The 288,358-nt window shown below is 38.8% G+C and overlaps 5 protein-coding genes across 11 annotated transcripts in view; 2 read left to right on the plus strand and 3 right to left on the minus strand.

Annotated features, from left to right (window-relative positions):
• Window positions 1–2,807: 2,807 nt before the first annotated feature.
• CACNA1D (calcium voltage-gated channel subunit alpha1 D) lies at window positions 2,808–171,997 on the plus strand. 6 transcript variants are annotated; one of them, XM_077184753.1, is made up of 49 exons: window positions 2,809–3,182; window positions 5,287–5,605; window positions 8,027–8,132; window positions 64,817–64,956; window positions 68,704–68,846; window positions 70,205–70,357; window positions 71,166–71,362; window positions 83,851–83,954; window positions 93,718–93,887; window positions 101,809–101,896; window positions 102,576–102,602; window positions 104,174–104,334; window positions 104,917–105,142; window positions 105,287–105,494; window positions 107,031–107,151; window positions 107,850–107,964; window positions 108,650–108,719; window positions 109,319–109,388; window positions 110,102–110,246; window positions 111,742–111,871; window positions 114,591–114,650; window positions 118,828–118,934; window positions 120,042–120,129; window positions 120,572–120,679; window positions 120,846–120,898; window positions 121,158–121,304; window positions 121,978–122,179; window positions 123,317–123,475; window positions 124,155–124,265; window positions 129,664–129,747; window positions 130,078–130,161; window positions 138,380–138,418; window positions 138,833–138,961; window positions 139,690–139,755; window positions 140,140–140,231; window positions 141,505–141,664; window positions 142,842–142,969; window positions 143,074–143,170; window positions 144,327–144,429; window positions 145,459–145,560; window positions 150,601–150,731; window positions 160,107–160,223; window positions 161,731–162,095; window positions 162,390–162,416; window positions 163,284–163,433; window positions 164,384–164,547; window positions 167,233–167,354; window positions 168,014–168,334; window positions 169,798–171,997. In XM_077184753.1, exons 1-49 carry the CDS (start codon window positions 3,146–3,148, stop codon window positions 170,089–170,091), a joined length of 6,540 nt encoding a protein of 2,179 aa, XP_077040868.1. In that variant the 5' UTR covers window positions 2,809–3,145; the 3' UTR covers window positions 170,092–171,997. The 6 variants fall into 6 exon arrangements, with proteins under 6 accessions (XP_077040871.1, XP_077040868.1, XP_077040869.1 ...); XM_077184754.1 differs by lacking the exon at window positions 114,591–114,650 and adding an exon at window positions 114,731–114,790; XM_077184755.1 differs by having other exon boundaries at window positions 110,105–110,246.
• Window positions 171,998–175,495: 3,498 nt separating this feature from the next.
• CHDH (choline dehydrogenase) lies at window positions 175,496–187,671 on the minus strand. The gene is made up of 8 exons (XM_054640295.2): window positions 187,414–187,671; window positions 184,047–184,844; window positions 183,492–183,643; window positions 180,584–180,713; window positions 179,705–179,839; window positions 178,412–178,554; window positions 177,505–177,607; window positions 175,496–176,922 (listed from the first exon to the last, which is right to left on the minus strand). The coding sequence occupies exons 2-8, from the start codon at window positions 184,789–184,791 to the stop codon at window positions 176,504–176,506; spliced, it is 1,827 nt and encodes a 608-aa protein (XP_054496270.1). The 5' UTR covers window positions 184,792–184,844; window positions 187,414–187,671; the 3' UTR covers window positions 175,496–176,503.
• A 3,238-nt stretch (window positions 187,672–190,909) lies between these two features.
• On the minus strand, window positions 190,910–199,463 carry ACTR8 (actin related protein 8). The gene is given in 13 exon segments (XM_054640170.2): window positions 190,910–191,605; window positions 192,266–192,429; window positions 192,726–192,990; window positions 193,414–193,554; window positions 194,113–194,208; window positions 194,735–194,888; window positions 195,220–195,352; window positions 196,140–196,233; window positions 196,761–196,934; window positions 197,581–197,685; window positions 197,955–198,065; window positions 198,892–199,226; window positions 199,229–199,463. Coding segments are annotated over 13 exon segments (2,046 nt in total). The 5' UTR covers window positions 199,359–199,463; the 3' UTR covers window positions 190,910–191,461.
• A 2,483-nt stretch (window positions 199,464–201,946) lies between these two features.
• SELENOK (selenoprotein K) lies at window positions 201,947–204,225 on the minus strand. Of its 2 annotated transcripts, none has more exons than XM_054639954.2 (4): window positions 204,117–204,225; window positions 203,489–203,579; window positions 202,636–202,716; window positions 201,947–202,043 (listed from the first exon to the last, which is right to left on the minus strand). In XM_054639954.2, exons 1-4 carry the CDS (start codon window positions 204,133–204,135, stop codon window positions 201,947–201,949), a joined length of 288 nt encoding a protein of 95 aa, XP_054495929.1. In that variant the 5' UTR covers window positions 204,136–204,225. The 2 variants fall into 2 exon arrangements, with proteins under 2 accessions (XP_054495929.1, XP_054495930.1); XM_054639955.2 differs by having other exon boundaries at window positions 201,956–202,043.
• Window positions 204,226–281,974: 77,749 nt separating this feature from the next.
• The window catches only part of CACNA2D3 (calcium voltage-gated channel auxiliary subunit alpha2delta 3), a 385,949-nt gene continuing 379,565 nt past the window's right edge, over window positions 281,975–288,358 (plus strand). Inside the window, exons 1-2 of the mRNA XM_054640357.2 lie at window positions 281,975–283,422; window positions 284,028–284,109. Coding sequence (XP_054496332.2) covers window positions 283,304–283,422; window positions 284,028–284,109 — 201 coding nt within the window. The 5' untranslated portion in view covers window positions 281,975–283,303. The remainder of the gene's footprint in view (window positions 283,423–284,027; window positions 284,110–288,358) is intronic.

The following is a 288,358-nucleotide window of genomic DNA, read 5'->3' on the forward strand; positions in this document are numbered from 1 at the left end:
TCAGCTGGACTATTAGAATTAATAATGGATTAACCTGCATGAGTGAGAATCCCTCCCTTGTAAAGGATGAGGCCACTTCTGCAGCTTCCCATTTTTTATAAAATTATGTATTTGTGACGTAAGTTCCTCCCACATGCATTGCAACTGGATTTGGGTTTGCTTCCTGCAATGATCTCCTTCACAGCATTGCTGTGCTCCACTCCACCAGTCCATAGTGGCTGAAGTTTTGGTTAAGCAGGTTTATCCTTCTGCACAGCACCCCAAAATTCTTAATGGACTCTCTGCAATATCCCTGAGTCAGTTTCTTCATCTGCCTCTTTCCCTTACACAGAATAAATCCCTGAGAAGCAGTAAATGTTATCAAGAGGGGAATGATGGATATTTAGTTGGAAATCTGCAATAAATGTATTATAATATTGAATGTATCTACTCCCTGCTCTACCAATCTATAACATATAAATGAAGTACACTGAGTATGGTGTGGCACAGAGGTATGACACATGGGAACATCCATATTTATTTCTTCTCTGGACAATGGTTATTTCTATTCAAAATGTCATCACTTGTTATAGTAGCTGGGACATATTCTAAAACATCCACAGAATGCTGGCCATTTCATTCAGGAGTGAGCAACCAATGTCAAAGTGACAGAAAAGTGAAGCAATCCTAGAGAAACAACTGGACACCAGTTTCTAGAAGAAGGGAAAACTGTTCAGAGAAGAATTGATGGCTTCAGTTATTAGCACTTTTGTAACTAAAGACTATCAGTGCTCCTGAATACTTCCACAAAAGTTTCTAAACAGACTTCCATTTTCTTCTTAGTTCTAATTTTGATTTGAAAATGTAGTAGGTAATTTGATTTAGCAATAAAGGGACAGTTAGCTTTTGAAATATGCACAACTGTGTGCTTACAAGTTTGGACCAACTGGGAAATTTTTTTCTCTGTTTAATGGTTTTATTGATTTTAAGGAGTATTTGGTAGCTTTCGGTTCATATTGCTGTGGTCATTATAAGGACTGGGGTTAGAAAATAGGCATTGGTGAGGCCAAAATCAGGACATTTATGAAAACATTTGCAAGGGGAGCGGTTTTTTGGGGGATGTTTTTGTTTGTGTTAGACCCAAACCTTAGCAGATGTGAATTTCTCAGTAGTGCCTCAGTGGTTAAATTAATGAGCCTAACTAAAAAAAAATATTTGGATGCTGGAGTCCAGCTTTGCCAAGATAGTTCTTAGGTACTTGGGTTAGGCACTGACTCCTGCTAAGCACATGAGGTGCCTTCTTCAGTGCCTGCAGTGGTTGTTAGGCAACTAATCTTGATTTAGATACTTTTGAAAAATCTACCAAGCATAAATATCTGGCTGTTGAGAAGTCCTAGTTAACTTCTGGACATGTAAGGCAAGTACCTAAGTACGTTAAGATTGTTTAAACTGGAAACACCTGCACTGTAATGACACCTGTGAGAGGGTGTGGTGGTTCCCAAATCAACCAAACCTCCCAACAGCTGAGCCAGTCAGGTCAGAAAATTGGAAAAGAGGAAGCATCTGTGGAAGGCTGCTCTCTAAATCAGCCTTGATGCTATTTAATTATTTTTTTAATTCTTCAATTAACAAAGGTAAAGCCAAAAAGGATAGGCTCTACCTAACGGAGGGCTTCTTATAAAGCTGCTGGCTGGGCATTCTTCACTGGATCCCTGGAGAATATCAGCAGTATTAAGGTTTTATTGCTCTTCTTCTAATTACTGTCTGTAGATGTTATTTATTATTAATTAGATGGAGATAGTTGTGGATGAAGAATGGATGAAAGAGTGGGTAGGCACAGGAATACAAAAGTGGCAGAGGAAAGGTGTAGTAGAGATAGTTTAATGGAAAAGTTTTCTTAATGCTTTTTGTCAAAGATAAGGGTTCACACCCACCGAGTTTGACTGTGGCTTGAAATACTCTTAAAAAATATGGGGAAATGTTCATTGCAGAGAAAACAAACTATAATTTTGAAGCATCAGTTTTTTTTCAAATTGGAATTTATGTCTGTAATTCTTACTGGACTTCATTAATCACTTTTTGTTGTGATTGAAACACTGCCTCGCTGTAAGGGAGGGTGGCTGTCCCGAGTTTGCTCCTTTGTAGTTAGCTCCTTTGTAGTTACGGTCCCTCCAGACACCCTTCTGGGGTAGCTTCACCACCAACGAGACAAAACCGAAATGAACGTTTGAGGTTTCTGCAGTGGAAGGTAACACCGAAATGATTTTTTTCCCGAGTCAATTTATTTATTTGGATAAACTTGGAAGATCCTATGTTAGCTTGAAGTCAGAATGACAGCATTTCAACAGGTCAGCGGAGAGCTCGGCGTTGGGATAACTCGGGACTTTTCCTGGAGGTGAGGGCAGAGGGTGCGGGCAGGGACGGAGCGGCCGAGGAGCTCTGAGCCGCCAGGAGCGGGGCGCGGTGCCCGGAGCGCGGGGACAGGGAGACGCTAAAGCCGCTGTCGCCGCGGTCGGTGCCCCGGGCGCTGTCGCTGTCCCTGCCCTGGGCACGGGGCTGGGGAAGGCCAGGGGCCCCGGGAGCAGGTGCGGCGGTGACGGGGCTCAGGTGGCGGCGGGCGCGGCTCTGTCGGCGGTGCCGGAGCTCCGGGCGGGCGGAGCGGCCCCGCGCCCCCGCCCGGCCGCAGCAGCAGGTGTCGGTGGCGGCGGTGGCAGCAGCGAGGGAGTTAAAGCCCGCGGCGGCGGGAGGAGGGGGGACTGCGAGCGAGCGGGCGGGCGGCGGCAGCGGCGGCGGGAGGAGGGGGCCGAGGCGGAGCAGGCGGCGGCGGGAGGAGGGGGACCGGGGAGCAGGCAGCAGCGGCAGGAGGGGACCGAGGAGCCGGCGGCGGCAGCAGCAGCCGGGTTGCTAGGGATGGAGAGATCCCGTGTCACCCGGATGTGAGTGTCATGTTGGCCCAAACTCGGAGGGATTTGGCAGCGGCGAAGCAGCAGCGGCAGGAGGAGGAGGAGCAGCAGCAGCCCCTCGCACGTCTCTAGTCACTACCATGGGGGTCGGGTAGCGGGTAGCGCAGGGGCAGCGCGCACCTGGCTCGGGGTGGGGTTGGGGGGCGTCTCTGCCCTTTTTTCTTTTTTCATTTTCCTCTCACACGCTGGAGAAAGTGAGAAAAATGCACCAGCAGCCGCAGCCCGAGCAGCACCCTGAAGGTAAGAGCCGGGGCGCCCACCAAGGGCAGCGGCGTGCTTGGGGCTGAGGGGAGGGTGGGGGCGGGGGAGGATTTATGAGGGATTTGGGAGTCGGGGATTGGGGGGATTAGGGAAGGGGTTGAGGATGGGGTCGGTTTGGGATGGGAAAGGAATGAGCGGCTGTGTTCGAGGAGGGACCGCGAAGGGCAGGGGCTGAGGCGAAGGCGGGACAAGGTGCTGCCCTCGGCGTGTGACCAGCGTGCGAGTGCATTTATGCGCGTCTGTCCCTTGTCCTGGGGCCATTAATATCAGCTGCCGGAGGACGCGGCTGGGGCTGCGTTTGCCTCATCCGTGTGTACCTGGGGCTGAACCTGGCCGGAGTCGCGGCTCCCGGAGGCTGCCCCGGGCCGGGCGGGAGGGCGGCGGGGCCGAGGGCAGGGCGGCGGGCGCGATGCGCTCGGCCCCTGCCCGGCGGGGCGCACGGGGGCGAGACGCGGGGCTCCGCGCCGCTAATCCGCTCCGCCGACGGGCTCCGGCGCTGCCACAGCCCCCGCTGTTGTTTATAAATGATTCCTCCCTCCTCAATCAGCAGCAAGTTTGTGTTGCCCCCGAGGAACGCAGTCACCCGGGCTTTGTTTCCCTTTCGAGCATCCATTTAAAAAGACGATGGCTATATAGATAGATGAGTAGGTGGGTGGTTTATTTGCGCCGAGCCACGTTTCATGGCATCCCGAAGGGCAGGCGGAAGGCGGGGGAGATGGCTGTGCCATTGCATTTATATCTGGGGGAGGGAAAAAAAAAAAAAAAAAAAAGAGGGGGCGGGAGGGGAAGCAGGGATGCTTTGGGAAAATGTTGGAGGTAGCTGTGCCACCTTTGCCCCCGCGGCGGCTCTGCCCCCCGTGTCACCCAGCTGTTGATGCGCCGCCGCTGGCCAGCGCTCGCCGCGCCGGTGCCGCTCCCCGCGGCAGCTCCGTGGGGGCCCCGCCGTGACCCCCCCACTCCCCGCCGCCATCCCGGGGAGCCATCTTAGGGCATTTGCATCTTAGGGCTCCCGCGCCCCCGGAGCGGGGGCCGGCGCCGGCCTCGGCCGCGTTCGCGGCGCTCCCGTGGTCTGTGCCCCCCGTCTGGAGCGGGAGGGCTGCGCTTTCCCTGTCTCTCCGCTGCTTGACGGGGAGAGATTTTTCCTCCCCTGCCTGGGTAGATCGGTTTCACAGTCATCCCTGTTGCCTGCCCGAATTCCCAGCACGTATATTGTGCCGTTCCTCCATTTTTTTCCCCACCCAGGCATCAAGTTTTGAATCGCGCTCAGGAGCCTCTCCTTCCTACAGGTGCATGTAGGAGTAGACTGTTGCGCTAGTCAAAGAGCTCGCGAGGAAGGATCCTTGCGAGGAGGTGGTGTTTTGCCTCTTTGCTGTCATCTGCATAAAGAGCACTCGTTTATTATTTGGAAGGTGCAGTTTGTTTTTTAAATTCTCATCAAGAAGCAAAACCCAACACCATCCTTTTACAGAACCAGAGCTTATCCTTTTACAATGGGTCCGTGGTTGTGATTCCTTGTGCACAAGACAGCAGAGCTTTGTGAACGTGTTTATCACAGACAGTATTGGATCTTCACTTGTGGGAGGCATCCACGCATTTTTCTTTGAGAATGCAAAGCAGGGCAAGATTTAACTTGCTTACAGAACTTCCCCCTCTACCTTGCTGCTTATTCTTAATTGAACAATGTGTAAGAATTTGGAACAACTATTCTTTTGACCAAAATAAATTGAGAGAGTAGTAAATGCAAAGGTGCTACAGCAAACTTGATCTTAAAGGGTGGGTATGGTTTACTGAATAAACACAACGACAGGAAGGCTTCTATCCAGTTAGACATTGTAAGTGGAAGAATCAAAATGAGAAGTGCTTGTGTGTCAATATTTAGATCAATCTTGAAGTTGTAAAACTGATTCCCAAGCATATTTTCTACTGTTCAATTGCACATACCACAGCACAAGTGTATGTATATGTATCTGTGTATGTAATGCAAACATCATGCTGCCAGGAGGTCTTAGAACAATCTTTTTGTATTGGAGCCATTTTAGTGTAAAGCAATTATAACCAGTACTTTTTTTCTTTTGTCCCACAGAGGTGAACTATGCAAGTAGCACCAGGATTCCTCTCCCTGGTGACGGACCAGCTATTCAGTCAAACAGTTCAGCACCATCCAAGCAAACTGTTCTATCTTGGCAAGCTGCAATCGATGCTGCTAGACAAGCAAAGGCTGCCCAAAACATGAGTACCACCACAGCCCAGCCTGTAGGATCTCTGTCCCAAAGAAAACGCCAGCAATATGCCAAGAGCAAAAAACAGGGTAATACGTCCAATAGTCGGCCACCCCGTGCCCTTTTCTGTTTATCCCTCAACAATCCAATACGAAGAGCCTGCATTAGTCTAGTAGAATGGAAGTATCCTTTCTTGCAGTTGGCTTTTTAAATGGCTTTCTTACATTTTCTGATCATATAAAGGGGATTGTTTTATAGGCTCTCTTGGAGCATCACAACTTACATGTTACATCACTTGCATGTGTGGGTAACTGTCATTAATGTCAATGGGAGTTAATTTGGCTTCAGTTGCTGTTAAAGATAGTCTCTTGTGTCATATTGACACAGAATATCATTTACTGAAGTAGGCAGCTCGGAGTCAGAGGAGAGCTCATAGCTGTTCTTTTTTTCTGGGAGAGGTTGAGGAACATTTTCAAGCTAACATCATATTCCAGCAAAATCTCTGCATTGCATTTTTGCCTTTCCAAATAAGGAAGAATGGATGGGAATGTATTTAGCCATCCAGTGTTAGGGAGATGGCCAAAGATGTCAAACCTATATCTTCCATATTGCAATTTGGGGTACTGCCATTAGGGCAAATGAGTCAGATGTAGAAATCTTTTTAAAAAGATTGTTTTCCCAATACTAGAAGAAGGGAATATTTTTACTTAAGCCAAGGGACTGTTCTAAGTACACACCAGTGTCTGAAATACAATAATCTTCTGAGCTTGTACAACTTATGTCTCCCACCAAACGTATTTGGAATCATGTTCATCTGGATGGGAGAGCAGAGATGCTGCCTTGTGTTCATGATGGCCTGTGTGATGGGAAATCCTTTAGTTCAGTGGTTATGATGTGGAAATATGTGCATTTCTCTGGCAGAATGGATAGTGTGTTGGTTTAGTGTATTATTTAATTACCAAGAAAAGCTTTGAAATAGAAAATAGTTTTGCTGGGGTACAAGGAGAAAAATGTTAGCATATTAGCCATGGCAACATCCCTGTAATGGGAAACAGCTGTTCAAGACAGTAGATTACTGAAGTAAAACTCAATTTGTTACTATAAACAGAACAGCCAACCTGGCAATAAGAGCTGTTACTCATTGGTGCTTCTCAGTTCTTTGTACAAAATTCAATTGCAAATTAAAGATAGTGAAATGGCTTCTTCTTTCATTTAAACTGGTAGAAGTCCAACTAATTTCAGTAAATTGGCCTCTCCTTGGCTAAGGTCAGGTAAATGAAATTACTATGGATCTGGAGTGGAATAACTCAGCGAGAATTTGTCCCAGCAGCACCACATCATAAAACAAGATTGTCAGTCTTGTGATGGTATCCAGGCTGGAAAATGCTGTTCTAACTTTATTTTGTACACAATGTAGCAGCTGTTCACGTTGATCTGCTTTGTAGACATAAAAGTGGCCCTCAAGATGACAAATTTTTAATAGGCCAGCAAACAAAATGTAACACACCTTTAGGACATATGGGCTTTGCAGGACTTTCTTTTTCCCCCTATTTTTTCCCAGGGAAATTTTTAAACTGACAAAAATATGCTTTTGAATATATTTAGTACTCTTACCCCCAGTCTTTTATTGGACTCTTATGGAAGCATATCCAGAAGTTGTGCATCAAAGGATGCCAAAAATTGTAGCTGAGGTCCAAGCAGTTATTTTCCAAGCTCCCACAGATGGGCTCATCTTGGTACCTCCGTGTTCCTGGTCATTGAGAACAGTAAAATATCTTGTGAGAAAGGAAAATCAATGATGAACTGAAGGATGAACTTCATATCATGAATTTTAAGAAAAGGAAGGCATTTTTTTTCTGGAAGACAGAAGGAATCTCCAGGTTCCCACTGCTGTTGCCCAGCCCTAGTATAGAAAGCAGAGCTGCAGTCCATGCTGTTGTCAGTGTGGAAGTCTGTAGCCTCTCTTTGTGTGGCTGCCAAGCCAGCCATATTCTATCTCTATTATATTCTATTTTCTACTCAACTCACCTAATCTTTCATCTGGCTTGGCCAAAGCCAGGGTTCAGGAATACAACTGTGAGAGACGTGGAGTGGCTCAGAAATTTCCTGTGTCAAGTGCACAGCTTTCTAGCTCTCCTGTAAGAGAACAGTTGTGGTTTTCTGGCAATCTTTCCCATATCCTGCTATGAACTCTATTTCCAATGGTTTTCCTCCTTTGGACAAATGTATATTTATGAAACCTTTATATAAGGATGGAAGAGCTCCATGAGTATTCCTTGCCCATTATGATGACCTGCATGTAGATTTAAGAGTGGATAATTATATTCATCTTTGGAATTTAATGTAAAGTGCTCTGTGACAGCATGAGTAATAGTTTTCACTCTTCTCAAAAGGAAGAGGACGTTGAAGGATCATTGTGATGGAAAATAATATGGTATATATAGTGCTATAACTAAAGGTGATGGAGTGTTTGTCAGAGTTATCAGTCAAAAGATTGCCTTAAAGCAAAGACTTGCTTTACCATTGTTGATGCTGGAATGGAGAACTAGACTTAAAAGTTTGCAGAAACTCCTAAGTCACGAGTTCCTTAACGAGATTTTCCAGACCATTTGACATATTTATACTACTGTCTATTTTTGCCAATTGTGTGGCCTTAGCTGTTTACATCCCATTCCCAGAAGATGATTCTAATTCAACTAATCATAATTTGGTAAGTAATCTTGATTTTTTTGTTTGCTGTGCTTTTAACGTGATTAACTGCTAGTATTTGAGATTTCAGCAAATATAGGTAATTTCAGCAAAAGAATTTGGTATATATGTATTATACAAAATGTATTTGGAATTGCTTTGTGTTCCACCCCCCCCTCCCCCAGTATTACATGTTACTTTGTCATATGTTCAAAATTAGGCTTTTTATCAGTAAAATTCTTTGGAAAGAAATGTGCATTAATATGCTGTGTATCTCCATATATTTGTGTGGCAAAAAAGTTTTAATTTGTTTCTTTGCTCATATTATTACATACATTTACTAGCTGTTACTGTTTCTGGCACTTGTTTCAGACTTGAAGGTTTACTGCCTTTCCTAGTGTACTTGTCTACTCTGTTTGCAGTTTTTAATGGTGTCATTTGGCTGTTTATTTTACTGGGTATTTTAATGTTTAATGAGAGGATGGTGGGAGATTTTGCATTAATACATTTTAAAGTGATAGGAACATCAATGTGAATTTTCAAAGCAGTCACTGCTGGTATAAATGATCTTTCAAAAAAAGGATGGTATTGCAGTAAGTGGTGTGTAGAGATGTATTTCTTTGGTTGAAAATAGTATACTAGGGTTGTACTTGAAAAGATAAAATGGAAACTAATTTTTTAAAATTCTCTAAAACTTATAAAGGCTGTCAAGGGTAATATTGAATTACATTGTAATGATTTTGTTGTTTATATGAAGTTCCATCTTGAAATAGTAGAGTGGTTTTGTGCTCTCATAATCTGCATGTGACTCTTTGGATGGGAAAGGAAATTCATGAAATAAAGAACTGGGTACCAAGAAGTAGATAATTTTGTATTCATTTACCTGGAAAATTAGGGTTGATATGAGCTCTTCTATTTTATGAACATATTTGGGTAATTTGTGGTGTGTATATGTTTATTTTTCTAGAAGTAATTACTTTGTGCAGATGACTTTTTAATTGCAATTAAGTAAATATGGACAATAAAAATTGCTGATGAAAGGCAGAATAATTCAGGTCAGTGTAAAGAAAGAGTTATGCAGCTGTGTATCCAGCCAACCAACAGATTTTCTTTCTTTTCCCCTGAGAAATTCAGGGCAAAAATCTCCATAGCTGTCAGTCCACCCCGAGATCTGCTAATAACCAATTTCAGAAAGCATTACATGAAAAGGGTAAAGTAGTTCTTGTGTCAGAGGCTAATCATTTTGAAAAATGTTTCTAGCATTAGTTTTGTTAGGTTACTGTCTGGTGTTTCTGAGCCAATTTCAATTCTACAATGTGCTAATGTTTAGAAGGACAATGGACATTTTCATCCCTGCTGACTTCCCTTTTTCTTATTTGATGTGGCCAGTCTAGTCTAAGGAATAATTGGTGTCTTTTTTTTTCTTGTAGTAAGAGATTCTTAAACTTTCTTGATTTCAAGTAGAAGGGCTCTTGAACCCCTCCAATTATCTGTATGTAAAGTTTAGTTGGCCATTAAGTGATCTCAAATTCTCATTTAAATTTGCATCCTGTTTATCCTGAACTTGGGTCTTTGCACTAAGTTTGCTCAAAGAGCAGCATTTATACTGGCCATGTACTTTGAGCTGCTGGGACAGATTTAAAGTCAATAAGGGAGCACACAGACAGATCCTGTGTGTTTAGTCTAATAAAATAAATAGTTCTGGAATGAGCAGCATTGGCTTTTTCTATGACTGGGGTTCTCTACCATGAAATATGTTACCCAGTGGTCTGGGTCCATGTCTCTCTTCTGGAATTTCACTGACAATTTTCCTTGATGGGTGTGGATTCCAGTGCACTGTGAGGGAATACAGGAGAAGAGCTGAGTGAGAAATCTTCAGGCTTGCTTGGGAGCCTGCTGGATCCTGTGTTTCCTGCTGCTTGAGGTGCTTGTGTCAATAAGTGCTGGAGAGAGGACAGTCTTACAATGGGAATAGGGATTATTCTGTTAATAATGTTCAGACCTTTCCTCTGGTTTGTGAACAGGCCAAATATTAATCATCATTGAACCTTTGACAGGATTTTGGCTCCCCTGGTCCTGCTAGGAGACCCCACTTTGGCTCTAATTCAAGTTCATAAATTTTAGTTTGCATATGGATATTATATCTGGCTTGGTTCTCTCAATGCTGCTACATTGAATTGAATAGATGAATTGCTTTCCATCAGCTAGCTGCACTGGCTCCATTTGTTTTTTTACATTTGTAAACAGAAAATGAAGTATTTATACATGTGGGGTTTTTCTATGAACATGAAATAGACATAATTTGTAATCAGCCTCAGGGAAAACCAGTGTTCCACTGGTAAATGGGAACTAGAAATGTAAACTTGTTCATTTCTGGTTGGGCTCAAGAGAAGGTAAATATGAGAATCTGAGCTGGCCAAGTGTTCATCCTTTATGACTTGGAAAGTTTGCAGTGGCAACCTCAGTGCGGGATGCATGTGCAGAGCAGGTGTTCCCTCCTCTCTGTGGTGGGAGGGAAAAGGCAGAGCCTGTTTGATGGAGTTTCCAAGAGTTGTAAAAGAAACCTGAGAGGGTTTCTGAGTCTGTCTTTGCCTGTGGCTGAGCCAGTGAAACACTGGCCCTGTATCAACCACCCAAACTCTGGTTGTGTGAGCCATGTTCTCCCTTTCTCATTAATGTCTCCAACACCAAGTCACTTAAATGTTGCAGCAGTAATGGCAAAATGAATTTTAGAACCAAATATATAACAAACATTGTAAGAAACATGTATATGTGTCTTAAGAGAAATAGTGAATCAAATGCATCTTTATGTATTTTTTAAAAATAGGCTGTATCTTAGGTATCATTTATTCTTGGAAATGAATCTATCTTTAATCCTAAATATCTTAAGATAAAGGTCTGTGAGAGGGTTCCAAACCCTTCCTTTTGGAACAGTAGACTATTTATAGAAAACTGGTGGTGCAAGGATGGTTCCACTGTGTGTTTCTGTGTTGGTCACTTGTCTTGGATTTGCAAGCTGTGATTACTGATGTTTTTGTGACAGAGCCAGCAGCATGCTATGAGATATTTATGATAATTTGGGGAAGCAACAGAAGGTTTTTTCAGTATATTGGTGACTGAGCTAAGCAGATGGTAATGGTAAGGAGTCCCTTTCATTATTAGTTTTTTTTTAATATGTTTGTGTTCTGAATGTACAAGTTCTGGTTTGTGTTTGGCCTTTTTGCCTGGGATCAAGGGTGCAGTACAGTTACCTCCTTCCTCAGGGGATTCATGGTCATACTCTGCCAGGCTAGAGGTGTGAGTAGTGGGTGATACAAGGCAATGCATTCAAACAAAGCAGAAGTGCAGAATCAAATTCAGACTGGGCTGTGCTTGACCACTTGCCAAGGGTTACAGTCCTGTGTTCTATGGGAAATTTTGTGTAATCCTTTGTCTAAAACACCTTGATGTGTGTTTGATGTGTGCCAGGAGAGGAAGGAGAAAGGGATCCTCTTTTTGGTGTTTTAGCTGGAGTAGTTCTCTCATGGCTGTGTGTATTGCATGGACTGCAGCACAGAGTGATGAACTTAAGCCTCAATTCTACTTCATCAATAATTAGTCTCTTATCACTGAGTGTACTGACAGAATTGGCCCTGTTCTTCTCCAAGTAGATGGCTGAAAGTATTATGGAACTGAGAAGTTTTCTGTTAGAGCAGGGGCAATGTACTTTGGGATGAAATCCTGCTTCATAATTTAAGGTAGTTTCTTTCATCTGCTTTCAGAAGTTTCAGGTGATCTGAACTTTCCATGCTTAATTGAGCTCTTCTTTTTGGAAGTGTTTCTTGTCTAAGCTTGATAAGAAACAGTTTCAAGCAGGAAGGGCTTCCTGTGTATATATTTTATTTCTGTTTCTGTCTTTTCCTTTATTCCTCATCTGTGCTATGTTATTTCCCTTCATGTCTCTTGTCTTTAACTTCCCACTCATTTCTTTCCTGTTATCTTTTTGCCTTTACCCCCTGGCTTCCCTCTGTGTTTTCTCTTCTGTTTGTCCTCTTGTGCAGCATGCTTTTCTCTATCTCCTTCTCCCACCTCAATTTGTCTTCCTGGTGTCATCCTGCTGTCCCATGTTCTGTTCTGTGCTTTGCCTCCTGCTGCCTTTCCTATTGCCCAACTTGCACTTCTTTCTTTATCATGTGCAGGCAGATCAGCACCCTACAATGGATTTTGGGCCTGGTCAAGACATTGTTGGTTATTCTTTTTCTTTCCTTTCTTTTAATAATATGAACAGTCAGAAGGCATCCATCCATCCAGAGTTGCTGGAAATGACACCCCTGAAGTCTGAGTTGAATTTTTGGTTGCACTGTGTCTCTTGTGTCTAAACCCCCAAGGTTTGTGTGGTGACAATCTGTTCTACTTGAGCAGAGATTGGCAGCAGAGTCAGGGGTGGGAGACCCAGCTGTGTACATGACAGCAAATTGCCAAAGTCCCATGAGGAAAGGACTTGCCTGTAGTGCACAAAGGGCCCCTAATGTTGATGACAGATCTCTGTACCCCTGATAAGAGGATTTTTCAGCCTGGTCTGAGTGCCACTGTCAGTGGGGAAGCCTCTGAGGGAGGCCATGTCTCTCTCAGCCTGTGCTGGCAGGGCAGTGCTGATGCTCCTGGATGCCTCTTCTTTATCCCGAGGCCTGGGAGAGCCTTGGTGGGGGACACTGCTGGAGAAAGGCAATGTTTGTGTCCTACTTTCAGGCCAAGATTTCCTCTGTAAGGAGCTTTATGGGGCTCTTTGAGTCCCTTCAGCAGGAGGAAAGCCAGTGTTGTGCCTTCAATGTAGGGCACAGCAGGAGAGTGCTCTGAGGAGAACCGGGTGAACTCTTGACTTAGAGGTGTCAAGCTTCCTGTCCTTATCTCATTAGCAACTCGATGACTCATTCAGTTCTGGGGCCACATGACTAATTAATCCATCCATTGAAAAGGTTGTTGGTTTTTACGTGGCACCCAGTTGTCCTTTATAAGGAGATTATCTGAAAATATTGTTGTAGAATTCTATAAATTTTAATCTCATTTAGTAAATAATTCTAAAAATTTTTTGTTTAATTGCTAAGTGCTCAATGTTGCATCTTAGAAGGATTTCTGTGTTTATCTACTGTCTTTGCCATGTTTACTTTTTCAGTTCAAGGGTCTTTAAGGCCTGGCTCTCTTTCCACTCACTTAGAGAAATCTTCCAATCTAAATAACTTTCTGATATTGTGTTTCTGATATTTTTCTATCTTTGGATTCTTAGCTAATGCACTCTCCTAATGTCCCTGTTAGCTGGCATCAAAGTCACCCAAGTAAACTTTTGAGGAAAGATGCAAGATAATTTGGACTCTACTGAAAATACTTCACTTTGGTTGGGAAAACATAGTGGAGACCTTAGAATGACTTATGTACACTTAGCCAAGCTACCCATACTAAAGATACCAGATTAATTTGTTGTAAGAGAAAATATCATTAAGTTTTATCTGAAAAAGATTAAAAAATGTGGGATCTAATTGTAACTGATACACCACAGGAATTTTATATTGTGCCTTGATTTGAGTCAATGAAATGTATTTATGTGTCTGTGTATGAATAGGAGGGGCCCATGAGAAAGTCATTGGCTCAATTTTGAAAAAAAAAAATCCCCACACATTTAATTAAAATAGGAGACTTGGGTAGTTTTTTTGTCTATATGCATATGCTCTGAGGGATAGTTCTGATAATGTTTTTTGCTATTTTTCATGTACATTGATACCCTGACATGTATTTTCTTGTTCAAAAACCCATTAAATAACTATTTAACTAGAAGAACAACATGCCTTATCTCTCTGAAAATGAATAATAAAATTATTTCATGGTTATTAGGTGAAAGAGAGTGCATCAGTAACCTTTGCACATTTGCAAGAATTTCTCAAGAGATGACATTTCTGCAAGGGGATTATAAAAAAATATTGTAATTTAGTACTCATCCCTATCTCCTATTTCAATTCTTTGTTTAATATTACTGTTAGCTCAAAACTTCAGTAACATGCATTAACTAATGATTATCGATTACTTTGATTTTTCAACGCGGATTTTGAATTTAGGAATTCTTTTTTCCTTTGTGTTGCAATGCACACCTCTGCAAAACAGATGAAAATTGTGAGTTAGAGTTTCAGTCCCACTTTATCCTGCAGTAAGTTCTGTGCACTGTCTGTGCTGCACTACCCCAGTAATGTGACATAGCTCTTGAGTTTTTCTGGTGAATGTAATTGCATGTGTCAAGTCCATCCCTTGCTGTGAATGAAACAGAAATTATATTTCACTCTGGTGTAGGAAGAGAGACATTCCCAAAGGAAAGCTGTGACCAGGATGACTGGCAATTTCCAAATGGCAGAAAGGGCATTTTTGTTTGTAGAGGTGTGGGAGTCACACAGTCAAGTCCTTGTTCCTGTTCAGTTTATTTTGTGTGTCCCAGTACAACTTCATCTGTGCTGAAGCAGCTGATCCTAAAATGTCTGTTTGGAGTATAAGGGTATGTGAAGATCTGCAGTTTGGTGTTATAGATTCCAGGTAATGACACTACAAATTTTTTTTTTTTTTTCGATATGCAAGGCAGAGCTTCTCTGTTGTCCAGACCAGAAGGTCTTACAAAAAGATGTACTTAATCATTCCCATTTGAAAGGAAATGTTTTTTCCATGTTCAAAGTGGCAAGCTTGTTCCTGTGGGGAATTCCTGCAAAGGGCTTGTCCCTCCTTCAAGAGGTTTGCTGGTAGTGCACTGCTGGCAAGCTGCCTGGGGAGAGAGCATGCACAGAAAGGGCTCTTCGGCTATTATAGCCTAAAGTCAGTCCCCAGACAGAATAGTGCTGCACTGGTAGAGAAAACTCTTTTTTGGGTTTCTCTATGTGGAGAGCAGTGTTTCCCCACTCGCTTTTTTCCCTTACTCCCTGCTTGATGAAGATATGTCTGTGAAATATTTAAGTATAGACTGATTGTAATAAAAGTAAACCTGTTAATTTAAAAATATAGAACAATCATATTAGTTACTGTATCATTTGAGTGGCCAGTGGGGAAAGTAGTTAGATTTGGTATTAAAATAGCTATAATTGAAATATAAATTAAGCATTTAAGATGAGTGGGGGAAGTCTGTACTTTATATGCAAACTGTTGAAGTAGAGTAAAAGTAGATTTTGAAATACTCTGAAAAAACCCATGAAAAATCCTGGTGATAAAACTATTTTCCTGACTTTTACGTAAAGCATGTGAATTTCTTGTTTACTCCAATATTGGGTATGTAAACCTAACAAAACACTAGTTATGGTTTTGTTCCTTGACAACAGCTGCTATGCTAAAGGAAACCCTGAAAGTTGTTTCTGGAAGTTTTACTCAAAACCAGAACACCATAAAACTGAGAAGCTTTCCATGTTGCCATGAATTAATGCCACACCAAATGCAGGTTGCCATAAATATTACTTGGATTTTTTCTATAAACCCTGTTTTAAAACTCTAGGTTGTGCAGAGTTTGGGTGTTTACTTTCTTTTAAAAAGATGTTCAGATCAGATGTATCTTAGGCTTTGAGAACTGTGCTTGTTTTTAGCATGGTTTGGGTGTGAGTGCTGTGTCTTGGAATACCAGAGTTGGAACCCATGGTTTTTCAAGGGCTGGTCAAGGATGGCTTGCTTAATTGGAGCAGAACTGGAATAATTGTGTGCTTTTAGAAAGCTGGTCCCTGAGTATTTCAAAAGATTCATGTAGCTGTTAAATCAACTGAAATGCAGTTTCTAATCTGGTGAGCTTTAATGACAAACTGTTTTTGGTCATGGTTAATTGAATGTGTGATTTGGTTTGCTATTCATTTTGCAAGAACTCAGATTTGTTTATCCTTCTGTCATGCACCAAAACCTTTCTTTTGCAGGGCCATCTGTAAGAATAGGGCCACAATGAAAGGTTAAATGAATATATAGTGATAATGGGAGAATATTAATTAGGATGGAAGTGATTTTTTTTTTTTTTGTTTTGGACATTGTGTAATCATTTGTGATAACATTTTCATTTAATGAATTGCAAATTGAATATCATTGTATTTCCTCCCCACTGCCTGCTTCAGAAGAGATTGAGACTTGAGTGTTGCTTCTGCTTCTATAAGATTTACTTGGTAAAGCCAATTAGCCACTTAGAATTGTTTGTGATCCTTTTCATGGTTATTTTTATGAAGAAAAGGGCTTTTAGAGCTCCTTTGGTTTTTTGAAGAATTCTTTGATGGCACAGTGTGGTATTTCTCAGAAATGCAGGTGCTTGGTTTCAGCATTTGAAGCAAACTTTAGATAAAGGTTTGAAATGTATGCTCAGAATTCTGTGATTTTTCAATAAGTCAGCATGGCTGACTATGATGCATAATTTGACTTTTCAGTATTTTTAGGGATTAATTAAACTTTGAAATGATAGGCAGATTGAGTTGCATGGGTTTGTTTAGTTCTGAATCAAGATTTTTTTTCCCCACCCTTCTTAAAAGTTATTGTGCCAGTATATTTTTTGTTTAGATGCATGGCTAGAAGTTTGGGCAGTGTCTAAGTCTGTTGCTGTTACAATTTCTTTCACCCTGATCATTATTCAAGGGGGTAGAGAGCTGTTACCAGTTTGCATTCTTGTAGAATTCTTCCTTTGGGTGATGCTCTTATTAAGGACCTGAACCTTGCTATTTGTTAGTGTGGTAAATCAGACAATACAAGCCATGGTCTGTGAGGGTTGGTAAAGGTGAAGGGACCACAGTTGACAAAGAACCTGCAGAAGCTCAGAATTTCGTCTTCAGATTTATTTTTGTTGCAAATTTTCCAGTAATTAAGATACATCAAATATTAGTTTGAGGGAAATAGTTCAGCCTGAAGATTAATTTGCCCAGTTGTTTTAGTTGTCCTTTTCTCTTGTGATACAAGCCAGGTGATATGTTGGGTTTAATCACACCTGACAGGTTTTGTATGTTGTGCTGAGCTACCAGGCAGCATTTCAGTAAAATCTTGTGGGAGATCCAGTGGCACAAAGGAGCCCACAGAGCTGCTTACATTTGTTCAGCATAAAGGAAATCTCTTACAGGGTAAGAATATGAGCATGAGAAGTGTTTGTTAATAAGGTTCAGTAGTTTAATTATTGTACTTTTCTGGGTTGCTGACGGTGGCTGCAGAGTGCAGCAGCCTCCAGCAAGACGGCATCTTCTGCAGCTCAGCTAATCAGACAAATGCAGTCCTTCCAAGGAGCTGAGTAGCAAATACCCCAAAGCTCTATTATGTTTATCAGACATTTTGTTAGTGCAGTTTCCACTCTGTTGGGTTTATTATGATGCCATTACTGGTTTTTTTTTCATGTATTTATCCAGAATCCTTTAAAACACATAGCAATGTTGTGTGGCATTAACGTTATTCATCATAAATGATATTTAAGTGATTATATGCTTATTTTCATCACAAGAATACTTAGTAGTTCTGAGTTCAAGTAACTTTATATCATATTGTATTTGCTATAGAAAAGGAAAAATCTGAAAGAAAGCAACCCACAAAATTACATACCTCTTGTATGTTTATTAAAATAAGGTCTCAAAATCTCATGATGTGACTAACTTCAGAAAAATGAAATGAAATATTCAGTGATAAAAAGGAACAAGGTTTAACTGAACTGTACCTATAAATCTCATGGTATTAAATGATGCTTCCATGTTTGAAAGTTAGAGATGAATAGTTCCAGGTACAAAGTCTGTGACTGGCTCTGTTGGTCCTGTTGAGGTGGTGGAGCTGCTCTCATTCTCAAGGCATAGTGTGGACCAGAAAGCTTCTCTCTGTTCTAGTACCAAGCTGAATGGTACTTAAAATGTTTTACATCTTTTCTTTAGTATAATTAAATCTCATTGAAGTGAGAGTCACTAAACCATGTTTTTGGCAAAGGCCATGTTGTTTTGCTGTGTGTCTGTTTGGTCACAGGGGTGTTGGTGCAAGCCCACCTTAAGCCAGGCACGTGTGCCTTCTGCATTCCTAATGCCATAAGAGGACCTTACCCTGAACTCAAACTTGCTGGAGGCTTTGCAGTCTTAACAACCCCAGTTAATGCAGATTGAGCCCAGACCTGGCCTGTCAGCACAGGTTAGACTTGTGACTTTTTTGTAAAGGACTTGGTCTCCTGTTGTGGGACTGCTTCCCACATCTCTGTTTTCCCTGAGCACTGCATGGCTCAGAGTGTATCAGTGTGGATGGAAAATGCATGGGCTGCTGATTTAGCCTCAGCTTCTGAGAGCATCTGATTTCTACCAAATAAAGCAGAAACAAACAATTCCAAGTTATTTTTATATGATATTTGAGAAAAGGGAGAGGAACTTTGTGTTTCCTCTTTCCCCCACATGCAGGCCACTTGTCATCCCAAAACTCAGTCAATGGCAGGCTGAAGGGATCAGGCTTTATTAATTTTCATGCTTACAGAACTGGTTGTTTTCTTTAAAAGGAGCACTGGACTATGTGGGCTAAGAAAGTCAACTGGCTTGGTGCTATAAGGGAAAAGGGTAAGAGAACATAGGTAAGACTTTAGCCAAGAACTTCAGGGATGAGCACTGAATGTTTTAGTTTGCCCTGAACTTCTTGGTATTCTTGGACAGGATATTTATCTTTTTAGAATTTTAGTTTCCTGCCTATAAAATAGCTTTCTGCTTTAAAAGGTTGTCGAAAGGAAAAGTAAATTTGAGGCTGTGAAAGATCCAGATATGGTAAATAGTGTTTGTATAGAGAGTGGAATGATATCTAGGGAATTCTCTTAAAGCAGTTCCTTTGTCTTTATCTGGAAATGGTTTGGCTGACGTTCTGGTGAGTGCTTCTGGAGAATTTTGTTGTTAGAATCTATATTTTAAATTTGAGTACGTAGAGTGTTTTGGCAGCAAATTTTGGCGAAGAAAAAGTGATTGGTAGTGGCAATATGGGAACAGAAGGAACAGCCACTGTTCCCATAGTGATACAGCAGAAGCAGTGACATTTAGGTAAACAGCAGTAGGACAGGAAATTTGGGGGAGTTAATGTTAGATGTCTCAGAAGATACAGTAAGCTTCCAGGCAGAGTCTCATGTGTATCTGGAAATGCTAATGTTAAGCCTCTATTTGCTATATTGGTGGCAAAAGCACCCCTCAGTATTTAATTGGGAAGTTCAGTGATTTCTTGAACAGGTGATCTGTCAATGAAGCCAAGGCAGGCTGCACCCCATTCAGCAGAAATTGCACATGACCAAAGAAAAGGTGATAATTTGAGTGTTAAAAAGGATGGGAGCTGTCCAGCTGGTGGGAATGGTACCACTGAAGGTGTTTTTAAATTGCAAGATTCTGTCTTCAGAAATGTTTGAATTCTGCATTTCATCACTTAGCAATAAAAAGATAGAATGACAACCTTGGCTTAGGTTGGAAGGGACCTTAAAGATGTCCCAATGTCCCTTGTGGTAGATCAGGTTGCTCAGAGCCCCATCCCACCTGTCCTTAAACACTTCCAGGGATGGGGAATAAACAGTAATGTTATACTATTTGAATATAACAGAATAAATAGTAATGTTATATTATTTGATATATTGCTTTGTGGAATACTACTAAAGCTGGGAAATACTTGACTGTTGTATTTCATAACTATGAAATAATGAAATGGCACTGAATTTGCCTTTACAGAAGTACAAAACTTCTAATATTCTTAGTAAAAAATTTCACTTCTAGTACAGAACAAAGTTTGCATGTAGGTAATTCAGTCTTTGGATTTGGGATCTTTGGAGTTCAGATTTTTTTATTTTTTTTGGGAGATAGATATTTGTCATGTGAAGAGGATTTATTCTTTAGAAGAGATTATGAAATTTTTCAACCAGCTGTGTAAACAACATTTTTTGCAGAATGGGGAAGAAAAAGTGTAAACCCACAGAAATCTTATTTAAATCTTCAGACTATTAAAATGCAAGTGAGCGTATTCATTTTATCCCACAAAACACAAAAGAATTTTGTATCAGACTCTTGTTTCCCATGTGAAATTTTGAAGAGTTTGTGTTTGGAATGTATAGCTATTATTAACCAGTAATCTCAGAGTAAGTCCCTGGCAAGTGTGAAGGACAAATTAAGGTGCCAGAGGTCCAGGTACTAAGGCTGTTTTCCACTGAGTTGTTTATTCATTTCCTTCTGCCCCTTGTTCTTATGTCACAGGAAGAAAGCTGGTAGTAGAGACCCTAAATTGTTTTCACATAATAATATACTTTTTAACCTTGATAAATAGTGGGAAGCTGTTCTTCTGAGAATTAGATCTTGAGTGATATGAACTGAAAGGTAACCTCATCAGCTATCAATGAACTTAAAGGATTTGGCTGTCTCTCCATAGTCATGGTGTGCACACTTACAGTCTCTGTAATTACAGAGTAGGGTGCTGATGCCTGCTCCTTGCTAACCTATTAGAGAGGTCACTCATAACAGAGATGCTTTGGTTTCTTGGGCAAGGGCAGATTGGTGGGCTCACATTTGTGTGCAGGAGGCATTTCCTCGGCTGACAGGCAGCATTCAGAGTGCAGACACTCCAGTGCAGGGTCAGTGCTGAGCAGGGGCACCCTGGAACATCAGCTGTTCCTGCACTGCACGACTTGGCACCCCTTGCAGTGCCTGAAGAGAGGGAAATCTTAAGAATATAACAGCACATCCTCTCCCTCTAAAACTTTGGAGAAATAACCATGAGAAATAAAGATTGGTGAGTTTCAAGTCCATGGTTTACTGTTCACAAAGACAGTTCAGGAATTTTCCTATCAAGCTCAGACTGTGTATTTTAGAAAAGAGTTACAAAACTCCAAATGCTGCCTTGTTTTTACTTGCTGTGACTTCAGTCATGCATAGTGCATATTAAAGCCCTGCTGGAATGAAAGAAAATCCTTCAAGTTGAATCCTTGGATTTGAATGTTACTCTACAAATTTAAGTTTGTGGTGGAATATTTATTTCTCTGAAAATTAAAAATGGGGAATTAGAAGCCTTTATCTTGACTTAGAGAGGGAAGCTAAAATGGCTTATCATTATCATTTTATCTAGAAGACCAAACTGATCTTTTTATCCTAAAATTGTGTGTCCTTACGCAAAGACCGATTTATATTTATTTCTCTTCGTGTATTGACTTGATTAGAAATGACTAGGTGGTGCTCTGAGACAACCCCAATTGCAGGGTGAATCATCTTAATGCCACTTTTCCATGGCTGCTCATATTTTAAGTGAATGCATTTTACTTGCAGATTAGAGGTGTTAACCATGAACACTAAAAATATAATGACTTAGCTAATGAGTGATAAACTGCTGTGGTCTTATGATCACATGAAAATACTTGACTCCCAGGGAGCAGAGAAGTTTTTAGCTTTCAGATTGTAATTAATTAAATGTTAGAATTGTTATAACTCTGAGTAGGATGTAGAGTCTCAAGGGATTGTAGATTTTTTTTTAACCCAAGCCTAGAGTGTAGATATCATACAGAGAACCTGCCTTTTCAAGTACCTGGCTTTGTAATTTAAATACTGTACCTGTTTTCAAATCAGAAGCAGCTTATCTAACTTGGTATGTTCCCACATGTAGTATTAACTTCATCATGGATCCATTTTCTTGCATGTAGTGAACTCTTTCCTAAGGCCAAAGGCTGGAGACAAAAGGCTGTGATCCCCAGAAATTTATTGAAGAATTCACTCATCTTTGGAAGCCTATAAATAAGTACATGTTGCAGCAAATTTGTACAAAAACCAGAGACAAAAATCAGAGTGGGTTAATTTTTATAAATGTCATGACTTCATAATGGAATTTACTCTGTCAGTAGCTGTTAGGTTGATAAACATTTATGAGAATTGATTCCCTCATTTGTAAGTTAGCCATGTGTTGCGTGTATCTTCACTCCACCAAAACAGTTGGATTCTGGCACATTTTATTCTAAAGCTTTTCCCAATACAGTTTTTCTTCCCATACTAAAAGATTTTTATAAGCAGTGATATTTTGATGATGAAAATAATAACAGTTAGAAAGATGTTAAAATTGGTGAATGATTTCCCACAACTTCAGAAATAGTTGGATGCTGCCACAGGCGATGATTACTTGATAATTTGCTGCTATATCTATGCAAGCATGCTCTGCATGAGTTAAGAAAAATAGCACATATTTTAGCTTGGTGTTGCTAGCTGTGGTTTTGTATAAGCTGTAACAAGCAGTAAAATGTGCACTCTGTGGTTTGCAGTGACCTTCGTTGTTGGATAAATCACAGGAAAAAAAGAAAAATCAAAGACATGCTTAGAAATTCTTTGTTTGGAGGGCTAAATCTGGCCTGTATTCTGCTGTCCTAATTGTGCACAGGGATTGGAGACCTTTTCAGCTTGGGCAGACACAGATCTTCCAAAGGGGACAAGCAAAGCACTCAGTTTTTTTTCTATTTTACAATACTCTGTGTGTGTATATTTGCCTAAAACAGAGCAATGTGTTTGTTCTGAGCTGTAGATTTCTAGTTGGCATATATGGGTTTTATGTAAATTTGAAAAGCTTTCACACCTCTGAAAAGAGATAGAAGGTTATTTTTATCAATAACTTAAGCACTGTAATTATTTGGAAGCTAAATGTCAAGAATTATCTGTGCCCCAAAATTAACTTGGGAATGCTAGAAGCAACTCTTTTTTATAAAGATGTTCCTTAGTGTAGGAACAGCAAATTATGGCAGCTGTACTGAACCTGTGGGATCAACCCCTTGATCCTGGCTCCAACACTGGCCAGTTGAGGAAGTCTAGGGAACAAAATAAATGCCCAGTACTGGATCCAGTAATCCTCAGCTCAGGAAGTTTGAGCTAGAGGTAGGGCCTTTGTGTTCAGTGGTTCTAGATCAGGCAGTTCACATCACACTTTATAATTCACACCATACTTTGTTTAAATGCTTTGAGAGAACATAATCTCATCATTGTGCTTAATTGTTATCATTTTGATTGTAGAGATGCTTCAGCAAAGACAAATATTCCAACATCTTGCCTATTAAAAAACCTTCTGCTGTGGAGCAGTCTCCAACTCACCTGTGATTTTTTTGTTTGTTACTCTTTCTATTTCTCTTTAACAAGCTATTGTTTCCTTTTATATCACTGTAGTAGATATTTTTCTTTTCTGTCAGGAAGTAAAACTTAAGAATGCAGTGATTGCTGTGAAGGTATTGTTCAGAAAAAATATTTTTAATCAGAAAACGTCAAGACACAATGATTTTTTGGTTCCTTGGAAAGATGATCTGAGGTGTTGTCATGTACACTGGAGTATTACATCAGATTGAGTCTGACCCAGTATTTACCAAGTAGTGATCTGGGTTACCAGAACGTTGTTGGGCTTTTTTCCTGCCTGTGAAGCATTTAGTGTTTCATTTAGTGTGTAGTGGATAAATACTATTTAATCAGGATCAGATACTGTTTTTGATGCAATGTTTTCTGTTAGCAGATGCCTTGTAAAAACTGTATTCAACAGTGTTTTCTCTCTTTATTGTAAAGCTTATTTTGGCAAATAAACTTTGAAGTTCAAAGTAGTCAAAGTTTTCTTTGTCAGGTGTTAAACAGAAGCCAACAACAAATTTGCTCCCTATACCAATCTCATTTTCCTCCCTCAGCTACACCTCCAATTTAAGGTACATTTTGGATACGGCAACTAGCCCCCAACATTTCATGTTCTGTGCTGCTGAGATTCTGAATTGTAGTGGTGTTTCTTGTATAATGGAAAGGTTGGTAAGAAAGGTGCATTTTGAAGAAGTGTAGCAGCTGTGATAATAATACATCTGCTTTTTTACCACAAGTAAACAGAATATGCATGTGGAACTTAAAACATCATTTAAGGCTGTGTCAGCTGTGCCTTTCAGATCTTACACTGCCACAAGTTTCTCATTTTGATTCAAATATTTCATTGTAGCACTTCTGAGTCATTTCTTTGGTAGAAGTTAAAGCCAGCAGACTCTAGTAATGACTTCAGGTAAATCAGCTTATCTGCAGATATTTAAACATAATTTCTGTACATTATTGGCAATAACACATTACATATTGCCTACACATAATGCTGGCTCAGAGCACTGTTGCTAAGTTTACTGTTGCATGCAGTATTTCTCATTAAAGTGTATCACAGTATTATAAATATCTTTCTAGTTTATATGTTAGTAAATAGAAACATATTCTGTATCATGCCACCATAAACTTATTCACATTCTCTGGAGTTTTCTGTAAAGAAGGCAGCCAGTAGTGATGAAGTAAACAATAGAATATCCAAACAATTTTCTCAAATCAAAATGTGTGGTGGACACAACTATCTCTTGCTTTATTCTCTTGTCCCAAGATTTCAGTCTAATTTTATATCATAATTGACTGATTTATAGTTTTCCTGAAAACAAATTTCTATTACCAGATTACTGAGCGAATGTATATATACAAAAAAATCAATAACCTTCTAAGTGTTGAAAGATGGTGAAAAAAGCTGCTGATTCTAAGTGAAGTAGGAGGAAAACAAGGTGGGAATGAAATTGCTGGTGCCTGCTGTTGACCAACATCATCAGCTGTTGTGTTGTCTTCATTACCTGATGAATGGTGAATTAGTCCATCAAGTCAGCATGGAAGTATCTAGGAGAAAATAAGACATTGTACTTAAACAGCAGAAAACCAGTTTAATGGGAATTACATAGTGTGAAAATGTGTTTGCTTGTTTTGTTTGGAAAGCTCTCCTTGCTCTTCATTTCCTAAAAATAAAAATCTTTGTCTTGAAGTCTTGAAGGCAGGAAAGGGACAATATTTCAACCCTGATTCATGAAACTCTTCTTTTCCCAGTCCTGTAGGAGATGATGATGACAGCAATAACATCACACTTCTGTTTTCCAGTGAGATTGACTAAAGTCTCTTTATGAGGTGTAAACTGATGGAATGCTTATAATTATTCATCAGAAGAGGTTTGGGGTCATGTTTAGGCATGTTTTTCATTATGATGATGCTACATTTTCTAGTAGGAGCAGTTCAGTAAGGAGGAATGGAAATTCTTCTGGGGGGCAGCCTTCATTATCAGGGCCTTTGGGCCAAATGTTGTCTGTCTGCAGTGTTGCATTGGTGTTAATAGATATCCAGCCAAGATATGAAAAGAGGCATTGTCCTCTTAGTGAATACAGATGATTCCACTCTAAATCTTCTCCTGGCTTGTCCAGCAGTTATGTTAGCCTTCAGGTCTCCTAGATGCTAAGAAGGGGTGGACTGCAAATTTATTTCTTCTGAAATTTCTCTGTTATGCAGAACCTTTCTCAATCTGATTGAGAACTTTATTCCCTTGCAATAAAGTAGAGAAGCTGATAAGAAGCAAAGAATAGAGTCTGAGAGCATGCCTTTGTAAAATTGTTAACTTCAAAATCTCCCAAACTCTAGGAGCTAAAACTGTGGGATTCTTTTTTTGGGACAGTTGGTGCATACCTCCATGCATTCTCTTCCTTGTCTTAATTGTTTAATGCAACTCAGATTTTAAGTGGGAGATTATTCTACTCTCTTGAAAAGAGCTCTCTTTAGCTGCTGCTGCTGAAGTATGTAGTAATCAGTACAGTAAAGATGAAACTATGTTACAGGAATTTCTTTTTCCATTAGATGCTTTTGGATCACTGATAAGAACTTCCATGAGTTCCCAAAGGAGAATTTGTCTCCAAGTGGTGCAGATTCCTAAGGAGCCATCTCATGAGCAGCTCCATTGCTTGTGTAAGGTCAGCAGGCTCAGTGAGGAGTATCTGTCAGAGATCCTCTCTGCTGAGCTTTGTGGCTTTTCCTGTAAATTTATTTGTTTCTAAATGCACATTTCTTAGGGAGCAGGACAGGGGTCAGGGAGCTCCCTGGCTCTGTTTGCTATGCCCACACTGTCAGGATGCAGGACTTTGGCAAAATAATATTGGCATGATGCAGTTTAAAAGGAAGTTTCTATGCAGGACAGGATGCTTACACATTTCAGTTGCTCTTTTGGGGGTCTCTGTGGGAAAGGCCCCAAAATGAGCTCCCCACAGGGCAGGTTGGGAGGAGCTGGTCGTGGTTTTCCTGTTCTACACAGGTCACACAGGCTTCTACCTGGAGATGGGTGAGCAAGCTGGAGCCTGATAGTGTGGTGTTGTCCTTCAGCACCATCTCCTGTCCTCCTGTGGTGGGATGAGGAGATGGGGCTCAGCTGTTAAATGGGGTCTAAGGGAGCCACAGATGCTTGCTGCATTTGTGCTGGCAGCCTGCAGTGATGGTGATGCTTGCTGAGGTGAACATTTTGCAAAACAGCCATCAATAACCTTTACAGCACAATGGACTGTTGATGCTGGGATCTCATTTTGACCAGAAACAGTGGTCAATGTGTGAAATGTCAGTGAAAATGTGGCAGGCTGGGTGGAACTAGATGGTCTTAAAGGCCCCTTCCAACCCAAACCATTCTTTGATTCTGTGGAGGGGCAGGAAAATGAGGAAATACATTCTGGAAGTCATACACTATTTTCAGTTGTATAAATTAGCGTGTTTGATAGCACATTCATATTTCTATTCTGTGTTTTTATGTTTTCTGTCAGCCTCCAAAATGCAGGTTAGTGCAACTTTTGAAGTTGATACTGTAATTTTTATATAGTACAACTCGTCCTCTTTTTTTTGAAGTAGAAAGTTATTCTGTGCTGAAGGCTGATGTCTGTAACAGTTTGTGTACTTGTGAGAAAAGCCTTTTCATTTAGCTCATCACTCAGCTGTACCTCTTTTTTTTATCTTCAGATGGAGACAACAGCTGGGAGAGGCACGCTCTGGGTTGCTTTCACTGCTGAAAGCTTTCATTGCTTTCATTGCTAAATACTTCAAAAATCATTAAAGAGAGGGCTCGTTCGTGCTGAGGAGAAGTCCTGCTTTGTTGCCTGTCTTCCATAAAAGTGTAGAAGGTTTAGTGTGTCACATTAGCATTAGTGTGCTGACTACCTCTGGAAGAATAAGGCAGCAGTTTTTAGTGTTATTCTCATCTACCATAATGTCACTTTGTCCCTTGTTTTGCACAGTGAGCTTGGACTCAAATTCTGTGCATGAATCCAGTTTTGTCTGGGGTGCAGAGGGGGAAGGAAATAGCTGAGTCCTTAGTGGATGCTTTGTGTGGAATTAGCATTAAAGTCATATGCACTAAACCCCCTGGTGAATATAGAATTCATTTATATGAAATTGTAGTCTCAAAGCTTTTTTCTTTGGACCAGAACACTTTCAAAATTTCAGTTTCGGTCAGAATTTTGGCCCATATGAAGATTTTCTGGATAGCTTGTAAAGAAATATCAGGTTTCTATAGCCAGGTGTCTGTTTTGTGGTGTCAAAATCTGTTAAAGTCTGGGTTATACAAAGTCAAGATGCTTATATGTGTTCTGTGATTCTTTCTTTGGGTCTTTTTTCTAAAGTTAGATTTTTAATGCCACCTTTAATCAACACTAGTGTCCCTGAGCTTGCTTGCTACTTCAGTTGCTTTATGGAACATTATTAGGCAAAAATGTGTTGTGATATAATAATTTATTTTCATAATTTTCATATTTTAGACAATGACTGCATACAGCAAACTAGGGCAATAATATGTTAAATTTAACATGAGGTTTAGTAATTTGCAAAAGGGAGCTCATGGCTGGAAGTTCACAGAGCAAGTGCTTTTATGTTGTAGTTCATTCTAAAATATATGATTGAGGATTTAAAAAGTCCCTAGTAAATGCATATTAATTTCTGTCTCAGTGGTATAGTCTTCAATTTGCAAGCTGATTGCAGCTACCCAGCTGTGATGAGGATGTGGTTCATCACCTTTCATGTTGAGGTGTCAATGACATGCAAGTTTTCAGTGGGTTTCAATACCTGAACTTGCTGTTAGGGGGAATAGAAAGATATTGAAATGTGGATACTTGATTGACAGTGGAGACAGTGCACAGGAATGGTCTTGTATCATGTAATCTGTCTTTTATTAGGAATGTTGCCAGACTCAAGGTGTAAATGCTTTCTGATTATAGTGTTGAATTTGCTTTTGGACTTTTAGGATTTCACGATCAGGTAATTGTAGATTTCAGGTGTTGAGCTGTGCCACATAAGCTGGATTTGTGTACATGTAATTTAGGGATCCCAGTTTTTGTTTTACTTACTGGCATTTCCTAACTATTGTTTGATATTTGATTTCTTTCTGATTAGTGATATTTATATAAATTATGGTACTCCTCTCCTCGAGTTTGAAACTAGTAATGGCTGTTTGGCTGAAAAAGCACTTCACTTGCTAATGCAACAAAGCTGTGAGAATGGGAGCCCTGTTGTGTCTTTGGAGAGTGACACTTCTGGCAAAGTGGAGGTTGGGACCAAGAAGGGCCAGCAGGAGAACTCTACTGCCTGTACAGCCAGGGAATCTCATGTCCAGAGCCTCAGGGACATTAAAAATGATTAAAAATGATCCACATTAGATTTCCTTGCTGAGCAGAGGACAGAGCCTATAAATGGGTGATAAGGAATTAGGGGTGATAGAGGTGAGACTGACACAGTTATTTGTGAATGAATTCAGAGCAAGCTGAATGTGTTGCTTCCAACCTAACATTCTTACTAAATCTAAATTTGTGCCTGGATACTTGGTGAGAACTGTGTTTAATATTCTTGGGTATGAAAGTCAAGTCTTTAAAAAAACTTGGATATTTTGTTCAGTTCCTGGGCAATGTCCCAGTTCATGATGCTGTTGAAATGAAAATGTTTTTAATGAGTAGTGTTGAAAGGCACAGCAGAGATCTTAATATTGATAGTATTTAAGTATTAATCAGGAGCATTGCATGTAGTGGGAAGTAACTATGTTCTTATATAAACTTTGTTACTTTGATATGACAAGGGGTTGTTTCTTTTGAAGTTAAGACCTGGATTGATTCCATTTGTAGTCATATAAAATAGGAATTTATTCAGGAGATGTCTATATAAAAAAGTATTTTCTTCTTGTCTGAACTAAGTCTTTGTTGGTGTTGGCTTTATTAACCATTGTAATTCAATTTAGAAGGCCCAGATGTGCCTGCATAGATTTGGGTTACTTTGTATAAATATCACATTTGTGCTATAAAGCATGTATGGGGACAGTGAAGGGACTCTTCTGACTTCACTGGTTGATGTGAAGTTACTTGAACAGCAAGGAAGGGGGGGTACCCTTCAGGAGAGTAAATGAATATTATACCAGTAAAGTTTCCAGACATGGATGATCAGGAATGCAATCTGGAGTTTCATAGCTGAGAAACCAGAGATGTGGAAGGATTTTGATTAGCAGTGAGGAGGACTACTTATTAAATCCCTGGCTTCCTGTTTTGATTTTGGCAAACTAAATGACCATATATTGACTCAGTGTTCTTCTGGGGCTGAGGAGGAAAGCACAGAAAGAAAAAAACCCACTAAATTATAAAAACCCTAAACGTTTCCAAAACATTCAGAATTGTTGAAAAGGTTAGGACTTATTTGCATTATGAATATTATAAATACACGTGTTACATAAAGCTTTTATGATTGCATATTCAGAAGACCTGTCTTATGGAAGGCCTTACTTCTTTTTCTGACATCCAAATGCTTCTAAAATTTAACATGACCTTTAGCTAGAAAAGTAGAATAACATTGGCAAAGGTGGGATAAATGTCTTTTGTATAAACTCATGGAGACGCTTTAGAAACCTGTTAAGACTGATGTTCAGATTTGAAGTCAAGTTTAATTATACATATGAAATGTTAGAAGTAGTTTTAAAAATGTATTGAATTATATTAGAAACCAGATTAATCATTAGATCTTTTCTCCTCTTCCCTGCTAGAGGGAACTTGTTCTCCTGTCTCCCAGAGCTGTCACTGTGGTTCTTCCCTACCCTCATGTTTCAAAGTGACTTAATTGAAATAGTTCAATTATAAGCCTCACTTCTTTTTCTAAACTAAGCAGTGATGAAGAGCTGAGAATAGCCTGAATTGGGTTCTCCTTTCTGCTCTTCAGCTGGCTCCAGATGTTTGCCCACAGTTTCATTTCCAAGTTTGACACACAATATTGGCAGCTTTTCCCCTCTGTGAGGGGTTGTGCCACCAGAATCTCCCTCCTTTTGTTGGAAGCACAGGAGGGAAGTGGGGTTGAGAGCTTTGTTATCACCCAGCAGCAGGGACTGCACCAAAGCAGGCAGAAGTACTTGAGCAAGGGGCTTGCATGAAATTTCACATGATGGATTGCACTCTACAGTTTTCCAATACATTTACAATGGCATTTGAATGCTGGTCCTTCAGTTGTGGAGTGATGCAACTTCAGAATGAGTAAAGAAAAAGAACTGAAATTCTGGGAATGGAAACCTGGGTTTTCTTGTTTGTTTTTGTTTTGCCCTCTGTGGACTGTTTGTTTTGTGGATAAATGGTACTTAGATTAGCACATGGCCAAAATGTTAATTGTACTGGTTCAGGTAATTCAGAATTAATGTCTCTTTTTATGCTTCAATGCATTTTCAGAGTAGAAGCCTTAATACATACATGAGCATGCAGCATTTGGTAACAAGACATTATTATCAATTTGTTAAGCACACAGATGGTACCTTTAATGCCATACAAGGCATGAAGAGACATGTTGCCAAGTTCTTATTTTAGTTATACTGATTGTGACTATAATTCTGCCGTTCTAGAATTATATCTGAATTTAGTCCTGGCTTTGGGAGGAAAAAATAAACATAGCAGCTGAAAAGTAGTGTCTTTTCCCCCCTCACCCAAGACCCAATGCACACAGATGGTTTAATTACTGAATTTAATTTATCCTGTAGTGAAAAATACTTGAAGCATACATGCAATGAAGTGAGTTCAAGTCTCTTTTTTGGGGGCTTTATATTAATTTTATTTGATTTCTGCATTATTAAGCGTGTGAGGTTTTCAGTTAGGGGCAGCTTCTCTATTTTGGTATTTTTCAAGGTAAGCTGACAAATGCCTGTAACAGCCTGCATAGTTCCATGTGACAAGTGTGGATGTCATTTAAAGCATGTTGTGTCAAGCTGCTGTTACCTCAAAGAGCAGAGTGCTGTGCCAGTAACTGAGCATCTGCTCTCTGTTGACATTGTCAGAGGTTGAGGTCAGTAATGGCATTATGATCTCCTGTCTCCTTAGCAAAGAGCAGGGGAAAGCTTTTCTGTCTCTAACGTGGTTTGTGAGCTGTCTTTGCCATCACTGACGTGTCTGATTATAAAAAACTGTTTGTAGTTTCCTTAGGTGAATTTGCACATTGGTTTTACTACTCTCAGAGATCTGAGAGCTCCTAGTATTCCAGTCTGATCATAAAATATAAAAGGTGTTGTCAGACACACTTGTGGTGAGTTGGCTGTCTTTGATCATCAGGATAACTCTCTCATCTTTGTAGTGTGGGCCTTGGGAATAGAGATCTGTGCTCACCAAGATTCTATCACAGAGGTGACAGCGTTGGGTAACGCAGAGGAGCACTTGGGAGGGCTTAGATGGGAGCTGCTCAGGAAATACAGGTTTCAGAGGACCCAGGAGATCCTTGCACAGCTGATGGCTACCATGTGGTGCAGGTATCTGTCCTGACAGTTTTAAGGCAATAACCTTGATTTGCTTCAGAGAAATCCAGAGATGAGCAGAACAGCTGAGTCTTAGATACTCTCAGACTGTGTACTTGAGTATAGAGGTACAATGTGGGCAGTGTGAGTAGAGCCTCATGTGCAGCAAAAAGGGATGTGATCAACTGTTGCTGTTCTTGTCTTGTTTTAGTGACATTTTGCTGATGCAGCAGAGCTGTGGTCAAAGCCAATCACACACAAAAAATGTACTTTGCTGGTCTTGTTTTGCTGATGCTCCTAGAGGAAAGGAAACTAAAATATGTTTCTGTACCAGTGAAAGCATTGCTAGTAATACTGTACCAGAAATGAATGTGAATTTGTATCTTCTATGAAAAGCATGAGAAACTACATTTTCCTTCCTAATGAGAAATTGTCACCAGTCTCTGCTTTGGTCTAACAACATTCAAAGTGATTTAATAGTAAACCAGAAGAGCTTTTTCATTGTCACGGTGTATTTAATTAAACAGGTTTAGGAAAAATAGGACATGAGTTTTGTGCTTAATTAAAATGTTAATTTGTAATTACATGTGACCTTAAGTTATTGTGTAATAATCTGTCTCTTGTCAGATCTTGCATCTAAATGGTGTAGTAGCAGTAACATTTCTTGTTAGAGTGGTTTTGGTAATCAAAAGCAGCTCCAGTTTGCTTTTTTTGGTAATCAAAAGAGCTCTGGCAGTGTTCTTTATTAGGTAGCAAGGCACAGACTCTCTGAAACACTACCAAAATTTAATTTGTGGTCCTCCAAGCTGATCTGGCTACAGGAACCTCTTTCCCTTGCCCTGGAGAGCTGTAAGTTTTGCTGGTGTGCTGCAGCAGTGCCTGGAGAGTGGAGGTGTGTGCCCACATGACATGGGCTCACTCCTAGATGTGTAAGCAAAGTGTGCAGAGCTGGAAGGTGCCACCAGGGACCTTGTAAATACCATGTATAATTGGGTCTTATTGATTACTCTCCATGTCCCTCTGTGCTAGGTAAATATTTTATTACATTTGCAGTGTGGATTCTGAGGTACTGGGGATGTCAGGCTTTGGGCACTTTCTGTGTGTTTGTGCTGCTGAAACTTTTGCTGACTGGCAAGGCAGGGGCAGCTATCCCCTGGGACTGCAGAGCTCAGGCTTACTTGGTACTGCATGTGTAAGCCAGGGGCTGCTTGATGGCTTCTTTTCATTCTAGGATCTGCTTGGGGATAATTTTTACAAGTTTGCTTGTACTTTTAGATTGTGCTCTTCAGTGGTCTGCAAGCTGTGTAAAACACACCACACACACATTGTATTTTGACATAAGTTATATTCTTTGCTCTCCATTACCCTCAAATTGGTTTGTCCCACTCCAAACCAGGCATGGCTAGCTGCTGTTAGAAATGATTTTTAGAGCTCAACCAAGTGGAAGGAAGGCGTCAGGTGATAGAGACAAGTTTTGGTCCAGACCCAGCACGTTGGGTACAGAGCCTGTGCCCTGCCATTGCCAGTACTGTGGTTAAAGGGCTATAATTGCCTTTGTGGTGTGACAGAGAAGTCAAAGTAATCCTGAAATGTTGGTATATGAGAATGGATTGCAATCATAAGAGTAACTTGAAATTTTTTTGTGGTTGCAAACCTGTACAGCTTCCAGAATGTTCCTTCAAAGAGGTGGTTGTGAGGAACTGTGTGAGTTACTTTGGCAGTAAATGCTTTCCCAAAACTCTCATTTATCAGAAACTGCTTGGGACTAGTGAGGGCTGTGCACGCTCTGAGGAGCACATGCTTACAAGCACTTGCAGTTGTTACTGGGTTTACAAATGTACAAACTCCTACCATGTTACATAAATTCTTTTTCTACTAGGAGTTCTACACTGGAACTGCAGTGCCTGTGTGTGAACTGCAAAGAAAAGTTTAGAACCAATGCAGTGAGGTTGTGACTGCTGCTCCCAGATGTGCTGTGGCACTTGCAGGTGATAACACTGGACATGCTTTTGGGTCAGTGCCTTTGGGGACATTAAATACAGGGAGGAAAAAAGGACCAGTGCCTTGTACTGATACAGGGAGGAAAAAGGGACCAGTGCCTTGTACTGACACAGGGAGGAAAAAAGGACCAGTGCCTTGTACTGACACAGGGAGGAGAAAAGGACCAGTGCCTTGTACTGACACAGGGAGGAGAAAAGGACCAGTGCCTTGTACTGACACAGGGAGGAGAAAAGGACCAGTGCTTTGTACTGACACAGGGAGGAGAAAAGGACCAGTGCCTTGTACTGACACAGGGAGGAAAAAAGGACCAGTGCCTTGTACTGACAGAGGGAGGAAAAAGGGACCAGTGCTTGTACTGACACAGGGAGGAGAAAAGGACCAGTGCCTTGTACTGACACAGGGAAGAACAAGGGACCAGTGCCTTGTACTGACACACTGAGGCTGTGGTGATGCAGGAGTGGCTGCGTGGGGAGGCTGATTAGAGAATGACCCTCAGCAAGAATAGCTTGCAGCAGATAATCCTATTTCTTGCTCTTTATCTTTGTCCTGTTTCCTCAGCTTTGCAGGCATATCTTCATGGCCAAATGCATGCTGTTGGGGCTCTCTGAGGGAAGTATTTTCTACCACAGCAGTGCAAATGCAATGATTAAAACTTCCTAGTTAATTATTTAAATATTAACTGGGAGCCAACTGCTAATACAGTGAAATCTGACATGTTCAGCCTATCTGTTCTCACTTTCAATACAGGTTTCAGAGTGCCCAGGAGATCCTTGCACAGCTGATGGCTAACATGTGGTGCAGGTATCTGTCCTGACAGTTTTAAGGCAATAACTTTGATTTGCTTCAGAGAGATCCAGAGATGAATAGAACAGTTGAGTCCTAGGTACTCTCAGATTCTTTACTTGAATATAAAGTGAATTTCAAAGCAGCAATGTTATTCTTGAATAACTCTATATCTTCCTAGTGTTGCTGCAATAGTTTTCTAAATTAAAATTGTGAGTACTCATAGTTTTTCAGTGTGATAATCAGATTCTTCATCTTACAAAGAAACTAAAATGCACATAAAATGACAGAAAGCAGCAACTTTGGTGTTCGCTGCTCAAATGGGATGAATTTTCAGTTCTCTAACAAAAGTCAGAGTACAAGAAATTAAGATGAGAAACACAACAAGGTTCTTATGTGCAGTTGTTTCATTTGTCAGTTTCTGTTTACTTCTTTGTTCAATGTGCTCAGAGGCTTGGATGTACACATGGAGCAGAAGGACAACATGCAAGACAAAATAAATGCTGTCCTCTCATCTGTTTACTGCCCTCATGATTATTTGCAGGATCAAATACTGTGGTTTTGTCCTTATGAAATGTGTGGTACCTACACACTGTAAGGGCTGCACTGTGAAAATTCTCATAAATGAAATGAGGTTACAGGATTTCTTTCTTCAAGCAAGTAAATTATTTAGCCCTGTTCCTTATCCAGCTATTCCTTGGCTAGGAGTGGTTCTTGTCTGAGCTCAGTCTTGTTTCAGTGTCACAGAGAGAAATAGAAGAATATGAGCCTGGGAAGAGACTGCTTCCTAAGCCCATTCTCAAAAGTAGTGTCTTTTCTCTAGCAAGAATAATGGCAAAATTGATTACTAATAAAAGTCCATCTTATTGCGCCAGATGAATCAAGAGCAAAAAAATGTGGAAACTCTGAAACTTTGCAGGAAGAAAGAGGAAATCTTTGTGCATGCATGTGTGTGTGGTGTGCATGACTGCAGACTGAATGAGTACTGACAAAATTAAAACTTGAAAAACTTCACAGTTCAAATAAAAAAATAGTACCTAGTGTTTATAAACACAGCTCCCTAATTTGTCTTCTGTGACCTTACCAGGGCTGTAATTCCCCTCCACAGAAGATTTCCATGCTATTGTAGTAATAGGGGGTGAAAATACTGAAGTGTTTTAAGGCTGGTGGAAAGTTTGTCAGTACATTCATTGAACCTTCTTTATATTGCTGAAGTATTGTGAGATATCATTTTTTAGGTAGTATAACCAAATAGATTAATGTTTAATTTTTTCAAGGATGCCATTAATTAGCAGCATTATCCTTTAGGATTTTTAAAATGCCTGTTTACATTTTTAATGAAAAACAACCAAGTAATTGCTTTGTTCAGCTGGAATAGGTAGATCAATAAACAAGGGCTATAACTACTACTGTGGTTATTGCCAAATAAATAAGCTAGGCCTGTTTATGCCAGTAGCTTTAGTTCAGATTTAAGTGTATTCCAGAATGATTTGGAAACTACTGGGTACCTATATTTAGAAGTCTCTATTGGAATTTCTGCATCAGAAGAAGGAATGAATCATCTTGAATAACTTGTGTTCAAGTGATGTGATCCATACAATTTCTGCTGACTGTGGACCAAGATATTAATGTTGAAATAGTTTTGGTTTATGCATTCTCACATGCTGTATTTTCTCAGGAGCTGGGAAGTGGTGGCTTTGAGTTCTTGTTACAGACTCTGCCTATTAAGTTCTGTACAATTACAGAAATCACATTAAAGGTAAAGTTAATTAGAGTGGAAGGAGTGTCATAGCAGCCTGGCATGGTGATTCACTGGCAGAACACTTTTTTTCTGGAATTTTATTTCATTCTTCTTTAACCTTTTGGTCAGGCTATCTTTTTAAGGAAGTGAATTGCACCTCATGTAAGGGCACAAACCCCTGCAAAACTGGATTTCCCTTCTGTATCACATTAAACTTGTACATGAAAGTGTTACAACTTTATATTTTCCCAAATCTTCTGACATTATTTTCTTACATACAGCTATGAATTATGAAAACCCATATGACTCATCATTGTGACTTGAAAAGCAAGTGATCCCTTTCTGTTTTCTATTTTGGCCAGGTCTATCAGCTTAGTTAATTCTGTGTCTGATATAGAAGTCCAAAGAAGGAATTAGGAAGAACTTAAAAGAAAAAAGAAGCCTGTGATGGAAAAAAAAAATAGTAGGAAGGAAACTATTGCATTTCTACACAGCATATAGGCATTTCTTAGGGAAGTTTGAGCAGTTCAAAGACAGCTGCTGTTGCAGCAGTTGAAATTGCTCTCAGTGGAATGTACTCTTTTAACTGGGTTTTCTGTTTGTTGTGTTGCTGTTGTTGTTTGGGTTTTTGTTTGTTTATGGTTTTGCAAGCCAGTCACCAGGAATGCAATTATATAATCCTGGTTTAATCACAGACTAGTGTAAAATTGAAAGAATATTTTGCATGTGAATCCAAACTGATCTGGCTCATTGGCAAAGACATAATTTTCCAGGAAGACTTTCAGATTTTGGTCAATGGAAATACATAGTAGCACAGGTCACAAATGTGTATAAAACTGTCATTCCTTCTGCAATAACTTTGTATTATTCAATATTTTGGAATGGACTCTTTTAACACATACTGGGAGAATAAGAAGTGTGAATCTCTTGGTTTTGTTCATGCCTGAAAATAAGAATCTCTGAATTCTGGTCCCAACACGTCATTATGGGAAAAAAACACTTTTAAACAGAAGCAATAATTTCGTGTAGGACCTAATAGGCTTTAAGGCATTACTAAGCTTCTGATCAGAAAACTGAGATACAAGTGGCAACTATTAATAATAGTTAATGTAAGAGAAAGAGGATATGTTGCTGTCCTAGAAAAAAGATTATGCATGACATGTGCATGTTCCTTGTTGTGGGACAGAATCCTTTTCTGATTTCTAAATGCACTTGAAAAGCCACATTTTGGGATGCTTTGAGCTTTGTGTTTCTGTATATTTGAAAATGAATAGCTAAGAAGTTGCAGGGGCATCATCTAGATACTTTTTAAAGACTCTCAGGGATTTGTGATGAAAATTGCTTTATCTAGTGACATGGTAAATCAAAGATAGTTTAAATGTATTCTGGTCTGAATTTGCATTTCTCCTTCAGTACTTCTACTGTGTAGCAGTTTGCCTTGTGGAGGATTAGAAGACGAAGACAATGAATGCCAAAGTCACATGCCCTGGGAACTCGTTACCTTTCCTGCAATCTTGTAATCAGAGCTCCATATAAAGAAAACTTCCCTTGTGCATGTACTAATCTAGGAAGCAGGCCCATATTAATTATGTAAGGGAAGTTGCTTTAGATGCAGTTTTCAAATGTTACTTTGTTACAGATGACTCTTTGCTCTTGAAGTGTTATTACATTTACTAATTGCTTAAGACCTCTAAATTATTCTTATAAAAAATAGGTCACCTATTTTGTTTTCTAGCAGCAGTATTAGTTTTACATTTTGAAATCTCATTGTACGTTTTTGGTCTAGCCCAGATTAGGAGAAATCTTGGAATTGATCTGCTTACTATCCCTTAGATTTTCTAAGCTACTTTTGTGCTTCCAGTGTATAATATGTTTGGATTTTTGTCAAAGGAGTAGAATATATGGCCAAATCAGGAATTTGGTAGAAAAGGTACATTTATGTTGAATTGTGAGGTAGATGTGTATTTTGATAGATAAATTATTACTTTAGGAATAATATGTTCAGTATTCAATTGCAAGTTGATTTTTTATTCACTACTTACCGATTCAGAATATTTTGTTAGGTCATAGTTAAAGTTACCCGGTTTTATTTACTATACTGTATTAATTTGAATTTAGAGGAGAGGTGGTCAGAAAAAGGTGCCACCCATCCAAGAATTCTCTTCAGCATTGTGTTAACCAATTTTGCAAGCAAGCCCCCAGATTTGTAATGTTAGTGCTCAAGTATGCACACTTAACTTTGGCTACTGCTCTACACTTCATTTTGTAGGCAGCACGATGGGTATTGCAGCAAGAGTTGAACCAAGAAAATTCTGCACCTGGACTGGCCATTTTTAGTGCCTTTGGCTTTTCTCTGTGCGTGAAAACAGCTAAAGCAGGAGTATGGAGAAGGAGTTTAAATATTAACTCGTGTGTACAATATCTATCAAGTTGAGGTGGTAGAGGAACATTATCCTGGCTTTTATCATGATTTGTTTTATGACCCCTACTGTAAATTGCATCTCTGTAGAATAACAAATGCTCCTAATTAGAATTGCTAGAACTGCTTTTATATAATAAGACAGCTTCTATAGGACTTAGCTTAGTCATCAGGACAAGTACTCAAATGGATACAGAAGCACAGTCTATGAGCACACATTGGCATGAAAATGGATTTCAGCCAGTTTTATTCCAAATACTCAGTTATTGTGGTGTTCATTTAAATTGAGGTGTCTGAAAAGTTTTCTGGCATGAATAATGACAGAATATTGATCCAGAGAAACAGCAAGAACAGCTTGTCATACAGAGTTCACAACAGTGTAATTGGATCTTGACAGTTTTCTTTCTCATTGATGATTGAAAAAGTCTTTTATAGTAGGGATAGTATAGAGAAAAAGTTCTTAAACTTGTTTACAACTTCTTGAAACAAAAAGTGCAATACAGTCAAAAATCTTGGCTATTGTTTTTCAGTTGTTCCCCACATGGTTTTTTTGCCATGTTTTATTTGAAGTATTGTGAATATCAGAATATGTCAAATAAAACATTCATGTATCTGTTGAATCCCGTGTAAATATTCCATATCCCTTCCAAATAAGGACATGTTGATCAATTTAAAGAAACTAATGTTAAAAAAAGGATTTTATTACAAATATTGTGGAATGCTCTTGGCAATTTGGGGAAGACTTTAATAATGAATTATTTTTACTCATCTTGGCAGTTGTGATAGAGGAGCTCATTGAAAGCATGCTGACCTGTTGGACCCTCACTTGTGGCTAGGCTCATTAAGAGGTCTTAATGCAGAATTCCTAAATTAGATTTTTGTGTAGGAATGTACTGCTAAGGTATGTTCTTTAAATATTGTGAGCAGTGCTTCTGCAAAGAAGAACAAATTTTTTTAAAGGTGGTTGCTGATTTTAGGTATCTGAAATTGAGGGACTTCTGAAAATTGAGCTGGAAATCAAAATGTTACTCATTAAATATAATTTTTTTTTGCACTGAATTAATAAAAGAGAGAGAAAAGCATTTGCCTTCTGGGCTAGGGCAGAAGTAAAAGGCAGAGTGGCTGCCCAGCATCATTCTGTATCTGCCCTTGTGGTTCCCAGAAAATCCTGTTTGGTCCTACTCCAGTTAATCTGAGGGTTAAAGTTGTACCTGTAAGGGAAGTGTCCAGTTTCTGTCACTCTGCCTCCAATGGGCAGATTCTAACCAATCTTTGGGGCCATTTGGTATTAACTGGAGGGGTTTATGGTTTGGAATATTTCTGCTGGCATTTTTATTCACTAGCCTTACACATGAGATACCGGGCTCACGGTCCTATGGGCTTGTGTGAGCCAAGGTCAAAAAAGTTTCTCCCCAAGACTGGTCTTTGCTTGGTCTCCTTCCCAAAGGGAGCAGTACCTACTCCTGCCAATTTTTCTTATTCATGATATGCAGCAAATGAGTGGGGATAAGTGGGTTCTTTAGCAAAATTTAATTAAGTTCATGTCCCCCACACATTCTAACTTCCTTCTAAAAGTGAGAACCGGTATTTCAAGCCTTGTTGTGATGTGTAATCCATTGTAAGTAATGAAATTCTTTCTGCACACAATGCAACCTTTTGAAACTTATGGTATGATTCAGCTGTTCTTGCATTAAATAGTACTTACTCAAGGTGTAATTCTATTTGTTTTGATTATTAGATGGTTATTGTAACACTTGATCAGAATGACTCCACTTTTAATTGGTCTCCAAGGACATGATGATGTGACTCATCTTCATGCTGAGCTATTTTTAGTAAATATTTATATTCTTACATAGTACTGAAAGGAAATGGACCCCAGTATGTTGACAGAGGAAGGAGTCCTTACTCTGGAGGTATTCTAAAGTGTAGATTAAATAGCAGCATTTTCTTTTTTGTTTGATGTGACTATCAGGAGATGAGAATTTTCTAGACTGTATTATCATTAGATGTGACCAGGGATGTGAGAGTTGAACATAAATGTAATCAAAGAAATTTCAGATCCCTGTTTGGTTTCAGGTACACATTCTTTGTTTTTTTTCAGTTAATATGGCCACTGCCAATGTTCTTGAGCTTGTTGGTGATTTTCAGGGACATTTTTTACATATATATATATATATATATACATACACATCTATAGCTGTATATTTGCAGAAATATGAGAGGTGACTTGTTCAGCTTCTTAGAATCAAATTAGAGGATGAAAAATGTAACAGTGCTGAGATAGTTTGTTGAGCAGGCAGTTTTGGGGGTTTTGTCAGTGTTGATATCAACCTTGATATTGGCCTAACACAGGTGATGACGGGAGTGTATTTCTCTGCACTGCCATCATGCAGATAAAGCACAGGTTTTTGAGGGCTTTTTTCCCACTTTAGTGTTGCAGTAACTTGTACTCATGTTCTTCAGCCCATTGAAGTTTTCACTTCTGTCATCAGGCTGTAAATTAAAATTCATATTATAGGTAATGAAAGAATGTTCAGCATTTACCTACGTTGCTTTCTGTACGGTTTAGGAGCTTTTCTCCTATGTAAGATTTTGATCTCAGTATTCCCAAATAAGGTAGTAATATTTCAAAATTGGAAGGAAGTCATGCTGTAAAACATACTCACAGAAATAGTAAAGTTGTCAGCAGCAGCTTCTAAAATACATCCTTGTTAAATATTTTAGGATTCCATCGTGTTCTCGATCGTTTCCTTAGAAGGGACTGTGATCACAGTGGAGAATGTGTTACTTTTCTTTGAGCAACGTGTCTGTAGTCAACAAGAAATAGTTTGGGGCTCATGACCTTCTAAAGCCCTGCCAGAATTCTCGCTAGAAAGTTATTCCATGGCTGTAAGGAGGGAAATAAGAATCCTGCTGTATGAGAAGAGAAGGCTCTGGAAGCAGGTGATTTACATGTACCACGTTTTTCCTGACAGGGCTTTGTTAGCCTGCTGTATTTTAAGCAACAAGCTTTAAAAAATGTTACAAATAATTTCTGGGGACAGGTGATTTCCATATTTCTTGCAGAATTCACTGTTGGGCAGAGCCTCCAGAGAATTTGTTTTATATCCATTGCACCAAGCTCTCGGGAAGGTGTTTTGATCACATTTGTGAGCAAATCTTTCTGGTTATTTGTACTTGGATGTTCATTATAGGAAGAAGAAACAGTATTAGACACTTAGTATTTTAATGGTGCAGAGAGATGAGAGAAATTAATTCTGATCAATTCTGAATTTTATATTTGTGTTTTCAGGGCAGTTGCTTTACTGAAAATATCTGCATTAAAAGAATTAAAAAACCCCATATAGCTAGAAGAACTTAATTTAACTGGAGAACAAGATTAATAAAATTTCATCTAGTAAACAAAGCATCTCTATGTAAATAATATTGAACAAACAAAGCTATATTTTCTTAAGGCCATTTGACATAAATATTAATGTATTAGTATAAGCTGTTAAAATGAGTCTCCAGTCTCCTTAGCATGAATCTAGTGGATTTTCAACAGTTTTTGCTGGTTTCAAAAAGTAAGATCTGTACTGTGTAACCAAGCTGCAAGTGATTTCACAGTGTTTCAAAAACTGGTTATTTCATCATGCATTTGAAGAAACTTGTTACAGTAAAATACTCTAGTGCAAAATTTGTTTGTAAAGAGAACATGCAGCATATGTCACTGGTTGGCTTTTTTTGATGTTCTGTGGTGTGGTTTTGAGTAGACTGAGTATGAAACAAAGAACTGTATGCTTGAGTAAAGTGAACTTTTGCTGAGCTCTTCGTTGTGAGATTAGAAGCCTGGACAAGGTTACCCTGAGGGACACCTGTAGGAGCAAAGAGAACCTGAAGGACTTCTGGGAAACGAAAGAAAGACAATTCAAAGGAAAAATAATTTGGTCAAAGTCTTGTATTTTTTGACTTTTGCTTTCCAATGGAGCTGTAAAAATCTTTGTCATGTTTTCTTAAGCATTAAAAAAGCTGTTAAAAGTCTTCCTAAAAATGTTCACTTTCCCCTGTTAAAACCAGGTTCTTTTAAACAAGACTACCCCTGCATTTACTGAAACAAGCTGGGTTAATCTCTGCAGTCCCAAAGAAAATCATTGCTATGAAAGCAATTTGCATGTCTCTTTCCTCTTTGAGTACTCCTGCATTTAATTTCCTTGCAATTGGTGCTAATCCAATTTGTTCCCATTATACTTTAGATCTCGTGATGTTGTCTAGAGCAAATTACTGCCTGCAAAATTATGGTAGACTCACTCAGTTCTTCCAAACTTACTTCTGTGTAGGCTGACTTAGTTGTGACTACTGTTAACTGTGTTCATTCATTACATTTTGTTTTGCTAATCAGATTTTTTTTTTTCTTCCTAGTCTAGTTAGAGTTATATTTGTATCCTCTTTAATGTTAATTGCATTATCTCTCATTTTATCATGCAGCTCTTTGCTAATCTTGTAATTCTTTCCACTTTTGTTTTTAGGTAGGTTATTGTGTATTCTGTGTTAGAGTTCTGAAGGTCATTTTAGGATCTGTCAATGCATACATAGAATAGAACTGAGAGAGTCCTGGATAGGCCAGAAACACTTGGGTTGGATTATTACCTTGCTTTTGTCAAGTCCTAAACCTTTTGGATATAGAGAAACTTAATATCTTGATGCAGGATGGGGAAGCTGTACAAAGTTTGAGATGTGAGGTGAAATTTTTGAGCAGTAGCACCACAGCAGTGTGGGAGAGGTGACAGGAGATGCCCCATGTGCATCTGACCAGTCTGCAAGTCTGGGTGGGACGGTCTTTGCTGCTCAAAGAGGGCAGAAGAAATTCTACATTCTTGGAATTGAAGAAAATCTTTGTTTAGGGACCAGTCAGAGCTTTTGACCCAGCTCTTTAGTGAATGACATGAGCCTCTGGTATTCACTCCTAATACTTGAGCACAGTTTCATGTGTTGTGCTTTTCTTCTGACAAGTTTACATAGGATCTCAGCCAAGAAAGAGCAGATTTGGTCAGAGGTATGTTTGGAGGGCAAAATGGAGTTACTAAACTTATTAAGGGACACTTTATTCATAGATTAATTTCTTTCCTCTAGGTTGCTTGAAGGGCACTGCTTTTTGGCCTGAGAAAGGGAAAAGATTTTATTAATTGAGTTGAATTGTTCTTGTTTTTATAGCAATAAAGTTGTCTGATTATAAAGCATTTCCCTGGGTTGCTTTTGGCAGTCATTATTTCAGGCTGGAAAAAGCACTCTAGGCTTTTGTTGGGTGAGATCAGATAATGATGATTTCTGTTTGAGCTTTTAGCTGTGTTGATGTTGTTGGTAACTTCTATGGTCCCTTCTTCAAATTCCTGGAGGATGAAGTCTGGTATTGAGCTGAATTTGCTTTCTTCTTTTCTCCTTCTGCTGAAATTACTTAGAGGATCCAGCTCTTGGTACTTCTTTAGCAATTTCCCTGATAAAATGTTAAATATATCTTCTGTTTTACTTTCTTGTGTAATTTTTTATTTTGTATGGAGACTTACTCTTCTGAAACTCCTCCCTTATTTTTATTTTTTAAATTTTTCTTTTCAGTGACGCTTCAGCCATGGCAGGTATTGCCTCCTTGCCCTGTTAGGGATCTGACATCCTCTAGAAGTCCAACTTTCTATTGAGCTCCAAGTTGAATAATTGAAGATACTCATTATCATGTCCATGTTTGATGTGAATCGAGTTTTCACTGCTGTCTGAACTGGCATGGATATACTGTAAATGTACAGCCTCAGCCCCCAGATTTTCCCTGGGTTTGGATTCTCTGAGCAGAATTTGAAGAGAAAAACATGGGGCCTTGTGGGTTCAGATCTCCCAGCTGTGGATTTCTGGAGCTTGAATGAATGAATGTGAAAATGTTACAAAAATATTCCCCAAAGTGACAGTGAAAATAATGCTTTGGAGGCATAACATTTTAATCAATATTTTTGAATCCTTTTCCCCCCTCTCCTTCATCTTCAAGTTCTGTAGTCTAATGCTTTTAATTTGGAACTTATTTTTGGTGTTGGCACTTTGATTGCAAGTAGATTATCATGGTTTCTTCTGCCACTGGGAGTACAAATATTATGTGCAGTTGTCAAGTGACTCAAAGTATTGTAATGACTACACAAGTGCTGCAGAGCATTCAGTGTTTAGGCATGGTAATGCTTTCCTCTGGGGTACTTAGGGAAATATTGAGGGGAGAGCATCTCTGCTTAACACTCTGGGATTTTTTACAGTATGATTTTAGAATCGATGTAAGAACATTGATTCTACAAAAAGTTAAGGATGTAGTCTTAGTGTATGTAGTACTATTGAGGGATGGAAAGTCTTAAACTACATTTTTAAATGTTATAAGGGCTTTATGTGTTTTTTAAATGAACTTTTTGCTAAGTTGAGGTAATTGAGGTAAGGTAGAACACAAAAAAGCTGGCACAGTTTATGACACTGAAACAGTGAAATATATAGAATTTAGGTCTGATCCCATAACAATAAGTACTCTATTGCAAATTAATGCTAAAAACTTGAATTTCTTGCATAGCTGATGAATAGAGAAGCTGCTTGCTTAAATCTTTCATGTAAGGCCAGTACAGCATTCATCCTGCTGGTATCTAACCATCTGCATTCTTTATGGAAAGTGAATTTATTGCTTGAAGCAGGCTGAATTTCCTTATCTACAAAATGATACTATCCAGGCAGTCTTCATGGAAGCTGTCAGATGTTTCATTGTGAGCCTCAAGTGCTGTAGTTACTGTTATCTACTCAGAACTTGGTCTGCTTGGGCAAGTGATTGAGGACAGATATAAGGATGGATTCTGAAGAACTTGACCTAAACTTTATTAAATTGACATTTTCCAAGTAGACACAGTGTAAGGGTTACATGGCTCCTGCCATGTAATCCAGAATTTAGGGCAGATCTCACTCAGTATAGAAAAAGGATTCAACTCTTTCCTTGAATTCCGCAGTTATTGTGCTTCAGAGAAGAACAGAAAATAAACAGTTATGATTTACCAAGTTTTTCTTTTTGTAAATGTAGGTATGATCCTTTATTTCAACTTCAGTTCAAGTTCATTATTTAGTCCCTTACCTGCACTGAATCTGGATATTTGCACTGCTAAATGCAGTATCTAAACTTCAGTGTATGTTAATATTTTAATTTTAGTTAATGTTGGCTAAGTAGAAAATAACTTCACCTGCAGTTCAGTCAGTAAATTGAGGTTGGCTTTTCCACAGTTTCTGCCAAACAGATTGTCCAGCTGTTTGTTTAGCAGGCACTCATGGCAGGATTTGCTGTGAGTGTGGTGGTTGGTTATACTGGAGCTGCAGAAGAACATCCAAAGAATCCAGTTTCAACCCTTATGCACCCAAACAGAGTTTAAACAAATGATTGAAAGGTGGTAGGATCTATATCCTGTTTTAACCTTCTCTTCACCTATGTTTTAAAGTTTTAATCCTCTACTAATCTTTTCTTACATGAACTTTCTGTATTTGTGTTCATCCTAAACTGAGCACACACAGGATTTTCAGACTTTTTTTGCTAATTTTTGTGCTGAAAATCAGATTTCATGCAAATTTCGATGGATAGTGTTATTTTAATATTTACAGCACCTGGGGTGGGGAAGATTTATTTTTGCATTTTGTTTTTAAAGAGAAAAGATAATATAGTAGAAAGTAAAAATTAAGGAAACAATTTTTAAAAATAAATATTCATCAGCATTATATTGATCTGGCAAGGAGATATTCTCTAGATTAATATGAGGACACAGATAATTTATATCTAAAGAAAAATAGCTCTGTATCTTCAATTTCAGTTTCTCACCTCTACCTGTTTCCTCTGGCTCTTTGTGTGAGGGTATAGCAAACATATGGAAGAGTTTCTGATGGATGTGTATTTGAAAAGTCTTCCCTGCAATAGCTGGCCAGCATAAACATGTCAGGAAACACAGCCAGGTCATACTGACCTACTTTGTTTTGAAGGGCAGGAGAATGCTCTCCTATCTCTCCTATCCTTGTAGTGTGCTTTAGATGGATTTGGGAACAAGCCCAGCTGAGGGGCTTGGCTTGAAATGTCCCTTTCTCCCCAGTTTTCAGCAGGAGCTGCTGTGAGGAGTCACTGCTGCTCACACCAGCTGGGAAGGGTTGCAGTTTCTGTTCCCCACTGTGCCAGTGGTTTGTGCATTGCCTGTACAGACTGTGTGACATGGAAGCAGACTGCAGGCTGTGTGTACACATAATCCATAATATACAGGCTCTGTATTATGTATTTTTTCTAAGCTACCATTAAAATATGAAAGCAAACAAGATGCAGGTAGAATTGGCACGGAGCAGCCTTTCAGCTGGCCCAGCTGCAGAGTGGTGTTGGGCTGGGTTCCTCTCTCCTTTGCAGAGTCTGATTTCATCCCTGCCATGTGTGCAGTGCTGGAGTTTGTGTTTGTGCAAAGAATTCTTGGGTGCTGCAATAGAGGCCCTGGACAGCCAGAATGCTCTCATGGCTCAGACTGTTTGGTTTGCCAGCCAATACCAGGTTTAATGGTGCTGCCAAGCTGCTGGGTCCAGCTGGTGCTCACTGCAGCCAGAGGTTTAATTACAGAATAGGCAGAGTGGATGTAAAGCTCACTGGTTTGGGCAGGAAGATCAGTGCAGAGCCAGTGCCTTCCCTCTCAGGCTGCAGGTTAGCAGCTTCTACTGCCGTCTTGCTCCTACAGTTTTAAGGTTATTTCTCAGCTAGATCCATTTGATATTTATCTGCCTTTTCATCTTATGGTCACTTTGCTATTTATAAGATAAATACATCTGCATGCATCTTTCCCTGATGCATTTTATATTATACATGTGTATTAATTATTTTTTATTCCATTGACCAATTAAAAAATGTATTCAAAGCTTAGTGGGAGTTTAGAAATAAAATACCTGTGTCATAGACAGCCTAAAGCAATGTCACACCAAGTGAGCACAAAATATTATTCTCCAGCTTAGAACAAGCACTCTCAAGAATGTGTATAAGCAATTATGTGTATTTTTACTTTCTATTTTGTAAACATGCTTTGCACTGATGTTTTGTGGAGTTTGGTGAAACTTGGAGGTGAAGAAAAACCAGAGAGACAAAAGCTTAGTGTCAGTTTTCTGTCCTGAGCACGTCAAGTGAATTTCTTTGTGCCATTACTGTAGTAATGTTTTGCTGCCTGACTTCAGACTTGGCTTCTGGTGTCTCAGGTCTTCCAAGGAAGCAGAGCTCTGCTTGGCCAGGGGTGGGCCATTGGTCTGGAGAATACCTTGGATCACTCAGGAGATAAACTAACCTATCTTGGCCTTTTCTTGAGACTTTTTATGCTTTTCCAGAGTGGAAGAATAAATGGTGTCTGAACACGTAATTTTTCAGAATTAAAGTATATCCTGTAATTTAATTTTATTTGATAACATCTGTGCTGCCCTTTCTTATGTAATGAACCAAAATCTAATTGAGGCATAAAATGCGATTAATACTCCAGTATTCCTGTTTAGCAAATGGGATAACAGAGGTAATAACTGATGATCTAACTTTCAAAATATGTACTTTCACCTGGGTTAAGTATTATCAGAATGATTCTGTCTGAAGTATGTTTATTATTTTTGGGAAAGCAAGTTAAGGTGAAAAGGTGCACATTCAAGAGAGAGGCAAAGAACAAGTGACAACATTTCAAATGACCTGTGCCAGTACATGCAGTAAAAACCAGAAAAATAAACAGCCACAGAGCATAGCCCCTGATTAATCATACCTCTAGAAGACTGCAAGTAAAGGTTAAGAAAATGATTATTTCTTTCAGTGTGAAGTATTTTTTACAGAAATGTCAAGTGTTTAATAATCACAGGAGCTGACTGCCTGAGTTCTCTCTGCTCCTCTCATGGCTTGTTGCTGTCACAGAATTGAAATGACAAAGTGTGTAGCCCCAAGACCTAATCCAACCATATTTTGTAGCAGTAGTAAAAAGGCTTTACATTTGTTCAACATATTTCATCCAAAGAAAACATTACTACAGCTGGATGCTTTCCAGATTCTGGGTTCAGGCCTACTCCTTTTGACTTAAAAGACAATGCTGTTTAACTCTGGACATGAAAAACACTTGACAACACAGACATCAAGGCTTACGTAACAAGGGAAAAGATGGCTTTATGTGAACCTACCAGAATAATCCTTTTCTCCTCCAAGAAAAGTGATGTATTTTAAGCATTCCTATGGGAAGGGCTCCCCACATGTCAAATATTAAGAAGCTCAATGTGCTTATATAGAAATGATAAATGCTCAAGGTGCCCTACTGAAATGGAAGTCTGGGGAGCTTCAAAAACTAATGTGATGGATTTCAATCAGAAGTGATTGGAGAAACTAGTGCTGATTCTTTGGTGGAGTTCAATGGTGACAATTTTGAGCCCTAAAGTAAGGATTTGAAGGTATGGAGTTTAAAGAGATTCATAGAAACAGACCTATAAGAAATTCGTATTTTAAAGTTACGTAACAGATTTATGTGCATACTTCGTCACAATGTGGAAATTGCTTTCTGACAGAGGGTAAATTAATCATCCTCTTGTGGATCAATTGAAATAAATAGGTGCAGAGGAAGGATAATAGGATGACTGTGTAGAATAAACTTATTTCATAAGAGGCAACTAACAGCATGACATTTTTTAGCTTGGAAAATGGAAGAATGAGAGAGAATTTCAGTGGGGGAACATGAGGGGGAGAGGAAAGCTGCTCTAGCTAAAGGGTAGTGCTGGCACAAGAACAGCTGGGTATCAACTAGCTGTGGGTAAAGTTACATTAGTGATTAGAAGAGCTTTCTAAATGCCAGAGGGGTGAGATATGGGAACAGACTTCCAGTAGGAGTGAACAGGACATTCATTTTGGCAGGATTTGGCCTCACAACTCCACGTCTCAGGGCTGTCAAATCTGCTGGAAAAGAGTGCAGCAAATAATGATGAAGTAAAGTAGGAAAAGGGGGAAAATTTGAATTCCCTGTCATATTGCCTTGATTTATCCTCAATCCTAATAAAATATTAGACTGTATACTCCTTGTGAAGTTATTATACAAAAATGAGCTTTAGAATATCTGCAAAACCATGTTCAGAGTTTAGGCAGACTGGTTAATAATTAGTGCTGCTGCTTCTTTTCACCAAAAACATTGAAATTAGTGATTGATGATTTATTGAAGTACATAAAGAGTCCTAAGCAAATAATAGAACTGCTTTGAGCAGCTGTAGTTCATAAGACTCAATAGGAGTGCATGTTTTATTATCTAAATGTATTTTTACATTCTGCCTTATTCTTTATAGAACAGGAAAGAAAGTATTTCTAAGGGAAAATCACTTCCCTGGTTAGAAGAGCCCATGGTTATTTAATTACGTATACTTTTTGTGAGGCTGAGGTATTAAAGGCAATGGTGATTTATTGGAATATGGTTTCTCTATGACTTTTGAGCTATTTTCCTAAGTGATTCTATAATGGAAAAATATAGATTAATGATAACCTTGGAAATTAGGAATAAATGAGGTACTTTGGTAGAAGTGCTGAAATACCTTTCTACAGAGCAAGAAACTGATGCAATTGTAATGCAGTTAAGGCTGAGATGGGGAACTAGTTGAAATGTAAATCATGTTTTTATCCTTGTTGATGTGTTTGGTACAACAAGCACCATCAAGGCTATTGCAGATCTGGTGCAGGACAAATATGATGCAATAGTGTGGTAATTATGAAACATGAAGTGCTTGCCTGTTTGGAAGAGCAACCTAGAATTATTTCTGAGAAATGTTGAGTGATGTTGCTAAAAAGATAATAATTAATGTTACTTATAGGTAAGAAGAATAAGTATGATATGACTTTTTTATTGCAGTGAGGTCATGTGTTTGTTGTTTTGGTGTTTCAGGTCATTCAGCAAACTTTTACTGCAGGGCTCACAGCAATGGTTTGTGTATCTCTACACCAAATGCTACTGTGGGAAATTGCACAATTGCTGGATGTCTCACCAAAATTAAATGACATTGTCAGACAACAGAAAAATTAAGAAACAATTTTATTTATGCCTGTTGTGTTCTGTGATAGGTAGCGAGTCTGGAGTCTTTCAACATCGATTCTTCAAAAATTCATAAACTCATCTAATTTATTTGGTTTCAGTAGCATTATTACTGAGTTATACCAAAGGAAATCAAACAACTGATTTTCTTGAGGAGTGATGATCAATTTCAATTAATTTTAACTTTAAGTTGCCTTTCAAAAATAGTATTATTCCAAGCTATTATAGAAATGAATCTGTCCTCCTATTTTTATGTTCTTCACTTCTTTAATACATAATTCTGAGATTCATCAGTGAAACCTTTTTTCATTAATATTATCAGTTGTAGTTGTGAGTAAATGAAAATTTATATTTTGTGTTCCCATACGGATCTGTTAGAAAAAACCTAAACCCTAAGCTTTTAATTCTGAGTTAAGATACCACTGAATTTTTCAAGGAGAAAACCCAGGTTCTTGGTCAACCCAACCAAAACAATGAAACTTACATTATTGTTTGGCCAACAAGCACATTGTACTCTTGCCAGTGAGTTTTTACATTGCACTTCTGCTTCAGCATCTTTCATCTTTTAACCATAATTCAGGATAAACTAAGCATGCAGATGAAAAGCTTTCCACTTCCTGTACATTGTGTTAATTATGGAGTGCACATGCATTCAGTGCCTTGAAAGGCTTCTTCAGGTGTGTAGCTTTGTAATTAGGGATCAAAAGATTCAGACTTACATGCCCTAACCCCCCAAATAACTGGTTAATATTTTTAAAGGAAATGGTGTCCTAGTTGAATTATCAGGTTTGAAATATACAGTCATGATGAGAATGGAGGTCATTCCCTGGCATACCAGTATGGGATTTAACTGTTCCAAAATAAGAACATGGTTTACTGTGGGCTTTATGATTCCTAAATCATAAATATATGTATGTATTAGGAAGAAATTAATGCATTTAGTCCAGGGGGTCGTTATGGAGTGTGTTGTATTTTACTTACTCTTTTAGATTATGGTCTATATGTATTTATAATTTAAGAACTGGTTTTGTTTCCAAAATAGCCAGATTTCAGGTCATCATTTTTTTTTCAGGTCACATCTGTAGGATTTTTGGAGATTGGGGTAATTATAATTATTGTTACATACTTTTCTGTGAGATGACGTAATCTCCAGGCACTAGGCAGAATTTGTTGCTGGTGTTTTTGCCTGTTTTTAGCTTAAAAACCAATAAACACAAAACAAACCACAAAACCAGCCAAACATAAAAAAGTTCAGATACTTAAAAAGGATGTGAAGTAAGCCATGTAATATGGCTGAATTTCCCTGAAGGAGGAGGAAGGTGTCAGTTACGATTAATGTGAACAACATTTATGGCCCTGGAGATGTGACCTCTCGTTACAGTAAATGTGACAGCATGAATTACTTTCAATTACAGTGAACTACATTCAGCTGCATTAGTTCTGACACACCTCACTTGGAGAATGCTGCTGTGGTAGCTTTAACCAAAATGAAAAAAAGGCAAAACTTCTGAGTGCAAATGTGTGTGTCACTTGAGCAGAGCCATTGGGTTCTGACTGCGACGTATTCTTGCCTCAGGTTTTACACACTTCTATTACATCATTTGTTATTTCCACTGGCACTTTCAGGTTTATGCCCTGGGTGCTGCAGAATATGAAAACCACCTTTTAAATATGCCGTGTATAATAAATGTAAATGCAGAATTATTTTTTTAAACAAGATTAGGTGAATTATCCTTTTGATTTTCATCTGATAGTAACCTGCATGATTACTTGGAATGGTAAGTGGGCCCTATCTGTCAGCATGTCCAACATGTCCCATTTTGTATGGCATAACTACCTTTTAATCTTTATTGACACTATGAATTTATTAGTACAAATTAAATATATCATATCACAGGATATTTATCACTTGACAGAAGCAGTTCTTATAATGTCACTACTTTTTCCTTCAAGGTTCAATTATCATGCTTCAGTTTCTACCTCTAAGCTTTTACAAAAAATAAAAGATGCCCAGGGCAGAAGTCAACCTTTCACTTTTGCTACAGAGGAGATGCCATCTATTTCACGCTGTGCTAACTATTCCATCTTAACACGAGTAAAACAGTGCCTTTGGCAAATCATAAATTAGAAATAGCACTAAGCAAAGTAAATACTTAATTAAAGCATTTTGTTGCACTTTGAGGACTTTATTTGCAGAGTATTGGGCATTTTTTGTGCAGAGATGAAAACCCTCTTTCAAATTTGAGGTACTGATGTTGGAATCAGAATAGAAAACTTGTGACGTCAAATTGTCAGCTCACAGAAGGAAAAAAAATGGTGGTTGCTGACTCCAAAGTGATTCCAAATTAAGCCTGTGGAGTGTAAATTCCTGTTAGTCCTGCTCCCATGTTAAGGACTAATTTTCAGACCTTCATTTTTCCAATATTTTCACTGGCCATTCAATGTGTAGTAGTGGATTGTGAAAATATTTGTAGGTGTTTCAGTGGTCATTTTAAAAACCCATATGCAGTGTAAACTGGCTCCCATATCAGCTCCCAGGCCATTAAGGTACAAAGATTTGTATTTTAGTTACACTCACTGAAGTAGAATCAAATAATTTTTAGAGCTGTCTTCAAATCATTGAAACAGTGGGAGATTAATAGAATTTTCAGTTCAGCTCTTCTGGCTGTGAAATATCTTTACTTAGGCAATCAAATTACCTTGAAGCCTGTGTCCAGTTTTGGCCCCCTTATTTCAAAAGGAGATTGAGGCATTGGAGTGTGTCCAGAGAAGGGCAATGAAGCTGGGGAAGGGTCTAGAAAGTCCTACAAGGAGCAGCTGAGGTTGTTTAGTCTGGAGAAAAGGAGTCTTGGGGGTCCTCACCACTCTCTACAACTCCCTTAGAAGAGATTGTTGTTCTCTACCAAATCTCAACAGGAAGGCCAAGATGAAATGGCCATTTAATTGTGTGAGGAAAGGTTCACATGAAATATTAGGGGGAAAAAAAATCACTGAAAGAGTGGTCAGGCTTTGGAAGAAGCTACTCAGGGAGGTGGTGGAGTCATCACCTCTCGAGTGTTCAAGAGACATCTGGAAGGGGCACTTGGGGATATGGTCCAGGGGTGATTGTGGTGGTGGTGGGTTGATATTTGAACCAGATGATCTTAAAGGTCTCCTCCAACCTTGATGATTCCGTGACCTTCAGTAAATGCATGGTTTTTAAATTCTGTGCGTATAACTGAAAGAGAACAAAAAATTATTTTTGTTTTAGGCTCTTGGTCTCTGGCATTTTTATCTGATCAAAATAATGTATTTTATTTTTCTTGCCTATTTGAGGATAGTAGAGACTTTGGTTCTTTAGTAGAGAAAGCCTAATTTTTCCAAAAGGGAGGTAATGGCTCTCGTTTCATGTAATTACTTTGAAGAACAATGTTTGTACATGTGCTTTAGGGGCTATTCCACTGAATAGATGGGTGAAAAATCCCAGGGACTATGGCATTCTATGTCAGCTGGAAAGCAGTTTTATAGGTGGAAGAAAAGCAAGTGTTGGTGTACTCAAACTGTCTTATAGTCATAACAGAAGTGAACTTGAAGCAGTGACAGAGCACTTAGGAATATATTGCTGTGGACAGTGAGTTCTCTGGAAATCAAAACTGATATTCCAGATAGGGGAATAAATTAAAACAGGCTTAGATGCAGTTCAGATGGGAATAATAATAAAATAATCTTCTTGATCAAGTGCTCTGTGTGGAGAAGTGGAAAATGAAATAAGACATTCAGAACCTAAATACATCTCCTGGGATGCCAAATGGTATGGGAATGAAAGGAAGAAAATGATTTTGCATTGTAACTTAGAGATTACAAAGATGCACTTAGAAGCATTTGCAGAATCTGGAATTGTAATTGTAGCAGGCACTGGAGGGACCCTAAATTATGTTGGCTACATTCCACAAGATAGAGGTAAAACTGATTCATCCATAAAGAAACAAGAAATGTGGCTTTAGGGCAGGCAGACTCATATTTTACTTTCTATCAGGAGTTTAAGATTTTTATCACTAATGTTTGATCTGCAGATCAGAGGAAATGAACAAAAATGTTTTCAATTTTATTCAGGTATTTCAGTTGTTTCTACTGTGGCAAGTTTTCCTGATACCTTAGCAGTGGATGTCAGTAGTATTCCATGGTTTTCTTTATTTCAATATTGGTACATTTAGGGTTACTTTGAATGCTTTCCTACCATGGTTAGAATGAAGAAAACAGGAAAGCTTCATGGTGGTGCTATTAGCAGAGAAACCAGCTAAATTCTTGAATTTTTAATCAATTTTCATAAGAGTTGGATCAGTGTTGTACCTGAGCACTGCTGAAATTAAAGCTGGTATATCATGGGTCTTGTTTGTGGAGTGGATACAAAATTGTTGGTTTAGCTATGCTATTTTTGAATTTTTCTTGCAACTCCTCCATATGTATTGAGAGCCATTCCAGCTTTTAATATTTCTTGTCCAAGAGCTCTATGTTTGCAGTGGAGCAAAGGGCTTCCATTGAATAATGTCATGGCACATTTCCCTTGTATTTTCTCTACAGATCCTCATTTTCTTTGTTGATATGGAACAGCCAGAGCAATCTAACCCTCAGATGATGATGTTTCTGTGTTCACTTAGCCTTGTGTTCAAGATGGAAGAACTTAGAGGACTTTCCTTTCATAATTATCCAAATACTTAGTGGATACACAAAATGGGAATCTTCCTACATTTTATTGTTCCAGGGAAATACCAATTTCTACAGCCACATTACATTTCACATATCTGGAATTTACTATGAGATATTCTTTCAAAACAAAGTCTTTTATTAGTGTGTTATTTGATTTTTGACTTTGAAATGAAATTTTTATTAAAGAGATAGCTCAAGCATGTGGCTCAAAAGCTACCACAGGAGAAGAAAACTGCAAAGGACAACTTGTTCAGCAACTGAAACACTCAAGGATAAAGTTGTGTTTTAAGATTTTCATGGCTACTGCAGACCATTCTCCTGTCAGTTTGGATAAATGCATTTTTTTTGGTTCCCCACATTGTTGTTCTGGGCAGCATCTACCAGGAATATTCTATCCTGTCTTCTCTTTTAGTCGAAAATGTATTTCATCAGCAACATTGCTGTTGACATTTCTGTAGTTTATGGCTTCTAGTGCTCTGGCAGGTTGTGTGCTCATAAATAATGCAACTTTCTAGATTTGTTGGAGTGCTTTTTAGTGCAATACTTTGTTTTACCTGTTAACAAATATATAGAGTAAATCAAAGTCTATCTAAGGAATTAAGAAATTCTTTCTAAAAGAAAAGAATTTTGAAGGGGTAATAGAATGAGCAGCATGTGGCTCTCAGAAAGGCATTAGATATTTCACACTGGAACTTATTTAGCAATCATACCTTCCTCTCAGAATGGAATCATCATTTCCACGTTGTGTATTGCAGTCAGTGTCTTCTGTATGAAATTCTAGTGCTGAGCTGATGTTAGGATGTGTTAAGAAGAAAGTCAGAACAAAACATAGATTTCTCTGTAGAAATTTCTTAACACTGTTATACCAATATAAGGCATTCACATTCTCTAGTACTTTTTAAAGTCCTTGAAATTTTTAAAAATAATATTTTAATTCTGTAGCCTGTCCTGATACAGATACCCAATCCTGGTCATGGAAGTTGACCACCCTCCAAAAGCAGAGGTTTGAATAAAATATTCTTGATGCTGCTGGTTTGCAGGGGCAGTAGTAGACCACAAGTGTAGGTTGTAGCTCACAGATTGACCACTGGTCTGGGGCTCTTCTGTTTGAAACCTGAGAAGGATGATTAGAAAAATTCCAATGAAGTACCAGGCCTAACCATGTCCTCCCTTTGTATTCACCTCAAGGTCAGACCAGGACATGGGGCAGTATAGTGTGTTTGAATTTTTGAAAACCTTGTTGGTGGGTGTCAAACCATTTCCACTGTAATAAAAACCAACCAACAAAGAAACCCCACAAAACCAAACAAATGAAACAAACTCAAACCAAACCCCACCAAATGAAATTATTAAGCCTTACATAATGCAAGTTTCCACCCTACTAAAGGTGTTTAGGAAAACAAACTGTCTCATTGGGTATGTTCTTAACAAATCATTCTGTAGTTCTTAAACTGACAAAAGCAAAGAGCTGATGGAGTCATATATCTGGCAGATTAATGAGTAAAGCATTGTGATGAAATTATTCTATCAGTTCTGTCCAGTTCTTTTGTAATGAAAATGGAAATTAGATTTGCAGTCAGATGAATAAATCAAGGGAAAAAACACCTACTCAAGGAATGTTATTGTTCTGTTTCTTGGCTGACACTGCCAGTGCAGAACAGAACTACTGACCCAATCTGTTCTCCATATTGTTTTCATGTTTGATTTTTTTTTTTTTTTTTACAGAAAGTCCTTGACATTATTAAAACACAGCACTGGGTCATTATAGAGCTGTGAATGAATAAGTAACACACAAAAAACCCTGACCTTCTTGGTCTTTCCCTTTCTTTCCATTTGGGATGCCATATTCCTTCAGAGCTGCTTGGAATTGTCTGTTGGGACAGACTCTTGCTTTGGCAAGGTTGCCTACAAAAGCTGAGTGCAGAGTGCCCAGGACTGGTGTGAGAGCACTCCTGTGCATTTCAGGATTGTGTTGGTCAAAGAAGGAATTAGATGGGTTGGGAAAATGGACATTGTTTGTAGGTAGGTTTAAATTCAGGCTATTGCAGCATTGCCGGAGTAATTAAATTTTTGTGACAGCAAAAAGTTTTTATGGCAGCATTTTAAGAAACACATAAGTGGTATCAATATGTGCTTTTGAAGTATGGTTAGCAAAAACATACAGGAAGACTTCACACAGGAGTATTTTTAAAGCAGATTTTTTTTTCATCCGTTTCATAGTGAAATGCCAAAATAATTACAGTTTGATGGGATTGGTGAGATTTTGGTCTGTAGGTTTTCTCTTTTAATGAAAAATAATATTTTGTAGCTTTTGGAGTTGTTTTGTTTTTTTTTTAACCTACCTTGCACTAAATTCAATAGAGGATTTTATGCTGTCAGTGCTCCTGCCTGCTTTCTACTCATAGATTTCTGCATGGTCAGAATGAATTTATAAGGATTAAAAAATTCTCTTGATTTCTAAATGTTCAGAATTTTAATATGTTCACTAAGGTATCTGAGACCTGAGACTAATATTCTCATACCCTGGTTTCTGGCCAAAACCTGGTGTCTTATAAATAAATAAAATTGATAGTAGGTATCAATATATGTTTAACATTAGTGCTGTTTTATGACTAGATGTAGGTTTAATTCACCACTCGACACTGATTCTGTTCAACTATGTAAGGAAAATTATGAAACCATGTGCCAGTATACACAAATATTCTCTTCTACTAATTGTGCTGGCCTTGTTTTCCTGAATATCATCAGTTAGATGGGGGCAGAAAGGCACCCAAGTAAATTGAATTTTATTCCAGGTATATTCTTTGTTGCTTGGTTGGCCAGCTTTCATTTGTGCAATTCTTTGGAATACTGTGCTCAATCTTCAAGTGGTTTTAGGACTGAAGCTCACATGTTTCTGCCTGCTGGCATTTCTACAACCTGCCTTTCATACCTTGCAGGAATGCAGTCATTGCCAAGTGATTGGTATGTTTGTGGGCCTTTTCTTGATAATTTTTTAGTAGATGGTCAATTTGCAGGAGTTCTGTTTTGCTTTTGGTTATTTATGATCCAATTTTCAAAACCACACCATTTGTCTCATCTCTTCACAGCAATAGAAGCAGAAGGGTTGTCTGTGCTTCTGTGAGGGTGTGCAAGGCAGTGCCAATAGTGGATTTAATAATTATGTACACACAGAGTGGATGTCTGTTGTTTTCCCCAGCTGTTGCTCAGCAAAGCTCTGCATTACCTGTCCCAGAGCAGAGCTCTGCCTAAATATAAAGGAGGAAAACACAGACATAGAGGTTGGATTTTTTTCTATTTATGGACAGAAAATACTTAACATGTACTAAATTGAACTTTTATATGAATAAAACCAATGTGGCTCCATACAGAAGCCTGTAATCCATATGAAAAATTCTAATTTGGATGCAACATTTTTCTCTCCGTACAAATGGTTATTTACAGAACAGAGGTGTTTACATCTCCATTATTGTGTTACAACATAAAGTGCAAAATACATGTAAGAAGCAATTACACTCAAAGATCAAATGCAGGTCTACAGTGCATTTAGAGGAACTGATTGCAGGAAATAATGAAAAAAGTAATCACTGCTAAATATGCTCTGCTTATTCCTCTACCTCTGGCTGCCAGAACCTGTCAGATGAAAGTAAAACTAAAACTGTCTTTGAAGCTTGAGGTACTATTTCAGTGATCTAAGTTATTCAAATGCTCCTTCAGACTACCTGATAAGAAGGGACTTAAAGAAACTTAATTGCAGTTAATTTTAATTGCCCCTCAGTGTATAGCTTGCACATCCATTTTGTTCCTTTGCTGTGCTCAGTGTCTGAGATGTTCTTATTCTCTGTTCCTGCAAACACAAATGCCTGCTTGAGATCTGGAGGGTGCAACTGTTGTTAATTGTGACCAGACCATGGGATTGTGAATCCTCAGTTCAAAAAAGATGAAAGGATTCTGTGTTCTCTTTGAAAACAGTAAAAATGTTGAGTGAGATTTGTTGCTTGGCAGTGGTACTAGGAACGTGAAATCCTGTTCGTTTAATATTGAACTGGTGTAAGAATGTTCTTGCTGTGTAACACCTGCTTATTTCTACTCCTAAGTATGGAGTTTGTACTTGGTGTTGACTTTCAAGTGTCAGCCTTGCCATGAGATGCACCAGCCTGAAATGCCAGAGCATCTGGACCTGCAGTAATGTGATGGTGTCCTGTAAAGCCCCTCAAAGGGCTGGAGATGTTTCTGGGCCTGATGCCAAATTCCTGCCCAGTCTTGCCCTGGATTTTACATGTATTCAATGTATTCAAACATAAAACGCCTCATGTACATGAAATGTGCTCTTGAAGGATGGAAACAAGGTTTGTTGCCCAGGCCTATATTAAAGGAGTAATTTTGTGAACATAATGATATTTTCTAAAGTTGCTGCAGATCAAAGCTGCGCTTACAAGGACAGTAATGCAGCCATCTGACAAAGTAGAGAGCAGTGGCTGTATTCCCTCCAGTGGGTCAGGACTGATGAGGATGGTGAAACATGGTTTATTTGGATTGATCAGGACAAGAATCCTTAAAACATGTTTTTTAAACTCACCCTCCTTGTTTGTTGTTATGTATCTAAAGGCACAGTTAATCCAATAGTTATCTGAATTGTTGAGAGATAAATAATTCCCATTCTTCTAATGAATAGAGAGCAATTTCCATGTCTAATCTTGGTAGTACATTACTTTTAAAGTTGATGAAATAAAGGCAAGTATATAGATTTCTTTCTGCCTGGTGTATGGATTCCATTTGTGTTTCATTTTTTTGTATTGGGAAACTGCTATAACATTTTTTCACATGTGGGAATAAATAGGTTTACTTTCCCATTGTTGTTACTGTGCTGCACGTCAGAGAGGATTTTCAGAGGAATACAGCTATACCAAGTGAAAGATTAAATAATTATATTTTAAAATTCAAAACTCTATCTACAAGACAGAAAAGTAACTTGAGTGTTTTTCCAGTGCCAGAACTTGAAAAAATGGCTGATTGTCAAAAAGATAAATGGCTTTATTTGTGTTGTCCAAACATCAGCCACACAACTTATTAAACAGCATCTGATTTCTTTTTGTTGTTTTTGATCCCTAAATCAATAATGTCAAAGTATCTTGTGTTGTGTCTAAGCTTCAGAAAGTTGATCAGTCTGCTTAATTTGCTTAAATTGAGTCACTTTATCTGCTAAGCAGTTTTTACTCTGATGCATATTTGTTGGTCTGGATGCAAAAATGTATTTCTTCAGTTAAGAAATAATTCCCATCTCTGATGCTAAGGGAATAGAAATTTTAATATAGTAAGACTTAATTACCTAGCATAATAGATTAAGGTTTTGCAAATTAATGACTTCCTATTTTGGAGCAGTTATCTTGTGAAACATCTTAACGTAAATGCAGAATTTTGGTGTGTCACCTTCTGACATGTAACTTTGCATATTTCTTTCCGAGATTTTGAAAATATGAAGATAATAAATGGTGACTAATGTACACCATCTGGCTAGGGTGGGGGAAAAAAGATTTCCTGAGCAACAGGGTTTCTGCTAAGCTGATTTACTTAAAATAAGAAAGCAAATGCTTGCTTTTTTTTTCCTTTTTCTTTCTTTCTTTTTCTCTTTTTTTGGTGAAACGAGGATCTTATGATGGCACCTAAACTCATAGCGTAAGAGTGGCCTTTGTTTTGTGCTTCATGATCAATACCAAAGGCAAACTGCATGGATTCCATGAGAAAGGCAGTTTATCTTATCAGTCCTGTTGCATCATATATTCAGAAAAAGATTGCTGAGGCTTGAAGATTTTGAGCAGCATTAACCAAAGTGTCAGACAGCCTTGCTGGAATCAGCTGCCTGTGAGGAGAGATGACCTAGCTTTATCAAATCAGTGAGCAAACCACTATTAATCTATACAGCCTCAGGATTAGATCCTTCAGAACGTAGACATATTGTTGGGCTTCATATCTTCTTTAGCTTTACAGCTGTCACTTTTTTCTGCTAATTTTATGATGAAGTGTAGAACTAAATGCAATAATAGATATTAGAAATTGTGTGCAAATTCTGCAATAATCTCTGCAGTTTCTTAGAACCAAAACTGCCTTCCTGGTTTCTCTTAATAGATTTTCTTTTGCAAGCACTCAATACATACTCTTAGATATTTCCTTATTATTTTGTTTAGCTGTCTACTTTTTTAGTGTACCTACTGCCATTTTGAATGCAGTGTTCATTTCAAGATATCAACTAATTTGAACAAAATATGATTTCACCACTGGAGGAAAGAGACTAGATAAATGTGTGCATCATATCCTGTTAAAATTGCAGTCTTGAGTCTGTATTTTGAATTTATCTCTTACTTTTTCAGTTTTATTTTCCCAAACCAATCCTGCCTCTGCAACTCTTTCATGGATACTGAAAATTGAATGTTATTTATTCTTGAGTAGTGGTTGCTTAAGCTCTGGATGTACAAGGTGATGTGTGGTCTACAGATGTATCAGGGTTGCAGAGGCAAAAATTGATGTCCATAGGGACCAGCAGGAAATTATCCAAGTGTGAGAAGAGACCACCAGAACCTTCCTGAGGGTGAGCAGGTTGTCAGCTCTGCAGTTTGTGTGAGAACATCTGTTGGGTGCCTACTTATTCAAGAGCCAAACAGTCTGTGAAGGAAGCACAGCCTGTACTTTGTGTACTAACTATGGGGCCAAGTCATTCATCTGGCCTCAGTGGAAAACACAGGTTGTGCTTTAAAAAGAAATAAATAAATAGAGTGTGTGAGAGCATGGAAGGGAGGGAAAATAAAACAGTGAGTTATGGAATTTGTCTGATTTAAATGAGCACAAATTTAAATTGATGTGTGACTGCCAGGTCCTTTCTCAGCCCATATTGGTGTGGGATTATTTAAGCCAAGGTGCAGCACTTCCCATTTTTCCTTGCTGAGATTTCATGTGGCTTCTGTTGGTGCAGCTCTCAAGGTCTATCTGTGAAGTGACACACACTGACCTTGAGCCCATTGGTGGGTTTAAAAATGAGATTGTCCTACATTCCATATGGCTCTAATGGAATGTTTGCAATACTGTTTAGGAAATAATAAAAACTCCTGCTTCCATAAAAGAGATGAGATAAACAGGATGGAGACCAATACTATTTTTCAAGGATGGATGGGAAATGATAGGGCAGAGTTGTTCAGATTTGAACTGTCCCATTAAAATAGGCTGCAGGGCTGTGTGACTTTAACAAAGTTGTGTAACTTTAGCACTGGGGCTGGTGTTTAGCCCAGAGAGCAGAAGAGCATTGGAATATTTTTGAAGGGGAGCAGTAAAGAGCAAAGATGGTTTTTAGGATGGAACTGGTACTTTAATGGATGGAGTTAAATTACATGGTTGCCTATAAAACTCTGGACTGAGGGACCCATGAGGTTATTTTGGCTCAGAAGATCCCATCCAGTCCTAGATCCAGTGTTCCTTTTAAGAAAAGAAGCTATTGAAATTTGGCATATATGAAACATACATATTTTGTCTCACTTTTTCTTTTACTACTATGATTTTGATATATATTTTGCCCATGGCAAATGACAACTGTAATATTTTTGTCTTCCTTATGTTTTCCTTCATTATTTATCTTCCTATAACTATGCTGCAAATTTAGTTGCATGCAGGGAGACAGAAATAGCTGTTATTGTGGAATGTCTATGTGGTAGGATTTGTTGTATTTAAGCATGTCTGAGTGTGTTTCTCAGGAATGCTGATAATTCATATTATTGTAATCTCAGTGGTGCTCTCTAGCCAAAGGGATCTGATGGATTTTGGTGCACAAGACATTCACATTTCTTGTGTGAGTCCACTTCACTCTTGTTATCTGGCAACTGTCCTGGCTGATTGGTGATAAATTGATGGGTAAGTGGGAGGGACAATTTTGAAAGAAGTATTAGGAGGTTTGAGGAGAAGGTGGTTTCACTGGAAGTTCCATTGGTTTCACTGAGCTGGAAGATCTCACCCAAAATGGAAAGTAGCTGAGGAGCCTTGGATGAAGCTCCACAGTGTTCATGAAGTGTACTCAAAAGAGGGGGAAAAGGCAGGGGCGCAGGACTGAGCTGAGCAGAAGGTGAGATCCAGGAATCCTTGCTTTGCAATGAGGGTGCCTGACCTGCCCAGTGACCCCAGGGTGCTGCTTGCTACAGGTAAAGGCCTGGAGAGGAGTTTATTGACAAGCCCTTGCCTCCATTAAATCACCAGTGTCAGATTTATAAATGGAAATACCACATCCTATACATAACCATCCTAAATGGCCTCTTTGGCAGCAAAAGAAATCTAACTGCCCAAATTAAAGATTCGCACATAAGAATATCAAGGTCTTTATTTAAGTTGCAAATGATTAAGGTTTGGTTTTTCCTTTGGTTGTGTATGAGAGTGCCAACCTGTGTGACAAACAAGGAATGTGGGGGTTTTTTTTGTGTAACAAATAAGGATAATGTATTTTTGTGTGTAATGTTGGTGCTCTGTTTGAGTAATGATAGTAGAAGATGGTAATCCTGCCTGAGCAATTACAGTCATGTAATGAACCTTGTATGTGATAAATGAGCAACATCATGTGTTCCTGAACAAGTTTAAAAAATGAATCATACTCTTTGTGCATTTTATTCTTGGCTGTAATATTTGAGTAGCAACAGATAACGAAACAAATGTTATAGAAAATAATGAAATGATCATGTCTGAAGGTAAAAAGAACAGTTGTTAACTGCTCTGTTTTGATACTGGTGACTTCAATTTACCAAGTCAAACATGCTAATAATATTTTTGGGGGTTTCTTCTTTCTAGAGTATCTAGTTAGCTAAGAAAATATATTCAGTATATAGCTCTGAAATAAAAATTTTGGTAAAATGCAGAAACTAATAGCATTTAAAAAACCTATTAAATCTGACGTTGGAGCTTCAATGATACGGTGGTGGTACAGTACCTTAAAATTTCTTCAAACATCATAGGGTATTTTAAAGAAATTCTGGTAATGTGGAAGGGAGAAAAAGTGAATGCAAGCTTCCACATCAAGATGAAAAAGTTGCAAGACAGTGTAAAATTCAATATTAAACAATTAAAACTTTTATAATAGTGAAAGGAAGTATACCACTGCTTACCTTTCAAGGATATTTCTGGAGCTCTGTTCTACAGCATTTTCTGGTTATAATGAATGCAGAGAATCCTATTGACCTGGATGGGACTCTTTGCTTAAGCAAAGGTACTGTATGCTTAAATGTTTGCAGAAACAGTTTCTTTTCCTCTCACAGAATGTGAAAACAAGAAAACCTTGTGCAATTATATAATTATAACCTTGTCAGTATAGTTATAATTAAGTGTTATGCAATTAAAACCTGTGAAATAAACTGCCATTAAGGTATTTCCTTAGTCCTGATCAGTACCCACTTGTTGCAAATTGTCAATAGTAAAAAGAGCTGTTACATTCATTGTCTTTCATTGTACTTTCTTTTTGTCTTCCACAGGAAAAAGTAGAATATGCCTTCCTGATAATTTTTACAGTTGAAACATTTTTGAAGATTATAGCATATGGATTATTATTACACCCCAATGCATATGTTAGAAATGGATGGAATTTATTGGATTTTGTAATAGTAATAGTAGGGTAAGTAGCTTATCTTCCATTATAAAAATATTTAAACTTTTATTTACAGTGAGGTAAGTATAGGCCTGTTTGACTGTGAGTAGCAGCCTATGCTGGATTTTTTTCTTTGGAGTAAAAGAATGAACTGAGTGAAAAAATGTTAAAAAGTCCTAAAATTTTCAGTGCTATCCCTGGCTATAGACTGTAGTGCATTTATAAGTTCCCAGGGAATTCTGAATCCTGCTGGAGATTTCCAGAGTTGTTTTTCAGAAGCTTTTCCGTCGAATTTTCTCAAGGTAAACTCCTGGTTTCTTTCCATATGTTGATCTCTTAAGGGCTGCACGTTGTTATTTAATGCATTTGTTTAACCCTTCGCTGCAGTCATGTGGAGTTCATCTGTTTCACAAAGACCGCTGGGAGGACCCACATGGTTCAAAGTGGAGAAGAGTGGCTGGGGAGACAGAATTAACAGTGATTCCTTGATGTTCCCAAAATCTGAGTAAAATTGGGTGCTACATGTCAGCCCCAAGATAAAGATATGATTTTGATTTCCCTGGGGTTGAATGTATGTTAAAAATGCCTTTTTTTTTCTTTACCCTGTGCACTTTGCTGCACCAGGAAACCTTGGAGAGTTTGTTCTTTGGCCCAGAGAAGGGACTGCTGGGCCTTATGCAGGTTCAGAGGAGTGGAACTTACATTATGCACCTACTTATTGACAAATTATTTTTGTGTCAGCAAGTCAATGTCAGTGGCTGTGCTACTTCATTAGATCCTACCTTCAGTTATCTAGGGAATTAATCTTGGTGTATATTCACCAATTTCCTAAATGCTGTGAAGATTATGTTAAACAGCTGTTTAACCAGTACTGCAAATTTTGTTTGCTAAAAGTATACATTATCTAGAACATGGAGAACATTATCCATGTATAGCTTTGTGTGTTGTAGCAAACACGACCTTGGCTTGCAGTATGCACTTCTAATTTCATTTTAAAATTCAAACCATATCAAGGGTTGCCTGTATTTGAAAAATCTCAGAAATTAGAATGTGTGCTGCTTTTAAGTTGTCACTGCATTAAGGGAAAGAAAGAGTTGCTAACTAAAGGAATTTATGGTAAAGCATTGTTAAATTTGGGGAGGTAGTGTGAATATAAGAATGCCTGATCTGTAACTATTTGATTATGAGATACTGAATGTTACTGAGAAGGTTGTATTTGGGCCAGTCCTTTGGCATGCAGGCAGTTTTGGTCCAGGACTAAAATTTGTGTATAAATAGATTCTTCATCAGGTCAGGTCATTCTCAACAGATTGGTCCCTGTGCCTGAAGGGGAAGCTTGGTGGGCAGGTTGGAGATTGTCACACACAGCTCTGCTCCCTTGCCAAGCAGTCCCTTGAATAGACCTCTTCTCTTTTGTCAAGTGACCATGGAGTTACAGTAACCCTGGAGCAGTCTAATTAACATGACCTCTATCTTTGGCTGTGTCCTAAATACATGATAACTAAAAAATTTTCCACTAATTCCTAAAACACTCATTATTGGAGGCTAAATGGAGTTGGGTCAGATGCTCACACCGAATTTGTTAAAAATACGAATAAAAAAGGACTAAATCTTATCAAATGCCTAAAATATCACAGTAAGATTAAGTCCTAATTTAAATCCAGAAGTTTGGAATATAAACTCTTGTGCAGGTTGTCAGTAGCCTACCTGTAAGACAAGATGGACCTTTCCTAACATGTCACACGCTGACAGAATTGTGAGCAAGGTTTTTCTTTCAATAAGAACACAACCTGCATGATTAAGCGAGCATAAGTGCCATTTATTTAATTAGTACATAGTAGTAGAGTGAAAAATTGATTTTCATATATAACCCAAGGTGGATATGGAACCACTTCTGGACCTGATTCTATTTGACTAGCTTCAATGGGAAATTTCATTAGGTATTCTAAAAGCTTGAAAGAGCTGCCATCATGTCCTATATTGAATGTATTGAAATTTGCTTTCTCAGCAGAGACTGCAGTCAGTCCAATTCCATTAATCTTAATTATACCTAAAGAAATCTCTACAAGCAAAAGGGAAATATATACAGAGAATGTTTTTAAGATCAAATCTTAAACCTTTAAACTTTGATAAACTGTAGAGGAATATGAATGTAAATTTCAATAAAGCAGATGAATAGTTTTATACGTTAATAGCTTTTTCGGAATGACATATGTCCTGGTTTCAGCTGGACAACACAAAATGACAGAGCTGTAGACAGAGCTGTGAATGTGATGCTTTCTATTCTTTGTCACTTCTCCCTGTAACCCATCAGAGTATGAATGTACTCTGAGTAGTCTGCTCAGCTGCATGGTCTCTCATGTAATTTCCATTGATTCCTGTGGAAGAATAAGGTCCTGGTAGAGAAAGCTTTCATAGCACCTGCCCATGTCCTTTAATTTTCTGAATGTTGTATGACCTGACAGGCTGAAAGGTTCTCTGAATTCAGGACTTGACTCAGAAGCATCTTTAGTAATGTCTGTCTCTGAGCACAAATAGTCACTCTTGAAATCAGTGAGGTGTTAGTTTTCCTGCAATTATGCTTCCATTAAATTCTAGGGCTGAATCAGGACCTGGTGTTGGATATCTGGATTTGGTGGAACAGTGTGTGGGCTGCTGATGTTCCCTTTAACATCTGTAGAGCCTTTGGAGCTGAGTTTTTCTCTGGAGCAGAATGAAGCAGTGTAGGGATGGGTATGGACTGATGTGGGTCAGCTGCTTACTGGGGGAGGGTAAAGCCTTCAATAATCGAGTTTAGGCACCCTATTAAATAATATATGATTTCAGGCAACTATCCAGCGTGACAGAGTTCTTAACCAGAGTTGAGAAAACTTGTCATGACCAAACTAATGCCCTGCACATTTCAGGCATCGTTTACGAGTGTGAAACATTTCTCATGATTGCAAAACTCTTTTAAGTTGATAATCCTTTCAGGAGAAGTGCAGCTCTGCAACTATTGAAATACAGACTCTGTGCAAAGGATAACACAGTTTGTGTGGTCTAGTGGCAGTCTAGAAACCCATGCTTCTGAGATGGAGCTCCAAACTAAAATAAACCTAAGATTAATTTGGATTTCAAGAACATGCATCACTTTAAATTGCTGCTAAAAGTGGGAAAACAAAATAAAAGTCTTGTCTTGCAAACTGTTCTAATGAATGACTAATTCATTTCTGCGGGGAAAAATTACAATATAATAAATGAGCCATCTGGGAATATATTTTTCCTCAGAGGTATTATGTGTAAGAAACAAATCTTTTTGGTGTTATTAAATGGTGAACTCTAATTATTTTTAAAATATTCAGTTTCTGCTGAGTGTATATAGAATATTGTACTGCTGTGCCACTTAGAGTTCATATATTCCACCAAAATTAAACCAGATGGTTTTAGTTATTATCTATTTCTTCTTCTAAAGGGAAGATTAATTCTCCAAATGTTAAAGCTAAAATGTTTGAACAAAAGTGGCAAAGCAGCTTCATCTATTTAAAAATAGCAAACTGTATATATAAGCTGAATGCTAAATTATTGGAAACTGTGTGATCCTCATTCTCTAGAGGGATTATAAAGTCTTGCACTTCATAGCTCTGTCTGTCATGATTTAATGTGTAAATATACCTCTCAGTCTGACATCTGAACAGCTTTGCAGAATGATCTGCACTTCAACTAATTTCCAAAGTAATATCTTTGACTGTGTGGTAAATAGACAGTGATGACCTTACCTTTCATCTCATTTTCTAGATTATTTAGTGTAATATTGGAACAATTAACCAAAGAAACAGACGGTGGCAGCCACTCAGGTGGCAAACCTGGTGGCTTTGATGTCAAAGCCCTAAGAGCCTTTCGTGTACTGCGACCTCTCCGACTCGTATCAGGAGTGCCCAGTAAGCTCTGCTCTCTTTATTTCCTTTATTTCTCTTTATTGCAATAATCAGGAATGGGGCTGCTCTCATTGTTGAACTGTCTTCTTCCAGGCACTAGAGAAATGAGATGGGATAAAGCTGAGTTTTTGTTATCTGGCTATGTATATAAAGTGAATTTCAAGATGAGTGATACCCCATTTCAAGTTGAACAAGGCATTGTGAATTCAGTCAGTGTATGATCTCCTTACACAGTTCAATAAGCAGACAGGGGAGTACACTTCATTTTTAGAAGGTTTATATAAAAAGTAAATTACATGTTAAAATGCAAATACACCAGAAAATTAAATTTAGATTTTTTTTTTTAATTCTAAACCCCTGCATCTGAAAGTGTAGCTGGTCTTAAAATAGTTTATATGTTGGTGTGTGCCAGAGCACATTACACATTTTGTGTTTCTTGCCCCCTCCAATGCACATGAATGCCTTCTGTTTATCTCAACAGAGCTAACAGATAAATTAGAAAGCTTAAAAAGTAGAACAATATTGTTTAAGAAAGCAATTGAATTTTCTGATATTTCCTGTTTTCTTTGAATGCTTTATTAATTATTGAAATAATTTGGGCTATACAAGGTTCATGACTTCCAGTTCAGCTCTTTCCAAGGCATTCAAAGGAAGAAAGCTAATTTTGTGTTTAATATATTGTGGATTGTTACAGGGAAATGATTGATTTTTGGCAAAAGGGCTTCAGTGAGGACAGAAGCAGTCCTTAAAAAAAGAGGCATATTTTATTCTCATTGGTACTGTGGCAGCTCCATTAGTCTGGGATTAGATCATCTTGGTAAAGCCAAAAGTTGGATAAATATTTAATTGAAAAAAAAAAAGAGCAGTTTTGAAAGGGATAAATGATGAAAGAATAAGTTTGTACAGATTAAAAATATGTTTTCCCAGTTAACGATATTTTTCTCCCAGAATAAGAAGACAGTTCTACAATTGGCTGAGTGCACATTTTCTCAGAACTTGACACAAAGTCTTTGTTTTAGCACAGAACTTCAAGGTCATATAAGTGACTTACAGGCACACACTGACTAAGTGCCCTTTTTGATAAAAGCACCCACAGATTCTTGTGACACATTTCAAACACTGAGTTCTATGATATAAACTTTATTAACAGAGGAACTAATTAGACAGAAAGTTTTAGATTCTTATGAAGATTTTTATGTTAAAGGAATATTTCGTGGTTCTGGGTAATAGATGTTTCTAAAAAATCTGATTATCTCTGCATGTCTGTATCATTAAGTCCTAATAATGTGTAATTATATAAAATTTGACAGAGTAAGACATAGAAATATGGTTCATATCTTGTATAATTTTTTTTTTTTTAGGTTTACAAGTTGTCCTGAACTCCATTATAAAAGCCATGGTCCCCCTCCTCCATATTGCCCTTTTGGTATTGTTTGTAATCATAATCTATGCTATTATAGGATTGGAACTTTTTATTGGAAAAATGCACAAATCTTGTTTTCTTATTGATTCAGGTAAGTCATTAAACTGTTGCTTAAAATAAGGGTTTGATTATGTTTTCTTTTAAATCTGTGGGATTTCAGTTTGAAGTAGATCTAAGGGCCAAAGCACTTAAGCTGTTGTTACCCCAGTTTACAGTGGTTCACAATTTTAGGTACTGCGCACTAAATGAAAAAAAAAACCTCAGTACCAAAGTCACCAAAAAATCAAACTACTTAGAGACTAGACCATGCTCTGAATAGGTTTTCATTTCTCTGATGTGTAGCTTAAGTACCAGCAGTGAAGAAAATATGGGTGACTACTTATAAGGGACAAATCCAGATTGTGGCAATGTGAGGAGTGGAGAACAGTGTTCTTCCATCCAGGTGAAATAATGAAATGGAAGTGTGTGTTGTGGGAGAACTTTGAAGGTGTGAAACCATCTTATCTGCTGGCTAAAGGTGCTTTTCTTTCAGCTGAGGAATGAAGACAGCTCTGTATGGGAATTAAATCCATTTTTCCTTAGTAGTCCATGTGTTGGTGCAAAGTGCCTTGAAGTGAAGTAGCAGCAGTAAAGAGGAAAAAAAATCAGCATGAGGAGGTTTTAAGTGATGTATTATTACATTGTGCTTCTTTCCATTGCTTAATTATTTTTATTAGCCTCTTCTTGATGTTGTAAGGCCCAGATCTGAGTAAGACTAAAACCTCCAAAGCTCTGATGTGTGGCCTTTCTCAGCGTGAAATCTGGATTTATCTCACAATAGCGTTGCTATTTCCTCATGTGAAGGGTTAAATCATGAAATCCTGAGGTCTCAGAGCTGTGGCTTTTGGGTCCTTTTGCAGATATTCTAGTTGAAGATGATCCAGCACCTTGTGCATTCTCAGGGAACGGCCGTCAGTGCGTCATGAACGGCACCGAATGTAAGGGTGGATGGGTTGGACCCAACGGAGGCATCACCAACTTTGACAACTTTGCATTTGCAATGCTGACTGTGTTCCAGTGTATAACCATGGAGGGATGGACTGATGTGCTCTACTGGGTGAGTTCATAAATCACTGAGCTTTGTGTGCTTTTAAACAAGCTTCTCTGTTCTAGTGGGCATTGAGCTGTGTTTCACGGCACCATCAACAGGAAATCTTGGTGAGTTTTGCAGAGACAAACTCAGCTGCATACTTGTTTCACTCACAGCCTGTTACTGGATTCCTCAGGCGAAAAGGACATTTTAGAAATAAATTTATTCATTGCTTATTTGAGGGGTTTTTTGCCTATTCCATTTGGATAAATGTAAAAGTACATTTGTGTCCTTTGGACTAGCATTTTTTTTGTGTGAGCCTACAGATATTAAGTATGTCTTCACTGATTAGGCTTAAGAGCTCTCTTTATGCAGTATTTGTGCAGAATTTTTCACAATGTTAACATAAATTAGAACAAAGCAAGCTCTCAACTGACATTGCTTGCCATGGGGACCAAAATCATGTTAACCATTCAGAAACTACAGATTTATAGGAACTATGGCCCTGATATCATCTCCATGGAAGCAGCAAAAGGTATTAAAAAACCCAACTCCCTAAATCCTCACATTTAAATGCTCCTTTGGTTTAAGGTATGGTGCTTCCAGAGCCTTGCCACATCTGCAGTCAGCTGGACACAGACTGGGAAACTGAAGGATAGAGGAAAATGAACATACAGATTTTTAAAAGAGTAGAGTCACCTAAAATCAAAGATAGACCTTTCTCTGCTTAACCCCATTCCACTCTAAGTAACATGACATTGTTCTGTGACTCTTCTTGGAGTATCTCAATATCTGATGTGATTTGTCCAAGGGCGTTCAAGAAGTCTGTGACAGAACCTCCCACATTGCTGGACATCAGTGAGGATACTCTGTACTACCTGGTACTCAGCAGGGAGTCTTTGCAGCTATTAGGACCTTACTAAAAAACACAATTGAAACTGTTCAAATGTTAGAAAGTATGTATGGAAGAAGAGAAGGGATCACTGTTAGCAAGCTGTTAAAAGGGTCGAGTTACCTCAAGGAGTATCTGAGTGGAACTTTAGCTGTTGTTGCTGAGAGCAGCTCTCTTTGTGAATTTTTTGAATTTTGTCAGGCCAAGTGGGATTATTTACTAACAGTGCATTGGTTGTGGAGTACTGGATGCATTTAAGAATGTGATATTACTCAGTAAATGACCACATGATTTTATGAGAAATCAAGGTGAAATAAGCTGCTGCTAAAACATAAAGCACAGATTGTAATCTCAGATAAAATCTGTGATATTGAAGTATAGAATACAGACATGTTTTTAAGAGAATATCAATGTTAAAGATATTTAAGAAGGTAAAATGACATTCTTTTTGGGTTGAAAGAAAAAAAAGGGCAACTATGAATATCTTCCACTGTCTGCTATCAGTTAAAAATTGACTAGAAACACACAAACCTTCAACACTAATGAGCAACAGTCATGTATGGCTACATATAGGCTATTGCATGATTTCCCATTGTAAAGGTTTTTCAGTTCCTTAGTTTGCACTCCAGCTCTCCCTAATTTACTAGGACACTGTGAATGTAGAATTAGCAATGCTTTATGGTTTGTGTTCATGGTGATGGCAATTATTTTAATTCTCCCTGAAAAGGGGAGGTGTGCCATGGTTATCTAGAAAAAAATTACACCTTTAATATCTTTTGAGGCAAAAGTATACCCACATTTCAGGAGCTGATAATTCCTCCAACTTTTTTCAAAGAAAATGAATATAAAAGCTTTGGAGAGTTGCTGTATTTAGAATACAATTGTTACAAAACATATAGAAACCATTTAAGTTGAGTGTCTCAGAATTAAATATTTTTTCCCCTGGGATTTAATGCCCTAATTAATCTGCTGCCCTTTGCAGAGTCTCCAATGGCAGCAGAAAAAATAAAATCATTAAGGTAGGATGTTGAATATTTTCATGATCAGACAAAATGAAAATATAAGAAAATGCTAAATGATTGATAACTACATGAGTTGTTTTTGCTTCTTTCTCTATAAGGAGTTTCCAATGTAGAAAGTATTTACAGGTACAGCGGTGTCATTATTCATTTTATTACAAATGATACTGGGATTGTTAGACAGTGAAGCAAATATTTATTGACCTGGTGAAATAGAATCAGAATCAGGTACTCAGGTGGCTTTGGATTTATCTTAACTGATGCCTATATAGTTAAATTATAGATTCAGATCCTTTCTATCTTATTGACCAACAAATTGCCCATTCTCAAACTGAAATTACTTGCTGAGGACAAGAGGAATGACAGTTCATGTGTTTGAATTTTATCACTGGATCAAGCTGAAGTAGATTTAGCTAAAAATTGGAAAATATTTCATTTAATTTGAAAATTGTAAAAGCATTAGGGGGATACCAAATTGTAATAAAAGAATCTAAGGAAGCCATTTTAGCTCGATGTGCATGGGGTTTGTGGGTTGTTTTTTACTTAGAACTCTGTTATTAATACACAGACTGAATGAGTCCTATACAAAACAAATAAAACCAAACCCACAAATATTAGAAACGGCACAAAATTCTCATTTTTCATTCGGTCACTGGGGGAACAGTGATATAAACTTATGTATGCTTCTCTTGCTAGCAGGGGTAATGTGAGTGGGTGAAATCTGTGCAATATTTTGCATTGTGTTAAGTGGCATTCTGTCAGCAAGGATGACAGCTGAAAATGACAGCTTCCAACAGCCCTCACTGGCACAGCTTGTTATCACCTGGTTAATGACAGTAAACTGCTTTGAAGATTCTCCAAGCACCAATAATGATTTTTCTCTTGTGCATATCTATTGTGAGTCAAGGCTTCGATTCTGCTGCTGCTGGGCACCCTTCAGATCATGGTGACTCACGTGGGCATCCTGGTGTGCACCAGTTTGCATCCCATCCCACCCCATCCCACCCCATCCCATCCCATCCCATCCCATCCCATCCCATCCCAGTTTTAGTGTCTTCATCTGGCCTCTCCTCTCTAACTCACTTGTAACTCACTGCATAGCAGGCATTACATGGTTTATCCACAGAAATTGTGACTCCTTAGTGCCAAGGTTTGAATTGAGAGGTTAAGGGGTGTTGTCCTTGTTCTCAGCAGCCAGTGCATCACGTGTGCTCCCAAATCGTGTTTGTGGCTGCTCATCTGTGTGTGTTCTCCATTTCTATTGGGACCATGTTTATTCCCATTCATGTCCTTTCTGTTTGCTCTGGAGCCCTCACTGAAGGTTTATGCTTTTGGTTTTGGATCCTGGTGCAGTCCTTGTTATCAGCCAAGTGGCAGCCTCTGTGTGCCCAAGTTTTTAACACTCTGGCTCACATTCTAAAGCTGAGAGCATAGTACTCACTGCCTCATTTCCAATTTGTGCTAGCAAGCTCTCAGGAATTGCAGAACTTGAATCTGCATTTGCATATCTGGCTCCAGATTTTTCCCATGCCTTTGAAACATCTCGATGTATAATCTCCTAATGGCAAACATGTATTTTGTAAATTGCTTTTTATTTTTAGTTGCTTCACTTGATGCATGGGAACTCAGATAACAAGCAGTGATACTTGCCAGCAAAACCCCCAATTTTCCCATGAGCACCAAAATGATCACATTTAATTCTTCTTGTTTTCACCATAGTGAAGTTATCTTGACTTACTACACTTGCATAATCCAATTGTAGCTTGAATGAGAGATGGTCAGGGCCTCTGAGAAACAAAGGGGATGCTTCAAAGTTGCTTCAAAGATAGGACAAATGTATTAGTGGTTACTGAATTTTACTAGGTCAATTTTATGGTCAGATGGTGGATCACTAACCCCAGTTTTAAAGCTCCCCAGTTCTCTAATACCTGTCCAGAACTGTTCAGATTGATCCGAAGATTTCTGAGATTGAAGCACTCGAGCTAAAATTGCTGAATAATGGTACACTGATGTCTTACATGGCTTTTCCTATTAATACACCTACTGATATGTTAAAAAGATATTCTCTGAGGGATTCTTGTTTAAAATACTCAGATCATTACTTGAAATGTCTAGGCAATCTAAAATATACCTAAAACTCATATAAGGTTTAAGGAAAGAGATGGCAGGTTTTTTTCAATATACCTTTTACTGATATGTCAATGTTAAAAAACTGTAAGTACTTTTTGCTAACAACATATATTATCATCAAAGAAATTCTTCATTCATTGTTCCTATGCTTTTATAACAAAAAAGGGTGCAGTTAAGAACCTCTCTCCTGTTTAAGAAATTGAGCTTTAAATCCCCCAATATACTCCTTGAAACATCTTAGAACATCTGAAAAAAGTCCATTATTTCTGTAACACAGACTGTTCAGGCTGCACTGCACTCTTGTGTATGTCTACATGCACTTTTGCACAAGTGTCTGCACATCCAGTGTATTTATGTCAATCAGATCAGGTCAGGGCTCAAACTCTACTCCTGATGCCTTTTAGAATTCTTCTATTCAAGAATATTTAAGGGTGGAATCAGATATAGTGTACTTGAAATCAGCTGATGTGCAGCTAGAGATATTCCCTAAACACAAACAAATGTTTTACAAATACATATCACACAAGAAAACCCCTTGGCTCGTGCACAAAATGTATTAATAGGCTAGAAACAAAAAACTGCAAAATATGTTTCAAGTATTACCAAAACTGTCATCAGAGTGCTGACAAGGAGTCTCCTAAAAATATCTTTCCAAAAATATGACCAAGAGTCAAATAAGCAATAATAGTCTAGAACTTTGAATTGAATGATTTAATAAGTGGGAATCAACTACTTGGGGTGATTTAAGCCATGTTAGTCCCATTCCACCTGCAGAAAGGGAAGGCATGTTCCTGCATCCAAGCAATTTTTGTCAGCAATGAATTTCAGCTTATTGTCTGAGAGAAGTCAAAGAATGCTTCACAGCTTTTTTCCATTTGTAAATCAGTTGCAGATATTTAGCAATGTAAAAACTGTGAGGAATTGTGCCTGAAAAATCTTAGATAATACTCCTGCCTTTTCCTCTTATGTACTTAGGGGAAGCTTAGTGCTGTTGTGCTGGCATTGCTCAGCAGCACTCACAGGTCATCTGAGGGAGGCTCTGGAGTGAAACAAGTCAGCTCATCCCCAAAGGCATCCATGTGCTGCTTGCACAGAGCTCCCAGCCCTCCATGACTGCATAGCAGAAAGTTAACACATGATGTGCAGCTGGAGACACAGTGATAGAAATTTTGGCTGACAGCATTAATATACTGCATAAATCTCCCTAAAGAGTCAGGGATTGCAGGCAGAATTTTTTCTGTTTGAGTGTTAACTACTTGAATCTGGTTTCACGTTAAAATCAAGATTAAGCCCCCTCCCTGCCTTTTATGTAATGATTTGTACTAATTGCTTTTTTATATTCTCTTGTTATTAAAAGCTCTGAATCATCCAGTTTTGGATTGCAAGGAGACAGGACTTAATTTCAGAAAGAGAAAAAAGGGAATGATCAAAATCAGACATTTTGATCTGGCAAACAGAGTTACCAAGCCAAGGAATGTACAGATTAAAAGTGTGCATTAGGATCAAAAAGGATGTGACCTATAAGTATCTCACACACACACATCACACAGACACATACATACATATATATATATATATATGTATATATGATTATAGTATAATTTTTTTCCAATTAGCATCTTAACGCAAAGACCCCACCAGAGGAGGATTTTAAACTAACTCACAGGGAAATATCTTTCCCATGAGGTGAACTTGATTGACTTTGACAAGATATCTGGTATCTCAGCCTCAGCTGACTGCTGACCTGTACTGCAGTCAAAACGTGGAACTAATTTCTTGTCACAGATCATTGCAAATACTAAGAAGAACCTGTTATTTCTCCCCAGAAATTTTAAATAAAACTGGGTCAAACCTGGATGGGAAATAGAGGCTAAACTTGGGGTAGTGAAAGAACTCCACTAGTGCATCAGCTAGAGTTTCCTCCAGAAACTTTGCCACAAGAAGCCAACAATTATTTTATAACAATCCCAGTTCCCAGTCCGTCCCAGGATAAAAATTTAGTAGATAAATTTAGATCTTCCTGAGTATTGAGGCTTTGCTCATTGGTGCTACATAAACTAAGGTGACAATTTTATATAATCTATCTGAAGAGTAAATGCATTGTATTTTTATTTTTTGTGTCAAGTATATGGGGAATATTAAACACATCCAATTTTTGTATAATGTATGGTGTATATAGGTGGAATAGCAGATCCCAAAAGAAAGGTGTTTAGAAGAGAACACCTGTGTAGATGTTATAACTTGTCATTTTCATACATGATAGCTAACCATTTAAAAAAATAAACACATTATTGATCACATTTTTTATTTAACTTTAGTCGTTTTTTTGAGCCTTTAGATTTAACAAGCCAAATCTATGCATAGGTTTTATAAATTTTTGTGACATTAGTTTGGGCAACACAGGTAAATAGGTACAAGCACTGACAAATTCTTAATCTGAAATTAACATAATGCTATTCATGAGAGGAGTCAAACACTTGGATTTTGTTATATCTGGAATACAGATTTTGATAAACCTGGTAGTGCTCAACAGGAAACCTTCTCTGGGTTACTGTTTTGTAGAGGTAGCATTCTTCATGTCGTTATGGTTCTGTCCATCTGCTCTGCAGATTAAGCAGGGATGCATAATTAGGTGAAAAAACTAAAACAATTTCTTAACATTCACATTTGACATCTTGGCTTTCCTTGGAACAATGACTTGATTTCTGCCCAGCCCCTCCTCCCAGTTAATGACAGTAAGCTGATTAATGGAATGCCACTAACAGGAATTAGCTAAAATAGTCTTAGACAGAATTCAGTGTCTGAATGAAAGACCTGCATCTAAACTAATTTCCAAACAATCATAGTAAACATTTATAAACAATCACGTTTTGAAGAGTAAATGCTTTATGGGAATACCAAAATGTTATAATTCATTTGCTAAGAATGGATGAAACCAACAGAAGGAAGAAAATGAGGTCTGTTCAGCTTGGTCAAATTCATTAAGCTGAAGCAATGTCTTCCAAGTTGAGGTTTAACTTGAGAGGATCACTTAGATGTTTCCTGTATGCAATTGCACAGTACAGTTGGAGATTCCAAATTTAAGAGGTGATTAAGCAATTATGAGGCTCTCTATACCCTGTGACAATTTTACCCTTCTCAATGGGATCTCTTTCTCTGTAGGCCCTACCTTGCTCCCTGTGCCATGGAACTCTCATTTTTCCAGGTGCTGCTGAGCTGAAATGCTCAACAAAGGGTGATCTCAGTGCACACCCCACCAGTGCAGCTCCATATTCTGTGTCAGAAGCACAACAAAGGGCTGAGTCTGTCCAAGCAGGACAGTGCCAGGGAAATCTGTGCTTTGACTCCAGAACACTGGATATAAAATCCCATGCTTTTATAAATCAACCTGGAGGGTGCTGTGCTTCAAGCACTGCCTGTTTTAAATCAGCTTTAAGTTAACTCCAATTCAGCCAAGAATATCTCAGGACAAAACCTTTGAAGCCAGGCAGCTTTGAAGAGTTCTCTGGTGTGCTCCTCACTGGGTGGAATAAATAGGCTGATCTGGGGTTTTGTGAACCTCCCTTCCAGGCTTCTAAGAATGCAGGGATAGTTGCACTTCACAAAATACTGATGTCTGCAGAATTTTTACACCTGTTAAGAGACTGAGTTTGTCAGTCTGAACAATTTTTAAGATGATGAGGCAGATTACAGGTAGCACAAAGTAAACCCACCAGTTATGAGTCTGTTGGCATGTTATGAAAAGAGGGAGGTAAAATTAAAACCTAAGGAAGCTAAGAAATTCAACAAATTTAAGAGAGTTTGAAACACTGTGGACAATCAAAATAGGTTCATGCATCAGCACATTGTATCTGTAATGCTACAAATGCAGAGTTAGAGGTTTTGTTTTATCATTAACCCCAGGTAGAGCTAATATTGATTGCAAATTGAGCTTGCAACAATTTTCAATAAAAGAATACCAGGTGCACAGAAAAGTTAAGACCTTGATTTTCATGCAATTGCATATAAGGATTTTACTCACAATTACCATAGATAAGGATAAATAATATTTTAATGATTTCTAATTGATGTTTTATGTTCAAGTGTGCCATCTGCTGCTGTGTAATACTAAGGTTATATCTGCAGTAAATGTGACTTTTTCCCTTGTTTCACATAAGTCTTGGTCTCTGATCATTTATGCTGTGTTGCGATGATAGTTGACTCCAACTACAGCACAGTTCACAAGATAATTCTTCCAAATGCCACTTGAGGCTGTTTCAGACTGTATCAAGTTTGTCCAATCAGCTCAAGATAATTCTTCAAGATTTCAGACTCACCAACATATATGGATAAACACAAAGAGCCAAATAAATAATGTGGAGTGCCCATCTACTGTTATGGTGAAACAGAATGAAGGGATTTGAAGAAATCTTTCTCCTTCGTATTGTCCATTATCTCATCAGCCCTCTGCTTGATGTGATGGACAAACTGCTGAGAACTGACATTGAAATAGTAAGACTAGACCTTTGAAAAGGAAAAAGGACAAGAAGGATGGTGCTTGGTGGTGTGCTTGCCATAGGTGTTTTGAAGGCTTAAGAGCCTCATGGCCTCAAAAAGACAGGACAGGTCCCTTGACACCTCCTTTGGCAGAGTGTGCCCTGAGCCATAGGGCAGGAGATGAGCTTTTGCTGAGGATTTCAGATGTGAGATCTCCTTGAACTCCTGGTGTTTCTTTAGCACATCTGAAATTTCTGACTTTAACTCATTCTGCACTTTGGGTGAGGAGTCAGCATTAATCCCTTCAAATGAATATATCTTGGTTTTGAGGATGGAGATTTTCCTGTTCTAATATATTAACCAAGCTCTTTCCCTTTTTTTAATCAGAAGGCAAATCAATTCCTTTAATCTCTATTTAATTGGAAGTTATGGAAAATGACATTTGACATGCATGAAATAAGGAGCAAAGTTTTCCAAAAGGAAAGGACTTCTTTTTGTACTTTGATCTCTGGTATTAATGCAATCTGAAATATTATTTCATGAATAGAAATTACAATGCATTACTTGATTAGGGTTTAATTGTATCCAGAATTAAATGGTAAAGTTGTTGAGTAGTTTTGAGGAATTCAATTTTAGATTTGTTCCAAGGTATTCTGCTAGGTTCAGGTGTTCCTGAGTTAAGGAATGCTTTTGAAATAATTCAGCATCTGCCCAAAGTGAAGCATTTCTTCTAGTACTGGTTAGCTGCTGTCACCAATTTTTGCTTCACAAAGCATTAGTCCTAGATAGATCAGCCTAAAATACTGGGCTTGAAATCCAGCTGCATAAATGAAAAAGATTTTCTTTAATATGTTAGACATTAAAAAGTGCATACAAATCCCAGCTGCTCATACTAACAGAGCCTTTGTGACAGAGCATGAGAATTTCAGCTTTGCTCCTGGGTAACTAAGTTAGCAGAGTGCCTGGCTGCCTAAAAATGTTCTCTTTATGAGCAAAATGAGAGCATGGAGTTGTATTGCAGTGACTGCCAGAGCTCTATTTTTTGAGCTCTGCTCAAAGTAAAATTGCAAATATTAATCTCTGAGGTTTTTCAAAATGACACATAGCAGAAAAATGTTGGCACTGATACCAGATGAATTTATATCTGCACTGTGGTGACTTGGAAACAACTGTCTGCTAATTGTATAGTTTTTAGCTGTAAAATACATTCAAATGTATTTGAAATTTAATTAAAATGTTTGCCCTGATCAGTTATTGCTAGAAAAATGCTTGACCTGTATGGTATAAGTCAGGTCTATGAAGCAAACTAATTTCTAAAGTAATAAAATAATTATGAGTATACTTTAAAAAAAAATTGAGTAAATACTACTTTTACAACATAAGGCCAGATGCCTATGCTTGAAAGAAGATGCAAAGGGCAGCATCCATTTGGACTAGGCAGAAATTCAGTCTGGGGAATGGGATGTGTTCTACTCATTAACCTTGGGGCTTCATTGCTGAAACTTCCAAAGACAGGGGACTCACTTTGGCAGAGTGGGCGTGGGTGATAAAACCCAAAGCTTCACAGGCACTGTCCTTAAGAGAAGCCCCTGATGTGCCCAAGGGTTGCTGAAAACTGCCCAGGAGAGCAGGCAGCTACAATGGCAGCATTGTGAAAGACTTCCCCATGTGAATATTGCAGAACTGAACAATGAAAGCTTGGGATTTCTTGAAGTAATGAAGCCAATCTTGCTGAATGGCTACTTCTCCAAAATACAGTTTTATTGGAAGAGGAAAAGAAATCCAAATCAAATGTGTTTTCAAGTTTTCTTTCTATTTTTGTAGCAAGTGTAATTGTAAGTTACTTTTCAGTACCTTAGTTCAATCAAAAAAGCATTCTAAAAGATGATACATAGGCTCTTTAAAAAGCTGCATGAGGAAGCTTTGTGAACTCATTTGTTTTGGTTACTTAGGAGGTTTGTTTACTTTAGTAAGTAAAAACTGGTGCTATAATAGGTCACCATGGAAGAGAAGGACCTTTGGGCCTTAACCTGCAAAGACTTAGAGCTTCTGCCTAACCATCCATAGGGTCCCCTTGCAGAAACTGAGATTATGATGTTTAATTAAAAGACAAGAAAAGAAAAAATAAAAGAAATTATTTTGAAAAATGTTTGTTCCCATGTTTAGTCGATTTATTCCAACAGAGATGTTAAGGAGAGGTGTCAAACTCGACTGTCAGTAGAGCTCAAAGCCTAATCACAAATTTCAGATACAACAACCCAATGGCATTCACAGAAAAGAAAACAGTTTTGCAATTAGATTGTTCTACATTAACATATGTAATTTTATTGTCTGCTGAATTTTCATGACTATAAAACATCTTAAGAGGAATCTAATGCAAAAGCCAGGATAATTCCTCTTCAAGAAGAGCTCTTTCTAAGAAGCTTCATGTCCAAATTATTTTTGTGAGTTATCAAAATGTCTTTTTCCACCTGAATCTTACACACAAAGCCAAATTTCCCTGTTTTAAAATATCTATTTTTCTGAATAGGCCTTCTTAGATCTGCATGGGTATATTTCACAAGTCCATCCTTTGATAGGTATGATGAGCTGGCTAAGAATAGCAAGTGGAAGAAATCTTTATGAAAAACCTTGTGTGAGCCTATAAAGAGTGTATTGGAAGCTCAGTAACTTCAACATCACTTTAAAACCTTTTAAATTTCATTCAGCCTTGATCTGGATATATAATTCATGTTCAGAAGTTTTCCTGGAATGTTTCCATGTTTCCATTGTGTTTCTAAAATTTGTTTTCAAATTTTCATTTTCCTAAAATTGTGTTCATGCTTTTTACACAGACTCATTCTCATTAATTTCTTTTTGAATTGATTTAAAATGTCTGATTGCATTTGACTGCTTTATTTCAGGAAAAAGTGTGGGAATTCTGTGTTACAAAAAGTAACATTGCTTCTACAGTTGATTTACAGATTTCTGTTTATTTTCTCAAATAATCATTCATGTAGACAGGATATAAATGAACTAAAATTCCTAAGATTTCAATGTACTTTGTGGTCATCATCTTAATTGGAGATCTGAAATTTAGTTCATGTTCTCAGCATTAATGATTTATTCCTATTATTGTTAATATTCCTTATTCTGTAATATTCCTGCAAGGAAAAAGCTTAGAACTGTTGCAGTGTTCCATTTATGTTTGATAATATTTCTGATCCAAATGCTAGTTTCACTCAGCATTTTGTTTTAGGGTTTGTGTTGGAAATGTAAAGTGAATGTGGCCAGTGCCTTCTTGCTCTCATTGTTCTTTGATTTCTGAAGGAATGCATAGCATGTTATCTAATCTGAATGATCAAATTCTCCTTTCTCTGACTTCATTGCTGTTAATATAGTGATCTACTCTATAAGATCATCTTATTTCTTGCAGATGAATGATGCAATGGGATTTGAATTGCCATGGGTGTATTTTGTCAGTCTCGTCATCTTTGGGTCATTTTTCGTACTAAATCTTGTTCTTGGTGTATTGAGCGGGTAAGCATACACCTTTTTCATCATGAAGGCAGAGTCCTGAATCCAGTTGCCATGAACACACAGGTTATCTCATCCAGGTGAGACTTCAGTTGGGATGACATCTTTTAATAAACCTCTATTTCTTCCTCCTCTAATTACAGCACAAAAAGTTTTCTTGTAGCTCTCCTATAAATAACATAGAAACACCAAAATCAGAGTTTAGACATACCAGTATATACTCTTCATGTCCTTTTGGCAAAGTTATAAAAAAGACAAAATGTTCTCATGCACTCATTTGGATGTTATTTCAATTAATCCTCTAAAGCCTCACATCTACAACAAAATTTGGGTAAGTAAATTTAAACAATTATTCATCCACTTTTTAAAGATCTGGATAGGCCATAAATTTTGTGTTGAACCTACGTGATCTGGCAGCTGCACAAAGGACTCTGCTGTTTAATGAATGACTGAATCATAACTTATTTCCTTGCGTTTTACAGGTAAATGATGCAATAGGATGTGAGTGGCCATGGATCTATTTTGTTAGTCTTATCATCCTTGGCTCATTTTTCGTACTTAACCTGGTTCTTGGTGTACTTAGTGGGTAAGCAGTTGAGTTAACATTGTGTATGCTACTGCTACTTGTAAGATGGCCTCTGCATTGACTCCAGCTTCTCAGCAATGGCTTTTTTGCATGCACTTGAGATTCTTATGTCATCCTACCAGTGTTTGCTCTTTGGACTGAACTGTGTGATTTGAGTGCCTGTATCTGTCTTGACATCACGTTCACCATGCTTGCCAAAAATATTCATTCAGTGAGGCACTAATATCCTTATTCTATTATATTCCTGCAGAGAAAAAGATTTTGTGCACAGAGATGGGTGGTGCACCCATACAAATATCCTCTCCTACTGTTATATAAAAGTGCCTTTTTCTGAAAGACCCACTTCTGCTTCTTCAAATGGTCATAGTGCAATTGGAGTGTTATTTATGTTTAACAGTTGCATATTTTGCTCAAAATATGGCAAAATATTTTTAATAAGTGCTTTAAGACCTATCTTAGAGAGTGTGGTTGCACTACCTCAACAGTGTTCAGTGGTTCCTGGGTTGTAGAGCTGTGAACTGCTGTGACAACCTGCACCAGGAGCTGGTAAATTCATCAATAGTAATGTATCAGTTTAATATAGCTGTCAGTGGGAGGTTGTCACAGCTTTTTGTTGGTTTGTGCACTCCAGGCTCCAACCAAGAAGTAAAGCCATTTCAGTTCTAGCTGTATAAGGTGCTTTAAAACTGTAGTTTATGGCAAGAGTTTGCCAGATTTTCTTTTTACAAAGTCCCCCTATGTGAAGTTACAGCCCTATTTCCTTTGCCATTTCCTGATTTCTAACACACTTGAGCTTGGGAAACTCCAGTCTATGGTAAAGATATTTTTTGATAAATATATAAAAGATCCAGCTATCCTTCAAGTGCTGAAAAGAAAATTATTATGGTGTATGCATTAGGTTTTAGTTATACAGCAAACAATATTGTTCTGGCAATCTCAGGCAAGTTGTGCCATCTTTGTCAGCCAACAGAAACATTTCCCTTGTGTGGAAAGCAGCCTGACAGTGCAGGTGATGGTGCCATCAGGAGGCTGATAGTGTCTGCAGCCCTGTTCATGGTTTTGCCACACTGTATCTGAAAGAAATGATGAAATGATTATTATATTCCTGGAAAGCAGATAAGCAAACAAGATTTCCAGGTGTTGATGTAACTTTGTTACAAGAGCACTTTGATTTGATGAGTGGTTTTACAAGGTGCTTTTAAAAATATTTAGCCATTTGTCTGTAATAGATTACAGTTGCACACAGGAAACCAGGGAAAGCATAGTTTTGCCTGCTTTATAAAGCAAATGTTTAAAAGAAATATGGTAGTGCTAAAACAACTGCTGATTTTTAGATTTAACCTTGTCCTTCCAAGGATAAATGTGTAAATGTGTAAATTGTTGCAAAACTAAGGGCCCAGCTTTCAGCCACCCAGGAAAATGAAATAAGGAGGAGGACAGATAAATGATGGTAGTTACAGTGTAATTTATTTCTTCTTTTGATGCTGTTACCTAACCTTGCTGTGTGACTGGCCTTTCCACTGAAGTCATTACAGGATTAGGCTCTCACAGTTCCTTCTCTGGCCCTTAAGAACATCACAAGCACCAATTAATTTTCTTCCTGTCCTGTGAAGATGTCTGGTAACAGATAATGAATATTCCTGTTTTTCCTTCCATGACTTGAATTGTTATTGGTTTCAGTCTTTTCTGTTTTTATAAAAAAATTACAGGGAAAGCAACACCAAATTTGGTGTTTTGTTGCACATATTGATTTCTTTCCCTGAAGTCATGGAAATTTAGACATACTCTCATGAATCAGCTTAACATTTGATTTAATAAGCTTAAAATACTGTGTGAAGTTTTCAACATTATGATGCATATATTTTTTTGGAATATGGAGTAGTTTTTTAGCTGCCATTCCAATACAGGGAAGAGGTGTCCCCTTGTCCTTGGGTTCCTTCCTGCAGACAAGAAATCACCAGTGATTTCTAGGTGATGTGATCCATAGAGCTCTAATGCTCCTCACAATCCTTTCTGGCTTCCCTTGGACTTTCAGCGCACAGAAATGGCAGTGAAAAGTGGGATGTGAAATCTCCTTATATTCATCAAGCCATTAATTGCTAAATTAATTTTTCTGCCATAGTCTCAGCCAGGGTCAATTGAGTGCTCAGGGTGCTTGATGAATTGTCTGAATCCATGTTTGCCCTAAATACATGAAAGAGCCTTCCTAAAACTCCCATTTTTTGTTTTCTTTCTGAAGACAATGACATTGGAGGGCTGAGCCATGTGATGTATTAATATCACCAAGGACTGACATTGAAAGTACAAGGAGAAAGTCTAAGGAGATGCTCCTAAAAGATTTCAGTCATAGCAAACTGATGTTTGGTAGAGAAGTGAAGAGAATGTCCTGGCATGCTTGTTTGAAACTCTGGCAAACAAGGGCCAGTGTGGAATACTGTTACTCTGATTTATTTTAAGCAGTATATGACAGTTGTATATAAATAATTTTCTCCATACTTTCTGTTTAGAGCTCCAAGTCTAAATTTTATGGATAAATTTGATGTACTAGTAAGATCCAATGGATGTTTTTCTGTTTCTTAGTAGAAAGATATTTTTCATTCTGAGCCAAGCATTGAATATATAACCCATAATTTTTTTTTGGTTTTATTTAAAAGTTATTAGCTTTTATGTTTTATATTCTTCAAACCATAACACGAAAACTTGGTTTATGATAAATCCACAGATAAAGTTAAATTTTACTAAACCAATCAAATATCAAGAATGCAAATATTATGCCAACTTACTTGAAAAGCATGGCTCTGCATACAGATTTTGAAATTGGAATCTGAATGCTTAATACCTTTTCTGTATGAAAGTGTTACTTCCTTTATATCCGGTTGTGCCATGTACATTTAATCTGTTTGCTGTTTTGGATCTGTTTGTTGTTGTAAAATATTCAGTTCTTCTCTTTGCACTCCTTTGTTATTCTGTGACCATCTGCCCCTTTGTAGTTCTGTAATGCCTCTTGTGCACTGCATGTTTGATGTATTTAGATACTGTAAAATGGATGGGAATGATGATTTGGCAGATCTTTTGTTTTACATCTAGCTCTTTCTGAAGGTGAGTATTTCCTGGTGATCCATGTCAGTCTTGCCTGCAGAAGGTGACATTCTTAAAAATACAGTTCATATTTTAATATCAGTAGTGTAAATGAACAGAAACAATGTGTGTATGGAATCTGCATGTGGTAAATATTGTGATTTCTGCATGCAAGCTGACTGTGGAGATTTTTTTGCAAAGTAATTCCATTGAATAACAAGGATGGAGAGAATTCATAGGCTTGAGTTAAATCACCTTTTGCAAAAAACTCTAGAAAACTCCTTTTACTCTTACTTTTTTTTTTACTCTAGAAGTATTCACATTACTCTAAAAGTGAATTCTCTGAAGGCATGAAACATTAGGCATAGAAACTGGGAGCTCAGGACAGGCCTCCTCCAGATATTCCAGTGTGAAAGACCAGAGCCTAAATGGCTATTGGTGCAAAAGAGCGAGCTGAAATTGAAAGTTAGCAATTGTAAGGTTAAAGTTATTAGAAAGTTAACAAACAAAGATCAGGATAGAGATACTCATCCTTCCTTAAAGTGTAAAAAAATAAAAAAAAAAACAACCCAAAGAGTTAAAATAGGCATGTCAGTAATTCAGCATGCATTAAACTGGTTTGCTATGAACAGAGGAAATAAATTATTTACCAAGAGGCATGGCTTTTAATGATGCATGATAATCTATTCCTGAAGATAGTCCTTATCATTAGGAGATGGGTTCTGCTGATGGCATTTTCTGCTCAAGGCATTAGTATTTCTTTGGGTAGCCACGGGAACAAATAAAACCTTTCAAACACAGTTTAATAAATTTATAAGTTGAATTTATTGCCTTGCAAAAGGACATCAAAACATAGGCTTTGACATGTCCTTACATCCTCCTGCATGTGATCTTGCAGGTTACTAAGTGAATGTTAATGTTTTCCCCAGAAAAATTTGCAATGTATGTACAGAGTGATTCTAAAATCTAAGGGTGTGTGCTCATCCACCCCAATCTCCCAGCAGTATCTGTCTATTAATGTCATATAAATGATGTTGGTGCAGATAAGCTTATACACCTAAGAACTGTTGTCTACAATATATATGGAAAAAAATCATAGAAAAAGACATTTGAATAATGATTCACCAAATAGAAAATGGCAGTAAACTGTCATCCATAGCCTTTCAGCAAAAGGAAAATGAACTGGTTCTGGCAGGGCTCCTTTTCACAGCAGCAGGAAGGCCTAGTGAAAAATAGAAAATGAAAATTATTGCTGAAAATTTAACTACTTCCCATAGATAAACTGAATATACATTGAAAACAAGGAGAGGGGCTTCAGCTGTAGACCTCAGGAAGTTATGAGATGAAGCAGGCTAGTTTAATTTCTGTGTCCTGGTGAAAGTAAAACTTTCCTTTAGAAAGCAAATGTTATATTTGATCAATCAGTTGACTATACTAACAATAATTAATCAGCAAATACTTCCAGCTCTATACAGCAGTAAATAACTGATTGCTTTAGACAGAAACCACTAAAGTCAGGTCAGGTCTGTAGTCTTGAGTAAGAGCTTAGGGGGAAACTGATTTTATTTCAGTCCTGTCTGAATTCACCCCACCGAGGTTTTTTAGGGATGAGTGCTATGGGGTGCTGGCTGGGCAGCCCCTGGCAGGGAACAAGACAGGGCAGCTTCACAAAGCCCATGCAGAGGGCACAGGCTGGTGTCAGGGCATGGCAGCCTCTGCTCCGGGGCTCACACCTGCCCCTTCTTCTGCCAACAAATCCTGAGTGTCCTGGGCCAAATGGGGCTTGACCAAGGAGAGGAGGGGCACATCTTAATGTGCAGATCTAATTAACAGTGGTCTGAAACAGCAAATCTCAGTTTTGGTGCTCTATCAAATGGTTCCCTGTCTGTCTGTTCCTACCAATGATGCCATGGCTCTCCTGGGCACTCTGGCCCAGTAAGGCTGGACAGGCCCTTGCTCCACACAGCTGCTGCTGGAGCTGTGGAATGCACATTTTGCCAATTGCTGACCACCTGCACAGAGACAGCCATGGGTAGGTAATACCAGTTTGCATTTCCCCATCAAGGGCCCAATGCTCCTTGCTCAAGGGAAATTCCTGCAAGGACTTTTGGTTTTGCCATACAGTAATTCTAGTGTTCAGCCTGTGAGGTTTTTTCCCCCCTAAAAGAAGGGGTGACCATGATGTGTACAAATCTCCTGTATTTAAAGATGTGATGTTACTTAACCTTTTTATGTCTCTTCACATCTGTTACACTTTACACCCAGCTGTGAGCTGCTGTCCCTGCTTAGCTGTACACTTGAGGTAGTTTTAGTTCTCTGACTTGATTCTGCTGATTTGTTGGTTGGTATGGTTACCACAGTGTGAAACCTCTCCTGCAAGTCTGGTGCCCAGCACTGTACTCGTGTGAGTACATTTTTGTTATTATGTGCCTGTTCTCTGTGAATAAATGAGTCTGGGATGTCTGGTTGGCAGTTCTACATATAGAATTAGCTTAACACTTTCCACATACCAGACCCTGTGTGCAGAGAGCTCTCTGTGCAGGAGATTCACTCTCCCTCCCACTGCATTTGCAGTGACACAAAAGGGCAGGAATATGGCTAGCAAAGGATTTGTGTCCTGCTTTATTCTCTGATATCAAAAGCACCTGTTTGTTTCCCATCATCAATGCCTAGAGACACACAGGAATTTCAGCAACACTCATGCTGCTGTGCAGGCCCCCTGATGAAATGTCCCTGGCCTTTAGCATGGGAAAGCTTTCAGCTGGTAGGAGGCTGGTAGAGGTGTCTCTAGTTATTATATCTCTGAGTACACAGAGAGAAGGGAGAATGTACCAAAAGCATTTCAACAAATTGCCTTCAGATTTTTGGTTAATATGACCCTGCCTGTAACTGAAGGTGTGACAACCAGGGAGATGTAATTGAGTCCCAGCAGGCACTCCCTGCTGCCACTTGCACCTTGTTGCATCAAGCCATTCCTGACTGATGCACACCAGCAGGGGTTATTTCACTCTGCTGAAGAAAGAAAAATCTGGCATGATTGCCCCAGACTATTGAAGCATGAATTCAAGCCCTGCATTTTATATGCTTCTGCCTCAACAACCATTGATGATGATGGTGTTGTGCCTGAACAGAGAAATGAGATCATCTTTCTGCTAGGAGACAAGGAATTTTTGGGCAACAGAAATAAACCCTGAATTTTATATAGTGGGTTAGTTATCACTAAAAGTAAATGAGATTATGTAAATTAGTCTCCATAAAATACTTTATTTTGCAAGTGATGTCTCTATTGTGCTGCAGATGCAGCACCTCCTGCCCAAAATACTTTCAAATATCAGATCCAGGTCGTTTTATCAAACCAGAATGAAATACGTGTTTCAAAGTTAGCTCTTAGCACAGGCAGTGGTGAAACCAAATATTTACAGAGCTTAAGTCCACTTACTGCAATTAATGTGCAGTTTCTTGAGCCTGTCAGCTTCAGAGGCTGCTGGCCTGAGTGCTGGCTTGATGACAGGGAGGCCAGTTTAGGCCACCAGTCTGACCACGTCAGTCCCTGTGCTGCCTACAGAGCTGAAAGCTTTTCTTTTCTGCCCTGGACCCACCCTTCCCACTCCCCAGCTATGAGATGCTGCACAAGCAGCTGTCTTAGTCCTCCTTCCAGGAGATCAGCCAATGTCTATGTATCTTTACCTAAATATTCAAGTATCTTTTTGTTCAGAGGTCTTTGTCAGAAGCTTTAAAGATCCAACATCTCTCCCTCTTCTTACCCCCATCATCTTTTTCAAATTACTTATTTCTTGGCCAAGAAAAAGAGATGCTTTTGTTTTGCCAACAGGAAATCCATTTCTTTCCGATTCTATTAAATTCTCCTTTCTTATCCATGGCATTCCCCTAAAAGAATCTGTACATATGTGTCTGAGGGAATGTCCCTTCATTTTGGATGTGATAGAAAAAAAATACCATAGAGCCAGATTCATCCCTCCCCTGAAGAAAATTGCTTTCTCATGTTTTATAGTTCCTTATAAACAGTCAAGTTTTAAAAATAAAATTGAAATTTTTAAATATCATGGAAATGAGCACCCTTGCATCTCCCCCTACTGATAAATGGCAGCAGCCTGTAGCAAGGCAGCATCTGACTTCTGTGCAGTACTAAAGGGAAAGGTCAGAATCAGCTGTGTATATAAAAACCAGGTTTAATTTTCTGCATGCAGCTGTTTTAATGTGAAGTCAAAGAGCAGTTCAGGCATGGGTGAAGTTCTGCTCAAAGTATCAGCCTTGCCAGCTGATTAATTAAAAAATTATTTCGTTCACTTCACTCTATATAATAACAGCAACTTTTGTTTTACTTCACCCTCACGCATCACATCTCCTTTGAATTAATGACAAATACCTGAAGGACTTTAAATGAAAAACACATGAATACTTAGTAAAAGGCAGCAAGGCTTGCTACTTCTCATTTCCTCCTCTGCCATGATAGCTTTCTCCAGAGATCCTGCCTGTGGGAAGTGAGTCATGAGCATGCTGCCTCAATCAGGTGGAAAGGACAGGCTCTAATCCTCTCTCTGAGAGAAGCTTAAACCTGGCATTCCTTAACCCAAACAGTTTCTTATTGACTTGTGGAGTTACTCTGGTTATTTTTTAGAGTGATTATCTTTCAGGGAGATCTTTAGAGCTCTCTCTCTCTCACTGGCATTTTTGTGAGGAGATGGCCTCTTGCAGGATCTGGTCCTGCTTGGGAGATGAAGGGTAGCAAATGCAAGCACTGGCATTCTTCAGCTTCATTACAGTGCCATCAGATGGAACAGGATGATCCCCATGTGCCAGGCTGAAATGCTGTTGAATTAAGTCCTCAGCTGTAAAAGATGAAGTGCCTGCCTCTTAGCATTTGCAGCAGAAAGCTGTGGAACTTCTGCAACATAACATTAAAAAACCTCCAGCATCTTCATAGTTGTATGTAAACAGCTTAACACTTAAATTTACTGATGTCATCTAAATACTAAATTTTTTCTCTGACGTGTTTAAAGACTAAAACAGCTAGTGAAAATAAATAAGATGCCCCCTGGAGAGATTATGTCTTTGTAATTCTAAACAAACAGTGTATATCACCAAATTGTAATATTATTTTGAAAAATGGAGACTTTCTGTTATTCTATTCTGCTTTCTTAGGGCAATATTTTTATTGCTAATTGTTTGACTGTCTTAAAATATTTTTGTCTTATGTGAATTTTATAATATTTTCCACTTGAGAAAGGGTATTATTTCCCCTTAAGAGCATATTAGCTAGGGAATTTCTTCAAGTGAAATTTTCCAATAAATCAAGGAGTTGCAAATTCATGGAAAATGAAATTGCTCTAGCCTTTTTTTAAAGTTTAACTTAAGCCCTGTTGTAAGATTAATGTGAGTAGCAATAGGACAAGGGGTAAACTGCTTAAACTGAATGAAGGCAGTTTATATCAATATTAGGAAGAAATTCTTCGCTGTGAGGGTGGTTAGGCCCTGGTAGACATTGCCCAGAGAAGCTGTGGCTGCCACATGCCTGAAAGTGTCCAAGGCCAGGCTGAACAGGGCTTGGAGCAACCTGGGGTAGTGGAAGAGGTCCCTGCCCACTGCAGGAACATGGAATGGGATGAGCTTTGAGGTCCCTCCCAACCCTTCAATGATTATCTTGTTAGTCAGAACAAGCTTAACTTTAAATACTGAATTGTGTGTACTTAGAATACAATCCAAAAGATCCTTGCCTGCCCCTAACACTACATATTGATACTCAGATGAACTGGAATGTGTTGGTCCTTGTAGCAGAGGGGGTTTCTCATTTGGAGCTGTGGATCACACCAAAAGTTGTAGCAATGTTGGCATGTGAGATGTTGGGGGGGAGCATATAGAGTACACTTGTTAGTTGTCTTGAGTCACATGTCATTCAGGAAATCTTAGATTTTTGGGGTAGTTCAGGTTGAAAAAGACCTTAGGAGGCCATTTTTTCAATCTCCTCATCAAAGAGCATGATTTCATTATTTCTATTATCATTCCATGACAATTCAGAGATTGATCCCAATCATGAACTAAACTGGATAGACAGTCCAATACATTGTCTTGAGACTGGGGCAGTGAGATAGAGGATTAAGTTTCTGATTCTGATCTGTGAGGACTTCTGGGTTCTGTTGCAGGGAGCAAATTTCCAACAGCACAGGAGCCTGTGTGTGATATTGTTAAGGGAGAGCCCAGTAGTGGGATTCTGTATGTTTGGACATGGCAAATGAACTGTGACCAGGAGAGGAAGGATTTTAGAACAGGCTTTTCTAAAACCAGAATTTTCTTTTCACTGAAACTTAATACTTAAATGTGAAATTGCTTCATTATTGCAAGCTAGTTTCTATTTGTAGATAAAAGAAATTTTGAGATATTTGTATAGAAGAACAGTAATTAAATGAGAAGAATATACTCTTCCCTTATGGGAAGTGTCAAAAATACTGCTTAATTTTTGATTAAATCATAAAAGCTCTGAAAGTTGGGATGTAAGGTGGTAGGGATTTGCCATGACTTCTTTGCACCTCTGCCTTGTTTTCTAAGCAGCACCCCAATCTTTGGTGTATTTTCTATGTCACTGTGCTAATCTGAAGTGTCAAGACTGATTAAAATGCCAAGGAGTTTGTCAATCAGTGTTTTTTTCTGCTTTATCTGCATTTGATAGAGAATTTTCCAAAGAAAGAGAAAAAGCCAAGGCCCGAGGGGACTTCCAGAAGCTACGTGAAAAACAGCAGCTTGAAGAGGACCTGAAGGGATATTTAGACTGGATTACCCAGGCAGAAGACATTGACCCTGAGAATGATGAAGAGGCTGATGAAGAAGGCAAGAGGAACAGTACGTATTCCTTCCTCTCTACTTCTGTGGGGACACTTTGACTGCTCCTGGGGGTGTTGCACTGCAGGCAAGGCAGCCTGGCCAGTGCTTTCCCTTTCCCAGTTTGCAGAAGTGTTGGTTAGCAGAGCAATTGTCTGTCAATATGGAGATGCTGAGTCATGGAAGGTAATTTGGAATCTTACAACAAAATTCTGCTCGGGGTGTCCATGTATGAATCACTGTCTGCAGTCAGTCGCTACTGAGACTTATAAACTTTGCTTTATTTGTGTTCTGGAAAGAGTTAGTGCAGAGAAGCCATATGCCATCAAGTCTTATTGTAAATCCTTAGAATGTGTTTTCCTGTGGGTGCATGCAAGGAAAACAATAATGATATAAAGTGCTTAAAAATATGACCGAAGTTACAGTCAAGAAATAACCTTGTGCTAAAACTGAGGATGTTTTGTTGTTGTTGTTGAAGTAGGAAAACAACATTCTGTGTCTTTCTTTTTGATATTCAGAATACAATAGAGAACATTTTTTACAACCTGTCTTAACTGGGTGTGCAATAAATGAAATCTTGTGGGATTTTCACTTGACACTAACAAATATAATTTATGTTTATTTAACTGTTTATTTAACAGTAGGCTGTTAGAACCAGGTGATTTATCTCGTAGTTTGATATTGAAGTATGATAGACAGTATACTCTCTCTGTATTGCAGTGATAGGAGTAGTTTTTCAGAATCTTTGAATTTCAGAATTTTATGAGTCCTTTAGTTCACAATAAAAGCAAAGTATGGGAGTATGGGACCATGTTACTGACTGGAAGGACACTGCTTTTATGAGAGGCTGCAAGGGAAAGGGTGGGTTGGTGCTGATTCCTGCACCACTGGAAAGGAATAATTTATGTCTATTGGAAAATATGTTGCACAAATAGAATTTTTATCTAGAACAGAGCAAAAAAAGCCAGAATTCACAATACTTAGTTACTGATACTAATGTGTGGAAGGAGTGCATAAACTCTGGGTTTGAGTACTAGTATAAAATCTTAAGCCTGAGATGTAAAAGATGACACATTTAATGGAGTAAATACATTTGTATAAGGCTGCTGTGTAGAATTTTAGGTGATGCTGAGTTTGCAGAGAGTGTTGGGTGACTGGCTTGTCAGCTGTGGTGCCAGTGGACTGGGTTTACAGGTGAAATCCCAGGAACCCTTTTTGTCCTGTTCAAATTGGATGTCTGTTAATAGGCTGCAAAAAAACCCCATTTGCTCTGGCATTCCTTAAACAGCTTTGAGGTCATACAGATAATATGCAAAATTACTTTGCATATCTACTGAGTTTGAAGGAACTTTTAAGTCTAAGCTGTTAACTTAGGCATAATTTTAGGCTAAGTTAAAGGTTGTAGAAAACTTGCAGAGTGAAAATAGAGGGACAGTAATTAAAAGAGCTTTAAGGGAAATACCAAGAATTTAATTTCAGGCAGACATATATGCTTTTGTGTGGAAATTTCCAGTGAATAGGCAATCTCCTAGCACTCCTGGATTTATGCACATGTCCTTAAATATGTGGCTTGGTATTTCAATGTAAATATCAACTGCAACAGCCTGTAAAGGAGGAAGGGTTACCGAGTTGCCCCACCTCCTTGCATTTCAGATATTTTTAGGTAATAAATTTAGTTGAAATATATTGGTGATGTTTTTTTCTTGAGCCATCTTTGAAGCATGAAGTACAGCTGGGTCCCAAGATAGTCAAAATAATAATTTTCAGGCTTGTAGGCAACTGTGTCCCTGCTTTGAATATCTAAACCTCTGGATGATCCAGATTACTTCTGGTTTATGGAGATGGATGAACACCATGGTGCTCCTCAATGATGTAGAAGAGCTCTGGCTTTAGGATACACAAGATTTCCGTGGCAGGCAAAGGCAGAGATTTCAAAGATGGTTAAGTCAGTGATTAATAGTTTCTCACGTAATTGTTTAAAATTTTAGTTGAGGTTCCTGCAATGCCCCCCCAGCATTTGAACATTTCTAATCAGAGAAGTCATTAAGTAATTTATTTATAAATCCTATGCATTTGTATGTCTTTGTTGCTGATAGTGGACAGGTATTCAATGCTGCTGAATAACAGAATACCTTTTAATTACTAGAATTGTAAACATGCCTTTAGTGAAAGTTGCAAGTCTTTATTATTGATTATCCTGAAGCCAATGAAAAAAACCTTCCATTGCCTTCAAAGCACTGCGAATTTAGCTCAGAATGCGAGGAGCTGGGAGAGGTGAGGGTTTAGCTGTGACAGTTGTGCTGCCGGTGATGTCAGTCTGTTTTGCCTAACCTTGCCTGTGTTGTGTGTACGGACACGTTTTTGTTTTTTGCGTTGCAACTGCTGCCACCTCCCGCGTCACTGCTGGGATTACATGTGCTTCCCCAGGGCTTACACTGGCTGACTTAATGGAAGACAAGAAGAAAAGCAGACTTAGCTGCTTTGGCCGTTCTTCCAATAAACATGGTAAAACGTGCTCGGATTTGCAGTTGAACTTCTCTTTCGTGCCCATACTGCATTGGATGTGGTAGCTTTCGGGAGCACAGACTGTTTGCATTTCTCTGTAACCCAGGCACAGCCCTCCAGCATGGACCCCTCGTGCATGCAGACCTTCCTCCTGGTTGAAGTGCATGTTTGAAATAGAGGTGCTCTGCTCTACCTCCCTGAAACAGAGTGTTTAATCCATTCACATTTCCCCTGAAGTGTCTTTGTCTGTGGCTGTTCTTGAAGAATAGGTTTTCTTTTTCAGAAGTCAGGTAACCCAGATCAAAAGTGTATTTTAAATTTAGGCATGAAGAAAGTAATAAAAGTATTTTACAAGTTTTGTAATCCATCATAGTGTAAACTTAGAGCAGCATGATAATACTTACTATTTACTTTTGATACTTATGATGTAGAATCTAACAAAACACAACAAGCTTTTACTGTATCTCCTTTTGTTGTTGATGGTTTTGTTTCTGTAATTTGTTTTACTTTGCCCCACCCACAATGAAGATGGAGGTTTACAGTATGATAATTATTTTCAAATCTGCCTGTTTTAATACTGGCAAATGTCCTGTTTTGACATGAGCACAGTTGCAGTAGTTAGGAGATCCAGTTTTAGTGCTGTCTGCAACTAAGTTATTTGACCAACTGGATTTCTTGCTGTCCTAACAATTCCTATTGTGGCCCAGACTGAGGCTGATACTCTCATCCAGTTACTTTAGAGAATGCAGAATTCTAAGTCAGAAATTGCTGGGGCCTGTTTTGTACAAACACCGAGTCTGCCTGAAATTGTTTGTGCAGCTGTTACATGTAGATATTTACATATCACTGTCTGATGGCTCACTCAGCTCTGCCTGCTGAAATAGTTTTCCTATAAAAATTGTGAGAGACAGTAGCAATTTTACTTTGAACTAGCCCTTAAATGAGGAGATTCAGGTTCTGATGTCTGTGAGGACCAGCCTGGCACTGCCTGGCACCTGCTGTCCCCTGCTGGCAGTGGCTGCTGTGCCATGGCTGGTGCCTGACCTTGCAAGTCAGAGGCTTCCCAAACTCAGGGACACTGACTTGGATTCCTCTGCCTGGCAGGGCAGGTGCACCTTTTGTGAGTAGGGTTTTTCCAAAGTACAGATTAATGGCCTAAGTTTATTTCTTTCTGAGATGATTGTGCTGATCTGAGGAGTTGAAGCTTAGACTGTCTCTGGATTAGAAACCCCACAATAAATATTTTTCTTTGTATTCCCTCTACCTGTATGTCCTTTAAAAGCAACATGTGTGTAGAACATTCCCAAGGTTCTCAGTGTCATCCTTCAGGCTACAAGTGGTTGGTTCAGTGATGCTACTGTAACAAAACCCAATTTATTTGCTCTCTTTCCACTGCTATGCAGCCAGCCTTATATTGCTTTTCCATGGGCTGCCTATAAAAACAGAGAGCCCATAAGAATGATCTACAGCAACATTAAATCTGCACTATGAAAAAAGATATCTTGCTACACTATCATGGAGAACATCTTCCAAGCAGACTCTCCTTAAACTGAATTTACCCCAAGAAGCTTCACAGTCAGGAGAGATAGTGCCACTTCTTTCTGAAGTGTTTTCTGGGCATACAGCAGACTTGGGAAAATTTGAGATGAATTTGCAATGGTAATGTTGCCACTTTGGGGATTTTTTTTTCCCACTCAGTTTTCCCATTTGACTACCTCAAAGATTTGGTAAAAAGGATTCAGAACATTCATGTACTAATTTGAGAAAGAATTAGGAAAATTTTGGAACCAACAATTGAAGGAATTGGTTGGCTGTTACTAGCAAACAGAACATGTAATTTTTTGTAAGAGTGATCTAAAATGTTGCCAGTTTAATATAATGCCAAGATTCTCTGCAGTAGCCAATACTGATGAGCTGTGCAGATCACTCCACTTCTGCAGCACTTTTCCTTCAGCACAGTTAACCACAAGGCTGCCCAACCTGCACCAGTGTGAAAATGCACAGTTGAAGTTGATTCAGGTTAAGATTTTAATAATTTACATTAGAGAGGAAAACATTTCCAACATTAATACTTGAAACCACAATTCAGGAATTCAGGTTGTAATTTAGCCTGCTTCTGGATTCTACAGTGACGCTGAATTGTTGTATTTCAGGATTATGGAATTTATTTCTCCCAACTCTAGCTGGCAAGGGCACACTGCTGATAGACAGTGGCTTGCTCTTCACTGTGCATTAGTTATGTTACATCCTGGAGTGGAGTTGGAAATCCCTGCTCCAAAGCCTGAAACTCCATAGAGTACCTTGTGAATACAATGGATTGTTTTTCTCATGTTATATTCTTATCCATAGAAGCAAAATGTAGTAGTTGATGTATTTCACCTGTTTTCTGTCCACTCAGGAAACTATTAAGCTGCATGCTGTATGGGTTGCTTATTTTGTCTAATGCAAGCATTCTTTTGTTTGAAACCAGTTAACTGATTTTGAGGAGATTATTAGATCTTAAAATCTAGATAATCTTTCCAGAAGAATGCCAGTAAAATAAGGGCAAAAGGTGAATAAAGGAAAGACAAAAATTTGGCATCTTCCTTTCAATACTGGGTTGCCAGTTTACAGATCTCAGAGCTGACCCTGCTGAGATCAGTCTCTCAAAAGTCTCTCAAAATTGTGTGCTGTGTTTGCCTCGTGGACACCACCTGCCCTTATGGAGCTGTGGCCATGGAGCTGAGTTGTTTTGGGATCTGGCAGGTTGCTTGCATTAGCAGAGTGGATGTGGACATGCAGTGCTGCTCTTTTCTTCTGCCTAAAGACCTGATGACTTGCTGGCATTGCTGGAGCTGGACTTCCACACGGTGCCTTTCTCAGTACTTCTGTCGAGTTCCAATTTTGACATATAAATTACAGTATAATGGCAGCTGAGTTTCTAATGTGAATTGGTTCTTTTTTCCCTCTTCTGTTTGTAATACAGCACCTGCAAGTCACTGATAGAGATGCAGCAAGAGCCCTGTGGTGTCTGAAACACAGTAACATTCTGATGTATTTAATAATTAACAGAACTGACATTCACTTCAGTAGGGACAAAGATATTCTTACTTTGTTTTTCTTAAAATAATTGTGTTCAAAAGGGGCTGGTATTTCTTATTGTGGGCTAACACATAAAGTCAGGGTAGACTTGAGTTAAAATTACAGTACTTCACTTTTACATGCACTTGCATTACTTGCATTAAATGTAGCTTTTTTGTCACTCAGTGGAGTGACACTTTATGAAGCATTGGAGGGGACAGGAGGGTTGATAATTTTGAAATACAAGCGTGGGACACATTGCACATATGCAATAATCGTGGAAGTAGGCCTAGTTGTGTTTTCCTGGCAGCTCTTAATGATATGTGAAACAAGACTTCAGCACTCTTATTTTGCAGTTGCTCATCACAAGTGCTGAAATGTTCATCATTGGTGACTGTAATGCCATGTTTTCTAACAGCATTCAAGTCACCTGGCACAAGGCAACCAGTTCAGTTCTTTACCAGACAGGGTATACTTATATATATTTATAGTTATTTCACAAGAAACTGGCATTTAAAAATAAATATTCTTAGTTCTAAAGCCCTGAGACTATGCTTGAAATAATTTTGTGATTCTTTTTTTCTTTAACCCTTTGAAATTTTAATAGTTGAATTTGAACATCAAAGAATGTTTTCTTTACTTTTGTGTGAAATTCCTTTTGAACTCTGACTGTAAGCAGTGAAGTTCTTACAGGACTAGAAAAATTCATTATTTTAAAACTGATTTATAAAGGGAAGTATGATATTAGAATTGAGACACTTGCAGGTGCTAACCAGAGAGCTTTAATATATAAAGTCATTACAGAAATATTTTAAAAGAAACAGAAGAACCTTGTGAAAGAAGGTTTTGCTGTGCTTACTGCCTGAAGTGCTTTGTTTATTCAAACACCTGCATGGACATTTTGGATCTTTCTTTGTTATGCCACTCTGTTTAGCATTCCATATAACAGTGACTTGCTTATGGGGACAGATTCTCAGCAGTAGCTGAGTACCTGGCCTGCACAGACCTGCCAGTCTCCAGCTTGGATGGGACTGATGGGCACAGAAACCAAACCAGCCCTTCCCACTCCCCTCTGTCCTCGTGTCGCTGTTGAGGCAGTATAGAGGCTGTGCAGAGAGACTGTTCCTAACACTTCTCACTCTGTGCCTGATTTGTGCACAAATCAGAAAATTCAGGGTCTGATTCTTAAATCTCATATCATCAAATAGTGAGATCTCCCTATCAGAAGTTGGCAGTGTATTGCCCTGAGTGCTTTCAATTCACAGACATTGACTTAAACTCTTCCCAACAAACCAAACCAAATAAACCAGTCAAGCAAACCATCAAAACAGTAGAAGGCACACACCAGAATACCTTTAGAATGCTCTGTTTTTCTTTTGTTCTTGCTGTTTTACAGTAATTTCAGTGCATCTTGCACCTCTCTTATGTTTCCTACTTTAAATGGTATTTCTACTGTATAAACCAGCAACATTAATTTACCCTTTTCTTGTTCCTGAGGTTTTCCTTTCATGCTCACTTTGCAGACATGGAAGTAGTGCTCTCCCCTCAGAAGCACTGAGAACTTTGGCTGTTTATCATTTCCTAACATTTTTGACATAAGGTGTTCTCCCTCTATATTTCAGCTGATTTGCAGACAAATGGTGATGACCCAGCTGAAAATGAGTTTTGTCTAAAAAAGCCATCAGCTCCAATTGCTAACCACTCAGTACTGATCCACTCTGTGTGCAGTAATTGACTCTGTGGCAAATGTACTTGTCCCCTTTTTATTAGTGGTAATTCTCATCATGCTTTGAAGGACCATTCTCCCATTCCCCTGCTCCTGCCTGCTGCTCACACAGTATCTGCAGGCACATTTACCTTCTGGCATCTTGCCTCAATAATTCACAATGTCAGTAAGAGCAAAGAGTGGTCAGCGTGACCACGGTGTGATTGTTCCTGCTTTCAGGAGTTTGATGATATTTCTTGGAATCAGGGAGCTTTTAATAGCACTTCAACAGAAAAGCACCTCCAAAGTGCTAACAGAACACTTCTCAAAGGGAAAAGTTTCAGAATCTAGCTCAGTTTAATTTCTTTGCTGGGGTAGCATACTCTTTGTACAAACTTCCTCTGCTTTATACTCTGCAGTGAATTGTAAGCAATTACCTTGAATCACTAAAAAGAAACGACAAAAATAAAAAAGCCACCATTTTCTCTGGAATTCCGCGTGCTTCCTTTTGGTGAGAGAGGAGGACAGATGAAGCGTCTGACTTAATCTACAACTCCTCAGATGGCCCAAGCTCCCAGCAGAGCTGGAGGCCCTCTCGCCATGGGTGAGGAGATGCCAGCTGTGCCATGCCTGGCGCGGGGCTGGCTCTGAGGCAGTTCTGTGTCCCCACAGCGAGCATGCCCACCAGCGAGACCGAGTCGGTGAACACGGAGAACGTCAGCGGGGAAGGGGAGAGCCCGGCGTGCTGCGGGAGCTTGTGGTGAGTGCACGGCTGGGAGCTGAGCTCAGAACATCTCAGCATTCCCAAGGGTCTCTCTTTCCCCACTGTTTGTTTAGCCAAAAGTGCCTTGGAATAGCCAGGCTTTGTATGGCACACACAGGAGTTTGATATTCCACCAATGATAAGAGAATTAAAGCGCTCCTAAAATTCTCAGGTTAAGGTGGTATAAAGCAATTCAAGTCAGCTTGGAGTGGAATGGTGATTTCCTGAAAGCTTTTATAAAATATGGTTTTTGTCCAAATTATAAGAAAAGAATGGAAGTTTCTAATGACATGGAAAACTGAATATTATCTGTTAAATTGTGTATGACCTGGGGAATATGTATTTTTTTAGACAATAACTGAATATATGAGAGTATTTGGTATTCAGTATTTATTTGCTTGGTTATTCATGACTTCCAGGCAGCTTCTACATGTTTATTCAAAGTTTATTTACTGAGTTTTAAAGGAGATTTCCTTTCTTTCACCAAAAAAATTTGTAATGTTTTTGAAATAGTATTTCAGAAAAGAAATGACAGACAAAAGAATTTCAGCATTCATGATGCATTTTGTTAAAAGTTTGTTTTATGTATGTGTAATGTCAATGCAAAATTCTAAAGAAAATGAATTTATTAATTACTTTTCCCCATTCTTAAAAATGTATTTTCCTTTTCTTCTAGTCAAACCATCTCAAAATCCAAGTTCAGGTCAGTATTTTCCTCTTATAATCACATTCTAAGGTAAATGCAAAATCTTGGTCCAATTCTCACTCTTTGGGCTGATCCTCACTCCAGCTTCTGGAATGTTACTCTGCAATGTCAGTACACTGAGTTTGAGCACAAAGTAAGTCAGGCCATAACTTATCAAGGATATTGTTTTGAAAGTAATGTCAAAATGCCTTTGGATCAAAATAGAAAATGCTTTTCATTGCAAGCTCGCCTACCTGCTGCACTACAAGTCAAAATAGAAGTAAATCTTTGGGAGCATGCCTTTACTTGTATCAACCTAATGGAGAAATTTACTGCTATTCTCCTTTTTGAATTTTTGTTTTATTTCTGTAGTCTGTTTATGTATGCCCATGTTATTCATACACATTCATACATATACCAGTTAACTATACTTTACTATCACTGGCTCCACACATCTTTCTGGGGAAAATAAAAAAATAGCCCCATTGGCTTCAGAAAGCTTGGAGTTATGCAGTTTGAGCCTGCTTGTGAGTCTTATAAGTAAAATATGGCACCATTGTTGTTCTTCAGTATTCTTTCGTATTGTTCGATTGTCTCATGGACTTCAATGTTAGGGTGTTCTGTAAGTGTAAGAGCAGTCAGTTTAACCTCCCCAGGGAATGAGGCATCCTACTGATGGCCATGGACAGCCCTTAGAGCAGGGGATTGGCAAGATAAGAATGTTATGTCTTGAATTCTGTGTTGATTTAGGGCAGGACAGGATATTTTTCCTTTATATGGTTAGAATACTGCAAAGGCTTGAACCGTCTTTGTACTGATATCTGAAACCAGTATTGATTTCCTTTACTACAAGTACAAATTTAAGATGCAGAAAGAAAACTTAGTTAATGCTTGAACAGAGTTCCCAGCAGTGAAGCAGAGAAATCTAGTTTTATGAGTCCAAAGATATGTCCTCACTTTTGAATCCAGCTCATATCTAGGTACAGCCTCAGCTTGTCACTCTTTTTTATTTCACGGACATTTGCCCACTGACACAGTTTCAGTGCACATCAGTAGAAATCTCTAGGAATTACTAAAGAAGGTTTCTGATGTTATAGGGTAGATTTCTAAAAGGTGACCTCAGCATTCCTATTCTGTTTAATCCTGCCAGAGTTCTCTTTGTGGTTTAGCTCAAAGCCTACATTTTTAGACTGAACTTAATTTGAATTCTGAGTTGATTCATTGACTTTTCTTTATTGCTATTAAGTGTATGGGGCCTTGGAAAGCTAGTTATACTTTGTTACCCAATGAAATGTTAAATGCAGCTTAATCTAATTATGTTACAGGCAATTGGAGTCTCCAAATGTTGTGGTTTACATTTAAAAAAATATAAGGAAATATTAAAAAAGGAATAACACATTAGCAGTCCTTAATCTGCAACTGGTGATGACTTACACAGCTATTGAAGTATTTTACACATATTTATGAAAATACACCTGCTCACACAAATACAACTGAACTTGTTTTCTACGCAGAAGAAAACCGCACTCTCCTTAAGTTCATATGTGTTTTCCATATAATAATAAATTTATTTTTATTTGAACTTTCAGTCGACGCTGGCGTCGCTGGAACCGCTTTAACAGAAGAAAATGTAGGGCTGCAGTAAAATCTGTCACATTTTATTGGCTTGTTATTGTCTTGGTCTTTTTGAACACGTTAACTATCTCATCAGAGCATTACAATCAACCTGACTGGCTGACCCAGATCCAAGGTACAGTCAAAAATTATTTGTCCTGGTCTTGACTATGGGTGGTTGCGTTCTATCAGTGGCTACTTTTGTACTTTGCCATTTTGTTGTTTGCTGTCTGAAGGATATTCAGCCCAGCCAGAGAGAGAGAAAAGAAATGACTGAATATGACGTTTGATTTCCATAGATGTAACAGAGCTGAGTAATGCAGCAGCACACACCTGACAATGCTAAATTGTAAATAACTGTACTTTTATCATGGAACTGTGCTTGAAGGATGAGGAGGAAGTGGGAACTGGCACAGCAGGACTTGCTGTGGGCTGGTTGCTTAAGTTACAGCGTGGACTCAAGCTGTGAGCTGAGGAACCATGAACTGCACAACAGATTGGAAAGATGAATAGTTTATAGCTGGCAGGAAGCTTTACATCCTTGGGTAACTTTTGCCACTCAAGCATCAACTACAGTCCAACATAAAAAAAAGCAGTATTTCCTTTTTAGGCAAAAAGCTGCAAACTCATATAGAAAGTATAGTACTGATGTGTTAAAATAAAACTGGAATCTATGAGGCAATTCAGAATCTTTTTTTTCTTTAATATTTTGTTCCAGATATCGCAAATAAAGTTCTTCTGGCTTTATTCACCTGTGAAATGTTAGTAAAGATGTACAGCTTGGGCCTACAGGCCTATTTTGTTTCTCTCTTTAACCGCTTTGATTGCTTCGTTGTTTGTGGTGGCATTGTTGAAACCATTTTGGTGGAGTTGGAAATTATGTCACCCCTTGGAATTTCAGTGTTTCGCTGTGTTCGTCTCCTGCGTATTTTTAAAGTAACAAGGTAAGATTATCTAATACTGCTAATTCTAAGGATAGCTGAAGAGTGATCAGCAATTGTTTTGTAATACTTCATCATGCACTGCTCTTTTACTGTTTTGTTTGGGGTTTTTTTGGTGTGTGTTAACACACGCATTTTAATTTATAGGCACTGGGCATCCCTGAGCAACTTGGTAGCATCCTTGTTAAACTCAATGAAGTCCATTGCTTCACTGTTGCTTCTGCTTTTCCTCTTCATCATAATCTTCTCGTTGCTTGGAATGCAGCTGTTTGGAGGCAAATTTAATTTTGATGAAACTCAAACAAAACGGAGCACCTTCGATAATTTTCCACAAGCCCTTTTAACTGTATTCCAGGTAACTTTCTTTCATCCCGTATGAGACATTTTACCTTTGATCAACAAAACTGTTTAAGTGATCATGTTGCCTGAAAATGAAATCATGAATACTATTTATTCAGTTTACTTTAAGTAGCATTCTTCTCATTAAATTCAGTACTCTGGTAACTTTGCACCATTTGTACCATTTGTTTCATATCTTCTTTGATCTATCTATGCAACATAGCTGTTGTGTTACTTCACCGAGTTAAATCTCCTTTCTCCATCAAACACATGACTAGAAGAAGAGGTGGAATGTTATATTTATTTTGATCAATTTATTTTCTTTAACTTATTAGGTGTGTAACATTTACATTGGGGTCATATCACTATAACATAAAAATAATTTCTTTAGAGACCAGGTTTTATTAAAATCTTAAGGCAAACTTGTCTGCTAGTGAAGGCAAACTAGTGAAGTGGTAGGGGCATACTTAGAGTTTACTTTTCACTTATTTGTGATGCTTTTTTAAAACTAATTTTTCCCAATTTGGATACTGGAATTAGGCTATTTGGTTTCATCTTGCTCACCATTTTCACACTTGGCTGTGTACATTACCACAATATTTGGTTTCAGCCATTGTAGGTGAGAGTTAAAGCTGACCCTGCAAGATTTACCTTGGTGTCAACTTCTCGTCACTTTGGTAGAAGTCTCATCTGGTGTTTGCCCAGAGCAAGCAGAAAATCTTTCATTTGATTTAAAGATAAGGAAATATTAATGAGAAATTTCCTTATGGGTTAAAGTGTTCACATTTGACCTGACATTGCCCCTACAAAAACTCAAGGCTTTACTTTCCAATTCAGCTGAGTTAGATTTCATTCAGATTTTAGGCTGCCTCATTTTCAAAGGAATGTAGATTCCTTCACTTTTAGAAGACATTCAGGAGCAATCAACCTGTTGGTTGAAAATTAGCTGGATAAGTTTAGCTCCCCAAAAAAGAATTTTAGAAAATGGCATGCATTTTATTTTCTTAAACAACCATTTGATTGCTTGGAAGGAGAGTGAGTATTGCATGTTTTCTCAGGATGGAACAAATAATTTTCAAGACGTTACTTAGAAATATATGAAGTGTCCCTAAAGCCTGCTTTGCAATACTCAGAATTTTTATCATAGTACAGATTTGTGGCCAGAATTTAAAAAAAGAACCTTAAAACATATACTAACTTGATTTTTAAGTGATGGACGTTTGTTGGCATTGCTACATAAGTGGCATTACTGAAAACCAGGGCTCTTACCTTGGCATGCCAAGATCAATAAAATTTCAATAGAATTTCTTTTTTATTATTTTTGCCTTTGAAGTTCAGTCATATAAATGCATAGCACAAAATAAAAGCTGTTAGAGTTAAACCCAAGCTTTCAGGAGAGGTTTAATTGGGAATTTTAAAACAATGCATGAAAAGAACATGGTATTGCTTTATGCATACAGAAAGTTAGTGTGTTGTGTGGTCAGAGGAAATGTGTTTCTCTGTTTACTTTTGATGCTGAGTTACTACTAATCTCCTAATATCTGCTCCTTAGATCCTAACAGGGGAAGACTGGAATGCTGTCATGTATGATGGCATAATGGCGTACGGTGGTCCCTCATCCTCAGGCATGATCGTCTGTATATATTTCATTATCCTCTTCATCTGTGGTAACTGTATCCTTTACACTGGCTGGAAACATCTCTGATGGGGCTGTGTGCCAGGGACATCCACAAAATCCAGACCCTCTGCAGGGCAGGGACCAGGGCACACACCCTGGCACAGCTGGCACAAATCTGCTGCAACGTGCCCCTTCCCCGCCCTCACTGATCTGGAAATGCCTCCTTGGCCCCATGTAGAAACAAACTACTGCCACTCTCTTAAAAGGTCAGGAGGTGATGAAAGGGCAAAACCAGTGTATTTTCTGTACTGTATGGTGTTTGTATCAGTATTTGTGGTTAACTGATATGGACTGAAGAACTGAATTTGATATAGATTGTTGTAGACATGAAAGACCGTGCATTATAAAAATGAATTTTTCAAAATGCCTGAACAGTCTTCACATATAATAGACAATTTCATATTCATGGACTTGCTCAGGCTAGCATGAAGTTGAATTTCATTTATTTAAAAAAATACCTCAAGCATTCTGCTATTTTAAAACCCATGACCCTAATGGATCTCTGCTCACTTTACAGGCAGTATCAGACTGGTCCATTAATGACTGTTATTTGCAGTACACTCCAGCATCACAAACCTCCACGCTGTAGGTTGGGAACATGTGTTTTATATCTCTCACATTGTCAGTGTTTATGCTGATAATAAACCACACAAGTGTGGTAAGGCATAATGTCCTTAAAATGATTTGAAATAGATATCTTGCTAAATGTCTTCTTGGCCATTGCTGTGGATAACTTGGCAGATGCTGAAAGTCTAAATACAGCTCAGAAAGAAGAAGCTGAAGAAAAGGAAAGGAAAAAGAATGCGAGGTAAAATAGATGGGCGTGTTGAACCAGCAGGAGAGGGAAGGAGGAGGGTATTGAATTCTTCTATAAGGATGTTTTTATATGAATGTCTTTACCAACTTCAAAATGTGCTGGACTTGGGGAAAAAAATAAAAGGGTTTGTCTAGACACTAAAATAATAGACAAACAGTAAAATTTTAGATAAAAGTTAGGTAATAATTGGGGTGAATTAAGAATGTAGTGATAAACCAACTGATATTTAAACATTGCAACAGTTGGATTTATTGTGCAATTAGCACAAGAATTTATCTGTTGTTGCCAGTGCACATCTCCCTGTGGAATCAGTTCTCTAAGCCTTATATAGACAAGTAGAAAACCTTCTTTTGAAATCAGTGCAAGCCTGTTGAAGTCAATGAAAGTTGTTTGTATGAGTCCAAGGGCACAGTTTATCCCTCTAGGAAGGAGTAATGATCATGCATTGAATGCTTTAGGGATTAGCCTCTGGAATTATATTCAAAATAATAATCTTTTAAATGGATCATTGCATTCAAATGCAGTAGATTTTATTGCTCTGACACCTACAGATGTACAAAATATTTTGAATATTTTATTATAAGGCTTTCAGTTTTTTGTAGAATTGGTATAGTTCATTTAAAATTGTCTGTCTTTACATGGCATGCTTTGTAATTGTTATTGTATTGATTTATAGAAAGGAGAGTCTGGAAAATAAAAAGAGCGAAAAGTCAGAAGGTGACCAGAAGAAGCCCAAGGATAGTAAGGTGTTTATCCTAAAACTTGTCTCTTTTCTAAGAAGCAATTTTGCTGATTTTTGCTAGGGAGTACTTTGTATTGTGCATGGTACAATTCCTTTTGTGAGCCCGTCATCCCTACGTTTTTTTCCAGGCAAGGGAAACTTAGTTCTGATGCTTTGCATCCTCACAGTGTCTCTTAAACCAGAAAAAATCCTTTTGGTTCCAGGATATCCTGAGAGGGGAAACTCTTAGAGAACGAAATTATTAATGCTGGAAAAATGTGATTTTTTTTCTTAAGAACCCTGTAGGTATTTTGCTTGATAAGTCCAGTGAGATCAGTGAAGAATAAACTCTTAGAATGTTCAAACATTCTTGATAGATTTTATCAAAATGTGTTGGTTCTATTCTTATTGTGATTAACACAGCCAGAAAAAAGTGGATACTATAGAAAAATAATTTTTGAAAAATTAGTAATAAAATGTCACCTCTCCTAGATTCTCAGAGTTAATCTGCTTCAGAAAACTCACTTCTCTGACTTCAGAGGCGTATTTGGTTTGCTTTCTGTGGGCTTTGCACTCTATATTAAAGTTTATTTTTCTTTCTGTGCATCCCTATCATTGCTGTAGGTGACAATTGGTGAATATGGAGAAGGAGAGGATGAGGATAAAGATCCCTATCCCCCCTGTGATGTACCAGGTATGTGAATACTAGCTAGAAACACATGTAAGTTTGTTTGCTAAAATATCCTGAACTTGCTCCTAGTGAACATTAAATCAATTCCTTTGAAGCCAGTGAAGTTGTCCTCCCTTATCAGTGGATAAATGGGCCTAAGTATTATCTTTTTATGCAGCTTCCCAGACAGTACAAGAAGCATTTGAGAGTTAATATTGTGAGCCTCAGGACTGTTTTGGTAACACTATCTGGATGGGAGAAAATTCTAAACTTCTCTGAAACATTTGGCAAAAGAGGACATTCCAGGGCTGATGATTGGCCAATTTTTCCTTGGCCTAGTGAACATACTTATCTAAAAATCAGTTCTGTCTGGATGCATGGCACAGAATTCTGTCCTGAGTTCTGAGCACACAGTGCTCACCCAGTGCCCAGAGCTCAGCCCTCAGCTCAGGCATGGTCAGGGCTGAGCTGAACTGGGGCTCCAGCAGTTCCCAGGTGAGGCTGCTCAGGACCAGCAAAGCCAATTAATGCACTCATGCACACACCCACATGTGCACAGCACCCTCTGCCAGCTTGTGACAACATTTGGATGTTCACATATTGGTTTATAGACTTTTTGAGTCATGCTATGAAGGTGTATTTCCTATGTGTATTCTCATACAAGCTGTGCTTTTGTATTGCTATGAACAAAACCTTGATTTTTTTAGTTTATAGTAAAAAGAATGTTCAATCTAAAGTAGGTGAAGATGAAGAAGATGAGGAGGATGAGCCAGAGGTACCAGCAGGCCCACGTCCCCGTAGGATATCAGAGCTCAACATGAAGGAGAAGATAACACCTATCCCTGAAGGGAGTGCCTTCTTCATCTTCAGCAGCACCAACCCGTAAATATGACTTTGAAAAATATTGGTTTAGACATCAGGGTTCAGCAGTGAATAACAGACCTCCTTCTAGGGAGACCAGGAGTAGGAATCTAGTGTCTTCAACAAAAAGAGATTGGCTTCCCTCCTAAAATTTTCTGATTGACTTGGTAAATGACAAGAATTTGAAAAATATATTATTTTTCTTCCCACTGTTTAAGATAATAGCATTTTGTGCATTTAGTCTGAGTTCTCACATGTCTGCAAAGTACCCTTTGAGGTGTATTATCTATGTACTAGGTTAGTCACTGGATATAAAAGGTCATCTTCTGCATGAGACAGAATTTCTAGTAACCCTAGTAACCTTTGTAGAGGAGAAACCAGAAAAAATGTAGGAGAAAGGTTGCACATATTCTTCTTAGGGTAACAGCATTTCCCAGATTCAAACAAGCATCAAAGATAAAGACAAATTGTTTCAAAAAATCAAGAACTCTAATAGTGGGATTTTGGGGAGGCAATGGAATATTTCACCACCTTAGTCTAACTCCAGAGCATTTGGAGTTCTACCCTGGTGAAGAGAGCAAGCTTGACTAGTCAGTACAAGTCCTTAATATTTATTTGGCATGAGAGAATATGTCTTTCAGTGGTAGAGGCCATCAAGTTCAGAAGGAGATCAGGATAAAATGTTTTGGATGAAAAATCATTAAGTTTGTTGAACATTTCAAATTGCTTTCAGCTTCAACTAACAGTATGCATTCTTGGTCTAAAATGGCCAATTTGCTTAACTAAGATACACCACACTCCAATCATCTACTTAATAACAGGAGGGAAAATTTTAGCCAAGAACCTTCTGAGTCTTTATCAGAATTTAGACAACTTCATTGTGTTAATCAGTTATGAACCTGATCCTGCCTTTCTGTCAGTTTAATCCCAGACCTGCTCTGTATTTGTGATTACTCTGGGCTCAGTGACTCTAAGCATATGCACAGTTACACTTCATGTCATGTGGCTAAAGCCTGACAGCTCTGGAGCCTCCAACACCCACATGTCCTGTAATTCTATAAGAAAATCTTCGTGGAGATTCTGATTTGAGTCCTAAGCAGCACAAGGAGATCTGCAGCCTAAGCTGCATCTCTCAAGATGAGTAATTATGACAACTTCAGTGAGAATCAAATTGAACTGGGGATCTGGGATGATTTATTATCTAGCCTTGGTCTTTCTGACCTGTGACTGCATGTGCACAGAGCTACAAGCACTGCAACTCGTGGTGTTCACAACCCAATAGAAACCAGCCCCTCCCAGATGGCTTTAAGTGCATCTTCACTATGGGTGAATTGGGTTTTGGATTTGTTTATGTTCTAAGGAATCAGACCGATGGCTTCAGGACTTTCATGGCTTCTAGCTGCTGATTGCTGCTCTGTTCCATCAGAGCTGGCAGAGTAACAGAAAACATGTTGTGTATTAACCATCTGCTGAATTCTGTGTGCAAAAATGGTGTATTTCTGTATCTCCTCTTTAGAATTCGAGTGGGATGCCACAGACTTATCAATCACCACATCTTTACCAATCTCATCCTTGTCTTCATCATGCTGAGCAGTGTTTCCTTAGCAGCAGAAGATCCAATTCGCAGCCACTCTTTTCGAAATAATGTAAGCCCTTCATTTTTGTCTGAAGCCAAATACACCCTCACAGAAACAATCCTCTGGGCCTAATGCCTTGTTTTTAATTTTCATGTTAAAAAACATTCCTTCTTCTTTTTCAAGCTATACATTTATATTCCTTTTGCTCTAAGAAGCATATATCTTTAAAGACAATTAACCTTAGTGATGGAACATCATCAGTATTAAAAATTTTTATTATTTACATAATGCTTTTTCTGTGACTATAAATATATCAGGATAAAATATTCTCCATCTGAATATAATATCTATAATTTTCATATTTTTCCCTACTTTGCAGCTGGAGTAACTGATGTGCAATTCTTGAACCTCACAGGGTTTGATGCTGATTTAAAAATGCCAGTTAAAATTATCACTGTTTATCATGTTTGGAACAGACTCTGATGTGTCCTCTCTTCATTGGCTCTATTCTGTGGCCTTGGGGCACTTGCATGATCCCTCTGTCAGTGAGTGTAGGGATTCATGAGGATGTTACCTCCTCTCTCAGGGAAGCTTGTGTGGCCACTCTGAGGGGTTTGAGTTACCCCCACATTGGACTCAAAAATGTTTGGGTTCTTGATTGGCTGCATCAGAAACTCAATAAATCTCACTTTTCTCTACACTCATGTGTTAGAGGAGGATCAGAGCATGCCCAGCTCTTGCCTTGACTCATAGAAGCCATTTCAGCCTAAAAACCATTAATTTCTGTAGTGTCTTTATTAATAGATAAAATGGTAGTTTTATGTGGGGACTAAATACCTGTGTTCTCCCAAAACAAATTCTTGAATTTGTTTAAGCACATTTTAAGTGCTTCATCTAGTGGAAGACTTAACTGTTACTCAAAAGAACAATTATTAGACAGAGAAACTAAAATAAATTCACTCTCATGACCATGGACTTTTTTAGCCTTGTTGCACTTCATTCATAGCAAGACTCTCACATTCTTGTGAGTTGGGTTTGCTTTGGATTAGGTAGAAAATGGCTGAGATGGTGCAGCTTGGTAGTGGTCCATGGGGACTTTGGGGATGTTTTGACAGAACTTCCAGCCCTTTCCTGTTTTAGGTACAAAATGACCTGTAGAGATGGTCACAGAGCCAGAGAAACTCTTCTGCATCCTGCAGGACAGGAGGCCCTGCTGAGGCTGCAGAGGTTGGATCTCTCTGGTTCTTGCTGCTGTTGGTGCAACCTATGAAAATCTTCTTTAGGCTGTTGGCATTCTCTGAACACTTTTCCAGTAAGTTTAGTAAAAACCAAAAAGCTAAAACTTTCTCCAGAGGTAAAAAGAGGCCAAAGCACAAAGACACTCTTCATGCACTATTCAGCAGAGCAGTGTGCTTCCCTTATCTACAAAGCTGGACCAATGGAATCTTATAAATAAATCACACTAATGGGTAGGAAAAAGAGAGAGCTGGTGGAGAATACTGAAATTGTTATTATAGAAATGCCTTCAAGGGCTGATAATTGTGTTTGTAACTAGAGAAGCATTAGGAAAATGTAAGTGGAGAGTGTGGTAACTGGAAAGATTATTTCTGTTTGGGACACAGGCAAAATGTGTGAGGGATTTCAGGAAGGTGTTGCCCTCTTGTTGTAAGTACTCTCACATGCCCCAGGCCTGCTTCATTTTCTTTTTACTGCCTTGAGGATTCACGTTCCCTCCATCAGCCAGGTCAGCAACAGAATGAAAGTTTAGAAACTGGAATGCCTTTAAGAATTTTTTATTTTATTTTAAGTCTGGAGTGAATTGGTTACTGATTAATCTTTGTCATATGGCTTTAACATTTGCCTATTTTTTCAGCCACACCAAGGGACAGCAGGATGGGATATTCAACGGAATATGGGGGGAAAATTATTTGTTCTTATTTGATCTATGACTAATTTCTTTGTGTGTTGTCTTTTTATTTTATTTCTCCTTCCCGCTTGGTTAGTTGCTGAACTGCAGGAAGGATACTTCTGTGCACAACTGTTGGCTAGGTGGATTGCTGGATCCTTGAGACTAAACTCCCAGCCTCCTGCAGTTCACTGATTTAGGTGTTAGTGATGTGGCCACAGCTCTGGGTGGTTCTGAAATAGCTGTTCTTGTGCACTGAGGTCAATCCCACAGCCACAATCCTCTCAGAAACTTCATAGCACTGTGCAACTCTTGTGGGTTCTTTTAGATTTCCTACAAATAAATCACTGCTGTATCTTCCCACTTCAAGGTTGTGGTGCTGATTTTAAGTGATTTGTTATAATTAATTTGCTTTGTGACACTCTGCACAAGCCTATACAGGAACAATATAATGTAGCAGAATGTGGGGTGATCTGCACTTTAGAAGCAGCCACTGAAGTTTTATTTTGTGATGCAATACGTTGGTAAAAACCACAGACCTTATTAATAAATATTTATTCTTTGTTTAAGATTCTGTATCTCTGCTAAAGGCTGAAGAAAGTATCTGTGAAAGATAGTAGAGGAAAAGTCTGAAGTGAAAGGAATTGTTGCCTATTGGGTCCTGTCAATTATTAAGGGGTGAAATCTAATACCTGAGCACAGTGGCATCTGTTCAACTTTTAAGCAAATAAAAATGGTTGCACAGTAGCTGGAATTTTAAACTACTTTGTCTAAATCCTCCATCTGTCTACTTAGATTAATTCAGGTGTTGTGTATGTGGTCTAAGTTGTGAAAATTATTAAGAGATGGATTTCTTACTGTGGCACATATTATACCTTGCAGATACTTGGTTACTTTGACTATGCTTTCACAGCCATCTTTACTGTTGAAATCCTGTTAAAGGTAATGCATTGTTAATTGATCCTTGTTAGCCCAAAAGCAGCTTTAGCAATAATGTTTGTAACTTTTTGTTTACCTTCCAGATCCTAGGGTATGCAGATTATGTCTTCACTAGTATGTTTACATTTGAGATCATTTTGAAGGTAACAGGTTTTTAAAGGAAGCTTGTTTAAAAGGATTTTCCTTGTGTGTCACCTGCCAAGAAAAGGCCCTTGAAGTGTTCTTTGCCTTTTCTCTAAGCTATCAAAGCTAAACTTTTTTAAACTAGAGGATTTTTTTTATTTGACAGTTCCTCATAGTTTTGATTGGTTATTTTTTTACCATTGGGTGCATGAAGAAGCTGATTTTTTTATCATTACATCAGTTTAATAATTCATTTTTTACCCTTTTTAAACTTACAGTTGTCAGAAAAGGGAAAAATCAATCACTGCGCATGAGCTTTTCCTTCTCCTTGCTCTGGCATTTCTGAAAGAGATAATCAGTCTTTTAAGGAGGGAGCATGTAATTTCTCATTTATTTTGCTGAACTATATCCACAGAGCTAAAATAGTAGATAACTATTTTCTTGCAATAGGACTTGCAAGATATCTTGCATTTATCTATCTATACACTAAGATACTTTGCATTTATTTTGGGCATACATTTAAATTCACAGACAGGCATAATTATGCTTGCTTAAATGTATTACCCATGCATGAGCCAAAAATTGGCATTTTAATGTATAGTTTGTGTACTGATTATTAAGGATATCTATTGGGGTTACTCAGATATTCAATGTACAAGATTTACTGTGGTAAAGAAGATAAATAACCAAAAAATGCATTCACATGAAACAAAATGCTGATCAAGGAAGGAAAATTTTTCATTGGAAATTGGCAAAGCATTTTTTCAGAGATTTACATATGATTCATAAATGTTTCATGCTATGCTTATTCTCACCTCGAGTTTTTGGTTGAGTAACCCTGATTTATACACTTAAAAATTGCTGGCACACTAAGAATCTGTACATAAACTATGCATTTCCAGTTGAGGATTAAGCTTAACAAGATCTCTTCTCCCAGCTTTTGCTCATATTGCTGTGCATACTCTTCACAATGCAATTTGATTATTACTAATTGGTGCAATATTTGGGCTGTTTACAAGATAAGCTGTTCTGTAAGTAATAGACTATTTTTATGCTTGTGAATTTTCTCCCGGGCTTAATGTTTATCCCCTTATTTCACATTTTCAGCAGTGAGAAGCTTGCTATAGAATTGATTATTCTTATTTGTATCACACTAAAATAAATCTCCAGGGGTTTTGCTGCTAGAGAAAGGCCAAACTAAAGGAGAGAACAGAGCATTGAAAAGACCTGAAGCATTAAATCAGACTAGCTCCCAACTCTGAATTTGGGAAGCCATAAAAATGTTACCATTGTAACTGTGGCAGAAGAAAGGCAGTAAACTTCCACATGCTCTGAGCAGCAGGGTCTCCAGCTCCTGCAGTTCCATTTGTGTTTTTCTAGGAGGCAGAGGAATTAGAAAGGGCAGGATAAAGAGGCATAACTGGATGGGTTAAGAAAAGCAACATTCCTGCAAACTGCAAGAGATTTTGGCACTGAGCAATTTATGAGTTATCCAAGGGAAGCAGGAAACTCTAGAGCTTGGGCTGCTGAAATCTGGAATTGTGAAGGCTGCAAGGAAACAAGAAGCTACGTCACAACCAAAATTGTTGATGCTTCTGACTTTGGTTTCTCCAGGAAGCTCTGTAGTGCACTGACATGTAAAGGAAAATAATCTGTACATAGAGATGTGCACAGTCAGGAGCTGACACAGACCCTGCCTGCTTTGCTAACCTGTCCCAGACTCTGGCTTTGCTTGCTTTGCCTGGGGCCCTCCCTGTCCTCTGCTGTGCTTCCCACAGTGCCCGAGCTGTGCAGAAGGAGAGTGCTCTGCAAGGAGAAAATGCAAAACTAGACCTGCAGGAACAATAGTGCTCCTTAATTTCCAGGCAAAAAATAATAGATGAAATTGAAATTAGGATAAGCAGAGGCAATATTATCACCTGCAGTGAAGAAACTTGTACAAAAGCAAGCACTAAACCAGAATAACTCTCAGCATGTAAGAAGTCTCCCTGTGCTCTCAAGCAAGGATTCCCACATTGCACAGTGTTGTGGGTATGAATGAGGATGTGAAGAACAGAAAAGCTGCAACATCACTTTAAAGCATTTGAGAATTCTCCCTGCATGACATTGAAATTCAGTTTATCATGCTGTTTGGACAACTTGGGAAAGGTGCAAACAGCAGAGCAAAGGTCAGGTTAGGGATTTGTGCTTTCTACCTCCCCTTACTGTGCTGATCCCACATCATTTAAACTTACTAGAGAGCTGTAAAAAATTCTTGCACTGGGATTTGTGGTGATTGAAATATGAGTCTCCATGTGAAGATGGAAGATATATAGCTCACCTGCACTTTAATGTCAATTATGCACCTAATTTTTGTGGGAGTTATTATATGAAACTTTGTGTGCTGCTCTTATCATATGCAATGTAAATGGGTAGTTGTAGATAGATGGTAGTTTGGTTTTCAGGCTTATTTTTGTGTTCAGCTCCCAACAGAGTTTAGATGTACTCTGTACAGCTGTAAGTGAATGAGCTACTTTAATGGAAATTTTATAATATAACTATGTTATATGTCTCATGCCATGGCATAGGTTAAAGCTTTAGCATTTTTACTCTTCTAGCATTTGGGAATATTTAGTATTTTGATCACCAAAAAGAGGGCTTAACAACAGAATAAGGAGATTAATTTTTGCTTCCAAAACCCCCATCTTTCCTTTGCAGAGGTCCAGCCTTTACTGGTGGTGGTGCTTTGCCATGCAGGAGGCCTGGAAAAGTCTCACACTGCACAGGGATGCAGGGCACTGGGATGCCCATTGCCTGTAGCTCTGCTCTGCACTGGGAACTCTCTTGAAAGCTGCAGCAATCTGCTGTGAGGGGAAGTGAAATAAAATCTCTTCCCTACTCCTCCAGGAACAGAATAGAGAGTGAAGGGATTAAAATGCACAGTCAGTATGGGATGTTCCCTAGATGGAATCAAATTTTCTTACCTGTGGAACACAAGGAATAGCTCAGTGTTCAGGCTCTGTAAGAGGACCTTGAGGCTGAAGAAATTAGAATTCTTGTGACTGAACTGGCTACAAGGTGTTTTTCAGAGGTATCCTTGTTTTTGTTATGAGTTTTTAGTTTCAGTGTTTCAGACTTAATCCATAACTATGGAAAGACTTATGCAATATTCTGTTCAGCTGGTGAGTCTGTGCATCTAATGGTTATTTGGATTCCTCTGTGCATTTTTTAACTGGTACTTACAGTTAGGGTAGGAAGTCTAATTGATGGATTTAGGAGTAAAATTCAGCTTTGTGATATCCAAAACCATCTGCCCAGGTGCTGGCTGGAGCCATAATTAACAGAGCCTCTATCACTGGCTCCTAATAAAACCTGCAAATGATGCACACAAGATCCACTTTGTAAACTTTTTTCATTTAAATATAGGGACAGAAAACAAAAAATAAGAGAAAGTCCAAAAGGAAGAGCAACGTTTGATATTCCCCACAGAACAGCAAAATTTAGGGACCTCTGATTAGACAGAATTCAAAACCTCTATTGGTTATCAGGTTATTTCAAGGTAGCCACTCATGTCTGCCAGAAGCCAAAGCTAAATAGCCTTGTAGTGCTGCCTTAGGCCAGCCTTGTCCTGCTTCTGGACTGGCTTTGGCACTCAGGTGTTTGCAGTATGTTTTCAGCTCCTTTTCAGTTCTTAAGATAGTGTGAATAATTAGGAGTCAGAATTTGGACCCTACAGTTTAGTAAACATGGAAATCTCAAATGGTTTTTTGTAGCAATTTTTCTAACAAAGGCCAAATTAATTCAGGGTAATGATCTCAGCCTCATCTGTTCTTACACAAAATAAAACATTTGTTGATATCAGAAACAATTAGCATATTTAATGATCTTGCTTGAGAAGAATTTTTCTGATTTAAAATATTTAATGTATGTAGAGGGATTGTTTTATATCTCAAAGGATTTTAGAAAGTGAGACAGTATTGTATGCATTCACACTCCAGGCAAGTGTCTTGTAAACAGCCTAAATGCGAATTTGAATAAATTGAAATATAGACTAAGTGTGTAACAATTCTATTTTTAGATGACAGCTTTTGGAGCATTCCTTCATAAAGGGTCCTTCTGCAGGAATTATTTTAATTTGCTGGATTTGCTGGTTGTGGGCGTTTCTCTGGTATCATTTGGGATTCAGTAAGTACTACACTTACCCTGTGAATGGTTTATTTTTGCTTTGGGGTTTCATACTGAAATCAATGTTCCAGCTCCTTTTGTTCCCCCACGGTGTGTGGGTGTGCAGTGCTCAGGGATGGGCTGGCAGGAGGGAGTGCTTTCCATGGAGGGTGTTGTAATTCATCACTAATAGGGGTTGGAAACAAATTACTACTTCCCACAATTACCAGGAGAGCAAGGAGGAGCCCCATGACACTGGTATTGGTACAGCAGGGATTTCCTGGAGCTGCAGGAGCTTTAAATCCCTTCCTTTGAGCCATTCTCACACCTGCAATCTGATTTTATGAGCTTGGTCTTTCAGTGTTGACCTGTAGGGATATGGAACTAGACAGTGTTTGAGGGGGGAGAAGTTGTACTTCAATCAGTTTGTAAGTGGTAGTGGAGAGAGTTTTTTTATTTTGTTTGGTCAGACTAAACAGAGTAAAAGAATCTAAATGTACTTCTTGATTCATTGGGTGTTTTTTCCATATTAATAATAATCTGTGAAAACCTTAGTGACTCAAGGAGAGCAGGGCAGGGGGTCAGGCAGCTGCTCCCCACTCTGAGCCCTGCTGGTACCAGATCTCCTACTGCACAAACTTTCAGTTTCACAGGGTGTTCTTAGAACACTCTGCACTCTTATTTCCTCAAAATGCAGTCCTAGCTACTTAAACAGAGAGAATCAAAGTCATTTGAGATCTTTTCATCTGAGGTTAGTAGGAAATGGAAGGGTTCATTGATTTACAGGATTTACTCAGTGTCTTCAAAAGCCCAGTGTCTTCAAGCACTGGAAAATACTGTGGGGACTATTTTGCTGCATTATGGTCTTAGATGAGCTTCTAAGCTGTTAATTCCAAATCTGCTCCAGAAATCAAAATGATTCTTATGGTGTTTATGAGATCAATACTATTTTCTAATAATAAAGAATCAATAAAAAGAATAAAGAAAAGCCTTGTAAATATATCTTGAGAGTTCTAGTTGGAGGGGATTTTTTTCAAATTTCACATTTCAGGAATTTGCAAGGATATTGTTATTCTGTGATAAATCAGTTACCTTAACAGTAACGGTATATTTTTTTTTTTCTTCTAGATCAAGTGCTATCTCAGTCGTGAAGATTCTGAGAGTTTTAAGAGTCTTGAGGCCTCTAAGGGCAATAAACAGAGCAAAAGGACTTAAGGTGTTTATTTTTATTTTTTAAGTTATATTTCTGGTGGCCTGATCCTCCAGTCCTGCCTCAGGTTAAAAATTCTTGCTCAAGAGGAATTTTCTGCAGAAGTTCACAGAGCAAGGGCAGAAATCAGTCACTGATTGTTAAACATGTCTGGTGTTAGGCTCTGCCCACAGTTACAGCAGTCTGTGTGTGGAGGAGCTGCCACACACACTGCCTGTCAGTGCATTTCAGTTTTATCCATAGTGCCTATGTGATGTCTACTCAGTGGTGCTGATGGGTCTTTGTTAACAAACTTACAGACAGGTTTAGAAAACCTGTCAAATTACAGTGTTAGGTAGTATGCTGGCAACAGAAAAATAGTAATTTTTAAAAAGAATGCAGAAATTACTCTTATGATATATGGTCTGTGACAAATTGCATTGAAACATATTTTTTTCTTTGTTTCCAGCACGTTGTTCAATGTGTCTTTGTGGCTATTAGAACTATTGGTAATATCATGATTGTTACAACTCTGCTGCAATTCATGTTTGCTTGTATTGGGGTGCAGCTGTTTAAGGTAAGACACTCAGAATTTACAGTCCATAAAGAACAGAAAAGCTGAATTGAATTCTTGGTGGTTTGCTGCTGGGACTGGGCTGGTCCCATCCTGAACCAATCATAGTATAAAAGCATTTATTTTGCATATTCTGCATTTTGTCATTGCTTTTTGTTTTTATGTGTAGGGAAAATTCTACAAGTGCACTGATGAGGCCAAACAGAACCCCGAGGAATGCCGGTGAGGAGATCTTTGCTCTAAGAATGTGCCACATTTTGTTCTGAATAACTTAAACTGTGCATGGGCAGGCATTGTGCATGGGTCAGGCTCTTTAGGGTTGTGTAAATTGGAATTGTCATCTTAATCCCACAAGAAAACACAGGTTAGCAAGGAAATAAAGCAAACATGAGGAGGCAGTGTAAGAAACAGCTTTGAATGGTGCATTGAGTTACCCTGAGGTCAGCTCAGCATTTCACTAATGCCAGTTTCTTTCCCACAGAGGGATTTACATCGTTTATAAGGATGGAGATGTCGACAGTCCCATGGTCAAAGAGAGGGTCTGGCAAAACAGTGATTTCAACTTTGACAATGTCCTGTCTGCTATGATGGCCCTGTTCACAGTCTCCACCTTTGAAGGCTGGCCAGCGTGAGTGGGTTCTCTGTGTTCGCACAGTGTTGTTACCAGAGTTGCATTTTCCAGAACAATTCACTATCATTTACCAGACATTTTTGGGCAATAAAGCAGTTTTAAGTGGTGGTGGAAAAAGGGAGGAAATAAAGAAACCTATTATCCTGAATCTGGGCACTTATCCCATATTTCAGGAAAAATATGAAAAGGTGAACTTTTTGGTATTGTTTGATTCCCAGTCTTGCTGCATTTGCTATAAGGAACTTCTCAGCTCTAATGGAAGTAACAATTCTAGATGCCTATCCATCAATGGCCCTTAAATAAAGCTAATTTGAAAGTTTTAGGCCTTCCAGTAAACATTTTACTAAAAAATCAGACAGCAGTACACTCATAGAAAAATCTAGAAAGAGCTAACTGCCACTCACTATTTCCCTAAATGAGAAAATTTTACTTGGGGAAATAAATGAAAAATACAAAAGTTGGGTCATTAACTTAATTCTTTGAGGAAAAAAAAGAACATAAGAAAGTGTGCTGTGATTCTTCTGGTTTCTGTATTCTTGAAAGCACTATCAGTAAATAGAAGAAGATATCAGTGAACATCAGACCATTTCTGAAACCTGTCCTCTGAGTCTGCATCCTTTACTATTTTTATTTTAATGGTAATAAAGATAAAATTTTGTTTGTTTTTCAGGCTGCTATACAAAGCCATTGATTCAAATGGCGAGAATGTAGGACCTGTATACAACTACAGAGTGGAGATCTCCATCTTTTTCATCATCTATATCATCATTATTGCTTTCTTTATGATGAACATATTTGTTGGTTTTGTGATTGTTACATTCCAAGAACAGGGAGAACAAGAGTACAAGAACTGTGAACTGGACAAAAATCAGGTTAAAATAAATAATGAATTCTTAAGTTTTGAAAGTAGCTTTTTTTGTTTATGCATGAGGAGCATCCTTTCTGCTTTGGGGCAGAAGAGGGCACCAAACACATAGCTTCGTATTTATTAATTTTTTTTACTATCTGGGTATTTATTTAACTGAGTATTCAGGTTGTTGTACCTTTCTGTGAGCCCAGCCCATCCGTGTTTTTGTTGTGAAAGGTGTCCACTAAGTTTATTGGCTTCCTAGCACCTTGCCTTTTGGTGTCACATTAATAAGAATACAGCCAGGTTACCCTGAGGCAGAGATAGTTGTACACTAAGAACTGGAAAATAGTTTTGTGTTCCAAATAGTCTGAAAGTGTCCAAAGTTCAAGTTTTCAAAATGTTCCACTTCTCACCCCCATTTATTTAGAAATTCACTGGGGATATTCAGATTAAAATTACAAAAATCTGTCCCCACTTACTGTTTAATCCTTTGACTGAGAAACTCTTAAGTCACAATTTTTGGGGTATTTTTGGCTGACTTCATTTAAAGAAAGCCAAGCATGAGACAGCAGCCAGGATTCTTTCTGCCCCATGTGCCCCATTAGTCAGGCCCTGTAAGAAGTCCTTCAGAGACAAGTAGGAGGCCCAGCCCTGAAGATTTTGGGCACTAATAGATTATGAGATGAATCCATGATGTTCCTACATAGGTGATTTTGCTGGGCAATTTAACTGAGCTATTAGAAGTAACTCCTCCTCAGTATTTATTTTGCTGATTCTAGGGTTTTATGCTAGGCAGGTCCATTGGTGATTGACAAGGGAGTAAAGACAAAACATGGTTTAGAGATGACTTAATAGTCTGGCTATGTACTATACCCATACATAATATAATACATTAGTGTATAAAGGCAAAACCCTCTAGAATTTCCATGAGCATTATTTGAGTTTTGCATGTGGCTGAGTAGAGGATATGGTTAGATACAGTTGTAAATAATCAAGTAAGGATTGGTAAGCTCCTTCTGCTTAATAATAAAAGGACCTAAATCAAGCAGACAGTCTGGTTTTGAGAGTTATATTTAACAATTTTTACTTAATGATTGTGTTCCCAGTTGATGACCTGCTGGGTTGTAGTCTGACAGTTTTTGCTGTGTTTGCTTTCCAGAGGCAGTGTGTAGAGTACGCCCTGAAGGCTCGTCCTCTCCGCAGATATATTCCAAAAAATCCTTACCAGTACAAGTTCTGGTATGTGGTGAATTCTACTGGATTTGAATACATCATGTTTGTCCTCATCATGCTGAACACCCTTTGCTTGGCTATGCAGGTAGGAAAAGCAGAAACTCTCTTGAAGCTGTTGGCATAACTTGAGGGGAAGGGTATGGGTGGGATAATGCCTTTAAATGATGGTAACCGGTATTTTTTTATGAAGTAGAGTTTTAAAGGAAGCACTTCTGATCACAGTAGTTTTCTGTGACATGTTCTAGTTGTCTCTTTCTTTCCCTAGTATTTCAGATTTTGGTAAGAAAAAGCATGGCTTGAATTCAGTTTACAAAATCATTCTGCTTTTTTCAGTATAGTTGCATACCCTGTCCTCTTAAAAATATACCTCCTACACACTGTGTTATTTTGTGACTACCATACTTCAGACTCTCTAAGCAGGTGTGACACAAGCCTGTGAAATTTTAAAACCTTGCATATAAAACTTGGGCAAATGTTGTTATCTAACACTCCTATTTTGAGGGAACAATTTTCTCTCTGGAGATTCCCTTAGGATGTTAAGGAATGAGTTTTGTTCTGCTCTGTGCCTAAACAGAATAAATTGAAACAGTTCCATGCTTGACCAGGAACACTCTGCTAATCTTTCACGTATATAGATGTGCTTCACAAATTTTACTAAATGTTTTCCTATGCTGCTTTTTTGTCAACTTTGTCTTAGGCTGTCTTGCTTTCAGTTCACATTTTAAAGCCTTTACTTTTGTAAGTGTTTTATTTTTCATTCACAGCACTATGGACAGTCTAAGCTATTTAATGATGCCATGGACATTATGAATATGGTTTTCACAGGAGTGTTCACTGTTGAAATGGTTTTGAAACTGATTGCATTCAAACCCAAGGTAAGTTTAAGATATGCTTTAATTAGGTCATCACCACAGGAGTTAAGTATGATGAGTTTCACACTTCTTGTATATTATTCAAATAACAAAAAGAATCAACATTTCTCACCTTTATCTATTAGAGAAATTATAATAGAAATGTAACTCCAGGAAATGAAATGCAGATATCAGAAAAAAATCTAACAAAGTGGTTGATGAGATCTGGAATATTTTCAGGTAATAAAAATGTCTCTTTCTAAATCAGATAAATAATTTCCTGTTAGAAACATTACTACATCTCCTGTTCTGGATACTACACTCATTACTTGACACTAATTTAATCTCCAGTAAAGACCTGTATCCAGTATGATTTCCCATTCTAAAATGCAAAATAATTTCTTTATTTTATAAAACACAGCCAAGTATTACATACACATAAATAATTTACATACGCAATAGGCTTTTAAGATTTTTATGTTTTCAGTTATATATACATAATATTTGGTAGAAGGCCCCACACTGAGTGGTTAATTCCTTGTTTTAAAGGGACACTGTCAATATGAATGATGCAGGCACATTTTCAGAAGTAGATTTGCAAGAGAAACTGGTAACTATAAATGGAAAAAAAGATAAAACTATCCTGTGGCAGCTAATGCTGCCTTTTTGTTCAGTTCTCATACTGCATTAATGAAGTGCAGAAGTTAATGATGAACAAACAGACTAAATTTGTTTTTAGTACAATGAAATTAATGTTTATTCTGGGTGAGGTAAATGAGTAAAACGTGCTCACTTGCTACACTTGGAATTTGATAAAAGACAGATGAGCCATTTGAGGTTTACTGCTCTCACCATCCAAGGCTGGTACTTTTCCTTTCCCATTGCCTTTCTTTTCAAGCAGCCAGGATATGTGCCCAGGGGCTGGCAGAGCTGTGCCCTTTGCTGCTGTGCAGCAGCCCTGGCTCTGTGCAGCCCCATCCGTGCTCTGAGCTGGACAGTTCTGTGCTCCCGGCACGGCTGCCCACAGCTCAGGCTGCAGCAGCTGGACTACAGCTTTCCAGACTTTTAAACTATTTATTCAGCTTGTGTGTAGTACTGAGATTGGCTCTACAGCCTGAGCTACTTGGTTCAAAGCCAGCTTTATTTGCCTGCAGAAGTGAAGGAGTGATCCATCTCTTGAGATCTGGTGTTGAGATGTGAACTGTGGAGTTCGGGGTGAACGTTTACCCGCTCTCCCGTGGTCTCGCTCTGCACTGTCCAGTCCATTGTACTTTTCTAATGAATTTATTTGTATTTTTGTGTCAGCTATCTTATTTAAATGCTAAGGGTTTCACATTAAAAATAGCACAATATGAGGCCCCAGAGGAGATAGCTCAGCTGTGTGGACCACAGTGTCATGAGTATGCTGGTTGTGTTTCCTGATCTGTATTTCCTGTTCTATATCCTTGTTTTGCACAGAGGACTTTGCTGCATTTTATCATCTGCTTTTTGAAAGAAGATTGTGAATCCTTGTATGGTTCTCCATGCACTTGTGACTGTAGTCAGAAATAGCAGCTAATGCCAAACACAGTGGTCTGATCATGAGTGTACAAATCACAGTGCTCCATTTGTACTGTGGGCTTCCTACTTGTTAGCAAATGCAATGTGTTAAAACTGGTCTCTAAGACTCTGTACAATTTGAGCTTTAATTCTGTTGCAACATGCTTTCTATCTGACTGGATGCTTTCACTGTGAGACATCCCTGGATCTGAACCCTGAGAGTGTGAAAGGCAGACACTGCCAGTGGAAAGGTCTCCTTTCCTGAATTTTGGTCCCCCATAGGTGCAGAACACCTTAAACTTTTTAATTAGCAGGACAAGGTTTAAAGACCATGATGATAATCAGACTTTTGGAAGAGACTAATGAACAGGAAGGAATAAAGTATATTTAAGGTTGTTCCTGTTATTCTTTGGAGATTGTAAATTATCAGATACTCTGCAACAAAACCTATTGGCAACACATTACATAGTTCATTAATAATCAAAAATCAGATAGCAGCCTTAAGCAGAAATTTAATGTCTTTAATCTAAATTTCAAAATAGATGCATGTTTTAAACAACAATTAATTGCTTTAACTCATATTAAAGTTTAATAATAGTAGGAACAATCTGAAACCAAACTTAATGCTTTGCTTTAGGGTCCATGAGGAAAGACTGATAAATTTCTTCTATGTCTATGTCACTGGTGGGTGGGTCTCTTAGGCTAGTCTGACAGAATAAAGTTTTATTTATTAATTTTTTGCCTTTAAAAAGTTATTTCAGAGATGTTCAAAGCATCAAATAAAAACTCTAACTCTGTAAAAATAAGAATAGATAAAAACCTGTTAATTTTTATCTCATCTGCTTGACAGTGTCCCCTTAATATGCAGACAAAAGTCCTGTGAAAACGGTGATCTTTTGATTTTGCTGGTCATATAAACTTAAGGCTACTATAAATTATTGATGCTCTTCCTATGATATTGTGTTGTGTAAAACCAAGGCACTGCAGGCTGCCTTGCAGCTCTGGAATACATAAAACCTGGAGAAGTGCTCAGTAGTAAAGGTGGTGCTGAGTGTCTGGCACACTTGACTGGGAGATTGGATCACAAGGCTTTGCAGAATGAGGCCCCAAAATTTTCCAAGAGAGTACTAAAAGAACTAAAATATTTATGTGGTAGATGTCTGGAAAGATATTTTGTTGCTAATTCTTTATGCCTACCTATTCCCCAGGATTTGTGATTTTGTCCTTCGGCATTTCTCAATGAGCAAATTTTTCATAATATAAGCTAAAAGAACAGGTCTTTTTCCTCACATTTTCTAAAATCTGTTACTCAGCATGGTTCAGTGCCATTCAAAACAAAATACAGCTTTGGAATCAAAAATTATCCATCCACACAGACCGTATGTACAGCCTCCTGGTAGCCAGTTGTTGCTTAAACTTGTAATGATTTTCCATGTCGTTTTACATCAGATTTTTGTAAGAAAAAAGGAAAGATGGCTAGTAAGTGAATTGATCTTGGGTCCTTGCAGTGGTGAAAACAACTTATTTGCATGATGTTTATTTGCTGTGACTTGTCCATTCCTCCCTTTTCCAAAACCATCTTTATTTTCTCTTAGTTTTTTGTTTATTTGTATGCTTTTGCTTTACATATTAGTTTGAACAATATTTGTCTATACTGATGGAAAAGGTTTCATAAAATAAATAAATAAGTGTGTAAAGTGTTTTAGCTGTATTGAATCAAAATGTGATTTTTTATTTCAGTGCTTTATCTTGTAGCATGTCTAGTAAAGTAACTTTTTCTGTAGCTGAAATTATCCTTTATTTGGAGGACCTTTTTTGGTTCCCATTGTAGAGGAAGATGGATAGCACAGCTCAGGATTGTGCTGATTATGTGTTTGCTGTTTGCCAATAGTCTCTTATTTTTTGTATATATAGATAGAAATATTGCTATTCTAAAATCAAGGAAGATGCTTAGAAATAAGGAGTGCAAATGATCAGGAAGAACATGATGAGAGCAGCTCCCTTTAATTGGTTGGCAGCTGCTAATCTCATTAGGATTATAAAATTCAATATTGTTGGGCGATTCAGTGTGATTCTCAGTAAAGCTTTGGGAATTGCTTGTTCCCATGAGCAGGAAGGGTAAGGAGGGAGCAGCAGGGAATTGTGCAAGAGCTCTTAGGAGTGAAGGCATTTCCTCAGGAGGCCAAATCCAAGAGCACTGGCTTTTTGCCCAAAACTGGTATTGATGGTTGATCCCAAAGAACCAGAGAAGTGCAAAGAGTTGTAGAGATAATACTCTGATCAATTTTCCTCTTTCAGCCCCTTCCTTAGACAAAGGAATGATGGAAAGCATTAGAAACATAATGAGCCTTTCCTGACCCTGCTTCCTCTCCAAGAATGTGGAGCTGTTGTCTACTGTAGCAGCTCTCTCATAGTCTCCAAGAGGAAATTTCCAATCAAAAAAAGCCTCTTTTCAAATATTAATGTACTCAGGTGCATTACTTTAAACTGTGAAATTACTAGAAATTCTAACAGTTTAAAACCTTGAAAAAAATATCAGTCCAATTCTAAAATCGATTTTGGAACCGATTTTTCTTTTCTCTGCTAACAACTCATGTAATAACTTAAACTACTCAGCTAAAACATTATCTTAGAGCAAACAGTGTAATAAAAAGTGTAACTAGCTGTTAGGTTAGCACGTTTGTAATTTTAAGCTTCTTGCTAAATATATTATTTTAGAACTTCAATAGTGGCTGAAAAGTTAGTATTTTAAAATTAATTACCAAGAAATGTACATGTACAAAATGTACATTCCAACTTTTCTCATTTAATGCACATTCCTTAGTCATGGTAGACTGATACTTTAATACATTTGAATGAGGTATAGGGCAAGTTCAGTAATTTTTGCAGTTCTGGATTTCTATAATAAGTAGGAAGAAGCCACATGCTACAGAAACCTCTGGTCTCCATAGATATCTTAACAGTTGTATTACATCTTGACTTGTTCCACACTGGAACCTGCCTGGAGGATTCTTCTGAAGAACCTCTGCTCAAATGTGCTGTTTTATGCCCATAGTCAGCTAATTGCATAATAGATCTTTATAACCCTTTGCAGCCATGTCCCAGGAACACACATGGGGGAAATATATTCAAAGGCATAAAGCATCAGAAGAGTGGTGAAGCAGTTGATTAAAATGAGTTTTCAGACACTGGACTGGCTGCACCAACCAAAAGCACTAAGAAATTGTTCAGGTTGGGTTGCTGTGGTTCACTGGCTTCACTGGCTACAGAATCACCCTCTGACTGCAAATGTGGGATGAGTTCCTATATTAGACCTAGTTTATGAACAGAAGATTAAGTCAGTTCTCTAATCTTTGTGCACAGTTTCACATTAATAACTGTGCATGTTTAGCCAGTGATGAGACATGACCCTTTGAATATTTTTACCAGCCACTTAGATAAGACTATCACAAAATCCTTGATGATAAGGAGGTTTCAATTGGCTTGGTCTTGCAGAAATATAATAAAAGGGGCCTTGTTGTCCTCATTAGGGTATTTATGCTAGAATACTTCAGCCTTGCTAGAAGCCCAAAGGCAATTTTGGATGATGGCTTGCTTGCCAGCATCGTGCTTATCTGATGGTGTGTTCTGCATGTGTAGAGTGTGTGTATGTCTGTGTGTGTGTCTGTACATGTATATATATAATTATATATATACACACACATGCACATATATGTTGCTTTTCCTTCAGTAGGCAATATTGTTTGGTTTTTGTTTTGTTTTCTCATTAGACCACAGGTTTTGTTTAACTAATTTCTGTTTATGCAAAACTAAACAGAAGTATGCAAATATTTGACATTTCATGTGTAATCACAAACGTTTGCACCCTGCCTGCTCTGTTCAGGGCTATTTTAGTGATGCCTGGAATACGTTTGACTCCCTCATCGTTATTGGCAGCATAGTAGACGTCGTTCTCAGTGAAGCTGATGTGAGTATATCCCAGCTTACTTTCCCCAGTCCCTACTTCTCTTTCTCTGTCTCCCCACTATTTCCATCATCTGGACAAGTCACAGATTTTGATCTGATGTTTCTAAAGTTTTGAGTACAGACCAGTCATAGGTCAATTATGTTGATATGGGAAATAAATAGCCTTTTTTTTCTACCAATCTTTTTTAGCTATGAAAGGGAAAGTTTAGATTGTATAGTGGTACATCAGAGAAGCCTAGAGTGTTTCTGTGTTATAACACTGTCCTTTTCTTCTCTTTTTCTGTTTGTGTTTTTCTCTTGCTCTCTTTCTGCTGAATGCTTGTCCTAACAGCACTATTTCACTGATGCATGGAACACTTTTGATGCCTTAATTGTTGTTGGTAGCGTCGTTGATATTGCTATAACAGAAGTTAATGTAAGTAGCAACTGTTCATGCACTAAAAAGTAATTGCTGTCATCAAGAAATACAGAAAATGTAAACTTAATCCCAAAAAGGTCCTTTTTTATAAAAGTATGTTTAACCCTGGAATCAAAGACCAAAATACTGATACAGATGTTTGTATAAGCTGCTGTTATTTATTTATATACTTGTATAGTTGCACACAGCACAGTGAGACAATAAAAATTGTTTTTCTATATATGCACAGAAAATATTTAGAAAAAGGGATTTAAGCTTATGTTTCTATCTTACTTGAAGCCCATTGCTTTTTGTAATCACTAATGTGACCAAAATAATTCAAGATTCTGTAAGTTTTCAGTGGCTTGGTTTAACAAATGATGATTTATTTTTCTGTGAGAGTTTTGGGTTTTGAGGCCGTTCATATCTCATGAGGTTGCAGAAGAAGGCCACATAGAAAGTCAGGCTTTCCATGCTGTGCAAAATAGAATGTTTAATTTTCCCCAGTCCTTTTGTTTTTATATCCTGCAGTAAGTGTTTGGAAGTTTGAATTACTCTTAAAATACTTGGAAAACTCCATAATTTACCAGAATTTTGTCTGATGGCCATTGCACATAATAGGTGCAACAGATTCACCTTGAGGTTGCTTCCTGGTCTTGTGTTAAACTGTGAGAAACTCATGACTGACTGACATTTTGGAAAGAAAATGGAGGAGTGATGAGAGAACATGGGAGTAGAAGAACTTTATCCTGACCTTTAGATTTCAGACTGATTTTTCTCAGTTCTGTGGGGATGGATCTTCCTGTGAACTGAAGGAAGGGTCAGTCAGCCCAGAACTGCAGTGTCCCTTTGAGACTTTTCTTGAAGTATAGTTATTCTTCATGGAGTTCATTTGTAAAAGCTGCCTCTGATTTATTTTGATTGGTTTTTTCCCCTCTGTTTTGTTTACTTTAGGGTTTGTTTTATTTCCCCAGAAAAGTTTTGCATTTAGACTTACAGCTCAAGTGTTTGCAATTTACCCCCGGTTTCCATTCCCAGTAGTACTGGTGTAGGTGAGCACAGTATTTGAGGAGAGTAGAAGCACCAATCATTTAGAATAGCTGTCCCTCATAACTGCAGAAGGTATTTGACTGTGAGGAGGTTGAGGGATAGCTCAGAGGTGCTTCCATGACCAAAGCAGATGTGCTTGTATTCAGCAGTGTTACTCCTGTAACTCTGACTGAGCTGTCAGCTGGGGAGAACGCTGGGATTCAGCAATTCCCACAGCTGTCTTGGAAATATTCTGGAGACCAAGTAACGATGTCCAAGATAAGCACACAGCACAGTCAACAACCAGCACTGCCATTTCTTAGGTTTCATTTTATTCTCATGAGAGAAAATATGCTCATCTTTGATTTCTTTTACTTTTGCACAGCAGACTCTCTGTGTACTAAGCATTGTCTGTTTCTGGTCTTGCCACTTTTCTGTGCTTTGTTTGTGCAAGTCAAGAATCTATTATGGTTTCTGTATATTTGTGGCCTTGATTTCCGATTTTCAACATGAAACATTTAATGTTGCAGAGTGTGCAGGGAAATTTCTTAGATTTTTACTTTCATTGTTTTGATTCTACTGAACTATTCCTACTTGAGTTAGTTGAGTGTAAATTTCCGTCATCCAAATCCAATATTTCAGAATCTTTTCCTCAGTATTTTTTTCAGCAATCTGAATTGTGCCATTCCACCTGTATTTGTTATCTAAGGCTGGCAGTGATCCTGGGAAAGCGACATCTCTGTTGAGATGTTAATGAGACTTTGTTTCCGATGGGATTTCAAGCACGGTTGAAACAGCACCTGTGAAAATTCCCACTATAGAAACTTCTTGAGCTGAGAAAGCTCAGCCTTGTTTGAGGGCTGATTTGGAGCAGGGTAAATCACCAGCACTGACAGAAAATCAGATCTTGTCACAGCTCTAACTGTAGGGGCAGGACCATCTAGGTTGAGCAGTGCAAGGGAGACACGAGTGTGAATATTTCATATCCCCAGTGTGAAGTAAACTTTGCTGTGGGATCAGAGATGGGATTGTCCTGTGCTGTGGAAACAGCTCAGCCTCTTCCTGACCGTGCACTGGGGATGCTCAGGTCCTGTGCAAAGGCCAGTGAGCTCTTCTAGCCCACAACAAGTTTGCATCTGACCCAGTTTTTACAGGAGAATGGATTGGACTGTCTAGGTACAAACTGCCTTGATTTCAAATATTCCAACTATCAAATACCACCTATTAATATTTGAAATATCATATTAATAATTCCTATTATTATTCAAATATTTCCTATTAAATACTGGAAAATAAATGTCATCTCTTTTATTTTGTTAATTTTTTAACCTTTTACAAGAATATATATGCTTCCCTGAGGCTGATTCTTCTGATCCAGAAACCTCCTCACATAATCCAGGGAACTACTATAGTTTGAATATTTTTGGTGCCTGTGGAATTCAGTTGTTAATGTATTAAGCAATTTAAAGGATTGCTGAGCATTCCCAAGGGCTGGATCAGTGACCAATTCAAGAAATGAACCACCTCAGAGCAGCATATATTTTGGAAATAAAATGTTATCTATTATTATCTTTTTAATTTACTCTTTCATTTAATATCCCTTTCTTCAACCTCCTTCTTTTATGAACCTAATTGGTTTTCATGTTCATTTTATTTTTAGAAATTTTTAGAGGCAAGTATATATAAGTAAATATACATGTGGTAGCAATAAAAAATTAAAATCACTACTAAAACCTGTAAAATTACTTCTGGGCTCTGTGGCCTTTTGTTTTCAGAAACTTTCACATGTCATGCAAGATCTTGTGTGGTCATGGAAATGGTTCTTTTTCAATTAAAAATGCAGAGTAATGATTGGCAGACACAAAGTGTGGTCAGTGCTGTCTGGGAGAGGGGGTAAATAACTTATGAGAATGAGAGAGAAATAAATTGGAAATAAAATCTGAATAAATAAGTTGTTAAAGGAAATAAGATACAAGTTTCAATCTGGCCTGACTGTATAGAAATGATCTTATTGTCAGCTCAGAAGCCATTTGGATGACCAACACTGAATGACTCAGAAGCATGATCACATTGTTGCAGTAGTGGTTGTGAAGGTTTTAATTCACATTTTTTATTTAAGTTTCTTTTACCATTCATGTGCTGCCAAAATGTTGAGAAAATAACGGAGAGTTCCCTTTCCTCATCTTTTATGTAAATTATTAATGACATCTTTATAGGAATGATTTTATTCTTGACATAAAAATCCCTTCAGGTTTTCTGCTGAAATAGGGCTTAAAGGAACAGCATTTGTGTCTTCCTCCTGAGCCCCTCAGGAAAACCCATCTGCCCCAAATCTTGATCTTGTGCTTGTGTGGAGGAGTGGAGTAAAGCCCCATGTCTGCCTCCTGTAAGAGTCAGGATTCAGCTTTGAACAAGAGCAGTCCAATTTAGTTTGAGTGCAACTTTATGCACCCCTATCATTTGTTAGAACTTGGGTGTTGGTGTTGGTGCTAGTAATTTGTATTTTTGGATACTGTTGATAGATTTTGTAAACTTCTGCAAACATCTCTCTTTTAGGCTTAAGGGTAGCTCAGAAAACTGTGTTCTCATACAGCTTTGCTTTCATTAGTGTCAAGTCTTAGTGCAATATCAAATCTCTGCAGTGTCATAATATCTAATTTGGAGCCAGAAATAATTTTTTATTAGTTATAATATAATAAAAAATATTAATTGTGACTTTAGAACTTAAATACATATTTTACAGTGGAAGAGACACTTATAAAAAATAGTTTCAGAAGTTTCTCACATTGACTTAAAATTTTAATGAATTAATGTCTATGGGCATTTGGTTCATGTTGAACAGGGAATATAGAGAGCACTGATAAGACAATGAAAATGTCTTGCTCACATCTGAATTGCAGTAACTATTCTCTGAACAAATTGTGTGTGTTTATGCACATGGACTCACAGCACATATTTCTGGAGATATTTTGGCAACCTGAATGTTTTGCTATAAATGCTATTGTCATCATGTGTGTTTGTCATTCAGATGCTTCCTTCTTTGATTATGGTGATGAGGACATTATCATCATGTGTCATTTGTTCTGACATGCTCTTGGACCCTTTGGCACAATATGTAAAAAAGAAGCTTTGGACCAGCACCATTTACTAACATCACTGGTTTTCACCATGTTTATTTTTTGTTTAAGCACAGAGTTTGCTTCCAAGGCATGATCCAATCTGTTTCACACTGTTCACAGTTTGACACTGAAGTTCTTTATAGTCAGGATGTTTATTTTTAACATTTGTTGCAAACATTTGTGTAACAAGGAGTTCCTGTTTAGGAAATGTGCTAAATTTTTCATAAGCAGCATTAGTACTTGACCAAAATTGGTAGCAGGTTGCAAACATTTTCATCAGTGAGTCAGAAATTTAGACTGATCATTGGTTATATTTTTTGGAGGATTGGGATTGTTTGAGGAAGAAAACTGTTGTGTTGCACTTCAATTAAGTAAAAAATTAAAATCATATATCACTGCCTATTTGAAGTATTTAGGGGTTGGCTGTGAAGTGCTTTGCTGCCCTGGGCTCGGGTGTGACTGGTCCATGGCTGACAGAACAGGCAGAGCCACGGGGAGTGCCTGTGCTCACTCCCCTCGCTGCAGGGTGGCTGTCAGTCCCAAGCAGGGAAAGCAGAAATTGTCCATTTATTCCAGCTGTGACCATTGCCAGACTTGTAGCAGACAGAAGCACACCTGCCATCTTAGGAATCACACAGTTCCACTTTTTGGGGGACAAAAGAATCCCAGTAATGACCAGCCAGTCCCAAAGCGTTTGGGACCAAGCAGCATTGGAATGATTGGTGGAAAATGAGAGCAAAGAGGAGGCTGGAGGTAGATTGTCTGACCACAGGGGATTTTATTTACCTTATTGTCAGCAGATACCATCCCTCTGCTCAGCCTGTCCCCCTCAGTCTCAAGCCTATTCTTAGACTTCCCTACATGTACAAACTCAAAATGTGCCACCTTCTTAGGTGTGTGTGTGCACGAGATGTCTCTGGGGCTGCAAATCAGGCTGAGTGCTTGGGCACTCTGGTTTTCCCTTATCTGTAGGAAGCAGACACTCTGTTTTTGTCAGTCTGTCTGTTATTGTTGCTGAAGATTGTCTTATCTTTAGCTCAGTTTCCCAGATCTGAGCATTGCCTCATGCTGGATGGACACACGTAACCATTAACTAACTTTGTCTCCCAGATGAGCATTTCCTTTATAAATGAGTATGAATAATGTTTTCTTTTGTGGTGTATCACTACACTAGCTTCATTAAAATTGGTATTAGTAAAATAAACTAAGCTGCTGTATTATCAGAGGGAAATGCCAAAGAGGATAAAAATTAGATACACCCTAAGATGTCAAACCCAAAATGCTTGCCCAGTGATGAACACTTTCACCTTCAGTAGGAGAAACTCCTCTTGTTTCAGGAGTTCATGTTCTTTGTTTCTAGATTTATCTTCACCTTGGCATTATTGTACAATTTGCTTTTTGTGAACAGAGTGTTTTTATTTTTCATTACTGGCCTGCACTTTCCAGTGTCCATAATTTGTAATTTCTTGCATATGACATCCTAGCACACCCCAGCAGCATCAGATCAGCCATCAGAACCAGGCAATTGGAACTTCTTAGTCCAAAGAAGCTGAGGAAGAGAGATTTGTGAGGGGAGTGTGCATTGGGCAGTCCTGGGCATACACCACTGTGCAAACACAAGTCCCTTCAGTGACCTCCTGACAAAAAATAAAATGAGGGATCATCATTCCAGAGCAGCTCCAGTAGAGCTGATCACATAGGTTGGGTAATCTGACCTCTGCATTTTTAAAAATGAGAATTAAGTAATTACTTAGAGAGTTTTATGTGGAAAGAATTTTTTTTACTGACTTTTCCTTTTGAGATATTTTTGTTCATAACCAAGTCATAATGCAAACTCGTTAATTTTGCATTTGGAAAAGTGATTAAATGAAAACATGAAGGACCAAAGTATCCTTTTTCTGGTGTCATCTATCCCTTTATATATTACCATCCTAATACTCATGCTAACTTATTTGGGGCCCCATCCTCCTCCCATAAAACACAGTAGGAAAAATTCCCAAATGCCAACCCTAAAATTTTATTTCATTTTTTTTAGTGTCAATTTGTGATGATACTGTAATTTAATCTGATCTCTATCTGTCAAATACTATGTTCACTTTTTGATCATACAAAATACCAAAGCAAATTAAGTAATTTGCTCACTATTTAAGAAAGTATCAAGCTCAACCTGAGTCAGTCACCAGAGATTAATATGACATTTCAGGCTTCATCTGCAGAAGGTGTAATTAAACCTTTTTTCTTTCAAGCTTCAGACCAAAAGGATTTTTTTTCTGTGCTAAAAGTCAGTAGCAGTGTGGGTCTGTGTGCACTGGTGCAGGTTTGGGATTAATTTAGGTAGGCAGCTTTGCAAGATTGCTTCCATGATCTGTGATATTTTGACATTTATGGTGTTTGTGATAATGAAGTTTTCCTTGATTAGATTTTGATGATTTTATTTCAAATTGTTGAAATATACAGAGAATTTCTAATGAAGCAGTTGTCTTCCCTTAGCAGTGGATTTTCCATCTATTTGATATAAGTTCTTAGAAATTTTAGATGTTACAGCCAGTTTGACAAATACTCTGCTTGCTGAAGTTTAATAAGGAGATCTGGGTTTTTGTTAATTTAATGCATAAGTTTATTAATAATCCTTTATACAGTTAAAAAATTATTTGTTTCAGAATATATTGATATCCTGGCAGGGCAGTAATTTATCCATACATAACTGTCACAGAGTTTAGAAAACCATTATTTTTACCTTATTTCCCCCAAGTGATGCCTTTATATTAAAGAAAAAAGTAATAGAGAACACAATTAGCATTTTAATAATGATCTGATTTTTTAAAACTACTACCTCTTGTTGCTTTTCTTTACCATAATAAGTTTGCATAACATATTTTCAAAGGAACCAGCTCCTTTCTTTTCCCTTCCTTCTCCTCAAGTGTTATCTTGAGTACCAGCAGCCTGTGAGATTTGAGTAGGTGGAGGGTGGCACTGAGTGTGGCTGGTGCTGGAGCAGCTCTGGGCTGGCACTGTGTTCATGGCTGCTCTGAGTGACAGGAATTGTTGAAAGGTGCCTCTTTAAAAGGAGGATATTTTAGGCAAGAGGGTAAGACTCATCACTGGGATCTAACATCCAGAATCCCTTTTTTTCTAGTGCTATAAATGTTTTTAAAGACACTCCAGTTTTGGAAGAAGCTGCTGCAAGTTTGTCATTGCACAAGCAAGCACAGAACTTTGGTCCTTTAAGCTTTGCTGCCTGCTCTGAGAAGTGTGTGACCATTTAGGCTCTCAGGAAAGCTTCTTCAAAATCAGAGAGAACAAAAGGAGAAAAGTGAGATGTTCCTCCCAGCACACACAGTTTGGAGCCTCTCTGCTCCCTGTAGCTGCTGAGGGCTGCCCAGACCTGTCCCAAAAGGATCGATCAAATCCTGATCCCTTTCTCCAGGCCTGGTCCTGTTCCCTGAGCTCAGGGAGGGAATTCAGGAGCTGCCTCCCTGCACCGCTGGGGCAGGCTCAGCCCCCAGGGCGTGGGGCTGAGAAATTGATGTCCCTTTTTGTCCTTTGGGCCACTGCAACACCCAGAGCTCATCACTGAGTCACCTCAGTGAATTCACTCTGCTCTCAGGGAGCTCCTGCTGTGCTAGCAAACACAAATTACTTGCCTCTGGTGAGATTCCAGTGATGGAGCCACTAATCTTCAAAAAGGGCAGAGTAGAAAATCTCCTTGACAGGCTAGTTTGGCCCCAGAGTTTTGTTCTTCAGTTTTAGGTGGGCTTCCTGCTATGATTTCATGCAACCTGTGAAAATTGATGGCTAACTTTTTTTGGCCTACATAGGAGCAGATCTTTTATTTTGTATTTACTTTCCATTGAATCTTTTGAACTTATTTTATACCAGCAGTTTTTATTATGAGTCAGCCAACATTAACAGATAAGAGGATGGTCTAATAAGGGAATTAATGTTTTATTCAGGACATATATTGAGTTGAAAGATGTTAATTTTCATTTAGAAATTAAAATGTTCTTAGTTTTGCTTATGGTTAAGCTAACTTTACTTTTTTTATATTTTATTTGATTTTAATATTTAATGTTCTTAATTTCTTAAAGCCAAAGCCAACTGAAACAGTCACAACTGATGAGTCTGGGGTAAGATCAGTAAAGTGACCCCAGTGGTTTTACCTATACTTGAGTTTATTCTTTTTACCATGTCTTTTTTCCACCAAGTTTTTCTGTATTTTTCATTCCTGTCTGACTGCAAAGGTGTTATGCAGTGGTTTGCATCCATTGTCAGTGTTCTATTGGAGTCTATTACAAACAAACCCAATATGATCCTATTAACAAACCAGAAAACTTGGAAATGCATGTGGTGTGTGAAGCATTTCTACAGGTCCTGTGTTTTCAGCATGTAATTTTTCCTTTCATACCATGGTTATCAAGGTGAACAGGCTCTTGAGACATTTCCAACTCTTACCTCTTCCACCTTTGCATTTTATGTTGTTTTTCTGGAAGTGTTGCATGTTTGGGTTTGTATTTGGTTTGACTTCTCCTGATGCTCTTCAGAACTCTGAGGACAGCGCTCGCATCTCCATCACTTTTTTCCGTCTCTTCCGTGTGATGAGGTTGGTGAAGCTGCTGAGCAGAGGAGAAGGAATCAGAACATTACTCTGGACATTTATCAAGTCATTTCAGGTTAGCACAAGTTATTTCAATTTGCTTTATAATTGCAGCCATTTATACACCAAATTTTAGGAAGCAATACCCTGTAGAATGCAAAAATATATTTTTAAGTTAATATTATCAATAATGATATATTGAAATATATTTGCATACTAATGCCAAAATTATTTTCACCAATTACTTCTGGGAGTCTAAGGGTCATTCTTTGTCATTTAATATCAGCTGTTACTGTGAGGTTTTGATGATACTTCTGGAAAAATATTTGGCATATTTAAAAGAGATGTGATAGGTTTGACATACACAGATTTCATGCTTCCACACATTTTTATTAGATGACTGGAAAAGAAGAATTTAACACATGTTTTACATGAAACCAATTTCATAAGTGAAATAGATACATGAATCATTGCTCCTGGAAACTGATGAATGTGAAGTTAATGAAACTCTGTAACTGTATAGAGCAAAGTATCTTTGGGTTGTCAGAGTCAGTAATGAAAGTAAAATTAAAAACACTAAAGATGATCCTTCCCTCTGGATTGCTGGCAGAAGTAATTTAAAATACAATGAAGCTGGTATGCATTGCATGCAGCAAAGTATTAAGAATGACAGGTAATAACATTTTAAGCACTTGCATAGGAAGAAAAACCTTGGAAAAGTCTGTGTTGAACCGAGAAATTACTTTTGCAAATTGAAATAGAAATGATGGTGTGAGATTATTAAAAGAACCTGTCCCTTTCTAGGCCCTGCCTTACGTTGCCCTTCTGATAGCCATGCTGTTCTTCATCTATGCTGTCATTGGAATGCAGGTAATTAAAGATTTTTTTAGCACTAAACAACAGTACAACGTGTTTGAGACTTGTTGCTTAAGTTGCTTATTGAAACATCCCTTTGATAGTGGTGCTATGTGTAAGGCTGAGCTTTCAGAGTAATGGAAAAATCTTTATTTGGCTCTTGATTTTCTTGATCAGGAAATTCCAAAAGACACAGGAGAAGAACTTGCTGTGCTGCTTTTTTTTCCTTGTTTATGTGATAAATTTACTGCACTTATATATATATAATGAAAAATCTAAAGCGCAATGCAAGTTTTTTGTGAAATTTCATGCATCCTGAAGGAAGTTTAGATTGCAAGGTCTACAGCCTCTGACAGCACAGGTCACTGGAATGAGAGTCAAAATTCTGGTTTATTGTAGGTATTTGGAAAAGTGGCCATGAGGGACAACAATCAAATAAACAGAAACAACAATTTTCAGACTTTCCCCCAAGCTGTGCTTCTCCTCTTCAGGTGAGCAAACCTTAACTCTCACTCAGTATATACTCACTCTCCTGAAATACACATCCCATTTCACCGATCTATGAAAAATGTGCAAAATGTGTTTGCAAGTGAGAATCAGTTCAGCTCAACGGGCACCTCCTGTTTGTGCTGTGTGCTGAGTGTCCTTTGGCACAGAGGGTTCCAAGGGGGTGATGCAGAGCCAACTCCTCCCAGCTCCTGTGAAACTCCTCCTTTGGGCAGCACTCAGGCACAGCCCAAACCTATGGCCCAGAATCAACCTGCCTGAGCATGGGGAAAGCTGCAAAAGGCTCTGCCCTTACTGGTGGTATCTTTAGAAGTGCAACTTGTGTGATAACTTGGAGAAATTAAAAATTATTGCAAATATAAAGAAATAAACTGTTCTTTACATTTGCTGGAGAGGGTGTAACTTGCAGAAGGGAGATATGAGATGAGCCATAGGAGAAGCTTCCTGATGGTGAAGGCAGCTAAATCCTCAGGGTGGGGGGGGATTACAGGATTTCCATCTCTGGAGAATTTAAGAAGAAGGCAAACATTTGCCAGGAGTGCTTCAAAATGTCCTGGAGAATGTAAGGAGAGAATGACATGGGACAGGGATGCCTCTAAAGGTGACAACCTTGAGCTGTCTTTGCCTGAGATTCTGTAATTCAGCTCCTGTGCATTGTTACTCATCTGGCTGGAAAAACTGGCAGGACATTCCTGACACCAAAGGCATCACCCACTGAGATCTAAGTCACTTTATGCCTTTGACACCAGTAGTGAACACAGCTAAAGATGTCATAATTATGTAATTGTCTTTTAAAAATTTGAAACTGTGGGACTGCACATAGGCTTTATGCAACTGTGAAAAAAAAAAACGATCACAGAAATTAGAGAGAGGCATTTCTTCAAACACAGGGGAAAGTTCATCTTTTACAAATATGTACTTTGAAATTTTATGACTGATCTTCATAGACAACACTGCTTTTGTACACAGTAACTCCAGTGCAGTAAGTATTTAACTTGTAAATCACAGTTTGGGGTTACAGTTTTTATATGCAAGCCTTAGTACATTATCTTATAAAATGTGTCTGCAATGTCAGATTATGCTTGTCAGTTCTAAAACTTGCTCTACACTTTTCTTTAATTAGTTCCTTCTCTGAAATCTTCATAGTCAGTCTTCACATTTTTGCTTGTATACATGTGTACAGAATGTAACAAATGAATTCATTTTGAATCCATCTTGATCAAATGATGCTGAATTTATCTTTGTGCTGTTATGAAGGTGTGCAACTGGAGAAGCCTGGCAGGAAATCATGCTGGCATGTTTGCCTGGAAAGCGCTGTGATCCAGAATCTGATTATAATCCTGGGGAAGAATACACATGTGGAAGCAATTTTGCCATCATTTATTTTATCAGTTTTTACATGCTCTGTGCATTTTTGGTGAGTTTAGCTTGTGCTTATTACAGCAATGAGCTTTGGCATTTTGCTTTCTTCTGAATGAAGAGTAGAGTGTTGAGAATATGACTGAAAATCTCATATCCAAAATATTTTGGCAAGGTTATGTTTTCTCATACAGAGTCTTAAATACTATATTTTCTACCAATTTTTTACAGTGAGAGTGGTGAAACACTGGCACAGGTTGCCCAGAGGGGTGGTAGATGACCCCCATCCCTGGGAATATCCAAAGTTTGGTTGGACAGAGCCCTGAGCAGCCTGATCCAGCTGAAGATGTCCTTGATTGTTGCAGGGAATTGGTGTACATGACCTTCAGAGGTCCTTAGCAACCCAAACTACTCCATGATTCTAAATTCCCATGGTGGTGGTTTCTTCTGACTGCACACATGTGCAGGGTGGTTGGCTGAGTGAGCTGAGTTAGCAGTCTTTTCATAGCTGTTATTTCATGCATTTCTCAGTGGTACCATTAAATATTCATTAATAATGGAGCTGCAATTCCCATGACTGAGCAGTAATGCTGTTTGTTTTGTTTAAACTTAGTGGAATTTGGATTTGCATCTCTACAAGTGTCCTCATGTGTGGCACATGAGAAGTGAACAGTAACCTTTCACCCTAATCTGTGGCAGAAATGGATTATTTGCTATGAAATAATAATTGAAATATGTTTTTCCTCATTGCAGGTGTCTGGTATAAGCTGATTAATTTGTTCTATTCACAGCAATTGTTTCCTTGCAGAAGGAGAGTGGTCCAACAAAATTCTGTGAACTGATGTAAACATGTGTTCTGTTGCTCTGTATCACCTTCTGTGTTAACAAAATGTATTGACATGAAATTGAATCCTATTCCTGAGACACACACTGTGTCATAATGTGTGCATTGAATCCATTCTTCAGTTTGATGTAGTGGGATATGGTAAATCAAGGAAGAGAGACAAAACTGTGTTGTAGCCTATGTCATAAGATGGAGTACTCTAAAATACCATGTTCTTGTTATGTCATTATTTGATAGACTTGCATTTAGTTAAATGCAAATATTTTCAGTGATATTTGATGATATTTGCCAACAACTATTGATTCACTTGAGTTCTTAAGCTAATACATATTGAATTGATAAAAATTCAAAATAATCAAGGAAGATTGTTCTTAATTACTATTTTTTTTAGATTATAAACTTATTTGTGGCCGTCATTATGGATAATTTTGATTATTTGACACGTGACTGGTCTATTCTGGGCCCCCATCACTTGGATGAATTCAAAAGAATATGGTCAGAATATGACCCTGAAGCAAAGTAAGTTAGACCATTTCTCTGACATCATTTATTTGGTAAAAACAAGCAGAACAGGGTGCATATTTTGGGAGTGGATGTTTGTTCACTGATGTGTGTTGTTCTAGGGGAAGGATAAAGCACCTGGATGTGGTGACATTGCTGAGAAGGATTCAGCCACCGCTTGGTTTTGGCAAGCTGTGCCCTCACCGAGTGGCCTGCAAGGTGGGTTCCACCTGATTCTGTCTGACTGCAAGGTGACAGAGCAGGCTGGAGTGAATAACAGTGTGTAACCATACGTAGCAGCAAGTGAGAAGAGAGAAAATTAATGGGAATTTAAAATAATATAGGATCTTTCAGGCAAAATGTGTAATTTTGATGAGGATTAATGGCATTTTAATGTAAAAGTTGAAATGCAATACAAAGGAGCTGAATGATTGTTACATTATTTGATGGCTTCAGAATTATGGATATTGAGATTTTAGTGATTTCATTGGGAATAAGATCAAACCTGTTAGTTGAAGGACTGATACAAAGTGCTGTCATTTGGATTCCTTGTATATCTGTTTTCTAAATAGGTAAAATTGGCATGTAAACCTCTGGGCTGGAATTCAGTGTCACAAGGCATACTTAAAGCAAACCTCTATCTGTCTATATGCTAACATCAATTATTCATTGAGTAATGCTTTTAAACTAGAATAGAAGAAAATCCAAGTCAGACATTAGGAAAAGATTTTGATGGCTGAAATTGTGTCCTTTTGGCAGTCAGGGTCACAGCAGTGCTGCTCTAGGAGAACTCTGGTGCAAGGATGGGCTGACCCAAAGAGAAAAGCCCCTTTCACAGCAGTTCTGAGTAGCTGGCATAAGGTGGCATAACATCAGTGAGGAGTTACTGAGGAATGAATGGGCTGGGACAGCTCAGACCTGGTGTTTTATGGAGCATGAGGAACCCCTGGGGAGCTGGGACACGACTGCAGCTGGAGTGCATGCCCTCAAATAACTGCTCAATAACCCTCAAATAACTGCTTTTGTTCCTAGTACTGGCACAGTGGGACTCAGTCAAAAACTGGGCTTTGGTGTTTGAAAGTTAGCTCATTAAATAGCTCAAGAAATCTTCTGTACAGTTTTAACATGTATAAGCATATATGTCATGAAAATCAAAAAAGAAGCAATACTGTTCTTAATTGCTGCATATTATACACAGGTAGGATGGAAAACTCAACTTTGTTTTGAAGAACTTGCATAATTTATATTCCTCTCAGTAATACTATTCTTTAAACACATCAGCTTTTCAAAAATTAACATTACAGGAGTTTGTTGTTTTTTTTTTTTTTTCCAAAGAAAGCAGCATCAGCATTTGTTTTCCTTCTCTCATTTTCAGAGGTTAGTAGCCATGAACATGCCACTGAACAGTGATGGGACCGTCATGTTCAACGCTACTTTATTTGCTTTGGTTAGGACTGCTCTAAAGATAAAAACAGAAGGTAAGGTTCTTCACTGTAAAGCCTTCACTGCCCTTGTCAGAAAGCACAGTGAGGAAAAGTAATAATTTATTTCTTTTGTTGGATGTGAATAGGGCTGCCTGGGTCTCACTGAATCTGATTTGCTTTTGGGTCATGAATTGTATTCACTGTTGGTAGGAATGATTTTCTAGAAAATGAAGGGAAGGGAATAGTGAGGCCAGAGCCCAAGATACCTCAGAAATTATTCTATGTTTTCATCTGGTCAGATAAAAATGTGCAGCACTGGCATAGCAGGAGTTCTACTGCAAGAAATGAATGAATTTCCCTTCCTGCCCAAATAAGGTGCTCCTTCCTCACTGCCTTTTAGCTCAGAGCCTTGGATCCCACCGTGATGCAACTTTTGCACACTTGAAAACACCATTCCCAGTCTGGTCGAGGCCAGTTCTGACTGGGTTCATTAGATTTCTCTCATTTACATTAAAGAGGGAAATGCTTCAAAAGGTAGTGGGATGTTGCAAGATCTTTCTACTTTTACACATTTTTCAAATTTTTTTGCCATCTTTTACTGCTTTCATTCTGGTAGCAATAACAAACTTAGATTAAGGCCCCTCAGGCATTGCTGTGTGAGCAATGCAAGAGGTGAAACTGCTCAGTACTCAGTTATTTGAACTTTCAAACCTGTACAACTGAGTAATTGCTGTGATTAAGTAAATAAAGGCTCAGCTTTGCCTCAAGGAAGAAGTGGCTTGTAAGGAAAAAGTCATCACTTTTTGGACAATTTAAGCAGAAGGAGTGACAGAGTGAGGCCAAAGTTTGGAACTCACCTTTGATCTCTGCACTGCTCCAGAGCTGGATTTGAAAGCACCAGGAATTTCCTGTCTTGTGCCCTTTTTTCTCTTTAGTTGTGGCATTGTTGCTACATCACATAGCATGGGCTTGCATCTCTATCACAGTCTTTCATTGTATACACCTAATTAATATCCAAAGGATCATTCACTGCAGCTGATAACCACAATTACCATCCTCTGTTTTGCCATTTCCTTGCCACAGGTAACCTGGAGCAAGCCAATGAAGAACTTAGAGCAGTCATAAAGAAAATTTGGAAGAAAACGAGCATGAAATTACTCGACCAAGTTGTCCCTCCCGCTGGCGGTCAGTCCGATAAACTCTGCCGTGTGCTGTTCTCTGTGCTTGTTGGTCTTTCTAGAGTGTCAGGAACCAAAGGAATAAAACTGCTAAATTTTGCAATTATGATGTAATTTAAGGACAGCAAAATAATAGCAAAATAAATATTGAGACAATGATATCCTATTGCAATAGACAATATATAGAGGACTGATAAGTGAAACTTAGATCCAAGTGAGAGAGAAAGGAAAATGTTATGCTTATTTTCTTGCTTGAAAAAAAATACCTCATTAGACCTAAATATAGACTTGATTTCAAATCATTCAGCAAAATAAACTAGCTTGATTTCAATGCATTGAGCAAAACATCATGTTTTGTACTATGCTACATTAAAGCTTATTTGCTTGTATATGTTGAATACTTCCGGGAGGAAAAAAATAAATTGCTAGCCAAAAAAATTTTGCTAAATTAATAAAGCAAGAAGCTAAATTATCTCAGTTAAACTAGTTTAAACCAGAGCCATTCCACAAATGATGGAAATGGTTCAGAATCATGCTGATAAGACTGAGATATCAATGTGGCCCATTTAAAGAGATATCTGAATTCTAATGACACCAAACATTTGTGAGAACTACAAGGCACGTTTATTAAATATTTTTACGTGTCATAAAATGACATGTCAATATCTCTCTTTGTAAATATATATATTCTGATATATATATATTTAGCCTTTTTCAATATATACATTTTTATTAATTCGCTGTAGTGTAGGTTTAGGTGACTGTTTTCTACTTGCTTTTTCAAGTTTTAAAGGTGCAGGATCTGTCTCACTGTCACTCACAGCCAGGGTATATTTACCCAGACATCCAATCCTCAGATTCAGTATAATCCCCTGGTGTTTCTTGAAGTTTATTTATCTTCACAGCTTAAGGCAGCTCCCAGGGCTGCTCAGACCCAGCCCCTGGCCCTGGAAGGGGATGCTGGGTGCCAGGAGGAGGAGCACAGCCTGCACTGCTCTTGGCATCACTCAGCAGCAGCTCTGTGGCTGGAGGAGCCAGCCTGTTGGTGGGGTGGCAGCTGGATAATAGTGTGGATGAAGCCAAAAATCTGGATAAATTGACTCTCCAAAGGGGAACTGATACTGCACATTTAAAACAACTTTTGTGTTCTACTCTGTTGTTTTTAGCCTTACACCTAAGTGCTTGCATGGCATAGATGAATCGCTTTGTTATTGTTGTAACTCTGTGCTTGAGCTTTTTCTGCAGCCTCTGTTCCTTTCAACTATGAGTCTTTCCGAATATTCTGAAGCAATTCTGTTTTAGGGTGGTGGCATGGAATTAGTGTTGCCTCTTGCCAACTTTATTCCCCTCCATTTTTATTGAAATAGAGACGCATGCTTCAGAATAGCGAGCTCTGCCTGCCTAAATCAATCTGACAAAGAACCTGTACAGATGACATTCCTAGAACTAATCCCACCTAGTGATTCACTCTTAACTTCAGCTTCATTTCATTGCTGAGTATAAGCTGTGTATTTATTTTCAGCTATACTAAAATTCATTGCTAAATGTTTATTCTGCAAATGTAGCTCTTCAGTGTAGCTGGAAGGCTGAAAAGCTGGATGTGCTCAATTGATAGGAAATAGGATGGCTTTGGCAACCCAGTATAAATGGGAATGTGTTGGGAGTTCCTGCAGATTTATGAGTTTTCAATTCCAGTTTACTTTGTTCCTCTGTAGTCCTTGTTATGATTTACCTTAAAATTGAAAATATTGTAAACCACCTAGACAAAAAGAGGAATACAGCTATTTTACAGTCATATGCCATAGGAGTGTAAAATAGCTTAGTGTAAAGTAGAAATTAGTTTTGATGTTTAATATTCAATGGAAAATTGTCTATGAATTAACACCAGTGACAGCTGATAATAACAATTTCCCAAGAGATGGAGAATTCTCTTCAATATTATAACCATTCAAATTCAATATGTTAAATTACTCACACTTAAAATTATTGAGAGGTGCAGTTTATAGCAGTTTGCTCCAGCATTACTTGTGCTGATATTATTGAATGCTGGGTCCTTGTGTGCCAAGGCCATGTCTCCTGAACACTTATTTGCTGAGCAGAATGAAAAGAATCCATGTAGTAGATGTTTTCCCCCCTTGGATTATAAATAGATGCACTGGAGAGAAACAGTTAATTTTTAGTACTGATAAAATAACTATTATTATAACTCAATGAGACTGTTAATAGTTAGCAACACATTTTCAGTACAGAAAGGTGAAACTGCTTTCCAGAAACATAGAATATCAGTCAAATGTTTAATGAATGAATGAGACTAGAGAGTAAGAGAAATACATAAAACTCACTAAGGACTCACCTGCATTCTCTAAACTTCCCAGTCTCCACCTGCAAATCCATTTAATGCTTCCTAGTCCCTTTTGCCTCTTCCAAGAGCTTCGTTTTGAAAAGATTGCAACTGCTGTCACTAATTGTAATTAGTGATTTGTCTGTTCTGTGGTCAGTTACGCTTAGCTGCCTTCCTATAGCTGTCTGTACCTGGCTATATGTGTGTGACCCAGAAAAGAGAGCCAAGGATGGCTCCCCTTGGCCAGGCAGCAGCTCCTGTGTGCTCGTGTCTTGAGTGTGCCTGGCTGTGCCTGTGACATGGACAAGCACTGTGGGGACACAGCCAGCCCTTGGCACAGTCCAGCAAACTGTGCCTGTGACATGCACAAGCACTGTGGGGACACAGCAGCCCTTGGCACAGTCCAGCAAACTGTGCCTGTGACATGGACAGGCACTGTGGGGACACAGCCAGCCCTTGGCACAGTCCAGCAAACTGTGCCTGTGACATGGACAGGCACTGTGGGGACACAGCCAGCCCTTGGCACAGTCCAGCAAACTGTGCCTGTGACATGGACAGGCACTGTGGGGACACAGCCAGCCCTTGGCACAGTCCAGCAAACTGGCAGTGCCTTTGTCTGATGTGCTTATGGGAGTTGGTGCATGTTGAGAGTGACCAGTCAGGGCCCTTCATTTCTGCACCCTGGTGTGTCCCAGGTGCTGTCACCAGGCACAGTCAGTGGCAGGGCAGTGTGGTGGCCTGATGTGACCATGCTGAGTGCCACCACAGCAGTGTGTGTCACAGCCAGTCTGTCACTTCTGTCTGCTTGTTCCTTCTGGGAGCCATTTGCTAACTCACTTCCTTAAAAGTTCTGTTCAAGTACTTGGAATGAAATAGTCTGAGGGATGGGGAAAGGCTTTTCTGGGGAATTAAACCAGAGCTATGCTGCAGATCAGTGGATTTATCTAAACTAGGGAAGGCAAGTTTGCATTACATGCTGTGCAAGAGATCTCATCCTAATACAGTGCTCCATTAGTCTCCTGAGGAGCTGCAAAGGAAGATTACAGGTGAACATCAAAGCAAATGTTCACAAAAAGTTTATTAATGAGATTCATGGAGTCAATGAAAAAGGTTTTTATTGCTGAGATGGAATCCATAGGCTGGTGAGCTTTTCTTGTGTGGTGTTTTTGATATTTCCTGCTAGTTCCTCCTTTCCTGGCAGGAACTGGGGGGCTCTGACCCTTGAGGGGTTGTCAGAGTTTGGCAGAGCAGGCTCTTTAATATGCTAAGATATTTTCTGCAACAGACTGGTCTCCCAACCAGTATCTTTTGAAGCAATTGTAACTATTTTTGTTTTGATATATTTAAATACAAACTGCTGAGAGAAGACATTCTGGGTGCATTTTCACTGTAGTTAAAGCCTGTTGTGCTTTCTCACATGCATACAGCCCATTTCAGACCTTATAATGAGAGGAGCTGATTTTGCATGGTAGAGGCTTCATTTTGAGATAAATTTCATCAGTGAGGTAAAAATACATCTAAAAAGTATTGTCCATGGAATGGATTCCCGACCCTCTTTGATGAGAGCAAATCACTAAAAGAAGAAAGTCAATTTAAATTACAAACCCCAGTTATTACAGGTAAAAATAGTGCTACAAATACTATCCTTAGTGAGATAACTTGGCACATATTATTGATAAGATAAATGGACTCTTTATTTTAATAAAATGTTTTTAAAAAGCCCATATTTCTAATAGAGGTGTGTTAAAATGTATCTGGGCTTGTTAGATTTTCATGCTCAGTCAAGCCATGACTGGACAGAAGAACAGTTGATGCCTAAACCACACCAGCCACTCTTAGTGTGCTGCAGGAACCAGAAATCCTGTGGCCAAAATCTACATCTGGATACTGAAAAACATGGGGAGAATGAACAGTACAGCAGGAAGGGGAGTGGAACTTCATTTCAGATAACTCTAGGGAAAAAAACGTGTGTGACAACAAAAGCAATGTTTTTGGATAGAAAACTATTTCTGGTTTTCTGGCAAGCATTAGTCACTGAGAGATCAAACTTGCCCAGCTGAATGATTGAATGGACTCATGAACAGCCCCATTCATTCTCAACCTGCTATGAACCAGGAGATTCTGGTGTCCTCACAGGGCACCTGCCTTTGGAAATGTTCAAATTTGGACTTTGTTCACAACAGTGATTCTGTAAAAATGCTGCATTTTACTGCCCTGGCTGTTTGCCTGTTGTTTGAATTGTATAAAATTCACTGATGGAAGTTATTTCCTTTCAGCATTACAGAACTGACACAATACATACACAGACAAGCAAAATTGGTTCAGCAGGGGCAAAAAAAGGCAGAGTCACTCTTATGAACATCAATGTATGTCAGACATAGTACAGTTTATTAAATCTATCTTCTCTAAGTAACTAAAGCCAGTACTTAGCTTCCATGTATGTACAAACGTGTTTATGGTTTTGGTAGAAACTTAGAAGTACACAAGTCTTGGTAAAGTATTGAATTTTCTCTTTTATTAGGATGAGTTCACTTAACTGAGCAAAGCTGCTTGCTGAAACATTGCTTTTGAGCCCCTGCTGGGCTCCATTGTTGGAAGCATAGTACCTGTTGCACCCATCACATTTCCCCCCAAATCAGATGTGAGTGTACAGGCTATTGATCAATGTGCTGACTTGGGAGAGATCTGTCTGGTCTGTTCATTTAGATGATGAGGTAACCGTGGGGAAGTTCTATGCCACCTTCCTGATACAGGACTACTTTAGGAAATTCAAGAAACGCAAAGAACAAGGACTGGTGGGGAAATATCCTGCGAAGAACACCACCATTGCCCTGCAGGTGATTGTTTTATGTTTTTAACTAACCATTTTGTGAGCTTGCTTGAAATAGCAGGGAGATGAATATTGGTGATTGTGCAGTGCTGCCAGGATTTTATTTAACTGGGACACTTTTGGCCCTTATCCATCAGAAAAGTAAAAGCTAATCCTGCTGTTCTGTCTATAACAAGGTAAGTGCAAAAACTTATTCTCTATGGATTACTCAAACAGTAGCAATAGTTTTGAAATTTCTTAGCAAGTCTAGCAGGTAAATCACAGTCTAAAGTTGCTGATTGCATATTGGATAAATAAAGTTCTGAGCTATCATTTATGTTCTTTGTTTTGCTTTAACTGTTCAATTCCTTGTGTACCTGAAATGCTACAAGCCCATTCTCAGGGAACTTCCTACTGTGCATTACCTCATAGTAATTAGGTTTTTATACAGTACCATTTTTCTTAATTCTCATTTTTCTTTTTCTTTTCCACTTATGATATGGTGAAATATCTTCCTTTTTTATTGTTTGCAAATTCTGATTTTTTTTATCCATGAATTTATATCATAGGAAGTATTAACATACTGCATTAACGTCACCCACTTCTGTCTATCTCTTAAAACAAGCTATCACATGGAAACAAGGACAATAGATTTGGCCTTCTGTCTCTCAACAGGCCTGCAGCAAGCAGTCCATAGAGTACATGTGATCTAAAGAGCAAATTCTGACAACTTCTTTCCACTGGTACCTTTGTAGAATAAACTTTGAAACAGGCAAATGGAAAGCTGTTCTCAAATAATTCCAGACATCATACACTGCACCATTTTTATTGGATTGGGACTTTGTGAATTTCAGTTAATGATTAGCAGTTTGCTACAAACTAGAAATATATGTGTTTCTGATAGTTTTTTTATTCTAATGCCAAAATTTAGGACTATGTTTAGAAAATCCCTTCCTAAAAGAGGAGAACTGTGTTAACTTGGTTGGTTAAAACCCTGTTGGTTTGTACTTCAGTTTAGCAAAATGATCTTTGCTGTGTTAAGTGGGTGATGTGTTTCATTCCCATTTCCTGAGAAAGTCTCTGCTGGCAGCCCTGACTGCCATTGTGTTCCAAATCACCACAAGTGTAGGAGATGCAGCAGGCAGGGGAGGATTCACCACAGTCCTTGCTATGGGTTTGTGCCCACATGGCTTGGCAGGGATGTATTAACTGTATCTGCATACAAGAAAGAAGAGGAAATTATTGGTAATGGATCTGATAAAAAGGCTGTAAACAGTTGAGAGGGCAGTGAAAGATGTTGGACTTTTGGGCAGGACTTTTCAGACTTTATTGCAGAAGCATTTGAGCATAAGGAGGTCAAAGTTTTTGAGGTTTTGGGCCTCAGTATTGCAGGTTTCCACTTGTGTTTTTGAAATGGCACACATAACAATGTAGAGAGAACCACTGAGCTGTCAAATGTGAGTGTGCTCTCTTGTTTATTATCAGACTCTGCTTCTTGTTCAATGACTGAGGGCAAGATGGAACTGGAAAGACTCAGCTCTTCCTCTCTTATTAGGCAAATATTTTTCAGTTAAAAAAATGATCATGAATCTCCACTAGAAATCTGCAAAGACCTATGGGATTTGAGGCATGGAGCTTTTTTTTCTGATTAAAACAATGGGATTGAAATGACCCAGGCCAGTAGGTGGGGAGATTATTGCTTTCTTTTTTCCCATCTTCCTCTTTTCTGCTTTTGTCTCTCTAACAAATCAGTAGGAACTCAACTTGATTGACCGAATAAAAATGGAAACACTGTTTCAAAGAGACCTGAGACCTGTGGTTAGAAGAAAAAACCCAGGCAGGCATATAAATGAATAATATAATTTTAAACTGGAAGCTGCAGCATGTCAAATTCAAGGTCCTAATGCTGTGTCTGTTGGAATAATTACTTATATGAGGATACAGCTTTAAAACAGAGCTGGATATCAGAACTGCAAAATCCTTAAGCAAACCAGCAGATAAAAGCAATGCCACCTGTTTCAGTTTGTGTCAAAAGCCACATGAGCCATAAATGCTCCTGTGCTTTTGCTGATACCTGTGACTTTCTCTTGGGGTGAATGAACTGGGTGATTAGTGAAGAACATGGTTCCCAAGGATTTAATCAACCCTGCAGTTCCTGCGTTATCTAGCCTGGCTTTCCTTATCTCCTATCTCTTGCAAGAGAGGAAGAAAACAATCTGCCATTCTCTTCAGATATTTACAGCCCCTTCCTAACCTTTGAGTGAAGCAAGAGGTGAGTTAGAGTTTTATAATCCTGCAGATTCCTACAGTTGGCCATGTCACACTTTCCTGCCTTCAGAGAGCAAACAGCTCCTGTGAGACAGAAGGCTCCTGGGGGCAGAATCTATTGTGTTTTAATTCAAAGAACAGCTGTTGGGGAAAACATTAATGGATGCTGCCATTTTACCTGTTTTATGAGACTGAAACTGCCTTTTTTAAAATATAGATAAATCCTTTGCCCTCTTTTATTCCTCATGCTCAGGAGGCTGGGTTTTTACAATAATTTCATTCAGTACTTTTGAGGATACTGAATGGAAATCCTGTAAATGTCAAATGGCCTAAGGTCCTATTTTTCCAAGGGAATTACACTTTGGTTTTTTTTTTTTTTTTAACTAATCCTTTAGTTGTAATCTAGGATATTAGATTGGATGCCTTGCCTTTAGCTAAAACTTTTAAAAACATGTACTTCTTATGCTGCTGTCTCTGATAGAATGACTTACATGTATGTAGGCAGAAAAGCAGAATAATAACTTTTACATGCAAGATCAAGAGGGTTTTTAGGACTGCAAAACAAAATCTCCACAATATTACAACTAGAGTTCAAGGTCATAAAAATAACATTTGCTGCAAGAAAAGCACTTCCAGAAAGAGTGTAGTATGAAAGACAGGGAGCCATCCACACTGTCTTTAGTTAGCTTAGGAGAATTGCATATCATAGAGTAAAATTCTGTGAATCCAGGAAGTCCAGTCAGGCTTACTGGTGGCCTACAGTAGTTGTTTTAATAAGTTCTGTTTCACCAGGTGTGGGAATAACTCTTCCCTTGGAAGCCACATGACTTAGCTAAAGATGCAGTCCGCACACTCAGGAAGGCAGAATGACCAAGGAGCATGGGTAAAAATACTGTTAGATGTTATCTTCAGAGAGACACCCAGAGCATTTCATTTCAGGGTGATTGAACACTAGAATACACAGAATAGGGGTTTTATGTCATTGAGACTTAGGCATTTAAATACATGGAAATGAAACTTGTATCCTTTGTCTGAGTTTTGGTTATATGAACCCAAAACTTGTGAACTGTGCCACAAGAATATCCCTGGCAGGCCCCTCATGTTTGGGGGCCAGAACCTCCACCCAACTCCAATAAAGAAAGCAGCTTCTTCTGACACTGGATTTGAGCTGTGTTTGGTGCAGGAGAAGAAAGAATGGAAGTTTGGGTTGAGTTAGAAAATCAGAGCAGAGCTCCCTGCAGAACTGGATTTGCTTTGTGTATGCCAGAGCATGCAGCAGGCAGGGATTCCTCTTCTTACTCCACAGTGACTTCATTCAGGGTGATTTTTATCCTCTAGAGCTCAGGTTTTCCTCAAGGGTGTAGCATTGGCTGCCAGCCTAACCCAGGCTGCTGCTTGGGTATGTCAGAGGGGAGGCAGCAGCCCAGAAACTGAGGAGGGGATGATTATCTGCTCATGCTGCTAAGTCAAGGAAGTCTTTCTGCCATGAAGTTTCAAATTCCTCCTCACTCAGAAAAGGACACTTCAGATGAAAACCAGCATTTTGTTTAAACTTGCATATTATCACCAAACCTGTCTTCAGAGCTGCAGTAACAGCATCCCTTGGAACCCCCCCAGTTTGTGTTCTGCAGACCCAGGGGAATTCACACCCTTATGGAGGCCAGAGAACAAGAGACTCTGAAATGATGGGTGACCAGTTTGAGTCACCTGTTGATGCCATTTTTGTGATGCTACACATGCCCTGAGGTCACCAACAAAAAGGGTTTCCACTGCCTTTCTTGTGCTATTGACTGATACTTGTGCAGCAACCACAAATATATTTTCTGGGTCAGAAAGGGATGTCTTTGTGTAATGATGGAAACTTGTATTGAGCCAAACAGTAGTCACATTGCTAGTAAAATAGATGTTAAGTGAAGCATGAACAATTTTAATTACTTTCATCTAGCACAGAGAGGGAATGAACTAATTCTGCACTATTTTTCCTATGGAAAACACTTACTGTAACATCTGTATATAGATGTGTTATATATGTAACACATCCATATTTCATATTTATTTATGTATAGCCCTCTTTGTTGATACACAGAAATAAAAGTTAAAGGATATTTTCTTTCACATCCCAGGTACATAAAAGCACTGATTTATTGACCTGAGCCTGATTTTGGAAACATGTTTCAGATTAAACTAATCATGATTTATTCTCTCTGCAAATGTTACAACCGCTATTAACCCTGTAGTAAATGGTGATAGAAAAAGAAAAAAGCCAAACCCTCTGGTAGGCATCAGCTGAGGGGTTAATTTGTTGCTCAAGTCCCATTTAATTGTGCTCTGATGTTCCTGTGGTGCTCCCAGAAGGGCTCAGCCCTGGCAGCCTTTGTGCAGCTGCAGCGCTGGGAGCTGGCTCTGCCAGGATGGAGAACTCTGGGCTATCAAGGCTTGACCACTTTGTCTCCTATGTCCACTGCTACAGTGTAGGTCTTTCAGATATTTTTCTGCATGCTTATTTCCTTTTAAAAGTAGTTCTGTCATTGTATTATGTTCATACTAACCTCTGTTTATTTTTAAGTGTCAATGTAGCTCTGAGGTTTATTAATCTTTGTAGTTTTCTTTGCTCTAAAATAAACAGATAGTAAAAACATGTTCTTTACCTATAAATCTAGTGGTTTACAGGAATGTTTTTAGCATCATTCCAGGCTTCCAGGATTGTGAAGCTCTGAAAACCTAAGCATTTAGTATTCATGTTTGTGCTTTTTTCCAGTTCTAGTGAGTTTATATAGTAATATACATAAATATCATTGCTCTGTCTGTGAAGCAAAGTTTGCCAGTGTCTTCCAGTTCCTGGTACCACTCTAGGACAGCTCAAAAAGGGAGCACTGGAAATAATGTAGATGACAATGATATTATTTAAATAAGGGTAGTGTGCTTGCACTTCTTGAACTGAGCTTAAACTGCATCTATATATAGGTTGGACCATACCTGAAAGTGGTTTTGGACTGAATTTAGGTACAGGGAAAAGGATTTTTTGTAGTTCCAGTATTTGTAAGCATTTGAGGTCTTTTTTCTGAAAGTCATGACTGGAGTCTTGCATTAGACTAGGATTTCTTAATAAAAGACATGTATTTAAAATGGTGTTACTCTTTTATGCATACTGTAGATGTGGGAAGTGGATTTAAAATCTGTTTGGCATTTTTTAAAAGCAGTCTTTTCATAATGTTTGCATGTTTAACTTCCAAATGTTTTGATGGTTTGGTGTGAGTTGCCTTTCAAGCCTCTTAAGGCAAATCTCTAAATAACCTGTCTAGGGGTAGTTATTGGTCATATGATATATTTTCTCAGTGAGGATGAGGAACTCCTACATTTCTGTTATTTCTACTTTTGAAAACACATCTGTGTCATCTCACTGGTGTGTCAGAGACAGGGGCATCAGTCATTGTCTTTTGAGATGCTATTTAGGACCCAGCACTGCTTATCAATGCCTTGTGCCATGCAGAAAACATTGCAGGTGCTGTTGTGCCTCCAGAGCACAGCTGCACAGAATTACCATGTTCATCTGCAGTCATTCTGGGCATTTATGGGAAAGCCTAATTAAAGACATGCCTGGGTTTCTCATGTAATTATGTTGTTCAGCACTCTATGTGTCACAGCTTTGCTGAGTAACCTTTGGACTGATGCTTCTCATCTTTCTCTCACCTACAAGGAAAAAAGATGAAGCAAAGAAGGAATCAAATGTTTAATTTTCGATAAACCATGTGTCTGAACAAGAAATAACTTCTTTTGCAAACTTCTAGTGAAATCTGTAGAACAGTTAGAGCTGTGCTCAAGGACTGTGAGGAAGCAATCCCTCTATAACACTCAAATTTGATTTTTTAAAAAAGTCATGAAAACATGATGCTTCAGGAATGGGGCACATCTTGAATCTCTGTATGTAATAAAAGTCTTATGAAGTTCTAGGTAGGGCAATAACCACCTCCTAAGAACTTTAGCAGTCCTAGTGAAAAAGAAACAAGCACACCTCTGGCAAGAGTAGACAATTCACTATCCAGCCTCTCTTTTTTGAAAAGCCCCATCTGCTCAGCTTTTGCTTTTATCTCTGATTTAAATGTAGCAGTTTTTAAAACCTCAAAAATGGAGGACATGGAGTGCTCCCATTGCTATCTTGTGTGTTACATTTTCACCAGGGTTCTTGCTGGGTAGACTAAAATGTGCAATATTATGTAGAGAACGTGTATCTGAAGGACACTTCTTCCCTGTAAACCAAAGAAGAGGTGTGGGGTAGGTTGGTTTGATGTTTCTGTGCACTCTTTTGTTTTAGAGATCTTTGGTTTTGAAGTGCTTGGATGTGAAGTCAAATGTTTGATCAGTGCATGCTGCCTCAGCCTTTGCAGAAGATATTAAGTGTTCATTAAGGTTCCAAGGAGGGATTTTCCTACTGACATAAAAGTACCAGTTCCTGTGGTTTTATATCAGTCCTACTTTAACTGACTGATCTAATGAAGAATTGTCCAATCAGTGTGAGATCAGCATGAGCATTTGTATCATGATGTGGTGCTCCCCATATAATGTTAGATTATTTATGATGCTGTTGGATTGCACCAGGTAAGATGAGACAGTGAGTGGGAGTAGCCATTTTCAGGAGAGAGTTCACAAAATCATTGTAGGTCATTCATTAGAGCAAACTGAGGAATGTTTCAATTCTGTAGACTGGTGTTGCTTGAGAGCTTCAGTGCTGGCTGAGAGTGAATAAATCTGCTGGGTTTAGTGTGATAAACATAAACCTTTGGACATGGTGATCCAGGCTTCTTTCTTCCACTGCTGACTGTGTAAATGCAAGAGGTCTGTCACTTGGAAATGAGTTTCACTGGAGAGAGATGAGATGATAAAGGGTGCCTGGCTTTCTCTGGAGTAAAGGAGAGGTAATTCACCAAGAAGTAAGCCAGAAGGCAGCTGGAAATGTAATCAAAATTAAATTACCATTCCGTGTGTTGCTGTCAAACACGTGGCTTTTCTCAGCCTCCAGGCATATATTTGTAGGGCTTTGTCACAATTTGGCAGACAGGAGTTTGAGCTAGTAGATTTTGTCAGAGTTACATTTTGTCTGGTGCTGCTCTAGGACAGTGCTGTGTTCACAGAAGGGCTCAGCTCAAAGGCAGCCTGGGCTGGCTGAAAACTCAGAGCTTTTGTGCAGTTGTAGAGCAGAAAACTCAGCCACAGTTGAGAGATGGGCTTCTCCAGCAAGAATAATTCAGGACAATCAAGACTTTGCTGTGTCTCTTATTATGTGTATCTTATATGTTCAGTCTTGTAGTGTAGGTCTATTCAGGTATTTTTCTGGATGCTAATTACCTTATTTTAGCATTTTTCAAATTGTATTCTGTTCATAATAAGCTCAGTTTATTTTTATGTTCATGTGCTAGCTGAGGATTTTTTGTTCTTTTTCCTTCTCTTTGCTCTAAAGTCAGCAGGTAGTGAGTGTGAAATGCAAGTGGCTCTTTTAGCTAATAGTCAACTAACCAAAATATAATAGCAGTCCTTTAGTAAATAAATACTGCATTTGTCTCTGTTAAATCCATAGAAGCCTCTGATCTTCCACTTGAATAGCTGTACTTAAAGTGTTAATTTTGCTTTCCTTTAGCACCTTGCAAAATGATGACATTAGCAACCTTGCTGAGGTTCTGACTATGCAATTAGCATAGGAAGTGGGAGAAAGCACAATGTATTCATGAAATGAGTATTGTATATTAACTCACTAGTAAATGATTTTTAGAGCCTTGTTCAATTATAGCATAACTCTCAAAGTTCATCCCTGAGGAGGAAAACTGAATTGCCAAATAGATGTAGGTAATGTGATTAGTCAGGCACCTTTTTCAGGAAGGGAAATACTGGAGTGAGTGAAACCTGAAGTGGAGCCTGTAGTAAATCTACCTCATTGAAGTTCAAAGTTTTTTGGCTTATCCCTTTCCAGGTTCTGATTGCCCACACTGCATAAATGCCATTTTTCTCCTCAGCAAAGCTGTTTCTGTTTTGAGCAGTTCTGTGAGGAAACAGCATGAATGAGACCAAGCCATGTTTGGGGTCCTCCAGGGTCTCTCAGCTCCTTCTGCAACTCTGAAACACAAAATTCTCTGCACATCCTTGTGCTACCCCAGGGCAAGTAACGTGCAATGTCAGTGTTGTGCTGGGACAACCCTCACATCTCCTTCAAAAATGTTAAAAAAGAATTTTAGATTTTCAGGTTTTTAGATCATAAGCAAAAATTGAACCAAGTGCTGTGCAGGATTTTTAGTAGTGTATGTGTAGTGGTAAAGGGTTAAACACACAGATCTTGGATTTTTCTGAACCTGAGGAGATAAAGGAAGTTGCTGGGAAGAATGAGATTGTTGTTCTTGCTTGGGATCATAGCAGGCAGAGTGAAATCAGGAGGAATTTTCTCCTTTTTGAAGTAAGGCCTGCAAAGCCCTGAGCTCTTGGGGTGGGCATGATGTCTCTCTCCTCCCTGATGTGCAGGTCTGTCCTGGGCAGTGTCAGCTTTATCCCTTTTCCTAAATGTTGCTTGTGGTAGCAAACTTGAGAGGAATCTGAACTGGTGTACACTGAGTCTCTGTTGCTGTAACTCAATGGTTTTCTATCCTAAACTAAAGCTTTAAACCAAATATCTGCAAATCACAGTGCAGTGCAGATGAGCTGGAATTATTTCACTGCTTTCTTTTCCATCTGAGCTCTGCTAAAATTGCTGTTGCTATAGCAAAGATCTCCTTGTGTTTCCTTTGTTGACACAGGCTGCAAACATGTTTTGAACATTAAATATACATCTCATTGAAATGCATTTTATTATAGTTCTTGCTGATTTTTAATAAGATTAATTTTTCTTCCATAGGGGTCCATAAACATCAGTGGTGTTTTAGTCAGTATCTACACTGTGATAATAAAGACATGATCACCTCAGTACTACCAGGGTGGTACTGGAATATATAAACTTTTTGTGAATAACAGTAAAGGAACTTACAGCTGAATACATCCTCTGTGGATGTATTAACAAAAACTGTTAACTGTCCTTTAAAATAATTTTAACACCAGTAATTAAAGAGCAAAAAAGAATTTGCATTCCTAATGTATTATGGTGTTGTCATTGATTTAGGCAGGACTAAGGACACTTCATGATATTGGCCCAGAAATACGCCGAGCTATTTCCTGTGACTTGCAAGATGATGAACCAGAGGAAAACAATCCAGAGGAGGAGGAAGATGTTTATAAAGTAATGTCAGAACACAACCATGTGAATTGTTTTTTGTATAATATGAGAGTAAAGAATGACCTTGTCCTTGAATATGAAATAACATAGTAATACTTTTAAACCCCTCAAATCAGAAAATAGAAATATTTTATAAATAATGATATTTTATGTATACATCTATAAAAATGGTAGTATCAGGACACTTGCATTTCTTCATAAATTTAGGAAGCAGTTCCTGCAGGGTGTTTCTCCTGCCCCTAATTCTTTCTCATGAATTCTTATTTTTTCTTAGGCAAATCCTATCAAAAGGTATGAACCTTGCCATCTCAAATTTTGATAGAGGCAAGGTTGAAACTGGTTTTAACCTCTGCAGTGGTAGATAGGAAGAAGAGAATGAAAGTCTATGCAAGCAAACCACAACAGACACGGAGCTGCATATTTAAAACTGAATACACGGGGTTACACAGAGATCAACTAAATAAAATGCCATTTCCAATCCCATGAGGGATATCAATAAGAATCAATCAGAAAAAAAATTAGGTTTCCTCTTTATGTTATTTAGTCCTAAATGGTGAATATGTAAATTTGGTGTTATAATCAGAGGCAGTCTGCAAACCATTTGTCAGCCAGCAAGGAAACTTATTTTTTCCCAATCATTTCAGAAGAAGCAGATGTAAAATGATGCTTCTGCAGGAATTACAGCAGAAGCCCCATAGCTTGCTACTGTCCTTTGCAAAAAGGAGGATGTGGCACTGGAGACAGTGCCTCAGCTGCCACCAGTAGATGCATTTCTCTGCCAACCATCATTACCTCCTGTCTTCTCTAGATTGAGCTGCAACTCAGACTGCTGTCATCCAGGACCCACACCTGGCTAGACAGGGAGGCTCCCTAACCTGGGTCAGGTGTCCAAGACAGCTGCATGTCACAGTCATACCTTAGCACCTCATCCTTTCTTTCACCATCCATCACACTCCCAGGGCTGATAAACAGAAACTCTTTCTTGTACCTCTGCGAGAAGAAAGAATGGAAGCACTGGAGCTGAATGTTCCCTCCTGGGATTTGCTTGCAAGCTGTTGCATGGCACTCCATTCTGTCTGAGTGACTCCTGCTGCAAACCCCTGCCCTGGGAGAGCAGCACAGAACTTCACCAAGGCCTTCCCCCAAATTAAGCAAACACATCTCTTTCTGAGGAAGCTGGTGCATGTTCATTTATGGGAATCTAGGTTTCTCCTGCGTAATAAAATGTGGAGAAAGCTGGATATGTCACTTTTACTTGGGTGGAAAAGAATAATGATCACAGCATACTGTTGATTTGACTCTGAAATACAATATTGTCATCACCACAATCACATCTCTGTCACTTCAGGAGATCCCATCTGAAGCATCATAAAATTAGAAAGAAAAATCACAGGTTACTTGAATTGCTACTTTTCTATGCATGTAGGAGAGAAAAGTAAGTTGTCACTGTCAAGAGTATGTTCTGTTAAGGTTTCTGATATAATTCTTTCTTTCTCTTCCCCTAAAACAGAGGAATGGTGCCCTCTTTGGCAACCACATAAACCACATTAGCAGTGACAGACGAGATTCCTTTCACCAAATCAACACCACACACCGTCCCTTACACGTCCAGCGGCCTTCAATTCCCTCTGCAAGTGATCCTGAGAAAAACATGTACCATCAGGCAGGAAACTCTGTGTACCACAACCATCATACCCACAACTCAGTAGGAAAGCATGTTCCAAACTCAACAAATGCCAATCTCAATAATGCCAACGTGTCCAAAGTCCATGGAAAACACCCAAGTTTTGGGAATCGTGAGCACCGATCTGAGAACGGTTACCGCTCACACTCCAGGGCTGACCATGAGAAGAGAAGAAGGCCAAGCAGTAGGAGGTAAACTTAAATATGCCTTTGTTTTTAAATAAACTTATAAATACACTATAGGAAACTTAAGCTAAGTGAAATTAATTTGAATCTTCATTTCTGTTGCCTACCAATGTGTAAGTGGTATTAAAAATGTAGCACTGATGAATGGGAAATGCATAAATCTTTACTGGGGTTTGAAAGTAGCAGTTGTCTTTGAAGTGAAATCATTAGTTACAGCATAGACATTGTAATCACTGAAGAGTTCCTCTAAATGACTTGTTCTTAAAATATTTTTCTCATTTTTGTGGCCTACCTGGATAGAACACGCTACTATGAAACATATATTAGGTGAGTTGATATTGTTCTGACATAATTGAAGAGGACAGGGAGTTTTTATTTTTTTTTCCTCTCCTTTCCTGTTTCTTTTCTAAATTAACTGTAAAACAATGCATATGCTTAGTAACTCAAGTGACAATTTCTATTTTTTTACTGCCTGTTCTAAAAGGACGAACTTTTGTTAAAGTTCAAAGTTATTTAAGCCCTTTTGAAAGTCCCGGCAGGTTTCTGCAGTTTTCAACAGGCTAAAGATCACACCTGATTGTAGCCCTTGTTAAAAATTGACTTACCAAGACTGGAAAACCACTGGTGTTAGCTTTGATAAATGTTAATGTGTACAGTTCCTTTTATAGGGAACCCAAAATCTTTCCTGGTCCTCTGTCTGAATATTTTCTAAGCACTTCTTAAAATATAAGATCTATTGTTTTAATTAAAGTGCATTGGTAAATGGATGCTTAGTGGTGGTTTTAATGTCTAGATTTGCATACCCATTTCAGATTTCTTTTTGAATACCTCAGTGAAAACTTCTTAATATTTGAGCCATTTGGCAAACTTCAGGCATTGGAGAGAGGCTGTGTTTTTCCCAATGACAATGTATAGAATATAAAAAGTCTTGATTGTATTTGATTTCACTGAGCATCTTTTTATTGCTTTTCTATTGTACCAGAAGGAAATAAAGGAAGGCCATCTTTAAGAAACAGATACATCATTCACGTTCTGAACTGCACTGCTGTAACACCACATCCTGAACTAAGAGTTGTTAATGCTTGTCTTTTTCTTCTCCTCCTTGAAAAACATTAAAAGAATTATAAGAATATTATAAACAATACATAATTGATATAAATAGAATAGAAATTCCTATTTGGTTGCTGCTTCCAGGTCTGACACTGGTGACGGGCGCCGTCCGACCATTCGCCGGGAAGAGCACGAAGTGCAAGACTACTGCAATGATGATCATTATCTGGCAGAGCAGGACTATTACAGTGGAGAAGAATATTATGAAGATGATAGTATGTTGTCAGGAAACAGGTGAGGATATTTGTTAAATAAAAATATTTATTAAATAAAATAGTGTGCAAAAATATGTTGGCATTTTACGTACCTAGATGTAAAGGCTTCATTAAGCACATTCACACTGCAAATTCTCTAATGAAATTAATGCTCCACAACTGCTGAAATGGGAAATGATGAGGAAAGGAGAGTATTCCGAAGAGAGAATGTTTCCCTTCTACTGACTACATTCAGTAGCATCTCAAATATAATCTCCACTTCTGTCCATTTTTAAAAAATGTTCAAGTCCAGCCCAGAAGTAGAGGAATTTATTGCCATTTTATCTTAGATCCATAGGTGGATATGTTAAAGTGCCAGACATGCTGAATTCTCCTCCTCCTCCTCCTCCTGCAATATGGGCTACATTCACCAGCTGATTTCTGGCGAGATTGGCACCATAATCTGCATCCCGTTGATTTGCATGAAAGCTAAATTTTACAGAATTCTCAGGTCACATTTTTTTTTTTTGTATGACAGTCAGCATCAAGTAACACCCTTTCAAGATCTGATTTTAAACATGAGAATATCCAGAATGTAAGAGGCTTAAATCCATTCTGAACTTCTATGCTCTGCACCTTAGCCAGGGATGTCAAGAGAGCATGGCCGGAGTAGAAGACAGTATTTATTTTACTTTTTTAAGCAGTGTGTGACTGAGATCTTACATTTTTGCCTGTACTGGTAAGAATAAATTCTTTGAAAATACAAGATGATGAAAAATTTAACCTGAGAATTGACCTGAGTAGAGAAGTATATGCCCTCTCAAAATCCTACAGAAACTGAATTTTAAATCTGAGTTGTGCAATTACAGAATGCAGTGTTTAATTCTCTTGCTGGAGGAAAAGTACACTTGAAAATCTTTTAGAAGGAAACAAATTTTGTAACTGCTTACAAAAACTCACCGAAAGAATATTTTATTTTTTTTAATGCAGGCATAGATATGATTATCACTGTAGATATCACTGCCATGAATCAGATTTTGAGAGACCAAAAGGTTACCATCACCCACATGGTTTTTTTGAGGAAGATGATTCACAGATCTGTTATGATACAAAAAGATCTCCTAGGAGACGGCTGCTACCTCCAACACCACCACGTAAGTACAGTAAGGACAATTGCTTTGCAAATCTGGAATAATTCAAATACATTCAGACAGATTCCAGTTTAAAAAGGATTTTTTTTTTCTTAAACTTGGATTTTAAGCATCTTATTTCAGATTGACATTGGTACTTTATTCTGCTGTCTCAGGAATGATGCTTAAAATTCTGTGTTTCTTCTGAGGGAGAGGATGTTTCAATTTATAGATAGAATTAGCATTGTCAACAGATGTTTTTTTCCCTGATTCTTTAATTCTCATTTCTTCTCTTCCTTGTATCTATCCCTTGGTTTTTTTCCTTATCTCAAGAACAATATTGGTTCTTATCTTGCAATCCTGTCTTTGTATGTTCCAGGCCATACTGCAGAGATTAGCAGTGCTAATCCTCTGGTGAAACTAGGCACAGACTCAAAATTCTTGGGTTTGAGCTTTGACCTCTGAGTGCAAAAGCAACCTCTTTTTAAGGCTTTTTCTTGTCTCAGAGATTCTCAAGTGTATTGAGATAATTTTCTATCTGAGGTACAGTCTTAGACTGTTTAAAGCTACAGAAAGCTGTGGTAAAAGGCAGCAGCAAAATGTATTTTTCTATAATGAATGTAGAATTCTCCAGCAATACTGCCAGTACTGGATCTACACTTTGGGCACTCATCTCCTTATAAGACTGGCAATGCTCTCTGCTTTTTGGCTTTCTGCCCTTAGGGGTTACAGGGGGCAGAATGAGTCTTGCACCACAGAGAGCGAATAACTCAGCTGAACAGTAGTGAAGGGTTCAGAAAGCTGCTGTCTGTCTTCCAGTAGTAGAAGGGAAGCACATCAGGTGAAGGAGAGAGTGTGAAAGGAGACCCCTGTACATCTTTCTACAAGCCTCTCTGATAACAGAGGAATTTTAAGCCAAAGAAATAGATAGGTGCTTTTTATACCCATTCCACAGATTGCAGGAGAAAAAATTTCATGTAAAAATTGTCCTGGGTCTGCCCATGAAAATGTTTTGAGTGGAGGGTTAAAGGTTTCCTCTAACTGCAGTCTTGGAGATAAAGTTTTAATGACAGTGTTTGGCAGTAATTTATTTAGAGGAAATGATGCTTTTTATCTCATCTACAGGAAACTTGATTAAGGTACTAGATAAGATTATTTGATATTCTAGGATAAGAGGACATAGTTCTGATCGAAGTTGCATAAGGGTAACTTAAGAAGTCCTTGACTTGCACCAATGTAATGTCATAAGAGCAATCAGTGTCAGACCTCCTGTCATAACCATTTATTTTATATTCAGGAAAAGAGTTGAGGGATTTTAGCAGCTCAGTATCTGAGCAGATTTTAAAAGAACCTCAAATCTATTATTTGTAGGTAGTGTATGGGCTGTTTGGCCTGGGGAGGAAGCCTTGATTGTTTCACATTATAAAGAAAAAAGGAAAAAAAAAAGAATGTGCAACATTGCACTCAACAGCTCCTGCTAGCATCTGAATCAGTCCAAGTGAACATAGCATCCAGTGCCTTGGCTGAGTACTGCAGTCAGTAAATTGAGCTCTGTGCAAGCTTTCTGGATGCTTCTATGCCAAACTCATCTCCACAGTATTTGAGCAGCTTCCAGAAGTGTACTGAGGAACAATTGAGATGTTCTTTCAGCCTCTTCTCTGCAGAGAAGCATGTGCAAGGAAGTGTCTTGTGTTGGATGAAGGGACTTTTTGGGTTCTTTATTATACATTTTGGTATTGGGACGTTTTATCATATGAGGATCAGGAGCTAAGGCTTACATCCCTCTGTTTGGATTTGCCATAGAGATAAGGGAGAGGGACAAAGTTTGCTTTAGTTAGACAGAATGACCTCGTGGAAGTGCCTGTTCTAGTTCAGTGGCTCTTTCTTAGCAACCAGCATGAAGTGTCTGATAATAACTGTGGGGTGCCATAACTCCATGGCATTTGGTACAGCCAGGTTCTCCCCAGTGTCCCACTCCAGTGCTTACAGCTGTGAGACTGGATCTAGATTCCAGCTGCAGTTCAGCATCCAGGCTCTCTGAACATTGAAGCTGGCAGAGGGAAATGATATCCATGTGCTTCCCATCATTCTGCAGGCTTTCAACAAGGTCAGCTGAAACATCTCCACATTAGCCAAACATCTTGATTCAGTTCAAATTTCTACTTTTTTTTCTATCATGAATGTGCACATAACAGCAGAGACTGTGGATGATTGCTGTGCTAAGCAACAGAATAACCATCAGGAATTGACAATCTGAGTTGACTTGGATATGGTTTTGCATATTGCTTCCAAGGAACTGCAGATTTCATATTTCCCTTGGGAAATCTGGTTTATTAGAATGGAGAGCTTAAAGCCATGGGGAAGGAAGAAGAAAGTCACAGCAGGTTATGGCAAAACTCTGCAGTTGAGAGTCTGAGCCAGTCAGCTGCATCAGTGTGAGGCAGTCAGCTGCTTGTTTTCTGAAGCAGATGCTTCCAGTTCTATCATGTTAGCTTCCTTCTATGATTTCCACCTTTAGACTGCTTTTGCTTATGTGGTTAATCTGTCCTTTATCTTATAACTTGCCACTTGCTTCTATTAGCACAACTTCTTTCTTACTGGAGGATCTGTTTTAATTTGTATCACAGCTCACTCACCCTGGAATTCTGGAAATAATAGACTTTGAGGAAAAATGCTTTGTTTTTCTAATGAATTATGGTTTCCCTGTAGCACACAGACGATCTTCCTTTAACTTCGAATGCCTCCGCCGACAAAGTAGCCAAGACGACATCCCGCTCTCTCCTAATTTTCACCATCGCACGGCTTTGCCCCTTCACTTAATGCAACAGCAGGTAAACCCAAACTCTTCCTTAACCAACAGTGAATTAAATCTTTCCAGCCTCTATGTTTCACTCCTGACTTTCACTGTTGTTTGAAGCAGCACTGGCGTATTCATTGCTAGACCCAAGGCTTCTCAAACATCGACCTTGTACAAAACACAGAATGAGTAGCCTGCCCCTTGGACTCTGAGTGCTCACAAAGAGTCACCATACCCTAAATTTTGACCAGGACTGCATAATACAGCAGCTGTCTGTTAATGTTTGCCTATCTCGATTCCATTTGTGACAATTTGCAAGTACAACTCAGACACTTTCTGAGGCTCAGTGCCCAGCTTGGAAAATGCTGACAGCTTCCTATCCTGTCCTGGACAGAAGGCATGTTTCTATATTTTGTTTTCTTTAATATATGAATATATATATATTTATTAATATATCTTTATTTAATATATTAATATATTTAAAAAGATTTTGTGATATGAGTAAAATGGAAAAAATACCATTTTTTTTATTCAATTTACCAATTTCAGTCCTGTTCCTCTATTACACATCAGAAGATGTTGACTTTGCGTAGCTGCTGCCTGAGAAATTGGTTTGAGCTAACTGCTGAAGTGAGAAATGACTATGACTGAGCATTTGAAATCACTAACTTTTAAAATGCTTCCCTTTGCCAGGTGATGGCTGTGGCAGGTCTGGATTCCAGCAAAGCTCATAAACACTCCCCGAGTCGCTCAACGCGCTCCTGGGCCACCCCACCCGCCACACCTCCCAACAGGGAGCGTTCCCCCTATTACACCCCTCTGATCCAGGTGGACAGGGCTGACTCCACAGAGCACATGAATGGCAGCCTGCCCTCCCTGCACAGGAGCTCCTGGTACACAGATGACCCCGACATCTCCTACAGGACGTTCACCCCAGCCAGCCTGACCGTGCCCAACGACCTGCGGCACAAACACAGCGACAAGCAGAGGAGCGCCGACAGCCTGGTGGAGGCGGTGAGTGCTGCACGGCCTCTGAGCCAGCCAACACTGCCTCTCTGGGAGGTTTTGGGTTAACTCTGCAAAGCACAGAATAAAGTTTGATGCCTCAGGTTTTAGCTTTTATAGTTTTTAGATTCTGTACTGCTTTAGTGTGTACTTCTGAGCTTCATATTAGGAGATAGTCTCTTCACAGAGTAGGGAAACAAAACATTCCTTCTCTAGCTGGGCACCCAGGACAAGCGGCCCATATCTCAGGGCCAAGAGCATAAACAATGTGGACTGAAGAGAGACAAACAAGAAGGATGGGATTTCATAAGCTAAACCCATAATTGGATAATTAATTTCAATATGCAAATGGACCAAAACTTATAAAAGTGTGAGACCCCTTTACCGGTTGTCCATTTTGGGTTCATCTTGGGTGTAGCCCTGGCTGGGCTCTAGTGTTGCCCAAGGTGGATGCATTGCAGTCTTTGAATAAATATCTACTTCATTCTTTAGCTCTGTCTAGTCTCTGTTCTAGGTCAGCCTTCACAAGGCATCAAGTTCACATCAACGCTATGAAAATGGATTTTTAGTTTTATAGCCACAAAGTGGTTTTAGGTAAAGAGGGGAATTTATTCATAACTGCCGTGTAGTAAAGGATTTCTACTGACTCCAGATCTTCACATTAGTGAGAGATTAATCAGAGAACTAAAGATACTTTAGAATTTTGAAATTTAAGGTTTTTAGATGGGCATCAGTTCTGAAGTATCCTTCCACAATGGCAATAAGGAAGAGATTATGCATATGCCTGTTCTCTCTGTTGTTTCTGTGGAAATAAATCCCCATTTTTGCAGTAATCTGAATAAAAGATCAAAACCTCCATGAATCAGTGTACTAAATGCAGAGAGGAGAATAACAACTGCAAGGATTGATTTGTAGATTCACTAAAGAATGCTAAGAATTCCCTTTTATATTAAAAAAGATTTGAAGATAAAGTGTGTACAGCATTTCTTAATCATAGTTAATGTTGTAGCTTCCATCCATCACTTCCTTTCCATTGCTGGGAGCTATACAACACATTTTGTTATGTTTTTGCAAATGGGAATTCAACATCTTTTTTCCATGTACTCTAAAGAACCGAGAACATATAAAATTCTGTATTTCAGACAACTGTTCTAACTGCACCATCTGAGATATATTAACTGTTGTCTTTAGTGTATCAGCATGATGACCGATGTTCAGGAAAGACTACTGCTAGATCTCTAAGGAGAAGTGCCAGATGTACAGCAGCACCATTTACATTATCACACATCATGGTGTTCTTTGGAGTCTTCTCATTGTTGATTTCATAGTTATTTACCTGTAGAGTTTGGCTGGGGGTTGCTCCAGTGATTCAGCATGGGGATTCTAGTGCTTTCATCATTGAGCAATGCTATGATCTGTCTGTTGTTCTGTAATTGCACTGAAATTCTCACTCTCCCCCTTCCCTCTGCCAGGTACTTATATCTGAAGGCCTAGGAAGGTATGCAAAGGACCCTAAGTTTGTTTCGGCTACAAAACACGAGATTGCTGATGCATGTGACATGACTATTGATGAGATGGAGAGTGCAGCAAGTAACCTTCTCAATGGGAATATCAGCAATGGGACCAACGGGGATATGTTTCCAATTCTAAGCAGACAAGATTATGAACTTCAAGATTTTGGTCCTGGCTACAGCGACGAAGAGCCAGAAACGGGACGATACGAAGAAGACTTAGCTGATGAAATGATATGCATTACAAGCTTATAGTATTTAGCAAGGAAAATGTTCTAATAACAGAAAAAGTGCCTCATAGTTTCAAGATGCTAGGCACTAGCTGGAGTGAATAACCAATCCAAGTTTTGTACGAGTGATGTCGCACCTCAAGGAAGCCATAACTAATAAATTTATTATCTCCAGGTTGCCGAAATGTGAACAGAGCTGCAGTAGGTCAAGTCTCCTCCCACGGAATCTTCAGTTCCTCTGTAGGAATGAGGTTCTTTTGAAACCAAGCAGATTGTGACAATCAGTTTTTTGAGGGCTAGAGCAGGATTCTGAGGTGTAATATCTTGCCTGTCTTTCAACCTTGTGCTGCTGTCCTTCCTAGTAGAGCAGGATTTTGTCAGTGACAATGTCTCTATAGGTCTGGCACAGGATTGTGTGGGAAACAGCAACATGAGATGAGTGATGACAACCAATAATGTCATTACCTCAGTGCTCAAAGCATATCAGCTACCATTGCATATCCATTCTAACATTGTTTTCAAACTTGCCTCCTAATTTCTTTTCTTAATGCTCTTCTAAAATATGATTTGTCATGCTCTACCTGTTAGAGATCGTTGGAAAAAGAAGTTATATAAAGAATAATCCGTCATATGTAACATCAGTTTACATAGGAAAATATCATTCAGATGGTCTGTTTTCTGACTATCATGTTAAGGGCAAAATATACTGGAATAATTGCATTCTTACTAATGCACTTGCAACCAGGTTATAGTAGAATTAGATAAGATAGTTTGCTAAAAATTATATAGTAGAAAATATTGTAAATTAATTGTAATATACAATGATTTGTATTTGTAAAGAGATGTTCTATATTTTGTAATTATTGTACCGTAATTGAACTGCAGCAATATTTATGGACCCTAATTATTGTAACTCTCCACAGAATTCTAGATAGAAGTATTTTTACTTGGAATATATAGATCTATAGCATAAATATTTAAATAGAGCCACCTCTCAGTGTAAATCTCTTTTTGGGATAAAGTGTCAAGTGTGAACTTGGCAACAGATCAGATTTTTTAAAAATAATTAAGTCAAAAGAATCTCTCTGCAAAAGGGATGCACCATTGACTACTCAGTCTTATACTTGGAAAGGTTAAAAATTTAAAGTAATTTCTCTTTTTTTTTTTTTTTGACTGAAAAGTAAGCTCTAATTTTATTTTTGTAATAATCTGATGCAAAAAACCCAAAAACCTTGGCAAATTCATGCCAGGGTGTTCCTGGTCATGAGACGACAAGTTTTGACAAAGTGTAATACCCTAAATTGACACAGAAATTATCTGAGGCAGAAAATACTTCACAGGTAAACGAAAATGCTTTACTTCAGTACTATTTTCTCTGCTTGGAAAGAGAAGAAATGTGATAGTATGATTCTACACAGAACCAAAAACCTTGATATGAAAAATATATTATTTTATTGCCTCTACCTTTCTGTTGTTCTATGTGTACTATTTCAAAGATTTATTTTTATGCAATCAAGAGAGGGCTTCAATATTGTTCACAATGCAGTAAAACCCTGAAATGTCTTTGAGGCTGAAATGACCTTGGAGGATAATTAAAACACCCTGAAAGCTACTGTCTATTTTGTTAGCACTGGATAACAATGACTTGTTCTAACAAGTTATCTTATCAGGTTTTACCTGTAGTTCCTATGCTAGATAGCAATCCAGTTCACATTTTTACAAATGTGATGTTTAAAACATGTCAATAAACATTTTGTACATAATGACAGTTTCCTATGAATAGCTTACAGACTTCCTCTAAAATCGTTCTTATTTCAAATGCCAGGATAAGAACTTAAAGGTTTGTAAATTATTTCTTGACCTACATCATTTTGTATTAAAACAAATGCAAAATGTTCTTCAAAATAAAACTGTGTAATAATTTTATTATACCTGGGAGTCCTTTTACTAATATTTTTTCACCAAGAAGTTCCAAAGGTTAAATTCAATTTGCCATATTATAAGAATGTGAGTAAATATGTGGAATCGAGTATCAGTCTGCAGTGTCACATCATTCAAGTCTTTTATGAATGGTTGCTGTTAACCACAAAGAAATAAAACAATCAGAGTATTCATGTGCAAAAGGGATAACTACTTCTCCAGAGAAAGACCTATGGAAATGATTTGGAAAATTTGACTAAAATACCCCAAAACATCTAAATAAATTTTCCATGCTGTATTGGGAAGCTCTTGGGCAGGTTACCCAGCAATATTCACTTTGTTACACTTTTCCAGCTCACAAAAACAAAATCTGGGAGGCCAAAGTGGAGCTATCCCTGTGAAGTAACAATGAGTAGATTTCAATGTTCTACCTTCTGTGGTAAAGCCACTTCTTATAACCACCTTCAAGGCAACTGATGTTAGAATTTAAAAGAAAAAGGAGGAAAACAATCTCAGAATTTTATTTTATCCAGCATGGACATTTGATAGCACATCAGGTTTGGCAGATTGAGCAGAGTGACAGGATTTTTAATTAATGCCTTCTCCAAAGAGACAGAAAACAATATGCTGACCTCACTGTATTTTCATGCTTTTAGTCCTCAGCCTTTAATAGTGTGAGGAGAGACTCTTTAAGGTAGATAAGAAATTTTATGAGAGAAGTGTTTGCAAAAATAAACAATGAAGGAAATTTAGTTGCAGACCATATTTGATGTAGCTATTGGCTTAGGGGAGAACATTTGTATAAGATGAAAAGAATACTTGTTTGCTTTTACTGCAGAAATATGTGGTAACAAGTAATCAATATATGCATAATTACATGGTAATTGGCACCCTTAGAATACTACCAATTTGTAAGTAGTACAAGAAACCTAGAAGTTCTCTCAACAATTAAATCATCATTTATGAGACTCCAAATTTGTTTATATATGTATTTAATGAGAGAAAATACTAGTAAAGAATTAAACACTGGTAAGTATTCTACAGTGAAGTAAATTCACTGAAAAAAGGAATCTATAACATATATTCATATTTGAACAGAGTCTTTTTTTGGAGCTTGGCTGACAGAAGAATTAAGACTAAAAATTGTAATAGTGTAATAAGATATGCTTGTGTTCTCCCTCTTCATTTTAACTATAATATAAAAGGTATTTAATTACTTTTATTATTATTTAATTATATATGATATATCTATACTTTCTAGAATGTAATATATTTATGCTTTTGTTATTTCTCAAAATCCATTTTTACATTTATTTTATAGAAAATTCATATTACAAGCCCACTTTTCCAGTGTCCCTATACCTGCCTAATTTAGTTGCCGACGAATTGACAGTGGGCACTTGGCAAAGATTTTAAGGTTGTGGTGTACAAAATCTTACATAAATTGAATACAATGCAATTTTACAAAAACTGCTATATTGTGCTGCTTTTCAAAGCACTTCTCATACTGAAACAACTTGAGCTGAAATGTGTGTACAAAAGAAATGTTTTTGGTCACTTTTCCTTCTTAATCTCATTGTCCCCAGCCAGAGACCTCCAACTGCCTGGAGCATCTGCAGCTAGCCATTTCCAAGGAGATGCTGGTGTTCTCTCTTGCAGTACCATTGCTGGTCCAAGCATGCTGGCAGGTCTAGTAATTCTTGAATTAAACAGCTTTTACAGTTAACTGGTTTTGAACATATAATATATTATTTGCATATTTATAAAATTTATATCTGGGTAGAATTGGGAATAATCACACTGTATTATTTGGTTGAATAGGTAAAACTGTGGAATCACAACCTGTGTTCTGCAGTCCAGTAAGGTGTACAGGATGATTAATTGCAGCTGTGAGTCTGCCAGTGCTCCACAGGATATATCAGAATAACCTAGACCTGTTCTAAGAACCCTTTGGCAGACTTGACTCTGCTGGAAGTCACAAAAATTTTTAACAGGAATTCAATAACAGCAGCCAGGTACAACACAGGACAAATTAATGGTAAATTGATGCTACTTAAGATTTCCCCAGGGCAACAAACCCTCCAGCACTGCATCACAGGGATCTCATGAGGGAGCCTCAGTGCTCTATAACAGTGAGGCTGGAATTAGTAAAGCAGCTGCAGCTCACAGCAATGAAGATGTTCAAGTGTTTAGAAAGAGAGGAATCTGCAAGGTGTCTGTGGATGGTTAGAACTGCAAGAAAAGATGATGGTGTTTCAGAAGAAATGCCTGATTATCTGATTTGTCAGTGCAGCAATGAGCATAAGACACATGAATACCTAACCTTGCCATTTACTCCTTGTTTTAGAGCTTGGCATAACAGCAGAGAGGTCTGTGCATGTTCAGTGGTAAATTATGTAAGCCAGTGGCCAGTTAATCCTCTGAAGTTGCATAATAACAATTCCCATCTTGCATGCCTGGAGTGGAAACCCCCATTGTAAATCTGCAAATGCAGGAACTTCAATGTCTCATCTCACCAAACTGCCTCCCTTCTCAACTGCACAGGACTGTGGTAAGTCTTACCAGTATACATAACTCCAAATATCCTTATTGTATTCCAAATGACACTAGAGCTCACTGAATACCCTTAAAGAAAAATCTCACAAGCATAAGTGCTGAAAAAGAATTATTTGCCATGAGGAGGTACACAATACCCAGTCCATGCTTTTCTCAAAGGGTTCACCAGAGGAATTGTCTCCTTAACCCAGCTAATCAATCACCTGTGATGTGAAATATTCTTGTTCTTCCCCTCATTTCAAAAGAATGCATCACATACATAGAAAGGGTTTACCTGTCTCCCTTTGGAGCAGAGTTCACTGCTGTTATCTTCCATCTTCAGTGGTTTTGTTCGTGTTTATGCAGATGCTCTAAGGAATTAAGTCCTTTCCTTCAGCAGAGCTTCCAGTCAGTGCCTTAGACAGAGCAGCAGCAGGTACAAGTATCTGCCTTAAACATCTGCAGTTGTCCCTCCAGCCAACATCTGACTCAGCAAGGTTTTCTACAGTCTGTTAAAATTGTGTAAAATTCCAATTTTTGCTGAAAAGATGTTTATTCTCTTTGCCACAAGTCCTGAGCAATCTTAGGCTACAGAAAATTTGACTTTATTATTTGACATCTGCTTAGTGAGAAGTTACTTTGGAATAATTAATAAATACAAAATAATCAATGGAATAAATTTCCTTCAGTGAGTTCAGTTTCTTTAGGGTTTTTTTTAATCAGTACTGAAAGTTAGTTTGACACCAAAAACAGCCATGGAAGCTCAAGTATCTTAACTTACACATCTGAAAATTAAAAAAGCATAGATTTAAATCCTAACTAGAATATAGCATTGGTTCACTGAATAAGATATTTGCCTTCTAATTTAAAAAGACCTCATATCATCAATAACTGACCTTATACAGTTATTTTGGGTAACATTTCATTTTAAATATAGTTTGGTTGAAATTTTTCTAAATAAAATTTGAGTGATATCAAGGCACCATTCAGAATATTTATTGATAAATATCTTTTGCAAACAATCATCTGAGCAAAGACCAATCACTTTAAGGATGTTATACAAAGTGCAGATCTCTTACTGCTAGAGTGGTAAAACTACATCAGCTTAAATTGTGAGCAGAATTCTACTAAGTGCTTTGTTAAAAAAAAAAAATCAAAATCAAAACAAAGAGGAATATCATTTTTCCAGTAGATTTTTATAAATTTCAACTCCAGCTCTGCATTTTTAGAAAAATAAGTTCTGATAAATACACTGTATGTCTTCTCCCTGAATGCTCTACAGTTAGAGGCTGATGAGCTCAGTGAAATCTAAATTTGAGTGGGATTTGTAAACCGTGCATTCCTTTCATAAAGGAAATGTTTGTCATGTTTGACAAACTCTGAGCACATGCAGGTTCCTCCCTTTCCTAAGAATTCTGATACTAATTCAGCTTTTGAATTTGAAATTGCATAAGTGCTTACATTTGCTTGACAATTCTCTGCAGGATGTGGTGATTACTGACTAGCTGTTTTCCTGGATAAAATCCTCATAGCAGTTAAAATTCTTCAAATAACATAATCATTTTCAGAATGGCCCACAGTAATCTCTTCCATTCCTCATGCAGTCACATGGCATTTCTGGCTGTTGGCATTTAGAAACAGCTTCTTTTCAACAGAAAATTTTCATTTACCACAAAATGTCATATTTAACTAAATTTGTGATTTTTGGAGTGTTCTGCACAGGGCCAGGAGTTGGACTTAATGATCCTGATTGGTCCCATGAAACTCAGCATATTCTATGATTCTAAAAAAGGAACTTAAGCCAGTTGATTAAAAAAGACCAGTAGGTAGTCTAATACAAAAAAATTATTAACATTAATATCTATTTTAATAGGATATGTTGTTTTGCATGATATTTATCATGTTGGCATATTCAGTATGAGATACCAACATGTGGATGAAAGCCTAAATAGCAAATGATACGGAAGGATGAGAATATTAATTTATCTCTGTGTTTCCAAGGTCTTGGGCTTATATACAGGAACATTCTTCTCCTGAAGTGATGGCAGGCCCTTAATTATATCTGCAGCTTTCTCTGCTATCATGATAGTTGGGGCATTCAAGTTTCCAGTGACAACACTGGGCATTATGGAAGCATCAACTACTCTCAAATTTTCAACCCCAATTACTTTTGTCTGGGGATCCACTACAGCAGTGCTGTCTGAAGGCTGACCCATTTTACAGGTGCAGGAAGGATGATAAGCACTGTCAGCCTTCTGCCTTACAAAAGCATCTATGTCTTTGTCAGACTGAACATGATCTCCTGGTTGAATTTCAGGCCCGCGAAATTTTTCAAAAGCTTTCTGAGCAAAGATCTCTCTGGTCAACTTGACACACTGGCGGAATTCCCAAATATCTCTTTCTGTAGAGAGAGAAAATGAGAAAATTGTAAGTACTCATTTAATTTACCAGTATACACAGAATGCAAAACAGACAAAAGCAGCATTGTGGAAAAAAATGCTGGAAGAAAAGTCTCTCACTTGTTGCTGAAAGCCATGATAAAGAAGAATAATTTTTAAAGTCACATATATTTACATTCACTGTGAACAAAACTGTTGCTTATATTGCACTAGCCCAAAATGGAAGATATGAACTATGAGGAATTGCACTTTATCTTGCTGTGCCCACTATCTAGGAAAAGGAAAATATTCTCAGCATAAAGGAGCAAAAGACATTAATTCCTTCACAAGCAGAGGTGGTGATGAAACAAACAGCAAGACACAGCAGATTCTGAGAATTCTGACTTCATCCCCAACAGGAAATTCCTTCTAGCTTGCACAGTGCTTTGTACAATCACCTCTTTTCATACTAGTTAACTTTTATAAATGGAAATAAGTAATAATGTACCAACCAGCACTTCTGAACTGGTGTTGAGTAGGTACAAAAATCAGCTCCTGAAACAGGCAGGAAATAAGCTGAGAGAGCAAGGAGAGGCTGCAATTACCTGTTGACAGGTAGTTGGGCTCAATGATGGGGTGGTCCTTTGGGTCTGAACTCTTCAGCTTCAGCCATCCCACACTTGTGCTCCTCATGGGGCCCACGTGGACCTGCAACACCCAACACAACCCATCAGGTCTACTTCCACTACTTCCAAATTCAGCATGGCTTTTTGGTTTTGGTTTTTTTTTTTTTTTTTCAATTTAGACAGACTTTACAAATTCAGCAAATATAAACATTAAGCATTGATAGTGGAAAATACCACTGAGCATTTTCCCATTTTATATAATTATTTTGTAAATATGTAGTTCCATTACAGGGAGAAAATATGCCTGTCACATCAACTCACAGCTGTTCTTTTCATTTAAAATACAACCATTCCAATTTAGCAGCATCAGAGCTCTCTAATATAATCAGCAACTGGACCAAACTATTTTGTCTCTGAAGGAAGGAGATTAGTGAGGAAAAACATGTATATTCAGTGACAGTTTCCCAGAATTAATATTCAGAGTGTTGGATTAAGATGATAGTCTAAAAAGGGGCTTGGATTTTGCCAGTGAATAAACGAGTGTTTCTATACATTTTCACTTAAACCTTTGTCTCAACTGCAGAGGAACAGTTTTGTTCCATTGCAAAATTGTGTCCTAACCCACAGCACTAGGGCACTTCAGTAGAGTGAATACTTCATTCAATACTTGCCTTCTTTCCCAGAGATAAAAGCCAAGATAATTTTGGTGGCAATATCAAATAACAAGGCTGTGTTTTCTCCTCTGAGGGAGGTTAAGCAGTCTATTTCATATTATACTGAACAAAAAATTTTCCAGTATATAGCCAAATTATCAACATTTATAATGAAGCATAAACCTCCTTGCTAATGGCTACAAAGTCTTACTGGAAGGTTCTCTTTGCCTCACCTGGTAAGCTTCCATAGTGGAAGCAACCCGACCATGGTCAATCACCTGGGAAGGGAGAAAGTGGAACTGAATGTCGGGGTGAGGAACCCCGGGTTCACTCCGGATGAAACCCCCAGATTCCAGGTGGGCAGTGGCTCCCTCACCTAGGGAGTGTAAAGGAGGGAGAAGATGCCATTAAAATACCTCCAAAGAGCAACAAGTTCACTTGTTTTTAACCTGTAGATGCACTACCATGAATAATTGATTTGTACAGCGTTTATTGCAAGGAATGCAAATCCATTATGAGCAGCTTGTAGTTTAGGCACTGTGCACCACTTTCATCTGCCTTTTAATTCCTGGATAAATGTAAATATGCATAACTTTGGAAATCCCACTGATCTGAGAATGGGATGTTACAGTTATCTCAGTGGCAGGCCAAGGCTCTACCTCCAGAAGCAGATTTGGGTCCTAACAGGTGTGGAGGGACCTGGCTGTACATCCTGATGCTCCTGCACTGCTCATTCTGTGATGTGCACTCCAGTTATCCCATCAGTCACATGGAACAGGCAGAGCCATCTGCAGTGCCTGCCCTGAAGGGAAAAATGAAAGCCCTGCAATGTGCCTTATATTATTTTCACTTCTGTTTAAAACTGTAAGTTGGCCCTCAATATTTACTTGCATGGTAAAAAGCCTCATATACCCAGAATAAGTTGCCAAATAATAACAAAATTCAGCATGTAGAGATTAAAATTCAGACGTAGAGATTAACTTTTACCAAGCTATTTAACTGCCATCAAGGATTATATTTACTGATTCTTTGTAAGGTACAACTTATGACTGAGGTACTGTAAAATTCATGTGTCATTATAAGGAAAACCAATTCACATTTACTTACAGGGCAAAAGGATTCTGATCAGAGCAACAAACTAATTCTTTTGAGACAGTTATACAGCAGTCAGTTCAATCAATAACATACTTTTATTGACATCACACTGATTTAAAATAGAATATTTTCTCCATCTTTTTTTCAATAGCTTTTCTTAGTAGCACTGATTTTTAAATTTAGAATTTTTATTTGCATTAGATATAGAAATGTTAATAATAATCTCCTTCATTACCTAAGATATAAAAGCTTTGAAATATTCTGCTACAGAAGAAAAGAAGTAGTTCAAATCCATTTGCAAATTCCAGTTATTTCTCAGAGCATGAAAAAGATTATATATTAAGGCTCCCAGCCTATAAAACTCACAGATAAAAGGCTGTCATAATTCTAAATCAGTCCGTGGTAGAATGATTGCAGACTTTGCTTCATACCTGTAAATTTCCAAAGCCATTCGAGACCAATCCTCACCATGTTCAGTGGCTTTTGGGCACTATATAGAGTAATAGGTTTGGTGCACTTTTGCTGGACATACACTTCTAAATGATCCTGCAGGTTCTGGCCTACTCCTGCAGGGGGTAGAAAGAAGGGAGGGAGGGAGAAGAAAGTGAGAGGGAAGAAAATGTTATTTCACACAGAAAGATTACCCACCATGTTTCAAGCAGAGAACATCTTAAGTGGGAACTAAACCAAGCTCTTACAAGGGCAGTGGTGACACAGGCCAAGGCCATGAGTCACATCAGCCTTTTGCTCGTGTCAGAATAAGGTTTTACATAAACAGAACTAGAATGAAAATAGTTACATGTATAACTAACAATACTAGTTACATACATAACTGGAATGAAAATAGAAATTTAAATAGCAGGTATATCAGTTGTTCTAAAATTGCCACTGGTTCTAAACACTGTGCTAACTTCCTAAGCTTTAAGGAAAAGTTCATGTTATTTCTTCTATATTTGAATATTTATGACAGTGGGAATTTACACAATGTGTAGTGGATCAAAAGTAATTCAAAACTCTTAATGACAAGTGTGCTGCTTAACTATAGAAATTTGCCTTCAGAAAGGCATTTTTCATTGTCAGATATGGTGAAGAAAGAGTAGGAGTTTGTTGCTTGGTTCTAAAATCAATGCATGTTTCCACTGATTTGTATAAAATCAATACATCTTTCCACTGATTTGTAACAAACATGTTTTCAACATGTGTTTCAGTCTATACAACTTGACATAAAGAAAATTCTGTTTCATGATTAATTTAATTTAATGGTCATTCAGTTGCATCCATAGGAAGACAAAAGAAAGAAAAAAAATTACCAGGAAGATGGCAAACAACAGGGATCCCCAGTTTTTTTAGATCATCTGCATTTCCAATTCCAGACAACATAAGCAGCTGGGGAGAATTTATGGCACCTCCACTTAAAATAACTTCCTTATTGGCAAAAACCTAAAAGGAAATGAGCACAAAAGCCCTAAGATTACAAAGCCTGAGCTGAGTGCAAGCAACATCAGGGGCTGCTGTTTGAATGTGCAGTTCTGATCCAGATTAGACACCCTTCCCTCACATTTTCCTCATTTCAATGTATTCCTGTCTTGTCAGAATTTTCCACAGAGAGAAGTAATCAAGCTTTTGCTTTGATCATTGCTGTATTTATTCCCATCTTTACAATCCATTCAAACTGCATGGCACAGAAACATTCAGCTCCTGTCCTTGCCAGGGAATAGTACCTGTGGCACTCAGATCAGGCAGCTAAGCTTCTCTGCCATTTTCAGTAACCCTTTATAAATTAAAACTGGAACTCCTAAGGAAGATTTGGAATTCACAGACATGGTAGCTCAAAAATTCTTAAGAGCTTTTTTTTTTAAATTCAACCAAGGCTAAGCTTTGATTTCTTAGCTCATGGTAGTCCTCAAAAGGCCTCCCCCCCACCAGTCACTAAAGCACTACTGTTAAAATAGTAGCAGGCATAGATTGAATTTTGTTTTGCTAACAGTTTTTTTATCAAATGGTTTGGTCTGAGCTCTGAGCTGGTCATGACACAGGCTGCTAAATTATTCCTCTACCTTTGACTTTTAACAGATTAATGCATATTAACTTTGAACCTTGTCCTTTTTGAATGACCCCTCAGCTATACAGAAAGATGGCAAAATGTTGCTACAGTAACATCCAAGTGTAATAATAATAAAAAGCATTTTGACACTATTCATCCAATATGGCCAACAGATGGCCAGTCCTGTTACCTTCTATTTGTTACTGCTTTGCTCTGGGCAATGATTAGCATGTTAAGACTAATAAACACTGTATCAGAGCCCGTTGAATCAATACTTAGAGCTGTATTTTGCATGTTATACAAACTTATTTAACTTGTTTACATTTTCTATGGTACACACAGAGCTGGTACCAGTTTGTTCAGAGCAGCATTCAGATGGTGCTTGCTCAGTCTAAACCCCCTGCAAAGTCAGCACTGTAGTTACTCCTGGCCCACACACAGTTTTTCATAATGTCTCAGCTAAGATGCTAAGAGGAAAAAGTGACTGATACACTTTTGTTTGAGTTAGTCTATAATACATTAAAACATTTTCATCCTTTATATGAAATACGAATTAGAAATATACTTTTCTGCTTGATTCTGAACTTAAAAACTCCAGGAATGTTCAGTCTACCTTTCCTACTTTTACTGGAGTCCTGGGAGATCTCTAGGACTTCAGTGTTAGACAAATAACAAATCATTGGCTGGTGAATATATTCTGAATAACTTTTGAATCAGGTTTGATGATCTTTTCATTTTGCTGATGACTGATGTAAAAGAGATTATATCTAAAATAGACTGTAAAAAGAAAAACATTTTAATGTAGTCAATTGCTTCATCTTGACGGTCATAACGCAATAAAATTATTAGTTCTTCCATCCTGACAGGTATAAAATATTCCAGAAAGTAAAAGCAGATACTAATCCTGCAGTTTTGATGCTGGGGGAGGGAGGGGAGGGGGAAAGAAGGAAGGGAAATACTATGAAGATGTATTTTTTACAATACATGATATAAACATATATTATTCACTATGTAGAATTCATGCATATATTAGTATGTATGAAAATTCATAGCAATTGAAGAATTTTGCAATTAAATGGTCCAGTACTCAGAAAGTCTTTGATCGTGTGTAATTGGGTTTTCAAGACTTTCTTCAACAAAATTGAACTTGATAATGGCACAAGAACAGCAATTAGAAGTACTGTTTTTGCAGAAATTCAATAGCTTATGAAATCAGTTAAAGGTTCTGCAACTTTTGTTTCATATTGGTAAAATGATTATCATTTGCAATCCACTTAGAAAGCAACAGATTTGATCTGTGCTTTAGAAAATGAAAGAACAGATTATTTATACTGCATTTTAACTTCTGGCAGGTGCTCAGTCACAGAACTTGGCTGCTGAGTTTTAGAAGGGTTACTGAACTCAAACCACCCAGATCTGTACTCAGCTCCCTCTAGATATTATTATTACATTTTGTAATTGTTTTATAGTCCTTTCTGACCAAATATCTTAGTTATTAGCATACCCCTTTTAAACCCCTTTTAGGCAATATCCTGGTTACAGACTAATCCATAATCAGCTGTTAAGGGAAGTGAGGATGGTGTGGGTCTTACAAAGTTCAATGGATTGAAAGAGGCATAAAATGAGCCCATTATCCAGAATTTTGTAATAACAATTCAAGCTTCCTTCCACACAATCACATTTTCAGTGGGAGTTGGACTGAAACGGAGACATATTCATTCCACAGCCAACCATAAGGCAAGATTTGTCATCTATCCCTTGAGCAATTCAGATTTCAGCATCTGGCTTTTACAGATTTTCCTCTGCCAGAACTGTTTTTCAGAAACATCCCCATTGCAGCACTCTGGTCAATGTGCTGGGACAGGGCATGGTTGCACCATAGGCTCCAGTCTTACACAACACTCTGTGGAACATCAAGTTATGGCCTGTCCCCTCAGCACTGGCAGATGGAAAAGTGATGATGAAGTTAATCTCTAAATCAATACAACTGGAATATATAATGTACTGCAAAATAACTGGCAAGGAATCATATAGTGTAAGAAACAACATAACCTCTAGAAAAAAGAGAACATTTTGCTCAGTAAAGTGCCATTTTTAATAGACTTTTTCTTTAAAAAAATATATAATTTAGCTTTGATTCATACCTCTCATACTTAAAATTGAAAATCTCTTACCTTTTTCCTTTGCCCATTTTTCACATACTCAATACCAATGCATTTTGTTCCTTGGAACAAGATTTTTGTTACAAGTGTCTTCTCTGCAACTGAGAAATTTGGGCGTGATATGGCTGGGCGAAGATAAGCACTAGCTGTGCTCCATCTTTGACCTACAATGTATATTTACATTAAACATCAAAACAGTCATGCTCAGTATGCTTCAGATTTTGGCCAATAACCACCAGGATGCCTACAGAGGGAAAGTCTTCATAGAGTTTATAGAGTTCAAAGCAAATGTGATTTGATATAATAATTAAAGATATTATTTTAACATAACAAATTTCACAATGACATAATTAACTGTGAATCAGGACTTTTCTACCAATGCAACTTGCAATGAAGTGCACAGTACATTGATAGCAAGCAAGAGATGAACAGGGTGTAAATACAGAGTGCCATAGCTGGGCAGTAACCTAAACATTCAAATGGCATTCAGTGTAGATTATCTGTCCATATTTCAACATTATTTCTGGGTCAGAAACAGACATTACTCGAGGACCCTTTCTGGTTTACCTTTGTGTATAGTCATGTCCATCCAGCCAAAGCCTTCCTGCTGGTACCCGTTCATGTCATCTGTGAAGGGATACCCGGCTTGCTGGGCAGCCTCCAGGAAAGCCTGATGGAGAGGATGGTTTGTTTTCCCTCTTGACACGTGCAGGGGGCCATTCCCTCCTCTGTACTGATCCGGCCCCAGTTCGTGTGTCTGTGCCTTCTTGAAATAGGGCAGGCAGTGCTCGTAGTCCCAGCCCAGGGCCCCCTCCCTGCTCCAGCGGTTGTAATCCTCGGCGTGCCCGCGGATGTAGACCATGGCATTGAGGGACGAGGAGCCGCCCCACACCCTGCCCCGGGGCCAGTACATCACCCGGCTGTCCATGTGCCTCTGCGGGGCCGTGTGGTAGTACCAGTTGTACTTCTCATCACACAGGTTGTACGTTAAGGCAGCAGGCATGTGGATCTTCCACAGCAGCCTTGTGCTGCCCAGCAGGGTGTCCTTAGGGCCGGCTTCCAGCAGCAGCACGGTGCTGTGCGGGTCCTCTGTCAGCCTGTTGGCCAGCACGCAGCCGGCTGAGCCAGCCCCCACGATGATGTAAGTGTAAGAGTCTGTCTTTTCTGAGCTCAGCTGGGATGATGCACGTGAGATTTTGAATTGTTCGTTGATGCCGAATGTGTTCTTTAACGTGTGTGCTTTAAACAGGCTTCCTGCTACTTTGCACATCACAGAACTGTGACATTTAAATCCTTTCATTAAATATGACATCTTTACTGATAGTCACTCTTGCTGAATTTCTGACAAAAATCCAGTGGTTTACCCTAGGAAAAAACCCAAAGATACTAATTAAAATGTAAGCATTACTACCTCTAAAATGTCAGTCATTTTCAGGTGACAATGCTATGCTTTACCCATTTGCACTACCCAAAAAGTTAACAGCAATGGCAATAAACAGGTAAACGTTATTATTATTTATTAATTCATTATTTATTTATTTATTATTGTTATTTAGTCTTATTATTCTTTTAGTCAGTCTATGAAGCAGTCAAATGTACTATCCAAAATTGTGTAGTCTGGTTTTGATTTGCTTCTGGTTCCTAAGACAGATGAATATTTTCAAGTATTTGCCAAACCCAGAAGAGGCAGAAACTTTTGCATTCCTTGTAGTCTCTCTCTATCCACCTCTAAGAGGCAAGAATTTAAGAACAACAACAATTTCAAAAACTCACCTGTGAGTCTGTGGCAGTGATATCACACACACAAGGCAGTTCACAATGGAAATGATGAGTATGCTCACTGCACATTCTGCCAGAGAGTGTCTCCACAAAACAAATGTGTAAAAAACTCATTTCCAGCTATCCTTAATGTGATAACTGCTGAATTTGCATGTGTCTCCTAACACAGGGAAAGGCAAAATCTGTTCATCTGTGCCTTTCTGCCTTGCTACCAAACCTAGATCCTGCAAGAGTACTCTAAATACAGTTACAATCTAATGCCACCAGCTCCTTAGGCTGAGTAAGAATGGCAAATTTTTACTTTCAGTGAAGCCTGTGAGCCCTGGAAGTACCACAGGTTTAGCTCTGTGTTGCACTGGTTTGGGCACAGGGACTCAATGCCAGATTTTTTTGTGTGTTGCAGGTACTGGCCAGCCTGAAGGATTTCTCCTGCTCCCTCCCCCTGAAACCATTTCATTTGGTCTAAACAATTAGTAAAGTGGGGTGTTCTTTGACTGTAAATAATATTTCTCCCTGGCCCATAACTTCAGTCTAAGCTGTTGTCCTGCATTCTAGAGACAGCAGCTTATCCAGAGTCCGCTACACTTATCTCTTCCAGCACTGCCCAGCTGAGAGAGATAAGCAAGAATTCTCCTGAAATACATTGAATCCTCTGTAACAAAATTAGGAGTAAATTGCTGCTAAATGTTAAAAAATTTCCATGCACAATTTCAATTTTATACACATTCATTTGCAAAAGTATGTTCCTTAACTCTTGGGAAACAGATTAGAAGAAGCATAACTCTCTGACTTTCCTTAGGAAAACTTGTAATAAACTTGTTTGGGGATGTACAAACCCCAAAACTTGTGAATGAACAACCAACCGTGGATAACAATTTGTTCTGTAAAGAAAAAAAAAAAAGATGCTGGGGATATGTCTGAGCCTAAAGTTCACACAGCTGATTCTCCTCACATGGAAAACTTGAAATTGTTCCCAGCTGGAGATGGGGATGTGTCAGGTTTTTTTTTGCAGGTGAAGTCTATTAAAGGATTCTTTCTTGAAGAAAAAGGTTTACCAGCTTCTTGTGCTGCAGCAGCAGAGGTGCAAAGGTAGGGAGGTTTTTACTTGTTTTGGTTGAGAGAAAGAGGGTTATGGTTTTGCAATACCTGTGTTTAACCTGCAGAATTGGTGGGCCACAGGACTTTATTGATCCAGGAGCACCACTTTGTGGGGGGGTTGACAGAATATGGGCCTGGGACCTGATAATCTGGAAAAGACACTCTGTCCCAGTAGGGAACTATAGTTTTGTGGCCAACTCTTCTAAATGCTGCAGCAGTTTTCTTTGCATTTTGTTGACGTTTTACTTCAAATGGAACAGGACTAGCAGAACAACACCTGAGAGAATTTTTGTCTTGCAAAGAGAGCTGGGAGTGAAGTCAGTCAGCAGTGTCCTGGCCATAACAGTGAAGTGACTTTGGCAGTCAGTGTGTAGATGATTCACAAACCTTGGTGCCTTTGAGTTCTGAACTGCAGAGGTCAAAAATTAAGTCAGTCTGATTTAATATAATTCTAGCACACGTGTTTTGATTGAATAGATTAAAACACTAGTTTTAATGGAATAAAATACTAGTTTTAATGCACAATTCTTTTTGCCACATTGATTCACATCCATTCTCTTCTTTCAGTGGTCCCTCTGCATGAGCACTATCCTACCCTATTTCTTCTAAACTGATCCTGAAACAAAAAGGAGAGTGAAACAAAAAGGAGAGTGCCTGAAACACTTAGTCCCTGTTCTGTTGACAGAGGAGGAACAAGAATATTCTCTCTGGCAGATGGAAATCATGGCCCTCTCCCAGAGATGTTCACCGAACAGCCAACACATAACGTAGCACAGCAATGGGGCTTTGTCAAGATGTTAACCCTTCATGTTGCCACCGAATGCTGTCAGGCCTGACTGTGCAGGGCAGGAGGAAGAGCTCTTCGGGCTAAAGCAGATCTTGCTTTTTCTTTGTTTGTTTTCCCTGCTGCAGAGAGTGTAACAGGTTTAAATGTATCTGCTGCAGAATGTTTTGGACTAACTTTCCCTTCATTCCTGCGATGGAGAAAGTTCATTCACTTTCAAAAACATCGTGGTGAGTTTCATTTCTAGGGCTGAAAGTGTTCAAGCCGACTTACCTCGCCGCTTCCTCCTCTGCACAAGCGTGTGAGCTCCGGGCTGCCCGCGACCCCGCTCTGGGGGCTCCCGGACCGGACCGGGACCGCGGCCGCTCCCGCCCGGCGGCCCGAGCAGGAGGGAGATGGCTCTGTCCCGGTGCTGTCTGCAGGACGGGCACCCACAGGCCGCGTCTGTGCCAGCCCAGGCCGGGGAGGCCGCTGGTGTGCGGGGGCTGCCGCCGACCCTCGGAGCCGCGGCCCAGCCCGGCGGGCGGAGCCCGGGGTGGTCCCAGGAGCGCGGGGGCCCCGGCGGGAGAGTCCGCGGGGAGGCAGGGCAGGAGCACGGCTGGGACTTCCCCGCCGGAATGCACCCTTTGGCCGCTGTGCGGGCTGTGCAGGAGCGGAAAGCGCCCAGAGGGGCAGCGGGCGAAGTCCTCGGCCTCGCCCATCCCGCCGGAGTCTCCGGGCAGCTGCGCTGCTCGACCGGGACAGGGCTGGCAGTTGCGCCAGTGCCACCGGGACAGGGCTGGCAGCTCCGCCAGTGCCCCCGGGACAGGGCTGCCAGGTTCCCCCGGGACAGGGCTGGCAGCTCCGCCAGTGCCATCGGGACAGGGCTGCCTGGTTCCCCGGGACAGGGCTGGCAGCTCCGCCAGGTTCCCCCGGGACAGGGCTGGCAGCTCCCCCGCGGAACTCCGGGGCGCGGGACAGACCCAGCCCCGCGCTGAGGCGACCCCACCCCGCTCCTTCCCGGAGCGCTCCAAGTTTTTCACCCCGCGCTTAGCGGGGCAGAAAGAGACGTTTTCCCCACCCTCGGCTGCGAAAACGCTTTCAGTGGGAGCACTGGGAACTGTAAGGCGGCTGGGGATGACACCCCAGGTGTCCCCGCTCTGTGCCCGTGCCTCGCTCCGTCCCGGCGCTGACGGGAGATATCTCTGTATGGATGAGCGCTGGGCGCAGTGCCCGAAGCTGAAAGCCGAGTTGGAACTTGCAGCTCAGGGCTTTAATTGTGATCCTTACCTGTGTAATGCCTTTAATTAATTGCGATCCTTACCTGTGCAATGCCTTTGATTGTAATCCTTACCCGCGCAATGCGTGTTACAGGAGAAATCCTTGGTTAAAGTGAGAGAAGCAAACGCGCTGTCCCGCCGGGCCTGCCTGTGCTGGCTGATTGTTACCTCAGCAGTGACGATGTTTGGCTTTGGTTGTACCACTGAAAAGTGTGCGTTCAATCACAATTCTGAACAGTTTCCCGCTGGGTAGGCAGAAGAACTAATAATTCCACAACAGAACTCAGATAAGTTACTTCTCTATTGGCTTTTTCCTCTAAATATCTCCAGTATATGCTAATGTAGTGCATGCTCGTCGTAGACTGAACTGCATTAAAACGTGCTGGTGGTAATGAGAGTATCTCAAAATTCCCTGAGAAATGGCCAGGGATTGGTATTGTGGGAAGAGGCAGTGCCACTCTGGGAGGGTTATCTCGGGAGCCTTGTTTACCCTTTCAGAATACTCATGGCAGAACAAAGCCGATATAATGAAGACAAACCAAGATTATTGTGACATCTTGTACTTTTTCCTGACATCACCTAAGGACAATGGTCTTTGCTGCAATATCTTTGATGTTGTTTGTAGATGCTGGGTTTTTTCCCGTGTCCTTCCTTACCATTCTTCTCAGAATGTATTGAACCATTAATAATTTTCTAGCTTAATTACTTGTTCATGTTTTTGTTCTTAATCAGATAAGTAGATAATGGACAGTCTCTGGGTGATTGGTTATTCACACTCAATCACCACATTCCAAACTTCTGAATAATTATTAATTAATGGAAAAGAGTAATTGTTCCCTGTGGAACTGTGAGTAAATGTGTACTTGACATAAGTGGTCTTTAATCTTTGCAGTGATTAAGAATTCTTGAAACCAAACTGATGTGTGTTTGCAGTGTTGAAAAAATTTTGTACACTTTCAATGGTGTTATTTGGTAAGCAAATAAAAAGTCTATAGAAAACATGCACTTAATAAGAGTATAGAAGTTTCATGAAGTAACAGAGCCATTTCAGCAGGTAAATAGAGGTAGATGTAGAGCACAGATTTTAAGTTCATTGTTTGGAATGTGAAAAAACAGAGGAGTTTCCACTTCATTGTAAGGGCTCCTACAGGTGTCCAGTATTTCACAGGTTTGCAGACTAGAAATTGGTGATGATATCTCACCCCTTTGTTACCAACTGAATCATACACATGGCCTTTAAACAGAAATTTTGAGACTCCTGTGTAGGTGAATTTGCTGGTTTTTTAATGCATGGACACTTGAATATTTACCATTCTCAAGTCAGTATTCACTGCAAACTAACCTGAAATTACTCACTGTTTCCTGTTACAATATTTATCAGGTATATTCAGCAGATTTTCCCCTGGATTTTTGCAAAAATCTGGGAAAAATGAATGTTTTGGCTATACAGATGTTTGGATGTTAAAATCCTGTCAAGATGCAATGATTTAGGTCTTAGGTGACTTTATATATACTGGCATTGGTAAATTTTGCTTTTCCCCTTCCTCCTCTTAAGTTCTATGCTTATTAGAGTAATGCTGTGCTTCAGGAATTTGTTATTTTGTAGCTCTTGCTCAGGGTAAAACTCCAAACAAAAAGGAAGAGAGGAGAGGAGATGATGATTGATGAGACCCCAGGTTGCAGGGGGAGGTACATTCCAGTGACTTGGGAGGAATTGGCAGGGAACAGACTCAGACTGATATGCCTTGCTTCTTTCAAAGTAGGAAAGAAAATTAATTAAGTAATCAACAACTGTAATATTGATGATGAATCATTTTGCATTGCATTTTAGCACACTTTCACTGTAGGGACATTGAAAATTATCATTTCAGTAAATCAGTGTGCATTTTCTCTAAATTGTATTAATATACAAATAAAGAAATGCATACATACCATATATTGGTATTATGATAACTGATGATAGCTTTTAGAGACTTGTTTCAAAGTGATTTTTTTCTCTTTTAGAGCTCCTCACAATCCATTCAGTTGGAGGATGTGAGTGATTTCTCCTTGCTGCTTTACTTGTGACTGTGTCTCATTGCCATCTCAGACAGAGGTAAGAGTTCTCACCTTCTTGAGCTTTTGTATTCTGTAGTTTTGCTGCAAGCATCCTTTTAGATAAGGTCATATGAAAGAGACTGCCATTTAGGTATTATTGCAATAGGAATGTTCTCAAGTTTGTTCAGGAACTCCAGCTTCAATATTCCAGTTCAAACCAGTCCTGTGGTTTTGAAGGCAGCTGCTCAACCAAACCAGGTTTGGTTGGTGTTGCAGGGTGGCTGAGGAGTGCAGCCTCACTGCCCTCAGGTGGAATGAACTGGAAGATGTGCTGGCTGTATAAATCTGCAGCTAGGTCTTTTGGGTGTATTATATTTATTTTTGAAAAAAAAAAAAGAAAAAAGTGGACTCTACAATGGATAATGAAAAACTAAGAGGTGATAAGTACAGGGCAAGAAAAAAATACTCCCAAATTCTTTGTCTTTCCACAAAATAATTTATTACATAAGTAAAATACAAAGAGTGACTGTAGTTTTAGTTCTTCTTTTCACTTTTACCCTAATGATCACTTATATAACAACTTCATCTCCTGGTAACATCAGAGTAGAAATCAGAATATTACATTAAACCCACAGCTGCACTCTTCAGCTGTTGCTTCTGTGTACATGTTTCTGGAATGAATCTTGGCTTAACATCTCTCACATAAGTTCTTACATTGTGCAATTTTAATATACATTACCTGTATAATATAAATATAGTTACTCTGGAGATGAGAGTGGTACCCTGTATGCAGAATTCAATGCATACAATTTAAAAGACAAAGGGTAGCTGAAGTCAAATGAATTCAGTAAGTCTTTTGGTTTTTTACAACACGTCCAGAAAAATCTCAGTTGAAGTTAATATTAATAAAATACAAAAAATATGTTATCAGCAGAAGATCAATTCATGTGCACTGGGAAAAAAATGGCATTTGGGGAAAGGAATCTTCAGTTAAGTCCCTACAGGTTCCTCTGTAAGCCCCTCCACTACCACACAAAGGCAGCTCGCTCCCGTAACATCCTGACACCGAAGCGCTGCCACTCCCTCTGGTATATCCACAGCTCCTGTGTTGTGTCCAGACAGGCCAGAACTGCCCCTCCTTTCCAGGCTATTAAACGTGGATCCATATCCTAAATTCAAAACACACATTGCACACAGTCATTGGTCTCATTCTGCATCATTCTCCAAAGTTGTATCCTATTTTCCAACACTATTCACTAGTTAGAATCTGGTGGGCTAGGGGAAAAGTTTTTCAGTATTACCCAGGAAAAAGCAGTGAGATAAAAATATTTAATTGATATTCAGGATGCTTTAAGAAGTCACTTTTTGTTTTAAGGTGCTTTTTAAGCACATCATGAAAATCTTGCCTTCAGTAAAGGAGGCTCTGAAATAGATGGAAGGATATTTACAAGTTTTGCCTGATTAATGCCCAATGAAAATTAATCTCAATGCCTGTTTATCTATTATCTTTATAGTACTAAAAAATAAAACAAATCCTAATTTCTTGCTGAGGAGACAGGTTACCTTCATGGGCCAGTACTAACTGCTTCTTTAAGAATAGGGCCTTGAGCCAATAAAACACTTCAGTGATCTGCACCAGTCACACTCTTGCTTTGCCTCTAACTCCCTGTCCCTAACCAGCCAGTGCTATGTTAAAATAGGCTGAAAGCTCCCTTATATCTCAGATATTCAACTACTCTGGGATTTTAAAAGAACTTTTTTCTTTTAATCTTTCAAAGATTTCAACCAATCATAGTTTGCTATCTACTTAGCTATCAGTTAACAGTTACCTTAGGCCTTGTGATGACCTCAACATTTTCAACAACTCTTCTGAAAGAAGGTGGCATTTTGTTGAGGATTCGGTGTTGAAGAAACTCTTGAGCTTTGTGAAACATAAGGCCTCCTCCCACTACTAAGATGGAACTGTACATCTTCTTTTTTGTATCATCAGATGCTGGAATGAATGAATATATAGAAATACATCTGTTTTATAAAGTTATTATGGCCTGCATTACAATTAATCTAGTGCAAGTCAAACCAGACAGAAACTGATGTTTGCTTTTAAAATTCTTCTTCTATTCCTTGGATACATAGCACAAGAAACATCAACAGAGATGCAAGCATAAGAAACAGTGTAGCTATTCTCCAGATGATAAAACCTGGAGACACATCTGTCTTTGGTGAAATACAGGAGTTACATAAACCCACCCTGAGGTCTATTTCACAGACTGGTACAAATGGAATTCTTACCACAGCAGTCGATGCTATGAAGGATGGCTTTGTCCAGGCCCAAGGCTTTGCCTTCAAACTGAGAAATAGCAGTTTTCCTGGACATGTGTGCAGTTAAAGGCTCCTCTGAATCATTGCCAGGTATCATACAGTCACCCTGGGAAGAGCCCAGCTCCACTTCTTGTGGGTAGATCCTCTCTGAAATGTCTGAGGATTGGCCTCTCAACTCTCCCTCAAATGCACCAGGCTTTGACATAGACTTTCTGTCGGCTGTAGCTTTTGCAGACTTAAAAATGAGAAAAACAAAATGCAAAAAGGTCACAGCAAGTTATAGACCAGTACAAAGATTTAACTAAGCACCATTGTACTTCCCTTCACCTTTTTGCACAGCAAGGTTAAGCCCTGCATTGTTGCCTCCTCTAATTTTCACTTTAATCCTCATGTTCTAAGTAAGGGCTTATTTTGAACTCCATCTGATTGCTCAATCCCATAATGTAGGGATCCCTTCTTAGACTGGAAAAATGCTAATTAAATTAAAAAATTCTAATTAAAAAATTGTTTAGGCATCTGTAACTTCTTACTTTAAATTTATTCTTTAATACTTCAGACTGAGATAAGAAACTCAGGTTTCTGAGATGAGCAAATGAGTCCTCATTTAATTCCCCAATTAAATGATAGTTCATGAAAAATAAAACCAGCAATCACACACCTGCTCCTGCTTACTTTGTGTGGCCAGCAGATAATGTTCATCATGAGGATCCTCAGGATCACCTTGTGACCTGTGCTGCAAAATTGTCATTTTTTGTCCAACAATTCCAAAAGTTGCTGGATAAAACAGAGCCATGGGTGCCTGAGGAGAGATTTGGCATGGTTTTACTACAGTATTCCTTCTTATGGCATTTACTGCAGAAAAAAAAAGTCTTGTTCTATTTTTCTCACAATTCAAAATTAAATAGAGGTGGTTTTTTTCCAGGTAGTCTGTAAAATACTAAAGTGTCTTCTGTTTTTTATAATTAAAAAATATCCCAATAAATACACAAGTTTCTTTACAGATTTAGCATTGCATGATAAACAAGTACTCAATTGTTGTTTGTTACAAAATTAGAAAATTCAATGGTGAGCTGAAAAACTTGCAAAATTAACATTATTTTTTTTTGCACTTTGCACTTGAAGGATAATTATCATATTTAGATGAAGTAACAACAATTGTGGCTAAAGCTACTTAGAAAGTCTTGTGTATCCACCAGTTCTGCATTAGGCCCACCCATCCATATAGGAATTAATTTTATCTACAAGCACAGTTTAAGAACAATCCATAAATCAGATGGGCTTAGTAGCACTGGACTGATACAAATTGAGGCTCTGAGTCTGAATGCTCATTATAGTTGTAATTGAATTTAAAAATCACCTGTAATTTTTCATCCCCTAATCGGAACTGGTACAATAAAGCTGGAGAATCCGGATGCCGAATTTGGAACTCGTGATCTTGTAATCCAGAAATATCCTAAGGTAAGAAACAAACAAAAAAAAAAAGGTATCTTTTATGTTTATCAAGCTGTGTAATCTATTTAATTACAGAAAACAGTAAAAAGGAAAAAAACTCTCTTCTAATATGGACTTTATTTAGCTATTCTTGAGGTTTTTTTAAGTCTTTTCCACATAGTATGATGTGCCTGACAGCTTTCTACATGCCTAAGCCTCTACAATGAGGGTTTTGCAGGAAGAAGAGACCTGCTGGCAGATCTTACAGAACTGAAGTTGAAAACCAGCAAGAATGCAACTATTACCAGCTTCTTTCAGCAGTAAGAACAAAGAAATTATCTTTCTAAGGGTTAGGATTCCTTTCAGCTAGATGAAAAATAAACCAAGTTACAAACATTTCAAGTCTAAAGCTTCTACAGCTTTTGCCAGTATTCTCCTGAGTAAAATCTTTACAATTAACTTGGACTCACAGAAAGGCTCCCCAGAGTAACACTCTGTAAAAGAAAAAAAAAATTACTTGGGATAACACACAATTTTCCCCTTCTCACCTGATCTAGATGACAAAATGTCTCCTTTAGGTGCTGAAGCAGCAGGCAATCCAACTTATTAGTTAACTGGCAGTCTCTGTATGGGAATCCTGCTCGCTGCATAAGCCAGTAAAAACACCTTGAGACATCAGATCCCCCATATGCAAGGCACAGCCTAAAGCACAGAGAAGAAAAAATCTTTTTATGCAGTTGCTGAAATACTGGCTGACTGCAGCAATAGGGAGAGGAATGCTAAGAATATTTTAGACATGTTGGAATCCCTACTTCCACAGTTTGCAGAACACAGTATTGGTTATGATCAGTTCTGCCTGTTTTCATCTTTTAAAGATAATTCTTTAAGGTTCATATTGTAACAGTTGTCTCTGTTAATTGCCTCAGAGCAGGAAAACCCCTATATTTATAGAAATTTTGTCTCCTTTTAGAAGTCCAATCTTTAGTAAGCAAGTAAGTCCATGATTCTAATAATTCTGCACACTCCAAGGTACCTGGTGTTGCGATGGGAAACACCATCTTCTACACAGCAAACACTTGTCTTCTGATCTCCCACATCTACAATGCATGCACTGCTTAAACCACTTCCAAAGGTAGCACAGACAGACTCCTGGTGTACAATAATTCCTAGCAACAGGAGATAAAAACTGTATTAAATGTATGCCAAACTTTACAGTCGTGTTGCTGACATTTAAAGGACATTTTATGTCTTTTCAAGATCTACAAATAGCCTGAATGAAAGTCTGTATATTTAGTGAAGATGGGGTGGGGGGTACTTAAAGATTTTTTTTGTTGGATAAGGCTTTAAAAGTCCTGAAAAGAAGCTAAGAGCAGGGTCAAATGATCCTTTTTCTACAAAATTAAAGGCATTATCTCCAAACTGCAATTATTTTTTAATCTGGTAGTGCAGGGTCTTGGCTACTGGATGTCCATAAAGTGCTTTCCTAATTTTTTTTCTGGTTTTATTCAAATAGCATTATTGTTAGTATTTCAGATACAGTCTTTAAGTAGTTATATGATCCAATTTGACCCTCTGTTTTCCCTACAATCCACCTTTACAGAGTACATTTGTGTCCCAAGCCCATACTTAAACCTGGGAAGTACCAGAGATTCCAGTCTGTCCTTCTGGACAGTTGTGCATTTTAGAAATATTTAAGAAATCAGACTGCTGCTGCTTTTACCTCAGCTGAATGAGAAGCCCACAGCTGGAATGCATAACAGTAAACCAAAAAACTTGTTTCAATATTAGCCAACCATTTTGCCCCTTTAAAAGAGACAGGTTATGTGATTGGCAAAAGATGAGGGTGCTAGTCCCAGCTAACCTGGGACTAATGTGCAAAAGTATGCCTTAAAAGGAAAAAAAAATAAATCTTATGCAATTAATCATTGAGTATTTCTTCATTATGGATTTTACCTGAGAAGCCCATCTTCATTAGGATCATATTTACCAGTTCTTTCACATGTTGTTTATTATAGATGTCTGGAATTAGTAAAATGCATCTGTAGTACTGAAAACAGGAAGAGTAAATTAAAGCCAGCTCTCCAATAAAGTTTGATATACAACTTATTAAAAGAAAAATCAAAATTTTAGGAAAGGGGAAGGCTTCTAATACTTGAAAAATTATGTTCTAAGTAAGTGCCAAGAGTCTACAGCCATTAAAATGTTTAAAAGTACCTCAGGCATGAGACAAACACCTACTTGGCAAGGAGAAGTAATTACACAAGTATTAGGCAGCCCTTCCCCAGGTGCCTCCTTTACAGTCAACAAAAAACACCCAAACAAAGACTAAGACTGAAATGTCTATAATGGGATTTCTAAACATCCATGTTAAGAGGTTTTATCAACAGCTTTTGTCTTAAAGACATGGACAAAATTCCAGATGAAGTCTTGGGAACCCTGCTCACCAGCAGAAAGAAGGTATTTATTGAGGAAAGCATCAGTAAGAGGCTACCAATACCAGCAAGTTGTTTCCCTTTTAACACTTAGAGAAGAGTATACAGGCCACAGCACAAAAATGTGCTGTTGACAGCTCACCTTTAGGTCTTTCAGGGGTATTTCCAGGTATTTTTGTATTGCATGTGACCATATAACCTCCAGGTCTGCCAGTACTGCAGTGAGGGAGCCGCCAGGTCCAGCGTGGAGATTCAGCTGCCCCCTTCTAATGGGCCAGTGTATGTTATAAGAATCTAATGGATTAACATACAGGGCCTGAAAGTGAGAGATGACATCCTGGGCATTGCTTTTCCCAAAAAAACAGCAACAAAATGAGAAACAACTGGGAAGTGTTTCAGAAGCACATACAAGACATTGCAGAGCTCAGACTGATGTAACAGCAGTACAGCTGATTTCTTTGTAAAAGGGCTTGATAATAAACCATTAAAATAAAAAGACAGCAAATATATAGTCTAAATTGTTTGAAAGTTTTTGCTCACAGACATCTAGTGAATATAAAGGTATATTTTCCCACTACCTCATATTAGAAACTAAAATAATTTAAACACTCTGAAGCCCACAAATATCAAGTTACTCAGCAGCAATTCCATGTAGGGATACTTTTATCAGTTTCTTGCCTTTTCTCTGAATTATGCCATATGGGTGAAGTTCTCACCTACTCCCTGCAAAAACACTGATTTATAGCAGCAAGGGATCCAAGATACTTGTTAAACAAATGGGAGAAACCCTCTTGTCTTGCTGAATGATAAAAAATACTCAGTTCCTCCACCATAAAGTTTCTCAGTTTTGCTTGGTTAGCTTTACACATCTTTCAGTACATACTAACTTATAGCAGATTGCAACTGATCCATGGCTGCATTAAAACACACAAAGCCTCACTGAGCAGGATAATCAATCTTACCTCTTCTCCCACCAAAAATTCAGGATGATTTGATGTGTTTGTCCACTTGGCCCCAGAGCTGTGATCCAAAATGGCAGGCCTCATCTGTCTGTTGTAGGACCTGGCCTGAAATGTAACCAAACCAAATCCTCTTGATAAATATTTTACTGGTCACTTTTTATGCATGGAAGAAAAATTAAATACCCCTTTGAACCCAGCCCTCGAGGAAACACTTATAATCTTAATTTTCTCATGTTTTCAGAGTTAGGTAGCACAATAACATTTATCCATATTTGGTCTAGAAAGGGTATCTATGCTTGTCCACTGAAGCATAGCATCTCACCCAAGGATTGTGTGGATGAACAATTTATTAAGACCTTATTAGAATGAGTTACCTGATCAGGTGACACCGGTATGCGCCTCGCTCCATTCGACATCTTTTTGGACCATATTGCTTGGTCCACCATTTTAAGGCCATTTTGTCTCTGCTCAGTACTTTCAGGTTTCTAAGGAAAAACCCCAAAAATGCAATGTAAATACTTTCAAACCATGTCTGTACACTGGTAGTACTCAAGCTATTAGGAATCAATGAAATCATTACTAATTAAATTTTGATGGACAATAGAAAGGACAGATGTTTGTACAATCCAAAATGGACTTATGCTCATTTTTAAAGAAACTATTTTTTATATTAGAGTACCCAACACCTATTCAAATCAACTTGAATCTTTTAACTGCTTTTAGTGGCCACTGGACTTCATCTCGAGTGATGTGCTCAGGCCATTATCTACTTAACTACAGACATATGAAGTAGGAGCAAAAATGTTTAAACAGATCTCAATTATTAAATGGTGACGTTTAATATTAGAGAGGTTAGTTTGATTTTTACAGATTCAGATTATTACATATGTCTTGTGACCAGGCTGCACTGAAATGACTTGCAGTGTTACCCAAGTCACTAGTAACCAACACATTCACAAACGAAAAAGTCTGATTCGAATCCTACAGCTGGCATTCCATCAGAAGAAATACTGACTGTGGTACCAGACCATAGCACAGGGAAATCAACATGTAAACCCCCAACTTATCAATTCTTTAGGTTTAGTTCATTGAAAACAAATCCAATAAAACGCAAACAGACTGGTCCAAGCCTACTGACTTCAGTAGGTGGCATCTACAGTCCTTAAAAGGGTGAAAACCAAGTTTGACAGGAGTTGTTCTCTCCTCTGGAAAAGCATGAAGGATAAAAGGCACATGTGCACCACACAACAAACCAAACCGCCGCAGAACGGGCGATGGGCAGGCGGATTCCGGCGAGGCGGGGCCGCTTACATTGAGGCCGTCCCTGAGGAGCCAGCTGTCCCTGTAGGCCGCCTGGCCCGGCTGCTTGTGCCGCCGCGCGATCACGTGCGGGATGCCCGCGGGCAGCGTGTCCGTGGCCCGCCCGAGCCGCAGGGTGGTGGAGCCGGGGTGGATCACCACGATGAAGTTGCTCTGTATTTGCTGAAAGTGGCACAACGAGCACGGAATCAGAGCGAGCCCCCGGGACCACCTGGAGCCCTCCCGGCGCTTCCACACCGCCCCTCCGCAGGCCTTTAAAAGGCCGAGCCCGGGCCGGGCCCGCCCCAGCGGGGAGGGAGCAGCGCCCGGCAGCCGCCGCTCGGCTCGGGCCTCACCTCCTGCAGCGACTCGGGCACGGCGGCGGGGACGATGGGCCGCTTCACGCCGCGCTGCTCGCGTTCCCGGTCGCGCTCCTTGTCCTTGCCGTTCTCCGCCTCGCCTTTCTCCGCCTGGGTCATGCTCCGGCCGGGCGGAAGCCGCGTCTGCCGGGCCCGAGCGGCGCCGAGCCCGGCGCGGGGCGGAAGCGGGCGGGCCCTGGCCGGGTGCCGCCCCTCAGCAGGTACCGGGAGGGGCTCGGCGGCTCCCGGGCGCTGCCGGGGATGGCCCCACTTGTAGTGGAGTGCGGGGCTCCCGCTCCGGCGCTGAGGAGCCCGGCAGCGGCACGGGCAGCCTGGGGAGCAGCCCCGCCGCTACCGCTGCCGCGGGTCTGGTGGAGCACCAACCAAACGCTCTCAGCTGGGCTGGGGCTGCAGGAGGGGCTGCAGGAAGGGCATACGGCCCTCCAGCAGCTTAAAATACTCTATGCAAAGACTGTGGTGCAGCTGGTGTGCGTGGTACAGCTGTGAGGAGCTGACCATGCAAGGGCCTCCCTGTTTGTGGGCAGCGAGCTCCTTTATAAACTGTGCAGAGAGGATGTTTGACTGCAGCTGGGGGAGATGTGGTTTTTAAAGGCTGAAAGTTGCTGTTGCACAGCCGAGTCTAAAAGAGAGGAATTTTGTGTTAGGTAGGAGTGGTATCTGCTGGAGTGCCTTGTTAATTGAGGGGCATTGTTGATTAATTTCCCGCTAAGGACTAAATAAATTCCCGCTAAGGAATACATTCAGTGCAAGAGCACTGAGAAACTCCCATCTTGAAAAGGGTAAATCAGATAAAAGATAGTTACTATTTGAAAGAAAATAACTACTCTGGGAGAGCTGTCAGTATTTGAGTTGACCTCTTTTTTCCTCATGTAATAATAACAACACCTATTTTTATTGTAAAAAAAAACCCCAAAATTTGTACAGTAAGTGTTTTTACACGTTTCAATAAGTTTATAGTGGAGAATGAAGCTTATAGTGGAGAATTTTTTCAAGAGGTGTTTCTGTTATAAAAACCATTATGGACCTTACTGAAGCAAGGGTTGTAAAACAAAGTAATTTGTTCACTGCATTTTTGAAGTGCTTTTAGAGTATCATTAATAGAAGGAAAATACAGCAGAGTGTTTGTCCAGAGAGTGTGAGTATAAAAGCTCTTAGGAATTGCTGCTTTGACTCTTGAGGGACCATCTCTATCAACTATATTGTATGTATTTTTTCTCATCTGAATAGCAGAAGGCTTATTGTACTTCAGATTTCTTCAGTTTCTAAAAATGATGAGAAAATCAGCCTTGTGACAAGCCAAATATAATTTACTTACAACTTTGCAACTACAGTAAAATGTTCAGAAACTATACAAAGACTTTAGACAGTAAACATCTATTTAATGAAACTGTGGTTCAGTTACACTGGATCCTTGAGGAAGGAGTTCCCAGTACAACTTCATTGATCTGCTTCCATCACAGAACAGTTTCCAGTCAGGCATACACATCCCCATTTGGTCCACCACTAAACTCTTCTTTTCATCTGGCTGATGTGTATGCTTGTGCCTGCCTCTTCAGCAGGCGTTTACCTGAAAGATAAAGCAGTAACAGTACATTTAAAGAGGCCTCTTTGTGAGATAAAATTAAGTAAAAAATTTAAAATAATATTGCTTTTAATTTAGCTAAATGAGACATGCTAAAGACTTGCTAACTTTATTTCTGAGCAGGTTACAAATTGCTGTGATTAACCAAAAGCCATCTCCACAGTCTTTGCTGGCCTTGTGTCTACTCAACAAGAAAAAAACACCACAACTTCCTGGGTTTTTCTCCCACTTGGAAGAAGCTTATCCTTGTTCCAGTGAACTGAAATACTGGTGTCTGTGTTTCCTGGTATATGAACTTTTTCCTACAAGATTTACAGGTATTAACCACCAGCATGGGTTGTTTTTTTTCCTTGTAACTTTTATTATAGTAACAATAGGAGTGACTGATGAAAAACAAACATTGTTACTTAAGTCTAAAAGTAAATGAAACCATACTGTAAATACACTCAGTGTCAGCTGTAACTCCCAGCAGCCAAACTAATTATTAAACAGAATTAAATATCAGGCAGCTGTAAGAAATGTAAAACCTCTTTTAATTTTACCTCTATTTTTAAGCAATTCTGATTTTTACACTTTATTGGAATTCAAGATTGGTATGGCTGTATCATTGTAATGGGAGAAAAAACCCATTTTTACTGTCTTGTAAAACAACAACTTTATATTTTTCTTTCTTTTCTGTTGAGAAATATCAGCTTTAACCAAAACCCATCACATGTCATATAACTATTAGAAATGCAAACAAAGCATCGTTTTCTAACAATCTGATCTTTAAATTAGCAGCCAAAAAAGATGAGAAGTTATTTATAACTTATCAGCTGTGCTCAAAAATCTTTGCTGCACTTTGTCCATCAACTTCTGTGCAATTAAAAGTGAAAGCCCACCATTCCTAAACCAAAATCCTTTTGAACATCCCTTCCCCTGCTTTTTCTCCCCTTCACTGGAAGTATGTTTATTTCTTTTATTATTGAAAAATTTTGATTATTTTCCTGTTTTGGTAACTTGTGCAGCAGGAGGACAAGACACTCCATTCTACCTTAACCCTGAATTAACACTGCTCTTAAAAAAAACCTCAAACCCTTCAAAGCAGGATACAGCAGACTTGGAATTACCTTCCTCATCCACCTCCAGCCATTGGTGGTGGACTGGGGCCTCCACCCCAGTGATTTATTCGGCCCATCCTACGGCGAGGATTTGCTGGAGGCCTGAAAAGAAAGGAATTCTACCTTGATGAAACTTTTCAACATGAAATACAATAACTGTCTCTAAATGTCAGTAGTGAAAAAGTCTGAATCTCTAAAGTTGAGTTTCACCTGGAAAGCTGTAAGAAAACCCCAACCCCACTATCACAAAAATCCTCTCCTGTTTCATTACCGCTGTGTGATGTGAGAAGGCCACAGACCACTGATGCTTTTACACAGTCCTACAAAACACTTAGGCTGCACTGTTCATAAAAATTACACCCCTAAACCAGTGTTTTACTTTAGGTAATGTAATGCAAGAAATGACTGCACTAATGCAAGTCAAATGCTGAGTACAAACATGTCTAAGAAAATAAAATTTTAACAAAGATATATCTTGTCTCCTAGGCAGGCTTCAAAAATATTTTCAGAGAGTGTTTGTCTGTACTGCTATTGCAGCTGTCCAAAGCTGTGTATTGTTACCAACAATAGTGCAGATAACCATTTTAGCCTTCCTGCACAACCCAATTCAATGCAAATCACAACTGTAATCTACTCAGATTCATGTCACTTCACCAAGATAGGGGAAAAACTGGTGTGAATATGAAAAAAATACCCTCTTCCATCATGGTATCCTGAATAGGAGGAAGATGTGTAGCCTCTTCTTCTTAAGTCTGGTTGAATAATGCTCTGGAAACTGAAAAATTAAAACAATGGTTAGGTGAATTGATAGCTGGATATAGTTTTTGAATATTTTGATTGGAAGGTAAGAAATGGCCTGAAAACCAGTAAGTAGTGTTCAGGAATGAACAGTGTATCCTCTCATGATCACTGTTGTTTAAATCTTGGCAGTTTGTCTCCTACATATGAAACTAAAATCTGAAATAATTCCAAATTACAGTGAAGCTTAAACTATAAAATCTAAATTATATTACATATTTTTAATGATAAATAATTATATATTTTAAATTATAAAATCTAATTTTCTTGGTAATATGCAAGAAATGCATAAAGTATAAACTTATAACTGAAATCACTAAGAACTGTTGAAAACACCACATGAACTTTGTGTTTGTTAACTGGCTTTGATTTGTGTTTACTGTGTGATTTTACATAGTCAGAATCTATTGTCACCAGTAGAAATTCTCCAAACAGCCCAATTATTTATATACAGCTAGTAGATGCTTTTTAACAAAAGTGTGTATTTTCTTTTCGCAGTATCAAAATAGATGAAATGTAAGAAAACTCATTTGAACTGCCAATAAGTTATAACCACTTTTCATGCAATTTTTGTTAAGTATACTGTGCTTAATAAACACAACCACATAGTTGTAGTAAAGCATTTATACATCTGGAATGCTAGAGAGTAAATATAATATTTTTATTGTTGTGTTACTGATAGCATTGTGTAACTTCCACCTCTGTCAAATCTAAAATGAAGCTCACCAAAAGAATTAACTTCTACTTACAACAGAACCACAAAATCTGCTATTGACCAGAAGAAATCTGTTATAGATGACAACCTCCAGGGAGCCCGACTCTGGTTATCCAAAACTTGTCCTGTAACATATTCAGATACAAGATGTTCAGTGTGTGACACTGAACAGTGCATTACACAAAACCAGATCTGCTAAGTCCAGAGTTTGCAGCTGGGACGGTGAAACTGCACTTCACGGCAGGGAGTTTCATTTTCTGCAGGGTACTGCCCAAGTACGTCAGCTAAAGGGGTCAGTACCGCCACAGGAGCTCTGCGTCCAGAAAACCCACACAAAGTACCGGGCAGAGTCTGATTCCCCGTAAGCGGTTCAAGTGCTGCCGTGTGACGCTCCCGGTGTCTGCAGCACGGACTTGGACTTGTCAAAGTCCCCAAATCCGCTTTAGAAGCAGACCAGGCTCGGCCACAGGCCGCAGGGCAGCGCGGGGTGACGCGACACCGGCAGCTGCCAGACCCTGCCCGGCTGTCCCGGCAGCGGCGGCGCTGGGGGCGGCACTCCGCGCAGCGCAGCCCCGGAGCCCCCGGTCGGTGCCCAGCCCCCGGCCCGGCCCCCCACCGCTGCAGTCACACACCGCGGCTGCCCCAGGCCCCCGGCCCCTCACCGTTCGAGATGTACACCATGGCTGCCCGCCGGCCCGGCCCCCGCCCCGCCCCTGCGCCTGCGCGGCCGCCGCGCGCATGGGCAGCGAGCGGTGACGGCGGCACCCGCGGAGGAGCGGCCCAAGGGCCGTGCCGGGCTCTTCGTCCCCTGGCCTCATGGCATGGACGTGCAGCCCCTGAGATTAACGGGGTCCCGCTCAGGACCGCCTGTTATCCAGGGGTCCTGTCTGGAATGCTCTGCCTGGGGAGGTGGTGGAGTCACCATCCCTGGATGTGGCATTCGGTGCCATGGTTTAGTTGAGGTGTCAGGGAACAGGTTGGACTCGATGATCTTGAAGGTCTCTTCCAACCTTGTGATTCTGTGATTCTGTCAGCAGCCCCGTTACTAACGAGTTTTCCCTCGACACCCCGGATAATGAGGGGTCCCCCTGAACAGCCGCTGTTATTAACCAGATTCCTCCCAGTGCCCCTGGTAACGAGGGGTCGCCTCACAGTCCCGGCACCGGGACCCCTCAGCAGCCGCTGTTATTAACGAGGGATCCCCTCACAGCCCCGGTACCGGGACCCCTCGGCAGCCGCTGTTATTAACGAGGGATCCCCTCACAGCCCCGGCACCGGGACCCCCTCGGCAGCCGCTGTTAACGAGGGGTCCCCTCACAGCCCCGGTACCGGGACCCCTCGGCAGCCGTGACGGAGCCGGCCTGAGGCAGGCGGTGCTCAGGGAACGGCTCCTCCCTCCGAGGAGGGCGGGTCTGGTTAAATTATTTATTAAATAAATAATATTATTATTTAAATAAATATTATTATTTATTAAATAAAATAAATAATAATTTATCATTCCAGTGCTGTTGGAGCTTCTTTGCTGTGTTTAGTGATAGTAACAGGAGTTGGAATAGTCACGATTTCATAAAAACGAAGTGTTCCTAGTCGCCTCCTGCAGTAATGATAGAAGTACAACCAAGTGCAGAAATGAGTTAACATTTCTCTCCAAAGGGAACTTTTATGCCCTGTATTTAATGACAAGTATGTGGCTATGTACATTATATTCGTAGGAATGTTCAACCCTAAATTGACTATTTCTTTTAATTTATTTTATTTTTATAAAAACCTTGCTCTGCAAATATTGGCTAGCATTCCTTTTCTTGGAGAATACATGCTTGTAAAATTGGGGGTAACTATACAGCTTTATGGGCAAATTTAATATAATACCTTCTCTCTCTGAGTTTCTAAGCTGAACTAATAAAGAGGGGGTGTTTAATTCTGATGCGAAACAGCAATAAAAAGTTATGTAAAAACACTTTAATATTTCCTTTGCAACACCTGTATTTTCCTAATGATGATGAGGTAAAGTCCTTTGCTAAGAGGAGAATAACAGAAGAGTGTTTTCTGAAGGTGGACTTGTAATACAGCGTCTCTGACAGGGCAGCTGTCCCACAGTAAAGAAATTGTTTGCACCTGACAGGTGTTCATAAATGTTCGATGGCTGTGAATAAACTCTTGCAAACAACTGGAAGCAGCTAGCAAAGAAAAGTGTCTGTAACGTGTAAGTGCAGAGTTTGTGGTAATTGGGAGTGGGGCTGCGGCTGAGCCTCATCATCCCCAATGGGCTACAGCTGTGAGCAGCAGGTGAGCAGCATTGGGGGTAACGAGCCATGGGGTGCCCTGACCAACCAGCAAAGGGAGCAGAGGGCACACAGGTGCAGTGCATCAACAGGAGGGGATAAAAGGCTGGGCTAACAAAGGGGAGAGCCCTGCAGCCCCCTGAAGCAATGGGATGTTACTCTGTATGGGCAGGCAGCTGAAGCCCTCTGAAGAGGTACGGTGTTACTGTGTATGTGTGTTGGAGATTTCTGAAAGTGCATGGGGATACTCTGTGTGGTGGCTTTCTTAACTGTGAGATATGCTGTGATGTTTGCTGTGACAGTAACAAGGTGTCTAAAATAAATGTTTATCATGGTTGTAAGAGCTGGCTAATCTGCAACTCAATAGAAGGTGCAATGCAAAAGCATTTAGAAAATGGCGCTGCATAGTGTGAAATGGGCATAAACACAGGCAGTGTGTTAAAATAAGCCAGGGACACCACCTCTGTACCTTTTGCTTTCTAAATCCCCAAACATCAAAGGTGGTTAATGAGTTCTTAATGTGCTGTATTTTTTTTTTGTTGTTTGTTTAGTTTTTTGTTATTTGTTTTTTGGTTTTTTCTCTTGGGGGAGAGGACTTTTTAAAGTAAAATAAAATGTGAGCTAGTCTTGGGTTTTTTAATAACAGTGATAAATAATGGTTCAGTGCCCTACGATTATATCAATAAAATGCAATTTTCCTCTGTGAAATGTACTTCTGGTGAATGAAACTAAAGAACTTTTAAAAAAATCCTTTAAAAATTGTGAGTACTGGTGTGTGTGTACGCCTAACCATTTTATTTTTCCAAGAAGGGGTGTTCAGGTGCTTAACAATGGTAAAATCACCAACCACCGTATAAAGTGATACATGAAAATGTTAGTGTTTGTAGCCTATGAAAGCAAACTCACAAGCTGAGAGCAAAGTGAATCTGTTTATTGCAGAGTTAAGACAGTACTGGTACAATTAATGTGAGAGTCTTGGTTCAGTCCTATGCACACAACCCTGTTGCAGGCTGTAATAAATCTGTTTGTCTGTTTTTTTTTTGTTTTCTCAAAGTTTGCATGCTTTGAAGAAACAGGCTGCCTTTCCTGTTCTTACCTAGGGTATAATCCAAGTTCTTCCATACTTCCCAGGAATTTTCTGCAGTGTCAGGCTTTGCTCTCTTCTTACAAGTGTTTATAACTGTTTTTAAAGCACTAATGTGTACATTTAGTATTAATTTATTCCTACATTTAACTTTTAGATGTTAAAACGTGACATTTATAAGCCAGGGTTAAAAAACACTGGTAGCATTGCATTATCAACCTGATTATGTCTTGGCCAGTCCTTGGGTGGGTAGAGAGGAGCAATGGGAGGAGCTCTCCCTGTGCAGCTCAGTTTGTGGTGGAGCTGGCTCGGCAGCTGTGCCATGAGTGTGGTGGGAATTCCAATCCTGGGAATGCCATGGCCCTGTGTCCCCCTCAGCCCCACCTTGGCTTCCACCTTTGGGGCTGGCACGTTCAGAGGCTCAAGGGGCTGTGCACCTGTGCTTAAAGCACAGAGGCATTTGGAGAGTCAGCAGCAGAAATGCAAACCAGCTGGGTGTCCTTGTGAGGGTGGCTGCTGTGAGCAGAAGTGTGTAAAAGAGCCAAAGGTTACCAACTGTGCTGCTTGGAAGCTGGGGAGCTGTGATTATTTGGCAACAGGCCAAGGAAATATTTGTGAAATGCCATGAAAAAGTAATGTGGGCTGTACATGTGGACAAGCAATTGAAAAAGATCAATGTTTTTTACAGTTACCTTTTTTCATGCCTTCTGAACTCTTAAGGGGGTTCCTTCTGTTTTGTGATTGTTTAGGGGTTTTTTTTGCACTCTGTTCTAGGTGTAGGTTTGTATATTTTGATTCCTTGTGAACTGTGTTTTGTACTGATACCTAAGTACCCATGTCTGGTACTGTCCTTTAGCAATGTTTTCTGTTATTTTAGAATTTTAAAATTATTACTGTCCTTTAGCAATGTTTTCTATTTCTTCATGAAAAGTAACAAAACCACAGGTCAGCTATTTTTATAGCATTTTCTATATTGAGGGATGATCTTTTAGTTGTGGTGCAAGAGAACCTGAAAATGGTGTGCACAGAGTGGTGATACAGCATGAGCAGAAACTTGACCCTGCCCTGAACAGGATTTGCAATATACTGGTCACATTTAATAGCAGAAATAGAAAAAGCGCTTTTTTTTTTCTTGCAATAGTCATATAGTGATTATCAAGTTGCACCAGCATACAATTAAAATGGAAGCATTCAAAACTTAACTTGGACTTGAATTATTCATAAAAGAGCTGATTGTTATGTAGTATTTGTTTTATGCACACAAAATTAATACTGTATGTCTTAGAATGAGAAGGTCTTCTGAATTCCACATTACAAATATAGAATGTTTATTGCAGCATAAACACAACACTCAGTGGATATTTCACAGGATTTGATTTATTAACTGCTTTTATAAGAAAAATTTAAATAACTTGCTGTTTGTGGAAGAGTAGAATTTACCTGTTCAGGTAGATTCAACTTTTGAATAATTGATTGGAGACCTAATTATTTTTATTCTTTGGGGCTCCAGATAAAGCATGTACTTTCATGTGTTGTGGGCTCTCTTTAACTGAGAGCCCACAATGCCTGAAAATATCCTGTACAGATTTCAACTGGAAGATACATTTTGCAAAATCAGCATCTCTGATCTTGGCATAAAATCAGGTCAAGTGCATAAGCACATAATGCTGTGGACAATTTTTCCCCTGGTTGGACAGAAACTAGATCTTGTACTAAAAGAGTTTGTCTGCCAAGTGTTTGTTTGTTTATACAATTTCTTGAGATCTGAATAACAAACATGAAGAAGCTTTTGTGAGAAATGGTTGCTCACTTTTCATAATTTAGAAGGGTTTATTAAACCTTATCAAAAATACAGCAGAAAACTGAATATAGAAAAAGGTTACTGTGCTGGGAGCAAAGGATTTCCTGTCCCATGTGCTCACCTACACAATGGAGGTTCTGCCTTTTAACCCCTCCCAAAGGTCTCTCCATCGAGCCCTTCTTCTCTGTCCAGTGTCGAGATCTTTTCCTCAAATCCTGATTGGAGGTCAGATGTCACCATAGCGCCGAGCTGGCCTGATGTCCTGACCCTGACTGTCTTTTGATAACTGTGTGAGGGGGTAAAACATAACTATAAATCTATAAAACTTTTCTTAACCTATAGACATGATATCTGTCTGTTAATTATGTGAGTCAATCATCACATTACTCATTTATCACACTTCAGTTGAAAATTTTTACAGTTTAGAGTTTGAAAGCACATACGTGCTGCAAGAATGCCAAAGGACTGCCTTGTGCCTTTATATTTCTTTAGATAACAGCACATCCTCATGTACAGAAAGCCATAACTGTCTGTGTGTGTTATGTATCCTTCTTAACGACACAGACTTAACCTGAACTAGAATGAAATTGGAGGTCACCAATTTAAAGTTGTATGAGAGTCTAGGAAGAGACTTCCCTGCTCTAGGCAGAGTGAGGATTTAATGTTGAGGCAGAGAAAGAGCAGGTTCAGTCCCTGCTGGAAGTACCAGAGCGAGGAAATGCCCGGGGTTCGGGCATGGGGATGCTTGCAGTGTCCATGGGGTGGCAGCGCGGGTGTGACGGACGGGACCTGCCTCGTTCAGAGCGCTCTGCGCCTTCGGCACGGCACAGCTGGATCCTCCTTTACAGAAACGTCCTCACTCCGCTGCCTCTTGGCACTTTGTCACGCAAAAATGGCAAATTCTGCCCGCGTCGAGGAGTGGTGTCGGCTACACGGATTTAGAATTTGTTAGAAGTTTCATGTAGGCAGTGTTTTGGGTAAAGTGGGAGAAATGCTTGTATATTTACACATAATTTTATCGATGGGAATCATTGGGGGGTTTTTTGTTTGTGGTTTTGTTGGCTTTTTTTCCTCCAACTCTGCATACTTCCCCCAATTAGTGGAATAGCAAGTTTCCTTTTTTGTTAGTGGAACAATTGGATTTTTGGTTTTTTGTAGAAATGAATAAAAGGTGAACATAAATGAATGTAATAGTGACCTTTTGAAATATAGCAGATAGCAAAAATAATGATTGTGACATGGGTCAACTGCAAATAAAAATCAAGTCCTCAAACCTATGTGGTAAATTAATGGCAAAGCCTGAAATAGAACTGCCCTTCTTACTCTCCTACTTCTGTAGTTTCTTGAGGATATACTTGCATCTGTCAGGTAGAGGAAGCAAAAGCAGTCTCAGACTCTGTCAGTGTTTTGGTTTAAGGCAAATATCCTTTGCCTTGTTATGCTTTCTGCTAGTGCATGTGAATTTGGTTTTTCCTGTACCTGATGAGTCTGGATTGTGAATGTGCACACACAGAGTGCCTACCTTGGCATGTTTTTCTTCTTTTTCTGAATTCTTTAAAAATATTTGGCTTTCTTAGGAAAAGTAAAATTCCATACAATGAAATTTGAAGAATAAGTGTTCACATTATGGATTATCCTTTTCCACTGCTGTTCCTTTATTTTAAAATCCTCTTTGTAAAGGTAGCTTATAAGCACACCTACAGATTTCATATAGTTGTTGCCACCTCCTAGATTTTACTTTTTGGTACTAGCAATGATGTTATTATGCTGTTGTGGTATCTTTAGAAATGAAAAGGAATGATTAACCAGGGAAATGGATTTGTTAAGACAGATGTGAATGTTGCCTTTTTTGCCAGACTCTTTAGCCCACAGACCAGGGCAGTGCATCAGCTACAGGTGACCCTGTGGTTCAGCTGATGTCAGAGTCTTCTACTGTGATTTTGGTCTTATCACACAAAAATTTGCTTGTATTGGTTTGTTTAGCACGATAGTACTAGAAAATCAGGGAGAGATGCTCTAAAGACTGAAAAGATAAATATTTGAAGGGGAAAATGGCATCTCAAAATGCTGAAGAGTGGTTTAAATGCCAGACATTATCATATCTAAGTAAACCTGGTCTCTCCTTCAAAAGGTTTTACATTGAATGTGTTCTCTGGGGCCTGCTAGGGCATATAGTGTATTTCTGTTATCTGTAAAAGCTGTCTTAATTGTTTGGCATACATTAGACTGTCTGTTTTTGGTGATAGCTTGGTTGTGAATTTACTCAAAGGAGGGGAAAAAAGCTTTAGCTCACTGGTGCTGTGGAGCTGCTTGTAGATAGCTGGAACATTCTTATCAGCCACCTGGTGGGACAGGTATGGGCTGTTTGACTGAGGAAACTCCTGCATGAAAAGTGGGAAAGGAAGCTGGGAAGACTTGCTTTCCAGCCAGGTGCTACTGTTTGTCATTTATCTTTATTTTTGTGTCTGAGGCAATTACAGCACAAAATAGATACTGGAGTCCTCTGGCCTCACTGATGTGATATTGCTGAAAATATGTGCAGCTGGGATTTCCCTGTGCTGTTTCCTGCTGGATGTGCAGGGGTTGCATTTACACTGATGACTGAGTGAGTAGAAGTGTTTCTTCTTGATTCATATTTGCTTTGCTGTGTGTTTGGAGCTTTGTGTCTGCATTTGGAGCCTTTTAATGGGCACTTGAGTGTGCCATTGCTGTGCCAGGAGTGGATTCCCCTGATGAAGCAAGGCTGAGATTGCCCAGCAGCTGGAGCTTCCCTGCAGCGTGGGCACAGAGTGATCAGCTCTGCTCACGTGCTGTGCACGCTGAGGACTGGCAGCTGGCAAAGACACTGTGTGGATAAGCAGTTCTGCAATCAACAGATCTCAGCAAATGAAACCCTGTTTTTTCCTTTCTGTGCAGCAGTAATGGCCAGCAATTTCCTAATGGCCAGCAGTTTCCTTGTCAGTGGAAATGGTACAAAACCGTATATGACAAGATTAACATAAATTTTGAGAATTTCACTTAGTGCATTGCAAAGGGTGATGCAAATAAGGTGGCAAATTGAACAAGGCTCTAGCTATGGCTAGAGGCATCTCTGATACTTGATACACCCTTTTAGCTGTTAAACTTTCTTCAACTGCTTCAGACTTAACAGCCAAGGTAAAAATAGCACCTGGGGTACTTGGCAGAAGTAGTTGGATGAAGCCGATCCATAATCTATTTGGTGTTCTAAAGAGCTTGTATGGTTCTCTTGTATTAGTATCAATTTTTTGTCTTCCAAAAATTTCTTACGTTAATATTTGTGCAATCAAAACACCTTTGAGTGGGTACAAACAGTGTAGGGATTTTAAAAGCACGTAGTTGTTGAAGGTGGGGTGGACTCACACTGGAGAAGCTCCTGCAGGACTGTATCCCATGTGAGGGACCCCAGGCTGGAGGAGGGGCAAGGCTCTGAGCAGTGGCTGAAACAGTGTGTGATGAACTGACCAGCAGCCCCATGCCCTGTCTGCCTGTGCTGCTGGGGAGAGCAGACAGAGCTTGGGAAGGAGAGGGGAGTAGTAGGAAGGTAGTTTTAAGATTTATTTTACTTCTCTTTATCCTACTCTGATTTTGTAAGTAATAAATTCGGTTAATATCCCCAGTTCAAATCTGTTTTGCCTGTTGATGGTATTTAGTGAGTAATCTCTCTCCTGGACCTTAACCCATGAACCTTTCATTATATTTTCTCTTCCTGTCCAGCTGTGGAGTGATAAAGTGGCTGTGGTGGGTGCCTGGTGTCCTGCCCACCACACAGAGTTATCTGGAGAAGTGTTAGCTAATATCTGGTTGTGGTGCACAGACCTCCTCCCAGGTTTAGCTTTTGTGCAAAAATCACATTTGCTTCTGTCATTATCACATGATAGAGGACCCTAAAGATTCTAAGATACAGGTGACACTCTTTACTATCCTATTTACTGCATTTCCCATCTTTTTCTTATTTAATGCAATCCACTGCATTATACCTCACAATCTAGAACATAATGTACATGGGCTCTGTGCTATCAGAGGCAGAACTAGCCCCCAGTAAGAAATTGAATATCAACTTCAATATTTTTTTGTTCATTTTCATCAGATGACAGATTTTAGATGAAAAAACCATGGTTTCAGTTCTTTACAGTCATATTGTCACGACTTTAAATAGTCTTCTTTTTATGCCTGACTTAAATGGGTTTCAAATTCAGAAGGATTTTCAGTAACTTCTTTATGTTTAAAATTAATTGCAATTGAATTATCATGTGTTTTGTGCTTAAGGAAGCAGAAAAGCCTACCTGTAAAGAATTCTAAAGTGCTAATTTTATTCATCAATAACTATGGTAGAAATTAAAGTTCTCCAGCAATCCAGTCAGCGTGAAGCTGAACTTCAGTGGTACAGAAAAAGAATGCAAGCCAGACTAAGTAATGACATGATAAAGTTTCTTGTTGAGTTCTCCCATAAAGTAATATGTTGAATTCTAATTACTGCATTAAAAAAAGGTCTTATAGTAGTATTGAAGAAGATGGTAAAAGTTGATTTCTTTTAGAAATAAAGGCAGTGATAGATTGGTGGTGTCTGAAAAAATAAAAAATGAGGGAGTTGAAATATATAAACATGTAAATGGATTAAGCAGTGGAAAGTTTTTCATTCTTTGGTAACAGAAATATTTGATGACAGTGAAAATTAGTGGGTGGTAGCTGTATCTTTATGGTCTTGTGACAGAAAAGCACTTCCATGAGGAAGGAGGTTGTTCTTCCCACAAAAACACCCCAAAAAAACCTGCAGAGTCAGACTGTTTTTCTTGAGACTTTGAAATCAAGCATTTTAGATCTTATGCTTTCATAGTAGGATGCTCACATTCTAGTCTGCTGTCAAAACTCAATTTCTTTTTGGAGAAAGTAGAGGTGAGTTTAAGGAAAGATATTTTTTCCTTAGGCATTGGATTCCTTCAGTCTTCTTGCTGTTGGACAAAAGAAAATAATCTGTGACAATCAAAAGGAGTTGCATGCTTTTGACTGAGAATAGTGTTTAAATTTGTGCTTTAAAACCAGTCAGGTATATAAGCAATCACCTCTGATTCTCCAAGCAGTAGGAATTAAGCTGAGATGTTTGACTAAGGAGCTTATTCTCATATTTATCTCAGCTGGTATCTCCTGAGCTTTTCTTTGAAGTGTTTGACAGCAGGTACTGGAAAGAGCTACAGCAAAGCGTTTGATGCCTGGAACTCCTTTCAGAGACTTTCCAGTCATCCTTGCTGCCTCCTGCTGTGGATCTGCAACCTTTCCATGGATATTAGAAGCAGCCATTGGGCTGCAAGATTTGCTTCTCTCCCTTTGTGTTCCAGCTGCATGTCTCCCATCATTAACAGAGGTTTTCAGTCTGTCTTGGCAGGGTTTCTCTAACTCATTCCTAAGGCAAGACAATCCTGTCCTGCACTGTCCCACTGTGTGACATGATTTTGTAGAGAACCAGTGAGCATCACTTGATTGTGAGGATGAAGTCAGGCACCAGCATGAAAACACAAGGATTTTAACAAGCCGGTCTCATGGCTGCCTTCCTTATGAAGGGTGTAACCAAACCCAACCTACTGCAGCCCAGTTGCTTTGGCAGCAGTTATCTCCTGAACCTCTCTAAGTGATGCTGGACATCACCTGTGTAATGCTTTAGGTGAGTGGCACTGGTGGAGAAGGTGCTCCTGAGCATTTCCCAGCTGCACCATCACCCTGTGGGCTGGGGTTTGCTGCTGACCCAGCACAGCACATGAGGTCCCCAACAGGGCAGAGGGGCTCAGTGTCCAGCTCTTCAGGTGGCTGCCAGAGGGAAGGACAAGGATGCCAGGCTTGGGGAAACTGCTTTTGTTTGTTGTGCAGCAAATCTGCAGGTGTGTGGCAGCAAGGTAAGGAGACAGTTGGTGAGGAACTTCTGTGTTTAATTGGCTATTTGCTTTTGAAGACCTATCCTGCACCCTTCAAGCCTTTCATAATTTTAAGTCATTAAGGAGAGAGAGAAAGTGTAAAGATTGTTTCTCTGGGTTCATACTTTCACCCTGTACAATAATCATTTATGTTACAAGGCTTTCTTCCAGGCTGTTAGCCAGGTACTCCAATCTCTGTAGACTTAATCAAAGAAATGACAGCTAAAATAGTGTGAGAGAAGCTTCCAAAAAATTGAACTCACAGCAGACCACAATGCTTTATTAGGCTGATAGACTTTAGAAGGTGCTTGTTTCCAGATTCCCCCCTTTAAGCTGTTCAAAACATGCTCCTGAGAGCAAGCTGAAAAAAACCATCAATGGAGAGCAGTTTTGGCAATCACTTTGTTTCCTGCTGCAATGTGACTGATCCCATCAGAGTTCACTTGTTCAATGCTGAGAGGCAGAATGCAGGTTCTGGAACCATGGGCTGTATTTTGTCAGGTTGCTTTCTTTTGTCAATTACAGCTGTTTTGAAGAGACAGAAACTTCACTAATAGCCTAAAGTTCCTTCTGTTACTTTGGGTTAGTAGCTTTCCATGCATGGAAAACTGATGCTATTGCCTTCAAATTTGAGCTGTGTTTCATTGCTTGACAGCATCATGTGTTGATTTTGAGATTTTTTTTTTTCCTCTCAAGACTTATTTTCTAAATCTCTTTTTCAGATGACACCTGACTACGTGAATAATTTGTTAAAATAAAAATTTAATAGTAGCTTATGAAATCTTTGCTTTTGTATTGAAATGTCATAATTGGACAGTAAATTACCTAATTTGCATAAAAGTCACAGATTCTTGATAACTACTGACAGCATGTGTCCTTTGGGAACACAAAGCAGAGATTGCTTCTGAGTGTTTTCTTACAAACAATACAAAATGTGGGGGTCTCTCCCACTGGGTAAATTATTTATATAGTTCTGTACCTTCCTTGAACCTTTCCTTCAGCAGTTTCTGGTCCATTTAGAAATGCTGCAGTGATGACATATCCAGTGGGTGAACACATCCAGCATTTGGGTACCCAGAGAGTGATGTGCCTGCAAAGTGATTAAGCACAGAGGAGTAATTTATTATTAAACTTATATATAAGAAAAACTGTAAGACAACTTCTTCCTTTTAGCTTCTGAAGCCATTATTTGAATCTCTTAATATCTCAGTCTTTTTCTGGTCATTCTTTCTTTTTGATGGACTTGAGGCAACTCAACATTTTTACAGACAGAAGCAGGGACAGTGTGCAGACTTCAAGATGTGAGTGCATTTCAAGCTCTGAGTTTTTGACCACAGCATTCTTCACTCCCTTTCCATTAACTTTCTTAGGTTTATATTACAATTTTCATTGTTGCTATCAGTGAAATACCTATAGTCAGCTCAAGCTATGTCTAAAATAAAGACAGAATATTTAACTACACTGCGTATTTTAATTTAAGCATGAAACTGAATAAACTTGAAAAACCAGTTCCCTTAATAAGAATAATCAATTACATTTTCCTTTCTGCCACATGGCCAGACATGCAGAATGATTCTTTCCACCTGGGTTCCTCACGTCATTTGAAAAGCCAGAATTAAAAGGGACAGAACAGGGATTGCAGCCCTCCCCATGTCATTACATAAACTTTCCCTCTGTGCAGCTGGTACACCAAAACTGCTTCAGAACAGACTCAACTGATCTCAACTGTGAGAACAAAAGAATTTTAATTCTATATTGTGATTTTTGTCCTAGAGAGTTAGTATTAATGTTATTGTGGGGACCCATAATCACCTCAGTACAATGTAAAAAGAACCTATGTGTTTTTGTAAGTTTTGTGGGTGTTTTTCCCCCTCCCTCTTGCTGCCTTCCCTGAACCTGCCATCCCCTGGCAGTGAAGTGTAGATCTCCTTTTTGCAATATGTGACCTGTAATAAGAAAAACCCTGAAAATGATGCACTTACTCTCATCTCAGCAATTTATTTCTTCAGTATTTTATGGCATCTATACAGCCACTGGTAAGTTCAAAACAGTTGGGATAAGCAGAAATTAGAGGAAGTGTATAAATAAGCAATTAAATATAGAATCAAGGGAGAAAAGTGTTTTCTGGGCAAGTGAGTTTTATGCATGAGCTGCAGCTATTTTTCTCCTTGCTGAGAAAACTCAGGTCATCTCCAGGGGTCTGAAGACCCTCCCTAGGAAGGAAATGTCTTGGTGGCTGTTTCTGTCACACTGTGTTGTGGCTCCTACCTGCTAGAACAAGGCAGAAATGTCTCTCTCTAGGCTCAAGAGTTACTGCATGTGTTGTGCACCAAGAGTTTTCACAACCTGTGTTCTGAAGCCAGTTTAATTTTACTGATTCATTAATCTTCATGTTTAGTCTTTACAGAGCCTCTTAAGCTGGGTCAGTCCTTTATCAGAATTTATTGTATTTGACATCATGTGGGTCTTTGAGGTCCTAGGCCTGCTGTGACTCTGCAAAATTCCTACAGATTGTTGCTAATTTTTTTGGCAGGAGCTTTCATTTTCTTTGCATATTGATACACTGCTCCTCTCTCATAGAACTGGTGCAGCATTTTGTTGTAAAATGTTGTTGTAAATCACTTTTATGTTTTAAAACGCCTTTGCAAGGTGGTGGAATGACTTAGCAGAAAATATTGCAATTGCTGACAGCAGATTCTTTCCCTTAAGAGATAATGCTTGCAAAAAAAAAAAAAAGATAGTGTAAGCAGAAAAAAATCTGGAAGTCTCATTGTCCACTTTGGTTCCATGACCTTGGATGTAATCAGAAGATTTCTCAGCTTTGTTGCTCAAGCAATGTGTACATGGTCATATACACAAACTTGACTAATTTTATGGAAGAGGTGAAATTATCTAATCTAGGAGCTTGAAATGAAAGGTAACTAAATTGATTTTCTTTTCCTAAGAAGTTTTTATTAAAAATTGACCTCTCTGAGATGTGAAGAAATACAGACTCTTAATTTTTTATGTTAGTTCCATCTACTAAGATAAAAAGAAAATCAGGATTTTGGTTTTTTTCCCCCTGAAAACCTTTATCTAATTCAAAAGGTATGAGTACTGCCTTTATTCTACAAGGTTATTTGATTAATAATAATATCTATTTCACTAGTGAGTATAGTCCCTAGATGTTTTTGAATGAAAATAGGACTTTTTAATCTGACTGTATTCATTGTATAATGGGAAATACTATTCCAGTTATTTCTCATTCTCTTTTGTCAATGAATCTATTTTAAATGTCTGATGTCTGTGATAGCAGTTATGTGAATTCTGATTTTTGTAACACACATCCTGTTTTATTTTTCTTTATTTTATTGTTGTTAATCAATCAGATCCATTATGTGTTTTGTAGCATCCTGACTTAGTTCATGTCTTTCTTGCCATGTCTGTCTTTTCTATTGATTGCACAGGAGTGAAGAATACAGCGTGACAGTGCTGTTTATTTTTTTTTTTCCTTCAGTCTACTCATTCCTTGTTTCTGGACCTGTGGAGGAATGGTGGGAGCTCTAGTGCATTGCTGGCTGTTCTGAGGGGCAGTGAATTAATTGATGTACTTAGGCTGTGAGGCTGTAGGAAGAAGAGCCCCCCCAGCCCAGCCCAGGCTGTTCAGGTGGCTGTGGGCAGCGTGAGGCTGCAGGGGCACAGTGCAGATACTCTTCAACACCTTGAAACTTCTCGGGGAAAAAGGCTCTGCCAACTTCCCAACCCAGGCAGGCCTGAGGTTACTTTTTGGGGAATGGCTGTTGGTGCTTTCTGACAAATCCAGTTCCTTCCTGGTGAATTTTTTCAGGAAAGGGAAGAGTACACGTACTTAAAGCTGAGTGCCAATCATAGGGCAGTAGCACCAGGTGACATTCTCTCTCCTCTTCTCACCCTTTTATCCTCAAACTGGTAATGGCCTTTGACAAGCATTGCTGTGATTAAGTAAAGAGACAGATTGCCTTGTTAAAGGTACTTCACAGAATAGGGAAAAAATACTTTGAAGACTGCTTAGATTAATAATTCATAGTTAGCTGATGTAGCAGGACAAACAAAGTACACTCAAAGTTCCAGTTACCTGGAGATCATGAATGTCACTGCATCCTTAACATAATGGACAAGATGCTGCTTCAGGACTTCAGGGACAATGTATTCATTGTTCTCCACTTTGTCCAATGTGGCAATTAATGTGATTAAGCTAGCGCCAAATCTGTTTTAAATACTGCTGCACTGGGTCGTTAACTTTAACACTGTCATCTTGTTCTCCCTTGGTGCATTTGCCTTATTTAAGGGAGGTACTAATGCCTTGCACTCACTTGAATCAAGAATGTATTAATGTTTCTCTAGTTCTCAAGATATTACTCAGTGTTCGTGTATTAAGAATTATATTGGACTAATAGGTGAAAAAAAATCCAGCCCTATATCCCTTAGCCACTTGAAACTCCCACTGGCATAGTAGCAAGTGGTTTTATACCCATAGTTTGCAAACCTGTTGGTGTTTAGCCAGTTGTATGTACTGGTTTTATCTTTTTATCTTTAATCTTCAAGACTGCCTAGAATAAAAGAAAACTGGATCTGTTAATAGCCTTATAAAGGACATGATGCAGTGTAGTTAAGAGTGAATTACCAGGTAATTCTCAAGCAGTTTCTTTTATTCAAAAGATCCATTGAGCCATGCTGGATTTTCTAGGGAGCACTGTTGGGATTGGCTGGACACTGCTGCAAGGGCTGTCTGAAGATGTAGGCAGTAGGTCTAGACAGCAGTGATGTTGCTTTTACAAATAACTTAAATAGAGGCAAAAACTGCATATTAAACTGGTCTGGTTTGGAAAATCAACTTATGTTTAAAAGAGTCGCAGTGAATGGAGTGATATGCATATAGCAGAAACTTGAGCAAAGGTTTCTGGTGTCAGTTACACAGCCATGAATCCACAGAAATGCTTAGGCAGCAATTGGTGCAGGTGGCTTCTAATCTTTGTCTGAAACTTCTCATATAGTTGAAACAATGAAGTGATTTAATATCACATATAATGGTATCTCTGTACTAGAAACTTAATGTAACAAAAGAAGAAAGGAGTGCATTGATTTTTTTTTTTTAATTAAAGATATCAGTCTGTCACTGCTCTTATTGTTCACATGTGGGAGCAAGGGTAAGAAAAATGTCTAAAATAAATTCTTATTATATAATTTTCATGTGTTTGACTGAGTCCCTGGCCTTGAGCTTAGAGTGAAGAGGAAATGCACTTGTGTGGGTCTGTGTCTGAGAAAATTCCTAGAGAGGCATGGAATACACAAATGTATCTGCTAGTGAATCTCAGCCATGCTCTTCAAATGTTCATGTTGCTTTACTTGGGAGAGTTTTGAAAGGAGTTAGATATTAAATTGCAGACATGTGTTCACCAACCTGTGAAAGTGATATGTGAAATTCTGTTAGGAGCTAGAGTGGAAATTGATCTGTGAATTCAGTTTCAGTGAAATTAAATACATTCACAACTTAGGGTGCACAGTTCCATGTGCAGGAAAGCACGCAGTTGTCCAAGGGCTTGTGTACCTAGGAACAATCACTGACTTAAGGTAACTTCACTGAATAAAGTTCAGACCTCCATAAGTGAGATTTGTACCATATTGAATACAAGAGGGGGCTCTCATCAAAGTGTAAATGTGAAACTGTTTATTTTTACTTCTGTGGCTACTTTTTAAAGATGTGTAGCCTTCTCTGAAGTACAGAAAGCACTCAGATCTCCTTGTGGAACAGGCAATGCTGTGTTATTATGGACCAATCTATATGAACAGCTACATGTCTCTAATTATGCTTGCTTTTAACCTCTTCCTTGATTATTTTTTTCTTCTGAGTTCTTGTAGTTTTCAAAACAACTCAGTGTTTTGCAGTGTGACCTGAAAGATTAGAATTAAATGTATAGAAACCTGCTGCTATAGTGCTAGTAAAGAATGTAGTGGATCCCATCTCCCTCATGTATAGCAGGAGCTGTGTTGTGTTAATTAGCTCTTTTCATAGCTGCATCATTTCCTAAAAAAAAAAAAAAAAAATTGGAGAACTGGTTGTGGCTGTGAATAGAAGTTAATTTCTTCACTTTGAGCCCTGGTACATGCCATAAACTGAATTACCTCTAATAGCCCTTCTGTTCCAAATTTGTGAATTTTTTTGTCTCAGCAGCCTTTGAAAGCATATGTCTGCAGCACTTTGTATCTTGAAATAAACTGAGGGAACTTTCACACTACTGTAGAATCATCTGACTTGATAAGTACCAAGGAAGATGGAGTTTTTTCTTGTGCACTAGCCAGATGGATCCCACAGATTCCACACTGCACAGTCTGGTCCATACTCTTGGCAAGAGTTTCTAATGTACATCTGAGCTTCATTGTTTCATTTGTGGTGACCTTCACTTCACTAGTTAATGATTTTCAAGTATGTAATCAACTACCTGGTTTTCTTTCTTCTTTTTTTATTCAATAGCCACGTGCTTCTAGAAATTCTTCCCAGTAGATTCTCTTAGTGTTTTACATTTTTACAGGGAGGGTGGTTGGGAGAACAACTTCTTGGGCATTTTCAAATTTTTTTACAAAATTTGGGTTGTGAATGTATAATGCTTAAAATCTCCCATTAATGACCTAGTCCACTTCCTTGTGAGAAAATTTGTCCTTCTCTCTGCAAATTCCTACACAAAATAGATTTTTGGGCAGATTAGGTATATCTGCACTTCCATCCTTTGCATCTTCCTCAAATACTGATTATTTTTTCTATTTTTAAAATTATAAAACCCAGTGAATGTTCTTTGGACATTGCATTTTCCAGGAACTTGGGAAGATATGTGCCTGTTTATCAGATGTTTTATGTGTGCATTACTCCTGCCCAGCTCCCCAGAGGATTTGCTAACTCAACCTCACACTCTTATTATGGTGTGTGCCTGTTGGAGTAACTTAGGGGCAGGTGGGAGGTGAGAAGATACTTCTCTAAATAAGGGACCCTGTGAAATCCTCATCTGAGACAAAAGAAAGACAGACTGGTGTGAAGGTACCATGGGATTTGTTTATGGATGAAAAGAGGAGAATAATTTCATAATGTATCCCTCCAAGATAAAAAGGTAACAGCCTGTTCTGACTGCATTCCAAAGGACTTGTGGCACATTAAATCAATTCAGGGAAGTAAGAGTGAACCCAAGAGCCTTGGGTGTTAGTTCATGTAGGCTCATATAAAAAAATTCCAGATTTTGTGTATGTGTTTTTTCCATAGATGATGAGCTCATTAGTTCCTCAGAGAACACAGAGCTATCTGAGCATAAGAACTGTTAGGTCACAGACTAGTGTAAAATAATTCCCAGGATGAATTTTTTAATCCTTTTAGATGAAAATCATACAAAATTAAAAACAAAAAAGTGCATTTCAAGGTTAGGAGATGATTGCAATGAGATGAGTATACAAAAATATGCATAAGTTATGCCCGCTAGATGAAGCCTATTAAGCTATTATTCTTACTGGTGTTGCATTCAGTATTTGTAATATAGACTCTAAGGAATTCTGCCTGGTGTCTGTATTTAAATTAAGGTGGGGTAGTTTATAAGCAGAATAAAATGCTCAATGTTTTATCTTAACAATGAGCAAAATAAAATATCTGCCATAAAAGGGGATGAAATAGATATAAAGCCTAAATGGTGTACATTGGCCCTTCATTGGGAAGATCAGCTCTTGTTAGGGGATTTGATAGTTCACAGCAATTGCAAGCACTTTGAACTGCATTTGACTTGGGTACAAAAGATGTTGGACTATTTGGAGCTTAGTGACCATGTCATGTAAAACCTACATTCAGTAAGTGGCATGCAAGGACAGTATAAATATCAGTGTCTATGTATGGGTAGCTAACACATAATTATCAGTAAGCTGTCATCATGAATACAAAATTATGGTGATTATGAGAACAGAAAATAACTACCTTTCTGCCTCTCTTTTTAATACTAGTACATATTCTCATGTCAAAACCACAAGTTCTTTTTCAGGTCAATTTTGTGTGTGCTGTTTCCGTCTGTGGAAATCTTGAGAAAAAGAATTCTGAAAAATGGAGATTTTTCAAGCCCTCATGGAATATCTATATTTGACACCTTCCAGCAAGTTAATCTCCTTTGCAAAGCAAATTAATTATTGATCAGATAGTTTTAGGCATAAAACACAGTAAAGCCAGGGCAGAATCTACAACAGATTTCCAGCAAATTAGCAAGAGTGGGGTAGTGTGAGACAGATCAAGTGCACCTTGTGGTAGTTTGCTTTTCCAAAGAAGAGATAGATTTTTTCATGCAGTAATGGAAAATTGTCCCATAGCATGTTTTGTCCAGCACGTGTTTCCAGAGGGTATCATTACAGAGAATGGACTTTGGTTTGTCCTTGGGATACCAGAATTTTGCAGAGCTCCAAATTTGATTGCCATGTTCTCAGTGCATCCCTGAAAATCCATAATAGAAGCAATATCAAAACTGTCAAAAGACCCAAGCAAACAAAACTCACAAGTGTTAAAAGGCAAAGTGGTATATGTTCTTTTAAGTGATACTGAACTTCAGGGTTCCATCTGCAAAAGACTCTGCCTCTTGTGGGCTATAATGCATAATAACAGAGAAATATTGCAGAATGGTCAGTAGGGCAAAATCATCAGCCCTGGGTGTTATTTGAACAGGTCTGCTGTAATGATGCTCTTTCATGGAAGCATTTAGATGTAATGTGAGGCACTTGTGGATGCTGGATATACATTACAAATGCAAATATCTTCTTTCTTATCTACTCTGAAATGACCTTTCACACTATCCCTCTCTCACCAGTCCTTTTGCTAAAAGGATTTGTAGCTTGCAGATCTCTGTGTTTCAGTGTGGTTGATGCACATGCATTCCCTGCTCTGGCAGGTGCAGTTCCTGATCTCCAGGACACTGATCCAGTTCAGTGCTCAATGTGCAGGTCAGCCGTGGATCACTTTTCTAACTGAGTCCTGGCAGATTCTGTACAACAGGTTTTCATTGCAGGGATCATCTCCAAATTACTGATTGAAAATTTGTGTGTGGAACACGCTGTAAGAGTTCCATTATAACTGCAGAAGGCACTCCAGTCAGTTTCAGGTTTTTGGCACAGAAGAGCTGCAAAGCCTTATGTAGTTCTCACCATGGAATTAGGCTGTGGAACCCTTCTATCATGTTGTGGATTCTATGTGAATTCAAAAAGTGGCTATGCAAATTTGTGAAAGGAAAATTCTTGAAGGATAGGGAAGTACAAATGTATCAACTCTGGGTCAAGATGTCTAAGGTACAAGCTGGTAGAAGTTGTGGGAATATAACTTCAGTGTTATCATTCCAAGTTTTTTTTCTTTTTTTTCCTTTACATTTGCCCTTGGTATCTGTTAGAGCTGGAGCACTGAGTTGGTTGGCTGGCTTAATGCAGATATACTTAATAAGTTCTTAAAATCTTTAAGAATTTTTCCACAAGAAAAAATTTTTCAGCAATAAAGTCTTTTTCAAAAGTCTTAAGGGTGCTTCAGTCCTTCTCAGATAGAGGGGAGTTGGTGACAGCCTCCAAACTGAGGTTAAATATGTTTGGATCTTCTTGAACTTAAATCTCTTTGCTGCTGTCTCCCTCATGGCTTGCCTTCTAGGGTTCTAGCTTAGGCTACCTGATTAAAACTGATGTTCCCCTGTTTTTAAGGTGATCAGTGGTGGCTGATCCTGGAGATCCTGGTGTGGAATGGGAAGCAATGTGAATAATTCACTGTATGATGTAGAAAAACCAAAGAATTGTAACACAGATGGAATTCAACTGTATCATTCCATCTCCTTCCCTATAGGTGCTTGGACTTGTCTCAGCATATTGCCTGGTTTCATCAGAGTAACAAATCCAAAAAGCTGTCAGGTTTCCATTATCACCATGTCTTTGGCACATGAGGTAGATTTTAAGTAGATGATTCATGAGAATACGTTGTTGGAAAGGGCTGTGCTGAAATGTGTGTGACAGATGTCAAAGAAATATTGCTGATATATTTTAAGTGCTGCTCCCAATTGAGGCATTCCTGAAAGTGTAAATATCCTATAGCAACAAGGAAAAAATCCTTCTGTACTCATTAGGAAGTGCTTTGTATATGGAGCCAGGCTGAACATTTGTGATGTTCACAATAGACAGATACAGAACAGCAAAATTAAAATCATCCTTCAGGATAGCAATCTGGGACACACAGCTGTGCTCCCATGCTGCTGTCCAGCTTTTGTGTAAAGGTGATTTCCTCTTCACTGCCTTTGGTCATTTCTCAGTGCTGTAACCAGAGCACTTATTGCTCAGCTTGCAAGAAAGTTTGTGTAAAATGCAAAAGATTCACGAGTGCCTTGTGAATGCAGTCACAACAGCAGGTATGCAGGCATGTCAGTGGAGTTTGCTTTTATGCAGGTGTGTGAGTAGAACCAGCTTGAGAGAGTTATTTGCCACAGGTGCATGACTGTTTAAACCATATAAATAACTGGTTACATATCTTGTGCATTAAAGTATCACTATGATGGAGGTTCTTAAACTCTCCATAGTTTAGAAATTCCAGACAGGATAGGAGGATACTCAGGGCAAAACCAGTCCACTTAGATGAGAGTGAAGGAGAGTGTATGCCAAGCCTGGAACAAGGACCCTGTTTCTCTTGTCACTGCTGTCTAAGAACCATGGTAGGAAAAGGCTGAAATGAATAATTCTGACCAGAAAGATGCAAATGGCTGTGAGACCACAGCTGTTGGCAAGGATGTTCCCAGGAAATCTAACAGCACCTAAGGAAAGTGACATAAAAGGGAAAGAGCCACCAAAACTCTGCCAAGGCTCTGTGACTCCCTGAACTGAGTGTGTTCAGTTTCTGTTTCTTCTTGAAGATATCTTTGCAAGTTAACAGATCTGAAATTTCCTTACACTTAACAGTGTTTACCAATCATTATGTCTGTAAATGACACTGAAATTCAACTTTTGTTTTGTTTTCTGGGTCCAATAGAGTTGTTGAGATTTTTCTTTTTTTGTATTGCAAAGTATTGAGGGACTTTAGTGGACTGAAATACAAAACAGTACTTTCCACTGTAGTGATAACAAGGAGCAAATATGAATAAAGATGTATTAAAGTGAAAATAAACATCATAAGCAGATACTAAAGCAATTACTAAATATGCAGTTAAATCACAATTTAAAATTCAGAAATTATTTTCAGTTATCATAATTTATGTTAACAACTTGATATCATTTTTTCTGTGCTACAGAATCAGGTTTGTTTCAAGACAACAAGCAAATTAAAAATCTTTGTAGATAAGGTGTGTTAATCCCCTTCCTAAGGCCCAGGGAAATCAGGAAGGTGCCTTTGTCATCTGAAATTTTCCTCTTCTGCACAAAATTATAAATGATATAAAGAAATGTATGCCTTAAGCACAGGGAACTTAAGCATATACTAACATTGAAATCAATGAATTTTGCCTAGAGAAGTGACCTTTTCTACAGCAGCCAGTGTTCTGTTTTATAAATATTTGATGAAACACTTTAGATTGGGCTTGTTAGCAAAGGAGATAAGTGGGGGTAAGTGTGCTGTGCTCGCCGTGGGCTTGCTGGGCAGTGCTGTCCTTACCAGCTGCTGGACCTTCTAAGAGGCCATGTGAGGCTGGGAATTTGGCTTCCACAGCCTGCTGTAGCAGTAAATAACAAATGGAATATATATATATATGTGTGTGCATCTCTGTGTGTCTATTTCTATTCACAAGACTTAATTCTGGCTTTGTGTCTGATTCTATAAGGACAGAGTTAAAAATCCATTTCTGTGTTTGCATCCAGGACAGGCCATGCTCCAAGCAATGCCACAGAAATTGTCTTTCCCCTTGGTTTCTGTCTGCAAGTTCAAATGAATTCCATGATGTGATAGTGTCAGCTAGTTTTGTGCTTTCATGTATTTGCTCAAAAAGCAGCACACTTTTGATGTTGTTCTACTTATGTCTCATCAAAGGTTTCGTAGCAGCTGCATTTCATGGTTCTGTGCAAAACCACCTGGAAAACATCCATCCTCTGAAAGTGATATTCTTAAGAGCGCCTTGCAGACTCAGATTTGCAGGTTGCTGAATGCTGCTAAATTGAAAACGACCCCATTTGAAAGGAAATGGATGCCGTCAATCCTTTAAGAATATCAAAAGCTACAGTACAAACAGCTCACAAAATGTAATGGGTGTCTAGAGATCCAGCTGTAAAGCTGCAGTGTAGTGCAATCTGTTGAATTTTAGTCATATGGAGTGAGATTTTGCATATCTCTCCTGAAATGATTTTATAGTGAATGGCTATTTTAAACATTTACTGAATACCTGATTACCTGTGCTTATTGAAAGAGACAAGACCTGTATTTAAAGGAATTGTGGTTAAATTCTCCTGTTACCTTCATGTCTTCCCCCACTGAGTTGTCAAAGAGCAAAGCATGTGCTTTATGCCTGCTTCTCCCAAAGTAAATGCATTTAAAGATCATTGAAAAAGGATCATTGCTGCAGTTCTGAAATGGTTAGAAGAGTACCTGAAATATTATTTTAAAAGAGAAATAAATTATGCATGCTCATGATGAAGTTACTCATGAAGGCCTCAAGGAACTTTTTGTGTACTTGTGCTGGTTTATATATGCTATATATGCATAAATTATTAATAAATAAGGTAAATAGTACTATCAACAACAAATTTTGTTTCTTTGATCTTAAATGAAGAAAACTTAATTGGACTGTGGAGAGTTTGAGAAGGATCTTTTAGAATTGTATGATGCAGTAAGCAGAGGAAGTTCTAATATAATTCTACAGTGATCTCCAAATTGGCTATTGTTCTTCAGAGCAAAAAAAACCCCTCAGAGATACTTGATGGTTCTCTAAGAATACCAGTGCAAGGTTTACACTGGATTATTCCAAGTAGCTTTAGAAAATACTCATCTTGATGAAAATTCGACACTTTTTTTTGCAAATCCATTTTGAAAAAAACCATTATTAAAAGTGTTCTCGTGTCCACCTTGTTCCTTTAAAGTAGACCAGTCAAATGTAAAGATCCAAAATTAACAGAAAATACTAAGTAAAAGAAAAAGCTCTGTGTCCCTTTTTGCTTGTTTTATTCTGTAGCAATCTGCTATCCCTTTCCATCAATCACCTGTAGTGGCACTTAATGCTGTGATTCATACCATTAATTTGTTCCAAGAATTAATAGATAGTGTGTAATAATTAACTACAACATGCTCTAGTATGGCTTTCACTGCCTGCTACATGAAAGGACAGATATCTCTACTGATCTGAGATTTTTTGCTGTTCAGGTGATACAAAGGAGCCAGATGCTGGCTGTAATTAATCAGCAGAGAATTGTTCTGTTGATAGAAAGCTCTCAGCTGGAATAAAGCACACAGAGCTGGCTTCTGCACCAAACACTTCTGCCTCTCTGCCATCGGGAGAGGGACAAGATTTTGATCCATCAATCCATCTGATATCTAATGTTTTCTATAAAACTTGTGTTCCTAGGACATTAGGTTGGCGTTGGCTTGCCCACAGAATCATGGAGCTGTAATTATTTCCTTGTTTTTCATCTGCTGCACAGGTCAGATGAAAAATTTCAGGACATAGTATAATGAAAGAAGAATTTGGACTCTTTTTTTTTTTTTTGAGTAATGGTTATCCTCTTAAAAATAATTCCAAGAAGTATTAGAATGCTGTGAATCTGAGTCCAGTAAGCTATTTCCCCTGTTACATTGACAAAGATTTGTGAGGATCTCATTAGTTACAAGAAGTACAATAAAAGAGAACACACTCCAAGAAAAATGTTTCTTTAAAAAAGGAAATTTATTGTTTTGGATTTACACAAGCAGCAGACAGTAAGGTGCCCTTCTTGCAGGGTCACCCAAGTAAGTAACATGCATATGTTTTCTGTTGAGCTCCTTCCCCTGTTTCTGCACGTATTGTACATTTCAAGGAAAGGAACATAAATTCGTACCAGGAAATAGAACACAAAATGAAATCTTTATTCAAGATTCAAAACCCAAACATTTAGTGGAGATTTTTTTCATGATTGCTAAAAAACAAAACTATGGCTTTTAACTCTTCCATAGTTTTTTATAATCTCCTATTCCTTCGAAATCACAGCAGAGAAGAGCTCTCAGTGGGGAAGATCAAAGTGGGTCGTTTCTGGCGGGTTTTGGGGTAAAGCTGCGTTTTTCAGGAGCGGAGGCTGGGCTGGAGCCCGGGGCGCCGCCTGCGCTGCGCCCGTTCCGCCACCGGGGGGCGCCGCAGGACGCGGGAAGCGCCGGGAGCGCGGCTCGGGAATTCGGGGCTGCGGCTCCAGGGCGGGTCCGGAACCGGGGGCTCTGATCCCGGCCCCCCTGCTGGAGCTGGAGCTCGGGGGGCAGGGACCCCTCTGCCGCTCACCCGAGAGCTTAGAAATGCGTGGTGATCATTATTCCTCCTGTGCTGATCTAGCACTGGGGAGTTCCTGTCCCAGTGGAGTATCAAAGTGGGACGGGGTGGTAGAAAGAGAAATTCCTAAATCCTGCTCTCTCTCCCTTCCCCCTATTTATGTATTTATTTATTTACTTATCCCTCTGTGCATTAGTTACAGAATTCTGGTCCAGACCCTTTAGGATTTGCTTGTGCTTTCTGAGCTTGTTTCACCTTTGGGTCCCGACTGTCATTGCCACTTCACGGTGCAATGGCAATGATTGATAGCTTTGAAATGAAGTCAACACCTGGAACCCATTTCCCCCAGGTGTGGGTGCTGACCACATTTAACTGCAGTCCTCATGCCCATACCAGCGTTGTTCTTTACAGATCCATGGCAGAGATTCTGCTGACTTTTTTTCTCTTGGCATCAACACCATGAGGGCTCACAGCATCCTTATGCTGGCTGCAGGGAGGTGCAAAACCACCTACCAGTTTATTCATCCAATCCAGCTTTCTGCTTGGGATCACAGGAAGTTGGCATTGCCACCTCAGGATGTGGTGAAACCAAAGTGCATGGCTGTGCTAGACAGGATGCTGTTGTAATCTGATTTCTCTTTGGGGTGATTGATAATTCTGACTAGTAAAAGAGCTATCATTTGATCATAGCTGCCAAACACAGTGGAATTCTTACAGACCTTCCAGGTGGGTTTGACCCTGGCATCAGCAGGGTTACTGTTGGTAAAATGCATTTGACAGTCAGTGAAACACTTTGCACCTGGGAGTCCCTCCAGCCCTGTGATGAAAGGGGCAGCTGAGTCCTGGAAGGTCTCTCTTGCTCCTTTCTGGGCAAAAGACCCACTCAAAACCCCAGTGTGGATGAGAAGCTTATGGCAAACACCTCTGGGGAAAGTAAATCTTTCCATGTCTTGATGTATTCATGTGAATACTGGGTGCTTTTAAAAAAATGTTTTAATTTATTTTTTAGCTATAATTAGAGCTCATTAAAGAGCTAAGTGGATCAAAACCTATGGACTGTGATACAGTTATAGACCATGTGTGTGGTAGTCTAAGAATCTATATTCAGTTCTTGACAACACAGACTTGGCAGTTTCTGTGCTTTCACTCCCCCTTGCTATAAATACACAACGGAAAAATCTAAGTGTTAAAAATGTTAAAGTGTTTCCCAGGCTGTTCCTGCGATGAAATTATGGTGCCAAAGTGGGTCATAGGTGAGAGTGGGGAATAGGATCTGCTGTTCCATTATCTTATGGCCTCATGTTAAGGGTAAAGTGCTGTAACAGTGATACTGTACATCCTGACAGGTCAAACAAGTGAGAGCAGTGCAAAGAAAACCACAACTCGTTTCATCATTAAGATTAAAAAAAAAGTATTAAAGCTAGGGTTTTATTTCTTAAGGTGAAAGGTTTTTGAACTGCCTTTGTAGTTATTTCAATTTTGTTTTATACTTACCTGCCAAGCAGCTCACAGATGTAGGGGCACAGCTGGGCAGCACTTCTGGTTTTGCTGCTGAGGAAAGCCTGTCTTAGAGCTGGCAAAGCAGCAAACCCCTGAGTGCCTACTGAACATTTGAACTTCTAATAATGAGCAAAGGAATCCTGCAGTTCTTCTTCATTCATAATTTTTGCATGGAATTTCATGTTTTAAAAAAATCTACAAGAAGAAAAATGTTATCTCTAAATTCTAACATGAATTCCCATTAGAAGAATGATGGGGGTGTTCTCCTCATTTCTTGTTGGCCAGTTTTCATCAGTCTTTTTTCTAACAGAAAGACAATCTGCTGTGTATTTCTTCCCTTTGGGGTCTGCCATCTTTTCCCCTCCCTAATGCAGGTACAAATCTAGTGTGTGGAGGTGTGCCTGCAGTCCCATGGAAGTTGCAACAGAGGTGGTGTAAAGAAATGTTCAATTCTCTCTCTTACAAGTGTACATCTTGTGTTTTTCATTATATATTTTTGCAGGGATGGTAAAATACAGCTTAAAAATCACTTGCTCAGCACAAAATCACTTCCCTATTGATTTGGCTACCTTCTTGCTGCTTTTGCCATGCAGGCCAGCAAGCAGTTTTGTTTCATTTGGTGAACTTAATCAATGAGGAGAGAGAGAGAGAGAACATGGAAGTAAATATGCTTGTTCATATTAAAAATCTTACCATTATTATTTCAGCAATGTTCATACCAAAACATTGCTCTTGTTTTTCATGAATATTCCTGTTAAGAAAAAAGCAATTTTCGTCTAAGTATGGTTATTCATTTTCCTTATGAATACATTGGAACAAATTTATTAGGAATATTCAGAGAGGTATGCAACTGGTGCTAGTGTTGTGTGCCATTGGGAAGCCCTTAATGATTGGCTCCTGAGACCTCCTTTCCTCTCTGTGCTGGGGGCTGCTGTGGGTGAGGATAATTGCTGGTTTCAGTGCAATGTGTGCCAGTGCCCTTTGGAGCAGAGGGTTCAGGCTGCAGTGTGTAATTGCTGGATTTACAGTGAGTTGTGGTCTGCAGGGCAAAGCACTTCTGGGCACACCATCCCTGCTTCTGCACAGCTCTGCAGCTGCAGGCTCCCAACTTCTTTCTTCCAGATGATGGATGCTGTCATTGCTGCTCTCTGAAAGAATCAAAAAGGAAAAAATCTTGGTATTAATCCCTTCATATGCTGATAGTTACTGATTCTCTTATTTGACCACAGTGGAGTTATTTGAAGTTTTTTGTTTGTTTGTTTTGGTTCATTTTTATTTTATTTTTGTTTCCAGATACTCTTCTGCCCATATTCAGTTTAGAGTCCCACAAGACATCTTAAGTCTTTCAGAATAGAAAGAATAGCTCTTGTTTACATCCTTGTATGTAGTTTTCAGAGCTCTTTTTATATTTCAAAATTATTTTCTCTGATAGTTCTGGGCAAAAACCTATATTAGTGGTACTTAAGAGTTTCAATAGGGCTTTGTTTATTACTGTACAGTTTTGTTATCTCACCAAGAACATGTTATGACATTTTACATGCCTGGTATCTTCTAAAAATGTGGAAATACATCTGAAGAATAATTTTTTAATTCCCCTTTTTCAGATAGGAAAGCTGAAGCATAAAACCAGAAAGATTCACTCAGGGCCCACAAAAGGCTGCTGTTATGCTAGAAATAACCTGAAGTCTGGACTCTTAGAATCCTACTTTATTATTCATTACTGATCCATATCATGTCCTATTTGAAATATATGGGAGTCAGGATTTTATTTTCTGCTACTTTAAATAGAAAATATTTCTCCTAATAGAGAACCCTGTGCTAAATACAAATGATTGTGAGTTACTGAATCTACAATCACAGAGTTCTTTCCTTGTTTGCTTTGGAATGAATTTATTTTTTTGTTCCATGAAGTTACAAATGTGTTATTTCTGCTCAGTGCTGATTTTGTTCTTGACATCATGCAGAATCTCACATTCCCATTCCTTTTGCTGAGCATCTTAGAGCACAGAGGAGAGAGACACTGTAAGAAGATTTTTGATTAGTTAGTGGCTCAACATACTAGGGCTACAACTCTTTCTCAAATATTATTACATAGTAAATACAAATTTATTTTCTAATTGCATGGAATGTATTTTCCTGGTACTCAGCAAATGAAACTGTATCAACCAAACTAGTTCAGCTATTTACTTTATTCTGCATATTATTTAGAAAAGGTGAAAAATTCCATTTTGTTGTGTCTGTGTGTAAGTGGTATATTTTGGGAAATGTTCAAAAGAATGGAATGAGAGTGCTGAAGGAATCCATGGTGCTTGTGTTGGAAGGCAGCCTCTAGGGAGCTGCAGTCTGCAGTTGAAGCTTGATGTTTTCAAAGGAAGCCACACTGCTTTATTTGGATCATTGGCATTTATTGATGTGACTGCACCTTGGCAATTATAAATCACCCTGTCAATAGGTCCCTCACCTGGGGGATTTAGATGTGAGACATTGATCCCTAGGAGTCCACTTTTATAAAGAAATACTGTCCATTTCCATCCTAGACACCATGGAGAGTCAAGATGGACACAGGAAAGCCTTGGCTTCCTTTTGGTGCTTGCTTTCTTCTCCAGGCAAATGGATGATCTGGGTTCCAGTCCCACATCCTGATTCTGTTAAGCTTCTTAAGTTAGTCCACTTTTGATATTCTCTGCATATGAATTTACCTTAATAAGTACATGCTAAAAAATGAATGTGCAATCAAAAAGTTGTACCAATAGGTAGTGTGTTAAAGAAATTAATTTTTGTGTCAATAAACACACCAAATAATTTTTAATACAAGCCAGGCAGTGATTTAGTGCAAAAAAGTATAAAGTAAGAGGCAAATCAAATTCCTTCAGTAGTGAAATTAATGAATAAAGAACAGTTCTAAAGTTTCAAAAAACCATAGGTCCACAGGAATATGTTGGTGTTCAGGTGTGTACTACAACATAAAACATTGCTTTGTCACATGTGTTAAAAATATACTTTAAAGAGAATTACTGCTATTTGATTGGATTATATTCATAATGGACATTCACACAGCTTCCTGGTTATAACATTAAATTACACTGAGCACATTCTTATGAAGGCCAGCTGTGGCATATGCACAAGCATAGGAAATATGGAATACAGCCATCTATACTCTGTGCTGCAAATAAGGCTAGAAAAGGGACCTTAACAAAAAGTTTTAGTGTACAAATATATATATATATTTTTGCATACTTAGAGAGCTCTATGGATATATTAATAAAAAAGTATTCTTTCCTAATATAGTTCTTATTTGTATTTCACTATTAATTAATGGGAAATGCTCATGTTAGTCTTTAAACAGCTGCTTCCTCAAGTCTTTTTAGTGTATCTCCACATTTTTATGATGTACTTATCAAGTTTTTGAGGTTACAGGTAACTGTTGTGTTCGATCTTGAATCTTCAGTTCTGGAAAGCACTGGGTAGTCAGCTGCCAGTTTTTATTAATTATATCCATCTATTCTTTCTTTAATATTTCAGCTTTCTCAGCTTGTAGCTCAAACTTTTGATAAAGTTTGGTTTGCAGCTCCAGCAAGTTCTTCAACAGCTGCTGCTGCTTAGTCAGCATTTTATAGGTGATTGTCATTGTGTAGTACAACAGTAAAAATGCTGTACTGAATAATGACATATATTTATTAGACTTAAAATTTTTGCAAGCAGTATAAACCTTAAAATGTTTCCTAAAATAGGGATCTTTCTGAATATCTTTTCACCTGTTATACCAAGAAAATATTATGCATAATACTTTCTGAGGCTTCTTTTATTAATTCCTGTGGTCAATGACCATAGCAGTGTTTTGCAGTTCTGCTGTGCTGGGTGTGAGGCTGCCCTGTGTTGAGGTGAGAATGCTTTAATTCCCAGCTGGTATCATGGGTGGGGTTTTATTTCACCAGAAGGTTTTTGTGTGTGGTGCTTCTGCAATGAGCTGTGACAGTAACTCTGGAATGTCTCTCTGAGAGCACTCCCCAAACCCAGGATGTGATCTGGCAGCACCTTGGCCCTGGTCCTGCCTGCACTGCAGCTCTTGGCAGCACCCAGCCCAAGGTGACTCTGGAGTTTCAGTGGCCATGGAGGGATGTGCAGAGCAGGAGGAGCTGCCCTGGGGGCTGAGCTGGGCTGGGCTGGGCCGTGCTCAGGGAGTGCCAAGCTGGTGGTGCAGGAGCCTTTGGGAGCGTTGGCAGGCACAGAAAATCCCATTAGACTTTGGACAGCTCTGATTTATGGGAAAAGCCTGCACCAATAAAGGTGCAGCCAGTCCACTCCCAAGCCAGGCTGTGGGGAGAAGTGCTCACAGGCAGCTCATGTGTTCATGAGCTTTGCAGTTTCAGTGTATTTCCACTCTATGCTGGGCTAAAGACATGAAAGCTTCAGTTAAAACTCTAGGACAGATAATTTAATCAAGGTACTTCTGGGTTTTTTTGCTGCATAATTATCACTGATAGAAATGATAGAAATGTCCCAGTCTGTGGGTTTAACTTTGTGCCCAGGCTCAAGTACAGCCCAGTGCAAAGAGCTCCTCATTCCACTGGAAAGGGTTACCAGGAGAGGAAGAGCAAGGGATGTGCAGTTAAGATATTTGCATGAAATTGTTAGGGGATTTGTAGGAAGCATTTTAATCTTATAATTTTTCACCAATTATTCCTTTTTAAAAATAACATCACAAATTTGAACACAGCTAAAAAGCCCCAGGCTTTACCACTCATCCCAACTCTTGCAATCAAGAGAGAAAATGCACCCTTTCAAATTTTTGTTTTCTTCAGCCATCTCTTCACTTAGAGAGTAAAGGGAAATGATATTTAAGCTTTTCTCTATTCTTTCTCATCCTCCTACCTAGAAAATTATGGCACTGAGTCAGGTGGGTAATTCAGAATAGAAAGAATAGCTCTTGTTTACATCCTTGTATCTAGTTTTCAGAGCTCTTTTTATATTTCAAAATTATTTTCTCTCATAGTTCTGGGTGTAAATTTGGCACTCTGTTCACACTGCCTTTACTGATGATTCAATACCAATTGTCCTTCTCTGAGAAGGTAGTAATGATTTTTTTTCATGCTTTTTTCTTTCTTTCACTTTTTTTCTTTTAAATATTCAAACCTGGCAACAATTGCATCATTGCTCCACTAAATTTTGAAAAATCTTCATTACCATAAGGGAACTATAGTTAAGAATCACTTTGTGACTTTTTGTAATAGAAATGGGCAAAAATAATAGGGCTATTACATGTGTAAAAGGCTATGTTCATTTTTTGTGTCTTAGAATTTGAATAGATGAAGAATCAAGGCTCAATGAATTATCTTCCCCACTACTGAGTCAAAATAGCAACAGTGGCATTTTTGAGATGGCCAAAGGACACCCAAGATGCCACCCAGGATGTTTGAACTGCCTTTACTTTGGCCTGAGTTGGGCTCACTGGGGTGTCAATTCATAACCAAGTGGGTGGTGTTGACCCACACTGTGGCAAAAAGAGCAAATCCTTTGGATTACCAAGTCCTCTTTGGAATAGAGAAATTACAGGTTTATTTTAGCAGGAAGAGTAAGGCATTGAGCAGACTCAGGGACAGAGTTACCCTGGGTTAGGGGCATCCAGACAAGCACTGAGGATTGTTGGCCAGTGTTAAAGCCTCTCAAGCATAACTTTAGTCTCTTATTGCTACTCAAAGTACCTCTATTAGCATTTACATTTGCATTTTTTTAAAGATTATTACTGAGAAAAATAAAATTGTTATATACTGTAAATTTACAAAAAATAGGGGCTTAACCTCAGTGGAATATTTGCTAATCATCAAATGGTCAGTATTTTACATTGCTGCTTGAATAAAGATGTGAAGTATCCTTTCTGCAAGAGATACAAAGGCAGACATGAGGTGGAGAGCAGCTGGTATTAAAGAAACAACTTCGTAAAGAGGGGGGTTGAGAATAGCCTGCATTATTTACATACCATAGTATGTAAAGTTTCAAAGCCAAGTGATAGAGGTCTTTTTTGTCTTTTTAAGAGGTTTCCTATCAAAAACTTTGTTTCAGAGCTCTGTGTTTCAACTATGTGTTTGTGACTGTAATTTGAAATTTGAAAATTTGAGCGTCCCAACATGAGAGATTATTTCTGTGATTGCAGTCATGGCACTGAATCCCTTTGGTGTTCCTGCCATTGGGGTAGGTCTTGGTCTGTATGTTTTGTCATTTCTGTAGGAAAACCTAGCATATTTCTGGAAGTTTTGATAATAAATTACATATATATATATGTTAAATAATGTATATATGTTAAATCATATATTTAGTTGATTTCTCTATAAAAGAACATATAGTTTTGCCATTTTGTTCTGGTTTTGACTACTGCCAGAAATAATTATGCTGAGATTTCTCTCATGTTTTACCATGGATCTTATTTGATAGTCCAATTCAGAAAAAACATTTATCTGCTGGACATAAAATAAAATAAATGATGGTAACAATGGTGCTTGGCATGGTGAGAGGATTAAAAACAGTCTCTAGTGAAAGTGTCCCATTCAAACATCTCAGCCAACATTTCTTCTCTCATCCCAAGTGGATCTCAACCTGGAGCAAACAAACAGTCCAGCAAAGCAATGTAACATCACCTGAAAAAGATGCAACATTTCCCGGTGGGGATGCAGCCATGCCTGGCATGTGAAATGAAAGGTTTGTCACATCCTGGCTCATCAGCTGTGGCATTTCAGCCACACCACAGCCCTGCAGGCTGGGGGTGACGTGCCACAGCTGAAGAGCCAGCGTTTGACAAGCTCTTCATTTCAGTGAGTGTGCCAGGTGCCAGGAAATCCTGCAGCCAGCACTGATGCTCTGTGCAATCACTCTCCAAGCCACTGTGCTCTCTCCAGTGGGGTATTTTGAAACACCACTTAGGCAGAACAATGATTATCTACACTTTAGGTGTGCATCTGGAATAAAATAATGCCAATAACCCTCTCCCCGCTGTCCTGCCCCTACATCTGTAAATCATTTAAATATAGCCCTTTATTTCAGAACTCCACATTTGCCAAGGAATATCAGAAACCCATGTCAAGTCCCAAGTGCCAGATTTTGTGTCTGGATCTCTGATTTAGATGAGTAATGTGTAAAAGTTCATGAGGTGTGAAACTGCATATAGATAGCTCCTACTGCTTTATGCACATGAGGACATTAGGGCTTCTTCCAAGGTCAGTTCAATTTATGCTCACCAAATCCTATCAGAAATGTCACCTGCCTTCAGACAAAGCACATGACTGAGAGTTTTGTTAATATTAGCTTACTGTCCCACCAGTCTCACTTTTGAAACCTTCATATTAAAAGAGGGATGATGTGAAGATCATACTTCCTTAAAGATGTCATGATATATTCTAATTGTAATTTAAAAGTAAGGACTGCTAGCTACTCTCACAATCTTTATCTTCCATATGCTTAAGAGTTATGAGCTGGATTTAATATTAAATTTGATTCTAAGACTTGTTTAAAAAATAACCACAATGGCTGTGGACATAGCTATTCCTTTTTTCAACACATGTTTCAAATATACACACCTATCCTTTATTTGGACTCCTCCAGCCTATTCTTGGAAATCATGTTTATAACAAAAAATATTTTTTTCCCTGTTCAAAAATAATTAGCTGATCTTATAAATTGGCCAATGCAATTTTTCACTAAAAGTTGAGTTGCAATTAATAGCACTGTCAGTCCTTGTAACTGTGCATTGTTGATAACTGCAGGATATTGCTAATGCCACAACAAAGTTCTTTCTAAAGCAGGCAGCTACATAGTAAAGAACTTACTGCCTGGATTTGATTAAACTGTTTTGGATGAAAGAATAGGCTTACACAAAATGGAACTTAACCAAAAGGTGTCATCACTGAAAAGCATGAGATAAATAAAATTAGCTGTTAGAGTGGTTAAAGGAGAAGAATGAATATCCTTTATTTAATATTTATTTCTTATTTATTATATTTCATTTATAGTACATAGCTGCAAATATATTCCAGAAACAGGAAGTCATTTCCATTTGAAAATGTCGAGCTATTCAGTGCAAAGTGATGCCTCTGTTCATGTGCTTTGTGTCATAATAACTTCCACATTGAAGTTTTAGATCCCTTGCCAGTAGCTCATCAAAAGGTGTAAGGATTAGCATGAGTAATACAGATTTATGTCTACTGTGATCCTGGAATGCCCTTTTGTGGGAAAGGATAAGACATGTCATGTCTTACTTTGCTGCAAAGCTTTTCCAGGTCACTGGACCTGAGTACAGTCAGAATTCTAAAATGATACTCTTAATAATCCTTAGTCACCATTCTTCTTTGTGCTTGCTAATAACTTGCAAAATTAAGTGTTAGTCTTTGCTGTTCTTCCTTTTTTTTTTCTTTTTTTCCCTCACAATCTCTGAGAAGCTGTTGCTGAGATCAGGGTTCTGAAATGGTGCTCATGGGTTTGTGGCTGTTTTGGAGAATAGGACATGAGGATTAAATCAGTAGCTCACACAACATAACAAATGACCAAATGTGTTATTATTTATGTCTTGTGCTGACACAAAGAGAAGCTGTTACCTGCTGTATTTCTGCACTGGAATTTCTACAGCAGTTACATTCAAACCCACACTAAAGTGAATAGCCATAGACATGGAATGTTTAAAGCCCAAAACAATCCATGACTTGATAAGAAGTACCCTTGAAGTGCTTCAGCTTTAGGGTAAGCCAAAAAAAATCATAATCAGGGTGGGTAGACAAATTTACTTCACTTTTAGTGCTATTTGGATAGTCAGGGAGCTCTAAGCTGTAAAAGTTCCTAGAAGTCATAAGTCAATAGTGGCTTGAGAGAACTTCCCTGTGGATTTCACATTTTAGAGTTCCTAAGGTACACCAGGCACAATTCAAGACGGGGAGTTTGTAATGTAGCAATGATCCTGATTTTTCAGATTCACCTGTGGATTCATGCTGAGCTTTTTTCCCCTCCCTGAAAATGTGTTTGTATTTCTGAAGCAAAAATATACTATATTTCTAGTCAGGAGATGGAAAATGGCAATGTGTTGTTCCCTGAGATATTCATATCTTTTTGTGGGTTTACTGGTGGGAGAGAAAAGCTGGCTAGAGTTTTAAGAAATATTTACATATGTGAGTTGAAATGTTGCTAACTGCATGAAGAGACTGCTTTCAGCTTACAAGAGGCATTTTTAATGCCAACTTCACTTAAATTTTGCAAGTGCTGTATTACTGAGGAACACAAGGTTCTGATAAGAGAGAAAATTTTTTAAGGCTGGAATGATTCTTTAAAGTCTTCCATATTTTAATAATTAGTAAAGCATATATAGTTACAAAATAAGTATCAATGTTGTCCCTTTGAAAATAAGAAATGTCTTCAAATTCCTGCAGAAGTAAAGCATGCTTCTTTGGATCAGAAAATATACATGTGTTGATTTTGTTTAAGAAATAATACCTGTGCTAACCACAGTGAATTTAAAACTGTGTCAGAATTTCTGCAAAAACCCCAACATTGGCTCCACTTGCTTGATCATCTGAATGAAATTTCAGATACCTATTTCCTGTTTTGGTTGCACAGGATATAAACTTTTTCTGTTTTACCTTTTTAATTCAGTCAAATTGCATAAGAATGGGCTTTGCATGCCTAATGAAGAGCAGCTCAGAGGATCAGGAACAAAGCATTTTTGTAGAACTAACACAAACTTCAGATATGTGAGTGCAGAAATTGTTGCTAAGCCACAAATGATTTCTGTCAGATTCAGCTTTTATCTTGGATATTCCTGAAGGAATCTGGATTAACATAATGAGAATTGCCATGAACCATCTCATCATAATTTTAGAAATTTCAGTGCTGAATAGTACACTAGGCTTTAGTATAAAGCTTGTGACTAGGTATTTTTATAAGATATATTTGACCTATATAGTTTAATTTACATTTGTTTTCCTGTTTGTCAGCTATTTTTTATTGTCTAGAATTTGAAAAAAGGAGACAAAGTGCTAGTAAAATTCTGACCACCAATGCTGAGGATTATATCATCCAAAATAGCAAATAATTGCAGGTTCTCTGTATTTCCTAGTGGCCTTTGTACTGGACATGTCCAAGGGGATGTTTATTACATATTGTTGTGAGTTGTAAGTAATTACAATTTATTCCAAGAATTAGTGGAAATGAAAATATCCCTCATCTGGATTTTATGGTAGGATGAGAGGCTGTGAATCACTTTTAAATTTGGCAATCAAAAGAAATCAATCATAAAGGAGTAAGCATATATAATATGCATTAGTCTTCTATGAAACTGTCTGGATGGAAGTGCTTTTAAGATATGAAATATTTGCAGTGATACAAAAAATCTGCTAAGATTTTTCACAGATAGGCTTTTTTCTTTTCCCACATCAAAAACACAGAGCAAATGTGATGTAGTTGAAGAACTGATGATAAAGGGATTTTTCTGTTTCATTCAAGTTATTGACAGCTTCTATGGCAGTTTTATATCTCTACATGAGTGTGCAGCATTTTCCTCTTTATCCTTGCTCCTTTTACAGCTTTTAAGCTATTTTCCTTCCCTAGTCTATGATTCCACTACTCTTCTATTAGAGATGGAGGATGATCCTTCACAAAGGACTGGGTTTGCCATCAGAGATGACAGAACAATTTCTTTAAATGCTTCTGTTAGTAATATAAAAAATATTTTATACAAAAAGAGTTTATTTTGTAAAAGAATTCTCTTGGAAATTCACCTGTCCTCCAGTTCAAATATGTTCTTACCTCCTATTCTTATTTATAGAGGAATTGTAACCCACGTTTCTCTAGACCCAGTGTGGCCAAAAGTAGCATTACTTGTTGCTGATGGTGTGGATTTAAATAAAACAAACTCTCTCTGAAATATTTAAGAATTTATAGAGCATGGAGGGATTTTCATTCTCTACCTTGACTTGTGTATCTCAGAAAAAACAATGAATTTAATGAAAACATCAACATAATTTGCACAGATGGCAGTGAAGTAGATTTTTTCCTATTGTGGAATTGGTGGCAAACCTTTCCTCCTTGCTGTCCTCTGCAAATTACTTCCCCTTCCTAAACTCTTGTTTCCAGAAGTCCTTTTTGCTGTGAGAAATGTGTTAGGTTGGTTCCTTAGTACTTATTTAGTGTCATGGATAAAAGCACAGTTGGGATTTTGGAGGTGAGCTCTGTCACAGACACAGCAGGAAGAGAGGAGCCTCAGAAAGCAGAGTTATCCTGTAACACAAATCCATGAAATTATGTCCTCAGGATATTAAAAGTTTATGGTGACTGAATTATTGAATTTCTTTAGTAATTTTGCCTCATTGGCAAGGATATTGAGTGGATTTCTGTAAATATTGAAATAAATTTCAATTTGAAAGTCTGAAATCAGGTTCCAAGTCCATAGAATGGTGCCTAAATATAACTGGCCTGGTTTTTAGAAGGTTGAATATCAGGTCAGTCATACTGAAGCAATGGAAGTTATTCCCAAGGGATGGATACCAGAGGCTGGTTTTAGATGTCAGTTTGGAAAACTTGGACTTTGGGCTTTAAATTCTAAATTATATACAATAACTTTTTCTTGTCACATCTAAGTTTTACTATTGATCTTGGTTAAATGTTGTGAATGAGAAGTCATTAATCAACTTTTTATGTACTTTTGAATTGTGTAACTGAAATTCCTGTTCTCAGATGACCATGTGTTTAAATCCAGGTGCACTGTAAGTGCAGCTTTACTGAATATTTATGAACTTTTCAAGATGTAAACTGAGCTAAATGGAAGAAATGCCAGTGTGGGTTAGCACACAATTAAACCTGGACAGGAATTGTCTCATATACCCCTGTTCTGCTGGAAGACACTTTGTAATGAAATGAAACACCATAATTTAGTGATTTAATATTACTGTTACTGTGCAAACACTTAAAATGTTAGTCTGATAGTCTTAACACTGTTGTGGTTCCATATTTTACTACAAAATATAAAACATGCAGTGCTGCACCAGTTTGTATCCATCTGTTTGCATCTAGACTTTTCTAGGTTCTTTCTTAGCAGGGTTCTGGGAGCAAAGGAAAGATCATCCATAGAAAATCCTTTCTGAATTTTAACTTAGTTTGATGGCTCTTGAAGGAAGCTTTGAGAGGTTAATGAGGACTCTGTGAGTATTCACAGAGTGATAGCCATTAAAAAGATGGCAACTGATGTGGTAATTATATCTTTTTATGGAAAATTCTCTCTGCTTCTCTGATCATTACAGAATTCATAGTGAGTTTCTGAACCCCAGCTCAAGAAGGTTTAAAAGCTGAGGACACATGGCTGTGAGCACCTTGTTCCTGTTGTGTTGTCTCCAAAGCTTGCATTTTTCCATGAGTAACTGCACTGTAATGGAAAAAGATATTATTGTTTTATCCTTTAATAGTTGCTTCTCTGGAAACTTGTGTAAGCTGGAAATATGCTAATTTGATGTATCTTTTGGGCATATGCAGGCAACTCTGTGTAAGTTTGGGAGGCTATGGAAAAATAGAAATTTTGAAAAATAGCGAGATTTAAAATATTGTAAGCACAACACACAAAAATTTCACCCAACCCTCCCAGTCTCCCTCCCCCAAAAGTTTTCCTGCACAAGTTTTAAAATACTTTAATGCATATATCATTAATTATCTTTTTAATGTTTGGCTGCATTTTTCTCCTTGCAGTTGTGAAACAGCCACATGTAATGAAACCTTGCCAAACAGCATAGGGAGGTTGTCAGAAAATGGAGGTTCTTTACATAAGTAACATATGTAGATGAATATATAATTAATTAAGAGTGTATCAGAGGCTACATCCTTTGCAATATCTGCAATATATTATTCATTTTTCTTTGCCTTTTCATTAGTTAACCTATTACTGTAATTATCACTCATCTTTTGTGGCAAGCTATTTAGATTAGAATTAATCACTCTAAAAATAATGCAGTCACCTAAAATATTCACATCACCAAAGATGAATTCTTGTGTGGTGCTGCAACCTGATACACCTTGGTGAAAATTTGTAGATGTGGCATTTTATATACATTAGGGAAAAACAGGCTGACTGCATGAGAAAAGGAGTGGTGAGTCAGAGGAGGGAGATAGGAGTGACCTTTTCCTTTTTTTGTTCTTTGTCTTAGTCTTGCACTTGGGGTACATAGTCATCATTTTCAGAGCAAAAAAATGCCAGGCTAATTAATTCAGTATAATGTGTAAATGCTTTCTGAATATTTCATAATATTCAACAATATTACGTTATTTAAAACGAAATTAATTGGGATGTAAAATCTTTACTCACATTTTCCACAAATAATATTCACAGGTCACATAAAAATTCCTTGTAGGGTGAGTCAATCATCATTTGACAGTTTTTGGCCAAAAAGTTGTTTGGTGTTCCTTGACGTGAGAGTTTCTGTAGTACCCAAATGTTCAAAAAAAACCCCCTAAGTGATGCAAAATATGGTCTGCATTTCCTTCTAATTTTTTCTTGTAGTGGTATAATGTTGTGCTCTCAAGAAGTAATTATGACATCTGAAAATGGATTTAGAGGTGTAAAAGCTCTAAATTAGCACTACTTGTAAAAAGGGGCTGAGCACTGTATGTAATTTTCTTCTGTGTTAATGGTTTCAGAAGTGAATCAGCCCCAGTTGGAGAGGTCAGCCTTGCAATTTTTCCACCATCACTTGCACTTGGAGTACTTGTGACAACAGAAATGGAAAAATATTGCAAGGAAATTATTTTGGATCATGCAGCATGATATCTTTATGCATGATGGATAATCCTGGTGAGTGGGCTGTCAGCCAGGAATTCTTTTCCACTGCTGAAGCTTCAGACTGTGGCAGGGACTTGCATTAGGAGCAGTCCAAAGAAATATTATTTAAGACTAGATTTTCAGCTGTTTGCCCCATGGAAGGAAGAGCTTTCACATTCACAACTCTCATGTCCAACAGGTCACAGTTTGCCCAGGGAGGAAGGAACATGGCTAACCTCTTTTCTTTTATCAAAGGTGCCATCAAGGAGCACCTATAATTATCTAATTCAGATTAATACTTTTACCATGTCTGTTTGTGCCAGCTTTTATGTCCAGCCAGGAAATAAGACACTTGTCCTTTTTCAAATTGCTTTGAAAAGATCAGCAGAAGACAAGTTCTAATTGCAGCTCCTGCTCCTCTGGCCTTATATTTAAGAACAGGGCAGGACCTTTCCCACTTGTCCTTGTCACAGTAGCTCCCAGTCTGCTGGCCTGCAGACACACACACTCCATATAAACGTGTAGGTAATTAATGAAGCAGTGAAAATGGCTCTCTGGTTTGCCTTTATATCAACCATTCCAAGCTCAAACACCTCAGTGAAAGTTGCACAATGACAGATTTTTACAAACTCCTCTGTGTGATGACTGAAATGGTAAAACAATCCTGAATTTCCTGGTAGTTTTAGTAGTACTTCCCTTTCTGAATCTTGCATATTCAACATTAGGAATAACTTAGAGAAGGTATTTGGTATGAGTAAGTCAATGTGTAGGAAAAAATGCAAGAGGTGAGGTATCAGACAGCTCAAGGTAAATTTATGAAGCCTTTCACTTACCCATGTTTCAGCAAGAATACAGAGGGACAGATTTTCTATAGCGTGGATTAAATGAGTTTTTGGCCTTAGTGCAATGAAAGATTGTTATTCTAATCATAGTTAACCATGTGTCCCTGTGTAAGTGTAAATGTTTTGGTCATGGAATCTTTTGCAAAATCATTTGGCTGCATCATTTGATGATCATGACAGAACTCTGTCTCCACTCCTGCCTTTTGTCTCTGTGGCAGTGGTTTGTATCCAAATCCATCATCAAAATATCTGTCCCGTGTCTCTTATTGACCTAATCCATCTGACTATTTTTTTACCATGGGAAGCCAGTTATTTCTTCTTAATATCTGTGAATATTCTCTTTTCTAGAACAGAATTGTAGCTGCTTGGTACTAGTTTTGCTCCAAATGGATGTTTGAGTGGTATAGTTCAGGCATAGGGCCCTGGAGCTATCGACTTATTCGCAAATCAGGCGGATTTCCAAAACTGAATTTCCTTTCATTTAGACACAACTTTCAGCATAAGAGATGAAATAAAAAGGTGTGAGGGAATAAATGTTGATAGGTGAATTGATGTACTTTTCCCTTGCTTAGGGACAAAAAGGAAAAATAAGGAAATAAGTTACCATTTGCCATGTCTCAGGAAAATGAAGCATTTCATGTTCACCTGTTCACAGACTCATCTACAACACCATTTTCACTGTGTTAAAGGTGCTTGGAGGCCTATTCCTATGAAATGCACTTACTTTTACTACTCCTAGTGAAGAGGCAGGTAATGAGGAGAAAGTTTGGAACAATTAGATGAACTGCAGCCCCTTGTTCCCTTGTCCATTAAGGAAAGAGCATTACAGAAAGCAGCTATGGTGAATAATAACTCTGGAAAACCAAGAAGAGAGCTGACATAAGTGATAATGCACTTTCTGCCCCTAGAAGGTAATATGTCTGCAAAGCAAACAATTTGAAATCCACTCAAAAGCAAAGAAAAAATACTGAGAGTGGAAATGCTGGATAGCAGATTGAAGCAAAACACGAGTTTGAAATGCAGTCATTGACAGTAGGAAAAGACATCAATTGGTATGTAAGTGCTACTGGGATTTACATAGAACATTAAAAAGTTTGGGAAAAGCAAAAAAGCATAGCTCATAGGTCAAAAACGTTGGAAACAACCTAGAGAAGAAAACAGTGTAGTTATTGATTCCCCAAAATGTCTCATAAAACTTGAGAGTATTGGGAATTGAATGGGAGCATGTGGTTCTGTGGGCTGGATTTTGGCCTGCATTCAGTTACTCAGGGTTTATGGTCACACTTAAGCTTACAAACAGGTCAGGCTAAGTCTTGCTAGACCTGCCTCTGTAAAACTGGAGTTGCAAGGGAGGAATGACAGCATGTTAATGACCAAAATGACCCACCTGAATTGTCTACTGAAGGAAAGCAGGCTCTGCTGAATGCATTTATGTTCTGATTTTGGAGATTAGATTATATTCCCCTTAACAGTTGATTTTTGATTTTACAGTTATTAAATACACCAGAAATAAATGATTAAAGCAAACCTTAAAACTTACATATTGTATTTGTGTTGCCCCCAGACAAAGGAAGGAATGATGAATCTGACCCCATGTTCTCAGAAGGTTAATTTATTATTTTATGATATATATATTAAAGAATACTAAAGTAAACTATACTAAAGAATACAGAAAGGATACTTACAGAATGCTAAAATGATAATAATAATTTGTGACTCTTACCAGAGTCCCGACACAACTTGGCACAGCAAATGACTGAAAACAATTCACACCAGAAACCAATAAAACAATCACCTGTGGTCAACAATCTCCAAACACATTCCAAAGCAGCAAAACACAGGAGAAGCAAATGAGATAATATTTGTTTTCCTTTTTCTCTGAGGCTTCTCAGTTTTCCAGGAAAAAAATCCTGGGCAAAGAGATTTTTCAGAGAATGTGTATGCCACACTTACATACTTTGAAAATGTTTTTTTCCCAGATAGTTGCATTCTCTAATTAATTGTAAATCTAACATAACAGCGATTCACATCTGTGTTCTGTGTGTTAATTTGTCTATTTCTGTTTCTCAGTTTCTCAGTTACTGTGAACACAGAAAGTGAATTGCTATCACAATGTTGCCTCTGTTCTGTGAGTAGTTTACCCAGCTGCCATGAGGCTGTGCTGTTTCAATAAGTCACATGGAATTATTCCACATTGCTGGGAATGCAGCTGATACCCATAGGGGTGTGCATGTGTTGATGTGCCCCTCTGCAGGCACACACAGCACACCCTGAGACATGCAGGGTAGCATCTGAAATACCTGTGAATAACTTATCAGATCTTTCCAACAGTATAGCTGCTGTATTCTGACTAGCTTGAATGTTTAATTTAGAAAGAACTGATGAATTTTTCATATTGATATAGTCATTTTCCTTTTAAGTGTGTGTTTTGTATCCATAGGGAAATAAGTGGAGTTGCCAGGGTAACCATGACTTTTCTTGAAGTCCTGGGACGATGAAACACGTGCAGTTCATGGATCTGTGTCTCTGTGTGGGGTGAAAAGGTTTCTGTCTAGGGCCATTTTGGCAAAGTTGGGATGAATGGCATCCAGCATCCCAGGGAAGCCTATAACTTCACTGATCTTGGGATTTCTTTTGCAAGCTTGTGCAACACAGAGAAACCACTTTGCTGTGCAGCAGCATTTATTGCTTGCAGGGAAAAAATAAAGACAACACTAAAGGTGCCTGGGTGGTGGAGACTCAAAGCCAGAATCTGTGAACCTTCAGTGTGTCTGGCATGGGAGCAGTTCAGGCCCACAGCTCTCCTTGGCTGGGAGTTGGGATTGTGAATTCAGGGACAGGCTGCAACCAATAAATACAAGATCAACTGCTGCAGTAGATTCTTCCTGATGCTTAATTCCACAGAGATGATCAAACTTTGCACGTTTCATAATATTTGGTTTCCCCAATCCATATAAAGATTAGGCTTGTAACATTTACATATGGATGTATGAATCAGGTATAACTATGTTTGCAACTTCAGCCTAAAAACCATAGACATTGTTATTTATAAGTCAGATGGTATGACAGGACATCACAATAAAAAGCTCTGTAGAAGTAAAAATCAAGGCTAAGAAAGGTGATATTTAATATATTATAAACATTTGCTTTATTTTTTTGTGGCTATAACAAAAATATTCTTGCAGGGTCATTCCCTAAATATCCATCACAAAGCTTTATATTAATGAGAGTGCATATGAGTAACTCTGTTCTCATTATCTTGGGTTATCATGCACTAATATTGAAAGTTGGAGGTGGAGACCCAAGCTCAATTACTTGAGTAGAATGAATACTATTTATATACATGTATACATACAATATTAGTTGCACTTAGACTCAAGTAAGGTATAGCTCTATGATCTAGACAAAGGCAATTATTTTATTTTAGTGGAAAATTTAAAGGCTGTCTCAAGCTGATGTGAGATCTTCTATTTAAGATGCCAAAGGCTTTTGTCTAATTCTCTTCAAACAACTTAGTTCTGCCCAGGTTAGAAATGAATTTACTGTTTTGTTCCAACCTTAAAACTACAGTGGTGCTGTTTTACATGTTCTTTTCCTTGTTTTTTTCCTCTTTCTTCAGAGTGATGGAAGACTTTTTGTCTGCTGCTAAGCAATGAATGACACTGATAAAACTTGGCTATTTTCAATAAAATAGAACAAGGTCAATTTGAATAAAGAATATCTTATGCTAGTCAAAATGCTCAAGGACAGCAGAGAAGGGGAAAGAAACTGAATGGTGGAAGGAATTCAGTTACACTTTTTTCAGGGGAAGTTCAATACCTCTGCAAGTCTAAAATTAGAAATGTCTGCTGAATTAAGAAATTAGCAGTAAGAAAAGTGGACAATCTAACAAAACTATAATAAAATGATTTGTCAAGGGCAAATATGTTAATTTAATGCTGCTTGAAATCTCTCTAAAGCACTTAAGTGAAATTGTGTGCAAACCTGAAACCACTTCAGTCCCATAGTGAAGGTTTTACAGTGAAATAGATCAGCCAGTGGGAGAGGGCACATCATGAAGAACATGTACAGAACTTAGTTATGGATTTTTATGGCTGGAGCACATAGTAAGTACTAGGGGGACTTGATAAAAAGGAACCTGTCAATAGTTATTCTCAGTTCCCAAGCTGCTTTTGCATGTCTGGCTCCAATGGCTATTACATTCAAATACTTTCAGGTGCTTGGGCTCAACCTGACGTTCACTGTGCAGCACTTAACTGAATTCTGTCACAGGTGTTCATGCACTTAAATGCAGACCTTCACTGAACAGCTTCCACCTGTGCTCACCCCGAGTCAGTCTCTCTCTTTGAGCTTGTACAAAAACTTGATGCTGTTACTGCATGTGCTTTTTATCATAATATAAAGATTAAATAAGTATTTTGCACTGTCATTGGATCGTGTTCCCAAGAAACTTCAAAATGTTGTATTGAAATCATGTTAAATGTATGTTTACCCTGAGCAGCAGAATATAAGTCAGTGAATGCCATCCAGGCTGATAACTCCTCAGAGCAGGACAGAGCCAAGGTTTGGTTTCCAGTAATAATCTGAACTCCTTGACAAGAGCAACCACCTTGCAGGATGTCAGCAGAGCTGCTTGAAAGACCCGGGGGGATCTCAGGTGGAACTTTGGACTGGGAGTTGTTTCTGTGCCTGCCTGGTGCTCAGAATGCTTTGGATATGTGGGTTTCTCTTGGACAGTCCTGGGATTAAATCACAATATTGATCTAAGTAGACACAAATCCCTGTTTTACCTAATTTGATGAAAAGAAATTGAGTCACAGTGAGAAATGTCAGAGTGCAGTATCTGTGTTTTCTTTCAGGATTTCCTTGCAGAGGTAAAACAGTGCAACCATGAGAGAGGCTTTGGGTCTTTGTATCATACTAAGAGAAAAGAAAAACCTGTTTGTCTTTGGACACCTTAGTGCATAAACCTCACAGGGATTTCTTTAGTTTAGTGGGTTCAAAAGAATGATGCTTGAGGTCATCAGGGAAATCTCTCTGCCACTTGCTCCTGCTCAGAGAGGTGAGAGTTTTCTCAGAGTACAAAAACTTCCTTCTCCAAGCTCTTACAAATATGGTGTTTGCAAAGCAGCTGAAGGCATCTCAGCTAAATGCACCTCAGTCCTCAGCTCCTCCAAGGCCACCAAAGCAGTTTGATTTAGATCATTACTTCAGTGAAGACAATGCCCTGTAAACTGGCCAATGTAATCTTGGATGCAACAGCACAGGATATGAGTAGTAAAATATATCAGTGTCCATTTGAATTTAGATATCAGTGTGAAAAAGGAAATGAGTATAAAATATACCCCTAGTGTATACTTAACAAACAGTGCCTGTTGATTTATGCCACTCATCTGGAGCACCCTGGGCATGTCTTCCAAGTATAGAGTTTCTAGAAATTAAGGAATTAAAAGCTGAAATGACTCTTAAGATCTGGTTGAATTAATTCCATTTATGTTATTGTTTATCCCTCAAGGAGTTAGATTTTGGATACAAATGGAAATGCCCTTGCTGCCCTATGCCTGACTAGATGCAGAGCACAAACTAAAATTAAAACACATTAGAAAGAATGAAGGATTTCCAAAATCTCCCCTTGTGAAAGGATTTACTGGACAAAAAGAGGAGAAATAACATGGGAGATTTAATTCCTCAGTAATTTCTGGCTCTGCCTTCTCTCCTGTGGTAGGTGTAGGCTTCTGCCACTCCATTCTGCAGTGTCTCCTGAGGAACCAAAGGCTACACAGCCTCATGTAAGGAACTGGGAGGGGACTGGTGTAGCAGGTGCACCCCTTTCATCTGGCTCAGATCGATCCCTCACTCATCCCTTTGGTCAAATATTTTATCAGTGTTGATATCAAAGTACCTGAATATCATATTTTTACAAGTGTTTTCCAAGGATGGGTTAAAATTATGGCCACTGATATAATAGGTCTCTTGTGTTTCATGAAGTGGGTGAGACTAACTGTGATTTAATCAGATCTTTCTGTCCTAATGCATGAGTTTGCACAGAGATAGTTCCCATCTGTGCATCTTTTCTTTTTGCCTTAGGGAATTTAGCAGAAAGCCTAGTGCTCATTCAAACAGTGCAGCATAGCTTAGTGATTTGTATTCTGGTCACATCATAAATAATCCTCCCAATGCTTGTTCCAATATATAGTAAACACATTTGGGAAAAATACACACAACTGTGTTGAGTGGAGTTGATTTGGGATCACTAAAGTAGTATTAAACCAGCATGTTTGTAGTTCCTTCTTAAAATTTTAACCATGTGGGAGAGAGAGATTTCTGAAACTATCTGATAGATAATAGTGAACACGAATATTTCTTTTCCTTGAAGAGACAATCCTTTTTTTTTTTATATTGTAAATTAATTTTATTTCTTATCTTTGTGCCTTGCAAGCAGACCCAGAAGCCATAAACTGAAACAGCAAAGCAGAATCAAATGCTTGAACGCATTCAAAAAAAACCAAATACCTTGTTCACAACAACAGCCAGAGCTGAGCAGTGAAAGTCTCAGTACTTTGGAAAAGCAAGGTTGCTAACAAAGAATTTAAAATGTGTTTTTAGTAGCTTTAAGTACAGGTAGGTTTTTTAACATCAAACACATTTTTTTAGTTAAGCAAAGATTAAAGTAAGTCAGATGTGGTTAAATGAAGATTCCTTATGCTATCAAGGGCCCAGCCAGCTAAGCTGATAAAATGTCTGTACCTGACTGTCTTGAGAGAAACATGAAAGGCACTGTAACCTCAGGTTCCTTTCACACCCTGCCCCAGACAGAGGACTCCATCCTGTTTCCAATACCATGTGCTTGTTATAAGTACAGTGTGGTTTCCTTTCTACTCACCTGCACTGAGCTCTGTTTTACACTTCTTCCTCTGAATATCTTGGTTTGTGAGGAATTTGCAAGGGTCTAAAATCCCTGAAATGCCAAAGGTGTTTTTCAGTTGCTGAAGGCTGATTAGGTTCTTAGAAATCAACTTACTTTAAAAAAAGGTGGGCAAATGTCTGTTACCTCCAAGATATGTTGCATACATGGTAATTATTTTAATGCTTAATAAAAATAGAGATGTAAGTTAGTATATGAAGAAGACTAAGGCAGCAAGGGGCAGAGATGAAGGCAGCTGCAAGACCAAGTGGGCCTGAATTCAAATCAAGGCTGGATTGAACCTCTGCATTTTATGGACAAAAATATATTTTTTTTTGAGTCAGAACCTTACGAAACATCTCATCTATAGATCTATTCAATAGATGAACAGTATTTTTGTGCAGTCATTTTTAATATTTCATCTCCATTGGAAGTCCTTCTCTGCAGGGCAAGGTTCTTCTAAAATCCATGGCAAAACCTTTGGAAAAAAGCTCCAAAGAATATTTAGAGCAAATATATTTTGTTCTAAAACCACACATCCAGAGATATGTTCCATTTCTGATTAACTGTCTTTTAATAAATAAAAGTTCCTCTAGCCTTTTTTAGGCTATATTAAATAAATGTGTTTTATACATTTATTTGTTCACAGAATTACTTCATTTCTTAATTGTGCTACTTTTGTGGGACAGATTTCAAGGATTTCAGACTACATCCAAGTGATTTCACTCACCCACCTTATCTGCTAAGTTTTCTCCATGGAGTTATTTTTTCTGGATGTAATTTAAATGATGTGGAATTAAAAAGGAAATAAATAGCTTTTGTTTAGGAATTTTATTGAGTAAATATGCTTCTTTTTCCTCAGGGTCTTACCAAGGACTAAGCTGTAAATAATATTGTATACTCACTTTAAGATGGCTATTACTGCGAAGGAAGTTGGCATAATTTTGAATTTTTTTTGGTTGGTTGAGGAATGAAAGGACTTAGAAAGAAGAAGCAAGGAGGCACAGGCTTGAATAACTCCAAATGCCTCTTGGCAGCTGAAATATTCAAGTGTTTAACAGAATCATAGAATAGTTTATATTGGAATGGACCTTTAAATATCATCCAGTCCAAAGCCCCTGCCATGGGCAGGGGCATCTTTCAGTAGAGTGGCTTGATGGATGTAAATACTTTGTGATGTTTAAGCTCTTGCTTTAATGGTTCTGGCAGTTGCATTTGGAAGACTGAGCCTTGTCAAGGGTCAGAGCAGTGGCTTTGGGCAGGTGCTTGTTCTCTGACCTTTTCCTCACAGACATGCATCTCTCTGGATCTAAATAAACTATTTAACTCCTGCTTTTCCTTTACAATAAGCCTCAGAAAGAAATGAAACGTTTGTTCTGTAAGGTGACCAGCATTCGCTAACAAGGTAACAGAAGCTTGTTTTAATGCAATTGTACTTAGGAGAGAATTGTGCAAGATTTAGGGCAGGACACCCATGTAAACTTGTGCTTAGGCAACTTGTAAAGTTGCTCAGCATGCACATGTTGCACAGCGAGGTTCTTACTCAAGCCAGGGAACCTGAACACTGCTGGAATATTAGGATCTGTGTGTTGTGTGTTTAGACATGGGGTTCAGTGCTGACATACAGCAATTATGGCTTCAGATATTTTAATTAGAACACCTGCAATTGAAAAATATGTACTGTTTACTCAGTCTATTTGGACCCAATCTGTATCTGTTATGTATTTTTAGCACTTCCTATTGTCACCATCATGTGTTGGGATAATCCACATTCTTGAGCTCAGATTACTCATGTCCATGACAGTAGTGCCTAGGGAACAACACAAATCAGGGGTAATGGTAGAGATAATGTATTTTGATATTTTATCACATATAACAGTTGTCTGTCTCTGCCCCCAAAGCACATCATCTGTCTCTTCTGTCAGGCATAATTTTTTTTTAGTAAAGAAATAGAAGAGATCTAATTTTGCAGGACAGTCAAATTACACTTTTCTGGAGTCATAAAATAAAGAACTACTACAAACAAAATCATCACCTAATGAAAAAGTAACAATAAAAAAGATTAAAAAAAAATAACAATTCTTCATTGTTGTCGATCATGGATGCAGTAATTCCTGAGGGTTAATGGGTTATTTCTTGAGCATTTACAGTAACATATTCACTTCTGTATTGGTTTTGCATGGCCTGGTTTTTGGCAGCAGGGGGGGCACAGAGGTGGCTCCTGTGAGGAGCTGCTGGAAGCTTCCACCATGTCCAGCAGAGCCAATCCCTGATGGCTCTGAACATGGACATGCTGCTGGCCAAGGCTGGGCCAGTTAGAGAGGGTGGTAATGACTCTGTGATTACATATTTAAGGAGAAAATCAAAATAAACTGCACACAGTTGTTTCCTAGTCAGAAAAGTGGAGGAGGTGAGAACATGTGAGGGAAACAACATGGAGACACCAAGGTCAGTGGACAAGGAGGGGGAGGAGGTGCTGCAGGTGCCAGAACTGAGATTCCTCTGCAGGCTGTGGGGAGACCAGGGTGAAGCAGCTGAGCCCTGCAGCCCATGGGGATCCAGAGATCCAGTTGAGTCTGTTTTTCCCTTGAAATATTTCTCCCAGTCCTTATCTCACTCATGAAGTGCTCATTAATTTTTTTTCCTCTCTTCTGCCCAAGGGAGGGTAAGCAGGTGACTCTTGTGGGTGCCTGGTGTTGGGCCAGTGTCAAACCATGACAACATAAAAAGGAGAAATTGACATTAAATTCAAGTTCACCTTACAGAAAAAAAATGCAGAGATGAAATTTGTAGTAAATAACTCTAGATAAATACAAACTAGTAAATCTTTTAACAGATTTTATGTGGTTTAAAAGACACCACCGCACACACCTGGTCCTCATTGAGTTCATCATTATTGTCCCCATCTGGAACCAATCTGCACATGAGATTCAAGTACTTTGGGAACAATAAGCCAGGTTATAAGGGATGAGGCTTGGGTGTGAAGGAAGAGGTGGAAGGGAAGAAAAAGCTGGAGAGGTGAGAATAGAGATTGCAATACAAAGTTGTTTTTGGAGTTCATCCTGTGTAGTTTTCTTACTGTAAGGAAGATGTTATGATTTGTGAGAAGACAGATGTGGGGCTTGCATGTTGGGTAAGTAAGTCTTCCTGTCCACCTAATTTCTGTTCATCCTGGATTTGTGTGTTGGTTTTTATTTTCCCTAGTAAAACAGTTTTTCTTAAATTTTATTTGTCTTTCTTACCTGTGCCCTTACGTTCTTTATGATCTTTAAATTTAATAGACTGTGTGCTGTTGTGTGCTCTGAGAAATCTCCAGTAATGCATTGCTGCTGTGTATAATGAAAGGGCTTTGCAATTTTGCAGAACAGATCTGTGAGCCAGGGACCAGGCCAGGCATAGGAAGATATTCTGAGTTTTCATAAGTGCATAGAAATGGAGCCCTCTTGCTTTAGCCACAAGTCAGGTGTTAGCCCCTAGGCCTCTTCTCTAGAATTACACATAGAGCAGTGAGTGATATTGAGAATCTGTGGGCTACTTTTAAAGGGTGCAAAAAGTAGCTACTGCCAGTAAATGTGTATTTGCCATATGGGGACTCTAGTTGAAAACAGCTGAAAATGACTGATCTAAACAATAACACACCTGTGAGAAGTTCCTCTGTAACTTCTTCATAACCCCTTGTGCTCTGCTTGGCTTGGATCAGAATCCCTGAGGGGATCTTGTCCTTCTCCTGCCTGTAACATTCCTGCTGAATCATGTAAGTGCTTATTTTCTGACTTAGCAGTCAATGCCCTTCTGGCCTCCAAAATCAGTTGTGAGACCTTTTTGTTCCTCCTTCACAAAGCTTTTGTATGGCAGGTCTAAATGTCCATCCAGGTGGTTATGTGTTTGCTCCCTCGGAGTTCTGATATGAAAAACTTGTCTTGCAATTAGTGGGAATGACTTTGGCACAGTGGCATCTTTCTGGAATATATCACTCAAGATTTCAGAACTGAAGTTAAGCCTTGGTTGTTTACAGCAATCTCTCTTGTGTCAGAATGGAGATGAGTGTTCTTCACTCCTTTTAGTGTTTAGTAAGTCTGCAGTTGGACACGGATGTATCTGAATTCCAGGTGTTAGAAAATGTCAGTGGTGTAACAACTTCAAGTTCACCACAAGCCATCCAATGTAGTTGGGGCAGAAGCTGTTTTCTCCCCTCATCCCCATGCTGATTGTGTCTCCTCCTAGAAAGATCTATTCCATTTTGGGTCCTACTGATGTGGCAGTTCAGCCTGGATTGCTGCATTATTATGTTCAGTTATTGTCCTCAGACTCTTTGTACTGCTGAATCACCCTATCTCATCTCAGCCTGTCTTTGCTTGTGATCAGGTGGCTGAGTGACCTTGGTACCTACAAGAGCTTACTTTGGGTTGCTGCAAGAAATACGATGTTAAATAGATGTTAAAGGTTCTTCAGAACAAAACTGTAAAGCTGTGACTCACTGAGCAATACAGACTGGACAAAGACAAGGGTTTGAAAACAAAGAAGGTTTAACAATACCTTGTTTATGCCTGGCATTTCACTCCAGTCCTTAGATAAGTATGACTTATCTTTGGCATCCCTTGCCCAGTTCTCTTGGGGCCCAAATTCCAATCTGCTTGCAGCAGCCTGTGCCTCTGTGAGATTGCTGCAGCTGACAGCTGCAGAACTCAGCCCTGGCCAGCGAGCCAGCAGCAGTGAGTTTGCAGACGTGCTTGTGCTCTGCCTGTCTTTTGCTAACTTAAAGTAAAATTCTCTGGGCAGATGACACTGGTGGTGACTGAGTTTACAGATATCTCCTTTTAATATGTCAGATAAATATATGTGTATACAGATTTAATAATATGTTAAAAGAAGTGATGCTGATTTTGTCTTGTTTTCCCTTGCCCTTTTATAATTATCTCTTTTCTGTTATGTTAAAGAATGACTTGGGGGGATGATGGGGGAAGAGACAAACAGGAAAAAATTTAAAAAAATTATGGCAATATCTTTAGGAGTACATGCTAACATATTTCACTGTCTTAATTTCAACAAAGAAAATGCCATGGACTGTAGACCTGTAATTTATAGCATGGAGAAGATGGTACCTTGTGCTAATTTTGAGAGTAGAAATAGAAGTTAAAATATTTTAAATTTGCTAGTGAAACTATCCAGTCCTGCTCAGCAACTACGAAGTTAGTGGTGAAAAATTTTTAGTTTTAATACTTTTTTAGTTTTATCTTGGGTGTATCTGGCTGTATATTCCTCAAAGCTTTGTTCGTTGTTCTTTTAAATGATTCAGTAGTCTGTTATTTCTTTTTTTAGGAAAGCTTGTACTAAAATGTGCATTAATTTCAATCTAGAACCTGCTTTGCACTATTTAATTGTAGTCTAATTGGAATACCTTGGAAGCTCTATGCATTTTGAATGATACCAACTCTCTGGTGCACTGCCTCCTGTCCTACTTGGAGCTTTTACTTCTCCCTGCTGGTTAGACAATCTATACTGATGAATGGTTTCAGTTTTCATTTAAAAATAAGTAATTTTTCTCTGTTGCCTGTGTTTAGGTTTCCTGGATTCTCTAAGTAATTTTTTTGTTTCTATTATATTGGAATTCTGTACACAGTTTCAATTGAGTCTCGAAGAACTCACGAAAATATGAAACAATTGAGTTTATTAAAGGAAAAACTCTTCTCACAGTGATCAGCAAAGCACAAAGGTGATGCTTATCTGTAGGAGCACCAGATACACTACTTGCAAACTTTAAGGGTTGTTCATGCTTTTTTTGGAAATATCTCCTCTCTTTATTGACCCTCTACTACTCAGAAATCAATGGTGACATTGCACATGTCTAAAATTGTAGATAAAAGCCCACTTGGAGCACAAGCAGCAATTCCAAGAATTAGATTTAATAATAAGCTTCAAACCCATGGATTTTCTTAAATGACTGTATTGGAGAATTTACCAAGTCCCCTTTTGTAAGGTTGATCTTCAGTGATTGTGGCTCTGGAAATCTGTAAACCACAGGCATTACTGACTTTTCAATTACAAAGTAGTAAAATATTTTTTTCTGCTTCAGGGCTTGAATAGTTTTGTGTGTGCTGAAATTATGGTGAGCTGTTTTGTTGAAGAAACCTTAGGATTGCTTGAAAGGAAAACAAATATTAATAAATGCAGTGAACCTTTGCAGACTGAACCTTTGTATTTAAAAATAATGCAGCAAGCCCTGTAGTGGTGGAACCATTAGCTGACCTCTTCTACATTTTGTAGAGCAGGATAATACTTTCCAAAGTGCAGAAATAACTAGCTAGTTTTATTCCATTGCTTCCAATTTTTTGCTACCCAGAAAATACTCAAAAAACTCTTAAATTTTTTAAAAATAAGTTGTTATCTATGGACCAACATTAACCAGAGCTGGAAAAATGATTTTTTTTTTTTCTGAAAATACAAGAGGGAAAAAGTGTTATGGGCTGTAATTTTCTTTGAAAAGCAAGTAGGTTTAAAAAGTTACAATATGCTCTTTTATTGCTACTCATAAAAGCTAAACTGTTACTGGGAGTTATGTGAAAAATCATGTTTTAGTTTGGCAAACAGTAATATCAATTGTTGAGGCTTTGCAGAATTTTTTCTGGGTCATAATTAACATCTTGGCAACCTTGCACATATATAGCTTCATTTTTATTTTTGTGCGTATTTTTAAAATAAAAGTGCCATCTGCAGTGCTGGTAGCCTGCTCTGCTTTAATATAGACCTGGGAGATGCACAAAGACATCACACACTTTGGTGGTGTGTAAATATCTTTGCTCTACAGCACTCATGAGAAATTTCTACTTTTTAGAATTTTGTGAATAAAAATTGGGGTTTACTTCCTTAACAAGGAGTTACAAAAAGAGAAGGAAAACAAAGAAGGCTGGGAAAAAGAATTAGGGCATATCTTCAAATTTCTTTGGGGATTTCTCAAGACTGATATGTGAAGATCCCTCACAATAAACAGTGTGTTTTGTAAAGCTCTGTGCTCTTGGGCCTGCATTATCAGCACAGGTGTGTTTCCCACTCAGTTCAACAATGTGTTCTTGAAATTGCTCTTAATGCAGGGAGGAGAGCAATGGCCAATAACTGCAATACATTGTTTCAAAGGTCTCATGGCTGCTGTCATTGATATGAACTTGCAGACTCTGTTATGTGTACAGCATTGTACTATTTACACCACCTGCTCAATATTCCTATTTATAGTCTGCATACTGTATGGTGTGATAGGTGATAACAGGGCTGTGTCTCTTCACAGAAAGAAACTGTGAGCTCATTTTGTTTGGGAAGTTCCACAGAATTTATGTAATTGGTTTATATATGGAAACTACAGTCTTATACCAAGAACAGAGTTGGTGTAAGTTGAATCATGCAAGACCCTTGGTCATTAATAAAAATAGATCTAAATTATAAATGGCCAGTCTAAAACAGGAAAAAAAATCCCCACAAAGAAATATAGTAGTATTTCATGCTAACTCCTTGGAACTAATGATTGAAAACAGAGTTTGCAGATGGCACTGAAACAGAAAGAACAAATATTGAGCAATGCAATGAGACATGAGAAGGGTTTTGTTCATAACCACCATGTGTGGAGTGAACTGTTCATTTGACACAAATGCAACAACAGATGCTGAAAATGTCTATTATGGCATTATCACAATGAAACAATATTTTTAGTCTTGGTGTGTGCAAATGGCTTGCATATTAATTATTATAATTTGTATCATGGTGAATTTTTACAATACACAATCCTCACGTTCCTGCAGTGCCCACAACTTTTTACTTCCATTGGTATGTATTAATGCTGCTTGAAATTTTACATGAGATCAAAAGCCCCTTGTCATTCTGAAAGTTGACTCTATTTTGCATGAATTCTCTTCTTTGGTTCATTGTGTTACTTGAACACATTGTATCTGCAAATTTTATTTCTTAAATCCACAAAGACAAAGAAATCAAGGACTCTCCTTTAAGCCAAACATAATTTTTTTAATATATAGATTTTTTTTTTGAGTGCAATTAAACAGTGTAATTGGTGTTGAAGGGCCTGAGGATAAAAAAGTCTTTGCCCCACATTAACTATTTTCACTCTTTATAGCTCAGTGGCGTTGTACACATCTTCTGCTGGGTGGCTTTTTTAACTGCTTCATTAAGATACCCATTTATAAACCAACAGCTTCTGGAGCTATCACTTGCTCATGTCTGACTATTCAAAGCTTGCCTACATTTTCAAATTCTTCTCACAAAAATAACAACAGAACTAATTTTGTCTATTAATTTTATATTTTGCATATACTAGTATATTGTATATAAAAATGCTATATACAAACTGTGTTGCTTATAGGACTCCTTCTATAATTAGCCATTTGTTCTTTGACTGGAACAATGTCTAGATGCTGTTCCAGACTTTGCCAGTTAATTTGAGGTCTAGAGTAAAGCTTTAAGGGAAGTTGAATGACATCCTAAAATCCATCACTGATTTCTGTGTTAAATGTGCAAGGCAATATTAAAACAAGAGCTGGCACCTTCTGACCTCCCTTATGCAGCTGAATTAACAGTTTAAATGAAATAGATTTACCATTAGTGTCAGTCTTTGGGCTGGAGGCAATGGGTCACAACACTCTCTATCTGCCTTGGACAAAGTGACAGGAAAAACATTGATATTGAAAATCTGCTTTTAAATTCCTGCATCTGAATGGTGGCAATCTAAAAAAAACTAAACTAGCTGAAACACACTGTAAGGGCTGTGGGGCCAAGGTTACCAAAGTGACATGTTTTGTCTATTTCCTACACAGAAAATGAAGCCAAAGGAATTGGTTGCTTACCTTGTTTTTCTTCCAGCAGCAGTTTTGAGTTTCTCTTATCCCTGCCTTTGTTTTGTGCTCTGTAGAGATTCTTCCCAGATGAAATGTTCTGATTTTTCAATAGGGTTTGCTTGCTTCTGAGACTACTGCTGTTCTAAGATGAATGCACCTGGTAATTTTTATCACTGCTGTCTTTAATTTGAGCTCAAAGTTAACTGCTCTTAAATTAGTAATTCCACTGCAAAGTTGAAGAGTCTTTTTGAAGCTATGAATAAGTGAAAATGGCAGGAAGTGAAGTGTGGGTTTCTGTTTGGAGATAACAGCACTAATTGTCTTTTACTCCCAGGTTTTGGGTCCTTGCTTCTAAACTCTGTTTCCCATTTTGCACAAATTGTAGACCTCAGTTCTGAAGTCTTTAAGTTGGTGATAAAAATTTCTGCCTAACTGAAATATCTCTGATATTTTTTCTCCCCCTGAGTGTTATGGGAATATAATAAGGGCTATTAAAATAAATTAGATTACATTTTCAATTAAAGTTTTTGTTTTGAAGACTCAAGAGTCCCAATGTCCTTTTGAAGGATTACAGCAGCTGCATGTTTGATGCCTCTTCAGTGGTGTCAGCTGCAGGGAACACTTCAGGACAAATCTCAGCCACCACCCCTTGCCCAAGAAGGGGACTCTCAGACACCATTTGATGGAGAAGTGAATGTTGTGTGATTTAGTTGCTCTGTAACAGCAAGAAGCCTGTGCTGTTTCAGATCCATTGAGGTGTGAAGGGATGTGACTTGTGCTGCCTGTTTCTGCCTTTCCCTGCTCCCTTCTAAAATTTTGCCCTTGAATTTTCCTGGTGTCTCATCTGGCCAGCAGACACTGGTTTTCAGTCCAGTGATCTCTGGTAGCTTCTTGTTTCAGTAGCCCTATTTAAAATTAAGAAAAAGATTTCAAAATATGGTGAGACTACAAATGGAAAGTGCTGATTTTTGTTTAAATCTCCTAACGCTGTCTGTGATGAAGGTGCTGAAATATGTTAAAGAAAAGCTCCAGTGATGAGCCCTGTTAACAATACAGTGAATCACTAAGATTTTTCTAATAGTACAGATTGTCAGTGATTACTGAATTTTCTGGCTCCTGCTGCTTTGGATGATTCCTGCTTTGTGTTATCAAGGGTCAGGAGAAAATTGTGGTGTTTCTTTTGTGGTGCTGAACAAAATGCCATGTTTTGTGACTTCTGAAATTAAATCATTTTGAATTGGAGTGTTTTTGCCTTTTCTCTTCTTATTCACCTTATTTTGCACAGTAGTTTGAATTCCCATTAGAGAAAAGAACGTTAGTAACAGGCTTTCAACTTCCCAGCACTTGCAAGGCAATCATTAATGGAGGAATTTTGACATTCTTCTTTCCATGACAGCCTTAAGCTGCAGCCACAAATGGCTTTTCAGATTTATTTGAACTCTTGTCTTTAGTTTTCATGTTTTTGATGAATGGATGCTGCCTTTAGAGTTTCTAAATATATGTTGGATGTATGAAAACATATTCAAGGTCTCTTCTTAAATGAAAAGAAAGGGTAAAGCCCATAAATAAACCATCAGAGCATTGCTTTCAGAGACATGTCACACCTGTTGTAGAATTAACATTCTGAAACTTCAGAATGTCAGACTGTTTTTGGGAAGATTCTTCCTAATGAAGAGAAAAAAAAATAAAAGAAAAATAAGGAAGAAAAAAATAACACTTCAAAGAGCTACTTGCCTGATTGAGTTGGGATGAAAAAATGACTTGATGGCTTTGATCCTTCCATCAAGTGAAACAACATGAGAGAGGAGGGGGGAGGGCAATGTGTGGCTTTGCAGAGGAATGTCACGCTATCAATGAGGACCACTGAAGATATTTATTGGCTACAGCAGACTGTATCCTAATACAAAAGAATTTTCAGTCACTGTAGGGCTACCAATGTCCTCTGCATTAAAATTTGGTGGCAGAAAGTTAATAAATCAGCAGTGGTTATCCAACCAACACTGGGTGAGTGGAGATAGATTCAGCATTACTCTCCAAAGAATAAGGGCTGTCTGCTCTGCACGGCTTATTTCCAGTATAAACAAATGTTGTGTTAGATAAATATAAACACATTTGTCTAAATATGCTGTGAATATTTTATGCACAGCTCCTACTGGGGAAGGAAAAAAATCTATCAGACCTACAGTCTGAGTTTTCATTGAAGAAAAATGCTACAATTTCCATATCTGCCACCAAATTTGATCTAAGCCTTACTGAGAACAATTGCAGGGAGGGGGCAAGGGATTGATCTGGAACATCTGGTTGGTGTTTCAGATCCTGTGTTTACCATTTGGGATATGCATGAAGCAATTGAGGGCTTGCAGGAAGGATGGGTTGGAGGAAGGATAACAACATGAATGGGCTGGGAGAGGAACCCCTGGGTGCTGAGTGGTGTCAGGAGCTGGCAGCTGTCACAGGAGAGCTTCAGCACAGGGTGTGAGCACTCAGAGCTCTGGTGAGAGAGCCAGGGGCAGTGAGCAGGGAAAATGTTCCTTCCTGTTCCTTAGTTCTTGCTGTCTTCAGGGAATTGGAACTTTATCCTGTCTCGCTAAAGATGGGCAGGGTTGCATCAGGAGATATTTGGCTCTGTCATCAGTTTTACCTGAAAACAACAATCTCCAGGATTCTGTGCTCATTTCTGGCCCAGGAATAGTATTTCTGTTCTCTGATGTTGTCATTGTGAGTTGCTTTTGAAGCCAAGCTTTGCAGCTGACCTTTCAAATTTGAAGTGCTATCTCCTGTAGCAGAATACAACACTCCATTTTCCAAGTAATGCTAGAGCATTCAAGGTCTGCTTTTTCTATTTTGAGACTTTGTTTTTCTAACCTTCTTTTTAGTCTTCCATAAAGGTAGAAGAAGGGGGAAGGAAGAGGATAGTAGCAAATGCTTTTAAAGTTTCAAAGAAACAGCAATGCAGAATTATTTTTAATGTGTAGTCAAATCTAGGCACAATTTCTTTCTTGTCATCTTTATTGTAAGGCTGTAATAAATAATTAAGTGGGATGCACTACTTCTGTACAGGTTGGTGTAAACAGCTGCTGTCTGGTATTTCCATCTCATTTTAGTTACTCCCTTTAGTGAAAATGCTGACCTAGAAATTGTCATCTCTGACTGAAGCAATGCTGCTTCTGCTCCACTACCTACATCTGATAGTGATCAGTGGCAGCTGTTTTGGAAAAAACGTAGGATAAAAAAAGGCTATAGTGGGAATATATAGAATAGTTTTTGCATTTGGAGAACGTTTCTGTATGCAATGGTGTGGTTAGAAAAAAAAGAAGACCCTAGAGGTCAAGTAGCAAAGATGTATTCTCATGCAGAACAATAAAACATTGATTACAAAAATAAAATAATAAAATTAGTGAAAGATCTGTTGCTTGCATTATGGTAAACATTTTTTTCTTTTTACAATCCAGTTAATATTTAGCTAAAACTAATGTGTAATTGGTACATCTTGCAATTCACTCAAAATTCAAGTGTAAGATCAACTATCAAATCTTGAGCACTTTCAGAGGTTGGTTCTGGTAATGTACAAATTTGACTCACTGTGAGTAAGTCATTACATGCTCTGGGAATGCTGACTCAATTACTTATGTCTAAAAGACATAAGAGAGAATAAATGTATTTTCCTGCATGATGTGGGTACAGGAGGTACAGGACAGGCCTGTGAGTGAAGGCTGGTACAGTTTGTGGCTGGGGCTGTTCAGAGGAGTTTTGTATGTTCAGAACATCTCATTGATGTGAGTGTATTGTTCTGGAAATGGATATTGACTTTACAGCCTGTTACTGGTTTTGTGCAACACTTAAGAAGAATTGAATAGGAATTATTACTCCTTTGGGTTGGAAATGCTGGCTGCTGGTTTGGAGTGGAAAGCAATTGTAGCCAGTTCTCACCAAGGCAGGCATCTGAAGTGCTAGATGCTTTTCAAAACTCTAGCAGATGTCTAACTCTATTTTTAGGTGCTTGAACAACATTTTGGAATCTGGTCTGAAAAAGCTAAAACCCCCTGTAGATAGCAGTAGGATTTTCATGGCAGATTCAGGTACATAGATTATCTGTCTTATTAATATATTTCCTGTGAATGCTTTGCAAGAGTTGAAGGATGTTTTACTTGTGATCTCACAGGTAAAATACTTTAAGACGCTTTCTGTGTAGTAATAAATGTCCTTTTTCATGGCATTGGTGGATATAAACACTCATAAAAGTGATTTCTGATTTTACTTTTATTTTTATATTTGGTGCCACCATCCACAGATGCTCTTGGTTATGTTTGGGGACTAAGAGTGGTTAGGTGATGGCTGTGAGACTTTTGTTGTTTGGAGGGGTATTTTTTATTATTCCTTAAATTCACAGTGGTAAGGAGTAACTGAGGAAGTACTTACAGCATAATTTGGGAAGGTATTTTGGCGGATACATTCTTTGTTTCTTTAGTTGAAATGCCTTTTTTTGGGATGTGAAAGAAGGCTTATCAGTGAAATGGAAAATTTCTGGGCCTTGGCATGTGGTGACTCTGACCTTTATGATGACATTGATTGATGTTCTGGATGACACTCTCCAGAACACTCTGCCAAGCAACCTTGGCCATTGTTCCCCAGCAGAAAAAGCCAGAAGAGAACGTGGGGGTTGGGTTGGAGCAGTGAGCTTGGTCAGCCAAGAGAAAGCCCTGGAGCTGCTGCTCACCTCTGTGCTGGGGGCTCAAAGCTTTGAGCCTCAGTGATGTCTGTGCTACAATAATTATTTGTTTTAAGCTCTTTTGCTGAGAGAATAACAAAATAATTATCTATTTATCCAGATGACCAATTGAGCATCTGTGGGGGGGATGAAGCCTTCAAGTGAGCTGCTGTTCAGCTTCTGTTTCCATCTTATTGGCCCTGCACATTCACTTGTAAACTTGTTTAAATTCTATCCCACCACCACTATTGGCCATTCAGATGTGCTGCCACCTGGACTTGTTCTCAGTAGAGTAACTGGTTTACCCACAGGGAATAAATTGGGAATTAGTGCAACTTGTCCTGAGAATGAAGGAATGGCCTGAGCTCTGGTTGCTACTGTGCTGCTCTTACCAGGCTGCCATCAAAATACACTTCTAGGGGTGCCCCTGGCTTGTATTTCCCCACAGTCTCCTGCAAAACTGGTGCACAGCTGCATGGCCAGAAGTTTGATGCCTTACTCAAAAAGAGCAGAGCTATCTGTGTGGTGTGGAAAAGGCATAGACAAAACTAAAGCAAATTGCCTGGCTGATGTGTTAGCAGGTGCTGGCAGGTTGTTCTTGAGCAGAAATGAAGAGTTAATGACTGTGACACAGAGGTTTGTGGTATCTGGGTTTCAAGAATTCTAGAACTCTTTGTTAGGAAGGCATTTTTAATTGCAAATGATTCTTTATTAAAAGTAGCAGAGATGAATGTGTTTTCAGTTTCCTCTGGGTTTCTCTGTGGTGTTGGGAGCACTGCATTGCTTGAATGCTTTACCATGGAGGCAGTTTAATGATTCAGTTGTGGTCTGTTCCTGTGAAAATGTGGAAGACTGGGAAAAGAAGTCACTTGTTCCCATTAAAAGTGTTTTTGATAAATATTTACTGTCTTGCACAAAAGCTGGCCTCATCTAGTATGGGACTAGGGCTTTTCTCTACCTTTATTTCTAATATAGCAAGGGGAATGTTGAGGCAGACTTGGTAAATAAAAAGGGATTATGGTTGCAGTAGATGCAGGTCCTTTTGAGTATCTTTGTTCAGCAGCTTCCAATAACATGGAGCCACAGTCTATAGTTCTAGCTTGGGTTTTTTTTTAATAGAAATTATATCATTTTATAGTTTAATAAAGTTAAATCAGAGTTCACTAAATGCCAAGTTTTGGAATGTACGTTCTATGTGGGAAACACAAACTGGCTATATACATTTAAAACCACCACAACTGGTCTCAAATAATGTGTACTCCTCCCCTTTGGCTTGCTCATTTTGTAGGAAGAATCTGATTTACAAGCTATGCTTATAACCAGCTGATTTCTAAAGGTCTTGCAGTGTAATATTTTTTGCTTGTGACTGTTTGCAAGAGTTACAGTGAATGAGGTAATCTTTATAGGTTGTTTAAAGTATATAATGGATTTTGTGTTTTGTATTTTAGAAGGAATTTTCCTGACATAGCATGTGAAACTAACAGCTTGATGGTGAAATAATCTGCAAGGAGTTCAGTGTGTGTTGGGTGGCAGTTTGTGGGCTGGGTTTTTTTGTAGCTGTAATAAACAGGGAAAATCTGAAACAGACTGAAATAGGGAGGAGCACGCCAATGATAATAGATCAAAGCTTTTTCAAAATACTGTTTAACTTTCCACATGTCTTCTCTGAACATCCTATCTCAACAGAAAAGGGGAAAAACCCCATTGTACAGCAGGAAGAAGTGAACAAAAGTACACATAATTAAAAGTGTAGTCAGATTATTTGAGAACAAATTAGGTAGCATATAGGAAAAACAGAAGAATCTTACACTGAAAGATGAGTGAAGGATCCAGGGGTCAATAAAAGACTCTGAGAAGTAGGAAATGTGGCAGGAATGATTAGCTGGTTTGGTCAAAAGCAAGGCATTGAGCATGTCTAGTGCAGTGTGCTGAGGCAGGTGATGATAGGGACTTAGCCTGGCAGAAAGCATTTCAGTGAGCTTCAGCTGGGGCTGGATCCTGAGCGCTGCTGCTGCTCTGTGCCACTTCATTTCCTCACTCCTGACAGGCTGGGTTCTCTGCACAGGAGGAATTGCTGGGAAGGGTTCAACTCTGTTTCTCTTCAGAGCCCCGTGGTGGGGATTTTGTTGGGCAACCATTCTAGTAAATATTTCTTAATCTGCCCAGAGTACAGCATCAGGCAAGGGAGAATGTCACAAACAAAAGGCAGGCACAGCTCTCCAAACCAGCCTGCAGCACAGATGGGCACTTGGCACAGAGGCAGTGATGTTTAACAGGCAAATTTGTATCCTGGAGACTTGAATGCCCTTTCCCAAAAGGTTCATGTGGTATAATTTTTTTTTCTTTTCCTTTTTTTCCCATGCTGGGAGGGAGGATTGGTCAGGGAACAGGCTGTGGTTGCCCCTGAGGGCCTGTGTGCTACTGTGCTCTTGATGCTTTACTGGACCCACTGTGCAGGAGGATGGGTGCTGGCTGCAACCTGGGTGTGCCCTGTACTGTTCCTGTGTTTAACAGGATTTTCCTGCATTGTGCAGCATTTCCTTTTGCTAATTCACTCCCAGAATAGGTGTGAAAACATCTACAGAGCATGGATTCTCTTTCTGAGTCTTTAGTCACAAGAGTTTGAAATAAATCACAGGTAGTGTGAGGAAAGAATAACTTAATCTTTCTAGTCAACTCTTGGGGGACTGTTCTAATATCTCAATAATTACAGAGCAAGTATAATAATAGGGCACAGAATAAAGTCTGAAATCCATCAAAAAGAATCAAATAGCTATTTTTAGTTTGCTCTTTTGCTTGGATTCTTACCTTGCAATGGCAAGTTTTCCTGCAGTAAAGATATTTTCCATTGGTGGCTTCAAAGCCTTGCAAGTTTTAAATAATATTTCCTTTTTGTTGATATGTGAACTCCTGCTTACACAATAATAATATATTTATAGAATAATAGGTTTACCCTGAGTAGCTGTGTATTGATCTGGCACTTACTCCTGGCTCACATATTTAACACAAACTGAGAGATTATTCTATATCTTCTATAGTCTCATTCTAGAATAATTCCATTCTGAAGGGACTCAGCTGTTGAAACTGCAAAGTACAGTGTATTTCTGACTAGTAAGTAATAGGATTTTCTTGATTTGAAGGTTTTCCAGCCTGCTCCCTTAGAGACTGACACGTTTGATTTGTCTCCTGTGAGCATGTAACTCTTCCTAGAACCACTGTTTGCCACTTTACAATTTAATTGACTCATAGTCGCCAAGTTTTTTTTTTAAAGTAGCCTAAGGCTCCAGTGAAGAAACACTGAAAATATGCTCTGCTAATGCCACCTGCTGATGCTGAGAGCACATGTCTGTCTGCAGTTTCATTTGCTGCAAAGTTTTTAGGTGCCATCCTGGATACATGTGATGAATAACTTCTCATGTGCTTGGTCAGAGCGTTATTTTAGACACATAACAATGAAATAGTTCTGGCTCTTACTCCTGTGTGCAGTAATTTCACTTTAGCTCTAGTCCAACTCATAAAGTGCAATTCTGGTTGCTAAAACTAAACAAACTCAACTTAGTCCTTGTTCTCGCTGTTGTGTACCAGTTCCATGCACAGTTAAACTGCAGACTTCAAACAAGCCATTCTTTACATTTTTATAAATGTGTCTTACTGTCTCAAAAATTGCATGTGTCTGTGAAGGTATGAACTCTTGGGCTTGTGTGTGACACAGTGCAGCAGAATTTCATTTCTCTGCCCCAGTTTCTTGCTGTCTTTCTGTGTTGCAGAAGACTTGTGTACAAAGTGACCCTGGTGATCGGGATCAAAGGGGGGTAAAAAACCCTCCTTTGCTGGAAGTAGTTTTCACTTTTCTGCTTGATGGCAGGCAGGGCTGCCAGCAGCCCTGAGAGACAGGATGAACATGCACTCCCCACTTTTGGATGGGTTTAGCAGTGGATTGTTTTTGCTTTAAACCTTGTGTTAGGTTTTCCCTCCTTGCACAGTTCAGTGGGATGCAAACTGAAATAACCAAGAGCTGGAATTACTTAGTGTCAACCTGTACATAAACAGTAATTGAGTGATTTTGAATGAGGCTGTGCAAAAGCAGGTCAGCACTGAAAGTTTAAGTTCCTGAAACCTGCTTTTCACATTTCCCTCCACTAAGGGCATGGTCTGGGAGCTGGGGAGGGAGAATTGTGATGGACTAGAATATGTGTCAGGCATGAGCTTAAACTGTGAAACAAAACTCTGAAACAGAACTAATACCACTTTAGGGGAAAAAAAGAAAAAAAATGCTGAGTTATTAGCACCAATCATTTATTTGCTCAGTAGCATCTCCTTTGACAGGCAGCTCTGTATGTTTAGCATCTGCTTGTTTCAGCCACAATCATGTCCTTCACCTTTATAATTATGGACATAGTAGCTGAAACAAGGTCTACTTCTTGGCTTTAGTGGGATTTTGAAAATATTTACTTACTATTTATGATTACTTTTTCTCTGGTCAGTCTTAATTGTGTGCTCTGTTGTTCCTCTCATAGGACTCATTTCTTTAGCTCATCTGATTAAAATAGTTGTCATCAAAATAATTGAGGATTTAATATTTATTTACCTTTTTTCCACTATGTGTTCTTGGAGTTGCAAACATCCCAAATTTCTCTTTCCTCATAAGAAAGGAATGGATGTCTCTCTCTTGGTGTTCTCTTGTGGATGTTGGGGCAGGTATCTTTGCCTCCCCTCAGGCAGTGAGTTCCAGCCCTGTGGGACAGTGCATTTGTTGTTTTGGGATCCTGGCTCTTATCTCCCATGGCTGTGACAAAATTCTGTTCCTGTAGAATATAATTACTTTGGATTATTCTTCCTTGTTCTTGCTCTGTGTTAGGTTTTTCATTAATTTACAGTAAAAAAAAAAAAAAAAAAATTGGACTCCTGACTTTTCTTATGCATTATCTCAGAAATACTTATTTTGTGGTCTAAAATAAACTGAGTCAAGATCTCTAACTGGCATTGTACAAACCCCTTCTGCAAATGCAATTGTCTCTCACATAGATGGACTTTCCTATGCAGAAAGGTGAGTTTATTCAGCAGAGATGTCAAAGTTGCTTATATTATTCTTTATGTACTTGTGAAAGTGAAAAATGTCACTGACAAAAAAATGTATCCTGAGTTTCATTTTTCTTATGTACAATTGTAATTTACTTTGTTGGTTATTTTTGAGAAAGCCAGATTTTTTTAAACTGAAGATATTAAGAACAAAAATGAACTTATATTTTGGTAGACAAGTGCTTATTTGTGAGTTAAATTTTAAAGCCTCTCTTGATCTCTGAAAAAGAAGCAAAAAGGCAGAGAAGACTGATGAGTTGAAGCTGTTTATCTTGTGTGTGCAGGGGATTTGAGAATGTGATTTTGATGTGTTTTAATTCTTTGAAATTGTTGCTGCAGTAATGCTTTTCTATTTTAATTTTGGGTGATGCATGTGCACATAGAACCAACAGAGTAAGTTTCTGAGTTTTAAAGTCCCTGCTTGCAGCTGCTTGATCTGCACTTTGCTTTGGACTGAAACAGGTGCTTAACTTGTCCATCTGCCTCTTATCCTCTCCTGCACCCCACGTGCCTCTGAAGTGGACTGTGAAATGCTGCAGCAGCAGCTGAATACAGTTGTTAAAGGAAATGAAAGGAGAGAGACTCTTGCTTTAGCACAGCAGGAGTTTTTGTATGTTGTGGAGACCTGCTGCACTCCCACAGCCACCATGCAAAGATCATGTCATTTCAAAACACCATCATAAAGGAAAATCCTCCTAAATGATGGACTTTGCTAGTATTGAAGGGCTGAATTAAGAAATATTACAAAAGGTTTAAACATACCTGGGTTTTTCTTTTCAGTCTAACAGAGGCTGATTACTGTTGTGTTGGAGCACTTAAGCACAGTGCTATTCTGACAAGTCAAATGAAGGCATTATGTAGTTTCCAAATATTTTATTTTGAGGAGAAATGCTCAAAAGTATGGTCCAGAGGAAACTATATCTGATCTGCAAGTACTCCCCAGTGAATGATACTTTATGTATGAATGTACCATTGGAAGTCCAAGATGTAGTAAAAATGTGCATACCTGAAACCTGGCAGTGTTCAGATATGTGCAAAAATAAAAAAAAAACTCCTTCTAATTCAGAAATCAGAGTCCAGTTTGCTGGCTGGTTTTGTAGGCATTTTTGAATGTTGCATGCTTACCAACAGAAGGCTCAGCCAGCCTTACTTAGCCTGTGAACTCTGAACTCATTAAGTAGAACAGACTTGTTGTCTGTCAAGTTTTCATTAAATTTTAAAATACATATGCAGGTTTGTGGTGTCAGCAAAGAAAAGAATTCCTTCTGGCAGGATTCAGCTTCAGGGCTTGGTGCTCTGGGATAACCCTGCTTGAGCAGGGAGGTGGAACCACTGTGGTCCCCTCTAGCCTGGCCCATTCTGTGACTCCAGAACCTCAGTTCCTGTGCTGGTACATGGCAGTGTTATTTATATCACATCATCCCTATTAGCCAGGAGCTGGGGGCTCTGCCCAGTGAGGGCAGATTTAGTGTGTGCAGGAGCTGTAAACCCTGTGATGATCATTGCCACAGCACTCTCAGCACAAAGGGCTTCCCTGCCCATAACAAACAGCTCTGAAGCTCACTGCACATCCCTTCCTAACCTCTTGCTGAGCCTTGACAGGCTGGCACAACGGCACATTCTGCAGCTGGGTTCCTTTTAATGAACTGGAAATGGCCTTACACGGGTGCAGGCTTGGTGTTAACCCCTGATTGATGTGTGATTTCACCAGGTGACTTCCTCTGTGGGTGTGCTGGTGCAGAGCAGGCACGTTCCACTGCACACAATGGGTTCATTCTTCACTAGATAAATATAATGGGAGTAATTGCAGTTCATTATGTAAATTCCTCTCTATGAGACTTTTATGGAGTAGTAATGGATTTTGCAGAATGCTGTTTTTTAAAACAATGTAACAGTGTCCATCAGGAGGGAGGCTTCTAAAGCTGCAATTTAGAATATTTTGTTATAACTTAGTTTAACTTGAATTGGAGAGAACAATCCTGACTATACAAACATCTTTCTACCTACTACTAGAAGGTGAAAGACTGTTTGATAACTGTATTGTTATTTTACTATTTATTAGGCATCTACTTCATAGAAGGGTATGGAATTCAAAAGGAAAGAAACATACACCCCTAAATAAAGGGAAACATATGGGAGAGGTAAGAACATATGATGGAGAAGAGGAGAATTGAGGTCTAGAGGCACCATTGCTTGTGGTATTATTGGAAAAATATCTAAAACATAGATATTTGTTTACCAAGCCTCTAGGTAAATCCTAAATTTATAGGGATAATTTTAAATATTTCTCTCCCTGTATTTGTATAAGTTAGTACTGGTACAGAGATAACAACAAATATTTGAATATAATAATAGAAGAGCATTCCAGTGTGAAAAATAGGAACAGATCTTCTGTTGGTAAAGCATCATTAATAATGAATTATTAAAGGATTGACAAGTATCCCAGTGAACCTGATATTATTTTTTTTCTGACAGTATGTTTTTAAATCCCATCTTAAATTTAACTGCACATTTCTGCCTAAGTTTTGCATTCTGGTAGAAAAACCCTAGTCAAATGAAAAAAGACCTGGCAACTCTTATGCCTCAGATTGCAGTAGTTTTCAAATGAATCTCTTCTGCTTGGAATAATGTGGAATGGCCTTTGTTTCTGGGCAATAATAACTGAACGTGTGAAAATCTTATATCCTATTTCTTCTGGGTTGCTCTGTTTTGCAAATAGAGGAAGAGAGTCTTTGGTCCTTACATTGACTGATAACACCAAGATGCAGTTGTGTCAGTCAGCTCTGTGGAAAAAGGGGTTGCCCAAGTTTGTGAAGACAGATCTTTGTCGTGTCCTGGTGAATTCCAGCCAATACTGTGATATATCTAGAGGGCCCTGACAGGCTTCCAATCTAACAATGTCCCTAAAATATCGATGTGTAGAGAACAGAATCCTTTGTGTGTTTTTGATGTAGCTGAGATCGCTGCATACTGAACAAAATCTGTTAATAAGGGCAATAGTTTCAACATACTTAGAAAAGCAGCTCAAGTCTATAAATGAATGAAAGGAAAAGCCAGATAACACAGCTGCTCTATGTAATGGCTAGCCTGTCTTCAAACAACTCGACTGTGAAATGATGCAAGCCTTGAGATTATTACTTTTCCCCGTTGGCAATTTGTATGCTTGAACAGCCTGTGCCCTACCATATTTCAGTCTCAGGATGGGGGTGGCAGGATGCTAGGGGGTGCATATTGGGCCAGTTGTGGTAAAAAAGGGTAATTTGGGCACTCAATTTTTTTTTTTTTTAAATAAATCCCATGTCACTTCATCTACAATTCTTCAAAATGTATAACACTGGCTCTCTGGGTGGTAGAGCAAGGCAAGATGCCCAGAAAGATGACATGTGTTGTCTTCAACTACTGCAGTTTCCTGGTCTTACTGCTTCAAGAAATGTGTAACTGCTGCTCTAAAAAGTGCTCCTAGAAGTGTGGGCTGTTGTCAGATCTGTCTCTTGCTGCTAGCAGGCTGTGGGATCAGATGTTACCCAGGGTGCTGTGAAAGAGCTCAGCTTGGCTCAAGGACTGGATTGACTCTGTGCACCTGTAGGTTAAAGACTGAGCGTGTACTGATGCATCCAGAGAACCTAAATGTTGTCTTGGGAGACTGAAGCTTTTTATTTACTCAGTTTGGGAGAGCTTATCTCTTCAGAGCTCTGCAGTTTCTCAGCTCTGTGTTATGACTGTCTTGCTTTGCCTGGGAGTAATTAGTTTGGTTCAGCAAACCGACCAGACTACTGGGACAAAACTGTTAGCAAGAAGTGCCATTGAACTGCTGCAGTTTTCCTTGAGAACAAAAACATCATAGTATTGCTTTCCTCTCGTAACTAAAAAAAGGTCAGGCTTTAGATTTTAAAGCTTGAAGCAAAGTAAGGAGCTGCTTGGGAGGAGGACTTTAAGCAGTGTGAGTAGGTGACAGCTCAGGTGGAGGTTGCCTGGGGAGAAGTGACACCCCAGGGAATCAGCAGTGCACTGGGGAGGGGTCAGGGTGGCAGTGCTGCCCTCAGGGGCTTGTGGCTGCAGCCCTTGATTATGAGGCAAGTGTCACAGAGCACAGGGCATCACTTCAGAAACCTTTTCATGGAGTTCTGGCACCTCCTGGTCTGAGCAGCTTTTGCAGTTCAGGTTTATGGTAATTTGAGAGAGAACTGAGCATAGGCTGTGATTTACATGGCTGTGGCTTCTCCAGAAGCCTGTAGGAACCAGAAGGGTAACTAGGATGAAATAGCCTTCACTACATTTATAAAGGAGGATGGAAGCATGGAATTTAGGGATCCAAGGAGCTGGAAAACTGTTTAGGGGATTTGATGTGTTTTTGTGAGAAAATGGCTGGTACCTTTCTGTGGTTGGGAAAAGTGGGACTTGCAATAGATAAAGGTGAGAACTGAAAATAGAAACACACAGCAGTAGAAAACAAAATGGTAGGGGAATAAATGTATTGGAGGAAAACCAGGGAGCTTTAGTTTGCCAAAGTATGTATCAGGTTGTATAATGCTCAGGAGAAGCTCTTGGGGTCTGATGCCTTTCCTGTGTCCTTCTTGTCTGTCTTTTTTGTAAACATTGACAAGATAGCCTATTGCTTCTTATCTTGGCAGCCCTCAGCTAATTAAAAAAAAAGACAACTTTGAGCAAAGTTAAGAAGTCCCTCCACTGTTGAAATGGATGCAGTTATTACTAGTAATGGCTGAGAACTGCACAACCTTTTTATTCTTATTTTTGAGGTCCCTGATAAATGGCACATGTAATTACACATCCCCTTTGGATTGTCACTAGTGTTGTCACCACTGTGTCCCCTTGGGTGTTGTCACTGGCCTTTGCTCAAACATTGCATTGGATGCATTATCTAAATCTACTTTATTGGTCCCAATTGAAGATTAAGCAAAAGTGTTTTCATAGCATAAAAAAACCCTGGACCAACCCCCCCCTCCTAGCCAAACTCCAGCCCTCAAAAACACAAAATATTGGGGTGGGAAAAATGTGATAAAAAGTTTGACTCAGAAATTTCTATCTATATTCTGTATTTTTTCTAAAATCTATCTAGTATTTGTTTACCAAGTATTGTGTGCTTATAAGTAAAATTGTAGTATAAACTGGCATTTGGGTGGTGAGTTTTTTGCTTTTCTTTTTATGGATAGGAAGGATGACTATATTATAGCCTGAACTTGTTAGTATTAATGTTTAAAATGGAGTGATGCATTAAAAAGTAATAAGCACAGCAGTCTGAGTGTGTCTGTTGCAATGTTAGTGACACTATGATGGATTAACAGCCTGTAAAATAGAAATGCATGCTCTGGCAAATATTTTACCTAACACTTATTAGTATATTTATGGGTATCAATTTTACTTTTACTTTGCATCTTTTAAGCATAATCATGGTTTAATATATTTTAAAAACCTACAAATCTATAAATCTGCTGTTCTTCTGCAGGTGTGAACTTTCCATGATATGTAATGTCAAGTTATATTATTAAAGGAGAAGTAGAATTTGAGCATTATACACAAGCCAGATTTTGAAACCCCAGAATAAGAAACTATCTAGTTGTTTTGGTGGTAATTTCCTGTGATGGGGTATTTTGTGTGATGTTGGAATCATTCATTATGCCCAAGTCCACTTTTCCACTTTAGAATATTATGGAAGTGCCCTAATAATAGATGTTTTCATCTGTCTACAGCTGCCAGGTGCCACCAATTAATGCTCACCAGAACAAGAAGGCACTTGCACTGGTGGGAAAAATGCAATCCTAAATTTGATTCTTACCCAAGGTGACAGTAACCCCTTAAGAAATGAAACTTAATTTGCATAAACCAGCAACTCTTAAATAGGTTTTATCAGCTTGCTATTGTGACCTTAAGACAAATAATGACTTGCTTACACTCTTCTTGAAGTTAAATCAATTTCAAACTCTGGAAAGTTTCAAATTTGCTTAGTGCTCCCCAGTATTATTTTAGACCTTATTGAAATCTCTTTTCTTTTGGTAGTTCCTGTAGGCCTTTATCTGCAATTGAGATCAGATATGTAAGCCTAATGACTTCACAGGACACTTTATTCTGTTGATATATATTATTTTTCCTTATGCAACAATTTAATGGAATTCATAACCACGGTGTGTTTCTTTTTAATACATACTATTTCCAATTTGAGATAACTTTCCTTTTGAGATAACTTTGATCTTCGGGATAACTCAGTGTTCACAATAAATGAAAAAGGCTCAACAAAATGATAGAGCAGAGGTGGATCACAGGTTAGCAACTGCTGCCATGGAATTATGCAGAATCCATTTTCTGTACTCAAGCAGCAGAACTGTGGTGAATATCAGATCAAGAAGCTGGCAGTTTAGTCAAGACTTCATAAAAGTCACATTCCCACCACAAAATTCATACTTGTGATGTAGGAATGAATTGGAGAGTGACAGAATTATGGGCCTCTGAAGTACCTTATGGCTCTATGTAATTACTTGACATGGCCCTGTTTCTTGGATTAAAAGCCAGGGTGTGTTTTGCACTTGGAAATATGAATGTTATTTTGAAAATAATTGCATGCCAACCTAAAGTTTGCTGGCTGCTTTCAGCTGAGTGGTTGGAACCTTGACCTCCCTGATGACAGTGGCTCCACAGATGTCACTTCATCTCCTGCTGCAGACGGTGCCCCTGCTCGGGGCTGTTGCTCCTCTCTCCCCCCTCAAATACATAATTTTTGGCATCCAGTGTTTGTGTCACCAACCCTGCCGAGGTCTGGAGTAAAGACAATGCTTTTCCTGACCCTTGGAGCTGCTACAAGGGTCTCTTCAGGTGGCTCTGAGGAATTTGTAAGGGTTGGGGGGGAACATTCACAGGCCATTACAGACATGATCAGGTGTTCCTTCTAGAGCATAGACAGTAATAGATTAACACTTAAATATGCTGTGACCTCTAGTGTTTGTTGTTTTTCTAATTGTCAGAGAAAGAATGTTAGGTTCATTTCCATAGCATTCTGTCCATTATCAGAGTTCTTAATTACAGTTTCTCATTTTTAAGTCCTATCTTCAGTTTGCAGGTATTTTGAATTCATTGAAAGCATTAACATTTACAACCTAGCACCAGCTTTGGGAGTAAAAAGATAGTTTATTTGCTTAGAGAAGGGTTCATTTCCCAGCGTGAAACACTTGAAAGAAACCAAAGGCAGACTTTGTCTTAATAGTTGAAAATTCAAAATAAATGAAGCTTATGTAAAATGGCAGTAACAGACTAGAGCTATAGTGGACTGCTGAAATTGGATTTGGGTAGCTATAAACATAATTAGCTTAAAGCATTCTAGCTTGCCATGCAGTGTGAGCTCTCATAGGCTGGGATTGATAATGCTCTGCTCTTTTGCATTTTAACTCCTTGTGGAGATTCAAAAGCCAGCTGATCTGAGGCTTTGTGGAAGCCAAATGAACCACGCGTTCCCTGGGGGGTTATGGCAAACTGTGAGCTTTATTGGGTGTTGAAGTGTGCTAAAGATAACGTGGCAGTAACCTAAAATGCTGTACTCCCAACATGCTAATTAGGATTGTGCATTAGTGTTTTTAAAAATTTTTAGAGATTTGTATTTTTAGTTGTGTAAATGATTGATTACATGTAAAAATTGGTTTTGCATGCTCTTAATGCTCTCATGGATGAAATACTAGTGCTTGATTTGACCTGAACAATATACAGAAACAAAATGATAAGATTGTAAAATTGCACATAAGAAATAGAGATGTGGTTCAGAATTTCTAAGATTTTTGTTTCTCTGAAACACGAGCTCATGCCCATTATGTGAAGTTGTGCTCATTTAAGGCAGTGAGTAATGCTACTTGACCTCAATCTTGGCTGTAAGTGGGTTGGAATTGGTCAATAACTTGGCATTCCCACACCAGTGGAACACTTAGATTTATCCACACGAGACCTCCATAAAATTCTAGGAATACACGTTCAGCCTCTCCAGAACAGGCTGCAGCCTCCTGCCCCTCCTCAGCTGTACGGACCCCTTGAAGCAGGCGAGCCTGTGTTCTCACAGCAGGCAAACACTGCTCCATGAGTGCTTCCACCACTGGGCTGGTTCCAAATAATACATTCAGAACCTTCAGATTTTACCTTTCATCTGACAGCTTCAAGCTTTGCAAAGCTGAGATAACTTTTGTTATCCCCCTACTTTTCCTGCTTCTGTTTTCCATGAGTAAGTGAAACATTATGCTTGCACACAAGTAAGGGAAAGTTTCATAGGGTTGTTAAAGGCTGGAAGGATTTTCACCATGATATTATAGTAAATTGTTTACTGTATGAGGTGACTCTATATTCTTTCACTTTTCCCCTTTTTATTCTCCCACTGCTTTTATTTAGGGGAGATTTTTTGAAATGAATTATTTCAAGCAAGACTAAGAATTGACAATTTAGTCTGTTAAAAAAAATCACTGTGGAGAACACATCTGAGGATTGTAATCTTAGTATTTAGAAGTGTGGAGGAATGTAGTACAAAGCAAGTATTATTACAATGTCACGCAGAGTAGTAACAGCTTTTCTCTTTTTGCAGTATCTGAATCTTCTAATATATGTGGAATAAAGATAAATGGATCTATTTCCTTTCTTGTATTCTTTTTTAAATATTAATTTCCATTGAAGGTGGCTTACATCTTCAGCAAGGCTTTTTAGTACTTTGGTTTAGAACTCATTGTAGATAAGCATTGGAAAAAAAATACAATAAACATTTGTGTTAATTATATCATTTCCTCCTACCCTTCTCCCCTGCACCATATGTTCCCTTCTCTGTATGGCTCTCAATTGACTTTTATTAGGGTTTGATATGTGTCAAATCAGAGACCCCAAAGTCTGTGCTGATGATGCAGTTGTGACCCTGTTTCTGCACCCTTTCCTAAGTGTAAATATACCTTGAGGTGGAAGAAGAGAACAGTGGGATTAATTCAGGTAGTTATTATGCTTTGCCCTAGTCTGTAGCCTCTGCTTCAGCCTTAGTTTCATATCTCACATTATCCCTTGACCTGGATGTTTTGATTGTTTATTTGTGGGTTGGTTTGTTTTTTGTTTTTCCTTCAATCCCTTGGTTATTTTCTTGGATGTGGTCCTCTGAAAAACCTTTAGGGATTCATCAAGTTTCTCTGCCCCTGTCTGTGACTTTCCATTAGAACATTTGAGTCACATATCCAAGTTTTATTTCTGCTTTCATAGGGAAAACAGCTTCTTTCATTTTCTGTGAGATACCAAAATGAACCATTGTGCTTGATCATCAAGGACACAGCAGAAAATTACTTGCCATTTTTTATCCCTTAAAAATGAGAGGCCAGGAGCAGGGAGATGAAACTTAATACACTTGGATGGGGAACCCTACTTCAGAGACCAGTGGCATGTAAGGAACTTACCTGCACTTTCTGCTGAGATGCACTTTGGTTTCTGAATGTATATTTGCTATGTGCATAAATGCTTTCCTTCTCTGGTCAGTTATCTGTGCATACACTTTTCTAGTGGGACCAGAAATTATTCCAGATTCAGCAGTTGTTTATAACAGCATAAGGACATGATAGAAATGCCACATTACTTCCAAAAGAGAAATTCATTTCTGTCTTTTGAAACTTGGCTTTCTGCAGCCTTTGCTCCAGGACATCAGAAGGCTGGAGCAAATAATGGAACACATTGCTCTATCCCCACTAAAAAGGACTGAAGCTCTCCAGCAGAACTTACCACTTCTTTTTCCTGTGTTTTCCTTGGTCCTTCATTATGCAAACCCACTCAGGGAAAGTTTCTGCATCCTGATGGGAGCAACATGGGAGAAATGCTGACGTGAATTTGGAATCCGGTGTCACAGCTGCAGTGATCTGCATACCAGGAACAGTCAGCAGTGGTCAGGCCAGGACACAGCTGCAGACAGGTTGTGGAGTCACCCGTGGTGCTTTGTGGGTGTTATGGTTCAGGTTTGCTCTCCATTCACTGAATGGTCAGGAGGAGCTGATTTCCTGCATGGACAAACCCAGTGTGCACTAATGAAAGGTGCTGAAAGCACTCTGACTATAGTGTACACAAGTGTTTGTTAACACAAACAAGGATTGTTCTTTCAAGCAAAAAATTCTTTGAATTTAGTGAATTTAGTTTCTTAGACGAGCAATAGTACAAATACAATTTTTGTGGTAAACAAATGTGGGTGTCCAGTTTTGCACACAGCAGATGCATAAACTTTAGGTTTGATATAGTATTGAATGTATGATAAATGTAAACAAAGTCAAGGTTTGATGAATTACTTTATCATCTTTTCTTGCCAATAATTAGTGATGGGTTAAATCTATGTTAAATTGTGCTGGCCTCTTGTACACAGGCATTTTGAGTGCTTTCAGAAAGCTTCCAGTAATGCTTTCAGAAATGAAGGTAACTGTTGTTTGCCATAAGGGCACTGTGTTGGCTTGAAGCAGATAAGGATCTTTGTTAACATAAGAACTGTTTGAATCTCACAAAATGAGCTTATGTATTTACTGCCTGACAGTGTTCAGCATGTAAAAAGAAGTAAACAGCACAAGTACTGAGACATTCACTCATTTCTGTTTCATTCCTGGCTTTGGAAAGATATTATTGTTTATGTAATATGTTCAAAGGAGCACATAATTGATTATATACTGTTAGTCAGCCATGTGCATTTTTACATTTCTGCCTGTAGGTAAGCTGAACACCTGGTGACATGGCAGCATGTTTTAAACACTGCTTAGGAGATCCACAGTAACAGCACAGATAACAGGACTTTCCAAATGGTTCAGTAATACACAAAATAAATATTCCTTTTAAGCAATTTTTTCTTTATTGCCTTCATACAAAGGTATTAGTTCAGAGGGAAATGTGCTCTATTTACTGTTTGTGGTGGGGATGGCTGGTGGGTGGTGAAACTTGCAGGGTGCTGTGCTACTCTGTTCTGCACAGTTCCCCTGTTAGTCTTTCTATCTTTAAACTTCTCATTTCTTCTGAGAAAGCAGGAAGCTTTTGTCAGCTAGATATTGAATAGAGGTTTTGATATTTAAAGTGAACTGTTCAGTGCTCTTAGAGATGTTAATGTGGAAAGAAATACAGGTACTACATCTCGAGCTTCAAGACAGAAAATGTTAAGATAAGGACAGTGTACAAAGGCAGAGTGAATATTTTGAGGTGTTAATTCTAACTACAGAGGGAAGAAACTAGAATTCTGGAGCGGACACTGGAGCTATATTGTAGGATGCAAGGATGACTCAGCCCGTGCTCAGATCATGGTCTTGCCATACTTGTTTACATTAAAGTTCAGTTGCTATTTTAAGTCTGCACATTTAGTGGAGAAGAAGGTGAGAAAAAAGCAGAGGGAGAAGAATAAAAGCAAAAAGAGGGAGGGTACATTTTAAAACGCAACAACAACAAAAATACCTGGACCAATCCCTCCTGCTCCGTACGCTGCTCTCTCAGTGGAAGAGCTTGTAATCCTATATTTGCTATATCAAGAGGATTCTTCTATGAGCACAAATTAATAATTTATTCATAGGCTGGAGTCAGCCCGCATTGATTTACTTATGCTGCATTTCTTTTCATTCATAAGCCTTTGCCGGTCCCGAGCTCTCGGAGAGTGACTTGCTGCAGTGCTCCGGCGTGGGAGGAAGCAGCAAAGGCGCCTTTATGCACAAGGACGTGCTCCCTCCGACTCGATTCCATGTGGGAGCCTGACCGAGGGCCGGGGCTGGCCCCGGGAAGCCGCTGCCGGGCGATGCTCCCCGGGCAGGCACCGCCGCTCCGCTCCCTGCGCCCGGTGCGGCGCCGCGGCCGGGATGCTCCGGGCACCGCGCGGCGCTGAGCTCCGAGCAGCCTTCGCCTCTCCGGGCCGTGTGACAGACAGACTGACAGACAGGTGCTCGTCACGCAGCCGTGCCCTGCCTGAATCGCTCTCCGGTGGGTGTGCGCGGCCCCACGCCCCCGCCCCTGCCAGCCCTGCCGAGCCCTCCCAAGCTCAGCCCCCGGCAATGTGCAGCGCTCTCTTCTCGCCTTCCTGGAAGGGCTCAACTCCACTTTCAGCTCCTCCAGACTTTCTCTGCTTTTGTCGTACCCTCCCTCTGGTCCAGCTCCTCCCGTGCCTGCCTTTCTGTGTCGGCGCTATCCCGTTAAAAGGCTGCTGCTCCTGCTCCTCTGAACCACTGCTCGGGCTGCCTTGATCTGGGATGAAGGCTGGAGGTTATCGGCGAGGGAAAGGAGAACTCTAGGCAGCTTTCCATTTGCAAAGTGAGCAGTAATTGCAAGAAGACAGCCTCCCCAGCTGGAATCAATAGTCTGCTTTCTTGCTGCTAAGGGCACTTTGGAGCAGCAGTAGGTCACTGAAGTAACTTCAGCACACTGCTGACTGCGGAGTTGTAAAGAACTACATGCAAGTGGCTGCAGTAGTGCTGGAAAACGCTTTGCTGTTACCAGGGACACAATAGTTTTCAAGTCATTAGAGCTTCGATTCTGGTCCGCTCCTTCCATTACACAGAGAGGGTCATTCTTTGGAGGAATGAGGATGGAGCTGTGAATTTTTCTTTTCCGGTGTTCCAGTGTCCCCTTCTAGTGGAAGGGGGTAAGAGTGGGGGAAAAGAAGCTTTTAGAAACAAACCCCCACTGCTGCTTAACTCAGCTTCACTTGAATTTCCCCAAACCTTTCCAGGCACAGAGAGGCACAATGCCAGAGAACCTGAATCTTCTTCGGGCTTTTGGGGGCTTTTTCTTTATCTTCTGGACAGCTTTTAACACAGCCTTAGTGGATGTGGTTGGATCGGAGCAGCAGATCCCCTTGTCAGTGTAAGTGCTTTCGTGCTATTCCTCTCAGGACCATGCTCAAGGATGAGAACTTGGCTGCTCAAGTTCTCCTGTTTTTGTATTGCAGATATTTGGCTGTTCCAGGGCACCTTTGCTCCTCTGTCAGCTGTGTTTAAAGTGGTTGTCTCCAAGGCGCTTGGCACTCTGATTTTATTGTAGGAGCATGTGTTGGTGGAGTATGTGGCCACGGAGTTTTAAGTGCTTGTATTTACTGAAACTGATGCAGTTAACACTTTCTCATGTGGGAATTTATCATTCAGAACTGTTTTGCCATTTTATCTGCTCTTTTCCTTTCAATGGATATATGTCATGTTGTGCCAAAGCACGTTTCTGTACAAGTTAATTCCTTAAATTTTAATGGTTCGGGTCGGTAGTTTCATATCAGAGGCCTTACCTTAGCACAGGATCTGGTTTGTGCTTATACTTGTACAGCTTCTCTGATCTTTTGCTGTGCTCAGGTTCCTTAGTGAGCTCTCTAATGCAAAATTGCTCGTATCCTTCTGAGTGCAGCTGAAGCTGCTACAGTCTCTGTTGCTAGCTCTGACATGTGTATTACATTTCTTCCTGTCTCATTTTTTTCTTCACAGTGTAAAGCTCTGGGCCTCAGCATTTGGTGGAGAGATCAAATCTATTGCAGCCAAATACTCAGGTTCCCAGCTCCTACAGAAGGTAAGGATTTCTTTGGTTGTAATAAGGAGGGTTTTAAGAGAGAAAATGGAGGCAGATTTAATTTTTTAAATGAACAGGAAAGCAGTGCTGTGCATGCTTTTGTCCAAGATCTATTTTTGTATTGCATACTAGTCCCTGATGACTCTTTGCATCGCACTGCACTATCTGTAGAGTCCTTGCTTAACCTGATATTTTTCTGTTGGAATGACTTTTTTTTTTCCATTGGAAAGTAAACTCCAACACTTATTTCTTGTAGCCTAGGCTTCAGCCCAGGTTGCGGGTGTTTAGTCTGGTTGCTGCATTGTGATGATGATGTTTCTGTGCAGAAACAGCTGTTTCTTATCAAAGATGCTAACTTCATTCAAGGAGCAGAATTAGTGCATATTGTATGATTTTCACCCTGGGCTCTATGTACACAATGCACTGTATCAGGAGAAGGCGGCTGCACTGTTGTTTGTCATCTCTGCAGTTTTTACAATGCCATTATTCCCCCAATCATCTTAACCCAGTGCTGAGATGTATTACATCATTACAGATAAGAGGAATGAATGTGGTTATCTTCTTGCTCAGCTGCACAGCTGGGTAATAAGGTGGTGAAGTATAGCAAAAACTTGAGAAATTGGTGTAAGTCTACATAATTGGGACAGAGGGTAATGAAAAAGCAGATTTGAGTATTAGGTATAAATCAAGGACTCTGTTTAATTTAAATCTGCAACCTATAGTAAACTTCTGTATCGTGGACAGTTTATTTTTACAACAGTTGCAAAAAAAAATGAGAGACTAAGAGGAATATGTTAGACTGAGACTGCTATTTTTGGGCATTTAACATCTGATTCTCAAAATGCAATATGTAAATGGGAAAACATTGAGACATCCACTGATCAAAAAACACTCATTCAACCCATATATTGAATTTCTGCTGAATTTTTGTAGACATGATTTTTAGTTCTGAGTAACACTAATTTTATTTTTTGTCTGATTGCGAAGGAAATTATTCCTTGAGCTTTTAGCATTTATTTCGAAAGGCTTATATATGTGTGAAATTATATAACTGTACGTGCAGCAGCTGAAATAAAAAGCTTGTGCTATCCTTTAAAATGAAAGTAAGTGGCTTTAGTAATTACTAAAGACATATGAGTTCTTTAGGAGGTTGTCTTTTCAGATCTGTATACCCAGGACTGTAGAACACGAATTTCACTAAGCGAAAATACTGAGCTATGAAGAACCAAAATATTTGCGGTCTCTTACTGCCTTTCAAGGCCTTTAAATGGCTTCACTTCAATATGCTGGGCAAACTTTAATTTTATTGTGAAAATTTGGCCACTCAATATTTATTATACTTCCAGCTCACATTCTTTAAAGTCTGTGTAGTCTTACACTGTCACTGTTATTTATGAACACCTTAAATTCATAAAGCAGATGGAGCTTCCATTTTTGATTAGTTTGTAATCAAGTGTTATTAAAAAGCATTTTTTTTTTATTGGGCCATAACAAACAAATATCTTTATTTAACTTTGGAGCTCTTCCATGTGCAGCCATTTCTGCGCAAAAATGGCTTTGGAAATGAAACGTGCCCAGTCCCGAGCCCAACGTTTGCTGGGAGAATATGAATGTACCCTGTGTGGCAATCATGCTAAAACCCACAAAGAGTCAGTATGGAATCCTTAATCCTCCTTCTCTTCCTCATAGTAGATGCTGCTGTCATCCCTTCTGTGATGTATTTTTTCCCTCTGAAGTAGCATGATTGGTTCCTATTGGTTGTTATAATTGTAGGTAATTGGAAGCTATTCATTTTACCTTTTCATCAGCATCCTTTCTCTTTCACTAACCAGTCTGTGCTCCTGTGTTTGAAGGTGGACAGTTTGTGTTCTTTCAAAGCTATTTTGTTTTTCTTTCTTGCTCGTATTATATTTCCTTATTTAATGAAAGAGAAAAGAAAAAAAAGCAGGTTTGGCAGGTATTTAGAGCATTTATTCCTCTGTCACATGTATTGTTTTTTTCTTTTTTTCTTCCTTCTGGTTACAGTAGTTTTTAAAAGATGTCTGTTGCTTTTTCTTTTATTTAGAATTCTAAAATGTCTCTGTCCATTTAAGCTTGCTGTGTTCTGGTGTTGATTGTGGCAAATGAGCCTGGATGACAGATGACTTTAGCATGTACTTTTTTGTATGGTTATAAAGTATATTTTTTCTATAAGCTTGTGTGAATAGAAACATACCAAACTTCAAGGTCTGGAAGTATTTTCAACATGCAAAGTCAGTGACAGAGGTTGTCACAACAGTTAAGGAGGTGATAGCACAGGAGGGCTCTAAATACAAATGCCTTTTTTTCCCACCCCCTCCCTCCCCACTAGCCAGGCATCAAGAATATGTTTGGTATTTACTGTGAGCTCTGGGTGATCAGAATCCATGTCATTTTAAAGTCAAGATTCCACTTTTAGAAGCAGTGATACTTCTGATATTACCAGAGGAGCCCACATTTCCTGATTATGAATTAAGCATCCTTAAACAAGTGAAGATATAAAAATGTGTGTATGATTATGGATCTGGACAGTATAGATTCCTCAACTGTCAACTGCTTTGGAGTGCCATTTAGCTTAATACAGGCTTGCTAAATGAAAAATTAATGTAAAGGTTACTTGATTCATTCTGTCAGCACACACACTGCGTGCTGCTTTCAAAGGGATGCACTCACAGTCGTGATTGACAGTCTCTGCTGCCCAAATGTTTTGCACATTGAGTCATTTGACCCACACTAAAATTTCATTGAGCAAATTAATTTGTGTGAGATACTCAGTAAAGAAATTTTTTGCCAGTTTACAGTTGTGAATATTGATGGAGTTATTGCAATTCTTAAGGTCTTGCTGTACTGTGAACATCAAATACATGACCAGCACTGGTGTTCTCTTGAGCTGGTAAAAAATGTATAAGAATATTTTGGTTGCTTTTTGAAAGTATATTTTTAAATCCACTGCTTCCCATATCTTAATTGAATGTTTCATTATTTTATGTCATTGTGATAATCTTATCCAAGTATTTTTTTATGCCTCCTAGACTTATGACTTTTCCTTTATGACTTTTCCCAAAACTGACTTTAGATGAAATACAGATGCTTCAAATTGCTTGGAAAATAATAGTTCAGTAAGTAATTTCAGAAATTATGATGAGGGTTTAAAGAGAATTAGCACTTAAAAAATGTGCTACGCCTTGCTTTCAAAGAGATGGAACACCATTGAGTGTAAAATAAAACATCAGTAGTAAACAGGACTGTATTATTCCTAGTTTGTCTGGTTTCTGGAGGCTTTACAGTTGTCATATAGATTTGGAGAGACTCCTTGATGCTCTAGAGATGTTCATACTCTTCACTTATTTAGCAAATACTACTGGGGCCCAAGAATTAATTTTAATTCTCTCTTAGGTGTTGTTTCTTTTCCTTAGACTGTCAAAAGATATCTGCCTTATTTGAATCCTGACATTTTCAATTTTTTTTCTTTTGTAAACACTCTGAGTTTTGTGGGTCCTGTACTGAACGTGAGAGCACGGCCCACTGGCAAAGCCAGGCTTCAAATATGGGATGCAAAGCAAGGCTTAGGTGCCAGGAACATATTCACTTCAGCTGCTGCAATTAGAGTTTTGGAAAACAGGCTTTGGGGAATGCTGTTGTAATACAGTAAAGCTCTTAAATCAGTGCAGTGTCTGTTTGTGTGAAAGTGCAGCATGGTCTGTGCTTTCTCAGGTTCCTTTTGATGAGACTCTTTAAAAAAAAATATTCTGAGCTTTGATAATTCTTCATTTCTTCCTGAATTGTCAATATTATTTACTGCAAGTGTAGGAAGGGTGAAAATACCCTTAATTTCTTGGTCCTTCCACAAGGGTTTTTTCCTGACCAGAAGCTTGTTTCAGGCTCCCTGAGATGTTCCTTATGTAAGTTGTCTGCTGGAGCCCTCAGTGTTATGTAAGCCCTGCCTGCCTTGCTCTGAAGCAGGCTGGAGTCTGCATCTGCCTGCTCCTTTCAGCAAATCCTTCATTGTGCTGGGAGCTCTCAAATCATTGTTTTCTCAGAGCAGGTTTTTCAGTCAGGAGAGCATTCCTGTTTTTAAAGATGCAGAATTGTATTTTATCTCCCTGACAAGGATGGGGTGCTGTATCTTAGGAGTTTCTTGCAACTGTGGAAATGTCAGTGCAAAATTAATACAACGGGGTGATTTAGATCAATTAGCATTCAGCTGGTGGATCTGATTCATACAGTACAT

This window comes from Agelaius phoeniceus, chromosome 11 (genome assembly GCF_051311805.1).
Source record: "Agelaius phoeniceus isolate bAgePho1 chromosome 11, bAgePho1.hap1, whole genome shotgun sequence".
NCBI lineage: Eukaryota > Metazoa > Chordata > Aves > Passeriformes > Icteridae > Agelaius > Agelaius phoeniceus.

What these genes read in the sequence shown, in the direction of transcription:
- CACNA1D (XM_077184753.1), top strand. Translation starts at nt 3,146, where the DNA reads ATGCACCAGCAGCCGCAGCCCGAGCAGCACCCTGAAG. An exon ending in GCGTGCTGCGGGAGCTTGTG is followed by an intron (nt 101,897 to 102,575) that starts GTGAGTGCACGG and finishes CTTTTCTTCTAG; the next exon opens with TCAAACCATCTCAAAATCCA. An exon ending in AGTTGTCCCTCCCGCTGGCG is followed by an intron (nt 145,561 to 150,600) that starts GTCAGTCCGATA and finishes CTGTTCATTTAG; the next exon opens with ATGATGAGGTAACCGTGGGG.
- SELENOK (XM_054639955.2), bottom strand. An exon ending in GCAGATTTTGTGGTTCTGTT is followed by an intron (nt 202,717 to 203,488) that starts GTAAGTAGAAGT and finishes TTAATTTTTCAG; the next exon opens with TTTCCAGAGCATTATTCAAC. An exon ending in GGATACCATGATGGAAGAGG is followed by an intron (nt 202,044 to 202,635) that starts GTATTTTTTTCA and finishes CTTTCTTTTCAG; the next exon opens with GCCTCCAGCAAATCCTCGCC.
- CHDH (XM_054640295.2), bottom strand. Translation starts at nt 184,791, where the DNA reads ATGTCATATTTAATGAAAGGATTTAAATGTCACAGTTCTGTGATGTGC. An exon ending in GGACATGACTATACACAAAG is followed by an intron (nt 183,644 to 184,046) that starts GTAAACCAGAAA and finishes TATACATTGTAG; the next exon opens with GTCAAAGATGGAGCACAGCT. An exon ending in AAAATGGGCAAAGGAAAAAG is followed by an intron (nt 180,714 to 183,491) that starts GTAAGAGATTTT and finishes ATTTCCTTTTAG; the next exon opens with GTTTTTGCCAATAAGGAAGT.